Raw genomic sequence first — 288358 nt, forward strand, 5'->3', positions numbered from 1 at the left:
TCTCAGCAGTGCTATTTACAGCTTGCTTAGAGTGTATTCAAAGGCACGGATGGAGCAGTTACAAGCATCAGGGTCGATGGAGAATATCTCAGTAATCTGCGATTCGCTGATGACATTGCCTTATTGAGTAACTCAGGGGACCAACTGCAACTAATGATAAACGATCTAGGCAGGAGAAGAAGAAAGGTAGGCCAAAATATTAATATCCAGAAGACTACGGTAATGCAGAACAGCCTGGGAGATGAACAGCAGTTTAAAATAGGTAGCGAAGCGTTGGAAGTGGTAGGCGAATATGTCTACTTAGGACAGGTAGTGACCGCAGATCTGGACGACGAAAGGTAAATAACTAGGAGAAAATGATTGTGATAGAGCGTATTAGGAAGTACTCAAACATTATGACTAGCAGCTTACCAGTATCACTCAAGAGGAAAGTGTATAACAGTTGCATATCCTACCGGTACTGACCTATGGGGCTGAAATATGGAGGTTAACGAAATGGGTTATAGGGAACTCAAGCTGGAGTTTGCTCCGTGACGCCAGCGCTCGGTTTCTAGAGGAGCGGAGAGGAACTACAAAACCTACCGGCAGCTGCACCCGCGCTGCGCACGGCTGCCTGCGGAGTCTGCGCAGCCCGCTCGCTCGCTCGGGAGCGCGTGCCACGGCCAGCCGCCCATGCACATGCAGGATAGTGAGGAGGAGGGTGCATGGTCGCGTGCCGGTTGGTGAGCTTACTTTTCATTTGTGCCTGCTCACTTGAAAGAGGCCCATTCAACTTTGTGAACAGATGTTTTAGATGCCCCCCCCCCCCCCCTCCCCAACTATGTGAACGAAAGTAAACGTCGATACCCGTAATGACCCATTCGCTACAGCAGTGTGAAGAATACACAGGATGCTACCGGCGCGTTTTGGACACGTTCCCTACAAAGGCACAAAGCATGCCGCCTTTGGTTCATGCCGGCCAAGGGGAGTTCGCTGCTGCGGCGCTGCCATTCGAAATGAATGACCTTTAACGATGAGGGCTTCCTAACAGCCTGGGTCACTGACGAGAAGCCGAGGCATGCGTTTTTGTGTCAGTTTGCTCTCTCCACCAGAAGAAGAGCGAGGCAATGCCTCACGACTTTCCATGCAGACGGGGACATCTCTCCGCGGAAACCTTTGTCTTCTTAATTGCACATCTACGCTGTGAGATTCCTAGTTCAGTTATCCCCTCTAGTGAGTGCGCAGTTTTGAGCGCCCGAAGCAGGATCGGGTATGAAGATAGAATGATTGACATATATCTGTTTCTTGAGGCCGACTCGGTTCCGCGATGGCCGCTGCGGCACTGCCAGTTACAAACAGATGTACGAGAATCGAGCGGTATGAGATACCTAAAAAAAAAAAAAAAAAAAAAAAGCCGACAACCATCCCGTTACCATTCCCACACAAGCTTTGCGGAAAAAATCATGTTTTTTCATTCTGGTTCTTTTTTTTTTTTTTTTGCCCCCTTTGTTTGTTGGAGCGCGACGGCGGCCAGAACGCAGCCGGAGGAGGAGAGAAACAACCATGCGCGCGCGCGCGCAAACACGCGCTGGAATGCAGCGCGGAGCAGACGACAACATACTTTTCAATGCGGCGGAGAGAAGACGACACGGCCGGGTCTCGATGAAGGGCGTTAAACCAAAGGAAATACAGCGCTAAGTTTTAGACGAACCACGCAGAAAGACGGACGGGACAGGCGCTAACTCCAATTAAGTTTATTGAAAGATTCATGTGCACATATATAACCCGAAGACAGTGAACGCTTGCGCATGTCCCTAAAGTAAGAAGGAAAAAAAAAACCATTCAGAAAAAACACCCTAAGGTAAAAACCTTCTCATAATCTCGTATTTTTTAACAATCTGTGTTCGCTTTCGCGTAAAGATACAGAAGTCGTGCTGACACACTTACCCCCCCTCTCTTTGATAAAAAAGGCTTCTGCGAGCTCGCGAGCTAATCTGTCTTTACTTCTGGTTAGAATTTTAATCTCTCCAAATCGTGGTTCACAGATTTTTTTATTAAACTTAGTTGGAGTTAGCGCCTGTCCCGTCCGTCTTTCTGTGTGGTTCGTCTAAAACTTAGCGCTGTATATTCTTTGGTTTAACGCAATGTCACACCAACTAGCCCAGCAAGAGATACTGTTGACCGAACTCCATGAAGGGCGCTGACGGTGGATGGATGGATTAGCACTAGGTGCCCACGGCAAAACTACAAATGAGGCGGTACAGGGAGATATGGGCTGGGCATCTTTCGAAGTACGGGAAGCTCAGAGTAAAATATTATATGAGGAACGCCTGAGGAAATTGGACAGTAACAGATGGGCAGCTAAGGTATTTAAACCTGTCTCACAATGGAGGAAAAGAACTAGGAAACTAACTAGTAAGTATGCTAGTAACAAGGACGGAGAAATAAAGAGCATTAAGCAACAGGTGAAAAACACAGAAGGTAAAAATTGGATAAATTCGATGAAAAAAAAAAAAAAAAAAACAGAGTGTGGAATTATACCGAAAGTGGAAAATGCAGATCAGGAAGGAAGATTTCTTTGATAACTCAAGAGGCAGTGCCCTACTTTTTGAAGCTAGATCAGGGTGCCTTAGAACACGCAGCTACAAAAAGAAGTTTAACAATGGAGATGACGCATGTGCTGTATGTGGAAACTCCTGTGAAACAATTGACCATATTATACTCGAATGCAATGGTATCCATCCGGAAGTTGATGCAGGCGCAGTCACTGTTCCTGAAGCTCTGGGGTTTAGAGATAACAGTGGCCGGGTGAATAAACCGGCGGTGGAAATTAGCAAAAAACGGCTGGAAGATTGGTGGCTTAAAAGCAGAGAAGTGACATAATGTTAGTAATGTAGGAGCAAAATTTAATAAATAGAACGATGGTTTAGTTAACCATTCTAAATCAATAATTAAGATATATGGAGAAAAATGAGCATGATAGCTACTGCTACCACCCCGTTTCAAAGGGGGCGCTCCTATATTCCATCCATCCATCGATGGATGGATGGATGGATGGATGGATGGATGGATGGATGGATGGATGGATGGATGGATGGATGGATGGATGGATGGATGGATGGATGGATGGATGGATGGACGGACGGACGGACGGACGGACGGATGGATGGATGGATGGATGGATGGATGGATGGATGGACGGACGGACGGACGGACGGACGGACGGACGGACGGACGGACGGACGGATGGATGGATGGATGGATGGATGGATGGATGGATGGATGGATGGATGGATGGATGGATGGATGGATGGATGGATGGATGGATGGATGGATGGATGGATGGATGGATGGATGGATGGACGGACCGACGGACGGACCGACGGATGGACGGACGGACGAACGGACGGATGGATGGATGGATGGACGGATGGATGGATGGAATATAGGAGCATCCCCGTTGAAACGGGGTGGTAACAGTTGCTATCATGCTCGTTTCTTTCCCTATGCCTTATTATAGTTTTAGATCGGTTAAGCATAGTATCGTTCTATTTATTGAATTTTTTTATGCATTACTAACTTTATGTTACTTTTCTGCTTTTAAGCGACCAATCTTCCAATCGTTTTTTGCTAGCTTCCACTACAGGTTCATTCACCTGGCCACTGATATCTCTGAACCATAGGGCCTCAGGATGAGTGACTGTGCCTTCATCGACTTCCGGATAGATACCATCACATTAGAGTATAAGATGGTTAATTGTCTCTGTGGATTTACCACATACTGCATATGTGTCATCTTCATGGCTAGATTTATTTTTGTAGCTGCTTGTCTAAGTCCTTAGCTTCAAAACGTAAGGCACTTCCTCTTGAGTTATCAAAGAAAGCTTCCTTCCTGATCTGCCATTTCCACTTTCGGTATACTTCCACACTCTGTTTCTTTTCCATACAATTTATCCCATTTTTACCTTCTGTGTTTTTCACCTGTTGCTTAACGATCTTTATTCCTTCGTCCTTGCGAGCAACATACTTACTGGTTAGTTTCCTAGTTCTTTTCCTCCATTGTGAGCCAACGCTTTTTAGGTACAGGTAATTAAATGCTTTAGCTGCCCACCTGCTGCTGTCCAATTTCCTCAGGCGTTCCTAAATATTTTATTTTGAGCTTCCCGTATGTCGAAAGATGCCCAGCCCATATCACCCTGTACCGCCTCATTTGTGGTTTTGCCGTGGGCACCCAGTGCTAATCGTCCAACGGCTCTCTGATTTATTTCTAATGTCGACTTTACCTTTGCTTTTAGACACAAAACCGCATTTCCGGAAGTAAACCCGGGCACAATAATTTCTTTTCAAATACCCCTCTACACCTGATACCTGTTGTATCCCCAATATGCCCTATGCTTCATTATCCCGGCATTTCTTCGCACTTTTGCCCTAAGTGATTGCTCATGCTTTTCAATGTATGCCAATCCTTCGTTTACCCATACCCCGAGATATGTATATTCTGTCACTCTGGGCATTTCATGGCCTTGCATTTTAAGACCCTGATCAGTTGAGCCGTTGAAAATCATCAGACCCGACTTAACTGCGCTAAAACTGAAGCCTAGGGCGTCCTCTTCGTCTCCGCAATACTTAACTTTAGAGTTTGCAATTCTTCCAGACTCTCGGCTAGCAGCACAATATCGTCTGCATACATCAAACAGGGGAGGCGCTGCTCTACCGCCTTTCCGCCTAATCTATATGACAGGTTAAAACCTAGGTTACTGTCTTGTATCCTCCGTTCCAGGTTTATTATATAAAGCATGAACAGCAGCGGTGATAGAGGAAGCCTTGTCTTAGTACCTTGACAGCTTCCGTTCTTCTTATCCCTTACTCTTAGCCCCCCTGATTTCTTTCCCGCAGTGGCCATAATCGAGGGTTTACAGCAAACGCCGTTTCCAGCGCCATGCCGTCGTACATGCTCTGAAAACTCGGGGAGCTTCGTCGTCGAGTGGGGTCGTACTGCATCGAATTATGTATCAGCCTTGAGTCGCAACGCTTCCCCGTTGACTCCCGCGGACGATGTCTATGCTGAAACAACCTCATGTTATAAAACAATCATGGATGGAATCCATAAATCTCCGTTAAAAATGCCATCGTTTTATATATCTCATTCACAAACTGAGAACCTAACAAGGTAACAGCGGACATTAGTTATCTCAAGACGGCGGACACAAAGGAAGCATAAAAGCGAGCCTTCTCTGACAAGCGCTTTTTTAAAAAACACCTGTGGAGTACATCCTTCGGGAATTTGGGTGTACAAGCTTAACGTGAGTGAAAATGGTACGCCAGGTGCAGTGAAAATATAACGCGTGAAAAAAAGAAATTGACGTAACGTCGAGTCGTCTCTGCTGGCGACGTCAACCCGGAGGCATTCGCTCCGTTACGGCGACAACCCCTCACCGCCGTGCCGAACTGAAACCGGCGAAATAGCTTCCTCCGCGCGCCTCTCTTTGTTCATTCTCTTTTCCCCCTTTCTTCTCGGCTTTGCATCCTCTTCGCCAATTCTCTCTGCTCTCTATCGAGCCCCACTTCCTCTACGGAAAGAAGGTTAGAGGCGAGGCATCAGAAAGGAAAAGAAACACAACGGACGGAAACGAGGATCGCAGCGCCACCCTCCGACTTCCGGCCGCCCGATCACTTGCTATCCGGAGCCACCTTGCGGAGAAAGTGCGCGCTACTCTCTCCTCCTCTCAGCCAGCAAGAGCGTCCCCGGGCATCGCGAGGAAGAGTGTCGGAGGCCGAATGCGAGCGAGAGCCGAGCGAGCGGCGGTGCTGCCTCTCGAACAACAACGCCCGCGGAATGACGATCGCCGCCGGCGGGCCAGCCCAAGAAACGAGCGTCTGTACGGCGCTAGTGACGTGCCTTCTATGACCAGCCGTGGCAGCAAAGGAAAAAACGAAGCGTCATCGCCACCGCATGGATTAATAACTGCACCGCGAGTTCTCCTCGGCGGCACGACGACGACTACTTCGGCGCGTCTCTGCGACGACGCGTAAACAACGGGGTGAGTCCGTGCTCTCTGTTGACATCGTCTTGTGGCGCCTGGATACGCGTTCTCTTGGCAGCATCTCTGCTGCCCTGTTTCACTCCGGAACTTCTGTGCCTTTGTGCGTCAGCTGCTGCCGTGTGTTTTCTCTGCGGTTATGTAATAGTGGCACCGGAAACTCGTCGCTCTCTGCTCCGCGTGGCCCCCTCCCCTCTCGCTGAAGCCGTTATTGGACGCCGCGGTAGGTGGCGTCTGCTGCTGGCAACGGGTTTCGGAAACGCGTGTACTCGCGTACGTAGTATGTCGTTGCTGATCGAACTACATTCGCGGTCGGCCATGTGGTGGCACCGGCGTTGTGCCCTGCGTTGTCCCGAGGTGCGAGCTTCTACAAATCTAAACGCTGTTCGCGATCTTCCGACAAAGTTGTGCGGGGCGGACGCCGTTCGTTTCCTGCCCGAGTATTTCGTCCGCGATTGCAACCCTCGAGATGATGGGCGTAATCTCCACGCACCGTTGCCCACCGGCGCCCTTTCTTCTAAAACCCGTAGTCGACCTCTGTTCTTGACACCACACGTTTGCTTGCGCTGCGAAGTCGTGATATCGAATCGTTTTCGTCGTGGCCCTGCTGGCTGGAAAGTTGGCAGCTCCGGTTCGCTATCTTACGGCCGGCGATCTGGCTTGCTTGGTCGCGTGTTGCCTTGGATGGTGGCGGATATCTGCTCGCCTTACGTCCGGGTCGGAAGCATGGCTGCCCGTCTTTTGATAGCGGCTGTTTGCAGATCGCGCGATGCGCTTCCCCTAGCGCTTCTGCTTTCTTTCTTTTTTTTTTTTTGTGCGTATTTCTTACCTGGCCTTAAGCACGCCGACGAGCAGGTGGCGCTGCTGTCAAGAGTTTTGTGTTTGTTTCCGCCGGTAGTACGTAGTACTGCTGCTCGTCTGTCTTTACGAGCCGACTGGGTGGCTTATGGGGTACGTAATATTACCGTAAAATGTGTGTTCAGGTGCATGCTGACAAGAGTCTTGCCGTGTAATATCGGTAATGCTACAGAAACCGGCGGCAGTGCACTAGTTTGATTTCATTGTCGTCACCAGCCTAGTGCGTCTACTGCACTTTGGCTAGTCGGTAGCGGTGATCCATGACACGCGTTTGTAGAGTTATGCACATAAGTTGGTGCTGCGCCAGCCTTGGCAAACTCTATTTCGTTTGATTTACTTATTTTCCTTCTAGCCAGCGGTCATAATAAAGTTACTAGAGTACACAACAATATAGGAGAAAGCCACCTGTTTTTTTTTGCCTGGCTGTTGTCATGTTTGCCCCTCATAATGTGTTTACATCACATGGGGTCTTGCCTCCTTTACAATCTTAGATAGCTGGCTTTTCCCACAGCATAAGGGAATGGTACTTCTGATGTTGTACTTATGCAGGCTCCCATCCCATGTGTCTACTTCGCTGAAGAAGAATCTTTGAAATGCACCAGGTGTCTGTTTGCAATCTTGGCACCATCAGCTTCTGATTTGCATTTTCTTTAAAGACATCTCTTCAAAACAGGATGTAGCCAAAACAACCACTTGATGCAACCTTGGTGCCTTGATTGCATCGCACATCATCAGCAGCTTTGTACATTGTCCCAAAATGGTCTCAGAAATCACTGTTTTCCTTGGTGCTGCATTGTCTCATTGCAGTGCACCAAGTGACATCCAACCAAGCAGTATTGTACGCTTGTTTCACTGTTCATGTTCCTACTGTGCTTTGGATAAGCCTATGCCTGAATTCTTATAACTCTTGCAGGTGTGATGAGAAAGGATACTTGCCAACTTTGCAGTTTTATTATACCATTCTGCTTTGGTTAAGCAGGAATTGTAAACAACAAAAAAAAAAAAGCCTGTTTTATCATTCTGGCAGAATGTCACAGTGACACAACTGCTTTAACGAAGATTTTTTTTTTTTTTTTTCGAGGAAGATTTCAGGATGTTGAGAAACCTGGCAGGGCTGTCAGGAATATAGTGTTTTCCCTTGGTGACACTGATTAGCCTGAGGGAACTTGACAGTCTATGGTTGAACACTTTTTTATTTATTCAGTCTATCTACACGCCACAAGAATAACTACCCCCCCCCCCTCCCCAAAGAAAGTCCATCGCCCAGTAGCACGGACCAATTTTCACACCATCACTGTCAATCCTTTAATGTGAAATTGGACGTGTCTGGAAAATTTGATTAACCATGACAATTGACTTCATTGGACAGAGGAACTTGTTGAAGGGCCACTGCATTCTTGACTTTTATCCGACCCTCATTACTTTTTATGAGAAGAGCAATGAACTGCAGGTTTGCTTGGCATATGCTTTGCATGATGGCTGACGCCTTCAATCGTTAATGCTTAGTATAATAATATTAGTACTATCCAGGCTTGTTCCTTATATGGATTTGTTGTGCAAACCATGTGCTGTCTGTGCACACTCCATTTCGTTTATGCCCGACTGTTGATGGCAGTACTTAGGGTGTGTTATGTGAGCAGAGATATGTGTATATCTCAGAATTTAGCCTTATTATCAAATGGAATATAACGTTCAGTGGTACATCAGCCATGCTCAGGGGGCACTTGCACTGTCCAACAATGTGCACAAATATTTAAAACACTTAACTCTTCTTTTACTGCTGGATAAATTTTACTGATACACTTAAGCTTCACTTCTGGGCATTTGGTAGTTTTTCTTTCCTTTATAGAAGTTTAACATATTTGCATTATACGAAAGTTGTTCTTTTGTGCTGCATGCAGTATTGATCAAGCTGACCATATTTGTAGCTAGGAGGTCTGCAAGCTCAAACTTGCAAAAATAAATTCATTTTCAAGTAATGTTTGCATCCTTAAAATGAAATTTAGCAGCACATTTGAGTTTCTAGCAAAAAAATTATACATGTTGATCAACATGAACTAGCAGGTTGAGGTGTGTGTGGTTTGTGTGTCTCGAGCCAAATGTCAGCAGCCTTTCACACGACAGCTTTGGTTGCTTCTTCTGTCAGCTTTGCTTCTTTCACCTGACAGCAATCGGACAGCGTTCGGGTGTTTGCACGCATTTCAATTAATCACCTTGTAAATGCCAGGCCTGCTGGGATTTTGTGGCAGTTTCTTGGTTTTTGTCGCCTTTCCTGTGCAATATGCTGTCATATGCAAAATGTTTATGAGGTAAGGATTATGTCCATTGGGGGTCCTTTACTCAGGCTAGCATGAGCGAAATTGAAAGGTCACAGCTGTTTGTTCTAATAATACTTTTGAATACACCTCAATGGCTCAGCTTTGTGCAAAACTAGTATGCTGCTATTGATTTAATCTCCTCTCTAGGCTATACTTCGATCGAAAACTGATGAACAAGGTTTATTGGTTTTCAGGCATTGCTTGCTGGTTTTACTATTCCTTTTTTTTTTTTTTTTGCAACATCATTAACCAGTGCAAAGGAAGTGATTTCCAATATTTTATTTTTTTCTTCTTCGTCTTTTGTTCCTGCCGTCGTTGTTATCGTCCCCATTATTTCTATCTTGCATCAAAAGTTTGTATGTGCATTTTTGTTTTTATCGGAATGGCGCCCAGTAGTGTACATGAGGCACGACCTGCACTATAGAAATAATCTATTATTGATATTTTTTTTTCTTTCTCGTGTAGCTCCAGTTCGAACCACTGAATGACAGTTGTGATTTCACAGTAAGTGCGGGTCACGCTAGTCGTCGAAGATGATTACTGCTTATTAGTCTTTTTTCTTTTTCGCGATTCTAGATCAAGGCTAGGCTTGCGCTGTGATTGTTGGTAATTAAAAGGAACAGAGCCCTACTGTAGTTTTCTGCATCTCGCGTGTACGTAACACGTCCGATATGTCACAGCTGTTCGGTGATTGGAATCAAACCTGTGTGGCCGAAAAAAATTGCTATTATTTATTTATCACCTTTTCGCGCAATCCACATGTGTAGTCATGTTTTGTGATGTCCTGCACATCATTCGAAATGCGAAACATAAAACAAAAATGTGATATCTCTACTCCTTTAAGAGTTTCTCTGGAGATAATTAAAAGGAATAACTCTTAAGAGGGCTTATAAGAGAAGCTGGCATGTTCCTATTTGGAATGTATGTCACTCCTGCCTTTCGTTTGCAGTGCTTTATTTCTTCCTAGCTGCTTTCTTGTCCATCTGTAGAAGCGATAGCCTGCATACTGGACGCCAACACTGATGGGGTGAGCTGCCGTCCAGTCCGAGCTGCAGAAAAGAGGGAAGAAAACAACACCCTCGCTGCGGTAGTGTCGGTGACCGACGTGCAGTGAGCAAATGAACCACGCTTAATTGTTTCTCGCATTACAGTCATTCATATGAACGTGTCTGGAGTGGATCGAGTCGGGCTTAGCAAGGTCACCCAGCCAGACCTGAACTCGACACCGGGTTCTGTCACGGCGCGCTTTCGCAGCCTTAGAGGGCACTTCGGTGCGAGAGTGGGTTGCGTTCTCCCGCGATTCCACTGCGTTTATTTATTTCGCAATACTGTGAGTCTTTCTCTGACAGGAGTGGGGAAAAAACAACAGGTTCCAAGGGATACACAGCACACCGTGAATAACGTATCAAGAGTACCGATATTTAAAAGCTGCGCAGTTGTTGAGACTCGTAATCAAAAAAGAGGACGCTGCGAACAACAACTCTGCGAAAGTGACATTTCTTCAAAAAAAGAAAAACAATATTCAACACTGCTAGAAAAAGCATCAAGTAACACATTATTCATAAATTGGTGGGGCAGGTTGTTCCATATTTCTATAGAACGGGGAAAAATTAGAATTTGAACAAGTCACATTTAGCAGAAAACAGTCTTATACACCTGTCATGGTTAATTCTTTTATACCGATTATCTATGTTGATACAAACGTGATACGTGAGGAAAAGAAATTTCATGCACGCAGTCTGTCTCCGGCATTCTAGCGCGGAGATGCCCGCTCTTTCACGCAGAAGTGTCACGCTGTCGTAACGCGAGTAACGGGAATATATAAAGCGGAGTTCTAGATTCTGAATTCTTTCCAGTTTCTTGTTCAGATAAAATTGATGAGGATTCCAAACCCTAGGCACTTTACTTGCATGCGAGGTTGCAGCTGATAATTTCCGTCGGATGAATCCAGGTTGTGGGTATGATCTTGTACATATGTTGCCTACCAAGAGGCAATGTTATTCAATGTTCAGATTATTTTGGTCATCTTGTAAATGAACAGTAATATACACAACGCAGTCATCTGCAAACAGCCTTATTACAACATTTTGAGTTACAGAGGAAAAAATATCATTATATAGATAAGAAAAAGTGTAGGCCTAATACGGATCTCTGGGGAACGCCTGAACAAACTTCCAAGGTGTCTCGCACTTTGGCAATTTTGACCCACTGTTGCTGCGTGGGTCCTGTTTTTGGTTCTGAACGACAAGAAGACGTTGAAGTTTGCTAGTTCTATACATACGGAAAAAAAAACAAAAAAAACATCCGAAACGTGTGTGGAGGGGGTTAATTCTGCAAACCTCAGTATGGCGCCAGGCTGAACAGATGCATTAACCTTCTTTGGAGGTAGCCGTAAAAGTGGAGAAGGGAGAAGCGTGAAACGTTTGAAACGGTTTTCGGGAAACTCGGACCGTGATGAGACTTTGTTGAATTAAAGCATAGGGCGGTTATGTCTGTTTCAGTGTAGTTCGTGCAGGCTGCGCGCAAAGTGGTTTTGGTTGGAACAAGACTGGGACAACTAGAGCAAAGGAGTGAGGGCATAACAAAGCCCTTCTTCAACGCTGCAAAAAAGCGCGCTCTTCAAATTGCAGCATTAACGAAGGTCAGCTGCACATGCTTTTTGTCCGTAGTATGAATTCGTTTTTGCTCTGCTGACATTCGATTGTCGTGTTCATTACTGAAATATGCCAGAGCTGAGAATCGATTCAACATGCCATGACTCCCGGAAAAAGTATAATCTTCCCCCGAGGGCAGATTTGTATCGTCATGGAGCTGTGGCTCTGAGTGCTGAAAAGAGAGCCTACTGAAAAAATTGTATGAGGCAATACATTTTCTCACCTAATCTCGCTCAATTCACATATGAAATCACATACAAGTCGCATATAATTGCATAAGATCTCATATTTCCTTGCACATTAACATAAATTATGGAATATATTTTATGATAATGATGTGCACCGTATGAGAGTGTATGCGATTTGATGAGATTGTGTGAGTTTACTGCCCCGTAGAACTTTTGGTTGCGCGCGCCGGCACGCTGCTTGACTGCCTGTGTACTTTTGTATACCTGTACATCGATCGCTTCGTGCCCTTCTTATAATCCTTACGACGTTAGCAACTTCCGAGGCCGCCGCGTTAGAGGCCTCGTTTTCCACAAAAAGTCGGGTTGCCGGTTCTGGCAGGTGATGTATGTGCGTAGCTCTTCATTGACTGATTATGTAACGTAACGAGACCACGTGACCCGGCCTAGTTACTCGTTTTTCGCCTGTGAAGTGCGAGGATGAGATCTGAGTTGACGTTCCTACGGCATGCAGGGGGGCGGCATTATCGATAGCTTACAACTGTACATACGTGGGAGGCGCAAATTAAATGTTCAGTCATTGAGCGAAGCGCAAATGAGAGAATGGGAGTCGTCGCCGCATTCCCTGAAAGACGAGCTAAAATGACCCCCTCACACCCTTCGTTTTTATTGTAACTTCTTCCCTTCTATTGTATTACTCTGGTAGCACCGCATATCCTCAAAACGGTTCCATTGAGATCTGCCAGTTGCCGTATTGCAGCAGACCCCTAAAATATTCCCACTTCGAGTTATTCACCAATTCGCTCTCCTCGCCCTACCGTCTGATCTACTGATAATTCTAGTAATTTTCTTAAAATGGTGGGTCGTTCTCTTCCGAGTGGTTGAAACGCGGTAATTCGGCGATGTTGAAGCAAGAGGCGATGATTCAGAACACAATGAAGAAATATATTCTATTCACAAAAATAGAAGGGCAAACTGCAACTTACAGGTGTAATGTCACACAGACAAAAGAAACAACTGTAACTTAAACGAAAATAATCTCGTACGGAGATACTGATCTCACACAGAGGCAGACATGGCAGTAATTGAATTACAGTATTGAAATTACTGTAATTCAATTACCTTTTTTGGTAATTTGTAATGTAATTAATTACGTTTTTCGTTTGGTAATTTAGTAATGTAATTAATTACTTTTGGTAGTAATTTCGCAGCAAAAGTAATTAATTCCTTTCGAAATTACTTTTACTGAAGTGCGTCTGGTCTGTTCCGGTTTTTGCTCTTGTCTTGTTTTTGTAATGGCAAGTGCTATAGGAAAGAGGGAAGGAATAGCTCTCTGGGATGGAATTTGGCGGAAAGACGAAAGAATGTGTGTGCTTCGCGTCTGGAGAACAAGTTGTTTTTTTTTTTACTAGGTTTACTTAGTTTTTGCACGGATGGAAACTAGAAAGTAATTTTAAAATAATTGAATTACTCAGTAATAGTAATTGTAATGTAATTTCATTCCTTTTTCGGAGAAGTAATGAGTAACGTAATTTAATTACTTTTCTGCAATTTTCAGCAAAGTAATAAATAATGTAATTTAATTCCTTTTCAAAAGTAATTTTACCATGTATGCACAGAGGTGCTGTCTACAAAACCTTATTTATCGGCTGAGAAAGAGAAAGAGAAAGCTACAAAGAGGGTTGCGCTATCCACCGGCTAAGCGTCTCAGTTAAAGCCTGGGCACTTGTAGACTTTGAAAGGTTACGTATACTGGCGCGAACCAACTCGCCCTAACAAGAGTATTACTTGTAGACTTGCGTGCTAAGCACGGAGCTTCAACGCGGACTGACTTCGGTTACTTTCAGCTTTTAAGTCATCGGTAGGCAAAGAGGCAGGGGCGGTCATTTTCGATTGCCTCCCCCTCGTGTCAGGTAACCAATCAAAAAAGGCGAATCGGGGCGGGCACTGCCCTGTGGGTTGAGCTCAGCCTCGGACCCAGGGCCCCGCGGACGAAACAATGCAATCCAAAATAAATGAAATTGTTACTGTCTCCGGTGAGAGGGCCCGGGCCTTTTCCCTTCAAGGGTCTCCTTCCTACTTTTCAACCCCCACGCCGTCGCCCTTTCCACACTTGCGTGTTCCTTGAAATTCCTCAAACTTGTTTCATCTTGCTCGCCGCCGGGCCTTAACAACAAAAGGGGGAAACCGGACACGCGCAGAGTTTTGTTTTTCTATTGTGTGTTTTCTATTGTGCGCGTGGGAGACCTATCTGCCACAAAAGGCTCTGGTGGGCGCCGCCGTTCTCCACCTAGAAACAAGCAATGGCTTAACCACATTTAAATTGTTGCCATTGTGAAAGGAAAACTATTCAGTTCCGCACCCCAGGCAGGGACGCGTACGTGAAGGATATCCCTGAGGAAACATGCCCCCTTACAAAAGCCACAACGTTCAGCAGCTAGCAAGGAGTTAGCTGGTGAGAAAAGGAAAAGGCTCAACCCCATCTCCAGCGCAGGCGACACTCGACAGGAGGACAGTTCCTCAATTGTGGGGCCTCTTTCCTGACAAGAGCAGCAGAATTAGCCACCCGGAACCAGTAATAGGGCAGCGGCCTAACAATCCTGGTAAGCTCAATTGGTAGAGAGTATAGGGAACTAGAGTAGAAAGACTGCAGCCAGGAAATGCTGTGGTCCTGGGTTCGATCCCCGGAAGCTTCGGCTGTATAGCTTTCTTCTGTAGCCGTATGGCTGTGCTTGAGGGGATGTCTAATTAATCCCTTTGGGGCATTCCCCTAAGATATTCGATCGCTTGACAAATGGCTCATCGTTTTTCCTTGATTGCGCTCTTTCCCCTTCCTCGGCATCTGTGAGCGTGAAAAGGTCGACCCGTCAGCAATGAAGTCTAAGAGTGTCGTTTGCAAACGTCCCGGAAAACGATGGGGAGGGCTGTAGTTTGCTCCGCCAGACGTCGAAACTTGCTGCTTGGAGCGCCATGTCGCAGCCCCAGTGGCGCAGTGGTCAGGACGGCCCTTTACGATGCAGGCGAAAAGCAAGGTGTGGTGTGCGATGTCAGTGCACGTTAATGAATCGTCGAAATTACTGCGTGGCCCTCCAATGCGGCGTCTCTCGTGGACGCTTTGGGCCCATGAAAAGCTACTAATTATAAATTCCGGCATCCCATCTCTCTGCAATGCTAAACCTTCATTTGCACCGAATATATTGGCGATGCATGCTCCTCCTTTCCCTCGACCCACGCCCAAGAAAACCCCGCTCGCCTAACTTGGGAACTGAGTGGGTGCGCACTGGACTCAAAGGGGAGGCGCGGTCATGTGTCGCCCAAATCGGCTGCGACCACTTTTTAAAAACTATTTATTGACTGCACCTAAAAAAGCTTTCAAATCTGACTCGAATACTCACGAAGGGCAGCTCTATGATTTGCACGCATTAAACTTTCACCCCAAACTGAACTTGAGTGGCCCTTGTATTTCTTAGTTTGGCTTAGTTCCAGGCGTGACATCACCCAACTGGGATTCGTGTCACATTTTGTCCGTGCCTTCGTTTCGTCCCAGTAAACTGCTCCTCCTTTCTTCCTCTCTGTTTGTCTATTAGGCGTTGTCCCATCAAAGGAATAATGCGGCGCTTGACGCACAGTGTTCCTTAATAAGCCATCGCGTCTCTCCCCTTGTCGTCGGCGCCGCTCGAAACGCTCTGAGCAGCCGGAGAGGTCCAACCCCTTCCGTGCGCACTCTTCCTTCGCAGCAGGTGCCTTTGAGAAGAAGAGCGCGCTTTTCAGTTGTTTTACGTAATTACGAGAAGGGCAAAATTGACTTCCTGCATTTTTCTCGCGCTATATAGTTATCACAAACGACATGTAACGAGGTTTATTTCGGCCATGAGCGGCCAATGACAAGGCATCTCCGAATGGCGTCGCTCGAATCTTCGGAAGACAGTTCGCATCTTCCTCCGCGTGGTCTGCTGCGAAAGAATAAGGAGCAATAAACAACGTGAGTGTAGGAATCTCCTCGTTCTGTCCGACGACTTCCAGAGCTGAATTTCGGGGCCTTATGTAATTTGAGCGTCCCATTGAGTGGCTGTATTCGAACGACTTAGCCGTTTCACGAAACTGAGCCGGGAATCTCTCAGCACCACTTGCGGCTCTTGAGCGAATATGGCCTGACATGCTGGAGCAAGTCCGTTTTCAGCCGCTAAAGTACAGTCGCCAGATTTGTGGAAGGGAACACGGCAGTCGGTCGCAGATAACTATGAGCACTACTCGTGGCTTCTCTCAACCCGGTGGCAAACTGAGGAACACGCGCCTCCCTTCCCACTGCGTATAGCCACGAGTATACGCTCCGAGGCTGTCTCCCTTGCTCACAAGACTATATATACTTAGAATGCATATTTTCTCAGCGCACAATTTACAGACAAGGCGAAATAGGGAGACAGACAAGGGAAGAACAGTGACGTTCAGCGCTCGTCCCTTGTCTCCTTATGTCGTCCTGTGTGTATTTTTTGCCCGTCTTTCTTGTCGATGTGCAGCGGTGCTGACGCCAGCGGATTCGTTCATTCATTACACGTTCTCAGCCTCACTGGCGGCCAACCTTTGTGACATCAGTAACACCGAGTGGCTGTTAATGGGCTTTCCAAATATCCTCAAATTAAGAAAACAAATCGGCCATTGCCTGCACTTATGAGCGGTGCTTTGGAATGAATATCTTACAAGCCAACTGTACACTTTAACAAATGCTCTAATAGCGTATACCGGACCACGCAGTGGCCGCACCTCTGCCAGTGATAGACCGGCATGCGTCCATGCTAAGAAACACCCATAATAACGCATGAGTGGTTTACTTGCTTCACTGTACCTTGGTTTAACTTTTGTTCCCGACCAACTAATACGCTCCGGCACTAAACGATGGGATCCGTCCAGGCCCGTATCAACAGCGGTTTTAGTTTGGATATCGGGGGAGTTGCCTTGATCGCCTTCTTTTGACGTGTGGTCGAGACGCGCTTTGGAAATTTCGAGCTGGGGTTATTTAGCGTGCACTGACATGGCACAGCCAATCGCTTTCCATGTTGCCTCCATCGAAAAGCCGGGATTCGATCCCGCGTCGTTGCTTCAGGCACTGATCCGGCTGCGCACATTTATTTAAAGAGGTCAAGTTTATAAGAAAACTATGGCATTTTATATGCATTTTAACAATCCTTACATATTCTGAGTATGGCCGTAGTCGCTACATCTTCTCCCCTTGAGTCCTTTCGTTGTCTCCCAGCTTCCCGTACTCGCGGACGCAGTGGTTCTTCGCTGGTGGCCACTCGTCCGTGCTGGTTTGAACGACATTCGTGTAGAACGGGGATTCCTACTCTGGCACCTGTAACCCACCTTTCACCTGAGAAACCCCGGGCTGCATGCACATGTACACTCGCTGCCATTGTGGAGGCACCACGGACAATTGCTTCTTGAGGGGCAGTCCCTGTGGCGACGGCTTTGCTGGACGAAAAGAATTTCCCTTTTTTTTTTTACTGTGGCTCTTGACTGAAAAGTTTTGCTTTACTCCTAACCGAATCGTGCGACTAAACCAGAAAACAAAATCGCAGCTGTTAACGATCCCATGAAATGTCGAAATGCGGCGTCGGAACTGCAGGCGGCCGCTTTTCGTTTGTACCGAATGATTTCCCCCGCATCTGCTGCGGCAAGCGATACTGCGCCGGGGGAAGGAACGGGTTAGTCTCCGCTGTGCAGCATCCGGCGGAAACAGCGGATGCACGGTGCCGCTACGGACAGCTGTGCGAGGCGTTCTTTCTTTCCGCTTTTTGCTTTAGTTCCTACCCCCCCCCCCCCCCTCCCGCATTTCGTTGCACGGTATTAGCTGGAAGTGTCCAACACGCCGATGATCCGCTTCACGAACGCGTCCACATTCGACGGGGGGCGTAGATCGGGTAATTATCTGCTTCTAAGGTAGTTACTAGCGGTGGCTTACTTGTACGTTTTCATCCATTATCTTCGAGGAAATAAGATAATCGCTACATTAGCTGCTGTGTTGTCTACGAATGTAACGGATGACTTGTACAGGTAGTACGTATACGCATAAGAGCACGTGTTTGAAGGGAACCGTGTAGGCAGGATGTTTCCAGTTTTGTTACAAGAGAGCATTAATACAGTCAAAACTCGATTTAACGAAAGCCGAATCAACGAAGATATCCCGATTTCCCCTCAGATGGTCCAATGCTTGAGTAACTGGAAATAACGGAAATAATTTCGCTATTTTAACGAACCGTTTTCTGAAAAATGAAGGTGAAAATGTCTATTTTCCACAAGACGCTCGAGAATGTACTGACTGCGAGCCAACGGTAACATCTTGCTGCAACCACGTCCCGCTTTTGCCAAAATGCAAAACGCGAGATTTCAATTCACGAGATTTCGCCAGCGGTAGAAACCCGGCCCGTCGACCCGATGTCGGCAGCAGTACCGGGATAAATTTTGGTTACCCTTAATCTGCAGCGACAGTTCGCCACATGAGGGAAGAGATGTTGCTTACAAGCCGTAAATATCAACGATGTCTTTTCTGGGAAGGAAATTTAATCCCTCTTCTTTCCGAGGTAAACATTTATTTGCTACTTTTCTTACGCTCAATCGGTGTCGGTGGTTGCGCGGACCGCAATTTCATTGTAGCAACATACCATATATAGTGGACAAGCTGGTATTGCATTTAAAGATTACATAACAGTACAGGTTCCCTAAGCCTTCGTTTAATTTGGCTGTTACATCCTTCAAACATGATATAATTTTCAGAGTATTTGCGCTTCGCAAATATGATGCCGCACGGTACTTCCTTGATGCCGCGACACCATATAATAATCGCCTGTATCGGATTAAATGACCAAGAAATGCCTCCCTCAATTTAACGAAGTATTTCGCGGCTTCGCTCAACTTCATTAAATCGAGTTTTAACTTTAGCACGTCGTTAAACGCATCGACACAACAGTGCATCTTTCGTCTAAGGAAATGCAGCTTTACAGTCATACGTCCGCGCTATTCCCGGATGTTTCTTGCGGTTGTTGCTTGTTTAGCACTCCGGACTGATGTGTTGAAAATTTTGCTGCTAACCCTCTCCAATGCGTAAATTTTGAACCCGCGTTGTCTTGTGTCGAGAAATTATAATTTTTGTGCCATGAGAGTATCAGTTCGTGGTCATAGTTCTGCTCAATTTCGGTACCGTCAGTGTTAGTATAATACTGTAACAGCGCGGAAGAGAACGATGCGCGGTCGGTACTTGTGCCTGTGTCTGTCCTTAAGTGCCATTCTGCACCGTTGGTGACATAAAACAGCTAGCGCCACCATGCATGTGACATACTCACAGCTACCACGAGCAAGGGACGTGTGCGCATAAAATGCGCAATTTTTTCACTCCTTATATATGAATGAGATGGCACAGGGCTGGGCTAATTATATGCGAGAGTCGATGTAGTCACATAGGACCGACGTCAGATTGGTGATAGGGTTGTGACAGGAGCACAGATGAGCCTTCTTCCACGTGAACCAGGTTTAGTGCACGTCACGGTGCAAAAAAAATAATATCTAGAATAGAAAGCGATCGTTTCAAATCGATTTTATCGAGCGTTAACACGATAGCGTCGTCCAACGTTGTGAGCAGCCGAACATTGGCCTATCAGCCTATGGTTGATAGTATTCCTTGTGTGCTCGTCAGTCGATCGCGATCTTTCGCTGTCTCAGGCTCCGAGTTTCAGCACCATCGTGTGCAAAACAAGATTCGGGTGATTCATGCGTGAGTACTGTTTTTCTTTTTTTCACTTCAAATTCGAATATCGCCGCCTGCGTTTGTGCACGTATTTCTGCAGACGTCTCGCTCGCAAGAGAGGTTTATGCGCTACTTGCTAGACAGGGGAAGCCTTTTGGAAAGGGAAAACGGCGCGAAGCAAACAAGGACAAGAAGCAACTTAAGCGAACTTTATCGAAGATAAACTTTATCGCTTGTTTGATTCCCTTTTCAAACATGGCGAACCAAATAGCCAACACCAAAGTACTCCTGACCAACTTTCTAACTCACACAGTCGCCTAACCTTGTCAAAACTAAGAAAATATTCGGCTACCAATATTGAATTGTGCCGCAGCACCATTCCACGCACAGCACTGCACTGCTCTGCAATCTGCGACGCACGTGGCCTCCATGGTCCCCGTTTTACCAACGTTGACAAGTTGGTACGCCGCAATTTCCGCTATATTTGGCCCAACAGTCGCATGGAAAGAGCTGGCTACCATGCATTGCCGAAGTACCATCGTGGCTGCGAACACGATTAGCAAATGAGTTGAGAGGGTTACATGGAAATGTCTCTAGTCTTGGTTGTATTAACTCTATAGGGGAGACAACCTGGGCCAGGAGGCGCTGCGCCGCTTTGTGCGTCAGCGCCCTCCACGGAGAACTCGGCAAAATCTCCGCGCTGCATTCCAGCGCGTGTATACGCGCGCGCGGTTGTTGCTCTCCTCCGGCCGCGTTCTGGACGCCATCGCGTTCCAACAAAGGGGCGAAAAAAAAAAAAAAAAAAAAAGAAGGAACTGGAGTGAAGAAATGATGGCGCGCCTTTTCGCAAAACTTGTGCGGTGAACGGTAGCGGGGTGGTTGTCGGCCCGTTTTTTTTTTTTTTTCTTTTTTTTTTTGGTATATGTACCGCTCATATCTCACACCGCTAGGTGGTGCCGCAGCGGCCATCGCGGAACCGAGTCGGCCTCAAACAAGATATATGTCAATGCTTCTATCCTCATACGCGATCCTGCTTCGGGAGCTCAAAACTGCGCACTCGCTAGAGGAGATAACTGAAGTATAGGATTGCACAGAGCAGCTGTAGGACTAAGACAAAGGTTTCCGTGGAGAGATGTGCCCGTCTGCATGGAAAGTCGTCAGGCATTGCATCGCTCTTCGTCCTGTGGAGAGAAAGAAAACTGCCGCAAAAATGGCATGCCTCGTCTTCTGGTGAATGACCCAGGTCGTTAGGAACGAGCAATCGTTAAAGGTAGATAGGTCATTGATTTCGGACAGCAGCGCCGGAGCAGCCAACTTCCCCAAGCCGTTGTCGGCAAAAACCAAAGGGTTAATTTGGTGATATGCTTTGTGAAAAAAAAAAATACATGCCCAAGACAGGCACCGCGGCGCCGGTAGCAGCCTGCGTATTCGTCACCCTGCTGAAGCGAATGGGTAATCGTAGATGACAAAGTTTCATTTACTTTGTCGGGGGGTTGACTAAAACGTCTGTCCCCAAGGAGTTGAACGGGCCCCTTTCAAGTGAGCAGTCACAAAAGGAAGCTCCCCAACCGGCGCCCAGAGCACTCGTCGCTGTTTACACGCGTATGAATGATTCTCCACGAGAATGCTGGACCCTTCATTCTCTGAACAGTGTGGACATCGAGGCTTCCGCATTATTCTTTACTCTCCCACACCTTAACAGCACAAGGGGTGCCGCCTCGGTTCCCTCAAAATACATTTCGCTTGCCTCTCGCCTTCGAATCCGCATTCGTTCCTTTTATGTCTCAGAGCCTGCCAACAAGAACTGTTTGAAAACATTGTTTGCGGCGATCGTTTTACAGGACCTGAAGTGGCGCGCAGTGATGACAGTCTATCAGTTAATCATAATTTCTCGCTTTCGAGAGCACCGATAAAAAACACGTTTACAACCAGGCTCTTTGTCGGTCGGGGAACCGAAAAAGGCAAGAATGAGAAACCCCACTGGCGAAGAGCGCCGGCTTTGCGCGCGTCTGTTCCCCTCCTCCTCATTCTGCTTCTCCTGCTGCACGTGCACGCGATCCCGCGCGAGAGAGCTGCGCAGACTCCACAGACAACCGTGCGCTGCGTGGCCGCGGCTGCACGTAGGCATGGCCTCCGAGATCACCTCCGCCAACGCGCGCGCGGAGGTGATCTCGGAGGCCATGGCGTAGGTTTTGTAGTTCCTCTCCGCTCCGCCAGAAACCGAGCGCTGGCGTCGGGGAGCAAACTGCAACTTGGGTTCCCTATGGGCGCATGTGACGGTGCAGGTTTCAACGAGCGCGGTGAGCTGGCTGAGCGGGCCATCGCCAACTTATCCTGAGCTGGAACTGGCTCAACCAGACACAGCCGCAGGTTAGAGCAGCACAATTATGTCAATGTCAATGTTTACGTAGTGCGGGATCGCTTTTTTTTTTTTTTTTGATACTGTGAATCCCATCAGGGATTGTAACAGGAAGGGCTGTGAGCATATTATACTACAGCATAAAAGCATACACAATAATACATGGTGTCGAGTGCTACATGCAGCTTACAACAATCGAATAACACAGATAATATCACTTATATTAATTACATGATTACGGATGATACAGCGAGGGGATCAGTATTAGTTGTAATTGACATTCAAGGCACAATCAAGGTTTGAAATACTAAAAAAGAGAAAATCGACTATAATGAATTCACAAATTGACTCAGGCACAACAGGCAAGAAAAAATACCAAGAGAACAAGGAAGCATAAAAATAAGGAATATTATTGTTACTGCAATAATTCATCTGCAACAAGGGAACAAAGCTCAGCTAAGGACGTGGTGTTAGTAATGCGCGTGTGTTGAATGTCGAAAAAAAAATACGCGTTAGGCTTTCTTTATCGCAGATAAATTGAATAGGGGGTTTCTGAAGATGCTCTAGAACTTTGCAAATCCAATTTCTTTTTTTTTTTTTGCTAAAATCAATATTCAGCAAATAAGGAACTTAACCTTATTAAGGAATTATTTGCGGAGCAAAAAAAAAAAAGAAAGAAAAAAAAAAAACCTGTGGTGCGCAAGGCGGCTGTCACCTGTACGCTACTTGTTTCGGTTCGAGGCACCCAAGAAAGTAGCAGGTTGAGCAGCTGTCTATGTAGCTCGGTTGGTAAGGGCACCGGACGCGATATTCGGAGGTCGTGAGTTCCCACCATCGGCGCGTTGTTTTTCCTTCTACTTTGCAGTTAATTATCTCTCTCCCTGGAATGATTGCACCTTGTGCATGGGGGATGACCTTAGCTGCTTATGAGCGATTAAAACCGACACAACACAGTACTAATTCACGTCAATAGCAAAATATTGTTACGGCGCGAGCTCGTGAATAGGAGTGAAGAACGGTTGGGTCAGTGATGTGCCCGTGTTTGTCCTTAGTGCCTACACCGTTACAAAGATTTCCTGCGCCTTCCTGTTGGCTTCTTTCCTTCGTGCGCACACATCATGTCCTTTTTTTTTTCGTTTTTTTTTTTCTGCGCGGGAGCTTTCGCTTTCTTTGGCATGAGGAGAGGAAGTGCGTGTGCGCATGTGGCGGTGGTTTGTTTCGCGCAGCCTGTTAACCTATTAACCTCGAAGGAAGCCGCTGTGTGTGTGTGTGTGTGTGTGTGTGTGTGTGTGTGTGTGTGTGTGTGTGTGTGTGTGTGTGTGTGTGTGTGTGTGTGTGTGTGTGTGTGTGTGTGTGTGTGTGTGTGTGTGTGTGTGTGTGTGTGTGTGTGTGTGTGTGTGTGTGTGTGTGTGTGTGTGTGTGTGTGTGTGTGTGTGTGTGTGTGTGTGTGTGTGTGTGTGTGTGTGTGTGTGTGTGTGTGTGTGTGTGTGTGTGTGTGTGTGTGTGTGTGTGTGTGTGTGTGTGTGTGTGTGTGTGTGTGTGTGTGTGTGTGTGTGTGTGTGTGTGTGTGTGTGTGTGTGTGTGTGTGTGTGTGTGTGTGTGTGTGTGTGTGTGTGTGTGTGTGTGTTTATTGCTTGAGGCATGACACTGCTGTGTGCAGGGTTTGGTGCTGTTCCAGCCTGCGTCACGACGTCTCACATCTCGCGTAGTATAGGCCCACAGTTCTCTGCTTGCGCGTGGTCGTGAAAGGAGCATTGCTTAGCAAAGAAAAAAAAAAAAAGAAACAGAAAAAAAAAGCGTCTTGCGCGTTTCAATGGTTTTTGCCGCCGACAGGACGTTGGTAGGCGTCACAACGGTTGCCACTGCAGCGTGCGTGGCGGACAGCCTGTTTTCGTACGAAAGTCGCACAGATGAGGGGCACTCAGTCGGCGATGCATTATTCCCCACTGGAGTATACATCCCCATATCTGACGACGGCATTCCCCGTCGCCTTTTTTCTTCGTTTTGTAACGCGAGTTCCTGGCCCCTCCCTTGGTGGACACTATGCTGCTGCTGCGTGAAGTAGAACTTTCTCACTCCCCATGATTTCATGGTTAGGTCTATTTGAACTTCCGCTCCTCGAAATGATCATGAATAAGCGCCGCAAAATGTAACGCGTCACTGAGGGTGGCTTTGTTGATCGTCAGCCACGTAAGCTCCGTACATCGAGGGCACAGGTTTGTCAGCGAGGGTATCGAAGTGCTGTTTGGCAGCCCTGATCTTGCGGCACCACCTTGAAACTCTTCTTATTGTTTTAGACCCGCTGCGATCTATCAGTGATAGACCAACACCGTGTTTACGAGGCAGCAGACTCGGGTTGAGACGGCAGGAATACGTGCAAGTGAAAGTTTTCAAAGCAGTTTGTAATTTCACGATGTTGCTTTTTAGTACAGAGCAACCCTGAGCATCATAGAACAGATTGTGAAAGCATGAAACGCCATCTCAGTATTTTTAAAACAACGCTAAACGTATGGGGGTGCGAGTTCGGAGGGCGATCCGCAGAAACACACGTAAACACAACTTACCGCAACATTTTTCTCGTCGCGCACAGTACCAGGAAAGGTAGCTGGTCATTGAACGTTGGCAAGAGTGTTAAAGGACAGAAATTATCCTACGTCATTTCGGAGGTATTCTATTTTTAAAACGTCGCTAAAAATATGTATTGTAAAGATAGACATACCGCCGAGAGGCTTGTTATCCGCTGGGTGTTTCTCCGAATTCCTTCTCTTGTAGCCTGATATTCCGCAATATGCAGTGAATTTACTATCAATAACAATCGTTCAATGTGCATATCCTAGGGAAAACTGCATTTAAAAGTCGCTTCTCGAACCTCAGGGACCGAAATAGGATGCAGAAACTTCAATGGGGAACGTAACTTGCGCGGCCACACGAGAAATTGTGGCGAGAAATACCCAGCGGATAACTATACTTCTTCGATCTTTAGAATGCACATTGTTGAAAGTCGCGTACGTTATTTGTCACACTTTTTCTTCGAGTCGTTCCCTAACATTTAACCATCTACGTGTTTACTGGCGTTCTCTGAAAGCGGAAAATTTGGGATTATGAGCAGGTAGAAATACTCAGAAGGGGGAAAATTAAGGACGTACCGCATTTCTGAAAGTAAGTCCGGGCGCCATAATTCCTTTCCAAATACCCCTCAAAACTTCATACCTGTTGTATGGAAAGAGGAAGCCACGGAGGTGGTGGAATAAGGAAATCAGGGAAGCTATTGAACAAAGACGGGCTGTTTCAAGGGAAAACCGAGTGGCAAAGAAAGCACAGGTATCTCAGGAGGAAATCGACCAAAAATGGGAATCATATCGACAAAAGAAACCTGAGGTACAGGCCCTCGTCCAAAGTAAAATATGACAGTCTACCGATCGCTGGATGGCTGATATACACGACTAGAGGAGGAACAAGAAAGTTCTGGAACCATATAAGTTGACTAGGGGAGAAGAATCAAAGAAAGCAGGATCGGATTCAAGATAACGAGGGAAATTGTTTAAAGGGAGACATCGCAGTGAACTACATTACATAAGTTATAGCCGAGTCATTTAAGAGCGACGATAGGGTAAGCTCCGCAAATCAGGAAGCAACACAAGGTAGCAGAATACAAGGCAGCTTAGAACTGACCAATCTAAACTGGAAAAAGGCATAACAAAATATTCCTAAAAACACATCTACAGGAATAGATGGAATTCCGATCAAGCTGATTAATGAACTCGGTCCAAAAAGTAAGGAAACGTTGTTAAAAGCTCTGGAAACAGTCATACCGAATAAGCAAATTCCGGACTGCTGGCGGCAGAGTATAATGAATTTGATTTATAAAGGGAAAGGAGAAAGGATGCACATAAAACCCTACAAGTCGATTACCATAACATCTGTTATGTACAGGTTGGCCATGCAGGCGGTAACAAGATACTCGGAGAACTTCAGAACTGCTTTAGAAATTGTAGCCGCTTAGATGATACTCTGTTCGTGCTTACCCAATGCATCGAAATATCTAGAGCGGAAAGTAGACCTTTGTACTTGGCCTTCCTGGACATAAACATAAACTCTAAACATAAACGACAACGTAAACAGGGAACTCCTATAGAACATATTAAAAGGAGAAGGTATCGGTTATGAGATAATAGAGTTCCTGCAGTCAATATACCGGGATAACAAAGTAGAAAAATAATGGGAAGGGATACGAAGTACGGAAGATGTCAAAGTATGCAAAGGATTAAGACAAGGCTGTCCTCTATCACCGGTGCTGTTCATGCTTTTTATGATAAACCTGGAACGGAGGATACAAGACAGTAACCTGGGTTTTAACCTGTCATATAGATTACATGGAAAGACGGTAGAGCTGCGCCTCCCCGGTTTGATGTATGCAGACGATATTGTGCTGCTTGCTAGCTGAGAATCTGGAAGAATTGCAAACTCTAGTTAAGTATTGCGGAGACGAAGCGGGCGCTCTGGGCTTCAGTGTTAGCGCAGTTAAGTCGGGTTTGGTGATTTTCAACGGCTCAATTGACCAGGGTCTTAAAATCCAAGGCCATGAAATACCCAGAGTAGCAGAATACAAATATCTGGGGATATGGGTAAACGAAGGATTGGCATACATTTGAAAGCATGAGGAATCACTTAAGGCCAAAGGGCGAAGGAATGCCGGGATAATGAAGCATAGGGCATTGTGGGGATACAACAGGTATGAGGTTTTGAGGGGTATTTGGAAAGGAATTATGGGGGCCGGACTTACTTTCGGAAATGCGGTTTTGTGCCTAAAATCAGAGGTACAGTCGAAATTAGAAATAAATCAGAGAGCCGTTGGACGATTAGCACTAGGTGCCCACGGCAAAACCACAAATGGGGCGGTACAGGGAGATATGGGCTGGACATCTTTGGAAGTACGGGAAGCTCAGAGTAAAATATTATATGAGGACGCCTGAGGAAACTGGACAGTAACAGATGGGCAGCTAAAGTATTTAAATATTTGTACTTAAAACGCGTTGACTCACAATGGAGGAAAAGAACTAGGAAAGTAACTAGTAAGTATGCTAGTCATAAGGGCGGAGAAATAAAGAGCATTAAGCAACAGGTGAAAACCACAGAAGGTAAAAATTGGATAAATTCGATGGAAAAGAAACAGAGTGTGGAATTATACCGAAAGTGGAAAATGCAGATCAGCAAGGAAGCTTTCTTTGATAACTCAAGAGGCAGTACCCTACTTTTTGAAGCTAGATCAGGGTGGCTTAGAACACGCAGCTACAGAAAGAAATTTCACAATGAAGATGACGCATGTGCTGTATGTGGTAACTCTAGTGAAACAATTGACCATATTATACTCGAATGTAATGGTATCCATCCGGAAGTTGATGCAGGCGCAGTCACTGTTCCTGAAGCTCTGGGGTTTAGAGATACCTGTGGCCGGGTGAATAAACCGGCGGTAAAAACTAGCAAAAAATCGACTGGAAGATTGGTGGCTTAAAAGCAGAGAAGTGACATAATGGTAGTAATGTAGGAACAAAAATTTAATAAACAGAATGATGGTTTAGTTAACCATTCTAAATCATTAATTAAGATACAGGGAGAAAAATGAGCATGATAGCTACTGCTACCACCCCGTTGCAAAGGGGACGCTCCTATATTCCATCCATAGGGAGTGCCAATGATAAAACGGTCTATAGGTAGAGTGGCTCTACCATAGGTGGTCGAATTAGCCTAAACCGCTTTGGGAAGTTGAGGTATAAACCAAACTAGACCAAACCACAAAACAGCAGAGGACTCCGCAAAGCGCTGTGAGTTGGCGTCGGGGCCTGATATACTCCCCGTTTCGAGCCAGCATCCTTTGCTTTAAATGTTTCGTGGTTCTGCATAAGAGAGCAGCAAGAGATGCGCCTGTGTCCTTCATACGAAGTGGTCAGTGTCCGCCACATGCGAGTAATATCGCTGCGTCGTCTTTCTTTCTTTCTTTCTTTCTTTCTTTCTTTCTTTCTTTCTTTCTTTCTTTCTTTCTTTCTTTCTTTCTTTCTTTCTTTCTTTCTTTCCTTCTTTCTTTCTTCCTTTCTTTCGTTCTTTCTTTCTTTCTTTCTTTTCTGTATTTCTTTGCTTTCTTCTTATCTTTCTTTATCTCTCTCTCACTCTCTGTGAACTGCACGGCGCACTCTGTAGACGTCCGTAGTGCCACGACGGGGTGCAAATGTTTTGTCGTTGCGCAGCGTATAATAGCACGCGTGCCGTTGTGTTCTGACGCACAGTTCTCGGAAGAACTTCTCCCCATCAGTCAGCCTCCGATACTTTCTTTCAGCGCCTTCCCCTTTAAGCCAGTGTGTTAGAAAAGCAAATAAGTTATCGTGGAAGCTTTTAACAGCCATGACATTGTCGTGGTGGTGGCGCCAGAGTGTCCACGGGAATCGGCGTTGATGCGTGCGCTCTTATGGCTTTGCCCGGCCTCATGCTGGCGTATTAACACGAGATTTCCACCGTACGGCAGAGTCAACAAAACTACAAAATGCTTTAAAGGCAATTTTACTTTCGCTATAATGTAATCGGAGAAGACTACTCGTATAGCTAGGTTTTATGCTTCCCGGTAGCGCAGTTTTGTAGTTAGAAGCAAAAGCTGTGTAGCAGACGACGCGTGCACTTGGCGGAGTATCGTGCATTTGGGCGGCTTACCGGATATGACGTAGAAGCTGGCACTCGGGAACCATCCTCAAGTCGAGCCCATTGCGTATAGACGAACGGCGTGCACCAAAGAAAGTTCGATGCTGAAGAGTATATGTTTGCCACAAAGCTGCAGATTTTATAATTTCCGACACGATTATCATTCCAATGGGCAACAAGGCGCGCGCTTGGCATGCGTGTCACAAGTAAGAAAACAAAACAATTGTAGCCCACGTTTTGACGCTGACGATTGTTGCTTAGCAGTGCGACTTTCACAATACCCAAATATAACGCCTGCTCTCTCGCTGAAGTTTCTACAAGAAGAATGAGGCTATGGGATTTGTACCTAATATCCAAAGTGGAGTAATGACCGTCCCTTTAAAAAACGAATGTTTTGCGAGTGGTTCCTGAAACTCTTGTTTCAGTGGCGAATGCCGTATTTTATTATTAGTGCTCGCTCGAGCATTACTACAGGAAAGCACTCGTTTTAAGGAGCGACAAATTTCGTAGCAGTTGGCGGATGATTCCGATGAGGGACAACTCCGCCACTTGCCTTTCCTGGTGAGATTAGTGCGAATGAACATAAGAAAATGGCGTCGAATTCAGCCTCAGTCGTATCGTGAAGAGCAGATAAGAGCGACTAAAGATTTGAGCAGTCATTTAATGTCACCAGGGTGTTCGCTTATCACCTCTGTGTTTCCAGTCCGAGAAGTAGTTGTTTATCAGCGTGCACCGCGCGCTTGTCACTGGTGCCGTAATTACTGATTGGACCACATTTCATGGTCGCGCTGCTTTCGGGGGCCAAAAAACCGAGGCGTGAATGCGCAGGAAGTCACCGAGTGCAGCTTAGTGGAGGGATGTATTGACATTTTTATGCTCAACGGTCCCTAGGGTTGGGGACGTGAAATATGTTGGTAGTTGCTGATTAGTGTTTTCTGCGGAAACTCACGCACGTGCGTTGGCTTGGTGGTCCCCGCAGTGTGTGATGTTGAGAGGTCGACTCTGTCCCGCGACTCATTCCTGCGGACGCGAGATCAGTACATCTCAGTCTGCACTGGTAATTCGTTTTCTTTGTATGCCCTTCGCGCCGTTTAAGCTAATAAAGAGCAGCACTTGCGAAGCGCGTTCCAAGCACCCATGTGAGACGATCGCCCAGTTAAAACGACGCTAGCCAGAAACTCGAGAGGGTAGCTTCCTAAGATGCGGTTGACACGGGGCGGAGAGAGACTGCACAGGTGCATTTCTTTGCTTCTCTCGGTGGTTCCTCAGACGTCGCTGTTCAACCGCTCAGCTCGGACAGGGGATGGCTGCGTTGCGGAGGAACCAATCGTACGCAGCAGACCTGAAGGCACCTGTTCGTTGGCTGTGCAGAACTCGATTTCGGAATGACCGTGTTGCGGGTAACGCCTGCGCGTGATCCGGTGAATTTGCGAATGGTGTAAGTCATTCGCAACTTTCCGTAGCTCCGCAATCCGGGGTTACCATTGTGGTGACTGCTTCATTAGTAGTAAACTTCCATAGAAGCCATTGTTCCCCATTCAACACTGCAGTGTCCCTTTCATAGCCGCCGGAGGAATTTTAGCCTATTGAAACACCGTAAAAAAAAAAAAAAAAAAAAAAAAAAAGAAAAGGAGGCCCAACATCGATGCGGTGACGAATATCCAGCCTTAGGTCATTGAAAACTGTCCTCCCGCCTGATTGTCACAGACATTTCTGCCACAAGCGTCAAGAGCAGAGAAGATTTCTGGGCCAAAGAAGAAAGGCTGAGAATGCCATTGTTATAAAATAGGGATATCGACAGGACTACGCCCCAGGCGTTGCATCTCGTAGTAGCTGATCAACGCAGGCATCGTTTGCGGCTCTCCAGGCGTCGTGTGCCATATAATGGCGTGTCGACGCTTCATTTCATGGCGACATTGTTCTACACCTTCGGCTGATGAGACGAGCAGCGTCCGTTACACCGACTCATCGTTTCTCACAACTGGGCCGCCGCGCACGTTGGAACCACGTGTGCGCGCGCTCTGCCGCCGCAGGTTGCCTCGACACTGGCGTTGCGCTCCGGAAGTTACGCGCCGCCTTGCGAGCGCCGTCGAACGACGCAGATCTCGCCTCGAGGTCTGCGAAGGTGGTGCGGAAAGTCGCTCCGCCGCGGCTGGACCCTGCGTTGGACTACTCGCTTTTTGGCCTTGACTCGCGCCGCCGGAGAGATGCCCCGACTCGCCGCGCATCCCTCAAACCGTGTCTCGGCGGCGCGGGGGTTCCCCTGCTGCTGCGGCTGCTCCGGCGTGCTCCAGCACCGCTTGGCCGGGTTCCGGAGTGTCATCCCGCACGGTGAGCGCTGTTGGCTTGGCGCCTTCGAGAATTAATCATGGATGGAATTTAATTTATTCAAATCACAATAGCCGAGATTTATTGGTCCGCTGGGCAATTGGTACCGTCTTAATTGTGATGTATACATTTGTTGAAACGTGCATAAAGTGAGGGCATGGTTTGATTAAAATTTTTCACTAACATTGCCTTCCATCTACTCGTGACAGCACCTGTACACGTAGTGGGCAGTCGAGCAACGTGGAATGAAGAGACACCACGGTGACGAATATCTCTGCACTATGCACGGCAAAGTTGTTCGGTCATTGACCCTAATTTTTGTTTGATTGGCTTCATTGGTGTTTCTTTTTTTACTGTTCAGGCAAGGAATGATGGTTGGGAACTTTAAACACCCGTTGACGTAGCGTGAAATTGAAAAAACAAAAACAACAAAGAAAACCTGTGCTACGGAGAAGAGCGTCATCCCAACGTACATATTATGTGTTGTGTGGTAGCGCTATATGAACCACCGGATGGCCATGCTCAGGTGTACGAATTGCGTTGTTGGGTGCATTGCATCGCCAGTTGGCGATGCGCTGCACCAGGATGTGTCCCCATCGCGCGTCCTTTGTTGTCTCGCTGACACTGTTTCCGCTTCATCACGAGGTTTGTTACACTGCATGCTTCTTCATCCGTTCTTTACTCGGGCTAATTTAATTACGCTTGCTTCACTCAACGTCTTAGACTCATCTCATTACTTTGGGTGATGCGCTAAGGCCGCGTTTCAGCACCGCCACCGTAATTCACTGTCACCAGTTTCATGATACACGAAAAACAAAAGTAGGGATTTTTGAGAATTGTACCGTGATGCACACATGGTGTGGGCGCTCCTGCTCTCTTCCGCAATAGAAACGATCGTCACCCAAGCGACTAACAACGGCGTTGCACTAAAGCACCAATGGCAGAAAAGGGAAATCACGCTCTACGGGATGCAGTCAATACTGCCTCCAGAATTCCGGCCACAGAGCATATCTTTAACGAGAGTACTGCGGCTAATAAACGATGCGTGCAGTTCACTCTCGGCCCCTTTGTAGCGATCTTGAAAATAGGCGAACGGGGCACTCCATTCACAATTGGAGTTGACATCGCGCAATTTCTGTCGGGAAAAAATAAAATTTACCCATGAAAAAGTGCGTCAACTACCCACCTGCTCATAGCAGCCACTATGCGTTAGCAAACGCGTTAAAAAAGAAAAAATGACAGTATGGGTCAGGCTTAGTGTGACCAGGGCATTTAACGTTTGCTAAGCTGGTTTCATAGCCCATGTTACCCGGAGGCTGCCGTCGTTTTAATCACGCGGGGACGGCGTAGAATTGGGTTTCGTTGTAGCCCGCACTCTCAAGTAATCACTGCCTTCTTTCTCCGTTCGCCGGCGTAACATTGAGCGCCCTGCCTTCGTTGTGTGTCATATTGCCGCTAACTATTCAAACCTTTATTTGTTCTTTTTCGACAGCCTTATCAGTGTGATTCCAGCGCCCGGATCGCTTTTGTAGTCTTCGTTATCGCGAGTTGACGCTTTATCATTTCCTTTGTCGCGCAGATGGATCTCGAGTTGGTATGCCATTTTGAAAAAAGAACAACAACGACACTTTCCGTCTAAGTCGCGCTGTTCTTTTTTTTTTTTTTTTAATGGTATCTCGAAGATAACAGCCACTCGCGCGTGTTTCTACAGCGTTCCAGGTTATGCTAATCAGCGTTTGCGGCTTTATCTAGCTGTTTATTAGCCTTCTTAAATTGAGCGTTCCTGTTCGCGGCAGGTATGTTCGTAATTCGGCGACCAGCGAGGAGCACGTTTGCTGCTATCGCCGCCGCCGAGTTGTTCAGTTATTTGGTGGGTGCAAGTAAAGAGATAACTCCAGTGCTGCTATGCCTGTGCGTTCTTTTGTGATCACGACATTGACACGTGACAGTATGATGTTCCTCCCGTGTGCCGTCCACAGGTGGTCAAAATTATTCCACCACTACGGCAATAGCCTTTGTATGATGTGCCCCCCGTGTGCCGTCCACAGGTGGTCAAAATTATTCCCCCACTACGGCAATAGCCTTTGGGACGTTAAGCCTGTCGTGTTCGCGCGTCGTACGCGGTAGTTTTAAACTGTTAACTTTGTTTATTAACCAGAGAAGAGGATGCGACCAGCGTCGGCCGATGCGAAATCCGAACTGCCGGCCGAAGAACGGAGGGAACGCCCGTCCACAGATGGGACTTGATCCCTCAAACAAGGGTGAGGGAGCCCACCGTGGGGGGCGGACAGGCGGCGAGTTCTCCTGGCGACGCGCGGAGAGGGACGCCAGGGTCTGCTCTAGTCACTGAACGGACGAGGACACAGCAAAACCAAGCTAGGTGCAACCACGGTGGCCTAGAAAAGGACTCCCGCGGAAGCCTTCTCACAGCTGTGTGTTTGTGCAGATACGCGTTTCCTTTCGTGTCGGACGCCCGCCTGGAAAAGTGGTTCAGGGAAAGCTCGTCTGCGGCCAGCCTGCGACGTCAGGATGGGGCAGCTTGGTAGGCTGTCATAATATGAATACACCGGCGCGTACTGACTGTTGTTGCGGGAAGATCATTCGCGCTTCCGAGTCAAATGCTCTCGTCATGTGCCCAGTCCTGAGCGGATATACGACTGCACTGCGAGCTCTGGACGTGCCTTTATACTCGTCGCGTTTTTCGATTGCAATGCGAGTTCCTGCTCCCTCTTTAACGCCAAAAGGCGTTAGGGGCCGAAATGCAAGCGGCATCTGTCGGAAATAATGGTCTGAGATTCCGGAAATCAAATCAGGGCAGGGCCCTGAGTTGTCCTCGGCCCCTTGTCGACGGTCACCCGGGATCTAAACCCTCTGCGTGGCGAACAATCACGATACGCATGGGCCACGAAGGCTGGTTGATCCGAGGAGGGCCTGCGTTGTAGCGTGACGCAATAGCATGATTACTGTGAAAGGGGCGCTGAGGCTTCGCCTTGAGAGTAGACCCGAATGCGCCTTTTCATCCTTTAGATTCTCGACAGAGCCCGTTCCTGCGTTTCGCATCGTCGGAGTCGCCGCTGTCCCTCGTAACCAGCTCCGCAGCCGCCACCGTTCGCCGCTGCGTGTACTCCCCTTTTTTTTTTTATTTTTGCGTGTTGGCGACGGTGTTCTCCGATTGCCGAAGCGCCGGCTCTGCATCAGGGGGTGCCTGCATCTCAAGCCGAAACGCAGAGCCACGTTGACTCGGCATGAGTCAGTCGGTGCTATCTCTTCGTCGCACAACGTTCCTATGGGCCCACGCCTCCCGATGACTTAATTGCTCTCTTCGCTCCTCATCCAATGCCACCTATGTGCGGCGGCAATCAGAGCGCCCGATCGATGGAGGCGGATCTCGATATGCCGAAATGCACTGAGCTGCGCTCAAATTTCGCATTAGGGCGTAACGTAATCGTCTGCTAAGTTTGGTCGAGGGAACGGTCGGCCTCACTTTGCAGTCAATACAACGAACGGCTTTCATTCGGAGGTACACATATATCATCGGTTCGAATCCCTTTAGCAGGTGGGTCCTACATGCGAAGCAAGATGCCCTCGGCGGAATCTACGCTTGCATCACGATTTTTATAGCTGGGTGTTGCCGAGTTGGTTTTCGCGTCGCAGCCACGATAACGCCGACACGGGTTCTGTCGCGTAAAAGAGGGAACGAAGAAAAAGCGCTCTTTGGCTATCGCTCTTTTTCGCTCTGCCGGCAGCCGCGAATAAGGTAAAAACAGGATCATCACGCAATTCCAGAGGTTGTCAGCGGGCTCGTGATTAAGTGCTTGACTCTGGGCTTCCTGTCAACTCGGGAAGAGAAGGATGCGTACCGTCTTTGCCAAAAGTAACCAGGCTGCCCCGAAGGCTGGCGGAGCAAGCACGCGGCCGTGTGGCGGCGTTGCGCTCGCTGTGGCTTATCGGTACTCGTCAGCTCCGAGGGTACAACAGCTGACGTAACTTCGCACCCTCACTCTCGTCCGTTGGATAATAAAAACTAGGCGCGTATGATGTGCGGGTTGCGCTTTCATGTGTGCGAAGCCTGGTTGTGCCCAGCGAGGGTGCTCAGTATAGCGACGGGGCTATTCGATCTTCTCAGCAACTGCGGGAAACAGAAAAGATGATAGTAAACACGGTGAGCTCTTGTTGTTCATTTCTAGGACGAATATGTGCTAGGTTTGCCAGACAGTGCCGCCCTGAAATTATGGTTCCGTGAACGAGAAAGCAATCATGTGCATAGAATGGCTAAGCGTGAGGAAGGTTTCATTTTAGTTCTTTACTTAAACCAAATCTTACCTACAAGCAGTTGCAAAAAATTGTTAGAACCAATCATTACACTTATTTTTAAACAGCCTCCCCAAGGGGCTAACACAATTTTGCGAGCCTAAAAGAGAGATAAGGTGGTTTGAAAGGGTTCACAAGCTTTCCCATATCTTTGTACCAGAGTTACGACCCGTGATGTGGCACTACGCAAAGCACCTCAGAGAAAGCATATTGAAATTTCTAAGTGCGTTATCATTCTTTAATGTACAGACGCATCAAACACGCAGAGTAACGGATTGCAGAACACAAGCACGTGTAATTATATAGCAAGAAACGCGACATAATATCAGCTTCAGGGAAGTTGCCGACAAGAGCGAATAGCCTCGTAGCTGTACTGAGCGCCCTCGCTGGGCACAACCAAGCTTCGCACGCGTGAAACCGCAGCCGGCACATCATACGCGCCTAGTTTTTATCATCCAACGGGCGAGAGTGAGGGTGCGGAGTTACGTCAGCTGTTGTACCCTCGGAGCTGACGAGCACCGATAAGCCACAGGGAGCGCAACGCCGCCACACGGCCGCGCGCTTGCTCCGCCAGCCTGGTTACTTTTGGCAAAGACGGTACATTTAGAAGGCTAAGAAATTCAGAATTGAAGATGAACATTTTTCAGCTTTCGAAATTAAATGCGGTGATGACCTCGATAAAGTTGTGGACTCCCGAATCACTGAGAGCAAGTAGATGCAGTGAATCTACGACGTCCACTGAAACAAAGAAAAAAATTATTGTTGCGATCGTAGTTGTTGTTGTCATCGGTACCTGAACCGTCTTCTCTGGCTTATCGAAGCTCCGTTAAAGCGAAATAAATATCCCTGCTGTCATCAGAACGAATAATTGCGTTATAGAGCCTAAATTCTTTTTTCAGTGTACGCATTCCTTTGAAGCGCTCGCTTGTGCGCACAAGTTTCAAGCGAAGAAAAACATTCTACCGGAACAGTCGTGTTCCGCACGCTCTGAAATGTCGCGGGGCTTCGAGCATTGCCGGGTGTGTACAAAACGAAGCAGAGTCTCCTATAGCCGAGTGATGGATTGCGCGAACCACGCCGCACACGAAGGGGTATTTGTTTTGCCCGTTATTTCTTGATTCGTTCAGCACGCAGGATGTGAATACATAAATAATATAAAGAATGTCCTCGATTTCCAAGAAGTGCTGGGCTGACAGAAAGGGCGGCGTCCATTGTTGTTGATCCCGCGTCGTGAGACGAACGGCTTGAGCCGCTCTCAACACGGATCGACACAAGCTCGCCGTTTCTAGGAAAGCACCGTCATCCGTTACTTGCGCAGCTGGTATAGCGCTTTTTGATGTTTCCTTGGCGCCACGTGGTTTTCACACCGGCGACACGTGCGATAACGCTCTGCGGGATGCCTCGTCGTCCATTGGCTCTGAGTGTCGCGATTTGTTGGATGGAACTGCGTTCCGAGTGTTTGGCCGAAGAGCGTCGTTTTTCAACTTATTTTAGATACTCGAATGAAATGCAATTGCAGAGAAATGGTGGCGATATTGGGAGGATGCTGCTCGGTTGCATTCTTTGCTGCGATAAGAAATGATAATCATTGGTTGGTGTTCAATAATACGGAGAGTTGAGCTAGTTGGTACATGTTTTAAGGGAACTACAGCGCACAGTTCAACTGCAGTGTATGAGAAAGAAACACACAAAATATACTCTTTTCGCAACCAAGAGCTACACTATAGCGCCAAACTGATAACTCAGCCTTTGGAATCGACATATATTATTTCACAGTCATGAACAGTTACTCATGGTTTTTGTGAATATGAAATGCTGCGATTATTTCTCTTGTAAGTTTATCTTTGTGTCTGTACAGAATTCTGGTTTCATTAAAAAGGGGGAACACGTGATTTTTTAAAATTAGTAGTCGGTAAATAAGTAAAGTTACGGACTGAAATTCTTAGCCGAACTTCAATAAACTAACTCTAAAGTCGTGGGCAGCACAGAAGGTGACCGATGATTCCCTGACTAACGGAGGGGATTCCAAGCGAACGCCAGCAACTATGGCCGACCAGTGTGGCTTGTGAAGACACGATAATAGAGAGTTTTCGTTTAGCGTTAGCGTTAATAGCGGTGCTAACGGAAATAAAGTTAGCGTTTCGCAGAAGGCTCACCTTCAGAGCGAGTTTTAGTATAACGTTTAGCAAACGCTACACAAACTATTTTGCATGATATATCAGCGGTGGAGGGTATATTGGATAGATGGATGGATGGATCGATGGAATATAGGAGCGTCCCCTTTGAAACGGGGTGGTAGCAGTAGCTATCATGCTCATTTTTCTCCCTATATCTTAATTATTGTTTTAGATTGGTTAACTATACCATCATTCTATTTATTAAATTTTAGTTTCTGCATTACTAACTTTATGTCACTTCTCTGCTTTTAAGCCACCAATCCGAGGTGCTTGCCAGCGCCGCCTGGTAAGCAAAGTGTTCACTGAAATAAAGCAAGGCGTATGTTGAGCCGGAGGGAGCGGAGACAATCTGTCTTTGATGTCGGGAGCAAAGCAAAACGTTTAGAAGCAGACGAACGTCTGTGGCGCCTAGGGAAGCAGACGAACCTGGAAGGGCACGACGTCTGGTTTGGAAGCAAACGTGCGAAACGTTTAGAAGCAGACGAATGTTTGTTTCTGCAGGTACCAGAGACGTTCTTCTGCTTCTAAACGTTTTGCACGTCTGCTTCCAAAGGACGGTGGCGTGCCCTTCCAGCGCGGCGCTTGGCCTCTGAATTGCACATTCTACAGGCGTATTTCAACTATACCGTCGAGCGTCTTGAATGATTCACGATATCTGTCGATGTTGACATATGGGTGGAGTACGAAGAACTGTATGTGGGAGCGCATGCTCACGAGCTCGCTCGCCCTGCCTTGTTTGAAACAGGAAGTGTGGAAATGCCCCTGCAAAGCAGAAGTGGGCTGACTATATGCTGCCCAAAGAATGGTCAACTGGATACATCTGCTCTGCGCTGTTCAGGTATCCGTTCTGATTCGAAAAGAGAATTTTGAGCCACTTTACAACTGGCTTGCTGTGCCAGACACTTTCAGCAGCGCCAAAGGCCTTAAGGTCCCTGGCCGATAGGCGCTTTTTATTGCACTAAGACAACAGCTGGTGCGATTTGGAACCTATCTTCGGTCTGTATTCATCAGTGATGTCAAATGTCACGATTATCAGCTACATTGTTCGTAGTTTTCTGCACCTTTTTAGTGATGCCAAAAATCACAGCTGGCTGACGGAGGAATTCACAGCAGTGAGTATTCACACATTTATTGATTTTTTTTTTATTACTGTCGCCTACGCTTCGAATCAAAGCTAATAGCACGTGAAAAGCAGCCATTCGCGGACCACGATTGTTAAACAGCAGCTTTTCCAATGCTCGAAACAGATTCAGGTTCCTCACTTCTCGCAGCAGTGCGACGTCGTCATGAGCAGTCAAACGTAGATGCATATTTCGGTTACACCGTGCTCCGACTCTGGCGCTGGACATTTTGATTATGAGGCTTCTCATCTGCTCTCTTCTGCTCTGAGGATTGATGGACGTATGTTACGAGAACCCCGCTTGCATGCCCCTTTGAAGTGAGGCTTTTGACATTTAAAAGGTGCAATGCAAACTTCGCAGCCAGCTCAATACTTTGTCGTAAATTATAATTATATAGTAGCCAAATTCAGAAGTAAAATATAGTAATCGCCCAAACGAGGCTGGAAACTAAATCGCTGTGTTGAGAGAGGTTGCATCGTTGTAGTTGACTCCATTAGGCCTAGGATCATCAGATTCAAGACCGAACCTCAAAAAAAAAAAAATAAATAAATAAAAAAAAACCTTCCTACACCCTGCACATCGTCGTCGAAGCAAGATTAGTGAAAGCGAAAAACGACAGTACCAGTAGTTGCCCATAAATGTGCCAACCGGAACTGCAACGACTCCTTGTTCGTCTGAAGCGGACGGCTGGCCGATCTAGGGACGCCGCCATGTTTTCACGCTAAATGCGCAAAAGACGCGCGCTAAAATTGCGTGCATGCGCTAGCGCTATTTTGCTGTTAGCGTTCAACGCATGCGCATTTAAGACCCGCTATTTCGCTAATCACGCAATCGCCGCAAAGCCCGCTATATTAAATCTCTCTAATAATATGCATAGGTTGAAGATGTCAGCTGTTGCGTACTCAGGCACTCGGCGTCCACATTTTAGCTCGGCTTATCGATTAATCTCGAGGATGTTCCCATAGCGGCTTGTTTATCATGGCTTTGTACTCTGCACAAGAAAGTTTAATGATGGCGGAAAGAGGTCACCTCCCATATCCTTTAGCATCATAATTGGGAATCTTTAACCGGCCTTTATGATATGCCGATTCCTGGGTTTTTTTTCTCTCTTCCTTTTTGACGCTCATTGGCTCAAGCGACTATTGTCTACAGTTCGAAAGATGATCTTGCAAATCAAAACAGTCGCCAAGAAAGACTAGCTTAACGCGATAAAAAATAAAGGTTCGTTGCATAAGCGAGTTTGTACACATGGTGGCCTCTTCCTCGGCATTCCTGTCGCTTCCTCTCATCTTTCCGTTTCGCTCAGCGAGAGTCTGGAGACAGTTTCACTTTTAACAATGGCATTCCACCGCAGGCGACGCTTCGACGTCTCATTCGATTGCAGTGTTGTGTGCGTCTGCTCCCCTCACTGCCTTGTCGTGGCGGAGGGGCTTGCGAAACTCGATGAGCTCTGCTGTGTAGGGCCACCCAAGATAGACAGGTCACGGCAGAGAGTTCTGACAAAATGTGATTCACTGGAGAAGGTAATGGCAACCCACTCCTGTATTTCCTGCCAAGAAAACCCTATGGCCAGTCACAATACCATTAATGATATGGCGCCCGAAGATGAGCCCCCAGGTTGGAAGGCGTCCCACATGTTACTGGAGATGAACAAAGGGCGATTCCTAGTAGCTCCAGGACGAATGAAGCGGCTGGGCTAAAGCCAAAAGGACGCTCAGTTGTGGATGTGTCGGGAAGCGACCGGAAAGTCCGATGTTGCAAGGAGATATATCACGTAGTAACATGGAATGTAAGATCTATGACGCAAGGTAAACTGGATGTCGTGAAGCGAGAAACGGACAGATTGAGCATTGATATCTTGGGTATCAGCGAGCTTAAGTGGACCGGAATGGGAGAATTTAACTCCGGCGACCATTATGTCTCTTATTGTGGGCACGAATCCAAGAGAAGGAATGGGGTCGCTCTCATAGTAAACAGAAGAATGGGCAAAGCAGTGCTAGGGTACAACCCCAAAAACGATCGAATGATTTCACTTCGGATCCAAGGTCACCCTTTCAACATAACAGTTATCCAAGTCTATGCACCGACCACTACTGCTGAAGAAGCTGACGTTGAGATATTTTATGCGGACCTACAATGCCTTTTAGACCGCACCCCATCATCAGACGTAGTTTTTCTCATAGGAGACTGGAATGCTAAGGTCGGGAGTGAAGAAATATACGGAATTATAGGCAAGTTCGGTTTGGCGAGCCAAATGAAGCTGGGCAGAGGCTAGTAGAGTTTTGTCAAGAAAACAACCTGACCATAGTGAATACTCATTTTCAACAGCTCATTTTTAACAGCCTGTACCCATGGACTTCACCGGGCGGTCTGTACAGGAATCAGATCGATTATATTCTTTGCCGGCAGAGATGGAGAAGCGCTATACAAGCAGTAAAAACAAGGCCTGGGGCCGATTGTGGCACCGATCATCAGCTTCTTGTTGCCAAAATTAAGCTTCGATTGAGGAAAACGAAGAAAACTAGAAGGCCTTTCAGGTATGATCTGGATCAAATTCCATTAGAATATGCTGTGGAAGTGAGGAATCGATTTCAAGAATTAGATCTAGAAGACAGAGAGCCCGAAGAGATGTGGACTGATGTTCGTGATATAATACAAGAAGTTGCTATTAAGGTAGTTCCAAAGCAAAAGAAATGCAAGAAAGCAAACTGGTTATCTGAAGAGGCTTTGCAAATAGCTGAGGAAAGGAGGATAGCAAAAGTTATGGGGAAAGACAAAGATACAAGGTTCTCAATGCGGATTTTCAGAAAATAGCAAGGAGAGATAAGAATGCCTTCCTGAAGATACAGTGCCAAGCAGTTGAGGACAACAGCCAATTAAGGAACACAAGAGCTCTGTATAAGACAATCAAAGATATCAAAGGAAGCTTCTGTGCTAAGCTGGGCGTGATAAAGGACGAACGAGGCAAGGACCTCACTGAAGCCTCAGAGATAAAGAAGAGGTGGCAGGAATACACAGAAGAACTGTACAAGAAGGACCCGAATGTGCAAACCCAACATAAGACGGTTGTGATTACTGATCTCGAGCCGGGCATCCTGAAGGGTGAAGTTGAATGGGCCTTAGCCAACCTTGCTAAGAACAAAGCTAGCGGAATTGATGGCATTCCAGCTGAGTTGCTTCAAAACCTCAACCATGACGCTGTTAACATTCTGCATACATTATTTCAGAACATTTGGACAACCCTGCAGTGGCCACAGGATTGGAGGAGGTCAGTTTACATCCCCATTCCAAAGTAAGGCAGTGCCAAAGATTGTTCCAACTACCGCACGATCGCGCTTATTTCGCATGCTAGCAAGGTGATGTTGAAAATCCTCCAAGGTAGGCTGCAGCAGTATGTGGATCGGTGGATCGGGAGCTTCCGGACGTGCAAGCTGGGTTTCGCAAGGGCAGAGGAACTAGAGACCAAATTGCCAACCTTCGCTGGATCATGGAAAAAGCAAGAGAGTTCCAGAAACCCATCTGTCTCCTCAGGAACCTGTATCATGGGCAAGAGGCCACAGTCAGAACTGGGCATGGTCTTACTGATTGGTTTCCGATCGAGAAAGGAGTGAGGCAAGGCTGCATACTGTCGCCCTGCCTATTTAACCTATATGCAGAGTGCATCATGAGGAAGGTTGGTCTGGATGAGTCTTCAGCTGGAGTGAAGATTGCTGGAAAACGTATCAACAACCTTAGATATGCGGATGATACCACTTTAATGGCAGAAAGTGAAGTGGAACTCAAGAGACTTCTGATGCGCGTACGAGAAGAGAGTGAGAAGTTTGGGCTTAAACTGAACTTTAAAAAGACAAAGATCATGGCGTCTTGCCCTATCAAGTCCTGGAGCATCGATGGACAAGAAGTGGAAGCTGTGACAGATTTTCTCCTCTTGGGCTCCAAGATTACCTCGGAAGGAGACTGCAGCCATGAAATTAGGAGACGCCTGCTTCTGGGAAATAGAGCAATGGTTAGCCTTGACCGCCTAGTAAAGAGCAGAGACATTAGTCTGCCAACCAAGATCCGTATAACTCGTGCTATGGTCTTCCCAGTTGTGATGTATGGATGCGAGAGTTGGACTGTGAAAAAGGCTGACCGCCGAAGAATTGACGCGTTTGAATTGTGGTGCTGGCAAAGACTCTTGAGAGTTCCTTGGACTGCCGAAGGTCAAATCAGTCGATATTGTCGACCATAAACCTTGACTGCTCATTGGAGGGTCAAATTCTAAAGTTAAAGCTCAGCTACTTTGGTCATCTGATGAAAAGAGAGGAGTCGCTGGAGAAAGATTTGATGTTGGGAAAGGTTGAGGGTCGCCGGAGAAGGGGTAGGAAGCGAACGCGATGGCATCCTCGAGGCACTGCAGATGAAGTTATGTGATGTTAGGAAGATAGTGAGAGACCGGAAAGCGTGGCGTGATAAGGTCCATAGGGTCACGAAGAGTCGGACACGATTGAACGACTGAACTGTGCGTCTGCTGCAAGGCGGTCTCGTCTCTGATCTGCCCGCTTTCGCTTCTTTGCACGTAATCGCATGTGGACTTGGCGATTCATCCGAAACCCTGGCCTTCCGCCGAAATGCGCCAAATTCGATCCTTTGAAATGAGCATCACATGTGTGCGTCTATCAGATCGTTCCGACCCGGGTTCTTTTCCTGGGCATAATGTGGACAAAGCACTTTATTATTGCGCCAAACCAGCTTTATGAGCTATTTTCGACAGTTCCGAACTGCATTGCCGATGTATGTGTGAAACTTCATTTCCTTCATATAATGTCGCCATAAGTCAAAAGTAAAATAACTTTGATTATTTAATTCTAGTTAATTGCTTACTAACTGACACCTATATAGTTCTATGACGTTACATACTGTACAGTCCGTGTGCACTGACGTATCTCTCAAAGTGTTTAAAATAACGATCTGTAAACAGTAAAAGAAAAAAAGGAAAAAAAAATGGAACTATATTTCAGTTCGGGGGAAGTCTCGTCCGTCATTGGGGGCCAACGATTAACCGGTGGGCGTTCTGTGTGAAACAAGCTGCCAACACGAACCCTGCCACGCAGCATTGTCCGTCCGGAAGCAATCACCCGCGCGTTTAATTCTCAGGCGCTGATGTGAGTCATGCATATATGCGCGCTTTTAAAGGGGTCATGCCACAGTGAACCAATATGCTACAGTTTTGTGGTTTGACAGATAAGACTGGACCTTATTATTCTATTTCCGAAACTTGCGCGCCCTAGGCGCATTCCTTATTTCGAAATAAGTGGCTGAAGCTCCCACCGCGAAGCTCCTCTCACCGACAGTGATCACTACGTTGAAACGCTTGGTGACGTCACAGAGCGACGCCGTCCACCTCATCGTCTGCTGCTGTACCGGCGCCGATAAGCTGCTGATACACTGTACTGTGTTCGCGCTTGTTAACATGACTCCCAATAAGTGTACGCAGCATGTTTCTGAAAACAGAACACAGACTGCAGTGAAGCGCTATTTAGTTCAGGCATCCCTCTTCCGCCTCCGTCGTACTGCCCCACCGCTGTAAACACCGCTGGGGCTCCGGAATAGGAGCTCCACCTAGATTTAGGAAGGCCAATAGTGCCTCAGTCCAAACACCCCCTTGCTAAAGGTCCACAGAAATGGGTCACCAAGAAGGGCAAACAACGCCTGAACACTGATAGATATTGAACCACCCATCATTCTCCCGCAAAAATTTTCGATCTAGCTTCTGCAACGCCAGAGATATCGGCGATTAAAAATGACCCTTCCAATTTTCCCTCTCAACTCCTACGCCGAAGGGAGTCATAAAAAAAAAATAAAGAATACAAGCAAGTTCAAAGCTCCGCCCAGAAATACGTCACTTCGACGAACTTCCGGTTGCCGCGCGCTTGCTCGCTGGCGTACCTCGCGTCAACCCGTCCTCGCTCGCACACGCCTGAGGAGTTTGTTTGCCAGTTCGCGCAGCGTAACCGCGGTTATCGCAAATCGCGAGCTTGGCGACCTCGGTTTGCGTCGTTAGCCGAGGTTAAGGCGGCGTCTGTTGACGGAGGCTACTCGTCGGCGCGGTTTGGGGTGCGACCTGATGCCGGTCAACACCTCCGGCAACGCACTCCCTCACCAGAACAGGAGTTGGCCACCCCGGTGCAGTAATTGGCCGCAACCTCTCATGATAAGCTCTACAAAAACCCGGTCCTCAGTCACCAGCGGCAGCGGAACAACTGACCACGGCGGCGGTCAGACCTGTGACGCAGCAGGGGGTGCTAAGAATCTCTGGTTCCGCTGGACAGGCCGCCATTGGAAACTGACCCTGGCAACGTTTAATGCTAGAACCCTAGCTAGTGAAGCTAGTTTAGCAGTGCTCTTACAGGAACTAGAAGGTATGAAATGGGATGTCATAGGGCTTAGTGAGGTTAGGAGGCCGAATGAGGCATATACTGTACTGAAGGATGGACATGTACTGTGTTGTCGAGGTTTACCGGAGAGGCGACAACTAGGACTAGGTTTCCTTGTCAATAAGTACATAGCGGGTAATATGGATGAATTCTATAGTAATAATGAGAGGGTGGCAGGCATTGTATTTAGGCTTAATAAGCGGTATAAACTGAAGGTTGTACAGGCCTATGCACCTACATGTAGTTACGATGACCATGTAGTGTAAAGTTTCTACGAAGGTGTAGAATTGGCAATGCGACAAATAAAGACGCAGTATACTGTACTAATGAGCGACTTCAATGCCAAGGTAGGGAAAAAGCAGGCAGGAGACCAGGCAGTAGGTAACTATGGCATTGGTTCTACGAATAGTAGGGGGGAGTTACTAGTTGAGTTTGCAGAGCGCATTAACTGAAGAATCATGAATACCTTCTTCAGCAAACGGAAGAACAGGAAATGGACATGGAAAAGTCATAACGGGGAGACTAAAAATGAAATTGACTTCATACTGTGTTCAACCCCCGCCATTATGCAAGATGTAGAGGTAATCGGGAAAGTGCGATGCAGTGACCACATAATTGTGAGGTTCCGAATTAGCCTAAATCTGAAGAAGGAACGCAATAGATTAGTAAGAAAGAAACCCATCAACGAATTAGCGGTGAGGGGGAGGGCAGAAGAGTTCAGGATCTCGCTGCAGAATAGATATTCAGCTCTAACCGAGGATGGCGAAATTATCCTACAAGCAATGACCAATAATTTCAGAGATATCATTACTGAGTGCGCTGTGGAAGTAGGCGGTAGGATAGTTAGAGAGGGTACCGGTAAGCTGTCTAAGGAGACGAAAGATTTGATTAAGAAACGCCAGAGTATGAAAGCTTCCAATCCAACAGACCAGATAGAATTGGCCGATATAAGGAAGTATAAAATGGAGAAAATTGAGCATGCTGTAAAGAACGGGGGAAGCCTTAAAGCGGTAAAGAAGACATTGGGCATAGGCAAAAACGAGATGTATGCGATAAGGGACAAGGCGGGCAACATCATCATGAATATGGACAAGATAGTCAAAGTAGCCGAGGAGTTCTATACAGATCTCTACAGTAGCCAAAGTAGTCAGGACCGTAATGAGATTGGCGGTAGGGAAAGACAGTCAGACGTTCTACCAGTGACGAAGGACGAGATCAAGAAAGCATTAGAAACTATGAAAAGGGGGAAATCAGTTGGAAAAGATCAGATAACTACAGATTTGTTGAACGACGGGGACGATATCGTGCTAGAAAAACTGGCCACCCTCTATACGCAGTGCTTGCTGTCATCGAAGGTACCGGAACCATTGAAGAATGCAAACATTATCCTCATTCATAAGAAAGGGGAATCTAAGGACCTTAAAAATTACAGACCAATCAGCTTACTGTCAGTTACGCATAAGGTATTTACTAAGGTAATCTCTAATAGAATTAGGACAACCTTAGACTGCAATCAAGCAAAGGATCAAACAGGTTTTCGGAAACGGTACTTTATTATCGATCAAATCCATACCATCAATCAGGTGATAGAAAAATGCTCGGAATATAACCAGCCCTTACAGATAGCATTCATTGATTACGAAAAAGCATTTGACTGAGTTAAAACCTCGGCGGTGATGCAGGCATTGCGAAATCAGGGGGTAGACGAGCCGTACGTAAAAGTACTGGAATATATATATAGGGACTGCACAGCAACCATAGTTCTGCATAAAGAAAGTAACAAAATTCCCATAAAGAAAGATGTTAGGCAAGTACTCTGCAGTACTATTCACAGCTTGCTTAGAGGAAGTATTCAGAGACTTGGAATGGGAGCAGTTAGGGATAAGCGTAGATGGAGAATACCTCAGCAATCTGCGATTTGCTAAAGACATTGCCTTGCTAAGCAACTCGGGGGATGAACTGCAAATAATGATTGATGACCTAGACAGGAAAAGTAGAAAGGTAGGCTTGAAAATCAATATGCAGAAGACTAAGGTAATGTTCAACAGCCTCGGGAAGGAACAGCAGTTTACATTAGGTATAGCGAAATACTGGAAGTAGTAGGCGAATATGTCGACTTAGGACAGGTAGTAACCGCAGATCCGGACCATTAAAAGGAAATAACAAAAAGAATGAGATTGGGATGGAGCGCATTTGGCAAGCACTCGCAGATTGTGACTAGCAGCTTACCGGCATCGCTCAAGAGGAAAGTATACAACAGTTGCATCTTACCTGTACTCACCTATGGGGCTGAAACGTGGAGGCTAATCAAGAGCGTTCTACTTAAGTTGAGGACAACGCAGAGGGCTATATGGAACGAAAAATGGTAGGGGTAACATTAAGAGATAGGAAGCGTGCAGAGTGGGTCAGAGAAATAACTCAAGTTACCGACATTCTAGCGGAAATAAAAAAGAAGAAATGGGCATGGGCAGGACATGTAGTGCGAAGAGAGGATAACCGATGGTCGCTTAGGGTAACAAACTGGATTCCAAGGGAAGGAAAGCGTAGCAGGGGGCGGCAGAAAGTTAGGTGGGTGGATGAGGTTAAGAAGTTCGCAGGGGTCAAGTGGATGCAGCTAGCACAGAACCGGGTTAATTGGAGAAATATGGGAGAGGCCTTCGCCCTGCAGTGGGTAAGGCTGATGATGATGATGATGATGACGACGACTCGTCGGCGCCAGAGTGCGCGAAACGTAGATTGGGTCTGCTTCACAAAGTTATTCATTTGCCCACTGTATCACGTTTAAAGACCGATGTATAGAATATGCGGTGTCTACTGTGCCGCCTGACGTCTTCGATTACGGCCGACAGCGCAGCGACTGCGTACTGCAACCTTCTCCTGCCTGCAGTATCGTTTTAACGGCTTGTTGCTGAGCAGAACGTCAAAAAATGCGCGGGCTTATCTGTAATGAAAGTACACGAGTTTGCAACACTTGAATCACGGGATGCCGCGATAACGCTGAGGTACGTTACACTTTATCGCGGGGGTGGGGCGCGCGAGCGCGGCGAACGACGGCGCCGTGCGTGACAGTCCCTAGACGTCGCTAGGCCTAAAGTTTTTCGCTTCGAAGCCGGGGCGGTTGGCGCTTTGGAACTGATCAACGCTGTCGTAAATCGCCTACTTATGAAACTGCCTTATTGTGAATCATATCCTGCCATAGTAAAAGTATCATAGGATTATCTCTGGCGTCGCATTAATCGCAGAGCTAGTACGACAGATCTGATGAGCCGAAATGCACCAGCGGCAGCTGGCTTGAGCAGAAACTTGCTTGTATCATGGCTATCGCTGCTGGTCAGCGATCCTCACGAGGGCTTCATACTTGATATTCTATTCCATATGCCAACAAATTTTAGCACGCTTTATTTCGGACATCGGCCCCGGCCGAAACGTCGGAAATAAACCGTTGTTTTCGTTTGTGCGCCCCTACCTCATCTTGTGAGCGGTACGAAGCGATAGTGCCTCGAGAGGCGTAGTCACCTTTCGGATGGAGCGGCAGAGTTTTTGGCTGATAATTGATACAGCGGCACCGGTGTCGACGAGTGCAAGAGTATAAACACCTTGAACGATGACAGCAGTAACATTCGCGGGATTAAGACGAGGACTTTGAAATTCTGTCGAATACCCAGTTCGTGCCTCGCGAACTGCGGCGGTTAGTTTTCCGGCTGAGTAGCGGGTCGTCGGCGCATTGGCGAAATGGAGCGGCGACGTGGTGCACGATGGCGAACGACGAGGGAAGAAGTCCGGAGGATCAGGGGGTGCTGTTGGAGGACCCGATGGGACTGGGAACTGGGGGGTCAAATAAGGTGGCGCAGGCCGTGCAGCAAAGGCCATATTTATTCGGCGCCGGCAGTAGCGTGTAGTGTGCCCAGGGAAGCCGCAGTGGTAGCAAATAGGCCTGCTGTCTGAAGTGCGCCATGGAGATCGTGTCGTAAGCAAGGGGGGAGCAAAAGCTGTTGGTGCCGAACGCATGGGGGGCGAAGCATACGCTGGCTCAGGAGGTGGACTTGAAGTGACTTCGGCATACGTGCGACGCTAGGAACCGGCGCGAATGCTGGAGCGTAGCTCAATGGTGCAACGCCGGACGATGAAATTGTGTGCGTGGGGAACGGCATTGAGGGTGCGACCGGAGCTGATTGAGGAACAGGATTAGGGACGACTTCATTGCACGGCGAAGCTCCGGAACAAGGCCAGTTGGTGACGACTCCTTAACATATGGCTGCAGGGACAGTTATCGCGCGACCTTCTGGCGTGCAAAAGCCTTGATGTCTTCAGAGAGGCTAGATGACTCCCTCTTCGCGGCTAGTCCAGCGAGTGATGCATGAGGCTGGCGAATCAAAACACGCTCTTTCCGGAGCTCGTCGTAGCTTTGACAGAGGTCGTTGATTTCCTTGACCGTAGTGGGGCCTTTAGCGATGAGCATGTTGAAAGCGCCGTCATCAATTCCTGTGAGGACATGACGGATCTTAACGGCCTCGGTCATGGTCGGGTCAACGCGACGACACATATCAACTATGTCCTCAATGTAACTGGTGAACGTTTCACCGGGCAGCTGCAGTCGCGACTGAAGACGCTGTTCCGCGCGGAGTTTTCGGACGGCAGGGCGGCCAAAGACATCAGAAAATTTGGTCTTGAAATTCGCCCAGGTGGTAAAGTCCGACTCGTGGTTTTGAAACCACAGATTAGCGACGTCGCTCAAGTAAAAGATGACATTATTGAGCTTACGATTGTCGTCCCAGTTATTGTGACGGCTGACCCTTTCGTAAGTGGTCAGCCAATCGTCGACGTCGTCATCGCTGCTTCCACTGAAGGTAGCGGGGTCCCGTTGACGAAGGGCACCTGTGCAGGTGACGGGCGGAGGTAGGTGCAATAAAGTCGGCTCCGTCATTGGGGTAGTCAAAGTTCTGCTGCGATGTTCCAGGGCGAGATGGGTACACGGAACCTCAGATTGATCTCCACCAAGTGAAATGTGGATTTAATAGTTGGTTTGAACGTCTAGCGCTGGCTGTAATTCGGGTAAGCAGGATCGAATTACCAGCCGCAGGGCACAGCTTCAGCGCGAGAGATGGGCGCCGGAAACAAGCGATGATGATGGCGTTTTCCGTTCTTTGTCTTCTTTACATTATATATATATATATATATATATATATATATATATATGGCGGTTCTCTTGCGCGAGCTCAGAAAAGCATGCTAAAATTTGTTTTTCTCGTAATAATAATCGGCCCTCGAAAAGGGAATTTCAAAAGTTAATGCTCCTTGTGAAATGCCGACGCATACGGTGGGAGTTGTTTTCTCACAGCCGGTGCGGTGCCAGTGTTACTGTATGCTATATAGCTCCGCTGAGGCGTTGACGAAAATAATCATTTTCTTTACTACGAAACAGTGGGGTTGAGAGTAAATAAGGTTCATGATCGAGTGGTCCATTTACTAAAACACCTCGCTGATCTATTACAAAGTGCCATCCGCTTGGCTTCGATGCGAATTAAGTATACGTAATTTAGGCCTGGCGACGATTAGGGAGAAGCAGAGCGCCGTCGTCCTTGGCGCTCGCTGGCGCCGTTGCTCTAAGCTTGCGGCATTCAGTGCTGTAAGCCTCATGAGCTTATCATCTATTTTCTTGATGCGTCTATGGTCACACTTGGGTCCGTCAACGAGCCGCGTAAACCTGCTAAAATGAGACGGCCGGGGTTTTGGGTGCCTCGATGTAGTGCGCGCCGCGCCCTATACATTGCGCTGCTCCGCTGTACCCGAAGATTGTACAAAAGCGCTGTCGGACGGCGCTATGTACATTGCGCATTTTATGCGTTGCTTTTGAGACGTGTTTCAGTGTTGCGCTGTTCAAGCGGGTCAGCTAGCTCGTGCGGCTTTCGTACTCGAGCGCGCTCCTGAATCCTGCCCACAGATGGCGCTAGGTTAAAAGCGCTAACAGAGGTCGACGAAAAGCTCAGTTTGCGGTAACCTCCGTAAGCGGCATGATTGCTGTTTGGCCGACATTACCGCTGCTTCGCTTAACTGACGCTGCTCGCGCACAGAACATGGGGCAGACGACGCGACGGCGGCCTATGTCGTCATCGGCTGCGCGGGTAGCCAGATCAGCAAGCTGTTCACAAAGACACGAAAATACTAGTTTTAAATATATCTGCAGCTCCGATACAGCTGAAGCTTTGAGCTTGGCACTTCAGAAATAAGAAACAATGAACAGTTTGTTCCAAAATTGGTGTCATGACTCCTTTAAGAACTGCCCGCCGAACGGCTGGCTGTGCGAGCAAGACCTTTTCCTCGCCTTGCAAGCCAACAGGCAGTAAAGGCCGGCCTTGGCAACTTTTGTTGAGTGCCGGTGTCCATTTCACCTTTCTATTAATTTCTCCCGCGCTCGAAAAGGTCTCGGAAATGTCGCCCGTGGGTCCGCGCGTTGCCTACTCGAGTGAGAACAAAGTGACAGCGGCCGCCCGAGCGCTCTTTCTGCGTATACTACATACCCGCGCGACATTTTGCTCTGCGGCGAGTCCTTCTTGCGACTCTGGTGAGGGGAGGATGTCGACATTTATAGGACCGATGGAATGAGTGGAAAAGGAAATGACAGGCAGAGAGAGAATTGAATGGAGCCAATATTCTATAAGGACTGCGCATGAACGGAGCACGTAATGTAGACAACTCTTGATCCCACGTGGTGGATCTCTCAAGAGGTGGCAAACGAGTGATGATTCTAATGGGGGGAAGTGTGCTGAAATCGGCTGGCTGAAGGCTGGCACGACCCCGGGTGGTTGCCTCGGTGCAACGTTTTTGGATGAGAGACAGTTGGAAAGCTGCGTGGGGATGAGTGGGCACAAACAGTCGGCCATCTATCTGGCGCCCGCCAATCTCAAAACGACTGCAGCGGCCCTCCCCCGCACTTCGGTGGATGATTAAGGCGGAAATTTTAAATAGCACTGGCCCTCTTTTTTCAGCAACGGAAAATAAAACTGCGTTCGTGTTTTTTAAACACAATTTTGTAAGCATGAAAGGCCACCGCGTTTGCAGACGTGTATCTCAAGCAGGCAGGAAGCAGACGACGTTCGAGCGCTTGAGCCTCGTCTGCAACCTCCTTGCTTCAGACGCGTCGATATACGCGATGCGAAAGGGGGAACCCGGCTGCAAAAAGCCTAGCCTGTGAGGGCATGACGTTTTGAGTGCCGATTCTACCGTCATGCCCTCACAAAATGCGGGACAGTTTTAATCACCAATTGGCTAGGCTTTTTGCAGCCGGGTTCCCCCGTTCGCTCGTGACCGCGGTGGTTGAATGTCTCCTAAACAAGACAAAGAAGGGTCCTGGTAGAGCTAGGCCAGAGGTCCCTCGAGAAGAGGTAAGACCAGTGGTGGTGCCATACGTGCATCGTGTGGCCCTTAATTTGAAAAAAGTTGCCAGCCGCCATGGTGTACGGTTCGCCTTTTCTGCACCGAGAAAGCTAGGTGGCCTTTGCTCCCATACCGATAAAGAAAACACCAAGGAACGAGGCTGCGGAACAAAGCACAGGAGACCGTTCGTGAAATGTGCTGAAAGGGTTGTCTATGAAACCCCCCTGTCTTGTGGGCACTCCTACATAGGTCAGACTGGCAGGCGCCTGAATGAGCGAACGAGGGAACACGAGAGAAACATAGAGCAGAACAAGGAAGGCACACATTTAACTAAGCACATTAATGAATGCCCGTCCCGTAATTGTGAGCCATGCTTCACTGATGTGCGCATTCTGGGCAAAAGCAAAGATACTAATGCTAGGGAGTTGATAGAAGCGTTTTTTATCAAAAAGAAAGGCAACTTGTGCGTAAGCGACACATCAATTTTATTGTATAACTGTGCAAGGATATTCCTGGAGCGCGCCTTGTCAGGTCGTTCCTGAGCTTTAGGTGACCTACCTACGCATGTGACGACAAACTATATAAGTACGTTTCTTGCATGCAATAAAATCAGTTGGAAGTTGGCGCTTCGTCCCGTCACCTACCTTTGTGTCGTGTCTGTTTTTTTTCGCCTTAAAATTGTTTAATTATGTACATCAGTGATTGGCCAGGGCGCCTGTGATCACTAAGCTAGTCAGCCAAGGCGTCCAGATTGAGAGCCTCTTTAATACGTTCTCCTGGACGAAGCAATGCGGATAAGGGCTGTACATACAGGGGGGGGGGGGGGGGGGGGGGGTGAACGGCGTTATTTTGGAGTGCGTTCGCCAGATTCATTTTATTCGAGTAAGATTAGGTATACGGTTTGCAGTTTAACGTCCTTAAGTGACTCGGGTTGTGATGTACGACGTAGTGGCCAGCTTTGGAAATTCGCCTAGGATGCTTTCCTCGCAGAAAAGCTAGGGGGTGGAGTCACTCCATTTAATCCGCAGTTTACTCCGAGTGGACTGCGTATCTTGAAAATTGCCAAGAAGCACCAACTTCTGGCGCGGTTTTGTTTTGTCTAATCTACGCGCAGGAGAAGTAAGTCAGGGTCACACAGAGCCTGCTCTGAGGCCCCATACACCACCAGACACTGCACTTTGTCAGAGTCTTTCCACGGAATGAACTTGGAGCAAGGGTGCGTCACACGCATGGTTTCTCCGCCCGTGCTTCGCCGCCGTCGTTGGCGAATCGCTTTGGCGGAAGGGGCAGCTGCGCACCTGACCCAGTTCGCGGAAGAGGCTGGACAGCGATTTCCGCGGAACGGATACGGGGAGCGGCTCAAGGTCGCCAAACCGGTGGCAGTGCTGCTGCCCCTGATCACGCGCGTGGCTCTACCGTAACATGTCGCTTACATTCCCCCCTTGTCGAAGCACGCGGTGGTAGTGGGGCCTAATTACCCTGGCTTCAGGTGGGCGGCCACGCTGGGTGCATGTGCGTACGCAAGCAAAGTAACCCATCTCATTGAAGGGCTCTACGGGCTGCGGCCGCTTCCACTCCATCAGACACGTTCGTCCTGGTTTCCTTGGGGGCCGCTTTGATGGGACATTTTGCCAGACTCCTTGGATGAGGTTGAGAGTTGCATCATCTTCTTTTTCAGTAAGCCGTCGCTTTCGGCGGGCGGCCCCAGCTGGCGCGCTTTGCGAGGTGATGGTAATACCCTTTCTTTTTTAACGTGGAGACGCTGCTAGCTAGGTACCGCTTGTGGTCGGGATCGAATCCCTGCATTTCGATCGGGCCGAATGCAAACAACGGCCGTCGAAGAAGAGCCGCGGCTGGTCGGCATTATTCTGAAATCTTCTGGACGTGCCTTTGAAGCTTCAGATTGAACGCATATCACCCGCGAAATTGTGTGGTTGTAGCTGCTGTGTGTTAGCGTGAATACTGTACAACTGAGGGCGCAGATGGAGGAAACCAGCCTCCTGAGCATTCAGCGGAAAAGGCTCGCTTGCTGCAGGTATATGCCAGTGTATTTACCTCTTGTCCGGTGCGGCACTCGAACGGCTCGTTCAAGTGCGCGTCGCGATTGGCGGAAGCGCCGGATCCGGAATTGGTGCCAACCGAACTGTTACCCGGTTCCAGGGATCAAATGGTACTTCTCAAAACCACGCAAACGCGGGACCCTGGTTTCGCTTGTTCGATGCGCGCCCATGGCTGCACGATGTAAAAGGTCCGCGTTCCTCAACTTTGCGGCCCTGCGCAAGCAAGCCCCTCTGGGATCCTGTGGAATCGGCCGATCGAAAAGGAGGCTTCTGTAGCGAACTGCCTACACTTTATACAAAAGTACAAATACGCACTGTCGCACTTCTCGGTGGACACCTTGGCCGCGACGTAAGGGACGCCCACCTGTCGTTACGATGTACCGCGCGTTGCACAATTACCGGCGCGCTGTAGAATGCTTCTCCCAACTAAATCGCCGTATCCTCGCAGCTCAAATTTCGCACAGAAATAGCATTTTGTCGTTGGAATTATTTAATACCAAATTTGTTTGGGGTACTTGCCTGATTCGATCAAAAGAAGCCGGATGTTCCCGTTGTATGTGGTGGCGGCGATGCCGGTGCCATCGCGGCGGGTCGTCTTGCCTCTCTCATATTGCTCCAATTAACCCGGTCCTGTGTAAGCTGCATTCACTTGACCCCTGCGAATTTCTTAATCTTATCTGCCCACCTAATTTTCTGCCGCCCCCTGCTACTCTTATCTTCCCTTGGAATCCAGTTGTTAACTCTTTTAGAAAACACCGGTTATCCTCTCTTCGAACCACATGCCTTGCCCACTTCTTAATTTCGACTAGAATGTCAGTAACTCGAGTTACTTCTCGGACCTACTGTGCACGCTCCTTATTTTTTAACGTTGCACCTACCATTTTCCGTTCTATGGCCGTCAGCGTTGTGTTCAATTTAAGTAGAACCCTTTTCGTTAACCTCCATGTTTCAGGTTTTTGTATTATGTCTATTCAGTTTGTAAGATTACATACTGCGTGCATAATCCCTGTCTGGAGCGCATCATGGTGTCGGATATAATCTCTTTTCTTTCACGTGTACGACATGCTGTGTGAGCTCCCCCACACACGATGTTAATAATAATGATAATAATTGGTTCACAGGAAGGGAAAGGCGCACTATCTGTCACACTTACTCTGTGGACACCTGAACCGCGCCGTAAGGGAAAGGATGAAGGTTGGAGTGAAAGTGTAAGGAGAGAAAGAGGAGCCGTAGTGGAGGGCTACGGAGTAATTTAGACCGCCTGGGGATCTTTACCGCGCGCTGACATCGCACAGCACACGGACGCCTCCGTTTCGCCTCCATCGAAACGCAGCCGCCGAGGTCGGGTTCGAGCCCGGGAACTCCGGACAGTAGTCGGGCGTCTTACCACTGCACCACCCCGGCGGGGCACACACGATGTTAAGGAGTTTGGTTTTAGGTTTTCTATAGATGCAATTTCTTTCCATGAAACACGAAATAACTGGAAAACGGTCTACCTAGCCCCATGTGAACAGTATGTAGCTACATACTGTTCATGCGAGATTAATAATAATAATAATAATAATAATAATAATAATAATAATAATAATAATAATAATAATAATAATAATAATAATAATACTTTATTTTTCCTTTACTACAAGGAAAGGAAAGGAGCAGCCGCTAAAAAGCTGCTTCGAAGAGCAGCTTGACGGGGCGGCTGCCCGGCATTTCACAGCAGAGAAGTCACGCCCACACAGTGAATAAAAAATGAATGGGGAAATAGACTACAAAAAAGAACTAGGTAAATCAGAAAAAATACATGAAAATAACACAGACACGCTGCAAGACAGAACACCTAGTTTAAAAATATCCATTCATAGAAACATTTCGCGGAATAATTTAATGGGAGGAAGAGAGAGATCTTGACCACTATTAGGAAAGTAGTGATTTAATATGGTAGGAAGCCTGAAGCGAAGCATCTGCCTGCCATAGTTAGTCCGGCACGCTGTAACGTGCCAATGCTCCGGGTTACGGGTGTCGTATGTGTTTATGTTGCCTTGAAGCGCTGCTATCAGTGTTAGTGTGTTGTCCTTTTTACTGATGTCTTGTTTATATGAACGCAAAAGCCTGTAGATATACAAAGATGTTACTTTAACCATTTTTAGCTGCTTAAATATTGGTCCTGTACGTTCGAGTTAAGAAACTTTAGTAATATTTCTTAATGCACGTTTTTGAAGGAGTAGTAACTTTGTAATGTTTTCTGCTGTTGTTATTGCCCATACCAGCAAGGAGTAGTTCAGAATAGACGAAAAGAGTGAATTATAAAGCATAATGTTAATGGTAAGTGGAAATACTGGGAAATGTCGGCGTAGAGAACCTATTGTGCGTGATAATTTGTTGACTAAATATTCTATGTGAACGTCCCGTGTCATGGGCTCTGAGAAGTACACGCCTAACGTTTTCACAGAGTGAGCAATTTCTATTTTCATTCCACTGAGCACAAGAGAAGGCAGCTCGAATGCTTTATTTCTGGGGTGGAAGAGAACGGCTTTTGTTTTACTGACATTGAGTTTTAGACTGTTTTGACACGCCCAGTGTTCATTTTTTTCCAAGGTTATGTTAGCCCGACTGGATAGCTCTATGCCTGAGTGACCAGAGAAAAACAGATTTGTATCATCAGCGTAAATAATGTCATGATAAGCGGTGACTAAGCGGTGATAAGCGGTGGCTAAGTCATAAGCGGTGACACGTCGTTCAGAGTCACATGATCCAAGAAGACTTGCAAAGAAGTCACATCGGAGTCACGTGGCATATAAGTGTCATGTGATTAATTTCAGGATGACTAGCAAAACGTGATGACATCATATCGAAGTCACGGGTCACTTTTTTGCATGATTCAGGGTCATTATAGCAGCAAAAAACGCTAATGCTTTCCCAGTTCTGCACTGCAGCAGACCGCGTCATCACTGACGACTATGAATGGATGTGAGGGGCTCTCGGACATTACCGGCCGAACGGATCGAGGGACTGAAGGTTATGTTGACCTTGAATGCTGCTGATGTGTCTTTTTCGTAGATTCGCCCGAGAAGAAGGAAAACAATTACAGGGGTTAAATGCTGCTGAACCAAATATTGAGCGAAAGCATTAGCAACGGGTGATTGAGCACTTCTCTTTTTGTTCTTCCTCAGCCCACATATAAAGCCCCGCTTTAACAAAGCCGTATGAACGTGCCTTAGTGGCCTATAGGGTAACGTGAATGCCAGGGTCCTAGCAGGCTGATTCTGACATGACCGTCCAAGGTGAAACGAGACACCCATGTTGGCAGCTCCTGCCAGCTCGTGTGTCACGTGGGGTGTGACGTCACAGCGTCACGTGGGTAAGACATAACTGCGGCCGGGTCACGCGAAGGCTTGAAAGTGCGAGTAGTATTGCTTTCGCAATAAAATTGACCTCTATTCGGTTTGGCGATTTTTTGTGCACCGGGAAACGAACTGCAATTATTCCTTAATGCTGCATGCGCCCAGTGTGCTATCGTCACGTGTTTACTGTGCCCCACGTGGGCGGACGGCAGGGTACCGTCTGTCGGACGTAACGTTTCCGCGCGCAACCTCGTCGTAATCGTGTGACCCCGTTGGTGCTCACTCTTCTTCCTTTGGCCCCATTCGGCATGTAACGCTCCCTTGCTGTCTTCGCCTTGCTTCGTTTTGCCCGTTTGGAGGCGCTCACTTTGTTTTCTTACACCATCGCTGATCTCCGCTGTTGGGTAACTGCGGTTGTGTGTCGCGGCGCCGCGGAATTGTCCGCTGACTCAGTCGTCGTGGCACCATTGGCGCTTTCACCAGTACTTTCATGGGGCCACTTTCCATAGAGGCAAAACGCAGAAAGGCGCCCGATGCTGGTGCACGTTAGAGCTGCCCCCAGCGGTTCCCAAATTAATATTTCGGCTTCGCCCAATTCGAGACATTCAACCCCATAAGCCGAAACATACCAGCGACCTACTTTTGGGAGCCATTCGTGCATATAGTGCCGTCAATAGGGTGTCTTCTCACCGTAGTGTAAGTACATTTGGAGGTGTCGACGTAGTTGATTGCTCGACTGGAAAAGTTAATCGTAACGTCACCTGTCGGCAATGTATGCCAGTGTTCGTCATCTGTGGCGTCCCCTTGCGCGGTTAGCTGCGAGGCATACCAAATAAATATTTGCTGAGTAATCGGTCAGCTGCTGTGCGGAAATAGGACAGGAAGTAATAAAGGAGGAGTGTGTAAGTGATGGGCGGCGCTGACGCCAGTCGGAGTGTAACGTGTCGGTTGTCGGTCGTGTGTGTGCCGTTGCAGTTGCATTAGCGCCTCACTAGCAAGCTGTAGTCAGTTCCTTACCTGAAAGGGTTGGCGTAACAGGGCGCCGTACGTAACCAGTCACGGGGGGAGGGCTGCCAGTAAAGTAGTGGGTGAAGGGTGATAAGAAAGATGCACGGCAACGTGCCGTGAGTCGTCGAGTGTGTCATGTATACAGCCGTCATTACAAAAATAACACACAAAAGGACAAAAACATGGCCTGCAAGTTTCAGTATGAGCCGGGTTAACCCATAAAAAACGGCAACCCTTCCCCCTGTACTGCGAAGTGCCCAGCAGCAACTCTTCCTCTCGTCCAAACGCTTCAAGGAAACGGCTAGCACTTTTCGTTAACGCGCATACGCTGGGCACACCAATAATATACGCCACGAGTTGAGCATTCCGGGGACTACGCCTATCCAAAAAAGTACCTGCGCGTGATATCCACGTTTAAACGCAAATCCAGTCAATCAATCAATCAGCCATCAATTTTCTCGGTTACTTTCCGGAACAAGCTGGGGGATGACAACGGACATTTGAGAGGACGGCCGCTCAACATATAGCCTGCAAGTCTTACCTCTCTGTTCATTCGCCCGTGTGTGTTTTTTCCGTCCTTTTTCTGCGCCAATTCCTGGAATACAAAGCGAATGTTTACCGCACCTGCCGGACTCGAAGAATGGCGCTGTCATCTGTGCTGCCCCATTTTTTTTTTTCTTTTTCTTTTTTGCCGCGGCAGTTGCGCTCTTGTAAGCTTTTGTGCCTCGGTAGGTGCGTTCGAACGCCACTCATTTTTTGTGCTCATATCGCACCGCGCGATTCCGTTCTTTCAACGGTATGGATGCATGGATGGATGGAATATAGGAGCGTCCCCTTTGAAACGGGGTGGTAGCAGTAGCTATCATGCTCATTTTTCTCCCTATATCTTAATTATTGATTTAGAATGGTTAACTAAACCACCATTCTATTTATTAAATTTTGTTCCTACATTACTAACATTATGTCTTTTCTCTGCTTTTAAGCCACCAATCTTCCAGTCGTTTTTTGCTGGTTTCCACCGCCGGTTTATTCACCCGGCCACTGTTATCTCTAAAGCCCAGAGCTTCAGGAACAGTGATTGCGCCTGCACCAACTTCCGGATAGATACCATTACATTCGAGTATAATATGGTCAATTGTTTCACTGGAGTTTCCACATACAGCACATGCGTCATCTCCATTTTTAAATTTCTTTTTGTAGCTGCGTGTTCTAAGGCACCCTGATCTAGCTTCAAAAAGTAGGGCACTGCCTTTTGAGTTATCAAAGAAATCTTCCTTCCTGATCTGCATTTTCCACTTTCGGTATAATTCCACACTCTGTTTCTTTTCCATCGAATTTATCCAATTTTTACCTTCTGTGTTTTTCACCTGTTGCTTAATGCTCTTATTCCTCCGTCCTTGTTACTAGCATACTTACTAGTTAGTTTCCGAGTTCTTTTCCTCCATTGTGAGTCAACGCTTTTTAGGTACAGGTATTTAAATACTTTAGCTGCCCATCTGTTACTGTCCAATTTATTCAGGCGTTCCTCATATAATATTTTACTCTGAGCTTCCCGTACTTCGAAAGATGCCCAGCCCATATCTCCCTGTACCGCCTCATTTGTAGTTTTGCCGTGGGCACCTAGTGCTAATCGTCCAACGGATCTTTGATTTGTTTCTAATGTCGACTGTACCTCTGATTTTAGGCACAAAACCGCATTTCCGAAAGTAAATCCGGGCAGCGTTCTCTGAGCAGCGTCACCTGGTGACAAGTAGCGAAAATATTGTCAAATGTTATAAAAACGCATTTAAAGCCCGTCATTTCTGTCGCTTCTGTGGCGCAAAGAACCGTCAGCCGAATGTGTCCCGTATTTTGACACCTAAGGCAAAGCTAGGCGCGTCCAGGCACCTCAACAAGCGCCATGCCACTGCCGATGCAGTGTCGTATCCTGTGTAAATATTGTCACATGGTGGTGACAAGGCCGATGACACAAATGAAGAGCCCGGTAGTGCACTGAAGAAACTCTTGCGCCCACAAAAGAACTAAGCAATTCGGCGGCGGCGATCAACAGTCGTGCTCGGCGGTCGTCGAACTAAGAATACCGGTCGACGCTCAATTTAAAGGTTGCGAAGAAACACCAAGATGAAGCCGCAAACGGTGACTGGCACGACCTGGAACATTGCATAAACACGCGCGAGTGGTCGGAAGTTTCGAGAAAGATCTCGGCGCATCTTGCGCGACAAAGAAACTAATAAATCCGCGCCACAGAGAAAGGGATTTGGTAAAGAGCGGGCACTCCCATAGGGCACAGCGGCCCAATTGACTGTAGCGCACCAAGCGGTCGGAGCTTGACGCACATCCGCTTTAGGTTAAACACTCTCACTTTGAATGCCGATATGCGCTGCGCCATGGCGCGCGCAGTTTGGTTTGAACGCTTGCAAGCGCTGCCGTACCGCCGCGCACTGTTGGCACATTATTTCTGTTCTGTACGGTGCGGTATTATTTTTCTGTTTTCAGCAATTAAATATAAAATTAGGTCACAATTACTGCTGATTGCCCATCAACGTAGCTGCGCCAAAGCCTTTGCCACACAGCAGTGTTGCAGGAAAGATGCCAGGAGCTCTTTGAAATGCTTTGCTTCATACAAAAACAAAACAATTCTGTCACGATTTGGTGCATAATAGCAACTAGAAAGACAGACAAAACGTAGGTTACAACATCAGCCGATGTGTGCATTACAAAAAAGTGACAAAAAAAAAAACATTGCACAAAGCAAGAAACAATGCATAGGTATACAAATGCAGCATGACATGCAGATATACGAAGTATGGAATTTTGAAAATGATACGTAAGAAAATAGACATACTGCGCTCACAATACCCTCGCGGCTCCCTAAGAGTACCATGTATTTTATTTTAAACACAGATTTCAAGCAAATACACTTCAAGTCGTCTTGGGCCACAGGGACATTGTTTTCAGCTTAAATGCGTACCCTTTTCCCACACCATCATGAATTTTGGGGTACGACCTTGGTAGCGAAATTCTAGCAGATGGTCACGTCTTTCATCCTCAGCATTACGTTTTTCGGAAAGTGTGAACGGTTTCTAAATACAAATATGCTGTAAGCCCGAAATATGTTGGAAAACATTGACTCATGTTACAAAGTGCTTTGTATTCATTTTACGACAAAAATGTGCACTCGTTAAATTCATGGCTAGAATGCACAACAGTTTCAATATAAAAATGGTTCCTCTATTATGCGCGTGGTTATAGCCTGGGTCTCTTTGGGACGGTAAACAATATTAACCAACCAAGCTTATCATTTTATCACATGATTAATTTGTTGGAATGTGAAAATACGGACTAATATTGATATTTCAGGAAACAATAGGAATGTTTATTTCATGCCTATTAACACATTTTTAATGTTGATTAACAATTACATCGTTTGTAGAAATACCTGAAGTGCACATTAAGTCACATGAAATGGCAAGCCGAAGGTGAAAGCTGAAACCTATTGACTCGTGGGATGCGGAAGATTGGTCCGGACCTCTTGACGTATGCTGCATTGTTTCACCGGGACAAACAGCAGAGACAGCTGCATCCTGACATCTGCTGAAAATTTACAGTAGAAGTATTTGTCATTGTGATACACCTTTTACCGAAACTCTGTAAAAAGATCAAACGTTAGAAAGCCGTCAAGGAATAAAATTACGAAAATTGTCAATATGATTTCTCGAGCCCCGCGTGAGTACCCACGTAAAATACGCATGTCAAGCTACACGGCGAAACTCCGTGCCAGTAATTTTCAACATTGCTCCATTTCGCGATGTTGATCTTTGGTTTTAAAAGCTGCAGTGACAGCCGACTACGCATTTCATTCGATAAAGATCATATGATACACGAGTGGCAACAGCACAGGGACTACCAGTAAGATGTTCATGGTGTGCGTTAGGAGCAATGAAGATAAATGCGCTAGTGGAATGCCTGTTTTCAGAACTATCGGCGCGCCGCTTTTCTAATATCAAGCTGTTGAGAAACACTTCGGCGTTAGCTTTTGTATGGCCTTTTTTAAGGCGAAAGCCTTTATAGCTTCATCGTTGTCGTCAGCACTGTGTCACGCTTTTGCGGCGGCTCTGTTTGGTCAAGACGAGATGACGTCATGGAGGTATCGACCAATCACAGAGCACCACCACAGTATGCGCGAATGCGTGCATTATATGGCCATATGCCAATCAATGAATGATTAATCACTAATTAATGACTATATAATTTATAATTACTCAATAGCGGTAGTTGCGCAATAATTCATTAATTTCTTAATTACTGGACACTGATTACTAATCACTACTTCATCATCATCAGCAGCAGCAGCCTGCTATATCCACTGCAGGGCGAAGGCCTCTCCCATCACTACATAGTGATTACTATATAATTACTAATTACTGAACAGTGACAGTTGCGTAATTAGTTAATGCCGCGCACACCGGACTTCATTATGCGCGAATGCGTGCCTTGTCATATGACAATCGATGCTTAATTACTAATGTCTAATCAATTAAGTACTTAATTAGTACTAATTGCTACTTGGTAATTACTAATTAGTGATCACGTAGTTTAATTAAGTAATTGACAAATTAATTAATAATGACTAAGGGACAGTTGCGTAATCCAATAGTTAAATAATTATTGCCGCCTTATACGCCCATATGGCAAGCAATAATCAATTACTAATTAATGACTAACTAATTAAATAACTTATTAAATTATTAACTTATTAACTTCTTAAATAATTAAATAAAATTATTAATTTTTAATTATAATTGTTGATGCCTTAAACGGCCATATGGCTATCAATCAGTTCAGTTCAGTCGTTCAGTCGTGTCCGACTCTTCGTGACCCTATAGACCATGACGGCCACTGGACATAGGATTGAGCGTCCTTTGTGGGGTTTTCTTAAGGGAGTTGCCGAAACATTCTATTTCCTCACCTTACTATTTTCCTTGGAATAACTATACAGTCTATCCAGGACAAACATTGCAAAAGTTTGTATTGAGACGTTATTTCCTGTACCGATGTATTGGCAGCGTTATCTCCCCTTTCTAGACAATAGTGTATTAAAGAGGGTTCAACGGATCTATATACAATCAGCCGCAAAGACTTTCTTTTTTAAACTTCACACATCAACCCTGCTTGTCAAAACGTGGCTTCATATATGCAAAAGGCACTTTTGTGCTATGGTCAGTGGACTGTCGCCTGTGTCAGCAACCAGAAACTATAGATCATTGCTTTGTGTATTGCCGTGATGCAGTGTTTTTTGGGATATTCTGCAATGGACTCTCAAGAAGGACATTGATATTACGCCCGATACTATAATATTTTGCTTGCAATGGAAACGTCTGAGGTGCCATGCGACCTTTTTGTGCTCATGGGACTTTTTAGCCTGTGGAAGAGCCGCATGACAGATCGCCGCGCAGAGCCACCACGTTCATTGAAGTCTCTGTTCAGAGAGAACAGTGTGCTATGGTACGGGAGGTATATGCTGCGCAGGATCGACCTCTTGCATGGTCACCTTTAATTTTGATGTGTGGCCAGAGTGAGAGCTCGATGCTGGTGTGCTGTGTATGACAGCTTGCGGGCTGCGACCTGGTTAAATTGGCTCGAAGTACTTCCATGCAATATAGAAAAAAAAAAAAAAGGCTGTATGGCGCAAAGGAATAACACTACTTACCTCAGCACAGAAACGTCTGTTCGAATCATGTGAGTGCACTTTTTTTCTGATTTTTTAATATTTACAGCATTCAAATAAATTAATAACATCTTTCCTGGGTTATGTTCCCCATTAGGTTCTATTATGTGATGTTTTTATTCTGAACAGCCGCAAAGCCAGCCAAAATCAGAGCCAGGAGGAGACGGTATGGCAACTCCTACACTATGCAATTACATTCACTGTAATCATTTCCTGCCTCCGATGAGCGTATGTTCCCTTTAGGTTGCGTTAAGAGACACCTCTTAACAACAATCGCCATTTAACTCGCTATAAGACAACCAGTGAGGAGAGAGAAGTTGCGGGACCCTATTAGCCCCGAGAAGTTTGAGTGGCGCCCTCTGGCGGTCAGCCCGACGTGACGTCACGGCAAGGACTGCCTGCGCCGATCGCTCTGGCTTCTCCGGGTTTCCGCGTAGCTTCGAGTCTGCGGCCTCGGTTGTTCTCATAACAACAGCGTTATGAAAAACGCAGACAGCACCGATCGAGTGCCAGGAAAAAAAAGTATTTAATCATGATTCCTCTTGCTTTCAAAACACGAAACATGGGCTCGTCGCGGTGAGCGCAAGAATCGCGTGTGCCCGAGCGCTCGCCGCGACGGGCGCAGCTGGTGCCGTCGCCGCGGCAGGAGCCTTTCGTGCGTCGTCCCTTGAAACTGATGATGTGCGTGGAGTCACTATCTTCATGATTGTATTACGAATGTAATACAACCATGAAGATAGGTCTATATGCCTGCGATGCGATAAATTTGTACCGTTTTGCTGTGGACGTTGCTTCGAGCGCGCATTATGGACTGCGCGCTGTGAAATTTGTGCACGGATTTTTATTTAAAAACGGCTACTGATTAAAACTTTATTAGAATCATCTTACTTGTCGAGCATTTTTGAGAAGCAATTACGCATGATTTGCCAAGAGCAACGTGCATTTTGATGGCCAGAAATATGAGTTATTAACCATGTCGTAAACATTTCCGTCATTCCGTTCGCCTCTGCCTATTGCGCCGCAGCCGTGCGCGCATGGGATGTCTTGGGGGCACTGCTAATTTGCAAATTTGTCTCCCTTTCACTGAGGAGCATAAATTCCTATGTGGACAAAGCGTGCGAAACAAGTCGCTGCCGTAGAGAAGCAGAGAAATCACTTTCATCAATTATTTTTGCAACCGTTATTAGCTGTTTTTGCTTGGAGATGTCATTCGCGCTGAGCTGGATTCCAGCGTCCTTGAAAAGCTTCTGAACCTTCACGGTAACTCCTGAAAAGAAAAAAACGCAAGCTCTGTCAAAAAAAAATAAAATAAAAATAAAACAGCTGCAGGTGAAACAGGCAAACAGTGTATAAAACTGTATTACATACCTTCAGAACTTCCTGTGCGTTGGTTAGCGCTGTGGGTTGGTCCTTGAGAAAAAAACAACAGAATTATTATGCCATATAAACCACTCTTTACAGATACAGAGATATCACTAAATTTCCGTCACGCATTGAAAACTTTTTCGTTTTGTTAAGTACTACAAACAGCTCATTGAATCCATATGTGAAGAGGATGAAAAGTGGGTCTTGTTTAAACAGGTATAGTATGTCCTTCTCTGTTCTTAGGGTAACATTATGCTTAGAGTGATAAGGTTGAAATGCAGTATTTTCATGTACATTTGGTGACGTGGCTAGATAAAAGAATATTCCTCGTGTATCTACGGATGACTTGTGGTTTCATTACTTCATTTTTATGTTGTAACAAGCTCTCCAGTCGAATTAACTGCAGTAATAGAGATTGTTTAAGGTATTAACTGTTTGTTTTAATCAACAGTAGTGGTGAGGAAGCAAAAGCTGATAATTTATCACGATTCTAGCTTACTCATGTATTTCAGTTTCATGGTCAGAACTAAAGACAATGCGGGATATATAAATGTTTTTCTTTTTCCTGAATGCTTGATAAAAATCATTCACGACAATGTGAATCATCACAAAGGAATAGTGGCCGCATAGTGTATCCATAGGTAAACATACCGTCTCAATCTATAACTTCCACCTCCTCTTCTAGTCGTGCAGCATTGTCTATGGGAACGGCGCTCGAATTTTCACTACTGTCCCCATTCTTGCGTGTCGTCAAAGCCTCTGCGTGTGCGCAGAACTGGTACGACTTTGCGGGAACGCCTCTTTCACCTGGAATCAGACAGAGTGATTCAGGCTACAACCTCAAAAAACACTGAAACAAGGCCTTAACGAAGTTTGGGCATTACCTCAGAAAAGCGCAGAACAGCTGCACATCACGTGCACTTTAAAGTCACGCTTGTTGCATAGCACACAAGTCTGAGACGTAGCTAAGGCAGGGCTTCACGAAGCCCAGGAAAAAAAAAAAAAAAAAAAAAAAAAAAAAAAAAAAAAAAACCTATCACAACCCTTACTGAAATGCTGTTTTTAGGGACGCGTTGCATTGAATCTGCGCCCCATGTCTTGGAAATTTTGAAAAATATCAGCATTCAAACAAAAAGACCAGCACAGCTGTGCGGGCTGTGTCAAATTTCGCGGCATGAATGAACACGAGAACACCACTGCCGTGAGACACATTTTAAACAAAAACTTAAGCAGGGTCTCAGTTGACTCAGCTTGGACATTCCGCTACTGAGCAAAATGTCTGAGCACTCACTGACACAAAGATCGAGGAAACGAAAGTTTGAGCAATGGCTGATTTACTTACGCCGTCGCTTCGTCGATCCCGGGGGCGATCGCCTTGCATCGCTAGGACGCACGGGAAGGTTGACGGATGGAACAGCGTCTGGCAATAGTTTTGTTCGTGTACACTGATAATTAAAAAAAAAAAAAGACTAGTTGACAAACAGCCCGTAAAAGCGTCGCTACACGTACGGCTCACCGGCTACACAAAGTCTTCCTTTTTGAAGTGCTTACTGCACACTAGTGGCAATGCTGACGGTTGCCTTTATCAATCTAACCTCCTTCATTTTGAACAACTTTGGGTAAAGTGGAAGCTTACACCGGCTTTCTTCCGTGATTTTCACTGCGCACTGAGCAATAAGTCACCATGATTATTCACGAGCGAAAACGAACGAAAGGAGCCGGCATCGTCCGGGAGGCTAGCAGCAGCCCGGCTGGTGGAGTCCTTGCCGTGACGTCAGACTGCGGCGATCGCAGCGGCGCCAGTGTTCGCTCTCGGGGCTAATACCGTTGAGCGAACGGAATTACGCTATCGCACCACTCGACCGCAACGGTCTCTTCGAGTGCCTTGTCGAGGGGACTACCGCCATTTGTGCGTCGTACTGCTCAGACCATGTCGCTTTGGCGAATCTTACCTTTCGTCATCATCATCATCATTATTGATTGATTGACATTTACGAGTGGTGAGGAGGGCATTACAAAAGGGGGAGTGGAGGTTCATGGACACATTTTATGCAAGAAAAAAGAAAGAAAAAGGCAAGGTCGCGTAAAACATTTGTGTGGAACGGAGCGTAATGGTTGAGCAATGTATAAACCAAGCAGACGGCAAGAGTACCCATGTGATTCATGGTGGCGCATGTCTACACTGGTCCTCGCATATCGCGCCTTTGAATTTAAGAATCAGTAAGGCTAAGCGTGCTCTCTTTCTGCGGGGACGTCCGTTGAACCGATTCGCTCCTCTCCCGTGACCATGCATTGCCTCATTTTTTCTTTCTCTCCCCTGTGCAGTACAGCGAAGGTGTTCTCCGAGTAGCAAGCGCTGCACAAATATTTGTATCACAGTAAAGCAGGCGCGATAAAGCAATTAAGTTGAGGACAACGCGGAGGGCTATGGAACGAAAAATGGTAGGGGTAACATTAAGAAGATAGGAAGCGTGCAGAGTGAGTCAGAGAAATAACTCAAGTTACTGGCATTCTATTGGAGATCAAGAAGAAATTGACATGGGCAGGACATGTAGTGCGAAGAGAGGACAACCAATGGTTGCTTAGGGTAACAAACTGGATCCTAAGGGAAGGAAAGCGTAGCAGGTGGCGTTAGGCGGGCGGGTGAGGTCAAGATCGCAGGGGTCAAGTGTATGCAGCTAGCACAGGACCGGGTTAATTAGAGGAAGATGGGAGAGGCCTTCGCCCTGCAATGCGTATAGCCAGGCTGATGATCATGATGAAAGCAGTCGCGCAAGAATCCGTGAGTGCTTGTCCGCTCTTTCCTGTGCATACCTGTCGGTTATCCCAGCGGCACAGAATGCGCCACCTCAGTGGGAGTTGGCCACGGTGGAAGATTCTTCCACCGTGGAGTTGGCACTGCCGCGTTCCCACTTTGCCCGGTGTGACCCACTCGCGGCCGTCGGCGATAGTGGGCCGGCGGGAAGTCAAGTTCGCCGACGAGGAAGCGTCTATCAGTTCCTCGCCCCCTAGTGATGGAGAGAAGGAAATAGCGGCCCCTTCCGCGCCGGAAGTTGCTTCTGGCCCGGCTGCCACTGCCGCGTGCCGGAAGCGTGACCGCGGATCGGCCCAGTGAGCTGGCCCCGGACTAGATTGCATTGATCGCGGGCCTGAGCGCAGAGCTTCCTCCTCCCTCGTGCGCTCGGACGGGAGAGAAGGAGGAGCGCGGCACGGTATCCTACACGTGCGGCCTTCGTTTGTTGAACGCGTCGGCCCGCTTCGCGATGCGGACAGTTTGAATTTTTGAACAGGTGCTCCGCCAGCGCTGGGGCAGCTATGCTTGCCTTTCTCCACGTGGATGATTCGATCGCAGTGATAGACTTTGTGATTGCGCTGATGAGCTCGCGCTCGTGGTTAGGCGAGCAGCCCTGTCGTCTCAGCAGCTGTCTCGGCAACAGCACACAGTTCATCACTTGAGACCACGCTCGAGACGACCCAACTCTCCCGTAACCGCGGCGACCCGAGAGGGCGTGCTTACGCCACGCAGAACCCAGCGAAGAGCATATTCGCTCGGTCGGTCTGTTCATCTATCCACACCTCCGTTATGACCGCGCGAATACCGCGAAGAGCACGTTCGCTCGGCCGGTCTGTTATCTATTCACACCTGCGTTACGACCGCGCAGACTTCGCGGCCCGCGCCCCCCGCCTGAGTTATGTCTCCCCTCGAACTTCGGAGAAGAAACGCGAGAACTCGACGCCTCGGGAGAAGGCATTCGGAGCCGAGACGAGACGAAGCGCAGATGCGCACGAAGGCGCACCACATCCAGCCAGGCGACCCTCTCCAGATCAACCGAATCTCTTTTTAAGTTTTAATAAACAGTTTGATTTTAACTCCTCATCTGGCCTCACTGCTGTCACTGCTGTTCTGCAGTTCAGGTTGCAGCTGCATTTTCTTGCATCTTTTGTTTCGTACATATGACGCATGCGAGCTTTTATATCGGCGACATACAAGCGAGTGTTCATCACCTCGACTGCGTGCGCACTTTTCGTGTCAACGCGGCAATGCTTGTAATGGAAGCATTGAATCCCTGTGTGGTCCCGCGATAGGAAATATCTTGCTTGCGTCGTGGCAGTCGCTTCGTTTCCAACTTGGCAATACTTAGTAGGTAGACGCATTTAATTCCTGTCTGGTCCCGCGATATGAAATTTTTCGATTGCGTCGTGGCGTGCATGCCTCCGCTCGCAGAGTGGTTCGTTTCCTACATGCCCTTTTCTTCTGGCGCAATCGGCTTTTTTGCCGGATCCTGGTGGGAACCTGTAGAGTTTTTGAGAGATTCTGCCTGAATGGACTTCCAGCGCTCAGTAGATTTTCTTTTTTTTTTTGTTTTTCTTTGTTTTATTTTGCTGTTCTCCCACTTTTTTATTTGCTTCGTTTTCGTTGTTGCCGCGTTAGAAGGCAGTGGAAGATCCGGCGCTGCAGCAGCTATAGCGGCTGCCGCTCCGCATCCGGTTTCGTTTTCTTCGCTCGTCGATTTCCGGCGTCGTGCAGGGTTCCGGTGGTGCGAGGCGGAACGGCAGTTCCGGTTCCGCTGCCGGACCCAGAGCTTATTTTCGAGAAATGAAAAAATCGCCGGGCCTCGATATCCAGCCTTTGCTGTCGTATCCTTTGTCTTTTTCTCCTCCGCAGCCATGGAAGATCCGTTTTTGCCTCTGACTCGAGGATGGCTGTGCTAAGTTGACGCCTTCCGGCCCCTTCCAAGAGTTCCTGCGGAGACAAGAAATGCGATTCGCAGCCTGGTAGGTATCTACGATAGCGGCTTGGGTTTTGTAGTGTTGCGGTTGCGGGACGGTAAGGTGGTATTGCCTACTACCTGCTCAATTATTACGGGGTAGAGAAGGTGCAGTTAGTCCGGGCTTGCATACAGCGTTGTGGGAGCCGTGGAAGGAGCTTTTCGAGTGGACGCGTTCATCACGTGACATCTGGAGCGTGCATATAATTGTGAGCCTATTCGTGCTATTGACAGCCGCAGACACGCTAGCTCAGATGCTGATCGCGCCCGAATGCTTAAACGGGCTTCGAAATCATCGCAGCATGAACAGCTGCGGTTATGTACTACACATTGACGTTGTACGCGCGTCTGCGCACCGTGTAGAGTTCCTGTTGTTTATATCTATGCATGTTGCGATAAATTCTGTCTGCAGGGATCCCATCGATCAGCCGATGTTTCCCTACTCATTGTGACACAAAAACGTGTATATCAAACCTCCGCATTCGTTCTTCGTCACGGGATGATCGTAATAGAGGGAATTCACGGGCGATTATGACAAAGTCCGATGACTCACACTGGGTAAACAGTCAAAGTTTTCATTATTAAATGTACGGACTTTGTCAAAGGTTTAGAGCCCAGCAGGCTCGCTTCTGAGCCATACCACGTGGCTCGTAATGCATTGCCAGTGTTTCTAATCTCCTCAGGGCGAGACTCTTTATTTAAAGCAGACAACTGAGCTAGTGTGATTTTTAGATTAAAGGCACATGCAGGGGGTTTACATGAGACCGACAAAGTCGGGTCGGGGAGGCCTGTCGGGCTAAAAACCGGCTATCGGGCTCGTGTATACGCTAGGGGGTCGAGCTAAAGGACCGGCGGGTCGGGTCCCGCCAGCCCGACTGCAGGGGGTGGGTTGGCTCGACCCTACCCGATGGGCGAGGGGCATGTATACTCTCAGGGGGTTTACATGAGACCGACAAAGTCGGGTCGGGGAGGCCTGTCGGGCTAAAAACCGGCTATCGGGCTCATGTATACGCTAGGGGGTCGAGCTAAAGGACCGTCGGGTCGGGTCCCGCCAGCCCGACTGCAGGGGGTGGGTTGGCTCGACCCTACCCGATGGGCGAGGGGCATGTATACTCTGACGCGTCGGGCAGGCACCTCCTCTCTTGCCTCCTTGCTGGTCGGGGACGGGACCGTGAGCTGTTCGTCTGAGCATTCCTCCTTTTTCTCCTCTCCTGCCTGCGCCTGGTTCTCTTGCTCGACGCACGGTGTAGCAGCGATCTTTGCCCGATAGAAACGAGCTCATGTAAACCCGGACGGGTCGGGCTGGCTTAGCTCGACAACCGGCTCCCCCCTACCCGACCCGCTTGCGTCGGGCTCATGTATACAAGTCGGGCAGGCACCTCCTCTCTTGCCTCCTTGCTGGTCGGGGACGGGACCGTGAGCTGTTCGTCTGAGCATTCCTCCTTTTCCTCCTCTCCTGCCTGCGCCTGGTTCTCTTGCTCGACGCACGGTGTAGCAGCGATCTTTGCCCGATTAGGGTGCCTCGATGTAGCGCGCCGCCGTACAGGGTGGAGACACTGCCTTCGACGGCGCCATGTTGGGGCAAGCTCAGATACGGCGGGCTATGGAGCGTCGGTCCGATTTCTTGTTCAGCACGCGCTTGCGCTAGCAAGCTCAACTGCGTACCGTTTTTACACACATACTCGCAATCCTGGGCGCTTTTTTGCTCGAAAAAAAAAATGTGAAAGCAACTACTGCTTGCTAGCATGTGTAGTTCTAAGAGGAAATTATCAAATTGCAGATGGTAAGCATTTACTCTTTCGCCGTCACGGATGTTCAAATGCGGTTATTTTGACGACTGGCTGTTTTACAAAGCAATGCATTTTGCACTGCCGGACATGAATGAGTTTATGAGGTGCATAACATTCAATTGCGTCTATTGCTATAGATCAACAACCATGTGTACGTTTCAGGGAGCCGTATATCGAAAATAATTTGTATCGCAATGGCCCACCGTAAACCGTAGAAAAGACATAGCAAAAAACGATGCGTAAATCAACCTTTGACACGTGTCGCATGCTGATGCACACGGCATTTTATTCCAAAACAATTCTCATTAAGACTTTGAAGCTGATTTTAGATGCACGCCTAGGTGACATCTAGGCGCCAGCTACAGTTTTGCTGCCGTACCCATCATTCGATTTTTCTGTCTGACTTAGCCAACTGAAGTAAATGCGCAAGCGCATCGTCCCAAACCGCTCTAACAGTCTGTTCATAAGCTTTGGGTATCCCGCGCAAAAATTTTTACACGCAATCAAACAATGTCGGGACAGCTGTTGACTTGAGGAGCCACCGTCCATACACTGTGTTTGCCCTCGAACCGGCGCTGAAATGAGATAGGCGACGAAACAGTCATTTTGCGTATTTTGTAGTGTGCACGCAAATGAATGAAATAATAAAAACATTATGGAAGCAATGCGATATTTACATGTACGATCGCAAAATTTTTCCATGGATGCCAAACCAGCGACTGCACTAATTCGAGTGTCATGCGGTCAAATTTAGCTTCACCTAAATTTGGCTTAACCTCCGACGAGTACTTGCGGTGACAACAGGGTGTGAATATCGCCTCGCAATGCGTAATAATAATACAGGGAAGGAAAAGCTGCATTCGGGATGAACTGTTGTACTGCGCAAGAACCTTGCTTCCTCACGACCGCTTTCACAAGATGATGCCGCTACACCTTCCAGCTCACGAGAGCAGTTTCTTTGAGACTTGTCGAGCTGCCAATCATATGCTTAAAACGACCTAATTTTCGTGAGAACCCAAGTTTTTATGTTATTGCGAATCTCAAAAACCTCGTGTAAAACTGCTCCTGTGTATAATTAAAAAAGAACGGCTTCAGGGGACCTGTTATCTCGATTTCGCGAAATATTGTACTAACGATAAGCCCACTTGCCAAATTCCAGCGCGGCCAACTCACGGGGTGTTTTTTTTTTCTTTTTTTTTTTCGACCAAAATAATTGTTACAAACTGCGTCTCACTTCCTACTCTGTCGCGAGATGACATGCCATCCGTCGCTCTCCAATGTATTATTTCCCGAGAAGAACAGAGGAAATGTAATCTGTGTGAATCTGAAGCCTCGGCGGTTGCCACCAGCTTTCAAGATCGAGTGTAAAGGGGAGCGATCGAAAGGGCACAATGGTGCATTCCTTTGACAAATACCAGGCTCGACCTTCTCCACATGTTCTTGGTGCGGCTATGAACACAGAAAGGCAGATCCTCAACAAAAGATATTATTGTGTGACACTACGCGTATGATACTAAAGTCGAGTGTCACTCACTGAAAGTTACACTAAATTTCCCCGAGTGACTACAACATAAGCAGACGCAATTGTCCATATATTTAGTTTATAAGCCCTCACGTAGGCTGAAAATTCAAAATTTACACTTAAAAACACAGCGCGCTACTCGCGATGCCAGGCAATGCGATGCTTCGACCTGCTTCAACGATGAAGAAGGCAGACCAAAATCTGTTTTGCGCATAATACTAGATGGGGAAGCCAAAAACCGCACAAAGCTCGTGATCACAAGCAGATGGGTGAAGCGGCGTGAGATAATGTCATTCCAAACAGAAGCGCGTAACTGCGTTAGACGAGTACAAAAATATCTTTTAAAACGCTTTCGTATAAACAGATACAGACCGCAAGAAAGACGACACGCGCACATACGCAAGCGCTTGTGTGTGTTTGTCATCTTTCTAGTGGTCTGTGTCTGCGCTAGACCTTTTTACACGATTGAAATGCACCTATTCGGTCAAAAAAATTATGAATGCATAAAAGAAGCACAGGTATTGTGGCTTACTTCGCAGTCTTCACGCTTCACTTTCGCGTCCCATACATTTCTCCGTCTATTATCCCATGAAGAACCAAAACATCTGGCTCCTTTTTTTTTTTTTTTTCTTGTTTGCTGAGCCAGCACACAATGGAACACAACAGCCTGGCATGCTAGTTTTCGCGACTGAACACAGTTCAATCGCCCAGCACCCAGCGCACAGCACAACCGCTTCGGACACTCCGCAGCAACGGCCCGAAGCGACTTGCCCCAAGATGGCGAGCGCGGCGGCACGAGGCATGCCAAAGGGTGTCACCACCCTGTACGGCGTCGCTGGTATCGAGGCACCCTATGCCCGATAGAAACGAGCTCATGTAAACCCGGACGGGTCGGGCTGGCTCAGCTCGACAACCGGCTCCCCCCTACCCGACCCGCTTGCGTCGGGCTCATGTATACAAGGCTACGGTAGCTAGTGCTAAAGGCAATGGATAAAGGAGAGACGCACAACCACAGGTTGCGCCGCTTGCGACGACTGTTAGCCTGCCACCAGATTTTTATCTGTCATTGCACCCGCTACCGTTTCGGTGGTGGACGACGGCTGTTGCGACGCGCGTCTTTCTCTCCCACTTCTTTTTCTCTCTTCTCTATTTTCTCGCCTGTCCGCACTAGTCAGCGGAGGTGGCTCAGCAACAGAGCCAGTAGCAGGCCCATGCATTTTCTTTTCCTTCTTCCTTCAGTCGCAACAACAACAACAGCCAGGAATGCTAGATATCAACTTGGTTTTATTCCAGACAGACACTTTCATAGGCAAAGCAAGCACAAACGATCACACCTAGATAAAGCGTATGTGCAACGGCACCTTCCGGTTCGAGAATTGTAGTTCTTTGGATGATAGAGATAAGGATGGCTTGCTTACACATGACTGTCGTTCCATGTAAATGATAAAAGCTTCCAGCATTTCACGCTCCTTCTGGTCATAACTTGAAAAAATGACCTCTGAATGTATATCGGAGCACAATTATCCTCATAACGTTTGCAATGTGTCCCGAGCCTTATAGTGCCTTAATTGACAGCCAGCCTGTGCTCCATTAGCCAAATATTCATACATCGGCCAGTTTAGCCGATGTAACAATGCCCGCATGAGAAGGGAATGCTGTAGACCACAGTGGTTTTGCAAGCCACATACGGCATTTGATGTTTTATTGGGCAGTGACGTTTTTTTTTTCTTTTTTGAGGCAACATTAACAGCCTTGCAGAGTTTGCCTAGCTTACCAGGTGCAATAAGCACAACTCGGACTTAGCCTTTCTGCGCCACCTTCTCTAGGCCTGTGTCAGCTCGTGAACATACAGCAGGGACACACATCTAGCCCGCCCGCTCATGAGCTTGTATAGATAGCTCGGATATCGTTGCCTGTTTCCCAGCTTTTATCGTTTTTAACAGGCCCTTTGCAACGGATGTCACGAGCTCCCTGGGGAAAGATATGCCTGCAGGTGCAGACTTTCAATCACCTTGTGTGAGCAGGACTTCTCTAGGACGGCATGGAGGCAGTTCTTGGCGATACCTCTTTTTGCTAATTTAGAATGAGCCGAATTAAAATTCAAAATTTGTTTTTCTGACCTTGGCTGGTACATATAGCAAACGCTTGCGTCACTTAGAGAAGGCCGAACGTCCAGGAACTGTAGGCTACCATCTTTAGCAAGCCCATGGGTGAAACTAAGAAAATGCGCACAGGACATAAACATTTCCTATGTTCGTTCGACTGGAACATTCTTTTCGTTATCCTGAGTAGTTTGTGCAACTACCAAAAAGTCGTCAACATATCTAAACATCTTTAAATTCTTATCGCTGTCAACGCACGCTTCAGTGCGTCTGTCCAAACTAGCTATAAGAACAATTCACATAAGCACGGGGGCTACCGATGCGCACATCTCGTTATCAAAATTCGACCTCGGTAGTCATGCAGACATTGCGAAATCAGCGTGTAGATGAGCCGTATGTGAAAATACTGGAATATATCTAAAGTGGCTGCACAGCAACCATCGTTCTGCATAAGAAAAGTAACAAAATTCCCACAGAGAGACACGATCTCTGCAGTACTATTCACAGCTTGCTTGGAGGAGATTTGGAATGGGAGCAGTTAGGGATAAGGGTCGACGGAGAATGCCTCAGTAATCTGCGATTCGCTGATGACGCCTTACTAAGTAACGCAGGGGATGAACTGCAAAGAATAATTGATGACTTGGACAGGAATAGGAGAAAAGTAGGCTTGCAAATAAGTGTGCAGAAGACTAATGTAATGTTCACCAGACTCCGGAAGGAACAGTTGTTCACAACAGATGACGAAACACTGGAAGTGGTAGGAAAATATGTCTAGTTAAGGTAGTAACCGAAGATCCGGACCATGAAATGGAAATAACAAGGAGAATAAGATTGGGATGGAGCGCATTTGGTAAGTACTCACAGATTATGACTAGCAGCTCACCGGTATCGCTCAAGAGGAAAGTATACAACAGTTGCATCTTACCTGTATTCAGCTATGGTGGTGCTGAAACATGGAGGCTAATGAAAAGGGTTCTACTTAAGTTGAGGACAACGCAGAGGGCTATGGAACGAAAAATGGTAGATGTAACGTTAAGAGATAAGCGCGCAGATTGGGTTAGAGAAATAACTCGAGTTAATGACATTCTAGTGGAAATCAAGAAGAAATCTGCATGGGCAGGGCATGTAGTGCGTAGAAAGGACAACCGATGGTCGCTTAGGGTAACAAATTGGGTTCCAAGTGTAGTAATGCGTAGCAGGGGGCGGCAGAAAGGTGGGCGGATGAGTCCTAGGAGTCTAGTGATGCAGCTAGCACAGGAAAGGGTTAAGTGGAGGAGCATGGAAAAGGCCTTCGCCCTGCAGATGTCATAGTGCGGCTGATGATGATGATGGTGACTGTGAACGGGTCATTAACAGCAAGGATCGAGATTCAACTGCTTTTGGGTGAACAGCTAGGTCAATGACGTTCGGCTTTTTCAGAGGGACGCAAGCGTTTGCTATATGTATGTACCAGCCAAGGTCAGAATAAAGAAATTTTGAATTTTAATTCGGCGCATTCTAAATTAGCAAAAAGAAATATCGCCAAGACATGCCTTCATGCCGTCCTAGACAAGTCCTGCTCACACAAGGTGATTGAAAGTCTGCACCTGAAGGCAGATCGCATGACGAAGGTCGGTTTCCCCAGGGAGCTCGTGACATCCGTGGCTGAAGGCCTGTTAAAAGCGATAAAAACTGGGAAACAGGCAACGATATCCGATCTATATATACAAGCTCATGAGCGGGCTAGATGCGTGGCACTGCCCTATATTCACCAGCTGACTCACCGCCTAAAGAAGGTGGCGCAGAAAGTCAAGGTCCGAGTTGTGCTCACTGCACCAGATAAACTGGGCAAACTGTGCAAGGCTGTTAATGTTGCCTCAAAGATGAAAAAAAGAAAAACACCATTGCCCACTAAAAGATCAAATGCTGTATGTGGCTTGCAAGACCAATGTGGTCTACAGAATTAATTCCCTTGTCATGCGGGAATTGCTGTATCAAATGTTCGCTAATGGAGCACAGGCTGCCTGTCAAGGCACCATCAGGCTTGGGACACTTCGCAGCACATTGTGAACGTTATGAGGATAATTGTGCTCCGATATAAGGAGCGTGAAATACTGAAAGCCTTTCTCATTTACATGGAACGACAGTCGTGCGTAAGCAAGCCATCCTTATCTTTATCATCGAAAGAATTACAATTCTTAAACCGGAAGGTGCCGTTGCGCATGCGCGTTATTTAGGGTGTGATCCTTTGTACACGGTGCCATGGTACCATGTGCCATGAATCTAAGGATCTTTTATTCTGCCCTCTTATACGAGAAATGATGGAATGGAATGGAATATAGGAGCGTCCCCTTTAAAACGAGGTGGTAGCAGTAGCTATCATGCTCATTTTTCTCCCTATATCTTAATTACTGATTTAGAATGGTTAACTAAATCACCATTCTATTTATTAAATTTTGTTCCTACATTACTAACATTATGTCACTTCTCTGCTTTTAAGCCACCAATCTTCCAGTCGTTTTTTGCATGATGCCCACGAAGGTTGAGCGCCACCACATGGCTGGCTTAGAAGCAAAACCTTTAGCGAAGACGTCTTTATATGCCGTGAGCCCTAGAAGCCACCTCCATCTACTTTGACACAGGAACAGTCAATTTGATTGGTTGTTGTTGTTGTTGTTGTTGTTGTTGTTGTTGTTGTTGTTGTTGTTGTTGTTGTGGCTGTAGGAAAAAGGAAAAGAAAATGCACGGGCCTGCTACTGGCTCTGTAGCTGAGCCTGAACTGATTTATTTATAGGAAGGGAAAGGCGCGGTAACTGTGTCACTTGTTTTCTGTGGACACCGCAAACGCGCGGTAAGGGAAGGGAGGAAGATGGGAGTGAAATTAGAAAGAGAGAAAGAGGAGCCTTAGTGGAGGACTACGGAGTAATTTCGACCACCTGGGGATCTTTAACGGGCGCTGACATCGCACGTTAAAGATCCCCTCCTCCACTGCCTCGTGCGGACAGAAGAGAGAAAGATAGAAGAAAGATAAAGAGGGAGAGAAAGACGCGCACCGCAACAGCCGTCGTCCACCACCTATAGCGGTGGCGGGTGCAATGACGGCCTACAACATATAAAAATTCGGTGGCAGGCTACCCCCCGCCGCAAGCGGCGTTGACCCACCAGTCCCAGTCCCGTAGGGCCAGAAACAGCCACCCTTCAATTTGATTGGCGCAAGTTTTTCGATGCCGCCTTTTCGCTGCCACAGAACTGGGAGATTTCCCTTTCTCCATCTTGCCACCTGGCTGAAGAACCACTGCGCACAGGGCACGGCGAGGCGCTTGCATTTCCTCTGCTCGCATGTATACACTTAGCTGCAAGAGGCGTACACAAGGTCTTCTGGTGCACTGCGCATGCGCGGAGGGACCTAGCGGGCCCCGAGTGGATTCGCTTCCGGCCGGATGGCGAGATTTGCGTTCCCCGGTAGGGGGGGGGGGGGGGGGGCATAGCGCGTGCTGTGGCGGATCCGGCCTCTCACTTTTTGTCCCTGTGCGGATGTTGCGAAGGGGAGGAATGAACTAAGTGTTTTTCTACCTAAACAGCAGAAAGGCGGTTTGTGAGTGTGATGGCTAATGTTGTCGGAAAATGAAATGGGGCATGTCTGCACCGCTTTGGATAGCTGAGGTTTGTCTGGAGTAAAGGTGGTGAAGGAGAGAGTAGAAAAGAGCCGTGGTGGATGGCTAACGATAAATTTCGACAGCTTCTCTTAACGCGTGCAGACATCGCACAACACGCACAACACACTGGTATTCGATGTTATAGGGCACGTCAAAGTTCCCTGCGTGGTCTATGTTAATCCGAATTGGCACGTTTTAATCGAGTCATCATCATCATCAGCTGAACTCTACCCACTGCAGGGCAAAGGCCTTTCCAAATTCCTACAATTAACCCGGTCCTGAGCTATCTGCATCAAATTGACTCCTGCGAATTTATTTGCGTCATCCGCCCACCTGACTTTCTACCGCCCCCCGCTACGCTTTCCTCCTTTGGTATCCGAATTGTTACCCTGTTCGACCATCGGTTATCATCTCTTCGTACTACATGCCCTACCCATGCCCATATGTCTTCTTGATTCCCACTAGAGTGTAATTAACTCAAGTATTTCTCTGACCCACTCTGCACGCTTCCTATCTCTCAACGTTACACCTACCATTTTCCGTTCCATAGCCTTCTGCGTTATCTTCAACATTTTGTTAGCCTCCACGTTTCAGCCCCATAGGTGAGTACAGGTAATATGCAACTGTTGTATACTTTCCTTTTGAGCGATACCGGTAAGCTGCTAGTCATAATCTGCGAGTACTTGCCGAATGCGCTCCATCCCAATCTTATTCTCCTTGTCCTCTCATGGTCTGGATCTGCGGTTACTACCCTCCTAAGCATATTTGCCCACTAGTTCCACTGCTTCGCTACCTAACGTAAACTGCTGTTCCTTCCCGAGGCTGTTGAACATAATTACCTTATGCATCAGTGTGCTAGGATGTTATTAACGTAATGGCGTGGTTTTAGCTGATCGCTTGGTAGAGCTCACTTTTCGTGGCTCTCCGGAACGCTGGATGGTTATGCGCGGAACTCGCCAGTGTATTGCGGAGTGAAAGCTCTGGCAGAAATACGTTAATGTCGCTAAGGACATTAAGACCCGACATAAACACTGAACCTGCTTCGCCCGCGGTCCCGTCGTCGGCTGTACTCTTGTACACGGACCCCTGAGTTTCGAATGATAAACTGTTTACTTTGGGACCATGGAGCCAACCATATGCACAACTCGGGGGCTCAGTAATTGGGTGCTCGACTGCTATACCAGCAGCTTTATTAATGCGAAAGCATTACTTCCTTATGTTCACAGATTTCTGTCCGCTAAGCGCGTCCGCAGGCCACGTCCGCAGATAGGGCCGGAGGCGTCCACGCAGAAGACTCCATGTTTGTGTCCGTAGTGGCGAGCCACGGCTCCCGCCCGCTCGAGACGTCTGCCACTGTGGTCCTCTCGTGTCATGTTGGCCGGAAGAGGGCGCACGTGCAAAGCATATCTCCACTCTGTTGGGATATGTACATATGCGCTCTTCCGAATGTATTGTGTAGTGGATGTGTAGTCGGACAAGGAGGCGGCGACCAGACAGCGTTTTAGACAGTCTTATGTATTGGTTCATCAAGTGTGCCTCTCGCAGTTCATTAAAGGTGTTCACCACCCCAGGTCAAGTAGGCGCTCGTTGGGAGGTCTAGGGCACGCTTGTATAGTTTGCGGAGAATGACTTCTAGTGCATTCTCGTCAAATTTGCGCAGGTGGAGGTATGGAGCTGAGTATAGGACTCGACTGGTTACAAATGCATGCGCCAGCCGCTAGGCGTCTTTGCACGTCCCCCGCGCTTGTTCGAAACCCGGCGGACCATGCGGCCCCCCTAGTCCCCCACATTACGCAATTTGGCCAGTGTTGTGTCAGCTCTACGATGTTTGTGAATAAAGAGGCCCAGTACTCGGATCTCGTCGTGTTCGGGTATGGGTCCACTATTAAGGGTGAGGTCGATTTTGGTGGTACACTTTGATGAGGGGCGTATGTGCACAAATTCCGATTTGGACGGTGAGCACTGAAGGCCGCAACGACGGGCGTAGTTGTCTACACTGTCCGCCGCTTGCTGCAGGTTTGCCTCCATTTCTCCTACCAAGCCGTGTTTAGCCCAGATGGTGATGTCGTCGGCATGCAGCGCGTGCTGGATACCGTCGACCCTCGCCAGCTAAGCGGGAAGTTTCGTCATAGCTAGATTGAACAGAAGTGGCGAGAGCACCGCTCCTTGCGGGGTCCCTCGCGTGCCTAGTTCGTATGGGCCATGTTCGGTGTCCTGAATCCGGATGTATGATTGTCGGTCAGTGAGAAATTGCCTAATGTAGTTAAATGTGTTTTGGCTGCAATCTGTTTGGAAAGATGTGTTAGAATAATTTTGTGGGTGACGTTTTCGAAGGCCCCCTTCAAATCCAAAGCGAGTACTATATTATCGTTCTAAAGAAAATTATAGGGTCACTGACCAAGTCAAAGTTTAATAAAAACGAAATGACGTTGTGAAATGAGATCGTGAACAAGGAAGCCGTAGGGCTTCCGAAACGTCATTTCGTTTTTATTAAACTTTGACTTGGTCAGTGACCCTATAATTTTCTTTTTGTCACCACCTGACCAGACGATGTTTCGTCGAACTCTTGATTATATATATTATCGTTGAGGGGATATTCGATTGGGTTGAGAATTTCCCGGTCTAGTTGAAGCAGAACGGACCGGTGTGGGCGGAACCCGAACATGGTGCCTGCAAAAACATTTTTACGGCCGCAGTCATTCATGAAAACACTGTAAAAATGGTCTCACTTTCCGTGCACACAACATAACACACGCGGAAGAGATTGCCATCGCACTAGCCGCCGTAGATCAGGACTTGTGGATCATCATGACCGAATCGAGGGGTGCCTGGAGCAATATCGAGCAGGGGTACACATCGTACTTCGCCAGCAAAAGTTTACAAAACAGCAATTATCTCGGTGCCCCTGCGCATCGAACGATTATCTGGCCTTGAGGGAAACGAAACGCCCGATTCCGCCACCCTCGCGCTAACTTTCCGGGCACCAGCCTCGTCTCCCACCGATCCGGACTCCGAACCCAATCTCGGCTATACTTTCAAAGAAATAATTCAATTTTATCAATCCAGCCATGCAATCTACCCTAAGCCCTGCAAGGGCCTCAACAAGGCGGAGTAGCGCATTCTCCTTCGCCTTTACACCAAAACTTTACTGTGCCCGGCAGTATTAAAATACTTTGACCCCGCTTGCACGGGGAAATGCCCGCACTGTGAGGAAAAGTCCTCGGATAGTTTCCACATGGTGTGAGCATGTCGAAAAACCCCCCAATCTACCCCTTGGTGCGCTAGTTTCTTTGAGCTTTGCGCGGTATTGGCCTCCTCCTGGTAGAAAGCATGCAGAGTAGCCAAGTTTCCAGACTGCAGTTGCTCAGCGGCCGCTGATCCCTCGCTACGATCTTCCCGGCTTGGCGTTGTGCCTTGTGCCTGTATAGCATGTCTGAGAGCGCTGTGCGTTCGGCATCGGGTGGAAAGACATATCTCGGCGACCGCCTTTTCCAACCCCGGCGGCCAGTGCTCTCTGTCGCGATTGGCCCCCGTGACGATTATACCAGCGTGTGATGCCAAGCATGCGCAAACATTCGTCGACACCGTGGCCAGCGAGCTTGTGCTAAAAATGCGCGACACCCTCGATTCGGTGAGAGACAGGAGGTACCGATAGATGCTTGTGGCGAGGTCTGGTCCGGTGCCGAACGAGTTTCGGTCTCGAAATACCCGCGTCTCTTATTAATGAATGTCAGCAATCAGTATGTCGCACTCGAACGACGTAGAGCGAAACAAAAACTAGCATCTGAAAGAATATATAAAAATGAGCTTGTGTGCCAAACTTGGTGCATGTAGAGTAATTAGATACGTAATTATAGCCAATTAAGTTAGTCGGGCGTCGAAATAGCCACGCAGAAAAATGTCGACGTCCAAATGGGGTCACGTGGTGCTCGACTTTTTGTAACGTAGGAATACCCTCTGATGGCGGAAAATTTGAAATGTTTGAACGTGAACTAGCGGGGAAGGGCGTGATATGCGTGCAACAATGGAATGTAGATGGTTAAAAAGTGTATAAAAAGTGGTAATCAACCAGCTGCAATCTGAAAAAAAAAAATCATAAATGAAGCAAATGTGTCAAAAGAAGTACTTAAATGAGCAAAAGACGGGGTTGAATGAATGAATGAAAACTTTATTTCCACCGAAAATAAAGTTTTCATTCATTCATTCAACCCCGTCTTTTGCTCATTTAAGTACTTCTTTTGACACATTTGCTTCATTTATGATTTTTTTTTCCACCGAGCCCCGCCGGGGTGGTGCAGTGGTAAGACGCCCGACTACTGTGCCGGAGTTCCCGGGATCGAATCCCGGCCTCGGCGGCTGCGTTTCGATGGAGGCGAAACGAAGTGGCGTCCGTGTGCTGTGCGATGTCAGCGCACGTTAAAGATCCCCAGGTGGTCGAAATTACTCCGTAGCCCTCCACTACGGCCCCCCTTTCTCTCTATCCACTTTCACTCCCACCTTCATCCCTTCCCTTACGGCGCGGTTCAGGTGTCCACAGAGCAAGTGTGACAGATACTGCGCCTTTCCCTTCCTATGAACCAACCAACCAACCATTTCCACCGAAAAGGAGCCCCTCATCTCCCGCCCCCGGCACGCAGGCCGGGGAGCGGGTCAGGAGGGCCCCGCAGGCTGAGGTCAGGTGAGGTTACAAGCACTCTTCACGGCCTCAGCCGCCAGGCGGGTCGCGTGCCGATGAACGGTGGGATCTCCGCTCCCCAGCCAAACCTCCCAGGCTTCTCTACTATCAATGTTAATGCCGGCGCCTGGGGAATCAGCGCATTGCCATATTATATGATCTAGCGTGCCTTTTTGTCCGCAATTTTTACATTTAGAATATTCTTCCTCCCCGGTCTGTGTTAAGAAAACCCAGACAGGGCAGATGTAGTTATCGGCTTGTAATCGCCTCCAGATGCTTCCTTCATTGTTAGTGAGAGACCGATCTGGGGGAGGGTATACTATTCGATCTAATTTGTAAGATTATGTGATCTCATTGTATGTGATAGCGCAATCTTTAATTCCCTTGCATTCGGGCTGTTCTACCGCTGCCCGGTGGTAGAGATCTCGGGCCAGCAGGTGCGCAGCCTCGTTGCCAGGGACAGACTCGTGTGCTGGCATCCATATGATGGATATGGTTCTAGTAATGGGATTTGTGAGAAGAATCTTTTTGGCCTCCTCTGAGATCCGTCCTTTTGCAAAATTCCAGACAGCCGTTTTGCTGTCGCTGATTATAGTTTTGGCCTGTGTACCAGTGCATGCGAGCGCTATTGCGACCTGTTCAGCTGTACTAATGTCACGGGTGCGTGTTGAGGCCGCAATTTTAGGTGCACCTTCTCCATTTACTACTGCCGAGACAGCTGCTCCGTGTCGTCCGCATGATGCGTCTACATAAGCAACTTCATCGACTGCTTTGCGTTTCATTCTTTTAGCGATGGCTTTGGCTCTGTGTTCTCTGCGTTCTTTGTTGTAGTCTGGGTGCATGTTTCGAGGTAAAGGTGGTACCAGTATGTGTTCCCTTATGTCGGGTGGGATAGATGTTTTCGTCTGTGGGCCTCTGTCTGATTGGAGTCCGACCCAGTCTAGGATGGCTCTGCCTGTCTCCGTCTGACTTAGCCTTCCAGTTGAGAGATTCTGACAGCTTCAGTGAACTCTTGCCATGTATTATGAATCCCCATTTTCTCCAGCTTCTCTGTTGATGTGGAGACAGGGAGGCCTAGTGCGCGTTTGACGCATTTTCGAATTATGACGTCGATTTTTTCACGTTCTGTCTCTTTAAGATTGAGAAAAGGTGTGGCATAACATATGCGACTGGTGATGTAGGCCTGCGTCATTTTAAGTAGACTAAGTTCCTTGAGACCGTGTCCTCTAAGCGCTACTCTTCTGAATTAACCACAAATTCAAAGACGCGGTTAACATGGTGATTGGTGCCATGACGTGATGGCGTAGCCCAGCAACGCTTTACATCATGAAAAAAAAAGAATAAATTTTATTTATATGAAGTAATTACGTGGGTGGTTCACCCAGGTCCGGGAACCCATTTGCGAATGCGGCCCTCCAGGCCTGATCGATCAGCTGCCTCTGAAGGAGGAGAGCTCTGTGGTACGTTGGAACTCCTCAAACATAGTCTGCAGATGGCTCTGCATGGAACTGAGTAAGAGTGGCATTAACATCCTTTCGCAGAGTTTCCACCAGCTTCTGGGTCTCCTGGACGCGTTCCTGTCGGATTAGCCCCACCATGTGGGTATAGGCGGAAATAGACGCTGTGAGCGGTTGCGGTCGGCGGGTAGGCGAGTGGCTTTTGCGGCCCTTCTGGGAGCGGCTGCGTTGCGGAGTCTGGGAACGAGCTCAGGTATCCTTTGTTATCTTGTCCTTGGTTATCATCTCCTGGAGATGCTGATTTTCGCGGCGTCGCTCCTGTTGAATTCCAATGGCAGATCCAGAGCAGGTTTTTCTACTCTGGCCAGAGCAATTCTATTCCAATGGCAGAACGGGAGCGCGAGTTGTCTGTTCCAATGGCAGATCAGGATCTCGCGTCGATCCCGGATCGCTCCGTGGAGCGACGTTTGGCCGGAAGCTAGCGTGATGTTGTACCCACTTACGTTTCACGTCACGTTCGCTAAGCGATGAATGACATAGAAGCTGCGTCTCGCCGTGCGGTGCTAATTCCGGAGGAAAGGCGCAGTAGTGCGCGTTTGGATGGTACGCCGTCGCTCCTGTCGCGTGGCGTTCTTTGGCGCGGGTTCAAGTGTGGGATTGCGGATGGCAGGAACGCTAGACAAGATGAGACCTAAGGCTTTCGCCTTTCGCTACTTTAGTCGCTAAAGTCCCTCGTAATTTTCTTCCTGTCTTCGCCACGTGCATCCCACGTTCTGCGGCAAGTTTCATCGGCGCTGCGAAACTGGTGAAAACGGGATTTTAAAAAAAAAATGCGCTTTCTGGCATACGAGCACAACTGGAGCCGTAAGATACCTTGTCGTCCGAGTAGTACTGCCGAACGACGTCTTCGACGAAGCCTGCCACCTTAGGCCTCTTGACGGGCAGGCGAAACATCGCGTCGAATGTCCTCCTATACACCGCAGCTTCACACTCACTGTCCGTTTCGGATGAGACGTCACTGCTTGGCTCCAAACTTGCATCATCTTTGTCGGAACTGTCACTTCCATAGAGAAAAATTAGCGCCGCATAGCGAGACGCAGCGTCCATGTCGTCCATCACTTTGCGAAGCACCGCGACGATGTGAAGCGGAGCTGCCTCAGCTGGTCATGAGGTGAAACGGAAGCGGTTACAACATCAGGCTGGCTTCCGGTCAAACCTACCGATTTCGGCAGAGCAAATATCGTCGCTCCACGGTGTGATCCAGGATCGACGCGAGATCCCGATCTGCCATTGGAACAGACAACTCGCGCTCCCGTTCTGCTATTGGAATAGAATGGCTCTGGCCAGAGCAGAAAAACCTGCTCAGGATCTGCCATTGCAATTCAACATAATCTTGTCTAAAGACCGCCGAATCCAATATTTTTACCAAAAAAGCTACGTTTTAGGCATTTGTCTAGCGTTCCTGCCATCTGCAATCCCACACTTGAACATGCAACAAGCAACGCCACGTGTCAGGAGCAATGGCGCACCATTCAAACACACACTTGTGTTGTTGTTGTTGTTGTTGTTGTTATTGTTGTTATGAACTTTATTTTTCCACCGATGTAGGAGGCCCCCTACTCCCCGCCACCGGCACGCAGGCCTATGGGACGGAGGCCGGGGCCTCCGCGACTAAAGACAGGCGAAGCAACAGTGTTTCTTCGCGGCTTCAGCCGCCAGGCGGATAGCTTGCTGCTGGTTGGCGGGGGACCCGCTCCGCAGTAGCAGTTCCCAGGCTTCTCTACTATTTATGTTTTCCTTGGCGCCAGGGGAATCAAGGCATTGCCAGATTATGTGATCCAAAGTACCCCTTTCTCCGCAGGTTTCGCATTTATCGTCCGCCTTTTTCTTCACTTGCGTGGGGAAAAGCTAGACGGGACTTGGGAAATTCCCAGCTTGCAGGCGCCGCCAAGCGACGGCCTCCTTGTTAGCGTTCGGTCCGGTGGTGGCAGGGACCTTCCTTATAAGTTTGCAGCCTCTCGTCCATACCATCGCAATCAGGCGGCTCTACGGCTGCCCGGAAGTAGAGCGCTCGGGCTAGCTCGTGCGCCGCCTCGTTGCCGGGGACGGACTCGTGCGAGGGGGTCCAAATAATTCGAATCTTTCAAGTTTTCCTTTCTCTAAAATTTTGGCTGCCTCCGTCGAGACCCTCCCTTTTCCAAAGTTCCAGACAGCTGTTTTGCTGTCACTAATAACTATGCTGGCTTCCGTTTTAACGCAAGCGAGCGCTATTGCACTTGTGGGAGAAAGTGTGACAGGTACTGCGCCTTTCCCCCAGAAGTCTAATCTTTTTTAGCGTTCCTGTCATCTGCAATCCCACACTTGAACGCGCGCCAAGGAACGCCACGCGACAGCCGCCACAAAAGCGGGACACACTTTGTCCATGACAGTATAAGCCATTAAAGGCTTTCGCCTTAATAAACAAACACGAATGTGATGCTGGGATAATCCGGTTGATGATGATGATCCCGTCGCGTCTAGCGCCGCCTCAAGAGCTTTTCTTGCACTAAGTGCTCCCGCGGAAGCGAATGCGTTCCAATTGCAAATATGGAGGAAGGGATCTGAGCGCGAGCTCCGCCGGGGTGGTGCAGTGGTAAGACGCCCGACTTCTGTGCCGGAGTTCCCGGGTTCGAACCCGACCACGGCGGCTGCGTTTCGATGGAGGCGAAACGAAGTGGTGTCCGTGTGCTGTGCGATGTCAGCGCACGTGGTCGATCCTCAGGTGGTCGAAATTACTCCGTAGCCCTCCACTACGGCTCCCCTTTCTTTCTATCCACTTTCACTCCCACCTTCATCCCTTCCCTTACGGCGCGGTTCAGGTGTCCACAGAGCAAGTGTGACAGATACTGCGCCTTTCCCTTCCTATGAACCAACAACAACAACTACATCTGAGCGCGAGCGAGGCGCTTCATTGGTGCTCCGGCCGAGCGCTCGCTATCTGCCATTGGAATTCAACATCAGATATTTCTGCTCTGAGGTTCTCAATGACCTCGGCAAAACCTGGAGAAGAGATCTTTTCAGCATATGATACATGTTTGGAGACAGTGTGTGAGGATGCCACCTGATGCGTATTCGGATCATCCGACTCCTTAGGTGCCGATTTATCGACAGGCTTTGCATAAGCTCGAGCCGGGCACTGGGCACTCAGGGCGATATGCGTGGAAGCCCCGCAGGCTGCGCAATGAGGAAACTGCTTGCAGCCGGGTTCTTGAGGGAGCGTGTTCTTACCGCAATCCCGACAAATGGCGGGAAACGAGCAGTATTTGGCTACATGGCCGATGCGGTGACAGTTATAACATGCGACTGGGCGCGGGCGGTATTCGTGGACTCGTGTAATCTCGTAGTCGAATACTAGCCGAGAAGGTAATGTGTCTGACGCGAAGGTCAGAAGTAGCAAGTTTGTCTTGCCGAGTATGTCTCTCAGCGCAGATGTGCCATGATTTAGTCCATCGTGAGGCCTTCTCTAATTCTGATCACACCTATTGCCAACCGCCTCAGTGGGGACGTGTCCACATTGAACGCTTGGACAGAATCCCGCGTTCGCGCGACTAAGCGGGTCAAGGTACACAGCTTCTTGAAATGCTCAGCGTCCCTGACAGCGATGCGGATGCAGTTATCAGCAGAATCAAAGCGGAAAATGGCCATATCCGAAAAATACTGAGACGGAGCATTTTGCTCTATTGCGTTGGTAATAGCCTGTTTCGGGATGTTTGTGACATGTACTGTGTTAAGTGGCCTGATCAGAGCAGTGAAATGAGGAAGACTCACCCGTTCTGTGTGCAGGCGTTGTGGGCACACTTTCATGCTGCATCCTGTAGCTGTCTTAACCTGAGCAGGAGGGCTTGCAGAGACTGTCAGAGCGGCGGTATCCATTTCCTCGTGCACCGTCGGCAATGGCGGGTAATAAGAGCTCCTCGTAGCCTGTGGCTACAGGGAGCTCTTATTACCCGCCATTGCCGACGGTGCACGAGGAAATGGTGGCTCCTCTTCCCTGATGGGGACTGGTACAGGTGGGTCACCGCCGCTTGCGGCGGGGGCTAGCCTGGCACTGAATTTTTATCTGTTGTAGGCCGTCATTGCACACGCCACCGCTGGTGGTGGACGACGGCTGTTGTTGCGGCTCGCGTCTTTCTTTCCCTCTTCCTTTTCTTTCTTCTCTATATTCTCTTCTGTCTGCACGAGGCAGCGGAGGTGGCTCAGCTACAGAGCCAGTAGCAAGCCCGTGCATCTTCTTTTCCTTCTTCCTACAGCCACAACACAGCCACAACAGCATGTGGCCTTTGTGGCGTCGGAGTCAGGGCTCGGCTGGATGCGAAGTACGGCGCAGCGTCCATCTGCTCGTGCCCCACCGGTAAGGGCGAATAATCGGAACGCCTTGTAATTTGGCTTGACTGTGTGGTCGTAGTCGTTGTAACCTGTGGCGTTTGTGGCGTCGGAGTCAGGGCTCGGCTGGATGCGAAGTACGGCGCAGCGTCCATCTGCTCGTGCCCCGCCGGTAAGGGCGAATAATCGGAACGCCTTGTAATTTGGCTTGACTGTGTGGTCGTAGTCGTAACCTGTGGCGTTTGTGGCGTCGGAGTCAGGGCTCGGCTGGATGCGAAGTACGGCGCAGCGTCCATCTGCTCGTGCCCCGCCGGTAAGGGCGAATAATCGGAACGCCTTGTAACTTGGCTTGACTGTGGGGTCGTAGTCGGTGGTTGGCCCGGAGTGAAGGTCGCCGGACGTAAACTTTTGAAGGTCACATCTTCCGGATGCGCTGTGGCGGCAGCGCCGCCTGGCTGTGGCCTGGGAGCAGCCGTGGTAGTGGTGGGCCTTGAGAGCGTCGAATCAAGCAGCGAGCCGAAAATAAAAAATAAGGTGCCGAACACCTTCACTGACCGTTTCGAGTGGGATCAGGCCATATCGGGTCTAAAATCCGCATACACAATTTGAAAAACACGGAGCCGAGGTGAACCGCGTCAGCTCGCTCTAACGGTCACCTGGTCACCCTGCGCTCAGCGCCGTCCTCTTTTCATACTCCTTCAAGAAACGCGCGGACCTTGTAACATTCCTGCACTTACCAGACACCTACTATCCAACATACAGCAATTTTATTTTCGGCTCGCTGCTCGATTCGAAGCTTTCAAGGACCAGGCGTTTCTCAAGAGGGACAGGCGGCCGTCTTAATCCTAAACGATTGTCCCTCCACTCAGCTATCGCTTCAATGCCTTTGCTCTCCCACTCGGGAGATTGTTGTAGTAAAAATCTTCCTCCCTGGCCAAAAAAACCTTTCGTCGTGGCATCGGCCTATTTCCGGCCAGGTAACGTCATGCCAGAACCCTGTACCTGGCTCCCTGACCTTGAAAACGCAGCACACCCTTATCCTATTCTTATCGGCAGATATTTCAACGCACATCACGCAGACTGGAGCTCATCTCAGCCTAATCAACGTGGTAAACACCTATATGACGCCCTTGATCAAACTCTTCTTACCCTGTGTAACGAACCTAACGCGCCGACCCGTATCGGTCTCCATCCCTCTCAAGCGGGCGCTACACTGGACCTTACATTCTCATCACCGCGTCTTCTTCGGCGCTGGGAAGTCCTTTCTAATTCTTGGGGTAGTGATCACTTGCCCATCTCTTTCTGTCTGTACTCCGAGATGCCCGCACTCAAGCTCTCGAATATATCCCCTGTGACGATTCCACTGTTGGCATGGATGCTCACCTGGCTAATCTTTGGCGTCGCGCAGATCACCTCACGGAACGTTTTCGTACTCGCGGAAAACGTCACAAAGATCTCGTACTTCTTCGACGACAATTCAAGCTTATCAGGGCATACCAGCTTCACCTGTAAATTGGGGCTTGGCACTCTACATGCGACCGTCTTGGACAAGTACCGGGCCCATCACAACTTTTGGCGCATCTTTCGTGGATCTTTCGTGGCATAAATGGCAAGGCACGCTCGACCCCACCTCTCACCGAGCTCCTTCTCAATGGCAACCCGGCTGATGTTGAAGATGAAGTTATACACACCCTTTTCCCACACTCCAGCCAAACGCCTCCACCAGCAGTTTCCATTTTCTCAGTCAGAAACCCTGATCCAGACCTGGATCGCCCTTTCTGTAAGGGAGAACTGCAAGCAGCCCTCGGAAGAGGCCGAGCTCGCGCCACACCCGGGCATGACCGAGTCAGTTGGCAGGAGCTTCGCAATCTCGACTCGGCAGCCCAGGATGCCCTTCTCCACATCATTAATTCTTACTGGGAGACCGGAACGGTACCGGATGATCTCAAGCTTTATCTTATTCTTCCTATCCCTAAACCTGGCAAAAACCCTCGACTTCCTAGTAATTTGCGTACAATCGCCCTGACTTCACATCTCTGTAAACTCATCGAGCGCCTGCTGCATATATACCCGAATTAGCCACAACATTGAATACGTCAGTCCTGGATTTCATCCAGCTCAAGCCGGCTTCCGCCCTAACCTCGGAACTCATGACTGCCTTTGGCTTTTGCGAAGAGTTCTGAATACAGCTCATCGTAAAGCGCTACCTACAAAGGTATATCCGCTATATACAAAGCCTTTGACAATGTTCGCCATGAGGTTATCCTGGAGGAACTCGCCAAACGCTTTCCTAGTACTCGTGCCCAAATCTGGATCCGCAATTTTTTTATATCTAGACCCATTGAGCTACATGGCAAAGCACCGGGATGGGTGCCCAAAACCTATTACTTGGATAGGGGTGTACCTCAGGGCTCCATTCTCTCACCCATATTGTTCAACTTGGCCATGACACGCGTCGCCGAGAATCTGGAACTCGGCACAGGCGCAAGATTCGCTATATATGCCGATGATATTACTGTGGACTGAGGCAGCAGATTACGTAGACAAATATTCTATGCAGACTGAACTTCAAGCGATCCTTCTTTGTCTTGAAGATACACTAACCAAAATTGGCCTCGAACTCGCTCCACATAAAACAGAATTGATTCGTATCAACGGAAAACATAAAACCAACCTCAGTATGCAGATCCGTCTTCACATCGGAGGCAACACCATCACCTCCTCAAATGGGCAAATCGGCATTCTTGGCCTGCCCATCTCAAGCTGCAACAGTCCCCAGAAATAGGTTCATCAGCTACAACGCCTTTGACCAGCACTGCTACACACTATTCGTCGCCTGTCCAACCGGTACGGTGGTGCGCGGCAACATGCCTGCCGTGCGATGGCCCGAGCGGCGGCGGTCGAAAAAATCCTCTATGGCACACCCGTCCTCCAACTGTCGAAGACTGACTTCGCTAAGGTGGAACGCCTTGATCGCGCAACACTGCGCACTATTACTGGTCTACCTAAGCACCCTCCTATAGCTGAACTTGAGTGTTTGGCCGCTCTTCCACCGCTCGCTACCATCGTTTCCGAGTCACAGACGCGTCATCGAATACGTCTAGAGAACACTGTCCAAGGGCGACGCCTGCTGGCCTGGGATGACCAGCGTAACGACAAAACACCAGCCCTATATACATCTCTTCCCCCTTGGGAGATGCCAGTGGTCACACGCCTCCATCGCCGACCTATAAACCTCAATTTTGCCATTCCCCTGGAGCTCCTCGCTGCCCATCACCGACAAGAGCGAATCCTTGAGACGACTGACATATACACCGACGCTTCGATTACAAGCGAATTTGCATCTATTTGCTGGGTGTGCGATTACAACCCTTCCCTTTCAGGCGCTTGTGCCTGCCACCTACCTCCAGGTACCCCTCTTCATGCTGAACTCCTCGCGATTTGGGGAGCCTTGTCAGGAGTACCGTGCACCGGAACTTGTTCAATACGTATTCTTACTGATTCCTGTGACGCTTACAAGGAAATCGCTACTCGGGGTTCGTAAGATGCAACTGCTACGGCCATACAGCGCCTCCTTAAACGCCACAAACTCGCCACCAGAACTGTCGTTATTCAGTGGACCCCAGTTCACTCAGACGAATCAGGAGCAAGGCGGCGGCACACGCCTCGGCTGTCTTGGTAGGTGGGACGTCCACATTTACTTCCCCACCCCCCTTGCTTCATCCTTACTCGACCTTGGGCGGTCAACACACCCCTTCTCTTGCCCTTATGCACTATACTCGGACCAGTCTTCGTAGCCTCAGTCAGCATCGCATGCAGGTGGCCACCGAAAACCCGCGAAAAACCCACCTCACCCAAAGTCAAGAAGTCTTCTTGAATAAGCTCGTCGCCCATGCGGCTTACACGCCACGTATTATGGCCCGCTGGCGTCAGTATAAAGAGGAAATGAACCCCGCCGGGGTGGCGCAGTGGTTACGGCGCTTGAATACTGTTCCCAAGGTCGCGGGATCGAATCCCTGCCTCGGCGGCCGCTTTTCTGTGGAGGCGAAAAGCAAGGCGCCCGTGTGCTGTGCGACGTCAGTGCACGTTAAAGAACCCCAGGTGGTCGAAATTTCCGGAGTCCTCCACTATGGCGTCTCTCATAGCCTCAGTCGCTTTGGGACGGTAAACTCCACAAACCAAACCAAACCAAAGAGGAAATGATTACGTGCCCCCACTGTACGACTGTAACGCGCGGCGGCATATCTTATCTACTCTGGGATTGCCCTGCTTTTTCTACTGGACGCTCCGAGATCAAACCCTACCGCCTGAACTACCGTTCCCTTCTAGAAACTGATGCTAACACACAGAAGATATTTGCCAAGTATGGCTCGCTTAGTGGCCTGGTTAGAGCAATATGATTTGAGTGACGACCTAAACAATGAAGATTCTATCTACTCCCTTTTACCCCCATTCATAGCCATGAGCCATCCCATTCAATAAAGGACATCCAATCAATCAATGAAGGGTGGCAGTTCCTGGCCCTACGGGGCTAGGACGATGGGTCGACGCCTCTTGCTGCTGGGGCTAGCCAGCCACCGAATTTTTATCTGTTGTGGGCCGTCATTTCACTCGCCACCGCTTAGGTGGTAGACGACGGCTGTTGTTGCGGCGCGCGTCTTTCTCTCCCTCTTATTTTTCTTTCTTCTCTATTTTCTCTTCTGTCCGCACGAGGCAGCGGAGGTGGCTCAGCTACAGAGCCAGTAGCAGGCCCGTGCATTTTCTTTTCCTTCTTCCTACAGCCACAACAACAACTGACGTCGCTCAGCGCACGGGCGCCTCTTCTTTTTAGCCTCCATCGAAACGCAGCCGCCGCGGTCGGAGTCAAACCCGGGCACTCCGGCACAGTGCATCTCGACCACTGCACCACCTCCAGTGCAGATTCTGCAGTGCTCTCGGAATTACGCATGGCTTTCGTGTCGCGTGCGTAACATGTGTATGGTGGAGGGGAACGAGACCGCTCACACGGCCGCCAGAGCATTCCTCCCACAGGGTTCCGCTCAATCCTCCGCTTCTACCGCAGCAACCATACCAATCCCTATCATAACTTATGCGGAGATTACAAATCATTTACGCCTCTGCAGGAAAGCACTCCCGGAACCCGCCAAAGGTCTCGACAGATCTGATGATTGGCACCTTAGACGGCTCCAAACCGGTTTTTTTTTAAATCCCGCCCATTAAAACACGTGGACCCGACATTTACGGGTATAGGTGCTAATTCTGCGGGCAGTATGCTGACCTATACCACATGATGTGGGCCTGCCAGCAAAACACAAAAATAAAAGTTATAAGGCAGCTGACTAAGGATGGTTGGGAGGCGGCCCTCTATACAACTCGGACCTGGAGGCCCTGCGTGCTCTCATCCAGAGAGCTCGGGTAGCGGCGGCGGCCAATGGCGGCGTGCCGAAATATGGTATACCACCCAGCGTCATAACCATACGCACCTCCCTTTCCCAAATCATTTCATTGTCACAATAAATGTTTTCTCTCCTTTCTGCACAGTGCAACGGCGGCGGATTTTGTATCGCCTCGTGTTGTTTTGCTTTCACGTCGGCACTGTTGATGCGGAAGTGCTCTCTTGGACGACATTCTGCCGCGACTTTGTTACACTTAGCGTCTATCACTTGTTTTACAGATAAGTTGCCACGCAGAATAGAAAAAAATGCGATGGATGTGTGCAATGTGAATTTTGTTTCTGAACTGCACATTGCACATCCATCTTTTCTAACGTCTTTGTGATGATATAGCCCTGTGCGCGTATTTTTTTTTCTTTTTTTTTTCAAAAGCAACATTACGCCAGGTTTCGCCTCGTCACTTAGCCGGGGGGCACGAATGGCCTTTAACAGCCGTTGCCTAGCAACCGTTTCAGCCGAGCTTCGCCAGATGTGTTGCCTTGTTTTGTTGCGAAAGCAACACTCCGACAGGCAAAGCGAGACCTCGGATGGCCGCAGCTACGTCTCCTCATAAAAAGAAAAAAAAAAAAAAGAAACTTGTCTCCTGCAGGAATCCAACCTCCATCCCCCGGATCCCCAGCCGAGCGCTTAAACCAACTGAGCCACGCCTGAGACTTTTTTTTTTTATTGCATGGAAGATTGCATGGAAGTACTTCGAGCCAGTCTAACCGGGTAGCATTCCGCAACCTGTCATGCATAGTTACACCACTTAGGCCACACATCAAAATTCCGGGAGACATATACATGCATTTAGTAAAGGTAACCAGGCAGGAGGTCGCTCCTGCGCAGCATATTATGCCTCCCGCACCATAGCAGACTGTTCATTGAACATACTTCGATAATGCGTTTGTATTTTTGGAGCCACGCCTGGGACTGTGAATAGCGCATCTTAATTCTCCTTCTCTAGCGTGAGGTTGATAGTAGTGATGTGATAGCCTAGCCAGCGGCGTATTTCGGGTGAGCGCTCACTCGGGCCTCTCCTTTCATGTGAAAGGGTGACATTAGAATCAGCCATGACATTTGAATTGACGTTACCTCTATGCCAGGGGCAGTAGCTGCCAACTCGGGTCGCTCCTTTCATACGGGAGGGTGATATCAGAATCAGCCTGCCAGAACCGCTTGCATTCTCGTTACCCCTACGACACGAGTCACGTCCATACGGCTTGGCTGGAGCGTGAATTTATATGTGGGCTGGTAGCCTACGCTACCGCGTCATACCCTTGAAGGTGAGCTTAAGTGTCCCTAATAATGTAGGACCTTACACTTATGGGGCGTGACAGGGGATTAACGTAGCAGGCAAAAGAAGCTTCCGCCGTTGCTTTCGCAATTCCACTTGGGTTAAGCAGAGCTAAATCACAGACAACGTTTTTTCGCTTTAGAGTGCAGCGGTGTGTAACATTCGCCCGAGTCTGCGTTCAACGGAAACTGCGGACAACTCCATCCGAGTATTTTCATGGACAAAAATTGCTTCTTTGCCCTTTTATGAGCAAGTTGCCGTTCTGCCAAAACGACGCGTTCTTCGCCGAGAGAATGTTATGTGTTCCCGCTGGTAGACTTGTAATCATCCTCTATGAAACAGACGGGTTGGCAGTGTTTCCTTTCAAGTGAGGGCTGCCATCCTTTGAGATCCGAGCAGAAAAGACCGGTGCCACCGCACGTGCGGAATCGGTCGACACTGTTTCCTTTTTGCGTTGTTTGAAAGCTTGACTCTTTGACGCTGTAGACTCACACAGTGCGGCTGCTACTTGTCCCTTTAATTGATGTATTACTGCAGTCGCCAGTTCTCAGCTTGTGCACATATAAACAAAAATCCAGGCTGGAGGGACGGACATTCGTCGCTACCGAGAGTAGTCTCGACGACGCGTTTCCTTTGCTGCTATCTCGGACGAAGACCAGCCTTTGAACGTGCACTGAAGTAACAAGGGTATTCCTTCGTAATCACTCAAGTTTCGCCGTGGCGAAATGTGAAACGCGCTTCCGGCGCTCGAGTTGCACCTTGCGGTTATTTCCGCCGAAGCAAAACGGAAGCTGGCGAAGCGCTAAAGGTTCCTTTGTAAGCTTTCCGCAAGATCTCCAACCGAAAGGCCTCGTTCTGAGAAGTCTCGCATTCTTTGTGGAAGTGAAATAACCAATTTGCCCCTGCTCCGTCAATGCATAAATGTTGCCAGTTGACAAAGGCGGCTTGGAGAGGCACCGAAAGAGTACAATGGTTTAATTCCATGCATAGACAATGAAGGGGGTGGAGGATTGCGTGTCTTGTTTTGCCGATTTTTTGTGCTCTCTCCCTGCTTTGGGAGGGCTTTGAAACCAGCCAAATCAAGAGACATCCAGCGTGCGACGTGCGCGATCGACTCTCACATGTGTGAATGTGCCCTACAGGGTGCCTGCCTTTTAATTTCTAAAACGAGCGAGAAAATATCGAGGAACGATATTTTCTCGCTCTCGAGGTGAGCCGACAGCGACCCAGTTGGTGCTTTTCTGTCACAGATGGCGCTGCCCATCAAGAGCCGCAGCTCCGCCCAGCGGTGCTTTGGGAGCCTTGAGGAAGGGAGATGCTGTTTGGTTTTATTTATTGAACCTTTAAGGGCCAGATGCATTAAAGAGCCGAGTGGTTACAAATGAGAATGTAGAAAAATGCAGAAAACAAGAACAATGAGCGTTACAAAAAAAAAAAAAGAATAATTCTGCTATTCATACAATACCCACTGTACTCACCTAAGGAGCTGAAACGTGGAGCCTAACGAAAAGGGCTCTACTTAAGTTGAGGACAACGCAGAGGGCTATGGAATGAAAATTGGTACGGGTAACGTTAAGAGACAGGAAGCATGCAAAGTCGGTCAGAGAAATAACTTGAGTTGCTGACATTCTAGGACTTGTAGTGCGAAGAGAGGATACCAATGGCCGCTTAGCGTAACAAACTGGATTTCATGGGAAGGAAAACATTATAGGGAGCGGCAGAAAGTTAGGTGGACGGATGAGGTTGAGAAGTTCGCAGGTGTCAAGTGGATGCAGCTAGCACATGACAGGGTTAATTGAAGGAATATGGAAGAGGCCTTTGCCCTGCAGTGGGTATAGTCAAGATGCTGCTGATGATGGCGATGATTCATTCAATGTTACCTAATGCGTTGCGAAAATTCTGGTCATCAGTGATGACGATTTCAGCGGGAAGGTGGTTCCATTCACAAGTACGAGGCACGAAAGACTGAAATGCAGACAGTTCAGTGTTCGAATTCCAACCTTGTGACGATGATCGATGCTGTGTGACACGCAGTGGGGAGGAGGATGAGCGCGTTGCGTAGAGGGCAATGATGGTACAGTTTATGGAAGACTGAAACAAATAATTTTTCGGCGGCACGCTAAGAATTGTAAAGTGAGGAAAGTTTTCCTGCGCCATGATTAAAGTTAGACAAAATAAAGCGCGCGGCATTATTTTGGACGAAGTCAAGCGAAGTAATTGATTTATCGTGATGGGGATCCCATATAGATGTTGCGCATCCCAGTTTAGAACGGATTTTATAAAGCAATAATTTTAGATATGACAGAGATTTAATGAAGTTTCGGCCTACGTAGTCCAACATACGGTCAGCGTTGTTCGCGATATGGTGTGACCAGGTGAGGTCTGCAGAAATGTGGACGCCCAAATATTTATGTAGGGATAGATTCTAGGGGCACGTTATTTAGGCAGTATCTGGAAGGGGTGTTATCGTGTCGGGATACTCTCATAACTTTACATTTGCAAATGTTTAGTTCCATGCGCCTACTCCCCAAACGCTGTGTGTTAACGCCCCAAAGTAACTGAGGCGGTATATCTGCGGCCGGGATTGAACCCTCGGTTCTCCGGGCTCAGTAGTCGAGCGCCTTAGCAACCGCGGCGGGGAGGTTAATATCGCTGCTTTGATGGGGGAACTTGATCCACGTGAAGTTTAAGGGTGGGCTCCGCCGTATCTGCCGATGTGGACGCGGTCGTGATATAAGTGCGAGAGCTCCCGGGTGGACGACTAAAAGGCGATTCTCTCCGGATGTCATAATAATAAAATTATGTCTCTTGCAATGAAAGCTCGCGCTGACAGTAGGGACCACTTGCGGCCAGAACTTATTCGTACGAAACTGCGCTCACCGACAGCACTGCGTTTGTTCTTGCGTGGGCTGGTCTCGGTCATTGCTGTCTTCGTTCTAAGCGTCTTCCCACTTTGTGACCCTAATGACCGCTCGGTCATTCGCGCGGCGCGGGTGCGGTTAGCGCGAGACGACTAATGACTGCTTGTATTCCACCTCGCGACGTTCCTCCCTCTCTCCGTCTTTTGTGGAGACGTTCAGCCTGCGACCATTTCACTAATTCGCACATGTTGATCGACACAGTACGTGCTTCACCATTTTGCACGTGTCCGCCACTAAAGTTTAATAGAGTGACTTTCTTTTGATTGTCGACGCGTTCTTTTCTTTACCGGCGCCCCTTGCAGAGCGTTAGTTGGTTGGTTGCACAACTTTTATTTCCATCGGAAATGGGCGTCCTCTTCCCCGCCCCCGGCACGCGTCCTGGGGAAGACGGGGAGTCGTGCGCCCGCGGATTAGAGGCTGGCAGGTAGCCCTTGGCTAGTTGCGGCCTCTTCCGCCAGATGGGCAGTGCGGTGCTGGATCGCAGGGTCCGCGCTTCGCAGCAGGGTATCCTAGACTTCTCTACTTGTAATATTTTGCCCTATCCCTGGAGATTGTGGACACTCCCAAATTATGTGATCGAGGGTTCTTGCGCCCCACAGTGTTTGCATAGATGATTGTCTCTAAGGTCTGGTAGCGCGTGAAACGCCCAGACCGGATTCATGAACGTATTAGTTTGTAGTCGCCTCCACCCGACAGCTTCTCTATCATTTAGGCTAACATCTGGGGGGGGGGGGGGGTACCAGTCTACGTTCCAATTTATATGGTCGATGATTTCCCCGTAATTTTGCACACGCTCGTCGTATAATGCCCAGTATTCGGGGGGGGGGGGGGGGGGGTGATGGCTACCCGGAAGTAGAGAGCTCGGGCTAGCTCATGAGCCGCCTCGTTACCAGGGACGGCAGCATGAGCGGGTGTCCAAATTAACTGAATTTTCCTATTCGGCGTTCTTTGGCTGAGGATTTTGGCTGCCTCCGCCGATATCCCCCCTTTTCCGAAATTTTACATGGCAGTTTTGCTGTCGCTAATTATGAACTTGACTTCCGTTCCTACGCAAGCTAGCGCTATCGCAACTTCCTCCGCAGTCTCTACGTTGCGGCCTCTGATAGTTGCCGCGGATACCGGCGCCCCTCGGCCATCGACTATCGAGGCTACCGCCGCACCTGTTCTGCCACTTGCCGCATCAACATTTCGCTCCTTCTTTCGCTCCCATGTTCTTGAACCGTCGCTCTAGAGCTTCGGCTCGTTTGGCCCTTCTTTCGAATTAAATTCTGGATGTATGTTTCCAGAAAAGGGGGGGGGGGGGGGGACTACCAAGTCGTTGCTGCTTTCCCTACTAATTGTGACTTTTTTTTTTAACTCCTCTGTCTGGGTTAAGGCCTACTTTTGCAAGGATCACCCTGCCCGTTTCGGTCGTGCTTATAGTCGCTTTAATTGAGAGACTCGCACTGCCTCCGACAATTCTGCCCACGTGTTATGCACCTCGAGTTCGAGCAGTCGTTCGCTCGAGGTAACCATGGGCGCTCCTAGCGCCTTCTTAACGCATCTTCGGATCAAGCAGTCTAATTTCTCTTTTTCTCCGGCCTTGATGTCTAAGTAGGGCGTGGCGTAACTTATTCTGCTTATTACGTACGCCTGGATTAGTTTTAGTAAACTTCTTTTCTTGAGGCCTCTTCCTTTAGTGGCGACACTCCTCAAGAGCCCGAGGGTTTGCATCGCGTAACTTTCTGATTTCTTCAGGACCTCTCCGTTATGGCCGTGAGAATGGATGACCATCCCCAAAATCCTGATCTGATCTACTTTTGGCACCGGTTTGCCCTCTACATGAATATGAAACTCCCCACTATTCTTGCATCGGATGTACTTGGGTTATATACGAACAACTCCCATTTTTGTGGGGAGCACGAAATTCCCCTTTCAGCCGCGTAATCGACAATGATGTCGGTCGCTTCCTGCAGGCGTTCCTCCGTACTCGCATCGCTCCCCTGGTTAATCCAGAGGGTGATATAATCCGCATACATGCTAGAATTTAGCCCCTTGATTTGGTTAAGTTTCAGCATACGGAAGAACCGGAAATGGACATGGAAAAGTGCTAACGGGGAGACTAAAAATGAAATTGACTTCGTACTGTGTTCAACCCCCGCCATTATGCAAGTTGTAGAGGTAATCGGAAACGTGCGATGCAGTGACCACAGGATGGTGAGATCCCGAATTAGCCTAAATCTGAAGAAGGAACGCAACAGATTAGTAAGAAAGAAACCCATAACTCATCAACGAATTAGCGGTGAGGGGGAGGGCAGAAGAGTTCAGGATCTCGCCACAGAATAGGTATTCAGCTCTAACCGAGGATGGCGACATTACCCTAGAAGCAATGAACAATAATTTCAGAGATATCATTACTGAGTGCGCTGTTGAAGTAGGCGCGCTAGTTAGAGAGGATACCGGTAAGCTGTCTAAGCAGACGAAAGATTTGATTAAGAAACGCCAGAGTATGAAAGCTTCCAATCCAACAGACCAGATCGAATTGGCCGATATAAGGAAGTATAAAATGGAGAAAATTGAGCATGCTGTAAAGAACGGGGGAAGCCTTAAAGCGGTAAAGAAGAAATTGGGCATAGGCAAAAACGAGATGTATGCGATAAGGGACAAGGCGGGCAACGTCATCACTAATATGGAAAAGATAGTCAAAGTAGCCGAGGAGTTCTATACAGATCTCGACAGTAGCCAAAGTAGTCAGGACCGTAATGAGATTGGCGGTAGGGAAAGACAGTCAGACGTTCCACCAGTGACGAAGGACGAGGTCAAGAAAGCATTAGAAACTATGAAAAGGGGGAAATCAGCTGGAGAGGATCAGATAACTGCAGATTTGCTGAAGGACGAGGGGGGGGGGGGGGGGGGGGATATCGTGCTAGAAAAACCGGCCACCCTCTATACGCAGTGCATGGTGTCATCGACGGTACCGGAACCATGGAAGAATGCAAACATTATCCTAATTCATAAGAAAGGGGACTCTAAGGACCTTAAAAATTACAAACCAATAAGCTTACTGTCTGTTACGTATAAGGTATTTACTAAGGTAATCGCTAATAGAATCAGGACAACCTTAGACTATAATCAAGCAAAGGATCAAGCAGGTTTTCGCAAACGGTACCCTACTATCGATCATATCCATACCATCAACCAGGTGATAGAAAAATGCTCGGAATATAACCAGCCCTTATACATAGCATTCATTGATTACGAAAAAGCCTTTGACTCAGTTGAAACTTCGGCGGTGATGCAGGCATTGCGGAATCAGGGGGTAGACGAGCCGTACGTGTAAGTGCTGGAAGATATATATAGAGGCTGCACAGCAACCATAGTTCTGCATAAAGAAAGTAACAAAATTCCCATAAAGAAAGGTTTTAGGCAAGGAGACACAATCTCCCCAGTACTATTCACAACTTGCTTAGAGGAAGTATTCAGAGACATGGAATGGGAGCAGTTAGGGATAACGGTAGATGGGAAATAGCTCAGTAATCTGCGATTTGCTGATGACATTGCCTTACTAAGTAACTCGGGGGATGAACTGCAAATAATGATTGATGACCTAGACAGGAAAAGTAGAAAGGTAGGCTTAAAAATCAATATGCAGAAGACTAAGGTAAGGTTCAACAGCCTCGGGGAGGAAATGCAGTTTACGTTAGGTAGCGAGGCACTGGAAGCAGTAGGCGAATATGTCTACTTAGGACAGGTGGTAACCGCAGATCCGGACCATTAAAAGGAAATAACAAGAAGAATAAGATTGGGATGGAGCGCATTTGGCAAGCACTCGCAGATTATGACTAGCAGCTTGCCGGTATCGCTCAAGAGGAAAGTATACAACAGTTGCATCTTACCTCTACTCACCTATGGGGCTGAAACGTGGAGGCTAACCAAAAGGTTTCTACTTAAGTTCAGGACAACTCACAGGGCTGTGGAACGAAAAATGGTAGGGGTAACATTAAGAGATAGGAAGCGTGCAGAGTGGGTCAGAGAAACAACTCAAGTTACTGACATTCTAGTGGAAATTAAGAAGAAGAAATGGGCATGGGCAGGACATGTAGTGCGAAAAGAGGATAACCGATGGTCGCTTAGGGTAACAAACGGGATTCCAAGGGAAGGAAAGCGTAGCAGGGGGCGGCAGAAAGTTAGGTGGGCGGATGAGGTTAAGAAGTTCGCAGGGGTCAAGTGGATGCAGCTAGCACAGAACCGGGTTAATTGGAGAAATATGGTAGAGGCCTTCGCCCTGCAGTGGGTATAGTCAGGCTACAGGTCGTTTTGCTCCATGAAGCACTTTAATCTTGTCTGGACTACGTGCTCCAGCAACTTCCCTACGAATGAGGTTAGGGAAATTGGTCTCAAATTTTCCAATTGCGGAGGTTTGCCTGGCTTGGGTATTAGTATTATGTTTACCGTTTTCCATTTATCTGGCAACTGGCTCGCTTCCCAAACTTTTCCAATGAATTCCGTTAGAAGGCTAATGGAGTCATAGTCTAGATTCCTTAGCATTTTATTGGTGATTCCATCGGGTCACGGGGTTGATTTAGTTTTCAGTCCTACAATTTCTGCCCTCACCTCTGCCTCCGTCAAGCGCCTCGTTGGGCGCGCCACCGTAGCTCGGGAGGGGGGAACACTGGTTGTGTGCAACGTACGTTTTTACTAACTTATTCATAAACGCCGCATCGTCTTCTTCAAAGACGTGTCTGACTTTGGCCACTCCTATTCCCGATTGAGTTTTTGAGTTGGGTCCAGCAGAGCGTTAAACGTGCTCTGTTGCGTAGAGCACGTTTACGTAGCATGTTTGTTACGTAGATCCCGTGAACTTCGGCACGTGTTCGAGGCTTGCTGGACCATCATCTGTTCCGCCGAGAGGTAGTCCAACGTTGGACTACCTCTTCGCCAGGGTGCTCGTTGCCTGCTACGCAGTGTGTTGCCCAGTTGGTGTGAAGTGCTGTGAACTTTGGCTTTTTCATCCGGCGCTTGTACACACCTGGCGGTGAATCACCTCTACGCGGACTGCGCATGCGGGTGCTGCTGACATGCTTTTTTTTTTTTTTTTTTTCCTTCCGCGTCCGGCAGGAGGCCGGTCTTGCCCTTGGTCGGTGTCGCGTGAGGCGCGCGACCCACTTTTACAGCTCCCCCACTGCCGCCGCCGCGACCCTGTTTGTCGTCGGTAGCGTGTCTGCTGGAAACGGGGTTGCACCGTCTTTCACAGCGTAGCTGCGTTTTGCACGTGACACCCTGCGCGTGCAGCGCCACCTCCCCCTCCTGCCCCAGGGGCGCGTGGTTCATATTCCTCCTCGTTCGCGGCTCAGCGCAGCGGTGCCAGGCTCGTGTTCCTGGAGCCTCCCACGATTCGCGACCCGAATGGACGTCTGGCGACCATCACTCGTTCTGGCCAGCGGTGCCTTCGTCGCTAGCCGTCTTGCTTTCGTCCCGTGCTGATATTTTGAGACTCGCCGGTCGTGTTTGCTTGCTATGTAGTGTCGTGTCCTGAAGCAAAGACCGCTACACAGACCCGTCGTTCGTATACTAGGCCTGAAAGAAAACAGCTTATAAGGAGAGGCAGAAAGTTGGACTGTATCGATCGGGTGTCGATCTCTACTCGAGAGACTCCGAAAACGGACGTCTTATAAATATTAAAGATGAACAAATTACACACGTCTCCAATAACGACGTATTTCGTAAATAAAACTCGTGCGTCCACGCTGTTTTCGTTCGCGTATCTCAGAGACCGCGCTGCATTCGGTTCAGCGTGCTGGCAGCGCGTTCTTTTGAATTTGGAAACGCATTTTTTTTTTTTAAGTTGGTTTCCGAGAAAGGAAGTACATGTTTCATTTCTCGGTTGGCACCCACAATGAACACCCGCCGTTGTGGTGCAGTGTTTGGGGACTGCTGTGAACAGGAATGTGGGATCGGATCCCGGCCAGTTTCCATGGAGGCGAAAAGCAGGGCGCCCGTATGTTGCGCGATGTCAGGGCACGTCCTAAGAACATTTTCAAGGTAGCGCAAAAAATGAAGACCAAGGGGTACTCCTTCTACTCCTTGGTCCTCGTTTTTTGCGCTGTTTTCAAAATGAACAAGATTCAACTCGCCCAACTTTCAACCTTACGACTTGAGAACCTCAGGTGGTCGAAATATTCGGGGCCCTTCACTACGGCGTCTCTCATAGCCTGAGTCGCTATGAGAGACCAGCTTGCAGTGAAAGGCATACAAGGGTTCTGTGAAGAAAATATCCGGGGAGTGGCGCAACTTTTTCCATATTTGTTTTGTGTAAAGGGGAAAACGTTGCGCCACGCCCCGGATTGTGAAACGCTCTTCATAATTCATCTTGTCTACTGTGAGGATGATAGCGGGATTCCACGATTAACAGATATTTTTCCTTATCTGTAAATGAATTATAGAGCGCCGGTGAACTTTGATGCCTTCAGTGGTTATGTTCGACAAGGGGCGCGCGATGTACCATCACGACAGGTCATGACGTCACCAGGCGATTCATGCATATACGAAGCTGACCCCGCCGGGCGTCCGATCCAGGCGTCCGTGCGGCGCCTTTCATTTGCCGTTTCCTCGAACGCCGCAGTTCAGTTCAGTCGTTCAGTCGTGTCCGACTCTTCGTGACCCTATGGACCATATCACGCCACGCTTTCCGGTCTCTCACTGTCTTCCTAACATCACATAACTTCATCTGCAGCGCCTCGAGGATGCCATCTAACCATCGCGTTCGCTGCCTACCCCTTCTCCGGTGACCCTCAACTTTTCCCAACATCAGATCTTTCTCCAGCGACTCCTCTCTTCTCATCAGATGGCCAACGTAGCTGAGCTTTAACTTTAGAATTTGACCACCACACAGCAAACAGAAGAAAACCCAGATGTCTTGGAGGTGTTAGTACAGCAGGCACCAGCGGCGTTTTAAATTGATTTACAGGATAGAAAAGGCGCAGTATCTGTCAATTCTCCGCGGACATATGTACCACGCTGTAAAGGAAGGGAGGAAGGTGGGAGTGAAAGATGAGAGGAAGATAGAGGTGCCGCAGAGTAGGGCTTCCATCCACCGCGCTATAATGGCTTTCGCCTCGTCACTTTAGTGGTCCAAAGGGCCCTCTAGAATATTTTGCATCGGCTTTTCAAGGGGCTTATTCTGACCGTGTGTGTGTGTGTGTGTGTGTGTGTGTGTGTGTGTGTGTGTGTGTGTGTGTGTGTGTGTGTGTGTGTGTGTGTGTGTGTGTGTGTGTGTGTGTGTGTGTGTGTGTGTGTGCGTGCGAGTGAGTGAGTGAGTGAGTGAGTGAGTGAGTGAGTGAGTGAGTGAGTGAGTGAGTGAGTGAGTGAGTGAGTGAGTGAGTGAGTGAGTGAGTGAACCCACCCTGCAAACACATTTTGAGGGGGGGGGGGACGTTTTTCGACAAACCATTATGCCTCTCTCGCGGTCTCTCTATAAAGGGCTGGCTGTTATTTCCCCCCTGTTACTGCAACTTTCATACCGTGTCCCTTCCGTAGCAGACAGCCGCTGCTCATGTGGCTGTCTGCCAATTCTCCCTCTTTTAGAGCGCAGCTCTTTGGCGCTCGTTCCTGCGTTTCGCGTCGTTGTCGCCGTCGGCCTCGTAACCAGGCGACGTCATCTACCGTGACGTCATTACCGGACGGCTCTGATAACAGGAAGTGATAATGACGTCACATCCGGTCATGATGTCATTACTGGTGATGACGTCATCAGAAGATTCGTGCATATGCGAAGCTGGCCCCGCCGGGCTTCCGTGTGGCGCTTTTCATTTGGCGCTTCCTCGAACGCCGCATCACAGAGCATATAGAAATAGTACAGCAGGCATTAGCGGCGTTTAAAATTGGTTGACATATCAAAGAAAAGGCGCAGTATATGTCACAATTCTGCGCGGAAACGTTAACCGAGCTGTGAAGAAAAGGAGAAAGGTGGCAGTGAAAAAAAGAGAGAAAGAGGTGCCGGTAGTGGAAGGCTTCGGACGACCTTCCTTCATGACAGTCAAGAACTGTTAGTGGACTGTTTCTTGAAGGATTATGTGTGAAAAAAAGTTAAAAAAAAAAGTAGTCTGTAATTCTACGTACATGTCTTGCTCAAAATCTTTGCCCCGAAAAGGTGAAACAACTGATGTCTGCGCTCAAATTTCGCATTCGGAAGTAACGTAATCGTCGGCAAATTCTTTTACCCACGTTCATTCGCGTCATCCACGCTGTTGTTGTTGTGGCTGTAGGAAGAAGGAAAAGAAAATGCACGGGCCTGCTACTGGCTCTATAGCTGAGCCACCTCCGCTGCCTCGTGCGGATAGAAGAGATTTAACTGATTTATTTATAGGAAGGGAAAGACGCGGTAACTGTCTCACTTGTTTTCTGTGGACACCGCAACCACGCTGAAGGGAAGGGAGGAAGGTGCGAGTGAAAGTGGAAAGAGAGAAAGAGGAGCCGTAGTGGAGGGCTACAGAGTAATTTCGACCACCTGGGGATCTTTAACGTGCGCTGACATCGCACAGCACACGGACGCCTCTTCGTTTCGCCTCCATCGAAACGCAGCCGCCTAAGTCGGGTTCGAACCTGGGTACTCCGGCACAGTAGTCGGACGTCTTACTACTGCGCCACCCCGGCGGGGCCGGATAGAAGAGAAAATAGAGAAGAAAGGAAGAGGGAGAGAAAGACGCGCGCCGCAACAACAGCCGTCGTCCACCACCTAAGCGGCGGCGGGTGCAATGACAGCCCTACCGTCCCAGCCCCGTAGGGCCAGGAACTGCCCCCTTTCTCATCCTCGCTGAGACTCGTGCCCTTCTTCGTCATGCGTCTGCCCATTCAGTGTGACGAAGATAGAAGCAGGTTAGGCGGCCGCTTTAGTTTCTCGTCCGGTAGTGACGAACCGTCCGCACGGTTTTCTGCGCCCGAACGCTGCAGGTATACATGTCCGAGGCAGTGCCATGCTTTATTTTTTCCATTTTCGTGAATGCTTCCAAGCTGTCAGTGAGGCTGAAGATTGCTGCTTGGAGCTCCGTCTGCATGACTTCTTCATTTGGGTAATCCACTGCTTCTGTCCATATGGTGACATCATCTGCGTAGATGGTGAAGCGGGCCGAAGTGTCTCGCTCGAGCGCTTCTGCTACGCAGCTCTCACCTGAAAAGACACAACTCATAAGCATAGACGGCAAGAATTCTACAAACGCCAAAAAGCAGATTACACTGCATCTTGGACAACACAACATCACGTCTGCAAATGGGCAGACAAAAATCTTGGGGGCACAGATTTCTAGTTGCAACAGTCCTCGTAAATGGATTCGTACATTGCAACGTAACTGGACCCCGATGTTGCATATGATTCGCCGGATTTCAAACAAATACGGTGGAGCCCGGCAAAAATCGTGCCAAACACTGTCTAGAGCGGTTGCTGTCGGCAGGATTCTGTACGGAGCACCTGTCTATGAGTTTTCTAATCGCGACGTTAAAGAAATCGAAAAGCTACACAGGGCCACTCTTCGCACCATTACTGGGCTTCCTAAGCACACGAGGAATGAAGAGCTGCTTAAGCTGGTCAGCATACCACCCATACAAGGCATTATAAGAGAAGCAAAAATAATAATGCGATCCCGACTGGAAAACGCGACCCAAGGGCAGCAGATCATGGCATGGGACAACCGAATCAACATTGCTCCGAGGCCTCTGGGGACAGACACTTCACCCCCGTGGGAGGCGCCGGTAATCGCACTAAGGCCACAACGACCTATTAGTAGGCGGAATGTGGTAGCTAGGCAACTTTTAGCACAGAGAACTGCCCTCACAAGACCCCTCAATACAATAGACACTGACGCTGCAATTAGAAATGAAAGGGTGAGTGTGGCATGGGTGTGTGTGCACAGCAGACCTAGAACATCTTATATGGCAATGTCCATCGTTTTCACGAGGAAGAAACAAAATTACGCATATTCCACACGACGACATGCCCACATTAGCAGGTCAGGTTATATCAAGCACCGAAATACAACTCTCCATTGCTACATACGGCAGTGAGAGCGGCCTGCTTCGAGTAGTGTGAGAAAGGTCGACTTACAGCGCGAAGATCGGCCGCATGGCAAGCAACAAGCAACAGCTTGAAGAACCGTTAAGACGAAGTTACGCCCCCATCCCTCCTAACTCCCCAAGAACCCAAACAGCGGCCGAGAGCCATCCCTTCCTTTCAATAAAGGATTCATTCATTCATTCATTCATTCATTCATTCATTCATTCATTCATTCATTCATTCATTCATTCATTTCAGTGAATTTTCCTTTTATTCCTTCCGCTTTGCATTTATATTCTTTCACCCTAAAATCATCACAGGACTTAATCTGGTGAAGATTAACTACAAAATCACATAAAAATAATAATAATAATAATATCCCCATACGTTTACTTCAGACTCTCATAGACTGTTGGCTCCTTTCACTATATATATATATATATATATATATATATATATATATATATATATATATATATATATATATATATATATATAAACATCAGTGACGGGTGACGTTTTTGTACAGTTCTCTGAAAGCATGATCCCCGTCTCGTTGTCCTTTTGTTTCTATTGCAAAAGCAATACTCCGACAGCCAAAGTGCGACCTCGGGTGGCCGCAGCTACGCCGTGAAGAGGCGTAGGTATACGGTCTCCTCATAAAAAAAAATGAGTCTGCCATGACATTTGAATTCACGTTACCCTTATGCCACAGGCAGGAGCTACCCACCTCGGGTCGTTCCTTTCATACGGGAGGGTGATATCAGAATTAGCCAGCTAGGACCGTTCGCATTCCCGTAACCCATACGATACTCAGGCATGTCCATACGGCTTGGTTGAAGCGTCACTTTATATGTGGGCTAGTAGCTTACGCTCTCGCGTCATACCCTTAAAAACTGAGCTTCAGTTCAGTTCAGTTCAGGCGTTCAGTCGTGTCCGACTCTTCGTGACCCTATGGACCATGTCACGCCACGCTTTCCGGTCTCTCACTATCTTCTTAACATCACATAGCTTCATCTGCAATGCCTCGAGAATGCCATCTAACCATCGCGTTCGCTGCCTACCCCTTCTCCGGCGACCCTCAACCTTTCCCAACATCAAATCTTTCTCCAGCGACTCCTCTCTTCTCATCAGATGACCAAAGTAGCTGAGCTTTAACTTTAGAATTTGACCCTCCAATGAGCAGTCAGGGTTTATGGTCGACAATATCGACTGATTTGATTTTCTGGCAGTCCAAGGAACTCTTAAGAGTCTTCGCCAGCACCACAATTCAAACGCGTCAATTCTTCGGCGGTCAGCCTTTTTCACAGTCCAACTCTCGCATCCGTACATCACAACTGGAAAGACCATAGCACGGGTTATACGAATCTTGGTTGGCAGACTAATGTCTCTGCTCTTTACTAGGCGGTCAAGGCTAACCATTGCTCTCTTTCCCAGAAGCAGGCGTCTCCTAATTTCATGGCTGCAGTCTCCTTCAGAGGTAATCTTGGCGCCCAAGAACAGAAAATCTGTCACAGCTTCCACTTCTTGTCCATTGATGCTCCAGGACTTGATAGGGCAAGACGCCATGATCTTCGTCTTTTTAATGTTCAGTTTAAGCCCAAACTTCTCACTCTCTTCTTGTACGCGCATCAGAAGTCTCTTGAGTTCCACTTCACTTTCTGCTATTAACGTGGTATCATCCGCATATCTAAGGTTGTCGATACGTTTTCCAGCAATCTTCACTCCAGCTGAAGACTCGTCCAGACCGGCCTTCCTCATGATGCACTCTGCATATAGGTTAAATAGGCAGGGCGACAGTATGCAGCCTTGCCTCACCCCTTTCTCAATCGGAAACCAATCAGTAAGACCATGCCCAGTTCTGACTGTGGCCTCTTGCCCTTCATAAAGGTTCCTGAGGAGACAGATGAGGTGAATTGGAACTCCCATCTCTTGGAGAGCTTGCCACAATCTGCTGTGATCTACGCAGTCAAACGCTTTCGCATAATCAATAAAGCAGAAGTAAATGGGTTTCTGGAACTCTCTTGCTTTTTCCATGATCCAGCGAAGGTTGGCAATTTGGTCTCTAGTTCCTCTGCCCTTGCGAAACCCAGCTTGCACGTCCGGAAGCTCCCGATCCACATACTGCTGCAGCCTACCTTGCAGGATTTTTAACATCACCTTGCTAGCATGCGAAATAAGCGCGATCGTGCGGTAGTTGGAACAATCTTTGGCACTGCCTTTCTTTGGAATGGGGATGTAAACCGACCTCCTCCAATACTGTGGCCACTGCAGGGTTGTCCAAATCTTCTGACATAATGTATGCAGAATGTTAACAGCGTCATGGTTGAGGTTTTGAAGCAACTCAGCTGGAATGCCATCAATTCCGCTAGCTTTGTTCTTAGCAAGGCTGGCTAAGGCCCATTCAACTTCACTCTTCAGGATGCCCGGCTCGAGATCAGTAATCACAACCGTCCTATGTTGGGTTTGCACATCCGGGTCCTTCTTGTACAGTTCTTCTGTGTATTCCTGCCACCTCTTCTTTATCTCTGAGGCTTCAGTGAGGTCCTTGCCTCGTTTGTCCTTTATCACGCCCAGCTTAGCACAGAAGCTTCCTTTGATATCTTTGATTGTCTTATACAGAGCTCTTGTGTTCTTTAATTGGCTGTTGTCCTCAACTGCTTGACACTGTATGTTCAGGAAGGCATTCTTATCGCTCCTTGCTATTTTCTGAAAATCCGCATTGAGAACCTTGTATCTTTCTCTTTCCCCCATACCTTTTGCCATCCTCCTTTCCTCAGCTATTTGCAAAGCCTCATCAGATAACCAGTTTGCTTTTTTGCATTTCTTTTGCTTTGGAACTACCTTAGTAGCAACTTCTTGTATTATGTCACGAACATCGGTCCACATCTCTTCGGGCTCTTAGTCTTCTAGATCTAATTCTTGAAATCGATTCCTCACTTCCACAGCATATTCTAATGGAATCTGATCCAGATCATACCTGAAAGGCCTTCTAGTTTTCTGCGTTTTCCTCAATCGAAGCTTAATTTTGGCAACAAGAAGCTGATGATCGGTGCCACAATCGGCCCCAGGCCTTGTTTTTACTGCTTGTATAGCGCTTCTCCATCTCTGCCGGCAAATAATATAATCGATCTGATTCCTGTACAGACCGTCCGGTGAAATCCATGTGTACAGGCGCCTCTTGTGCTGTTGAAAATGAGTATTCGCTATGGTCGGGTTGTTTTCTTGACAGAACTCTACTAGCCTCTGCCCAGCTTCATTTGGCTCACCAAGACCGAACTTGCCTGTAATTCCGGATATTTCTTCACTCCCGACCTTAGCGTTCCAGTCTCCTATGAAAAAAACGACGTCTGATGATGGGGTGCGGTCTAAAAGGCATTGTAGGTCCGCATAAAATCTCTCAACGTCAGCTTCTTCAGCAGCAGCGGTCGGTGCATAGACTTGGATAACTGTTATGTTGAAAGGGTGACCTTGGATCCGAAGTGAAATCATTCGGTCGTTTTTGGGGTTGTACCCTAGCACTGCTTTGCCCATTCTTCTGTTTACTATGAGAGCGACCCCATTCCTTCTCTTTGATTCGTGCCCACAATAAAAGACATAATGGTCGCCGGAGTTAAATTCTCCCATTCCGGTCCACTTGAGCTCGCTGATACCCAAGATATCAATGTTCAATCTGTCCATTTCTCGCTTGACGATATCCAGTTTACCTTGCGTCATAGATCTTACATTCCATGTTGCTATGTGATATATCTCCTTGCAACATCGGACTTTCCGGTCGCTTCCCGACACATCCACAACTGAGCGTCCTTTTGGCTTTAGCCCAGCCGCTTCATTCGTCCTGGAGCTACTAGGAATCGCCCTTTGTTCATCCCCAGTAACATGTGGGACGCCTTCCAACCTGGGGGGCTCATCTTCCGGCGCCATATCGATAATGGTATTGTGACTGGCCATAAGGTTTTCTTGGCAGGAAATACTGGAGTGGGTTGCCATTACCTTCTCCAGTGAATCACATTTTGTCAGAACTCTCTGCCGTGACCTGTCTATCTTGGGTGGCCCTACACAGCAGAGCTCACGACTTCATCGAGTTTCGCAAGCCCCTCCGCCACGACAAGGCAGAAAACTGAGCTTAAGTGTCCCCAATAATGTAGCACCTTACACTGACAGGCCGTGATAGGGGAATAATGTAGCAGGCAAAAGAAGCTTCCGCCGTTGCTTTCGCAATTCAACTATAGGGTGAACCAGAGCTAAATGACAACTAATTGTCCGTGGTGAAATTGTAACAGGGGTCTGTAGTTTCTTGTGATTAACATCGCTTTTATTTCATTTGTTCGGGGGCACTATAGGAACAGGGTTTAACTAAAGGTGCAGTCACAGGTGTCTCTAGCGCCTCGGCCGAGTCCGGGCAAGCCCTTCCAACAACAGCGCTTGTCGGGTTTTGTTGTACGTGAACCTCATTTATGGATGCCGTCATGGGAGGGGCGACGAAACAAAAACTGAATGAAACGTTATGAAATGTGGCGCTTCCTGAGTTTTCAGAGCAATTCCCTTTCACCTGTAGCTCACACATGGGCGGATGTAGCATGGGCCGAGGACGGTGCTGCATTTCGCTTCCTGTCGCCGTGTACGGGTGCGCGGCTTCCGGGGCTCGCTGCATGGGTGCCTGCACGGCGAGACGAGGCGTACTGCACCATTACAGAAGACTTAGCGGCATTTCTTCATTCCACAATTCGGGTGGGAAATAACTGGTCTTTTTTCGACACAACCACCACGGCACGTTGGTGTCGTTTAGCCCGAGATTGCGTGTTGAAATCGCCACAGCAACATCAACGCTCATCGATACCTTGAAGAACACCAGGTTGTAGTGAGAAGGTGTCCACTGTTTTCGTGTGTAGTAACACCACATCGTGCCACGGCGTGCCGTGCTGCAGTTAGAGTTGAACCGCTGTGGTTACATTCGACGCGTGTTGATGATTACGAAACGCTACGCGAGAGTCTGTGCACAGTTAGACCGCTGATGTCAACGGGCACATTGCAGTGGTGACGACCTGTAACAGAATGCTCGTGAAAACGTGCTCGGCGCGTGTATGCGGGCAGCTGCATATATCAATTCATAACGCATTCAACATAGATTCTAGTACTTACATTAGCTTTAACCGTTCTGGAGAAACAGAGCACAAGCATGAGTTTACGATTAATGAATACGCTTGCGCTAACAACACATTATTTTTCTTTCTTTCCCCGAGCAGTAAGGGAATGGAATGCCTTATATAAATATGTAACTGCGGAGCATTCCTTAGAAAAATTCATGGAGCTTGCAGCCTCATCAGTTCTGTCATCAAGCCAGACTTGATAACCATCCACAGTCTGTATTAATTAGTCTCATGTGTTTGCTCACTCGATCATGTACCCAGTGTATTATTGTATTAAGGAATACTTTGAGACGTGTCTGAACGCATGCTTTGAAGGCCAGAGTTGGCTATCTTCCGTCTTCTGTTTCTCTCTGGATGTTTCCGCATACGAATGCTGATTTCTCGTTTTTAAACCTGATTGCTGGCTTTTGTATTATTGTGTTGTCGACTTGCATCTTTGTTGTACATAAATCTACTCCTGTAACGGTCCCAAGAGGGGATCAACAGTATGTTCAAATAAAAATAAATATAAAGGGAACCTACCGCCATGGTTGGCAATGCCTCGCGAGCTCGGGGTTGCACAGCGCAAAGCGGTCTCTAAACCGCCACTGCCATAGTCTGCCCTTCGAATGAATCAAAACTCCCGCTTTCTCAGTTGGCCGCACCATTACTGTTTGCTCGTTTCGCTATAATTTTCTTTCCCGCGTTTCTTGATGTTCTATCATAGTTGTATTATAGCTTTCCTGTAGCTACTGTTGCGAAAATCAGTGTCTCATTGAAGCTCGTTTCTCCCCGGCGCACTTTAGAGCGATCGGTGTTCGACAAGAAGCGAAACTTGTCAGTGGAAGGCTTCGGACGCGCGGAAAGTGTCTGAGCACCTTTCACGAGCTTAGCGAGGAGGTGACTTCTCTTAGAGCACTGCACGGGCCGTAACTATCGGCCCGGGCCTGGCTGCCTTCTGCGTTACCCGCCCTAGCCAGCTTTTCTTGATACAAACCCGGGCCCAGCCCGTGCCCGTGGAATGCCGCCGATATCGCCAAAGCCGTGTTCCGATAACATTGCGGCTATCCTCAGGAATAAACAGAAAATTTGTAGTAAACCTCGGAACTAAATTTACTGTTGAGTTGTCATAATAAGTACCGAAAAGCAGCCGGAAATGAAGATTTTTTTATTGTTGCTACATGGAGACAGTGGTGGCCCAGAGCATTCTTCGCCTTCTGCATATGTGTTCATATGGCACGAAAGCGGCGCAAAGGAAAACAACCCATGTGCGCCATTCCGCCTGTATGTTCGCATGATCTGCTTCAGTACGGACAAAGTGGAATTCGCATATTACTCCCACTGTGAAAATGCGAGACATAAAAGAATGAAACTCACCTCCAACCTGGCGTACACAATACTGTGTACACTTGGACTGCAAATTTCTCGTATATATTCGAGGGCGTTGCTTCACTGAACTTATATCGCGTATACTGCACACCATATTATACAATTTAAGACTGCGAAAAACATTTGTCGTTTTCAAAATACGCGCCAACATTTTCAGTTGTCAGAAAGCCACCTTACAGCACGCACTGAAGACTTCGTTCAGCCATGTCTGACGACCGCGGTGAATGACCCCTCAGTCGGACCGAGGAAGCAGAGAAGAAAAATGACAGTGCTGGTGACGGACACCGGAATTTGACGAAACTCTCACTTACACCCATGTGCCTGGGCAGATCTTCTAATATCAGCAGTGTTACTGGGTGGGCTTTCCACCGCGCGGAAGTTAATTTTTTTTTTTTTTTTTTGTCGAATTCCCACACACAGTAACTTATCCGTATTCGGTGCATTGCCTCTGGAAGCCGAGCGCTTTATGTTTTCTTTACAGTCTTCAAAGCATAGTTCGTGTGTCAAACTCTTGAAATGAAGCGCTCGCGCATGGAGGGTGGGGCGGACTCCGGAGGACGAAACGCGCTCCCAGAACGACTACCTGGATTTCTTTGGTTCCTTTCAGCATTTTTGTTTACAACACACACATAGTGCGTACAGCGAAAGGCGGTCGTTCTAATGCGCTGACGCCGTTGGAAAGCAGACCCTTCTTCCGGTGCCTCACGCGAGAAGCCGCGCGTGCGAAGATGCCACTTGTTCTGATGCAGCTTGATGCCACTCTGATGCCACTTGTTCTGAAGTAACCATCTGCGTCGCCCACCGCAGATTGGTTTCTTGAAAATGGACGGCAAAAGCATGCGTTTTCGAACAGAGTAGAGAGCACAAGGGGAAAAGCAGCGCACCGCCGACAATACAGCCGCCGCTGACCATCCTTAGCGCGACCATAAGCGTAAGCTCGGCTGGAACAACAGGGGGAGTAAAATCTCAAAATTGACAGCCCGTGTCGTGCATTCTATGCGGAGGACCGAATCGCACCCGATAAGTTGAGCGAACATATGTATTTGCTGTTTTATTTGCGTATATTCCTTTGCTTTTCGTGTTTCAATTTTTTCTTCACATCCTTATTATGCATTATTGTGAATTAAAAAGTTTTCCCAGTCTTGAAATTTCTATACGGTGGTTTCTCAGGAACGATTCTTTTCTATGTTTGGGCAGGAATAATTGGGTTCAAGTGAAATAGCGTACTCCGCTCTATTCTTTCGGCTGTACACGGTGTTTCTATGTTCACGAGTATAGAAAACTGGACTAGTTGGATTGGATTCATCTTAAAGCAGCGCGAAACACAAAACGACACAAGCGCTTAAAAGCGGTTGTGTCGTCTCCTGTTCTTTTAGTCGTGTTTCGCGCTGCTTTAAGATGTTTTTATGTTTATTTTTCATGTGCTTCAAAGCGTTCCATTCGTGTTAAAAGTGGATTGTTTGCTATATTGATATTGTCACGTGTAGTGACAAGGCCGCAGGCACAAAAGAAAAGACACTCGTAATAACACTCAAGTCAACTTTTTATTGGGCTGACTAGTGCCCGCAAAAGAACTGAACAACTGGCGGCGGCGATAGCAACTATCGCGCTCAGCGATCGTCGAACAACGAATGCCCGTCACCGCTCAGTTTAAAGGCGGCCAAGAAACATCGAGACAAATCCGCATCTTTCGCGACAAAGAAACTGACAAAGCTGAGTCTCGCGACAACCAGCATGAACAAAGAATACAGATTTGATCCGCGTGCCAGAATCAGAGTGATAAGGCCGCATGCCGGCGGCTGCCGAAAAAGAACAAATAAGGATTTGAATGCTTTGCGGCATTATTCTCCCTTAAAAAGGCAGTGACCCGATCCTTACAAAAAAAGAGAAAGGTAAACAAAATACTAGATATTAAAATAAATTAGCGCGCGTAATAAGGTCTGAGGCGCACAACATGCACGCCCTGGGGGCGCGACCGGCGCCGTTAGGGATGTGGTCGGGCCGGCGGGGATGACCTCATATTCAAGCTGTCCAATGCGTCGAATGATTGTATGGTCCGATGTACCGTCGCAAGAGCTTTTCACTCAGTCCGCAGAGTATCGGCGTCCAAACGCCTACTTGGTTTCCCGGCCTGTTCTCTACGTCGCTCGTCGCAAGGTATATCGGCGGGCGACAGTGTGTTGCTGGTCTTGTATGCGTAGCCAGACAAGCCATCGGGCTTCCTCTGCATGCTGAAGGTAGGCGGCGACGTCCAGGTTCTCCTCGCCAGTTACGTGCGGCAGCAATAGCATTGCGTTGAGCGCCGTCGTGGGCTCCGTTGTCGCCTGGACGGCCGTGTTATGCGCTAAGGTCACGAACGGCAGGATGGCGTCACATGTGTTCGGGGTCATGGCGATCGTGTCTGCGATCTTTTTGTTGAGGCGCTCTGTAAGCCCATTCGTCTGCGGATGGTAGGCAGTTGTCCTCCGGTGGCTCGTTTGACTTTAGTTCAAGATGGCCTGCGTGAGCTCCGCAGCAGATGACGGTCCCCTGTCCGTGATGACCACTTCGAGTGCATCGTTGCGGGTAGGGTAGCGCGGTGTGTAGGGCTGTCTTGTGGCAGCAGCAGCAACCACTGGTATTGGCTGTGGTGCAGGGGCTGGCGTAGTAGGATTGGAGACAAGGCCCGCATTCGCGAATTCTTGGCGGACGACAGCCTTTATCATAGCTATTGTTGGCTCTGGAGGAGGTGATGTAAGTGTAACAGGAGTCAACGCCTCGATTTCTCTGCGGACGATGGTAGTGAGGTTGTTCTGACTTGAAAGCTGCTGCAAAGTGGGCAGATCGTCACATGAGGATGTAGTCGCCGTGTTGGGAAGGCGCTCAAACCGATGGACGATGCGGCGCTGCTTCGCCTGTTCGAAACGGCGACAGACTTGCAGGACTGAGTCCACCGTAGAGCAGTCTCTGCAGAGAAGTATGTTGAATGCGTCATCAGCGATACCCTTAAGTATATGGCCCACTTTATCATCTTCGGTCATGGAGGTGTTCACCTTTTGACGCAGGGCGAGGACTTCCTGTATGTAGGCGAGATATGATTCGGTTGACGATTGAGCACGAGTAGCCAGGTCTTTTTTGGCTCCCAATCGGCTTGCCGAACAAGTCCTGACGTTTTTGTTTGCAGATGTCCCAAGTAGGCATCTCCTGTTCTCGGTTGGTAGAAGATGATGTTGGCAAGCATTATGCTAGCATCCTACCGGTTGTTCTTGCTGCACCTTTCGTATTCATCGAGCCAATCTTCAACATCCGTCTTGTCTTCGCCGTTACAATAGGCGGATGGCGGATTTTGATTAAGACCATGGGGGCAGGTGGAGTTTGCGTAGCGGGTGATGCATCCTGGGATGCCATGCTTACTGTGGCAGTCGGTGGGGTGAGCTCGGGGAGATGGCGTCCATTGCGCAAATCCAGATTCCTGGCGCGGAAATACGAGGAGCTGTGGCAAGCGGATGGAAAGCACCTCTACCAGGATGTTGCGGGGGTTTCACACAACAGGCTTTCACACAACAGGCCTTTCCTGCAGGCGCCAGCCGACACTGCTCGAACGTCGTCGTCATCTTCGCCAAAAACTACCGAGATTCTTCTTTTTCCTTCTTATGCGCATGTCAGCTCATGCATCGCCTAACGTAACAATATGTTACGATTATTAAGCGGTGCTCTGTAAACAACACCGATCCTTACACTGCCAATTTCCACAAATATTGCCTCTGTGTCATCGTTTATTCCGTTAGCAATATGAGGGCATTCTGTAAAACTTAGAGAATTTTTAATATAAAGGCCGACGCCACCACCCCTATTTCTGGCACAACGAGGGCGTGACAAAAAAAAAAAAATCATAATTCGGTATATTGATACATTCATTTGGAAATAGCCACTTGTTCGTGTCCTTAAATTGCGCGTGGGCCTTGGCGTCCGATCTCGGTTCCGTCGTGTAGTGAGGTCGCAGCCAGAGTACACCGTTGTCATTTGCCTGGGGGGCGGTGTGCGCTTGGAGTCTGGTCGCTTCGTCGTGGATGCTGTCGTCGAGCGTAGCGGCGGTGTCACTTTGAAGGCTGGGTGCGTGATCCTCAAGGGCGTCTTCATAAGGGGCGTCCGCGTAATAGCGGCGTCGTCGATACTCGTCGTCGGCGGTATAGGATCTTCTTTAGTTCTCCGTGGGGCAGCCTCACCTCCCCCGTGGCCCTAGCCCCCGTAGGCGAAACCTTCAGCTTCGCCTTCAGTTTCGCCTTCCCCGCACACTGCCATCGTAGCTGCAGCCTGGCGACGCAAAGCGGGTCATGTACGGCGATGGGGACTTGAACCGATGGCTTGGTGGCGCAAACTCCGGGGTCAGGCAGCAAACCGTATACGGGTTGGAGCCCTTGAAGTCGGCGGCTGGCTCGATGACCTGTGGGTTGGTCCCCCAGGGCGACAGGAACAAGGCAGCGGTCTTCTTTTGAAGGGGTGGGTCGGATCAATGGGCAGCACCTCCACCAGATGTCACGTGGTAGTGACAAGGCCGCAGGTATAAAAGAAAAGAGAGTCGTAATAACATTGAAGTCAACTCTTCATTGGGCTGACTTGTGCCCGCAAAAGAACTGAGCAACTCGGCAGCGGCATTAGTAGCAAATGTGCTCCTCGAACAAAGAATGCCCCGTCAACGTTCAATTTAAAGGCGGCCAAGAAAAATCGAGATAAATCCGCAAACCGCGACTAGCACAACATAGTATGTGGAAAACCAGTTTCCTCCCCCTTCGCCGCGACCGGTCACCACCACTCCGGCGAGCGTCGTGGCAGCGCCGGCTGGGAGAGGAGGTAAATGCCTCCCCTTGGGGGAAGGAGAATCAACGATGGATGCGCCACTGAGACGTCTACGCGGGTTCCCGCGAGAAGACGAGAGAGAGATTCTGGATCCAGCCGGCAGCGAGAGCGGTCGTCTCCCGCCGCCTCTCCCGGCAAATGCCGGGGGATAACGGGCACGAAGTACGCTGCGCACGCGGGAGGACCCGTCGTGCACGACCGCCCATCTTCTGGCTCCCAACGGCGAAGCGACCGGTAAATACCGCGAATGCCGCGCGCACGGGAGATCCCGGCCGCGATATTCACGGCGCGTGCAAATGTCTGCCGCCGAAGTCGCACCCCCCTTCCCCAGCCGGTGAGATAAAAGTCATTCTTACGTAGCCTTGCCCTTCCAAGGAAAACCTTGTTGATGTATAGCTAGCCGGCACGCTCTGTATTATTTGCAAGTGCAATAAATAGCATTCGAGTATTAATTATGTGTCTTCCCCGTCCTTTGTCCCCTCTGTTCCCCTCCGCGGGTCGCTAGCGAGGACGCAGCACCCGCGTAGTGTGAGCGGGGTGGAAGACCGTCCCCCTCTAACTACCACAAGTAGTAGTAGTAGTAGTATAAAATTTTATTCTCCAAAATGGGAAGGGGTTCAGTGGTTAGGGTCTTGAGCTGCAGATAGTGTTCCTAGGTACAGGATCCCATTGGTTCTTGCTGCCTCTTCGGCCCGCTCGACCAGCGCTAGTTGACCTTGCGGGTCGGAGCTGGACATAAGCCCCTCCCACTTCTCTACTGACGGGTTTATTTTGGGCTCTATCGGCCGCGCCCAACAGCCCCATGTGGAGTGGTAGAGGGTGGCTTTCTCTCCGCACCACACGCATTTTGCAGTGTATTGCGTAGGCCAAATCTTATTGTATATGTAGCAACTTGGGTATGAGTTTGTTTGTAGCCGTCTCAAGGTAGTTGCTTGGTGTCTTGTTAGTGTCTTGTGGGGAAGCGGGTATTTACGGCATCCTAACTTCCAAAGCATGCTGAGCTCTCCGTAGCTGTTCAGAGTAATGTTGGTTTCCCCCTTATCGTCGCTCGCTCGGTTTGTGTAACCTCGAACTATCGCGTCGACTTTAAAGTTTCCATCCACTCCTCCGTGCCCAGGTGCCCATACCACATTCTGCTTGTTTTTGAGTTTTGTCGCCTTCCTGAAGAGGTTGCCGACCTACCTGTTTCTCCTTCCCCTTAGGAAGCTTCTGAATGTTCCTGTGTGTCTGTTACTATTGTGTAGCTCCTGTTGTTTCTGTTTGCTTCCGCGATGGCTAAAGCTACTGCCACCTCCTCCGCCGTGTTTATATCCTAAATGACGTGCTGGATACTTCTTTTCCCTGGTGGTTAACGACGGCTACGACCGCTGCTTTTCTGTCTTTGTACGTGGAGGACGTTTGATTTCTTTGCCAGGCTTCGGCCTAAAGCTCTTGTCCTAGCCTCTCTCTTCCCTGTGTTGTGCAGTGGGCTCACGTTTTTTGGCATAGTGCTGACCACGGAATGTTTCCCTAATCTTTTGTGGTATGTCAGTCGAATTTTCGATCTCTCTTATTGCGTCTCAGTGACCAAGTCTCGTTAGTAGGTGCCTTCCTACCTTGGATTGTGCTAGCCAGACTTTCTGAAAGAATGTGATCGCTTCGCTGTGTTCGTTAAAGGTGTTGAATACTCCTAGTTCCATTAGTATTTGCGTTGATGCTCTGGGGGGAGTCCTAGCGCGATCTTATGTGCTTTCCTAATTAGGGCTTCAATTTGATTGATTTCATCTTGATTTAGTTTGTGGTAAGACAAGCTGCACATCAATCTTGGTATCCCCAGGGCAGTGACTATCCTGATTGCGTCGGCCTCTTTTAGCCCGTTTCTTTTATTCGTTATCCTGCTGATCATTCCGTATATTTGGTTCGTTGCTTTTGGGATCGTGTGGTCTATTTTCCAGTAGTTTTGGAGCCACATACCTAGGACCCGGATTTTGTCCGTTTCCGAATACACTCAAGAAGATTTAAACCTGAAAAGCACAGCATAATATTGTAGGAACATACGCGAGTAGCCGGAATCTTCGAGACACACCTAGACGCATCTTTTGCTACAAAAAAACTGACAAAGCTGCGCGACAACGAGCATGAACAAAGAATACAGAATTGATCCGTGTGTCAGAATGAGTGATAAGGCCGCAAGCCAGCGGCTGTCGAAATAAAAACAAATAAGAATTTGAATGCTTTGCGGCAATATTCCCCTTCGTTGTCTTGTCGTTGCTTTTTCCTTTGTGATGATATTGTTACGGGGGAAATGGGTTTAATATTTACAGGATGTTCGGGGAATGCATGAAAGCTACGTACAGTCTCAAGCACTGTATCAGCAAAGCTTGTCCCCGAACGAGTCTACGCGCCACCACTTCGTTCTTCTTTTTCACAAGCGCACCGTCCACTTCGTCCTCCTCTTGCACATGCGCAACACCGTGCGGCGCAGCGTAATTGACGTAACAGTTTCCCTCGGAACAGATGAAGCTCGTCCTCGAGCGAGTCAAGCAGATTTGGAATAGCAGCGTTTCATTCGTGCCACATGAGCCAGCTGAGTCGTCCGCGATCATCGATTTATTGATGTTACTTTAGCGATAACGTACGTTACTTCACTTAAACGACTTACAGCAACAAAGGGTCCGGCGTATTGCCACAAGAACTTCTGGTACAGTCCGCGGCGTCGCAATGGCGTCCAAAGCAAAACCAAATATCCGGGTTCATAAGTTACTGCAGCATAAGCTGCATCATACCGAACCTTCATGCGGTCTTGGGAGGCGATAGTTCGCAAACGAGCAAGACGACGCGCTTTTTCAGCAAGACAGAGCGACACGGATGGGTCATCGTGCACGGAGAATGGAAGAATGGTGTCCAGGAAGGTTGATGGTGAGCACGCGTAAAGAAGGAAAAAAAGAGAATATCTGGTCACTTCATGCTTAGCTGTGTTATAAGCGTGAGTTACAAATTGCAAGACGGCGTCCCAGTTCTTGTGATTTGATGTTACGTACACTGACATCATGTTAATGAGAGTCAGGTTTAGACGCTCGGTAAGGCCGTTTGTCTGAGGGTGGAAGGTACTAGGGAGTAGAATGACGGTATGCGGAGCCACAGAGCCGTAAAAGTTCTTCCGCCATATCTGCAGTGAACTGCCGACCGCGATCACTGATGATACTCGGGGGGCGCCGTGGCGAAGTACGATTTGGTGTAATAAAAAGTTCGACACATCGGTTGCTTTGGCAGAAACGAGTGCGGACGTCTCCACATACCGGGTCAAATAGCCGATAGCTACGATTTTGATTTTGATTGATTTATAGGAAGGGAAAGGCGCTGTAACTGTCTCACTTGGTTTTATGTGGACACCTGTAAGGGAAGGGAGGAAGGTGGGAGTGAAAGTGGAAAGAAAGAGGAGCCGTAATGGTGGGCTACGGAGTAATTTTGACCACCTGCGGATCTTTAACGTGCGCTGATATCGCACAGCACACGGACGCCTCTTCGTTTCGCCTCCATCGAAACGCAACCGCCGCGACGGCCGTCAGACGACTTAGGGAAAGGACCAATCAGATCAATCCCAATTTTCTGGTTTGGTTTTGTGGGTTTTAACGTCCCAAAGCAACTAAGGCTATGAGAGACGCCGTAGTGGAGGACTGCGGAAATTTCAACCACCTGGGTTCTTTAACGTGCACTGACATCGCACAGCACACGGACGCCACTCCGTTTCGCCTCCATCGAACCGCAACCGCGAGGTCGGGTTGGAACCCGGGTACTCCGGCACAGTAGTCGGGCTTCTTACCACTACCACCCCGGCGGGGCAATCCCAATTTTCTTGAAAGGCGACCTAGGGGGCTTGACAGGTTGAAGAAGGCCAGCAGGTGGCGTGGTGTTTCGTTTGAGGCGTTGGCAAGGGATACAACTTGCTACATAGCGCTTCGTTGTCGTGTACAACCTTGGCCAATAAAATCGTTGTCGGACCCTCGCGAGAGCGCGCGCAAAACCAAGATGACCTGAAGGGTTGTCGTCATGCATCGCATGTAGGACAGCATTGCGGGGAGAAGCCGGGACAACAAGCAGAAGACGGGCACCGTCAGTTCAGTAGTTCTTTTTGAGGAGTAGACCATCTTGAATAATAAAAGGTGTAGATGCAGAATTTCGCGACCACTCTTGCCGGAACTTTACGAAGTCTGGTAATGTTTCGCTCACAGGCGCCAGGCAGTCGTCCAGATAATCTTCACCGACTGCCGTGCATGGAAGAGGAAATGGCACCGTTCTGGAGCTGGATGAGAACCGCACCAACGTCCACGCCGCTCGCATCGGTGTGAACCTCGGTGGAGGCAGCCGTATCGAAATGGCTTAACACAGGACCAGATGTGAGCAGAAACTTCAGCTGTCGGAACGATGACGCATTCCAAGGACCAAACAAACGGAGCACCCTTTTGCAGGAGGGAAGTCAGCGGATCGGCAATTTAAACGAATCCTTGATTGAAACGGCGGAAATATAAAGATATATAAAGATAGCCCCAGAAAGCTTCTCAAATGCTTCAAGTTTTGAGGTTTTGCAAAGTCTCGCACAGCAGCAATCTTTTGGGGGTTGGGCTGAATATCTTCCTGATCCACTAAAACTCCAAGCACCAAGGTCTGCCGTTCACCGAAGTGACACTTTTTAGAGTTCAAAATTAGTCCGGCGTTTCGGATACAGTCCAGCACAAGACTAAGTCGCTGATTATGCTCCCGAAATGTCCTTTCATGGATGATGACGTCATCTAGGTAGCACATGCATACCTCCCCTTTTAAACCACGCAGAATTGTGTCCATGAATCTCAAATATCGCTGGTGCATTGCACAGTCCAAAAGGCATCACGTTAACTTCATAAAGTCCGTCAGATGTCACAAAGGCCGTCTTTTCTCGGTCCGACGGATGCATCGGGATCTGCCAATAGCCAGACCGAAGATCTACTGACGAGAAATAGGATTCAGATTGAAGACAATCTAAGGCATCGTCGATACGTGGAAGAGGATAAACACAAAATCTCCACGAGTTGACCTTCTTCTTTGCAAAGATGACAGGGGCTGCCTAAGGACTGGAAGACTCCCGTATGACACCTTTCTTCAACATGTCCTGGACTTGTTCGTTAATTGTTCTGCGTTCGACTGGTGATACTCGGTAGGGCTCCTGTCCGATAGGGATCGCATCACCAGTGTTGATCTTGTGTGACATACGTGAATTTGGCGGAACAGAAAAATCGGCTTCTTGAGCACAGTCAAACACAGGGGCGTATATAAGGTGCCACAACTTCACATAACTCTTGCTGGTCGGATGACGAAAGCGATTTGTTTATCATCCGGATTATATTCGCGCTGTAATCAGGATTCACACGATGGTGCGGATGAGGAGACACAGACCGAATATAAAGGACTTCGTAGGCGTCAAATGTAGCCAACCTGAGGCCGGATGGTAAACAAATGGGTTATGACAAAATGTTTACAGTCCACAATAGGGCACACCCATCTACGACGTCGGTACGGGGCACTAGTAAATTTTTCTTCACGGCATTGTTCATGTCAGCTTTAACAAACACAGAGTCTGTGCCTGCTCGCTCGGCAGAGCTGTGAACCGGCACAAACATTGCAGCCATAGAAGGTAACACTACATCGTTGGAGACATAAAATGCGCCGTCACTAGAGTTAGGTGTCTCCTCTACAAAAGCAGACAGAATATTGCGGCGCAGAGAAATTTCGCCGGCTGCGCCATCGACCATTGCTCCACAATCGCGCAGAAAATCAATTCCGAGAATAACATCATGTGTGACTCTTGCTAAAACTACAAATTCAACTCGAAACGTTCCCTAGCAATGACCACTGACACGCCGCAGAGATCACCGCGAAAGCTGGCACTTCGGTCCCAAGCGAACCAAGGCGGTCCAAGGCGATTTTTAAAACTGAGACTCATCACGGAAATTGTGGCACCAGTGTCCACTAAAGCTAACATATTTACACCATTTACAGTAACATTCACTTTGTTCTTAAACATCACAGTAGGCAGAGGAATTGGCGAAGATGACCGTTTCGCGACCTCACCTCCATCGACCGCTCTTGCTAGTTTCCCGATTGTGGCGTATACGCGAGCGTTGACGTGGGGACAGGGACATTACTCGGCGCGGGGGTGCTGATGTGAAGCATGCGGTCAGAAGCGGGAGAAGCTCTGCGAAAGACGTCCGGGCGAGGCTGTTGTGGACGAGGTTGACGCCACTCAATGTTGTCGTGATCACGGAAACCTGCCCAAGGGCGGGTCCAAGAACGCGCGGACTGCTGTCGCCGGCGTTGACAAAACCGCGCTATGTGCCCGCGGCGGCCGCAGCTGTAACAAATCGGCGACTCACGAAAAGCGTAAGCGCTGGATCCGGATGAATTCGACAGTGGTTGAGAGACGATTGGAGCTGCATGAAGCACGTTTGAATGTGGAGGAAAGCGACTGGTCAGAAGCGAATAGCGCGCTCATTGTCGTAGGAGTAGCGCGGAAGTTCTGGTTGACACGCCCACGAGTCTGGATGTTCAGCCTGCTGTGGCTGAACTGCGCATTCCGAGTGCACAGGTCGCGCGTCGTCGTCTTGCAGGTGCTTGGCCAGCTCTTCACTCACAACTCTGCGCACCAGAGAGGCGAGATCGTCGTGGACAGTATAGTCAACGCTGGCAACTGTTGGGACGTTGGAGAGGCGTCCAAATTTGGGCACAATACGCCGCATTTTTAAAGATTCAAATGTACGGCAGTACTGGATAACGTCCGAAGTGCTGGCCAGGTTTTCTTTTGTGATAAGAAAATTATAAACATCTGCGGCGAATCCTTTTAAGAGATGGCCAACCTTGTCTTCTTCGGGCATGCGTCTATTAACAATGCGGCAGAGCTTCAGGACTTCCTCTATGTATGCCGTGCAAGTCTCTCCAGGTAACTGTGCTCGCTGGGAAAGGGTTTGCTCAGCCTTGCGTCTCTTTGATTTGGAGTCTCCAAAACAGTTGGTTATCTCTTCCACAAACTTGTCCCAGGTAGCAAGGTTGTCTTCGTGGTTCTCAAACCACAGCAGCGCCGTGCCGGCCAGAAAGAATACCGCGTTCGCGAGTTGCATGGCCGAGTCCCAGCGATTGTATTTGCTGACACGTTTGTAGTGCATCAGCCATCCTCGACATCCTCATCGGGCAGACCAGAAAATGTTATGGGCTCCCGCTGAAGCGGCCAGGAGCGGGACGGTACTTGGTGCTCCTGGCCTGAATTAGAAGCAGCTCCATTTGAGCGGGAATAGTGATCTTCTCTGTCGTGGTCGTGGCTTGCCATGGCTGTGAAATCAGGAGGGAGCCCGGCCAAGCGTCTGCTTCGTCGATGATGTTCGAAAGGTTCCAGGATTATCGCGCACGCTCCACCAAGTTGTTACGGGGGAAATGTGTTTAATATTTACAGGTATTCGGGGAATGCATGAAAGCTACGTACAGTCTCAAGCACAGTCTCAGCAAAGCTGGTCCCCGAACAAGTCTACGCGCCACCACTTCGTTCTTCTTTTTCACGAGCGCAACCGTCCACTTTGTCCTTCTCTTGCACATGCGCAACACCGCGCGGCGCAGCGTAATTGACGTAACAATATGCTGATACTGTCTGCCTTTTTTAATGCAAATTTTCACTCTTTTGTTGGGAAGGTGAGAACCGTTCAAGCTACAATCTCAGCTGTCTTTCTCGGCCTCCCTCATGCTTGTGATGAAAATTAAAGGCATTATTATTATTATTAGTAGTAGTAGTAGTAGTAGTAGTAGTAGTAGTAGTAGTAGTAGTAGTAGCAGTAGTAGTAGCAGTAGTAGTAGTGTTGTTGTTGTTGTTGTAGTTGTCATACTATAGGAGATCCCTTAGAGCAGTCCTGCATTTCACTGAACAGGAAAATCAGCCCTGATATCTCGGCGACATGTTCGAATTGTTTCAGCTATTGTAATTTTGTGTGTTCCTAGTTTCTTTGCTCTCGCGCTGTGTCTGCCATTGAAACGGTGGGCACAGTGGGCCTCCAAGCAGCCTACTGCCGCTTTTAGTGCGAATGCATTATTTCACGAGGTCTAACCCGGCCTACAGGACGTGCGTTACAGACTCTGCGCTTTTCTTTTCCTATAAACTAATTACTGATGAAAGCATTAATAGGGAATGTAAAATGATAAATGATTATAACAGATAGTAATAAAATAATAATCCGTGATAACTAATGCATAAAAGAATCAAATGAAAATTCCGAGAGCACTGCAGATTCTTCATTGCAGGTATGCGACGTCTCCTCAACACCCGTCGCTCTCTTTGCGTCTCTTCATTTCTCTCTCCTTACACCTGTTGATTCTATTTTCCACTCTTTGTTCGACGTTCTGTGTTACTTTCTCTGCACCGTTACAGCCCAGCACGTACACTCTTTGTCAAAAGTTTAAAGCCCAAGGGGTCTGTTTTTAATCCGCCTAGTGGCGCCTCTTTCGCATTCGTGGTAGGGTGCCTCAATACCAGCGCCGCCGTACGCGCTACATCGAGGCACCCTAATTCGTGGAAGTCGTTCACATTGGAGAGTGTAGCACAAAAATTCTCCTTACCTTCAGTAAAGTTGGAACTCTGAGAATGCATTACGAATCGCACGGTGTGGCTCAGAACCAAACTCCCTGGAATCTCGCGGAATATGACAGATCTCAACTATCGCGCACGGGATTTTATTCCATGAGCCTGGAAAGGCTTCCACGTTAAAAAAATAAAAAATACTGACCAATAGCTAAACCGAATTAAACCGTGCTTTCGGACGTCTAACTCGGTTTAACTTTCGCTGAAACCCTGCTAACTTTTCTTTTCTTGTTTGTTTTGTTTTGTCCCTTCTCAAAATTTTTGCTGTGAGAGAAATAGTTTTCATTGATTCTGTATTATAATAAGTTTTGTGGACTTGTCAGTCAAGATTCGCAGATTGAGAGAAATAGTTTTCATTGATTCTGTATTATGATAAGTTTTGGGGACTTGTCAGTCAAGATTCGCAGATTTGCCTGTTCAGCCAGTAGATGGAGGCACCGAGTATTTCTGAAGGAAAAAAACTTACCTACAGGACTCACATCTTTCCTCCCCCACATAATTCATTAAGCAAGGCCCAGGTGATACTCTGGCGTCAGCTACAAACCCGCTCCTTCCCCTGCCCCAAAGTATATTCAATATATTCAAAGAGCAGGTCGACCCTGAATGCAAAGAGTGTGGCGCCGACGCCACTTGAGACCCCATTACTTGGGGCTGCGCGGCCTACCCGCTAGCTGCCTATTTGCTGTCATCTCTGGAGGAGTGGGAGGCCGTGCTGCGCTGCTCGGACCCGGCCATCCAGGCTCGGGTCACTGAGTGGGCCGAAGAGATCGCCGACGGGACGCAACTGGCGGCCAACAATCCAACTGAACCCCCACCTCTTCCAATATCAGCTGCCTGTGTGCTGACAGTGGCTTTCATAACTGCCTGCCTGTCAGCATTTCTTCAGCGTTGTAGGCTATGGCGGAGCAGAGCTACGCCGCTCTCAGCGGAGTGTGAGGATCTGTGGGGGTCGCTACAAAATGTGTTTGGAAGCGAAAACCTATTTTGAAGCAATACGTGTCGTGTCGCTGGGCAATTTCAGATGAGAGAAGAGCTGTTGACGCTGCAAGGCATTCTGTGCGCGGATATAATTTCTTCCACTCATGGGTTGCAAATAAGCGCACAATCGCCTGTTACAGCGCGAGTATTTTCAGCCGGTAGTTCTGCGATGGCAGCAGATAGGCGTAGAGCGTTTTGCATGCTCGGCAGTACGGGCGCGCGCTCTCGCCGACGAACGTTGGTTCTGGCGGGCTTCCGATCCCGTTTCGACACATCCGGCGGCGGCGTAGCGCGGACCTCGGAGGCGACCCCGTTTTCCATTCTCTCTTTTTCCTTTCCTTTACTTTGTATTACTTTTTTTTTTTTTTCTAGTTTTGCCCGACCGCGACGCATGCAGGTGGCGCCAGCGGCTCTTTCACCGACGGTAGGAAGGTGCGCGCACTCGCGCACGCGCGTGCGGGGCGATAAGGTGACCCTGTGGTGGAAATGAAGAGTACGCTATGCCGGAGGCAAGATTTGGTGGCGCTAAGGAAGGATATTGCGTAGCTCCGAGAAGGAAGGAAGGTGGCGCGACCTTCGCGCACTGGGGCCCCCGTTTCTTCGGCGGAAGGCGTGTGCCGCTCTTCGTCACTTCGCTCGCCCTCACCGGCGAGGGTCGGAGACGTGAGCTGTGCGTCGTGTTCCCGCGGTGCTTTGCCGCTAGCAATGTAAGCGCTGTTGTCCCCTGTTTCTCTGTGCGTAATCAACCGATTGCCTGGTTGAATCGCTCTGCTTTGGTGCGAATGAATTTATTTTTATTGCTAGTTTATTTCCTGGTTCACTCAGAAAGGGAAACAAATGGAAAAATTTGTGCGAGTAGGGCGTGGACCCCACAAAGCCATGTTTCCAATCCTGGTAGATCAGTCTGTGAATGAACGCATGTTATTCACGTGGCTGTGCTGGAGCGACATCGCTCCACCAGGGAAACACTTGGCGCAGATCTTTTCAAAGCTCGCATGGTCGGAAGAGCGACGAACAGTGACGCCGTGCCTTCCCTAGGACCATAGTCGCGGCCTTCTCGCCCCATTCACCTGGATACTTGCGCCAATAAATACTTGGGTTACTGGGATATCCGAAGACGTGGACTATTCCTAAATGCACGTGTAGAGATACGAACAGTACATTATACGCATGTTTGCGCTCTGCAGGAAGAGGAATTATTTCTCGCAGACCGCGTTTATTGGCTTGCTTCGCTTGCGCGCGCCTTCTCGCCTAAGTTCAATTTACTATCCCGCTTCGTAGGGCAAGGTCTGCCCGGAAGTTGGGCGGTTCTTGGTAGTCGGCCGATTGCGTCACCCATGACGTCAGTCTGGGGATGTACGCCGAAGCGGGAGGCCGGCTTTTAACGTTCTGGTCGATTCGCGGGAACCGTGAATGTGGGCAGCCCTTCTCGTGTGCGCAAGGTCTTCCACAGTGTAATGACAAAAGTGGCCTTATGGTGGGGAAATGGCCTTATCTGCGCCGTTGCTTTCTTTCTTTTGTCGCGAGTTCGATAGACTCAATGCGGACCTCATCGCAGCTAACTGCACCGTGCTCTAATTTTGTTCCGCCGAAGAAAAGGTGCACTGCAGGTTGCGCAAATTTGTTTGAGACTCCGTTGCTCAAGGTGCATTGCGAAATGTGAGGGCTGGTGTAACGGTACATGAGTATACATTCATTTGCGGCCATGGTGTAAGAATAGGAAGTCATTGACCCCGGTGGTCCTTTTTCATTGCGACAGATATAGATTGTGCAATGGAGTAGACGCATGTAGTTGTGCAGGCGGAAACGTGGCCTCCTGTCGCGGCATTTCGTTTTCAGGCTGCAATGACACCGCGTGACAGGATTGAATTTATTGAGGGCAGTTTCCGTACGTAGGGTATCGACGCTTGAGGATTTCTGATAACGAATATAAATTGACCTGCATCGGCGGAGGACCGCATTCTGCTCACAATGTTTGTGAGGGTCCATTATCGCAATAAATAAATAAAAGAGCTTTTGTAACGAAGAAAAACTAACAAATGCGAGGTCGCCCCCTCACGGGACCATTCGCGTGCGTGCGGCGACACCCTATTCCCTGGGGGATTTATTTATTTATTCAAGTACCTACATATCACCCTGGTGGGCATTACAGTAGGGGGGACAAGGCAAAACACTGGAACACTTGTTAGCGCCGAAGTTCTAAAGTGAAAACAATACAGACATCAAAAACATCGTCCTGATGGGCATTGCAGAGGTGTGGAACGATAGAAACCCATTTCAAAGCATCAGAGTAATAACAAATACAAAAAACAAATGCGGGCTATCAGTAATTGCTCCAAAGTAATAAATAAACACACGCAACAAACACGGGTAATCAATCAGTGGACAGGAAAGGGGGAAATTGGAGAAAGCTACGCGTAATGACTAAGTGCATCGACAAACTTTGCACGATCAGCAGTTTCAACAATGTCAGGACGCAGCCGGTTCCATTTACTGATAGTGTACGGAAGAAACGACGTGTTATAAGCAGATGTGCGGGCAAAAATTTCTTTAATCTTTCGGCTGTGATCTCGCCGCTCAGATACTGTAAATATCTACTTTTAACTAACTGTGTTTCGTTGTACAGTACGTCCCGCAAGAATAAAAGGCGAAATCAGTCACGGCGCAGCGAAAGGTTCTCCCAGTTAATTTGACGTTGACGTTTTATATCGGAGATGCTGCTGAAAAATTGGTAACGACTAGTTACAAAGCGGGCGGCACGATTTTGAATGGCTTCTATACTATTAATGAGACGCTGTGTGGGAGGGTCCCACACAATACAGGCATATTCAAGAGTAGGCCGGACATTGGTAACATAAAGTGTTTCCCTAACGTTCTGTGGGGCTTGCTTGAAGTTTCTTTTAATAAAGTTCATAACGCGGCCTGCCTTCTGGGTTATATATTGAACGTGACGATACCATGTTAATTAAGTCTGAAGAAAATGTGGCACCTAGGTATTTAGCTTCGTTAACTGTCGCGAGGGCTGACCATCAATAAAATAATTTGACTGCATGAAGTTACACTTTCTGGTGAAACGGATATAACAGCACTTGGAAACGTTTAGAGACATAAGCCAATTTTGACACCAATATGATATTCTATGGAGGTCGGACTGTTAAGCTAATCGGTCTGAATCATTTTTAATTTCCCTGTATAAAACACAATCATCAGCGTAGAGCCTGATTTTTGACGTTATTCCAGTACCAATGTCATTAACGTAAATTAAAAAAAGAAGACCCATACAAAAATGGTCTATGTGCTTCAGTGGAAAAAGTTTATGGTCAGCTATGTCTATCTATGGACTTTTATAGTCGGCTATAAAGTGTCATTGAAATATCTATTGGCAACTATAGAAAATTCTATACCACTTTGCCTATAGCTTCTGTACCATACAAAATCTCTTTAGCTAACTATAGAAAACCATATGTCCATGAAGCTATAGACTATTAGTCATGCAGTTATCTTTAGCGGTCTATAGAAATTTGAATGGCTCTAAACTTACAAACTGCAAGCCATAGAATCAGTTTTAGCAAGCTATAGAAAAGTTTATGCTCCTGAAGCTAGTCATACAGTTATATTTAGCTGTCTATAGAAATGTTATTGCCTCTAAAGCTACAGACTGCAAACCACATAAGCTGCTTTAACTGGCTATAGAAAAGTGCATGCTCTCGAAGCTATAGACTAGTGGCCATACATTTATCTTTAGCCGTCTATAGAAATGTAAATGGCTCTAAAGCTACAGACTGCAAGTCATATAAGCTGTTTTAGCTGGCTATAGAATATTGTATATGCCAAAGGCTATAGACCAGTAGGCGTACACCCTTATATGAAAGTACACATATCGTCGGTTCGAATCCCTCGTGCGACTTGTACTCTAGCTTGATTAAGAGTTGTGTGCATTATGCAACGAGAAACCGTATGTCATCAACTACAACGCTGTACGACAAATGGATTGGGTCACAATCTTGGTATAACTGGTGGGAGCACTGTCGCCGCTTGGAAGTACGCCTGCGGTGAGTACCTCCGACCCATGCTGGTTCTAGTCGTGGAGACTGCTGGCCAAAATTCTTCTATTTAGGCATCGAATTGAAAATAACATTCGAAGGTATAGAGCATGACACACATGCACATACACACGCACGCAAATACGCGCGCGCGACTGTTCTATAGCTGACCATAGAAAATGCTAAAGACTACAATACTGACATTAGGACACCAGAATTAGTCCATAGGTTATAGACTTCTATAGCTTCTTGGGCCAAATATCTATAGGCGACGATACAAGGGATTTGCTATAGCTGGCCATAAAAGTTTGTACACGACCATAGAAAATGCTAGACTGCAGTACATAGGGAGCCATAAATCTATAGAATAGGTTAAAGACTTCTATAGAACAGACTATCGAAAAACCTAAAGACAGCCATAAAAGCGGCTATAGATATTTGGGCAAAAGATCTATAGGAAATTTTTGTATGGGGAGGCCCCAATACAGAGCCCTGTGGTACCCGGATGTCACAGAAGCAGTAGCAGATTCAGCTCCATTTACGATTACTTTCTGCGAACGGTCAATTAGATAATTTTGCAGCCAGAAAAGTATATGCCGAGGTAAACCGAGAGCGGATAGTTTGTGAAAGAGAAGAGCGTGGCGAATGCTTTCTGAAAATCAAGAAGAATGCAGTCAGTTTGGAAACCATTATCGAATGAGCTAAATATGTCGTCGGAAAATTCAATTAGTTGTGTAGCACATGACTTCCCTGATCTAAACCCATGCTGATAATCTACAAAGAAATTGTTATTATCAAGATGGGAACAAATATTAGTGTGAATTATGTGTTCAAGTGTCTGTAATTTGAGATGCAGTCCCTCAGTCCTTTCTTATGAATTGGAACTACATTCCCTATTTTCCATTCATAGGGGAGTTCAGTTGTGGCCAGAGATCTTGTGAACAATATGGATAAATAATAAGGTATGATGTCTGCACAAGATTTAGGAACAAAGTTAGGCCAGGAGCAGAATTGTGCTTTAGCTTCCGCAGAAGATTAAAAATACCAGACCTACTAATCGTAATATCAGGAATGATCTCAGAAATGGTACTCGTAGTAACTAGAGTAAGCCTTGGTGCTAAGTCCGAAAAAACAGAGGTGAAATACTGGTTGCCTTATCTGCATCACTACTAAGAATCTGTTATCGGAGGGATTCCGACCTCGTCTTTGTTATTGGCCTTAACTAAATGCCACAGATTTTTTGGATTACTTGCAATTTTCGGTCCAAGTGAAACAAAGAACTCTTTTTTTGCTATTTTGATTTTAGACTATTTCCGCACTCAACTGCTCAAGTCTCAGAAAAGCAGGAGAGTTAGTCTGGTCTCTATAGGTTCTAAACATACGATTTCTTTTGTTAATAAGTGTCTTTTTTTCTTTCGCGAACCATGGCTTAGACCTTCTGCGTTTTACCGAAAGTATTTGGTAAGGTATATAAGTATAAATTAAGCTCAGAACTTTATCTTTCAAGTCGGACCACAATTCATCTACATTTCGGCTAACGCTAATCTGAACAAAGCTGTCGAGTTCACATTGTAGGACAAGGACAATACTATCATAATCTGCTCTTTCAAAGTTGTAGACTTTTCGAGGCACAGGAATGATCGGTTTTGGACTTACAACGTCATGATCGCTTATTCCAGGCACAACCGAGAGAGACTCTAGCAATGAAGGGGAGTTTGAAAACAAGAGATCAAGAATAGAACGTGTCCCTCTTTGTCGTCTGGTCGGAGTTGCCACAAATTGACCATGTGGTCGTTTTGGGAGGCTACGATCAGCCGCCCCAGACACGTGAAAGCGGTAGCAGTCCTTTTTCGCCAAGCAGTGATTTTTAAATGCAATTTATATCGGCGATAAATTCATCTTACCCTGCCTGACCAACGCCAACAAACTGGAAGGAGGCTTTCGGCGGAAAACAACCATTTCCTTAAAGGCTCCAAGAAAGGTTGTTACATCAGGGGTGGGATGATATTGCATTTTCAGTGATCTTGAATGAGCAGGTGATGACAGCGTGGATCCAAAAGGAATGGGCAGGCGATGGCTGGTGCGAGATGATATGCGTGGTGGTGTAACGCATTGGGAATACTTTGTGGAATAAAGAAAGGCTGAAAGTACGAGGACGGAGTGATTGGTTGGAGATTGGCCACGCAACACACCGCCGTGTAGGGCTGCCTTTGTAGTTGCTGCTCTGCTCGGATGAGTATGGTTTGGTGCGCGATGCAAGCCCATTCTTGACGAAGGCAGTCTGGTGCCTCCATGCATTGCGGAGGTTAGCCGAGCAGCTGTTGTGTGGGGCTTCCTCTGCGAGTGCAACCGAAAGCAGAATGCGCGCTTGCAAGCGCCGCTAGCCCTGACCCGCGCGCGGTTGCGTCGTTGGCGGAACGAGCGCTGTGCAGCGGATAATAAGGTGGGGAGGGGGACTCGCTCGGAGGTTGGTGGAAGCGGAAAAAACCAGTCGCTGTCGGCTCGCGACGCCGCCGCTGCTTCCAAGGTCATTTCCTCCACGTAACTCTCTCCGCGCAACCGGACGACGGCGCCGCGTTGTTCGGCCACTTCCTTCCTCCCTGGAGGCAAGCGTCCTCGCGCGCCGATGCGGGCTGGCAGCATGTTTTTTCCGCACATTATTAAATTCCACATCAATGTAGCTTTCGAGGCCCTGTTTGTCGCGTGAACCGGTGTTGGGTGTGGGCGATGCTCGCCGTAATATTTCTCGATTTAAGTGAACGCATTGGGAGGCATGGAAAACAAAGCAAGGAAGGACTTATCGTGGGCTCTTGAAATTCCCATTGCTAGAAACACAAATAATACATGGATGCACGCCAATATGTTGCTAATTGAAAGCCACGTGCTGTGCGGTTTCAAAGCTTGTAGCACGAGCGGTGGACGCCAAATCTGTATAAACGCGGGTGGAAGCGACTTTTTTTGCCTCGTCGCCATATTTCGAGAGAAAGTCCGCGTATTTCGCTTCTCCACTTCAAACGGACAAGCGACGTTGATCGCGCTGCAAGGGGTGCATCGCGTGAGCCGAAAGAGAGAACACACGAGTCCAGGGACGTGCACCAGGAAACGCGTCGTTTTTGTTTTTTTTTTCTCTCTCTTCTTCCCCCCCCCCCCCCCCCCCCCCCCCTCTTGCGGCGATGCGCGCTGTGTTCGGCGTGTCGTGCGCCACCTTCCCTGGAGGAAGGAAGCGGCGCCGTCCCCAGTTCCAAGGGCGTCAGCAGGATCCCTTTTTTCTTTTGGTCGGTCATCAGACACGCAAGGATGTATGGCGCGTGGTAGACGGACAGTAGTGAAAATGACGGACGGACCTGCTCCTGAAGACGCCGTTCGGCGCCACCTGAACGAGCTGCGGTCGTCCGAGGAAGGCCCCGGCGCTTCCTTCTGGCGCGCGTACGGTGGTGCCATTGTTGGCGCTGATTTGTGGCCACGGAAAGAGAACGCTTCGCGGGTCCCAACATTTTCCTTCCTCAAGGACAACGTCCGCCGCCATACAGTGCCGCGTTGGCTGCTTGAGTTGTCGAGGGGGACCTTCCGTCGTCGTTTTTTGCTCTTGAGCCGAGCAAGGAAGTGAGCCTCAGCGCTTTTCGGCTGCCCGCTTCTTTTCTCCTTCTGGGAAATCGTCCATCGTCGTTGGGTTGCACGCAAACTCTGTAGAACAACATCTGGGGGCTTTCTGTCGCCAGCGGTAGGTAATCGCATTTTTCCGCGATTTCCTTCCGAGCTGAACCGTCCCTCGCCACGTTGTGCACACCTTTTTGTTGTTGTTTTTCTTTTTATGGAAGATTCTGAAGGGATAACTCCGTATACGCGACGTAGCCGATCCCGGATATGTCAAAGGTATAAAACATGCCGTGAAATGAGCTCCTCTGTAACACGCAAGCCATGTGCTGGCAGCCGCGCTTCACTTGACGGCAGGCGCTAGAAAGTGAGGCGCACTTGGTGTAAGGGAGCGTCGAACCTCAAAATCTGCTCTAGCGCTGCGTGTTCGCATCAAAGCTGCCTCTGGAAAACACCGCTACAATAATACAGTTACAATGGGAAGCAGACCACGCGCACGGACCTTCGGTCAGCTAGGCTGAGTACCGGCGCATAGAACTCTGGCTTTCCCTCAAGACAGCAGTGCCGCGTTCGAAACAAGCATGTCAGACAGAAACCCACTTTCAATAGGGTCATCAAGTACTTTTACAGCGTTAGCTCAGGAGGTGGACAAGGCTGCGAACCCACCCGGTTCCCCGCTCAGAAAATGAGGGCATTAAAGGGCCACCCTCCGGTCAAAAATATTTTCTTCCCCCGTGGCTGTGAGGCTTCGCCCCTAGAACGCAAGGCCGAAAAAGTATTTTTGAAAAGAGTAACTAATACGGCAGTTACAGCCACTGCAGTCAGCCGATTCTGTCACGTTTCTCTCCTCCCTCGCAAAGGTTTTTCACTCTCCTGCCCAGTCGTGTAGCCAAATCCTCCTCTGCGTTTGGGGGGATGTAGTGCAGCACTGTGCGAGAACGGGCGAGGGAGCGCATTCATTGCATTCAGCCCGGCGAGGGACACCCGTCAGCGACCAAATGGATGTCGTCGTCCACCTCGTAGAGAAGCTGGTTTCCCGAAGGGGAGGCTGCTTTAGGGCGCACGTATCGCTGTAGCATATCCGGTACCTGATCGAAGCATTGGGCAGCTTTGCCTAAAAAGGCATGGGAAGGGCGCTTTGCGGGGCCGCGGCGTGCAGTTTCATATATCGCAAATAGAACTCCTGTGCTTTCGCATGGGTATTCTGAGTTAGATATAAACAATAATTATCCTGTTTTGATATATCTAGGATCGGCTGATTTCTATTTTCCTAGGGGCATTGTCCTATTGGCTTTTAGTGGCCGATTCCGTCGGCTAATATTGTTACTCTTTTGACAGAAAGACTGCGTCTCTGTTTTGGGGGTTGTTACCCGCAGTGCCGCTGGCACGATACTCTGATTATGCATCCAGAGTAGCTGCTAAATGATTTCGCTCGTCTTAGTAGTTGGCCGCAGCGTCGGTCCAGCTGGCCAATATGATGCGGGTATACTCGAAACCGGCTCACAGAATTTTGCAAGTGGTGAAGGCTTAGCTGAGCGATGCCACCAGGTACGCTTCGTTGTCCAAAATATCGTAAAAAGCGTACGTTACTCTGTCGACCACCCGTTGCGTGCAGCCTGTAATCTAACTACGCCACTATCGCAGCGCTGAATCCGTTGTCCCATATTTTTGGGAGGATGCATATAGCTAGTGCGAAAACACCCCTGCACTGTCAACGAGCATCACAGCTTCCTGCTCAGCAGTTTTCTCATGACGCTCGTGTCCCGGCCGAATAAGAAAACGCTTCGATTATACTGCGTCGCAGCTTTTATCCATATTCGCGGGAACATCTTTTTTCGTGCGCTAACTTCGTCCATTTCTTCCGAGGAGCACAAAAACGGTTAAGCCTCCATACTGCAGCCTTGCGCAAGAAAAAAAAAACTGCGGCCAGTGACGTCCTCTTGCCAGGTACTCGCCCACCGACGGAGGATTGGATGGCGTCAGCGCGGTTTGTGCTCTCCTCGGGAGTTGACTCTGCATTGCGCTCCCCGTGTAAATGAAAGAGTGGCTGCATAATGGTGGTCTTATCCAGCACTTCCCTACTCATTCGCTCAGGGAAGTTCCGATTTGAGCGCGTGATAGCCGCAGCTTCGTCCCCTCGGTTGTGCTCCGATAGTGCATGTTTTGCACAACAGCGGTTACGTACGTTGGCGTACCTTGTATTGGCTGAAAGGAAGCCGAGCGAAATCATAGGGGCCCTATTTTAACTTTTTTTTTTTTAACCGTGGGAGTTAGAAGTAGTGTAATCATTTTACAGGCCTCAAGGTAATTGATTAGAAAATGAAGGAATAAAAACACAAACATGGCGGGATCCGAACGCACGAATTTCGCGCACGGTGAACCTGGACTTCAGCGGCGGCTGCGCAATGTTCTGCTCCCACGGACACAATTAAGTTGCGTGTCGCCTATCGTTGACAGTGTTTGTTCCATAACGTACGCAGTGTGTTACCGCCAGTGTCACGTGGAGCTGTGTGGTGCCTTTTAACGGTATACATGTGGCATCAAGACTGGTTATGCGGACCACCGTGGGAACATTACGGACTCTGGGACTACGCTAGTCAACACTTCACGAAAGTAATGAAAACCTAGGGGAATGTTACAATTTCTTTTTGTGGTGCTGATCGGAAATGAATACTGTAACCATTTTGTGGCTGAAGGATGATTGATTAGAAAGTATGAACCTAAAACACCGCACGCGGTCCTGCACTCTGATGCTACCTGCAGAATGTGGCTAATCTTTATTTTTTTTTTCTCTCACCTATTGTCTTCAAGTCTTAAAACGAATCCACTATACCATTACCATTCCCTCATACGCCTGTGCTTGTTCAGTTCAGTTTTATTTCCTTAAAAACTCCTGGCAGGAGGTTTTACATAAGCGGTGGGATTTCATTAGAATGAGAAACAAAAATGCTGGTTTTTTAACATTGCATGCGGCTTGCAACACGTTCTTGAAAACTGGATCATGAAGCAGTGTTGATGATTTCAATAACAGCGCAGGTAGAAAGAAGGGATAGAAAGCACAAGAGCGCTGACTTCCAACCATTTATTTCATCAAGCGTGCCATGTATACATATACATATACATATGCATATATATATATATATATATATATATATATATATATATATATATATATATAAGAGCAAGTGTGAAGTCATAGAAAAGGGGAAACGGAAACGACACTCGTCATGATATCACAGCATAGCACCAGGAGCCCAATTTCATCCATCTAAAAATCCTTCTGGCTTTTGAGATCTATATATGGTACGCTTATGAAATAAATAGTTGGAAATCAGCGCTCTATTCTCTTGTGCTTTCCGTCCCTTCTTTCTACCTGCACTGTTATTGAAGTCATGGTTAACCAACCAGCCCAACAAGCATCAGTGTTGATGATGTCACGTGGAATGCCGTTCCAGTCCTTTTACTGCTCGAAGCAAAGAACGGCAATATTGCGTGGTTGTGGCCGGGAAACTTCAGCGGGGTGGTCGGTGCGGGGAGATATGCGTGCTGCGGCAGTGACACAAGGTAGCTGATTAAGTGAATAATGAAATAATTCGTGAAAAAGGCGGAGACTCGCAATGTTGCGGCGGAATGAAAGGGGTCCTGATATTAGCTTTCAGTGAGGAAATACTGACGTCATATTTGTATGAAGAGTGAATGAATCTGGTGGCATGAACTTTGTACCGATTCTAATACGTTGATTAGGTATCCTTAATACGGGCTTCATATGGAAGACGCATGTTACAATTTTTGTCTAAAGAGTGATTTGAATGCGAGTAATCGTGCACCTGGAGGGGCGGAGATAGCGCTTGAGAAGGCAAGTGTTTTATTCAATGCGGAAATGACGTTTTCGAATGTGGGTGTGCCATGATAAGTCGTAGGACAATGTTACTCCTAAAACTTGTAATATGGCATACCAGTTCAATTGGGGTGTTACACCGCTTGAGCGCTCTCTAGACAATGTGTGGCCTATTTTATGGCAGCAGAAGCGTGAAACTGGCGAGTGAAAGCAGGTGAGGTCATTCCTGGTTTTTCAAGGGCTTTCTGAGTGAGAGAAAAAAAAGCAGTTTACCAGCTGGCGATGTATGTGCTGGCTGATGGGGAAATTGTTTCTGTGACAGCTGAATGCCTGTCGGCCGCTCACCTTTCAGTGTTCAGTGTCGTCGTGACGGGCCTCACAGTCCTCGTGCAGCCTCGTCATCAGTCTGCATCGCGCTTCCGTTGTGCTAAGGATGGCTTATTCAGCGAGAAGGTATTGAATTGAGTGCAGAGCACATCTTCAGCTGCTGTGCAAGCCTAAGCAGGCGATTAGCGTGCACCACAAAATGGCTCGTAGGACTGCTCATGGAACGAAGCTGCCATTCAGAAGCAGGCTCTTCAATTGCCACACCCTGCGTTGTCAGGTGCTGCATCGGTCTCCGCCAATGGCGTTCTTGGAGCGTCGTTTTGGAGCCTGGTTTCGCGTTCACGTTGACCCTAGAGGTCGCGAAAGCAGTTCGTGGTTTACGCTGCAGGTGATGGGATGTATCCGAAGGTTGTTTATCCGCATCGTGCCTTCAGTCGTTATGACCGACGACGGACATTATTTGTAACAACTACTCGCCGATGTCTTCTCGTCAACTGCCTCCTTTAGCGTAATTTGTGTCATACAGTAGGGAAAGATAACATACACGTCAAGTATGGAATTGACGCTATGCTCCCAAGGATCTGCAGATCGGAACTAGAAATCGTGTGTTTTGCGGCTGACCTCTTCGTCTCTGCCTCCAGTGTAGCGTGGTATATATCCCCCGTACGATGCAGATCGTGCGGTGTTGCAGTGTGTCGTCCGCGGCCGTTCCCTCTCGTGGCGAATGTGGGCGAGACTCGGCCCCGCATTGTGCAGGTTGGTGTCGGCTCGACAACATCCCCGACGACAATACCGTCAAGCCCCGGGTCAAAAGGGCGAAGAAAGGCCGCTGTCGTAGCGGAGGCGATTTCCCGGTGTTGTTCAGCATTCATGCAGTGCCTCCATCGAATCGATCCTGCAACCCTCGCGTTTAGCTTCAAAACTGCCATGCGTGTCCCCGGCTCAAGGATGTCAGTTGGGGCTGTCTTGTTACCGCGTGCTGCACGAAATTCCTGCAGTATTTGAGCGGAATACCGGCCTGTCCTCCGCACGGAGAACTCCTCTTCGACTGCGCCTTCCTGACGGCGAAAGATAAAAGCAATAGTGGCTGCCGCAAACTTGCAGTGCCACCTTGACGCCGCGTCGGCAGGCCGGACGTAGGAATTTCCGCAGCGCTTCTGCCGTTGTGAAGGAGAGAGAAATCCGGGCGCCGTTTATGGCCAGATCCGGGATCGGCCCCTCTCGCCGCTTCCTTTCTCCTCGCCCCCGAGGAGGCCTCGTCTCTTTGGTTGTCGTCGCCGATCAAGTTGACCAGCCGAGGAAGTTCACGATCAGCGCATCCGGGGGAGCGGCGAGGATGGTGCTTCTGTGCAGGGCGAGTAAGCAGCGGCGGATGATGCAGTCTCGTGCTTGCGGGACGCCACGCTGCCGTGTCTGGAGCACTCCGGCTGTTTCGCTCATGGGTGTGCAGTTAATTGAGATACGTTCCAAGTGAAGTGTCCGGAGAGCATAAATATTTGCAGGAACAAAGTCTGTGCCGCGGCGGAGACAGTATGCTGCATCTGATTAACGTTTAAATTATCGCAGTTTGGTCCCAGTTCAAAGCTGTGAGCGACGTTATATCAGTCTCCCAAGCGACGAAGCAACGCGAGGAGATTCTTTCGGAGAGGCCGCCTGGTGGGCATCCTTCTTTTTTCTCCCTTTCCTCTCTTGTGCAGCTGGCTGTTTCATGGCCGCCTTCCTTCAGCCTCCCTGGAAGCTGATGCTATGGGCGCAAACGGGCTCTCAACTATCGACGGACATTTTCAGTGTTCGTTTGAGAACACAGTTCTTTCCTTCCGCCCCCTTTTTTTTTCGGTCGATATTGCTGACTAAAGGGGGAAATGTTAATGTGGCAATCATTCACTTATGGTTTATATGTGGACACTTTGTCAGCATGAATTGTGCATTCACAAGTGGTACCGTTTTTGAACCCTGCAGTGGCTGATGGCTATCGGTCGAAGTAGTTTTTGAAATTATGCACGAACAGAAGAAAATAAAACATTTACGACGTGAATAGCAGTGCTCGTGCGTGCCTCTGGAAAGAACAACCAGAAGAAAAATGAAGCTCAAGTGCAAGTTTTGCCGCTGCATTGAGCGACGAGATACCGTAGTCTAACGGATGTTAATTCGGCTCAGTCGTTTCATGTTGAAAACCGGCGTCCAAAAAATGCGTCGTGTCGTCACACAGAATTCAAGTTTATTAATTATAACATCAGAGAAATTGTATTGTAAAGTCGCTACGTGACTTATGATGTGTAGTGATGTAGAATAAATTAATTTCGGTGGAAAGAAAATTGGAGTGAGATCAGAATCGAACCATGCGAACCCTTGGACGCGCTGTCATACATCCATCGAGGCATGCCTTTATTTATTTATTCATACTGTTAACCCTGGCTGAGGGTTATGACAGGGAGGCTATCAACAATACATATAAAATCAATAACACATCTAAAATAGCAAATGACAGAATACAGTAACAAACACTTTGAGTTACAATTATACAAGCACATCTCAGAAAGCTGCTTAGCTAGAACAAATGGCATAGGAAGCGAAAATGCACAAAGTGATAGGACGCGACACACGGGACACGACGTGTTAGCGTTCATTAAAGTATTGATCGAGACTTTTCTGGAATGCTGTTTTACTAGCACTTGAGTAGGTAATTTATTCCACAGCTCTATCGCATGAGGAAAAAAAAAAGGGAAAGCGAAATACGTTAGTGCGAGCGAAGTACGGCCGTGTGATTGCATTATGATTCAGCCAGGCGCTATGCTTCAGGGGGTGGAAATAGATTTCCTTATTTGTCTTTAAATCGTCATGCAGTATTTGGTGTATTCAACCTTTGCTGTTTTCTTCGCGTTTCTAACGGCGCAAGGTGGGACCGAATCAGAGCTCCTATATCTGCCACAGGTAAAACTTGCCGCAAGTCGTTGTATTTTCTCGAGATTATGTTGCAGTAAAACCTTTTCAAAATCATGGCCAGTCTCGATAACTTGCGTGGTCTTTGAGAGACCTCGGTGGAAACCGTGCTGGTGTTATCCATTAGCCTCCAGGTGCACTGTGATATGTTTCGCTATCATGTGTTCCATGAGTTTGCAACAAACTGAGGTTAGCGACATGGGTCGATAGTTGGTTACGAGCATTTCGCTACCATTTTCATATAAGGGAATAACGGCAACACAAGGCCAATCTTCTGGTACGGAATGGACTTGGAGCGATTTGTCGAAAATGGCAACCAAGTAAAAAGACACCCATTCGGCATATCTTTATTCAGTGGGTATTCCATCGAGACCACCTGCCTTCCTCGCATCTAAATCTACGCCCCTTTGCGTGAAAGAAATGTTTTCCATTGAACTTTCTTTTGCCCTTGCGAAATCGGCAGATCTCGTGAAGACGGTTTGAAAGAAATCATTTAAACCATCCGCTATCTCTAAATTTACAGTCAAAATCGTTGTTCCACTTTGATCTGGTTTATATCTTGAGTTCTTTTTTTTTACATAAATAACGGCAAAATTTATCGGGAGATGTTTTGAGATAGCCGGTGAATGTTTCATCGAAGAAGCGTTGCTTCGATGCTGATACAGCAGCTTTTATCCTGTGACGCAGTTCTATCAGGAGTAACTTTCTTCTTATGTAGTCTACGTTTCATCTGTATAATATTTCTGGTTATCCATGGGTTATATTTGCGTGTCTTTTTGCGCCGTGTGGGAATAAAACGATCCACGCAAAATTTATTATACTTTTAAACCGCTGGCATGAGTGCTCCACGGATTCCTGCTCGAGGGATAACTCAAATCCACTAAAAGAAATTTCTAAGTAATGCAATATAGATGTGTCGTCCGCCCGTGCGTAATCTTTCACTAGCATCTGAGGAGAAGGCTCTGTGCAATCGCTTTTGTTAACAGGTACATTAAGCAAAATCATCTTATGATCTGATAAGTCATCCATGACAGTCAGTTCGCAATCGCCGACTTTATTTCAAAACAAAAACAAGATCAAGTAAAGACTGAGAATCAAGTGTCACTCTAGTATTTTCGTGGACAATTTGTCTCAAGTTATACAAAATGAAATTTCTAACAGTTTTTCTGTACTCGAAGTCTCTATGTGTCCACGTGACATATTATCCCAGTCAATGTGCGGGAGGTTAAAATCACCAGCCATTATCAACCGTGCATCGCCGTGTGCATGCGCGGGTTGAAACAGTCTCGTTTCATCGAGAAAATCAGAAGGGTGGGTTAGGTGGCCGGGAAATAGTTCCAACAAAATATGTGGTGTTCTCGAAGTGCACCAGACCGATTCTGACATGCTGCAGCCCACCTTGAGAGATGGTTTAACTACGATGGTGACGTTCCCACCGTGACTATCTCTGTCCCATCTAAATATCCCGGAGGAATAATACAGTCATTAGGTGTGGTGGAAGTAAGCCACGTTTCAGTAATTAGAACGATATGTGGGCTTTCTTGGAGTGAGAGATTTTCAAGTTCGGTAGATTTAGTGCTTCGCGCATTCACCAAAATGCAGCCTAGTTAGCTTGCGCTGTTTCAGTTCCTTGCTTCTGGAGTGGATTACGTGAAATGGCGCTTTCGTGTGAAGCCTCTACCATCACCTCATTGTGGTGTTTTCTGAAATGGCCTTTATCACCTGATAAAGGGAACGCTCCTTTCTACTGTGGTGTTTCCCGTTTACCTTGAGCTTGTCGGGAACTAAAGAGCGCCACTATCCCGTTCTGCGGCAGCGCTTTTCCACAACGTTTTGTGAACGTCAAGTGTTTCCTTGGCATAATCATCGCTGTTCCTCCCTTGACCTTTTTGCAGTTCGACATTACAATATTCTTTTCTCTCGAATCAAGATATCTCATTATGACGGGTCTAGAGCTTCCCTGCTTCTTTCCGATACGGTTTATTCGTTCCACCGTATTCACTTCAACCCCAAGCTTTTCTTGAAACACACCTTCTAGTACACCTGCCCTTAATTCAGATTCCGATTCAGTGGTATTCTCCTCAAGACCAAAAACCAGATTATTCCGTCTACTTCTATTTTCCTAATCAACCAGTTTTCCGGCCTCCTGCTTAATGGTGGCCTCCAGTTGGTCGATTTTAGCAGTCATTTCTCTTATTACGGCCAAATGTCCTGTCTTTGTAGGCATTTCGGTAATTTCTTGTTTGATATCTTTTAGCCTCAGCTTGATTATGTAAGATGCGTAACGTTGCAACAATTCAGCCTTAGAAGGCCCTGTGCTCTCCTCAACATCTCCAGATGTCAGCAACAATATCAGAACAGACCAACAATCAATAGAAATAGCAAGATATCTGCGAGGGCACGGCAGAATAACTAGACATCTATTGTCACTACAGTAAGATGGAGGACCAACCTGCAAAATGAGCACGATCCGTTGACATGCTGTTCGCAAGGTGCCGTTTATGGTTCACGGGAAACAAAGAATAAGTCCGCACAAATGCCAAGTGCTATAGAAACCCATTAACGCTGTCGCTCTTAAGGTGGTGATTAGCCGTCCGCCTATATTTTTTCGTGAAGGCCAAGCTAGTGCAAACTTGCTTAACCGACAGACTGCTCCGAGTGGTTGATGCCAGCAGATAATCTGACCCAGCAAAATACACTGCTGATCGCCAGCCCGCGGTTTCTCTACGTGAACAATTTTGAACTTTTTTCAGGGTGTCGCTATACTGGGCTTTGCCAAGAATACATTGCGGCCAAAAAGTGCAACTCTTACTTGGTATGCCTTCTCGTGTATTCAGAAAGGGAGTGCATCAATGGCGTTTTCTTCACACGGCGGAAGCTGTCCTCGATCGCAGCCGCACGACGGCCGCATAAACCCCAGCTTGTTCGCATCCGCTTTACAACTGCAGGGCTTGTTCAGCAGAGCAGCGGTCATCCGGCATGAGGATGTAAGTAAGCTCGCTTTCAAAAGGCGAATAATTTTCTTCTCTCGACGAAACTTGTCTGCTCCTGTTTGGAGTCTCCCCTTTCTTGTCTCCGAGTGGGCATCACTTTCACACCTCTGGCGGTGGCAAGAAATGTATGGCGTCCAGCTTGTGTGTCGTGCAGCTCTGACGCATGCATGCAGCGGTGCGACGCCCGTCTGTGCTTTTGTTGCAAGGAAAGGTGGTTCACTCATTCACGATGTCCATGCGGTGGATGGAAATAAGCTCGCCTCTCATGTGTCGAAAATGCGCCAATTTACCATTTTTGCTTTCTTGCGTGCTTCTTTGTTCGATAAAATTGTATGACGCTGTATGCCGGCTACAGCTTCCAGCTAATCTTCTTTGAAACCACGATTATTTCGAGTGACTTCTGCCGGCCTTTTGGAAAAGCGGAGAATTCTGGGCTTGCACGCGAATCCATGTGGCGCTGAAAGGGGCCCTCCAAAATTGTACCTCAAGATCATAAAACTGTTTTGGCGGTGACATCACACGCGCCGCCGTCGAAGCGCGGGAACCTCCTCGTGCGTTTTCTGTGATTGCGACGCTTCTCTTTACGCATTGCTTTTGCATGCAGGCATGGACGACCTCCACCCGGGCAGTCCTTCGTGGCGCAGCGCACACTTCTCGGCGGCTCATCCACAGCTCAGCTGGCCGCTGTCCATGACGCTGGCCGACCTGCACGACGACACGCTCCTGCCTACGGGGCTCGGTGAGTCGGCCTTTTGCAGGACGTCGTCGTTGACGCGAATTTCGGGTCGAGCTGCTTCGCGATCCATGTCGGGAGTCTCAAAGCTCCACCAGTCGAGCTGAACGGACCATCATACAGGATAGAAAAAAGTTGCCGACGATTACTTTACTTCGTAATGCTAAATTTGAGCGCAGCTCAGAGCTGTTTCGATAGATTGAGGCAAATATTTCCACACGTTGAAGAAGCACTCTGCTCGTGACTGTCACGAAGGAAGATTCGAAGAAATGAAGAGAGCAATTCGGGAGATCGCCATACGAACGTTGAGTGCCGCTGGCATCGCTAGCGAGTCACGTGGCGTTTCGGCTTTGCATGCACCGTGGTGCCGGCGCTTCGGCTACTGGAGAACACACGCAGCGGGCAACGCAGGAGAGCGCGCTGCCCCGGTTGCGGAGCTGGTTACGAGGGACAACGCCGACGGCGAAGCGAAACGCAGGAACCGGTGCCGCTCTAAAACATCGTCACAAATCTACACACGACTGTCTTCGCACAACGCTGGCCAGGAAGAACCCGCCAGATCTGGCCGAGGAGCGTACGCACGTCCGACGACCATCGACCGAGCGCATTCTTTTATGGGCAAGAAGGCCGTTGGCATTTGTCCAATCCGGACGCAGTAGTTAGCGGCGGGGCCCAATACCGAGTGCGCTCGTCTCCCGCCGTGGATCTGTCGCGGCGCGAGTGGGGGAGACGAGGGCGCGCCCCTTTGGCGCCGGCCAACACGTCCCGACAAGCCCCACCCCGAGGCTTCTCCTAAAGGCGCCGATGCCATGAGGAGCACCACCGATGCTTTAAAATGGGCTCTCGCCGATACCCGCCGCTGCAGGATCCTAACAGAACAGAATCTTTTTAAGTAACGTGAAACAAGACTGTTCAAAGCGTCGATTGAACTCGGGTTCGACGAATTTATTAAAAAAAATATCGAACCGACCACGGAGCTTGGACACGCATCTCCAACCTGCGACCTCGCCGCGGTCCATGCGTGTCGGAGAGGCATGCAAGTCCTTCTCCGTCCGCCGCTGCAGACCCCGAGCGTGTTTGTTTACAGCCTGCGACTTGTTTTTACGGGACACCTCGCGGTGTTGCATACATGGGGTTCAAGGTCGTCTCTGTGAGCGCTAAAAGGAACGAGAATGGATATAGAAAAAGAAAGGGCACATCGCGCATGTCAATCGAAATTGGTGGCTGTCGGGTCTTTTTCTGCCTGATCGACGCTGTTTACGGCTCTTGCACCCACAATGCAACCACCCGCGCAGAGGGAGTGGGGGGAAGCGGTGATTGGTTTAGCATTCAGGATCGCTGCCGAGCAGCCGATGTGCGTTACCAGCGCAAAACAATGTGCGTCTGTGGTTGCTGTAAAGGGGCCCCATGAGGCATGCAACATGTGAGTGTATCGATACTCTATTGGGAGACGTGGAAGACACGAGCGTAACGCAGAATGGGTAACTGCTTCACTCGGTGCGTTGGCTATTAATAACTGGCAGATCTGAAGGTGTAGACGTCCTCTGGAGTTTCCGATGGCGTCAAGCCGGGACATCGCTCTGTGTAGACGCAACGCTTTCGTTACGCATTAACACGTGCAGTGAACGCAGCGGTTTCGTAAACTCTTCCGGAAGTGCCGCTGTTCCCACACTGCAGCGCTGAGATGGTCTCGGCTCCCAAAGCACCGCGCGGCGGCGTTGCTGGACAGGGAGATATGGACTGGGCATCCTTCGAAGTACGGGATCCTGAGAGTAAAATATTATATGAGGAACGCCTGAGGAAATCAGGTAGTAATAGATGGGCAGCTAAAGTATTTAAATACCTGTACCTAAAAAGTGTTCGCTCAAAATGGAGGAAAAGGACCAGGAAACTAACCAGTAAGTATGCTGGTCACAAGGACGAAGAAATAAAGTGCGGTAAGCAATAGGTGAAAAACACAGAATGTAAAAATTGCATAAATTCTATGGAAAGGAAACAGTGTGTGGAACTATACCAAAAGTGGAAAAGGCAGGTCTGGAAGGAAGCTTTCTTTGATAACTCAAAGGGCAGTGCTCTACGTTTTGAAGCTAGATCAGGGTGCCTTAGACACGCAGCTACAAAAAAAAAAAAAATTTAGCCATGAAGATGACACATGTGCAGTATGTGGTAAACCCACAGAAACAAATAACCATTTTATACTCGAATGTGATGGTATCCATCCGGAAGTCGATGCAGGTGCAGTCACTCTTCCTGAGGCCCTAGGGTTTAGAGATACCAGTGGCCGGGTGAATGAACCTGTGGTGGAAGCTAGTAAAAAACGATTGGAAGATTGGTGGCTTAAAAGCAGAAAAGTAACATAATGTTAGTAATGCAGAAAGAACAATTCAGTAAATAGAATTATGATATAGTTACCTTTTCTAAAACAATAATTAAGATATAGGGCGAAAAAGCGAGCGTGATAGCAACTGCACGCTACCACCCCGGTTCAAAGGGGACGCTCCTATATTCATCGATCTATCCATCCATGGAATATTAAGGAGCGTCCTCTTTGAAACGGGGTGGTAGGGAAATTACGCTTATTTCAAAACGAAGCTACGATGGGCTACATTTAAATTATTGCGAAGTAATCCCATGCACCAGTGGGGCGATAGCCAAGGTTTCGACCTCTTCACCCGCGAGTTGGAAAAACATTCATACTATAAATGGAGCGCTTCGGTAAAATCAATGGGTTCGGCATATTAAAAAAGGCTTCTCTCGGGTGAGTTGGACGCGTGATTCCGGAAGATCAGTTCTTGAAAACAGTGGCGCGCAATTAATTGCACACGAGTCGCATCACCGCTACCTTGGCTGCGAAAAACAATATGGCCGAGCCGAAACGGTTTTCAAATCGCATAAAAGTGTGTGGTTGGGAAGAATTAATCATGAATGTGTGTCAATTTTTCAGAATTGTGTCGGTAAAAAAAAGCCGAAACCGCTCGTTAAAAACACGCCGTGCTCACGCCTTCTTCGGTGCCGGGAGGACGGAGGCCGCAACTGGGGAACAGTCGGGTGGATGGATAAAACTTTGTTTTGAGCAAAGGAGATCCCTGGGCTCGGCCCACTGCGCTCAAGTGTTCATGCCCCGAAGGTCCACACCGCTGGCTTGTGTTTCCTGTCAGCCGGGTTCGTAGAGCGCAGGGTGGCCCCACGAGTCTGCCGAGGGGGTGCAGGATAGAGGGGAAGGAAACAGTCGGATCTGTCGTCATCTCGGAGTCCATCCCGCGCTTTGGTGATTGACGGATCAGCGCGACGTTCTGCCCAGTTCGGTCTCTTTTTCAAGACTTTTCGTGCTACGATATATACACAGATACACAAGAAAGCAGGAACCACGTACACAGGACAAACGCGCTTGTCACGTGTACGTGGTTCCTGCTTTCTTGTATATCTGTGTATATCGTAGCGCGAAAATTCTTGAAATGGTAAACCAACTAGCCCCCATTGCTGCTTTGCTTGCTTTGCCAGTTCGGTCGTTCTGTGCTGCGTGTTCAAAGTTTTCACGAAGCCAAACAGCAGACACGCAGCGATTGCGAGTAGCGCGCTTCCGACCAGTGCTCCTCTTTCGCTCAATTCTAAACCTAAACTAAACCTCGTTTCATGTTCGAACAGTAATTTGCTCGTGTCATTAATAAGCAAACATTCTGTGCGTGAAGCGACTTTAGTGCCTCTCTGCAGGGCTCTTGGTTGTGTGAACGTTGGTGATCCAGGCCCCGTGGTGCTTCATACTTTCAGCGCATTGGGCCATGAAAAGGTCGTTTCTTCCTTTCGAAATCAGCGATGTTGTGCACTGATGATTTTCATGCCGATGACGATCATCGAATCTTGACTTGGGATTCCAACGAAAGCAGCACAACTGAAGTCCGGTACAGTTCTATCATTGTTCTCGCACCTAATTAGGTTAATACCCTCATTGCATATGGCTGGCTCCGTCGTTAACCAAACTTAAAACGCGCGTCGTGCGCACTGTTACACAGCTCGCCGCCGTTCTCGGCTACGTCAACAATTACCAGTTAGGTTTGGCATGATCGCCAGAGTGAAGCTGAATTTGTAATAGTTATTTATAATTATGCAGTGTCTGTAATGCAGTGCGCCAGCAGCGCGCATCGTCCGAATGCAGCACTGCCTTCACAGCAACGCCATCCGTGCATCCCTTGTGATGACTCAAGAGGTCCTGGGTCCACACTGGGCATGCGGAGATGGAGCTACAGACTCGGGATATAATTTTAAGTGTATTTATTTAAAACATATGGCTCAATTTCGCTTACGGCTCGCAGTCACTGGGCTGCGCTGCTATGTCGGCGTGGTGCTGCGCGGGCTCCGAAGAAGGGCTGGGTGTTTGTCACGGCCAGGTGGTGGAATGCCAAGGGCTGCCGCTGCTTCCTTCGTTTCCAGCTGGCGGCGCGGATGAGCTGCTAGACGTAAAGAAGGGACTTTAGCTAGACGTGGAGGCAGGATGACAGGGGCCGAACTTGAACGATGGCCGGGCTCCCAGGTCGTGGCGCAGCCCCAGTCTTCTGGCCGGCTGGTCTTCTGTTCGACCGCCTCGTCCGCTGCCCGCGATTGCTTTCTCCCGTTTGCCTCCTTCTTTAAGCCCTTTGTTGTGCCTGGGTTAAACGCTCTCCGCGGCCGCCGGCTGCCTTTGTTAGCTCCCCCGCGGATTTCGCCCATTCGGAGGTCCCGTCCCGAGGGAGTATTCGGTGGCTGTCTATATATGGTCAGGTTTCCGTGCCGCCATACCAAATATGGGCATGCCTAGAGAGTTTGGCCATTTGACGCCGGCATGGCGCTGTCAGCAGTGTCCAGGAAACTGCACTAACCGGCGTCCGCAGCTTCATGCACGCGCACGAGCCGTCACACTCTTGCGTCAGAAAAGCGTGCTAAGGCTTGTTTCCTCAAATAATGAGCCCATAGATAAAGGAAGGCAAAAAAAAAAAATGAATCCTTGCTCAGAATCGCTGACCCATGCGGAGATGTCGTTATAACTGCGATACAAGCAAGTTTCTCTTCTCATCTCAGCAAGCGCTGCTGCGTCGTGGCTCATCCAGTCACCTTGTATACATTATAGCTCCTCTGCTAAGGCGGCGCCGTAATGAATTGTATGTTCATTTCATTGTGAAACACAATCCCAAAGCGTCGTCTGCCGTCAATGCAAAACAATACCGTTGTTGTGGTGGCTGTAAGAAGAAGGAAAAAAAAAAAGCACGGGCCTGCCACCTCCACGTACGCCCTCTTCCTAAAAACATGACACGTGAAGACCACAATCGCCGGCGCCTGGCGCGGGCGGAATCCCTGGGCCGCCATTTACTACGTGGACGCCTCCGGCCCCCACCATGGGGGATGGTACAGGGCCGCAGTGGTCCACCAGTCTAAAACGGTTAACGGGCTTACATTTCGCGCCCGTGACATAACCCACGCGGAGGAGGTCGCCATTGCGCTGGCAGCTACTCACACTGATTCTAAAACAATTATCTCCGACTCGCGAGGGGCCTGTCGGAACGTCGAGCAAGGCTGGGCGCCATACCTAGCCTACCGACTACTTCAAAATTGCACCTACACCGGGGACCCCGCTTACCGGAAAATAGTATGGGCTCCTGCTCATATGGGTCTCGAAGGGAATGAGGCAGCCGACGCCGCCGCCCGCGCGCTCTCTTTTGCGGGCTTCCCATCTCGACCCCCTAGGTCAGGATCTCGAATTCCAACCCGCGTATTCTTTTAAAGACATTGTTCTTTATTATCAATCTTGTCATAGCCTTTACCCTCGCCCGAGTAAAGGTCTATCTAAGACGGAGGAGCGGCTTCTACTCCGTCTTTATACCAACACTCTGCTGTGCCCGGCAGCACTAAAACATTTTAATCCCTCCTTCACGGGCAGTTGTCCGCACTGTGCGGAGAAGTGTTCGGACATCTACCACATGGTGTGGGCTTGCCCATCCAACCCAGCTATTCCTCCTCACCCCAACCCCACTCGGGAGGACTGGGAGGCGACCCTGCTCGGCTGCTATGACCTGCAGGCCCAAAAGGCCTTGGTCGAGCGCGCCCGGGCAGCGGCCGACGCCACTGGGGTCCCGTACTAGGGCCACCCAGTATCTGTAAGGGCTGGATGTTCATAGATCTGGCCGATGCATACATCTACCCCTTTTTGATTCAATAAACGTTTGTCACCACCACCACCACCACCACCACCACCACAACAGCCGTCGTCCACCACCGAAGCGGTGGCGGGTGCAATGACGGCCTACAACAGATAAAAATTCGGTGGCAGGCTAGCACCTACCTGTCCCAGCCCCACCAGGAGAGTACTCTCCGGCATTAGCGACGACCAAGCAGTATAGCGCCCGGACTGAGCACCCGTCCGCCGCGCTCGCTGCCGGCAAATTGCTATGCTAATCCGGCGCTTCAGGATGAACCTGCAAGGGTGGAAGAGCGGGCTAGTTGGTAATTCATCTTGGAAATCAAACTAGCGCACTTCAAAACAAAGACACAGGGAGAGAACGACAACACAGCTCGATTTGTTAGTTTTAGGAATTGGGACTTTTCAGAAAACGGGAAAGCTCCATCGTTGTTTGGAACAACCCGCGAGTGACTTCAGCGTCGTTGATGCTTTGCCGTTGATTGGGCACACGTGGTCGCTGGTGCGGTTGGCAGCAACTCTTGTCGGGCCCACTCTGTGCAGCTGCCCTCCTTAGACGTTCCGAAAATTGGTCACGCCTATGGACCTCGCTTCGAGGTCGGGACTGATGGCTGCGCACGAAGAAATTATATAATGTATTCGTTTCTCGGACTTGCATATAGAGCGATATACATTCTGTCCTCAGCTTTGGCGACTAGCATCCACTTGCAGCCTCGTTACGCAAAGAGGTTGTGACAGAATGGTTTGCGTTTAATTTGTCCCTCATCACGGTCGTTGATGTGCCTAGATATTTAGTGCCAACCTCCTTTCGTCGGGTCTGTTGTGTTCTTCGTGCGTGTGCAACTCATTATTTATCTAGGCAGTGATATTTTCTTTCCAAAGCAACTTCTTACTCTTTCAAGGTTAGCCGACTGTTCTCGGTCGGGTAACGCCACATCCCACTGCCGTCGATGCTGCCTTTGGCACAGTTGTGGCAAGGCGATCAAAGATCTTCACGATAAGAAAAAAAAACGAGGACATGCGCACCGGACGTTGTTGTTTTTTTTCTAGAGCATCTCCTAGGTAAACTAGATATGCGTACTGATTAGAGCAGTTTAGGAGCTTGGAAAAGCCGGGGACGGGCAGCCGCGATAGGAAATGCACGGGCCTGCTACTGGCTCTGTAGCTGAGCCACATCCGCTGCCTCGTGCAGATAGAAGAGAATATAGAGAAGAAAGAAAAGCAAGAGGGAAAGAAAGACGCGCGCCGCAACCACAGCCGTCGTCCACCACCAGCGGTGGCGTGTGCAATGACGGCCTACAACAGATAAAAATTCGGTGCCAGGCCAGCCCCCGCCGCAAGCAGCGGTGACCCACCTGCACCAGCCCCATCAGGGCAGAGCACCCTGCTGTGCGATGTCAGCGCACGTTAGAGATTGCCATGTGTTCGAAATTACACCGTAGCCCTCCACTACGCGGCTCCTCTTTCTCTCTTTCCACTTTCACTCCCACCTTCCTCCCTTCCCTTACGGCGCGGTTGAGGTGTCCACAGAACACAAGTGAGACAGTTACTGCGCCTTTCCCTTCCTATAAATAAAACATTCAATCTCTCTTCTGTCCGCACGAGGCAGCTGAAGTGGCTCAGCTACAGAGCAAGTAGCAGGCCCGCGCATTTTCTTTTCCTTCTTCTTATTTTGTCGCAACAACTGCACATGTCACCCAGCAGTTAGTCGGGCGTCTTACCACTGCACCACCCCTGGCGGGGCGGACAGAAGAGAAAATATAGAAGAAAGAAAAAGAATAGGGAGAGGATGACGCGTGTCGCTACAGCGTGATTCCGTTCCCTCAACGGTTGGATGAATGGATGGATGGAATATAGAAGCGTCCCCTTTGAAACGGGCTGGTAGCAGTACTTATCATGCTCATTTTTCTCCCTATATCTTAATTACTGTTTTAGGTTGGTTAACTATACCATCATTCCATTTATTTAATTTTTGTTTCTACATTACTAACCTTATGTCACTTCTCTGCTTTTAAGCCACCAATCTTCCAGCCGTTTTTTGCTAGCTTCCACCGCCTGTTTATTCACCCGGTCGCTGGTATCTCTAAACCCCAGAGCTTCAGGAACAGTGACTGCGCCTGCATCAACTTCCGGATGGATACCATTACATTTGAGTATAATATGGTGGATGGATGGAAGGATGGAATGGATGGATGGATGGAATATAGGAGCGTCCCCTTTGAAACGGGGTGGTAGCAGTAGCTATCATGCTCATTTTTCTCCCTATATCTTAATTATTGATTTAGAATGGTTAACTAAACCACCATTCTATTAAATTTTGTTCCTACAATACTAACATTATGTCACTTCTCTGCTTTTAAGCCACCAATCTTCCAGTCGTTTTGTGCTAGTTTCCACCGCCGGTTTATTCACCCGGCCACTGTAATCTCTAAAGCCCAGAGCTTCAGGAACAGTGATTGCGCCTGCATCAACTTTCGGGTGGATACCATTGCATTCGAGTATAATATGGTCAATTGTTTCACTGGAGTTTCCACATACAGCACATGCTTCATCTCCATTGTTAAACTTCTTTTTGTAGCTGCGTGTTCTAAGGCACCCTGATCTAGCTTCAAAAAGTAGGGCACTGCCTCTTGAGTTATCAAAGAAATCTTCCTTCCTGATCTGCATTTTCCACTTTTGGTAGGGTCCTCTGAGCAGCGTCACCTGGCGACATATAGCGGAAATATTGTAAAAATAAATAATAGCGGGTTTAAAGCGTGCCTTATTCGTTGCTCTTAGAAGTCTGGACAAGTCTGGCACTGATTTCTCTGTGCACAGCAAAGACTGCGTTGGTTGTAGAGACCAAAAATGTCCGGCTGACCTTTACAATGTTAAGGTTATGAAAAGGATGAAGGACAAGTTATGCAATCTGTGACTTGGGAGACCAATGTGTCAGTATGCCATCAGTGGTTTTGTTGAAGAAGGAAGTAGAATGTTTGCGCAAACCGGCAGGATGTTAAAGGCAAGGAGGAAGTTGGCTGCAGACGTGAAGTGAAGGAAGAAGATGGGCGGTTTCTAGTTGATATTAGTTGTCAGTGCAGCGTTGTCCTTGTGTGCGTTTGTGTGTGCCTCTTACGCTTTGTGTTGTTACCTGCTCTGCTGCCTTCTTCAGAGAGATGTGTGACCAACTAGCTCAGCGTTCGACTCTATTATTGTCCGTATTCGTTGCTTCAGTGGCGCAATGGATTTGCACTACTTACCTCAGCAATAAGCGATTAAAACATCTGTTCGAATCCTACATACCTTTAGGTTGCGTTCAGAGACACCTTTCGGTAACTATCACCGTTTAACCTGCTGAGAGGTAACCAGTGAGGAGAAAGAAGTTACGGGACCCAACCGTTGAGGAGACGGAATTGCGCGTCGCGCGAACAGCCGTCGTTCACCACTGAAATGGTAGCGGGTGCAATGACGGCCTCCAACAGATGAATATATGGTGGCAGGGTAGCCCCCGCTGCAAGCGGCAGTAACCTACCAGTCCTAGCCCCGTAAGGGCCAGGCGAAGCCACCCTATCTCCTCACACGAGGTAATAATAGAGAGTTTTAGAATAGGGGGCCCCAAGCTTTGGGGCCCCCAAGGAGCTTGGGGCGTCGAAATGCGCATGCGCAGAACGTAAGGCGCGCTTGGGGTCTTGGGTTAACGCTAGGGGCGGCCCCTATTTTTCGGAAATAGCGTTCGCCCCAAGCCGCCGTTGGGTCGCTTGGGTTACGGCAACATGGCGGCGACCGGCCAAGCGGCGGCCGCTCGCCTCGGCACACATTCGTCGTCACCGCTCCATGGTGTCACGCGTTCATGGCAAACGAAAGGCCAACGAAGCTTATGCTATGTCTCATAATGCCCGCACCACCGAATTTTAGCAATAAAACGCCCTATATTTTCTGATTGCTTCCGGATTTACCGAGCTGCTAGGCCTAGCGAGTTCGCCTCGTTTGGTTGCCATGGGGACCAGACGGCGGAAAGCGCGGAAGGTTCAAATGAGTTTTCCCGGCCTCGGCCTGGATTGACAACTGGCCGATTTCGTCTTGTATGACAAAAACAGTTTATATAACTGGTAGTTTTAATATAGTTTTGTGCAATAGTACCACTTTTTGATGAACAAAATAGCATTGTTGGCTCTTATATATTTAAATGCGTTTTCTTGGTTTACCGTCGTGGCGCTGCAATCGACGAACGCAAGCCCGGCTCCGCTGCGCCGGGAAAACCCCTATTCTAAAACTCGCCGCTCGGCTAGCACGTTGCGCCGCCGCACGCTATTTCCTTGGGGGCCCCAAGCCTTGGGTCCCCCTATTCTAAAACTCCCTAATATGTGCAGTAACCGAGAATTCGCACACTCACAGAGAAAAGCATCACATTTTGATGTAGTTTGCGTATATGCAGCTAGTTCACGGTAAAGAAAAACCTTCGCTTTTCATAAAATGCCTCGAATGGCATCGTTTCAGCATTGAACTCTTTGGCGCCCGTTCCTGGGTTTCGCGTCATCATCGCCGTCCGCGTCGCCGTTGTCCCTCGTAACCAGTTGTCTGTAATTGTACATACGTATGTATTGCTCGAATTCTTTGCCTTAGTCTATCGTAAAGCTGAAATAGCTGATGAGCTGCGCTCAAATTTCGCTTTAGGAAGTACCGTAATCGTCGCCAATTATTTTTTTTCTATTTCAGAGGACTGCAATAATTTTAGTTTTGAAGGTTTCTTAGACTTGAGTGCTGATTTCTTGGTTAGTTACCCATCCTTTAAAATGTGCGGTTAACACTCGCATTGCTAGTGAAATCATCCATCGACCATTTTTTGCCACTCATCCAGCCATGGTCTTCCCTTCCCCGTCCCTGCCTTAGCTCGCGCATGCCACGTTGTCTCTCCTTACTTTTTTTTCCCCGATTGGTTTGCTTCACATGCATCTACTGACTGACAGGATTCTTTTTTAACTTTACTCTGGAAGCCTTGGTTGTTAGAGCATAACGAAACACTGTTGCAACCGCGATAAATTCCCCAGCAGCGTGTTTTGTTGTTAGCCCTCTCTGCATGTGGTCGTATTCGAAACTAAATCACGCGGTGCGCGTCACGTGATGGGGATATCCCGCGGGAAGGACATCTCGTTCAAAATGGAGATCTCATGCCGACTCGCGTCACCGAACCATGCAGATTGCGGTTTTTCTTTCGGGTATAACGCCTGCCGTTTTCACTGACGGATTGGACCGTGTGGGATTCGGGCTTGCTGCGGCTGCCCTTTGCGCCGCCGCCGCCCGCTTTCCAGTTGTTCTCCTCGTTCCCTTTCTCTCGCCTGAGGCGGCGGAGAGAGGCTCGGACCACTTGTCACTGTCGTTCGAGCCACAGCTCCGCCCTGGTGTCCCAGTGGCTGTTCTCATTGGCGCCTTTTGGCGGGAACACGGCACCGCTTCGACGGCCGCGCTCGCGCGACCCTCCGAGCGGGGCCCAGAGAGAGACCCCTCCGAGACATCGCAAGGTGCGTACGCAACTGCTCTTGTCTGCCGGCCTTTGTCCGCGCAGACCAGTGTGTACTCGAGTTCGTCTGCTCCGGGTCTTACCTGAGAGCGAAGCTCGAGCCTGTCGATCGTGATCCAACGATCCGCGACAGGCGTACCTTGCGGTGGTTGCCCACTCTCTCTCAAAGGAACCCTCTGGTCACTGCGAGAGAGAGATCACAGCACGCCTTAGCGTGCTTGCGGCGCGCACTCCGTGTCACTTCGTGCGCGCAGGGGAGCCTTGCTCCTCGCGCGCGCCAGGGACACGGTGACTGAGTATGTGTGTGTATGTGCGTTTGTATATATGTGTATGTGTGTGCGTGTGTGTGTGTGCCGCTGGAGGATGGCGTTTCAATAAACGTCTCCTTTGTGAACTTGGAGGTTTGCGTCCTTGCAGCGAAGTGCTCTCCTCCCGGTGGAGGTTGAGTGCGCGCTGCGGTGTTTCAGTGTGCGCGTCGTGACGGCTGATCGGGGCTTCGGCTCGCGCGACGCTCGAACCCGCGGTGGTTGGTGGCCTATGTCCACGTAGAAACCACAACCGGCGTTTTTGTTTCTCTTTTAGTGCGTAGCACTACTAGCCGCAATCACGGGTTTCGCCGGTGTCTGTCCGAAGCCGTGGGTCCACTGTCCCGGGGGGATTTCGAAGGGTCGGCCAAGTTTATTTATGACGGTCGCGCAGGCGGTCGCACGTCGGAAGTGATGTAGGAACACATGGAAACAGGCGACGACGCCAACGGTTCGGTCCGTTCCGATTCTCGGAAAAGTCGCGCTTCGACCGTGCCGCGAAGGAGGCAAGCCAGAGCAGTTAAAAAGTACAGCGTAAGTGCAGTGGTTGTGGGTTCGGCGCTAACTGCTGTCTCTCGGTTTGAGGGGAAAGGGCGCGGAGGCCATAAATTGTGGCGAAACACGGGCTGGGGAGTGCGCGGCCGAGGGAGCTGCTGTCAGTGTCTTCTCGTTAAGACGCCTGGACATACGTCCCTTTGAAACCGCCGCCCGCGCCCAACCGACCAAGGGCAGCGATCGGAATGTTTGGGCCTTAGGTTTGTGTGTTGTTTGTTTTGGAAGCGCAACCGTCGGCGCTGTTTGTCTTTCTGACTGCTGGCCACCTCTTGCGTGAGCTGAGGGAAGATATTGGAGAGAGTGTAAATCGAAGATGCGTGTGGTAATGCATGAAAGGTATAACGGTGATAAGCGGTTCTACGCACCTACTTCGTATTTGATTATCTATTCAAATCGGTGATATTTTTTTTTTCGTCTTTGTCGGGTGTGGCTCGCACCTGTGTGGACGCACAGGGATCCAGTACCGAAGGAGGGATGGGATGGACAGGCAGTTGAAAATATCCAGGAGCTTCCCTACGTGGCGTGATTCGCCTTGCGCGGTCACGAAAACGTACGCGGCAATAAAACACCTCTGTCGCTGTTCTTAGTGAATCAGCAGATCTCTGCACACGGTCGGCTGCAAGTGAACTAATTTTTCTCCCGCCCATCGGGGCAAGTAACGTTAGTCTCCGGTTAAGGAAAATAAATACATGATTTGTTGCACGATTCTGGCTAAAGTCGAACGCGCTAAGTAAAATATTCCTACGAAGATGACGAAGCGGGCAGTGGCACGGGGCGAAGTGATCGCGCTAGGCCCGCTTGCCATTAATGCATATTTCATCGTCATGTCATCACGTCGTTCTGTTTCTGTTGTGTCGCCGTGTTACATCGCTTGTCATGCCACCTCGTAACATTCGGTTGGAGGTGTGGTTCATCCCCATCCTCGCCTTGCACTGTCGAAGCCAACCAACCGTACGCCTGGTCCATCGGCCGAGAGCCCGTGGAGATCGTCGCCCAGCTCTGCCCCAGCTCTTTTTGCTCAGATCCGACCAGCCGCTCTCCCCAGCTTCGTCCCCAGCCCTCACCACAACACACGACGACCACGAAGAGCCCAAAGCCGACCCGACCGACCCCACAACGAAGCGACCTCACGACCACTCGAGCGAAGACAGCACCCCCACCCAAGCCGTTCGGCGTCTCCATGAGCCTTGGCCTTCGACAAACGGTGAAGATTGGACCTGATGCTCCGGGGCAAGAATTCATCCCATCTTCGCATTCATTGCGGTGTCCAGCGTTTCATGTCCTAATCCTGTGTCTGTGTTCATCGTCACTTCTTGTAGTGCTACGAAGATGACGAAGCGGGCAGTGGCGCGGGGCGGAGTGCTCGCGCTAAGCCCGCTGGCCATTAAAGCATATTTCATCGTCATGTCATCACGTCGTTCTGTTTCTGTTGTGTCGCCGTGTTACATCGCTTGTCATGCCACCTCGTAACAGTATGAACGACAGACGTCTGCGGCGCCTTGGCACAACGCCGCGCGGTTCGTGAACGCCGGTACAGGCATCACACTACTCGCCAACAGCGTGATATGGTTGATAGCGGTTGCTCTTGCCATCCGACCGGATTATGCATGTTGCGAGGACTTTCGTGATTCACTTTGTCGGGACTTGGCGCCATTGCAAGCAGTTTGTTCCCTGGATCATTCCGCTTCAATAATTTTTGTGTGGCTGTTTGTTTCGGCTTAAACAAAACCGGCTTGCTTGCCGGTAGTATACGGGCAAAGCTAGGTAGAACAATAGAGAGAGGAAGAGAGATACTTTAATCGCAACCAGAGAATTTAGCATGCGTGGGAAAGGGGGTGGCGTGGAGAATAAAAGTAAGGAAGCGGCCATTAAATGCGTGTTAAGGGGCATAGGGGAAATGATAAAATGGACTGACAAAGTTCACTGCATTCCAGAAGAATGCATCAGGGTAGCATGCAAGGGAACCTTGCAGAGATGTCAGATGTGGTTTAAAAATGCACATTGCATGTATCTGGTTCCCAGGGCTGGGACCTGTCCATTGTTCGAGGCACCGGGGAGAACTTCTTCATGCAATGTTCATAGAAGTACGCACGCTAGCTCGTCATCATACCCTGATGTGTTTGTCACAAAGCGGACTGTTCATTTTGTATCGCAGAGCTTGTCGGTAATTGAATACGAGACGAGTCGAAAGGAAGCAGCGATGACGGTTGGTTGCGCGTCTAGGGTATTCGGAGAAAACAAAGCTAGGGAAACAGGCTCTGTCTGGGTTTCGCGTTGTGCGACGTTTTACTCTGAGGGACGGTTTACGGTGTGACAAAAGCGGTTTGCTATCTCTCCTTCCCTGCGTGAGATGAGCAAATGTATTTCATCGACATCATCTTAAAGCCGACGGGCAATCCGCGTGTGAGATAGAACACGCAATGCAAGTCCACATTTATTGCATCTTGTACACTGATGTCTTGCTTGGCCCGGTTCTGACTTGGTTTTGAATTAGTTTGGTCTGGTTTATGTGGCTTAACGTCTCAAGTGTGACTCAGGCCATGAGGGACGCCGCAGTTAGTGGAACGCTGTGGATAATTTAGACGACATGGGGTTCACGGCATCGCAGAGTAACCTTGCAATTTTGCCTCCATCTAAAGATGGTCGCTGCGGGTCGAAGCCAGCTCAGTAGCCTTAACGCCGATCCACCGCAGCTGACGTATTCGACGCTATTCAGTGCATTTACTGCAGCAAGTGCTGCCCCATGCGATTAATTAGTGCGCCGTTCTTCTAAGGAGGGCGAGAAGGTGGCGGCGCGCCAGAAAAACACGTGGGCGCCCTTGGTTCAGGTCAGTCACTGCCGTTATGTGCACGCATAGCGGGTTTGTCGCGCCCTTTCTTCTTTCTGCCCCCCTTCTATTGGCTGCCGCCGGCGTCAAGGTCTGCGCTCGTCTGGGCCGGATGGAGCGGCTCTTGGGTGTGGGCTTCCGAAGGGGTTCGGACTGAGACAACGTCCGCTGAGGCTCGCGACCTCGTCGGAACCGCCGCGTGACGCTTCTTTTCTTTCCTTCTGTTCCCCGTGGAGGAAAATTTGGCTCTGATGCGGTCGGAATACAAAGTATCGCTGAAGCACCTTAGCCCTGAAAAACTAATCGGACCTCGTCATCGTCGTTTTTTCCTTGCATGTTCTTTTTTTGTGGCTCTTTGGCGCGGTCGCCGTCCTGTGGGAAGTGCCCGTGGGTGCTGCTTTCGCCGTCTCGGTGCAGCCGCACTGGCCCGTTACCTGTGTTGTTTTCCTTCGCTGGGTTTTCACCCGCGGGAGATTCGTTTCCCTTCTCAGTAATTCCTCGAACGGATGTTAGCTGGGAATTGGGCCTTCAGTGAGCGTCTCTCGGACAGAATTTCTGAGCTTCCAAGAGTCGCGCGTTGTCGCATTTTTCTCGTCGTCGGTCGAGTCGTCATTGTGGGCTCCTGTGCGAAATCAGCACCGTTGTGTGGGGCAGTTATTTTGTCGGGGCGTCTGCACTCAATATCATCGGTACTTTGGCACCTTCGCTTAGCCCACATGAGTGACTTCCTCGGAGTACACATAGTTCCTCTGCGACGAGTATAGTTTCGCCTTGGAGTCTGTGAGGGAAATCGGTTGGTCGCTGGGATCTCCTGGGTTGGGTAGGATGTTGTGGCATAAGAAACGAAACTGCCAGAGAATAATAGTACCTGGCTGCCGTAGCTGCTCCGAATTAACCGGAGTGTCGAAGAACCCTTTGTTCGTTGCACGCCTCCCATGTTCGCCGACGCCCACTTGTGTCACCCATGGCGATGGTCTGTATCGTCGCTTTGGTTTGTCGATATGTCTCCCAGCCTAACTTTGCTGACTCCAAGGGTATCTTTGAAGGACGAAAAGATGCACCCCTTCGGAGGGGCCAATTGATAACCTTCTCTGCGGTAACCTTTGGTGGGGCTTATTGGTATCACGCGTGGAGCCCGCGGGTACCTGTCTTTGCTGATACTTTAAGAATACATTTTCTGAGGCCGATTGTTACTGACGGAGATGCATACCTCGATACCTTTGCTGAAGCCCAGTGGAATTTTTGCCGAGCCCTGTTGGTAACATGGTTGCAGCTCTCCTATAGCTTCTCTGTAGCTGATTGAAATATTCTCTCCAGTCATTTGGTATCTTCGCTGAGGCACCTTCGCAAAGACCTGTTGGTATCTTCGCTGCGGCTGTTTGACACCTTCTGTGAAGTCTGTTGGTACCTCGCTGAGACGCACGGTTATATTCGCTTGAACTCATCTTTATCTTGTATGGGTCCATTGATACCTTTCATGTTTACTATCGTCTTCGCTTTTGGCAGCACTTAATAATAATAATAATTTCTTTATTTGTATCAGTGATGGAGGGGACTGCGCGTAAAAGTCGCTTTAGAAGCAAGCCACTTGACAGAGCTCGTAGCCTCCTTTCCAAGGCAAGCAACGATAGAAAAGGACTTAGCACTTGACTTAATGCGAAAATATACGCAAAAAAATGAAATCATAAAGAGACAAATCAGCTGAAAATTGCTGCTTACAACTATTTAAGAAAGCATAATGAATAAAAAGCTCACGTTACGCTCGTACGTAACATGTATGAAAATCAAGACCTGATTTTTGAAAAGAATTTAAAAGTGTTGGCAATGTGGATTATATTTTTTGTGTAGAATGATTAGCTCGCGGAGTGACCACCTTCCACTGCTCTGTGCATCTTGTGACATAAGAATGTGTGTTCCTGGTGAGATTAGATAATTCATGAAGAAACTTATTTTCTTTTACCTCCTGTTTAAAAGCTTGACTTAACTTGTAGTTATAAAGGTTAAACACGGGTATTATATGTGCTTTCGGAAATAAGTCTAATGTGTGGGCATTGTAAGGTAAGTTCAATTATGCTCGAACAAATTTTTTCTGCAATATATGTATCTTCTCTAAATTCGTACGTGATGTGGTACCCCAAACGAGCTAACAATAATATAGCGTACCAAAAAAGAGACTTATAAAGAAGAACCTTCATTCTCTAGGGCAATAGAGCTCTCAGCTGCACCATTATACCAACTACACGAGATACCTTGCCCAAAAGTGATTCTATATGTATGTCCCAAACCATATTATGTGTGAAAATAACTCCAAGTATTTTAAACCTATCTACAATTTCTATATTTTCCTTATCATAAATGATGTTGATGGAACTGATTATTTGCTCAGACTTGGGCCTAAATATTACAGGTTTTGTCTTGTTTCTATTGATTTGTTATAGACAGTTTAGTTTTGACCATTCATGAAGAATTTTCAGAGCAGTGTTACCTTTACTTTGGAGGCTGCTAGAGTCAGGGGATGAAAAAAAAGAATATACCATCTGCGTACGTATACGTATTTTACATCTCTATAGATATTTATTAGATCATTTATATACACAATAAACAAGAACGGGTCAAAAATACTGCCTTGAGGAACGCCTCTGGTAATGTGTTTTAAATCTGAGTGGCTATTGTCTATTTCAACAAACTGATAGCGATTATAAGGGTAAGATTTTATAAATTTTAAACAGTGCCCTTGAATGCCATATGTTTCAAGCTTATACGAACAGAATGAAGGATGCAATCAAATGCTTTAGTAAAATTAATATAAATACCAAGGACAATGCTTTTAACTTGAAATTGCAATAAAATAAATTCCTCTATATGGAGTAGGGCTAATAATGTAGATCCTCGTTTCCTAAATCCGAACTGGGCGGTGACATCATTACTGAGTATTTGTATCTGTTAAAGCCCATCGATATCTTTGATGAGCTTCCTTGACGATTTTCCTGTGACACCCTTTTCTATATCTCCCGCAAGCTTCAGCACTCATGCTGTTTCTCTAGAAATGGGAATAGGGTTTCTTTCTCCGTGCAGCTCGGATGTGTTCTGCCGCTGCTCCACGGCGTTCGTGGTCCGTCATCTCACACCGAGCTAGTGTTGCGGCGTACCGTCGCCACAATAATTTTGGAGGCATGCAAGCAATCATCCTATTGGCGTTAAGCTTGAACAGTTTGAGAGCAAAAAGAATATCCATACACCAATATTATTCTGTTAAGATAAATTTACACGTTTTGAGAGCGCCATTCGTGCACATTTCGGTTGTTTTTGTGTAGCTGGCAAGAACGGTATATATACAATGCACAACGCTTCAGAATCTCGGGGATGAGCTTTTTTTCTTCTAGAAAGTAAGAGGTCTAATCTAAAGTCTGTTAATTTTTAAGGGGTTATACTGCTCTGATTTCGTTTCCAATCGCGTTGCTACACGCATACCGTGTCCGAGAGTGCACGCTGCCACCGCTGGAAGGTATCGGAAATTTCGATAATTGTCCGTTGACAATTGATAGGCCGTGTAAACCGCCTGTGCAGATACTTGCCACCGCTGATTAGTCGCCCCTCAGTCGCGTGTTCCGCCCGGTCTGCCCAGTGTCGTCGTTTGGTTGGCGATTTTTTAATCCTTGTTTGAGTTAATTATTATTGGCTATACTTGGACGAAAAATGGGCAAACGCGAGGGGATGCCGAAGTATGGATGGCGCAATTTTTAGCGCGGCGTTGTACAGGACGGTGGCGTGGAAAGGCGTGACTTCCCTGCGTGCCGAGGTGAACGCTCGCCTATTTAGTGCGTCGAAGCCACGCCGATATGACGCTGCGGCCCCCATTCTACGGGCTCGTGCGATTGCTCAGAGCGTTTCAACAGACTAGGCAGCAAGAGACTAACACCCTCGACAGCTGGTACAGAGCAAACAATCCGGCAAACCCGAAGCTAGAACCGGAGAAGTTCCACTAACAGCGTCCGCTCCAGGTCCGCCGCTTGAACCGACCAGCCTCCGCCGGAAAATAAGGTGAGTTGGGGAGCGCGATCTCTCACTCTGGTCCAGGAAAATAAGCAATTTAAGGAAAAGCTAGAAATTCAACAACAGAATGATCAAATCAAAAAACTCAATGACCATATTGCAAAGCTCACTCAGCAAATCCAAACGCTAATTCACAGGCTCTCCCTCGCAGAGGGAATGCAAGTTTATTTCACTCCCCTCCAATTTCGTCCCACTCCTCTTCCTCCTCCTCCTCCCACATGCAACAACACAGCATCTGCCACTCATACACCCGCCAAACGGAAAGCACCTCACAAAGACATTCCTGTTCAAGTCGACTCCCAAAAACCTGTACTAGTCGCCTCCATAGCTTTACTCGAAGAGAAGCTTGCTGAATCTATGACCGCAAGCACGAACTCATGGGCTGCTGGAGTAGACGCGCGGATAGCGGTGCTCGAGCAGTAGATGCAGCAGCAACAGATCCAAATTCAGACTGCTCTAGAAAAGCTGCTCTCTACCACAGTATCGCAACGAATTCAACCCGCCTCCCAGCCCCAAGATGGCAGGATGTCGACAGGACATTAAGGCGTGGCAGTGGAACTGCAGAGGCTTTCGCTCCAAGCGTAGTAATCGGCAGCTCTACATTCAATCCCTTCCAGCCGATGAAATACCAACGGTAATCGCATTGCAGGAAACAAACACCCCTGTAAAACGGCTTAATTACACCCCTCATACGCCAAGAAACTGTCCTCAGTACGGCGACACTGGTTCACCGCAACTATATACAGCAACTGATCACCACATGGACATTTGATTGAGCTGCTTCCAAAAGAGCGGAAAAGGAACAAGTCTATCCGTTTTGAATATCTACAGTCCCCCGAAAGGGAAAACTGCTCCTCTAATGGCGGCCATGAAAAAGAAAAGCCCTTCAAATCAGCGCTAACCAACCGTTGATTGTGGTAGGAGACTCTCAGGCCCGCCATATCACATGGGGATACAAAACGAACTGCACTAAAAGTCCGAAATGGGGGCATAACCCTCGTCAATGATTCACAACATTACACGCGCATCGGCAACAGTGTACAGAACATCACCCCCGATCTCACACTCACGAAAAACATCACACAATTCTATTGGACAAACACACAAACCTCTCTCGGTAGCGATCAATATATAGCTGAGATCTCTCTCTCACTAGCCTCCATAACCCCCCGTGTTAAGCGGAAACTCAAAATCACCAACTGGGATCGCTTGGCTGGCTGCTAACCTTAACATGGACGTAAACAATGGGCACATCAGAAATGTCATACACGCAAAACTCGAAGGTGATTGACAGCCGCTTACTCCACATGTGGGAAGCCCACTCAAGCTTACAGAAGCGATGTCTTAAAAACGAACACAATCGCACCCTGAAGCTACGCATCTCCGCTGTCATAAGAGAAATGGAGACGCACGCGGCACGGCTCAGTTACCAGCAATGGGATCAAGTATGCGGCCGCCTTGCTGGAAACCTAAGACTTAAAGACACGTGGCGGTTTCTACGATGCCTTCTTGAACCCGGTCACGCCAAGAATGTACAGCAGAAAAATGTGACTCGTCTTATGCACGGCATAGACATCGACACGACAAAATTAATCAATCCTTAAAAGATACATACCTCACAACCACGCCGAAGACACCCTTACCTCAGTACCCTGGAACCCAAAATCATGAACTAGACGAAGACATCACAAAGTGTGAAGTCTGAGCAGCCTTGCTCTAACTACGCACTACGTCTGCTCAAGGAGCCTATCAGATAACGAATAAAACACTCAGAAACCGTGATGAAAACTCAATCCAGGAACGCTTCCCTCAGAGTGGACACACGCTCAGGTTACCTATATTCCTAAACCCGGCAAATCGCTCACTCAGTCAAACCTTAGACCCATCTCTCTAACTTGATGTCTTGGTAAACTTTTTGAACACATTGTCTTGAATCGGCTACATACACACATGCAAACCAGCGACCTTTTTCTTCACACAATTCTGGGTTTCCGCAGCCACCTATGCACCCAAGGTGTCATGCTACAGATATCTGGAAACATCCTCCATCCCCGACACTGCAAACGCACAAGAGCATTGCTGGCTCTAGACTTGCAAAAGGCATTTGACAATGTCTATCACTCCTCTATATTGGATGCATTATCCAACCTGAATGTGGGAAACCGAACACACATTTCAGCATTTCTCCGGGATCGCACCACAGAAATTCGGTTCGGTCCCCTAAAATCCCCCACTTTTACCTTTGGTAATAGGGGCACCCCGCAGGGATCAGTCCTTTCCCCTTTTTTATTTAACATCACACTCACCCCCATGGCTAAAAAGCTGCCACAGATCCCAAACCTCTCCCATTCTCTATATGCAGATGATATCACCCTGTGGACCACCACAGGGAATATCATGGAAGAAACTCATCAGGAAGGGGCGGACACGGTGTCGAGATGCGCAGCCTCAATAGGCCTTACATGTTCCCCCACCAAATCCGAGCTCCTGATAGTTTACCCAAGCCCGCGGAAGCACCACCACCCCACTATCCTCATCACCATAGATGGCCAGCCAGTACCACAGGTTCACAAACTTCGAATACTAGTTATGTTCATGCAAGACAACGGCCTTAACACGGATACACTCCTGACTCACCAACACAACACATCAGATCATCCGCCTCATCAAACGTATAGCTAACAAGCACCGTGGAATGCGCGAGCATGATCTAAGACGCCAAGTACAGGCATTTATTATTAGCCGCATTCTTTACTCGCTTCCATACTTATGTCTAATAAAAACAGACAGACAAGGTGGATGCTCTCATCAGACAGGCTTATAAGGCAGCCCTCGGCTTACCTAAATGCGCCCCAACCTTTCGACTCTTAAGCATGGGAGTTCACAACACCCTCAGCGAACTCGTGGCAACCCACCGCATCGGCCTACTAGGACGGCTCCCTACTACCCCAACTGGTCGCCACATTCTTTCTAATCTCCAACTTAGGCCGTTAGGTTCGTCTCCAGTAGAAACTTATGCAGTTCCAAAGACACTCCGTGATTACCTCACTGTTCACCCACTTCCTAAAAACATGCATCCCCTTCATAACCAAGCCAGGCGGGAGGCGAGAGCACGTGCCCTACACAGAGCACATGCGAACGAACGCGACACTTATGGTTTACGTGGACGCCGCAGAATATCTACACCGCTCAGCTTATTCTATATGCGCGGTATCCAGCCGCTTGAAGCACATACCATCAGGCTCTATCATTGCCCGAACGTCCGTAGAAGCGGAAGAATCCGCTATAGCCATCGCGATAGTCTCTTCCACTGCCACCCTTATCCTCAATGATTCTAAAACTGCCATACAAAATTTCGCCTGAGGCCAGCTACATACTGCTCTCACAAAATCTTGACTACCAACGTTCAAACACCTCGGCCCATAGAACTTGTCTGGGTACCAGCCCATTCGGGCAACCCGGTAACGAAGCGGCCCATTCTGCTGCTCGAGCATACGTCGACCGAGCAACAGATACCGAGAACCTAGGCAGCGCCAGAGATCGGCTGACCACGTACAACGACGTTACACTACGCTACCGGTCTGAAAGACTTCACTACCCTCCCTCACACCCTTCCTTAACTAAACCACAACAAATAATATGGAGACACCTTCAAGCCCGCACCTTTCCCTCCCCACCACTGCTGGCACTCTTTTCCCCCTCTACTCATCAATCCGAATGTTCCCTTTGCGGGGCCCCGAGAGCTACATTCGAACATATTATGTTCAGATACCCAGAGTTTAACCACCGGCCAAATGAAGCCTTACGGACAACTAGGGTTGGGAGATCGCGGTCTCCCCCCAGCTGAGAACCGGCTTCACAAAGGAGACTGATGGACTGGGCTGAAGCGGTCGCCCACCACCCGTGGTCTGGAGCCGGCCCAGCCCATGTAACAAATATTTTGCGGCTCCACCAAATAAAGTTTTTCACCACCACCACCACATGACGATAGCTTGCGAAGGTGGGCTGAAAGCGGAGAGAGAGAGAGAGAGAGAGGCAGGGGGAGGAGAGAGGGCTGCACGACCACCTGGGGATACGTAACTGAAATCGCACAGCACGCCTCTCCAGGTGGTCAAAATTGCTCCGCAGCCCTCTACTACGGCTCAGCCCTGGGGCTGCCGAACTACACATCGATAGAAAGACTCATGGGACTGGGAATACATAATACACTAGAGGAGCTCAATGAGGATCACCTCACAATGCAAAAAGAACTGCTTAAGCGCACCAAGGCAGGCAGAGCAGTACTAGAGCGCCTAGGTATAGGCGTGGAACTTCCACCCGAGGACACGAAAACACAGCTACCCAAACTCATTCGCAAGCGACTGACGATCAAACCACTACCGAAGAATATGCACCCTTCTTACCACGAAGGAAGGAGGAAAGCTAGGGCGATAGCTCTACACGAAAAATATGCAACGAGCGAAGGAGCTGTCTATGTTGATGCGACAGAATACAGAACAAGCGGAGCGTTCGCACTGGTGGTGGTGGACGTGCACGGACGGCTGCGGGCATCAGGGCCAGTAGTGACAAAATCTTCGGAAACCACGGAATAGGCATGTTGTGGCACTAGCCATAGCTAGCACCGACGCGGATACAATCTTCTCCGATTCTAAATTTCCTGTCCGTAGCATTGCGGGGGGGGGGGGGGGGGCAGAATCTCAACTGCGGCGCAGAAAATACTGAAACTGACCAGGCAACCATAAAGAGAAATTGAGGTGATATGGGTGCCGGTTCACTCGGGGAATGCGGGAAATGAGGCGGCCCGCAACAGGGCTCGAGGTTTCGTCAACTGAGTCGGTGGGTCCTTCGTATTCATGGGTTACTCCAAGGAGGGGCTGGCATCTTTCCACGATATTACAAGTCATTACAGGTTGGACCGGCACAAATTTTCACCACCTGACAAAACGTTGGATAAGGCACAGGAGACCGCTTGGAGGAGACTCCAGACTGGATCCTTTCTTAACCCATATCTATTAGCAAAAATTAACAAAAATATACCCGGATGACTTTAACCCCGCGTGCAGGTTCTGTGGCGAAACACCCACGTATGATCACATACTATGGCAATGTAAAGAAGAACCTCCACCGGAAGATCTAGTACAAATTTCTTCTCTTGAGCAATGGGAGGCCGTTCTGGTCAGCTCGGACCCGGGCATTCAAGCCTTGGCCACCGAGTTGGCCACTAAAGCCGCCGCCAACCATGGACTGGAGGCCATCTAGAGCGGACCGTCTGCATCTGCATTTTGACGAAATAAATGTTTTCCAATCCAAATTCTCTGTTTACACAATCTCTCCCACCTTCCTCCCTTCCTGTGAAGGTCCTCCCTTGATGGGGCTGGGACAGGTAGATTACCGTCGCTTGCGGCGGGGGCTAGCCTGCCACAGAATTCTTATCTCTTGTAGGCCGTCATTGCACCCGCCACCGTTTCGGTGGTGGACGACGGCTGTTGTTGCGGCGCGCGTCTTTCTCTCTCTTCCTTTTCTTTCTTTTTTATTTTGTCTTCTATCCGCACGAGGCAGCGGAGGTGGCTCAGCTACAGAGCCAGTAGCAGGCCCATGCATTTTCTTTTCCTTCTTCCTACAGCCACAACAACAACGGCGCGGTTCAGGTGTCCACAGAAACAAGTGTGACAGATACTGCGCCTATCCCTTCCTGTGAACGAATTATTGATATTATTATTATTATTATTATTATTATTATTATTATTATTATTATTATTATTATTATTATTATTATTATTATTATTATTATTATTATTATTGCGGCGACGTTTTGCGAACGACATGGCGTCGTGTCCGTGCGGCTGCGTCCCAATCTTGGGACAAGTAGCGGTGCAATCGGAGTTGTCCTCCTATCAAACGCGTATCGGCGACATGCGGAACATGATCACATCCTGGCTGGAACCGTGTCTTTGTGTGGTGTTTCCCCGGTGAAACTTATGTGTGATTTGTCACAGATGGCCTTCGATCTGCTGCTTTGTTTCGCGGAAATTATAAGGCCTCAAATGGATCGTGTTCAAGCAACATCAGCGATGTGTTTTGGATCCGGCCGGTGGCGGATGGGTTCCCAATTTAGAGCTCATCAGCATCATCATCAAATCTTTTTATTTCCACTGAAATAAAAATTTACTGAAATTTTGAGCTCATGGGCCCATTGCTCCGTGACGTCACTGCTCCTGCTGCTCATCGGGCGTTGCGGCGAAAGGGAGCGCTGCTTTGTCGGGAGAAAATTAGGTTCTGGCTCGCGTTCGTTGTACCTCGGGAGAAAGCCCTCGGAAGAAAGAGGCCCCCCGTGACGCCGACCTTGCGCCACAATGGCACACACGCGCGCGCCGCTATAGGGACAGTGAACTCCTGGCATTATTCCTGGAGAGCGAAGGCAGCTTTGTTTTGGCCGGTCTCGAGGGAGAGCGCACTCCCTCCGCTTTGTTGCTGCTCCTTCTTTACTAGCGTCTCTAAAAGGCGGCGAAAAATATTCTGCACACAGCTGAGACTGCGTAAGTTTAAGAGTGCGAATTACCATGAGTACGCGTGATGGTTGCACATACTCTACACAGCAGTAAGGAGACTAGTAATATTACGAGTTGACCACGTACTTTTACATACGTAACTGTGACATCATCCTATTTCCGTGTCGTGCCACCTGCAGCTAGACGCATGCTCGTGATGGCCATCTCAAGTAGCAGCCATGTTGCCAAAATTCAGCAGTCGTGTGATCTAGTGACGTCACGCAAACGGCCGACTAATCAGTGCCATGTCAGCTATTTTTTATCATCCTCGAATGAAAATAGACCGTAGCGGTGGAGCGCAACGGAGGACACACGCATGTGGGACGGCTTGCTATACAGCACATTTTTTAGCCCTGACTAGAGGAGGGTTGTAGATGCAACCAAGAGATATTTCTCATCTTGCTTCGAACACGGACTTGGCATAGTAAATGCTCTTATGTGAAACAAATCAAGGGGAAAATAAAGTGTTGACTTTGGGATTTGACTTGGGGTAAACTAGTAAACGGCAGCAAGAAAGTAGGCGGAAAACTCTCGTGCCGATACAAAAATGGTCGCGTTGATTGGGCCCCTACAGGTTAGCGGAAGCAAAGATGGATGGACCAGAAAACGGCGTTGTGAGCGGAAACAGGTCGCCTTCATGTGGACACCCCACGCATTCTAAAGCGGATATGTGGGGCATCATACCCTTGAAGGCGGAGCTTAAGGGTATTTTTGCTCAAAGTGGTCGACGTTGCTCCAGAGTCGCACGTGCGTCGTATTTCAGGGTGGAACTTGTCGATGTTGATTCGAAGTTATTGAGGCTGATAAACGTCCTGAAATTGTCTTTAAACTAGAAAAGCTCGAGCAAATATGCTAGTGATCACCTTTCCGCGCCTCCTTCTCGCACCTATCGTTCTGTCTGCATTGGCGCTGTATATTTTGTACCTTGTTTTTTGTTGCAAAAATAAACTTTCAACTTAAAAAAAAAAAATCAAACTCTCACAGTTGGAAAATTCATTGGTTTGTATCATTGGCGGAATAATTTTGCTTAGTTTCATGTCAAACCGGAAGACGGCGGCTCGGCGTAAGCTAGAGTATAGTGCTTGAACGTTTCGATCAAGCATGAATGCTGTCGTGTTCGCTTTTTGCATATTCCTGCTGCCCGTGCACTCTCGCTCGGAGCGGACGCTTTCATCTCCTTTGTCTTTTCCTTTCGCCACCGTTGGCAATCAACCTGCCCAGGCTGGAGCCGCGTTCCGTTTCGTTCCTTTTTTTTTTTTTTTTTTTTTTTTTGCTCCTTCCATTTAAATATTCTCATTTTTGCGCGGGTCACTGAAGTGTCGCCTAATCGATTTTGAGCGAGCAAACACCGCCAGTCGCTGATGTTCAGCAAACGAAAGCAAGTGAATATAAAATGAAATGAATAAATAAAGACCACCGTGCTCGCAACGAATCGCGCTGCTAGTCGGCCTCAATTAGCATCGTGTTATTGCGCTGCGCGCGTCCGCGCCGGCCGGTTCTGACGTCACGGGGCCGGACCGCCACAAGACTTGCTTTTCCGTGGAACGCCACGATCGGCTTTCTTTTCGCCGTAATGGCGCCTTCTTCCCTTCCTCAACTTTGGTGCTGTGTTTACCGCCTGGCGATGCCTTTTATCGTTTCGCGCTTCTTGTTGTCCTGAAGGGGACCCCTGTTCTTTCCCGCCGGAATATCCTGATGGCAAATGATTACGCCTACTATGCTGGGAACAAAACAACGCCATGAGCGAGAAGAGCAACCGTGTATCCTTTCTTTTTTCCTCGGAGGCTGTGAATTGTCTGCTTGGATTGTGCTTGCCTAAATTATGAATTGTTAGGAATTAGTTTACATTACACATACCTTATTTTCGTTTTAGCTGCTATTGCTGGTCGCTCTGATCTCTATAAGGGCTCGATCCCGGACACGGCGGCGGTCGCTTTTCGACGGGAGACGAAGAGCAAGGTGCGATGCGCGTTCCCCAGGTGGTGGAAATTATGAACGCCAAGCGACTCGCCTGGCAGTAATCTCGCAGCCTGCTATTACATTACACCAATGGTCCGGTTAGTGATTATAGGGCGTCATATATGGTCTTAGCGAAGAAACAATATGTCTGTGTACAAGCCCTGCAGCACTGTGAAGGAATTTAAGACAGCGTAGTGATTTCGACTGTGAAATTCCCCGCAATACTGTGCTGAAGAGCTCTCCTGAGACCTCATTATGCGTGAAATATTCTCAAATTCGCATCTAAATTTCGACATACAGGCGCATATACCCCGCTCCGATGTTCCCGGTTAGTCAGCTATTTTCTTATTCCCCCAGCGTCTTCCCGTGCTGTTTCGTGAAGGACGTATTCCCAGTTGCTGTCGCCTTCTCTGGTCCCCACTTTTTTGTTTGTTATTTTGGTGACGGCTTTATTGGGCCATGTACCCAGGAAATTTTTCCGGGGAAGGGGGCAATTTTCCTTACTGAGCGCCGGAAGGGATGCTGGAGGGAAGAGAGACAATGGCGAGATTCGTGCTGAATTTCGAGTTTGGGGGCTATGCGCTTCTGCCTAATATACCGTCACTAAATGGGCATAGATTGTAATGGTGCACTAGGCAAAGTGTAGCGGACAAGAGCGACAAATAGGGTGTTTTCACGGCGGTCATTGAAAAAATTCTCATATGTGGCATTTGAACGCACGTGTGTGACCCCCTCATTTGACGGCGTCGAATGCACTCAGGGAATGACTCCGCCGCCACGCGTCGGCGTAAAGTAGACCGCGATCGAGCTCCTGCGCCAAGGCACTTTTTGGTGAGGCGGTGAACATGCTTTCCCGAACATCCCTGGTTTCGCCACCACTGCGATGACGCAGCCGTTCTCAACAAAGCACTGCAGGCGGCTGAATGGGATGGCTAAATTACTTTTACGCTATCTTCGTTTACAACGTAGGACTGGGTCGACCGGAACGACGCATGTTGTAAGCATGCTTGTGTCGCTTTAGTTAACGGGTGACTAACAGGTTAATAGGAGGTAGCTCAGTGGGACAAGCGATTCCGAGGAGGACGCGGGATGGATCTAGGGTGTGGAGGCCGCGTTTGGATAGAGGCGAAACGCCAGGCGCCCATGTGCTGTGCGCGTTAAAAGGCACAGGTGGGCGACATTTTACATTACGGCGTCCCTTAGAGCCGGTGTCGCTTTGTGACAAATCCTAAAGAAAGGAAATTAAGAAAAAAATTGAGGGGGATGCTTCGCCCTAAATACACGCCTTTAATTAATTCCGCCTATACTTTGACCTGTCCCGGTGGACTTAACTGAGTATGTCGTCGCTTCGAACCCCCTTCGCCTCCGATGGCCGCTCAAGGGGAAGCCACCGTGAAAGCACGGATTCGTCACTGTGTTAGTAGGAAATCACGCGCCTGTTTTCGCCGACACTTTTTTTTTTTTTTTTTTTTAAGTGTTGGGTTACGGCAGCGGCCACCGAACGAGCTGCTTTCTGTCACAATGAAACCGCCTTTATTCACCAAAGGAACCCACTGGGCGACGTTGGTGCGGGATCTCGTGGGGGCGTGTACTGCTTCTTCTCGCTCATCGCGCGATGCTCTGTACTGGGTACGGCAGTCACGGCCCTCTCCCTCATGTCCCTCTCCCCCATGGCGGACTCGGCCCATGATCGCGCTCTTCGTCGCGCGGCCCTTTTCAGTGTCTGCCGATGCTGCGCGGCGATGCGTAGCCGACGCATTTTGGTTCTTCTGTCCTCTTTTTTTTTTTTCATCGCCTTACTGTTTTTATATTTGCTTTGTTATTGTCATTTCGGCCCTGTGTTTTTATCTTTGGTTCGGACATACCTCCATTCTTTGCGCCCTTGGAAGCGGACGACGTCCAATGCCGAACGACGTGGCGGCGGCTGGAAAGAGCAAGAAGAAAAATCTCTGGACGACGATATTGAAAAGGACGGAGGTGGCAGAGGGTTGGAGAGAGAGCGAGCGGTTAGAAAGGATGGTTGGAGATGCCACCGCTGCTGGAAGAGCGCCACTTCCTCCTGCTTGGAGGAAGTGGCGCTGCTCGAAGTGCGCCTCCGTTCCTCATCGCCGTCACCGTCCACTCCCCCCCCCCCCCTTCCTACCTACCACCACACACACTCCGCACTGTTTTCCCCCTTTGATTGTCCTCTGTCTCTGGTTGCGTGATTCTCGCCGGTGACGACCTTTCTCCTCCTCCCTTACGGCTGCACGTCTCTATCGGCTCTCCGTGTTTCCCTCTCCCAAACGCCCGCTGTTTTTCATGTCCGTCTAAGTTTTCTTTTCTTCTTTTTTTTCTCAGAGCGTGCGCGGCGCGCGAGCGTTATCATTACCCCCCCCCCCCCCCCCCCCCCCGCCTCGCTGCTCACCCACTGACTCGAGGGTGTTTTTCTTTCCTTGTCAAAGGAACGGGTGGAGAAAGTAAAAGAATTTAAAAAAAAAAAAAAGAAAACGAAGCCAAAGGCAGCGAAAGTTCGAGGAAAAAAAGGAAAGCGCGGCGAAGAAAGATTGCCCGCGGTGTTTTCTTTTTTCCTCTCTGGATGACCGTGGTGGTCGTCGCTGGCGTCGCGTCCCAAGGCGACCGCTTTCACCCTCGTTGCGTGTCGTGTGACGGGGCTGTGGCGGCCCGGCTTTTATATAGGAAAGAGTTGGGATCGGGCGGACAAAAAGAAAGAAAAACAAAATGACCTGAAAGAACATGGCGGACGGGGTTGGGGGAAGGAAACGCCTCCGGCGGAGCGCGTACAAATCGCCCTCCTTCCCCTTCCCGCGCTTGTTGAAGACGCCTGCCCGCGGCCGATGGTTGTGGCGGCGGTTTAGCGCGGTAGTTTCCCCGAGGAAGTAGCAAAGTAGCCGGCTCCGCCAAGCAAGGCGCCCTCTCTCTTTCTACGACGTTGCTTGCGGAGGCCTGCCTGGCTCTCTGTCGGTGGTGCAGCGTCGCCGCCAGTGGCTCTTGGTCGTGCGTCGCATCGCGCATCTGCTCTACTCCGCCCGCATGACCGAGTGCGCGGCCTCCCGAGTGTGCACTTGTTTCGGCGACACCGATCCTCAAATCCGTCCACTTCTGCCGGCTAACTGGAACATATAGCCCGACTGTCAGGCAGCCTCAAGGTCGTGCTCCGGCGGTATGACTCGCGAGTTTCTCACGGGATGTTTCATCAGCTCGTTCGTATCTGTACTGACTGCTGGTTTTAATCCTACGGCTAGTTTATAGGCTCATTTTTTTTTTCTTTTTTGTTCTCCAACGTCCGGTGCAGGCGCTGGGTGTTCCTGACTGCGTTACGCGGTGTGGCTGCGCTGTGCTTGGATACCAATAATGATCATCCCTGTGCTACCTATTCGTCATCCACACTCATGTCGTTAACATTCGATCGTTAACAGTGTCAACGAGATATTCGTTAAGTGACCCAGATTCGGTGCCTGGTTGTAAAAGGCGATTCTGTCACACGTGCAGCCAGTGATGCTGTGCTAGCAGTGTCCGTTTCAATTCCGTGGTGTGTATGCTTTGGTTCATCTCAACCGCCGTGCCGGTGGCGATGAGGAACGCCGAGGCGGCGGCAGCGAACTTTGCCATGAACTCTCTACTGTGCGGCTCGATTCCAGGCAACGACCCGCGCCAGTGGAGCAAGCACAACGTGTCCATGTGGCTCGAGTGGTGCACGGAGCAGTTCTCCCTGGTCCCCACGGACTCCGAGAACTTCCACATGAACGGTGAGTGCGGGGTTCCTACGTTCGTCCTTTAAACTGAGCATCGAGACAGAAATTACCGTCAATACAGCCTTTATGACTAAAATGCAATGTCTGCAGAGCCTTACTGAAACAGACGATGCGCCGGAAGGTACTGCGGACCTCTTCAAAAAATAAAATGCTTCACTGCATGGCGGCGCGTAATTATACATTCAAACATGCATGGCTTTGACGGTTTTGTGCACCGATAAACCAGGTGGCGGTACTGTTAGGAGCAGTCAGTGGTACTTTTCGAACACTGAAATGTGCCTCAACGCAGTCTCTGCTGTGCGGGGAAGCTATATCATACCGAAAGCAATATAGGGAGCAGACGATGCTGGCGCGATCGAACAGGCCGACTGCGAGTTCTTCATGACGCCGGCGCGAATGGCTCGTCCAACACACGCGAGATCGACGCCAAGTATCAAACTACTCGCCGGAAATCAGGAATGTCGGCGATGCACTCTTGAAGAGGCGTAGCTTGAACAGATCCGCGGCACACATGCTTTGCATTTCTCATAGCGCGCCCCATTTTTCGAGCACAGCCTCGACGCGTGCGTTCCTCAGGAATCTGCCGACAATTGCACGCACGTAAGAGCAGCGCACGAAAAGCCGCGTGTTTGCTCGGTGGACCGTCGAAAACGACCTGGCTGCGCTGCTCTCCGTCTGCTGCCAGCGACATCATCATGGGGGATTATCCAGCATGCATCGCTTCATGCAACGGAAATTCGGGCACGAGCGTTGTTTATAGCATCCTCGATCACCGCGCACTGGGTGCGCCCCAAAACCGGCGCGGTGCCCTGTGCACCGCGGCGGTGGCACCCTGAAGCGTGGCCCGCATTGAGCGTTTGTTGCACGCGAAAACGCGTCGCACGCCGGACGGCCGCGTCGACGATTTCACTCCCGCATGGTCAGCAGCCGAGCGACGTGTTTTTTTTTGCCGCCCAGTTGCGCGACGCACACGCCCCCGTGCGTCGAGGTCGCGCACATCTTGTTTTCCCTGTCGCCGCGAGCTTCAAGTTGTGGTTTTCTCTCTTTCTTCTGGGTCAGGTGTGTAAAGAAAACAGGCAAAGGCATCACTTCCAACAGCTATGGATCTAAATACAGAAGCCATAGGAAAGGGAGGTATCTGAGGTCCGCTGGCAAGGCTAGCAGCTCATAAACAACCTCCGAACTCAGCGTAAACACTCGTGGCCCCAGCGGCCGGCCCACCTTCACCGAACTTCTCCTCCTGCAACAAACTTGAGCGACTGTGACTAGAAAATGCCATAGAACTGACCCATCGACAATGCGTCGAAGGCGCGATGCACTGTTCTCCGGAAGGGGCCCTTAATATAGAAAAGACAATATCACACACCAACAAAACTGCTCGTCGCTTTGGCTAGCTAACCTAAAAAAAAAGGAAATGCATTGTGCCCGTTGCCTGGAAATTGCTGTCGTCGCCTCGTGCGCGGAGCGACTCCGAAAGACTAGATTCCGGCTCGGCCGTTTCGGCCGAAACCCTCGGTGCCGTCAGAGCACCAAGCGTCAGAGCATTGGGTCTTTCCGCTCTCGCGGGTAGCCACCATATCGCGGGCGAGTCTCTCGGCCGGCGTGGGCGTGGCTCTGACCGGAATCACGTGACGGCTGCTTCGGCTCTCATTGGCCCTCTGCCGCTGCCCACTTCCGGCGTCGGCGCGTCGTCGGCGTTTTTATCTGTTCAGCCTGCTGTTCAGTCAGATCCCGACGATTTGGCAAAATCCACACACACCGTTGTAGAAAGCAACAATGTCAACGGTACGAGGCATAATAATGTCTGAAGAGAACTGAATGATGTCACGGAAGCGGCTACACGTACGGTAGAATTATATAGAGTGTATTTTCTGCTATGCCAAATATTACGGCGACGGCGCTTGTTCGCTAGTTTTGTTTCCCGCATATACCATAAGTGAGCTAAATCCAGTCGTTACGTAGACAATCGCAGTTATCCAAAAACAAGAAATGAAAGGTGTTCTTCAGCCGTCTAATGTGGGTAAGGGCCCCGCTGAGCTTGAAAGCACGATAGCCGTGCCGATCGTAGCAGACGTTCCTGCTTACCCAGAAATGCTTTTGGAACTGCATATAAATCACGCAGTTCACGTCTCAAAGGCACATATCGTACGTTACAAGCTTGACGTGTTAAAGGCACTGCACACTGCTATGTTAAGCAGGAAATCGGTAAACAGCCGCTCGCTATCGTTGAGGCGCCAGATGATCGGCCCGATAAAAGAACTGGTCGGCTTTCGGGCATTCACCGTGTTTACGCTGTGTGAGGTCGATTGTCATACCGTCTTCGTAACCAGATGATCTTGACAGCAGTTTATAGATTGCGGCAACCATCCGTACTATTTTTCTGCATCGCGTCAGTCTACGTGCAGATGCCATGGCAGACGCGAGCACATCGAACAGGGCGGTGCGGCTTCTCTGCTGCGCGTGTCCCGCAGTGCTTGCTGGGTGCGTGACGGTGCGGACAACGAAAAACGAAAAACTGCCCCGGCAAGGGGCGCTTCCGGTGATCGAGGACAGCGGGTGCGCACCAGTGCGGTTTTTCGAGGATATATGGTGCGCACCAGGCCGCCCAGGGGCGCACTGGTGCGGGCGATCGAGGATGCTGTTAGTGTAACTTCCCGAGCTGTTGGTGGCGGCCTTCGCCATTACTGTGGATTCTGTTTGATGACTCAGTTCAGCAGTACTTTCATCGGCGCATGGTTTCAGACAATGCCCCGTTTTCACCTCATTTAGCCCTAATATCAGCAGGGGGAACCAAATTGGAATTGTTCTATAAACTAGCTTAACCGACTATGATTTTCACCTCTTCTGGCTGTAATATCAGCAGTAGTGAGGTACTGTCTTGTTGTAAAGGAAATGATGTTTAATGGAGGGAACTTCAGTTATTTCTTATTTTTGGTGACACTGAGGCGTACTATTGTGGTGGAATTCCGCTGCAGCATGCTAAAAAATATATAAAAATGGTTCATGGGAATTTTAATACAGTGCACGTTAAAGAACCCCAGGTGGTCGAAATTTCCGGAGTCCTCCACTACGGCGTCTCTCATAGCCTGAGTTGCTTTGGGACGTTAAACCCCACAAACCAACCAACCACATAAGTCTTAGAATATGGGAAATGTGATCTATGTATATATATGTGGTGTTACGTAGTCGCATTTTTCTTAACAGTAACAGGGACCCACGTTCATTCTCTTGTGTTTCCGCATACATATTGGGACTCATTCTGCTGACATCTGCACAGGCGGCTAATTTCATGTGCCAATATGTGGCAGGATAAACTGTTGAGCACGTCGGCCTTCTCGTCTTCTCTTCAGTGTGCCATGTCGCCATCTTATTTGCAGATTGTCTGGCAAGAAGGCTAATCTCGCCTTATTGGCTAGGTGTTCTTTTCAACTGTATTGTTATGGATTGTACTGAAACAAAAAGAAAATTGCATCTTGCAGTTGTTAACAAGGAAAGGAAGATGCATGAGATGCGCTTCTTTCTCCTAATTCAAATCTGCAAGTCCATAGCTTTGTGAACAAAAGCGTCAGCCAAATCACTTTGAAAGCTAAGCGAGTGTGCAATATGAAAGCGGGCAGCCGAGCTGCACAAAAATGAACGATAGGCCAGAAAATTCTCATTAATACTCTGCTGCGGTGTTAGCCATGTTTAAAGAGGAATATTTTTGTACTCGGTGCCCACACTTGTGTTTACTGCTTTATGGCCTGCATGTTTCTGAGCTGTAGGTCACACAAAGCATGCTGGAGGCAGAAAATGCCTGGCTAGGCCCATCTGGTATAGTTACGGTGACATTATAATTTTTGACCTGTAATTTTTGTTCTTTTATTTAACTAGTTAGGCCTGACGTAATGGAAGCATTTATCTACTGAGCTATTTATCTGCATAGTATTGGGTTTAATGGCACATAAACGGCTCAGGCTATCATGCGCCAGGCACAAGGTTGTATCTTGAGTTTAGTGGAGTATATGTATTCATTCTACAGTTTCTTTAAAACATTTGCTTCCTTTAGAAAGCTAAAAACGCATGACAGATCAACAAGACCATTTTCACGTAAAATCAATGCTGGATGGAACGGAATGTGCTCATTGTAAAATTTAGTAAAATACTTTTTACTTTGTGTTTCAAGTCCTGTGCACGAAAATAAAGAATGGTTTATGATGAGTTCCTCTCTGTATTCTTCACACAATGGCTTGTTTTTTGTTTGTTTTTTTTTTTTTTGTCAACAAAAATTATGCGTCAAATGTGTATGGCCAATGCGGTGTCGGCATAAAATCACTTATATGAAACGTTTCTGATGATAACATGATTTTCATTCCCCCAAGATCGGCTTCACCAACTGTACTTTGTTATTTACCTCACTACACCATGAAGACTGCCATTTCTTCTTTAGTTTACAGCGCACTAGCGCTATGCAGTCTCTGTATGGAATATTTATGTTCTTGATCTGTTTGTCATGTGCTTGAGCAGAGCAAACATCTGCTCTCTCATTTCCTCCAATGCCGACATGACTCGGGACCCAACAAAATGTTATGTCCTTGAGCAAAGGCTGCTGATATGTATGATGTCTCCAAGTAGTAGAGCAACTGCGTTTTTGTGGTGAAGGGCGATCAATGCACCTAAAGAGTCTGTGAAAATAATACAGTTTGTGATGTTCCTATTGGCTATTTTTCTTATTGCCATAGCAAGTGCGTAACACTCAGTGGTAAAAGTGCTTGTACACTGAGGTAGTCTTACTGTTTTTTCCCATTTTCCTTGCACTACTGCACTTCCAACATGCATGATTATCTTGGAGCCATCTGTATAAAACTGTGTGCAGTTTGAGTACTTTTCTTTAAGAACTAAGAATTCTTGCAAAATATGTTCATGTGCTGTTTTCTGTTTACAAAACCGAGTCAGTGTGAAATCACAAACAATGGGCTGTACTATGGTGGTAGTGGATCGCGCCTTGATTCAATATCAGGGGGGAAATTTAGTATTCCCAGCTCTTGGCATTTATCCTCGAACCGGTGTAGCAAGGGTTAGGTTAACTGAGGTCTATTGCTGAACAACACTGTGGAGCCGCACTTTGTAACAAGAGGGTAGCATATATGTTTTGGTAATTAAGTGAAACTTGAAATTTCTCCAACCGTCACTTTTTTATTTTACAAAAATCCGACGTTTCAGAGCCAGCTCGGCTCCTCCTTCAAAGGTGCATGACGCGGGGCTTCGTGCAGCTATAAGTAAAGGAATGGTCGAGGGGGAGAAGAAAGCCCCCTGCGTCATGCACCCTTGAAGAAAGAGTCGAGCCGGCTCCAAAACATTGGGTTTTGTAAAATAAAAAAAAGTGATGTTTGGAGAAATTTGAAGTTTCACTTAGTTATTAACCCAACCAGACAGGCAAATCTGTCAAAATGTTTAACTTTCAATGTTTTGGTAATGAGCGTATTCTGAGGAGATATGAAAATGTAAGCATGCTTCTGTATTCGAGAAGGGGTTCATTTGTTTAAGCGTAAAGACTGTTTATGGGAGAGATTCTATATGCACCAGATGCGAGACGCAAACCCAGGTTGTGCACTGGGTCCAGTCGTTTTAGGTATGACGCTCTTGCAGACCCGTACACTACACAACTGTAATCCAAACAAGACAGTACAACGGAGTGATAAATGCGCTAAAGGCATATTCCATCAGACCCTCAATGTTTTCTTGAAAGGACCTTGAGTATATTTTGGGATTTGGTAGCTTTCTTTTTAAGAGTATTGATATGAAACAAGAATGGGAGTTTTCTGTCAGAAGTTATCCCCGGGAATTTATGCTCATGTTTAACTGGTAATTCAGCCTCGTTCAGGTGCAGAGTGGGGTCAGTTTGTATTCCACGTCTGAGGGAAAACATAACTGCCACTGTTTTCTGTGGAGAAAACTGAAATCCATTTTTGTCTGCCCACGTCACTAGTTTATTAATTGTTAGTTGCACTTGCCTCTCACATGTTGCTATGTTGGAGGAAGTGCAAGCTATTTGAAGATGGACTGGGACCTTTGAAGATATGGAAGATGGGCCTTCTGGACTGACATGTTGTTCAATTCATGTTCATGACCTTTTCTGTTGCCCACTGTGTTCTCACCCTGCTGCCCGGACCTCTCGAAAACGAATGTGATACTTTTGGTACTAAGGTGATGTTTATAGCCCTTGTTCATGACTAGCTCGTTCTTTGCTTCTTTTTATGTTTTGTGTTATCTTGTTGTATTTATATTGACCTTTTCTCTGTACCTATTTTTGTTTGCGCTCCCCTCTTATTTAATACCCCAACAGGGGCCCTTAAGGGTTAATAAATGATGATGATCGTCGACTTAGGCCGAGTACATTATAGATTTTAGTACTACTTTGGAAATGGAAATCATTTTTATTACAAAGAGCATTGTGCTTAAAATACATCCGTGCAGAACACCATTTTCTTGGGTAAAGGTTTTTGTCAGAGAAAGAATGCTAGCAGGCAACGAACCAGGAAGAGGAGGACACACACATATGCGCTCACTAACAACTTTATTTTGGAAAACAGCCGGTTCGTGCCTTATACCCTGTTACCCTACCCTAGCAACATACCCTACCCTACCCTAACCCTAGCATACCCTAGCAACATACCCTGTTAAAGGTTTTGACCGTATAGTACCAAGACGCACCTGAAATGTACGTTTGGATAGAAAATAACTCGGAACTTTCAGCATTCGGCCACGGATCCCTTAGTGTACTACGTCACGTAGGATCCCGAACCTCCAGGTTGTGTCGTACGCTTTGTCTAGGTCAAAGAAAATGGCAAGGCAGTGTTGCTTGTGTATAAAAGCCTCTCTGACTGTGTTTTCAAGGTGAACCAGATGGTCTGTTGTTGAACATGTTTTTCTAAAACCGCATTGGTTGATGTCTAAAAGTTCACGAGATTCAAGAGTAAACGTTAATCTGATGTTGAGAACTCTTTCAAAAGATTTGGCTAGACAGCTGATGAGGGCAACGGGCCTATAACTGCTTGTGATGTCGGTGGTTTTCCTGGTTTTAGGAATGGTACAATTATCACCTTATTCCAAGCCTCTGGGAGTATTCTGCCAATGCATATGTTGTTAAAAAATTCCAAAAGTGCTTCTTTTGAGCGATCAGATAAATTGGCAAGCATTTTATAATGTATTCGGTCAGGACTGGGTGCAGTTTGTTTACCTGCAGATAAAACATTTTTTAATTCCTGGATTGTAATTAGGCTATTGTACTCCTCGTCCTGGCTTTCACTTGTTGGATGTCTGTTTTTTAGCTGTTGTTTTGTCTACTATTGACTAGGGCTCCTGCTACATCCTGAAGCACTGGTGATGGAAGAAAAATGTGTTTTGTCTTCTCATGTGATGTATTGCCTTGAGAAAAGTCGGTGACAAGGTGGGGACAGCTTCGGCACGAGAAATCTGCAGTCAGTCCCAGGTGTTTATGTGAATTAGCCTTTAATTTGAGGCAGCATCACATCTCGCATTTTATTGCACCTTTTTCTGTTCCCCGAACATTTCCTGTCGTGTTTTTTAACGCCTCTTGCCTGCAGGAAAAGCGCTGTGTCTGCTGTCGAAGGCCGACTTCTTGGAGCGAGCTCCAAAGGCAGGAGATGTCCTCTTCAACGCCCTCCAACTGCTTTTGCACAGGGCGCTGCACACAGCACGGCTCACAAATGGTTAGAGCTGCCTCTCACTCCTGCTTAACAGCATGCGTTGCACAGACCACCGTGCAACCACTATTGCCAGCACGTGTTGGCAACACTGACTGTTCAGGCTACTGCGGTGTACTATGTTTTCCGCTTCTATACTGACAAAAATTATAGCTCAACGAAAAGCATTTTGACACGAAGATGAAGGCAGCTCTGTCCTATCCTCTTCTTGCTTGTCCTGTCAGAATGCTACGCTTTTCGTTGAGCTAATATCTAACCAACTTCCCCACACTGTAGTATGAAAAATAAAATTTAGGCTAGTGACAATCTCTGTACAGCTAGGATGGTTATGGTGGACATGCAGTTCTTGGTTAGAGATGCTGTAGTGGTCACATCTTGACCTACTGGTAATTTCTTGAGTGGTTTTTGCGTACTGCTTCATAATTGTCTGTGCATGTGGGTCTGCTGTGCAAAGCAATTGATGTTTGCCTTTTGCACTGTTATGTCCTTTTTGTGTGGTTCCCAGAATATGGCAACACCAGTATGCGTTTGTGTTGTTGCATGTGCTGTAAGTGGGCATGTTTAGTACAACCAAAAACAGCGGCCAGCGAAACACCACTTTCTTGCTTTATCATTTTTTCATACCTTTATTGCTTCCACTAAGAAACAGTTCCTTTATGCAACTTTGCCATTTTGTGGCTCTCGTAAAAGTACTGCCTATTCTCAGTGCCCTCTTACGTTTAGAGCCAGCCTCGTTATTGAACGTCAAGTGCTGGTGGCGCATGCGATGCTTGCTTGCGGAGTCTCTAGAGCAGAATGCCTGGTGGTCATTGTTTATTTTATGCAAACCAACTTTCAGGCAGCTGTGCATGCTTACGAGGGGTGAGTGGCTGACTCGAGATGTAATGGTGCAGATGAGGAGCTGAGGCAGTGAGGCATGCTTTGCTGCTGCCATAACTTCCCTGAGGGCTTCAAGCACCACAGGAATGGAGGAGGAGGGGAAAAATAAAAGATCACAGCAACTGTTTTCATTCAGGCACATGCTCTGAGAGAAGGCTGCGGAAGAGCTCATGGCAATAGAAGTCTGGGGCTGGATTATGAGGTCCTTGTTTTCCTGCAGGCACCCATGGTAATGGTTCGGTGCCTCGGAACACAGTCATCACACGGGACATTCAAGGGTTTGGCCAGGTCTTGCTGCAAGACCCAGCCTCCTACAACCAGGTAGATGTCTTCTCTGCATGTCAACTTGCAGCGTGGTTTCAAGCAACTCTCTGGTGCTGGCCTAATACATGCTCCTGACATGAAGCTTTCTTTCATTGCTTTGCGGTTCACTGTGCATACAACTTTACCACTGGCTGCAGCACTTTTGTTATTTTGCAGTGGGGATTTATCATTCTAACTTTTCAACTTGTGCTCCAGATGTTAAAGGAGTATAGACACGTACATTTTCTGTTCCGGTATTTTTGCTTTAATCGATCCACAGTGGACCAAAACAGGGGGAGTGCGGACCAAAAAGCCCCAGCACAGCCCAAGTAATTTATTATCAGTGCATTTATCAGGGCCAGTTTCGGTTTTGATCTCTCCGGGCACGAGTGCGCGATGACGTCAAAGATACGAGAACGCCACATGAGCGCCTGCTACTGGCGTAAACACAGAATCTGATGACGCATTCCGGTCGCATTTTTCGTCTGCTTGCGGTCGCACGTGCAAGAAAATGTCGTCGAGTAGCGCTTCAGCGTAGCATAATTAGTACTGCGACATTGTTTCGCCCGATAGCACTTTGATTCCAACCTGCTCTCCTGCGACTCAAGCGACGAAGTAGGAATCAGCAGCAGCCACGAAAGGTTCGTGGGCTAATGCGCAGGAAATGTCAACTGGTAGGACATGTTGAACAAAGGAACTGATTACCGTGAAGATGTTGCTTTTTCAGTCTGGTTGGCCAGCGCTGTGAGCCAAGCTGGCGTTCTAAAAAAAGTAATGATGCGATCAACCACCGTAACCCGTAAGCTCTCCCGATGGCTCCCGTGCTCACTCCTGCTCACGGGCTGATTGGTCCCGACGCGGCAGGGCTGCGTGTCGCCGTCCAAGCATGTGGCGCCATCTGGCGCAGTCAAGGCAATCTGGGTGCGTAAAGCCGTGGCTGCCGCAATCGGCTCCCAAATCATAGCAGCCTCATAGCCTCTGCTATCGGTAGTCTAGCTGTCACGGATCGCTGTTTATTTTACATAACTATTTGTACAAAGGACTATCAATTAAAATTAAATTGTGAGGATTGTTTGGCCAATACTAAAGTCCTGGTAGACGTAATTGCAGTGTTACAAGCAAACTGTTTTTTTTTCCTAATCTGCTACCCGGTGCGACGCACCTGACGTCTGCTAGCTCCGCTGCTGAAGACGTCGTGCAAAGCAAGAAAATGTTTTACGAGATGGGCTTCCCAGTAAAGCGGCGTGAAAGTCAGACGTTTAGTCCTTTCCGAAGCACCGTCCGCTGTCACTTCGATGTGAAACCAGCTGGGGCTAGCGAAGTCTAGGGCCTATAGGCGGGGAGCGGCGCGGTTCATTCCCGGCGCGCCATCGAAAGGCACCATTGCCGGAAGCCCTGCACTTGCGCAGGCATACTGTTGGGGCCCGAGTATAGTAGGCAGTCTCCATTGTATACCGTGAGGTAATTGTAACGTGCACCAACGAAGAAGCCACCGAGTAAAGCGAGCAGAAGCGTAGAACTTTCTCAGGGCACGGCCGGAACCGGCCGAGTCCGGCCATGGCCAGAGGTGCAGACACGGTGAGCTATCCTGTGTCGTCACTGCTCTTTGCTTTGCCGACTCTACGTCACAGTTGTTTGATGACGTCATGTTGTTTACCTATGTACACGTATTCATCACAGAGATGTCGCTGTCGATGGGTTTTGAAAAATGGAGTACTTGCCTGGCTTGTTTTTGTGAACTTGCCTCAAAAATAAATAAATATCTTCGCGGAAACGTGCGATGTTGGGATTGCTTGGGGAGCATCTGTGTATAACCAGGAAAGCAATCGTATTCCTTCCGACGCTTCAAAAATTGGTGTCTGTACTCCCTTAATCACTAGTACTCCATATTATCAGTGGCGGAAATGATTTGCTTTAATTAAGTTAACAGGATGCCTTATATGCACAGCACAGGCCAAGTCATGTTGTTGGAATTATACAGAAATTATTAGTTTTAGTTAACTGTGAAAAGACGCCTGCTATCTTTCGCTGTGGTTAAAGTGTGTCAGAGTGTGACTCCCTGTTTGTGCTGACAGTGTTTGGTTCTGTCCAGCCCCTCCAGGTGTCTCCCTTGTCAGCCGAAGTGGACAGCACTGTGATTCTGAGTCCAGACCCTAGCTCGGGTGGCGAGAGTGTACAGGGGGATACCAGTGGACAGCAGGCTGGCAGTACTACACCGTCTTCCAACGGACCCGGATCAGCCAAGAATTCCTCTCCCTCTCCATCCCTCGCAGCGACGCCGCTGCTCGTTGACAAGCAGGTGTGTTGCTCTCCAATCTCAGTTGATCACTGTGCTCACTGACATGGGCCACGCTGTGACGCATAAGAACGGTGCGAGACCAATACTCTGGAAGGATGAATGCGGTGGTCAAGAGTTGAGATGCTTTTCTTGCTTTTGTGGAAGGTTGAATCTCCTTGCCTAATCATGCGTATACTGGGCTGAGGAATACCGCATAACAATCAAAGATGTAATTTTTGATAAATTTTTACATCGCAGCAACTGTCCACTCCCTCGGGCAGTGGCAGCAATTAGCGGGATGTTAGCTCTAATGGAGAAAGTCTAGGCCTTAGCTGGTTTTAAATAATTAACAGTAAAATAACACTGGTAGTATTCCTCGGCGCCGTGTTTACTGTAATGTAATTATGACCACGAATGCAATGCAAGGGGCGACTTTGCATACTGCCCCATGGGAAATAGTAAAAGCACGAATGTAACATTATACCGTCGGTCAAAAAAAGGTACCTTTAATTCACTTGATGGCCTGCACTTGCAGTCCCATCCAAAGCATTCTTCGTTTCGGAAGTCAAGCTCTGAGAAACAGGGCACTCCTTCTTTTTATCACTGGAGGTGATTAGCACTTCTTGGAAGAGTGAGCGGCAGAAACCCACTGTTGATCTGCAATGCTCATGGTCACTCGATTCTTTACTCCAATCAGTGTAAAACACCCAATCCTTAAAGGGAAGCTGAAACGGTTTCAAATTACATAAGATTCGGTAATTGGAAAGAAGCGGTTTTGTTACTCATGTGTATCATGTGTGTTAATCCTGTGTGTCACTCTTGTGTTTTGTCATGTTTCACTTCACCTCTGCTCTTAGCTGGTGCTTCACTCTTTCTTTTGTATTCTAATTCTTTTAGTATTTAGTCTCGTTTAGCTACCTGGTGCTCTGGCATCCTGCATACTCTAGTGTTTGTCTTGTTTCGCTTCACCTTTACTCTTGGGTGATGCTGCATGCTTTTACCTCGATTCTAAGCACAGCCTTTTTTCACAATTGCAAAGCCCAAAGTGAGGGAGAGTGCTTACATTCAAAACACCCCCCTCTTTTCGCTGCGATATCTTGATGAGATGGGTGCAAGAAATAACATTTTATTCGGCAAACATTAAATATGTGCAGGCAGCGAACATACTCAGTCACTCTTACAGCCACTCGAGTCCTTCGCACCGCTTGAACCACCACTCTCAGAACCCCAGATCGTCTTCTGTTACGTCGAAGTGGTTTGTGATAGAATACTTCCTAAACGACTTGGCCGCAACGTTCACTTGGACCCGCCTCTATGCATCTAAAATCCACCTTGCAATTGTTGATGGGAATGCTTTCTGCAGCTTTCCTGTTGGTGTCTTCTTCCGGTCGGGATTCCGCTCCCATTCTTTGTACTCCTACCCAAGATTGGCTCTAAAAGGTTTGTTTACTGAAACGTTGAGCCGTTGCAGTACTGGCATTATACCGCCTGGAATCACAACCAAATTGCAACTGGTGTTGTGAAGCTTGGTCTTTACCTCCGGGATAAGATGGCCGCGAAACACATCGAACAGAAGCATTGACTGCGTGCCTGCAGGTCTGCCGAGCGGTGTCTCCAGGCGCTGCTGCCATATTACTCGAATCCAGTGTAATGTCAGCCTCAGCTGCCATCTACCCTTTCACCTGAACTCTCACAGTGCCGTTTTTTGGGAAACTTTCATTTTTTTGTCATGGTTTTCCTCTTCGCGATGGTTTCGTCCATCAGCTGTTATGCATAGCATCACTGTGACATGCTGCTCCTCGTATCCTGTCATCTTCACCTCCACTTATCTGGCTCCTAATTCACTTTCTGTACATGCTCTCGGAATGTCAAAATACACTGGCGCCTCCAGCGTTGCCGATCTGGCCGAACTTGTAGCAGTTTTCCCTGCAGAGCTTCAACACGTACCCCTGGAAAGTGTTGAGTTTTTTCTCGAAATCTGCTGGCAGCTTCTGGCATATTGCAGTCCGGCATATCAAAGAAGATCCATTTCATTAAATGCTCCACGCAGTCCCGGCTTGCGCAGAACATTGTGCAGGAAATCTGCATTCTCGTTGCGATCTTCATCGCTTTCATCTGAATTACATCGGCAACAAACTCACAGACTTCTTTTTCAATTTGCGGATGCCGGCCCTTGCGCGGTCCCTTGAACTTCTTGCATGTCATGGCACCTTTGAAAATCTTGTCCCGCTGCTTCCTCTACCTGATGATGCAGGCTTGATCCATACCAAGTTCTGCGGCGGCACTGTGGTTGTCATTATCTTCGGCAAACGCGATTGTAGTTCGCTAGAACTTCAAGGTGTAAGCAGTCCTCTTTGAACTCATTCCGCCTTCCTTCAGGCCTATAGTAAAAACTTGTTAATTCGAACTTCACGGGACCGGTAAAAAGTTACGAATTATCGAATGGCCTAAAAAAAAACTGACAAGAACCATTTGTATTGCGGTAAATGTACTGTATTTAGTGGCGTAATGAACTCACTTGCATAATGAACCCACCAAGCCCCGATCTGTGCCTACGAATCTTAAAAAAAAAAGAAATTTCCGCCATCAGGGTCCACAACACATTTCTTGGCAGTGCACCAAGATGCTGCGCAGGGATAACTGCGTGTTTACCTTTTGATTTTAGCTCCAGTAGGAGAGAGGGGAGGGGGGGAAGCGAACTTGGCAAAATGCCAGCGCTTGTCGGGTTGTGCAAGCCTCCTCCTTTTCAGTATGTCTGGTTTATCACTGGGGCCCGCACCATCTGCTGCCACTTCAATCATTGGAGCGTATGATAGTAGCAAGGGGATTTTGAAGTGAGCAATCTAAAAATTTAAAGCCAGCGTCATGATCGCAGCTGATTCGCATGCTTCCGTTGACACCGATGGGTGCATGGCTGTCGCAAAAGAAAAAAAAGTTTAACTCATAGTGCCCGGTTCGAGATCATAGCCTTTCATGGGCGTCGGCTGGGACCACGCCGACAGTACTTATCCATATTTCCAAATTAACAGGGCTGGAATTAACGAGTATTTAGTTGCGAGCTATGGAGGTTGCGCAGAAGAGAGCAGGCAGCCGCCACCGCCGCCATGCATTGACCTTGCCGCGGCCACCGTCCCCTCCCTTCAACGCCGCTGGCCGCCACGCCGGTCACTGCGTCATTTAAGTTTTACCTACCCTTCCATGGTTTTACCTGGTTCCGTCTTTTGTTGCCGTTTTGGACGTGTGCAGCCTCTAATTATGCCTTTTTATTGCAGAGATGTTTCATTACTTTTCTTTTTTGCCACCAAGCCGCCCAGACGCGCCGGTGCGTAGTTCGAATTATCCGTAGCGGAACCGACTCACGTTCAAATTAACGAGCTTTTTTATACACATATCTCTATAGAGCTTGGCCAGACCTAGTAGTGTAGTTCGAATTAACGAGCTTAAACAGCCATTAAAAAAGCAATGCGCGCCCGCAATGCTAAAAACGTTGCATGTGACAACATGCTGATTTACCAGGGTCACTTTTGGTGTTCTGTGCCACCAGCTGTCGCATAGTGTCAGAACGCAGCATTACAAGGCCACGCACAAGGAGCCGGAGATCACACCATCGATGCCGCACCACGTCAGGAGGCCGATGGCTAAACGAAAGAGTGAGCAAGCGCGCTTGGTGGTCTTCTAGCTACGCTTGGCCATGCGTTCTTCCTCACAAAAGAAGGGGGCTGCTTAGATTTGCTTGTAAACTTTTTTCAAAATTTTTTATGAAAATAAGGGAGGTTGCTTAGAGTCGCAAAAATACAGTATGTTTTAGTCATGTTTAGCGATTCACCTTTACTCTTATTGCTGGTTGCTGTCTTTCTTTTAAGGTTTAGCTTCTTCACCTTTACTCTTTTTTTGTTGTTGCTAACATCCTTCATGCATTTATGTTACTATGTTGGGATGCACCCTTGTTCCCCTGTTTCTTGTTTTTGTCCATCTTGTTTCCTTTATTGTGGGACAGGTCTCTTCGCCACATTCCGTGTTCCTAGGAGATTGTCATGCTTATTCCTCTATTTATGTTTTCTGGTGTCTGGGATTTTTTCCCTTTGGTGTTTTTTTTTTCAGCTGGTCACGATGGTTGTCTTGCCTTTTTCACTTGTCCCACTCTTCTAAGGTTCTCGGTGTGCTCGGTGTTGTGGTCGAGGCCATGGGTGCTTTGCCTTGATGACATTACATTTTTAAAACTTTTCTTGTTCTTTGCTGTGTGCTGTTCAGATCTTATCGATTATACATGTGGATAACTCGGATATTGCACATGGACATGCAAATAAATGTGCCCATGTTTTTGGTTTTGCTTTCAAGTTGTTGTGTTTGGGTTGTTATTGGTTTTGTTCTTGATTTGATGGCTGCAGAGTATATAAAAAGATGCCTGTAGACATTCATTTAATAGTTGGAAGTCTGCGCTTTGTGTGTGATGTTTCTCTGCTGTGTCCTTGTTTTAATCGCACAGTTTTTGACAATGATTGGATATGGCTGGTTTGGTTTTACTGGTACCCATGTCACCAAAATAACATGTAAATATAGGGAAACCAAAACTTGTGGCGATGGCTTTAAAATTGTCGCAACACGGTGTTGTTTGAGGCTAATTGAATCCCTGCCTTCAATTATAACTCGAGAGTAGTCTTAGATAGATGAAAGTCTTGGAAAAAACTTGCATTACATTTGAGCAAATATGGTACAGTAAAAGCTCGTTAATCCGGATCTCAAGGGACCGGAAAAAATGTCCGAGTTAACCGAATTCCGGATTATCGAATGGACTATGAAAATAACAAGAAAAATGTACGGTGCATAAACATACCTTTATTGCATGAAAAACTGCGTTATTTTTGTTTGCCTAGTCGCCGGAATTTGCGCGAGAACGATTTTCTTCAACCCCATCAGGTGGTGGTGCGCATGCTCACTGTCGCGACACTCTACACAAAATTCCTCTAGTACAGCGAGGGCCTCCGCGGCCTCCTGCACAGTGCGACTTCGCGACGGCGGGTCGCGATTGTCTTCATCGGAATGATTTTCGTCCCCGTCGAGCACTTCCGATAATATGTCATCGTCAGTTAGCAGGCCAGCAACGGCAGCATCATCGTCTATTGCTACGTAGTCAGCAAGCTGGACCGCGGCGGTTGCGTTTCGATGGAGGCGAAACGAAGAGGCGTCGTGTGCTGTGCGATGTCAGCGCACGTTAAAGATCCCCAGGTGGTCGAAATTACTCCGTAGCCCTCCACTACGGCTCCTCTTTCTCTCTTTCCACTTTCATTCCCACCTTCCTCCCTTCCCTTACGGCGCGGTTCGGGTGTCCACAGAGCAAGTGTGACAGTTACTGCGCCTTTCCCTTCCTAACCAATTTAACTTTAGGAGAAATTCAAAGCGCCTGTCATCCACCTCTTCGTTGTCCATATTTTCAGTGGGCTCCAGGGTATCCTCTGCAGTCACCTCTGGAGGAACGTCATCACAGTCATCAGGGCGGACAAACCCGCTGTGCCTCAAAGAGTTGGCTATGACCTCGGCCGGCGTGTTGTTCCAAACTTGCACTAAAATACAGTTGAATCCCGCTATAACGAAACTCACGGTGCACGAAAAAAAATTCGTTCTCGCGGAACTTCGTTATCGCAAAAATTTGACGTGAAACGCAGAAAGAATTGCCCAAGCAGCAGCAAAGGCGTTTAATGCCAAAAATCTGTAAGCTTGGTTTGCTTACGCTTCACGGCGAGCAACGCCGTCACGCGATTTTCGCACTCGGTCAGCAAACCCATTGCAACATCGTCGTCTCGGACAGCAACGAAATTCCTGATGACATCAAAAGCGTCCATCACCTGTACGGCGGTTGCCGCAGCCGGCGCTTCCTGTACGTCGTCGTCTTCTTCATCGGAAGAGTCCTTATCATTCCGGGCAGCTTTTATGATCTGCTCATCACTCACATCTTCGTGAACAACAACACAAGCGTCAGCGCCGATGTATTCGTCGAGCTCGAGATTAGGCGGCACGGTTCCTATTTCTCCCAGCGTTTTCCAGGCGGCCGCGATCCCCGGAGCCGGTGACGCCTCTTCGTCGTCGTCTGTAACGCCTGGTGTTAGGCCAGCAGAGTGTACGGGTCGACCTTCGGCAAATCCGGCGTGCCTGAAACAGTTCACAATTACTGAGCGCCCCAGTGTGCTCCAGGCAGCAGACATAATCTGCAGTGCCACGTACAAGTCCACCTTCGTGTCTCGGCCGGTTTCAGTGTTAAAAAGCAGCCGCTGAATTAACCTCCCGCGGTAAGCGCGCTTCAGGCTAAGAATCACGCCCTGATCGAGAGGCTGTAAGACAGACGTGCAATTGGGAGGGAAAAACCTCAGCTCCGTGTTAGTGAGCTTGACTTCGTCGGAGTGATGCGCTGAACAATTGTCCAAAAGCAAGCAAACTTTACGGCCCTGCCGCTTCATGTCGCGGTCGAATGCCATCATCCACTCGGTGAAAATAGCGCGGGTCATCCATGACTTGTTGTTCGCCTTGTACTGCACAGGTAGGCTACGAGTTCCCTTAAAACAGCGCGGCTTGGCACTTTTGCCTATGACTAACGGCGGACGCTTGTCCGAGCCATCCATGTTTGTGCAAAGCAGCACTGTGATGCGTTTTTTGCTGTGTTTGCCGCGTGACAGCGCTGCCCCTTGAAGTCGAGTGTCCTAGCCGGCAACATCTCGTAGAATAGCCCGGTCTCGTCGGCGTTGTAAATGTCTGCAGGCGCGAAGTTGCTTAAAATTCCGGCCATGTTACTCGCCTTCCAAGCAGCTGCTCCGTCCACGTCTGCTGACATTGACTCGCCGCACAACACTTTTCCAACGATGTTATGGCGGGCCTTGAAACGGTTTAGCCAGCCAATGCTGGCTTTAAAATCATCAATGCCAAGTAGGCATGCATAGTTCAAGGCTTTCTGCTGGACGATGCTTCCGGACAGGGGGACGTTGCTGGCTCGTGCTTCCACAAACCACGCATGCACTGCTTTGTCCAACTCTTCATGGAGGGGCCGCGTCACCTTTTTGTGCTTCGAGGATGTGCCTGAAGCAAGTGCCATTCTCACGCTGTCCTTATTGCCTAGAATCGTTGACAGCGAACTTGCAGGAATTCCGAAGTCTTCAGCAATTGCCGCTTTCTTCCTTCCGCTTTCTGCTTGGGCGATTATTTGAGCTTTTTGCTCAAGGGAAAGAGTTTTGCGTTTTTTCACTTGCGTTGCCATCGTGTCCTGCGGATGAAAACTCGTCGTTGTCGAAGAGAAAGGCAGCGAGTGAACAACGCGACCACGACACAAAGCCAAAATGGCGGAACTGCAATCACGTGATTTCATGCTTAATGTGGCTTTCTCGCCAATAAAACTAGTTTCGGTTTCGATTTTGAACGCGAAAATTTCGTTGAAGCGGAAACGCTCTGCAAAAATGGTTCGTTGTGGAGAGAAATTTAGGCCATTAATTCTTATAGGATACTCGCGGGGAATAAAACATTATTCGTTGTCGCGGAAATTTCGTTGTGGCGGTATTCGTTGTGGCGGGATTCAACTTGCACTGAGGAGGTTTAGGTCATATTCTCGCCCTGCCTCCTTGCACAACAGCATCCGTTCTAGCACATGCTTCCTGCATCTGCATTTTACGTGCTGAATTATGCCCTGATCCAGCAGTTGCAGTGCAGCCGTCATGTTCGGAGGAAGGAATACGAGCTCGATGCACTCCAGCCCTGTCACTCGGGTGTGCACGCTGCAGTTGTCCACTACCAGTAAAACCTTGCGCTTGTTAGCGGAGAAGCGGCGGTCGAGCTGCCGCAGCCAAGCTTGAAAAATATCCGAGATCATCCAGGCTTTTCTATTGGCTCGTTACTCCACAGGCAAACGGGGAATGTTCTTAAAACACCTTGGGTTTCTTGCCTTCCCGATGACAAGTAGTGGCAGGTGCTCCGTGCCAGACATATTTGAAGCGAGAAGCACAGTGACCCTTTCCTTGCTCCTCTTCCCTCCAACGCACGGGTCACCCGTAAAGGTGATTGTTTTGTCCGGCAAGGCTTTGAAAAACAGTGCCGTTTCGTCGGCATTGAAGACGTCGGCAGGTTCATAACGAGCCAGGTACTGGAGAAGCTCGGTTGTCTTCCAGTCAGCAATGCGGCGTTCATCCACCGCTGCCTTCTCCCCACACACGTTTTTAAAGACTAATCCGTGCCTTTCTTTGAAGCGGGCGAACCATCCTTCAGACGCACTGAAAGATTCTATGTTCATTTTCTGTGCGTACCTGTCAGCTTGCTGACAGATCAGCGGGCCACTCAAAGGAAGCTGTCCTTCACGCATATCTGTTATCCACCGTAGCAGTACTTCTTCCAGTTTCGGGTGCGCAGCCGTCCTTAGCCTTTTTCTCTTCCCGGTGAATTTGCCGCTGTCAAATGCTTCGAAAATTTTTTCTTTGTTTTTCACTTAGTCACTTAGCGTGCTTCTCTTGACGCCATACTTTTTCATTACCTCTTGCCGAGAAATGCCTTCGTTCAGCTCCTTCAATATCTTTGCTTTCTTTATAAATCATTTGCTGGCTGCTGTGGTCGTTTCGCTGGGGTGGCAGTCGCCATCACTATGAAGAACGACGGCGATGGCACAACGCACAAGCACAGTCGACGAACACAACGTATACCCACAACACAAAGAATGAAGCAGGGTAGGGGCACAGTAGCGTAGGCGTAGCACTGTCACACGTGGCGTTGAACAGCTGAACAAACCGTCCCGTCGTCCTTGCAGCTTTCAGTAGATGCTGGATGGTCTAGCGGCCCAAAGCCCCAAACCCATGCATCGGGTGGTGGCTGACGCCACCTAGCCACTGCTCGCTCATTCACTATCATCATCATCATCATTCTCGAGCTCCTCATGCAGCTTTCGTTCGGTTTCTGTTTCTCCAACTCTCCTGCAGTCTCCTGCTACGCCGTCGGTTACGGCAAGGAGCGTGTGCCTCCGAACCGCCGAGTATCGCGCGGCTTACTGGAAGTTGCGATAGCCCTCGGGATTTGTCCGAGTTAACCGGTGCGCGGTTAAATTCCTCTGAGCTAATGAGCATTTCACACCATTGAACTATACACAGTTTTGCCGGGACCGCGCCGCGAGTCCGAGTTAACCGAATTTCCGAGTTAACGAGATCCGGATAAACGAGGTTTTACTGTAGTAGCAACTGTTCTTTCTTTCAGGCGAAGCTCTGGCAATGGCAGCACTCTGTCAACATACTGGGAGCCTGCCTTTTCAAAACATATTGAGAAATTAATAGCAGGATTGGTCAGCGAAAGAAATGTGAAAGAGAAAAAAATGAAATTAAAGTATCTTAAGTATCTTTCAGGGCATAAGGAATCTGTATTTCACTTTGTCCTCATAGAAAAACTTCGATATACTCTCAGTGACCTACAAGACCCGCAAATGACGAACACAGCTGTAGCCTGACTTTGTATGCTGATTTAAAGTATGAATCCGTGCCAACACTACATTACCATCATTGTGGGAAAAAGATATGAAATACATATGTAACAACATTTTGATGCTTGTGTTAATCTGTAGTCTTTCTCTTGAAAGCATCAGCAACAGCCTGTCACTGGCTGTATTGCACCTATAGTTAATCGGAGTTAAACACATTTCTCAAGCTTTCACTCTATTGTCCCATTCAGAGGTTTTTTGCTTTTATCTCTTCGTTCAGGGGTGTGTTTTCTTCTCGCGAGGGAACAGTCTGCGGTTGCTGAACCTTCGTTGTGGATTGAGGCTGTACAGTAAAAGCTCGTTAATTCGGACTTCTAGGGACCGTAAGATACGTCCGAATTAACCGAATGTTCGAATTATCGAGAGAACAAAAAAAAAAACATGCACGATTTTATCTCAACATACCTTTATTACTTAAAGTAATCACGGATGCTTGTCTATTTTCCCGCAGAAACCCGCGCGGATACTATTTTCCTCAGTCCTTCCAGGTGCTCAGCAGCGCGCATGCCATCTGCAGTGCCCCAACAAAATTTTTCTAACACAACGAGGGCCTCTGCTGCTTCCTTCACTGTGCAAGGGGGCCGAGGCTGCTCCTCTCGTAGCCCCTCTTCCTCCTCCGAATCTTCGCCGTGCAGTACGTCTCAGACAATTTCTTCCTCAGTTAGAGAGCCGGCTGTAGCAACGCCGTCATCAATGCTGATGTAATCGGCGAGTGTCACCTCATCCGGCAGCACACCTCCGAAATCCATCGATATGCATCATCAGTGCAAACCTCTCGGCCTGCGCCATGATGAGGGGTCCACTCAATGGGAGGTTTGCATCACACGAGTTGACCACCCATCGAACAAGGCTTCTTCCAACTCTGGATGAGCTGCTGTTCGCAGACGCTTTCTTGACGCTTGGAACTTCTCGTTTTCGAATGCCTGAAGAATCTGTTCTTCATTTTTTACATATGTGCTTAAAGTACACCTTTTAACGTCATATTTTTTCATTGCTTCTTGTCGGGAGAGCCCGTTCTTAAGGGCCCGCAAAATTTCCACTTTGGTAGCCAAGTCCTTGGCCTCATAGCTCTTCGCCCGTTTCGCCGGTGTTGCCATCGGGGGCGAGTGCGGTGATACCAGCGCACAACAGAGAAGCAATGAGCCGCACTAAAGCGAGCAGTCTTCAATACAACAGCGTAGCGCACCGACAGCAGCAAAACGACAAAATGGCACCGCCAGTAAAGTCGACTCGTGAAAAAACAAGAAAAAGCACCCATCCAGCCACAAGTCGAGCCAAGTTTATTAATTGATGTCCATGGCGATGCTGCTTTTGGGTATCGCTATTGCGCCGCGTTCGTCTTATTTTCGTTTTCGAGCCTCGGTAGCTGCCCGAAGTTGTCCGAATTATCCGGTGCGCGGTTAAATCCGTCCGAATTAACGAGAGTTTCGTCCCATAGACTCCTATACATAATTCTGGGGACCAGGCGCGAAGGTCGAATTATCCGATTTTCCAAATTAATGGGAGTCGAATTAACAAGCTTTTACTGTATGTGAATAACAGTGACAAACGTCAAAAACCCTGCTTTCGAAGCACTCAGCTTCTGGTGGTCCAATTTGCTTCCAGTGTGTTGCTTCTTTTGTGGAGTCCGGGGTGAATAAGAAGATTCTTATGTATATCATAATAATTCTGCTAAACCATAGCTTGCTTTGTCTATACTGCAACTTGCTTAACTTGTAACAAGAGAAGCGGTTCTCCAGGCACAAACTGTAGGTACAGTTGAAGCATACTTGAACGTAGAAAAACATCAGCGATTAACTTAGGAGAAAGCCATGAATGTTCTGCTGCATGCTTGCGTTACACCAGAGCCACAGACGTGTACAGATTTCAAATGCTCTGACCTTGGATGCGCTGCATGACGAGGAGCTCGTGTCCATGTTGGCATATTTCCCACACGGTCAATGACTCCTAAACAGAAATGCAATCATCACGGGGCAGCAACTTTCAAAGCGAACAGTTGCTAAAGTGCAGTGTAGACCAACTCTCAATGTTGCTATGGGTGTGACTGGCATCGAATGTTTTCCCTTGGCAGGGTGTTATGGACCTGGTGCGGCGGAGTCCAACCCCACCGACACCAGTTGTGTTTCCCCCTCGTGGTGGTGTGTCAGCCTTTCCCGGCATGCTACCCGATGTGGCACTGCATTCAATGATGCCACCCATGGCTGCAAAGACGCCTGCACTGCCAGCTCCCATGGCGCTCACTGTGCCTCCCGTGACGCCACCCGGAACGGGCCGGGTTGTCGCTGATGCACCTGGTGACAAGATGAGTGAGTGTGGTTTTTTCGTTTGTGAAACAAAACAATAACAAAGTAATTGCTCCACTGAAAAAAACACCTTTAATCAAAGAGCTCTGTGTGGAGATTGGTACATCCCTACTAAGGTGCCTCACCTGCGAGAAAGTACAGGTCGCCGTGGCTGTAGTGACACTGTTTACTTTCTAGCAGTGGATGCTAGAATGAGGCACGTACCTGCAGTGTATGTAGCTTGTGTAATGCTACAGGAGCACTGCACTGTGTTTGCCATTACGAGGCAGCATGCAAGAAATTTGTATTCCTTTTGCATAAACTTTGAATTTAAAAGCTCCATCATTCTTTATAGCAATTGCCTATGCAGCTAGGTTCACCCCTTTAACCAGATCACAGTAATGGGAGACACGGCATCTTCATTGCTTATGCATGAAATGTAGCCAAATTTCGTACATATAGCGCAAGAGATCTTTGGGACAATACGCAGTGAAAATATTGTGTTGGCGAGGTAGGAAGAGGTACAGTGTGAGGAGAAAAGCAACAGGGGAGGATGAAGAGGTGAGTAGGGAGAAACCTGCGAGTACGCTTTTGCAGGCTAGCTGGTGCCTAAGCATTCCGTTTTTTTTTTCGCAAAAGACACGACACAAAAGGAACGAGGTAGACAGGACGAGCGCGAAACCTTTTGTGGCTATGTTATGTATGCAAGCCATCTCAACAGCTGAGCTCAAATTTCTTATTACCAGGCCTCAAAATCGTCATCCAATTCCTTCTACACAGCCGCACGGAAGGCCTGTGAATGCCATTGCATGGGGTTGCTATGGTTTGCAGTGCATTAACATTTTCTTTGACTTTGGGACCTCCTTCTGTATTGGGTTTTGTAACCTATTTCTTGCTAATGGATGAAACTTCAAATCACAGCAGAGGTGAAATGAAAGTTTCCATCGCAAATGGATTATCGTCTTTTTTTTTTTTGCTTTGAATGCTATGGGAAACCAATTAATGCTCTCAAATTGTGAATCTTATGCAATAATGAGGCTAAATAGATGATCTTTCAAATGGAGACTGTTTGTCATAAAGCTTTCGATTGTATGGGGCAAAGCTTTTCATTGTGTTTTAAGACGAAAGCCATGGAGCAAAAATCTGTGTGTGGGAGCTGTGCATCACGTCATCGCGCTGATGAGTCACTCGCAAATGGAGGACATGTGAGGAGGGCAATGAAAAATTAAAATGATTGATGGCAATAGGTAATGAATAAAAGTTATAGACACCTGTAGGGTTAAGGACTAATGAAAATTAATAATAATGATGATTAATAGTGACTAAAATGACTTGTAGTGACCAATATGTCAAACTACGACTTGTCATGACCACAACTACAGTCGACGACCGATTTTTCGGACTCTCAATGGACCACGAAAATGTCCGAAAAAACAAATGTGCACCAAAAAAGCTCAATTTATTGCCTATTATTCACTTTGAGGCCAGAAAAAGTCATGAATGCTTTTCTGCACCACGCTCCGCTTCCGTGCTAACAGATCCACCTGAATTTCGCTTGCATCAGCTCAGCTTGCGTCGGCTGTGCTGCTGCAGGTGAGTCATCATCGTCCTCGCTCTCAGACTCCACAAGCACTCGGCGAATAATTCTTGTATCTATGAGCCCAGAGCACAGTTCCAGCTGGTGGTCCACGTCTGTGAACTTTGAAAACGAGACGGCCGATGGAATTTCGACACCAGCAGTGCGAAGGTCGTGAATGAATTGCTCACTGCCTGACAACTGCTCGACAACGCTCTCCTTGTCCAAGGCAGCCGACTCGTCATTCAGCACAAATCCCGCGTCGCGGAAGCGATTGCGCAGCGTTGTGGGTGCTACAGACTTCTACGCATCGGCGAGGGTACTAAGTGCTCCAAGCAAATCGACAGAGTAGGTTTTCCCACTGTCGAGGCACACCACAACCACCAAACACTGAATTACAACGCCGACTCCGTTGAGTGCCTTCTCGCTGTCGCTTTGCATGAAAAAAAAAAAAAAAAAATCTTATAAAATCCGGAAACAACTGAAGCCGATTCAATAAAATGCGAGCCACAGTAGTGGCAGAACGTAGTTCTCGCATCAGCATGACCACGGCTAGGCCTACACGGCAAACACACAGAGGAACAGGCAGTAGAAACGATCACGCTAAAAAAAGGAAAAAAAAAAAAAAAGCACTCCGGCAGCCTTGCGGCAGCGACGTTGGCCCGGAAACGGAAGCTGCTAGGCAAATATTATAGCCTCGATCCAGCGTGTTTAGCTAAGGAGCGGCACGCAAGGCCGGCACCGGTTTCGAGGCTATCGAAGGAAAAAGTAAACAAACAAGATGACGGCGACACCGCTCAAAATGTGTGGCAGTTGGCCCGGCTGACGCTTGGAATGTCTGAAAAATCGAATAGCCCTCCTTAGAGTGTCCGAAATTTTGAGCAGCGTAATACATTGACTTTATAAGGTATGTCCTGGGGCCGGGAAAAAGGCCGAATAATTAAGCATGTCCGAAAAATTGGGTGTCCGAAAAATCGGTCGTCGACTTGGAAAATAGTAAAAATGCTCAGCGATGAGTAGTAATGACTACGATGACCAGAACTGACGTCATCATAACGTCACATCCAGTCATAACCGATGACTTCACCAGGCGATTTACATATAAATGAAAATGACTCTGCTGGGTGCCTGATCCAGGCATCCATGCCGCACATTTAATTTGACGCTTCCTTTTATGCCACACTACATAGCATATAGAAGCGGAAGTAGGAATCAGCAGTGGTTGAAATCGGTTTACAGGTGCAGTATCTGTCACACTTCTCCGCGGACACCTGAACCGCATCGCAAGGGAAGGGAGGAAAGAAGAGGTGTCCTAGTGGAGGGCTACTGACCAATAAAGGCTTTTGACTTATCGCGATTTAGGGGTCCAAAATGCCCCCTAGAATTTGTTTTGTGTATGCAAGCTGCTTGGGTTAGGCCCATTTCGCAGACTTGATACAAATACAGTAGTACCTCGTTGATGCGTTGTCGTTTCATATGCCTTCTCGTTTTACTCACTCAAAATCGTTAGCAGTAAAACATCTCCTATAAACTTACAGTCGACAACCGTTTTTTCGGACTCTCAACGGACCGCGAAAATGTCCGAAAAAACATATGTGCTCCAAAAAAGCTGAATTTATTGCCTATTATTGACTTTGAGGCCGGAAAAAGTCATGAATTCTTTTCTGCACCACGCTCTGCTTCCATGCTAAGATGTCCGCCTGAATTTCGGCGAGAGTCGTAGTGTTGTCGTAAGCCGACGAAAGGGATGCGACCGCTTGCATCAGCTCAGCATGCGTCAGCTGCGCTGCTGCAGTTGAGTCATCGTCGTCGTCGCTCTTACACTGCGCAAGCACTTGGCAAATAATTTCTGCATCTGTGAGCCCAGCGCAGGCAGTCGAAGCAGTCAAGCTAAAAGAAAAAAAAAAGCACTCCGGCAGCGAGCAGCGACGTTGTTCAGGAAGCGGAAGCTGCTAGGCAAATAATATAGCCTCGATCCAGCGTCAGTTTAGTTGAGGAGCAGCACGCAAGGCCAGCACCAGTTTTGAGACTATCGAAGGAAAAAGTAAAAAAGCAAGATGACGGCGACACCGCTCAAAATGTGGGGCAGTTGGCCCAGCTGACGCTTAAAATGTCCGAAAAATCGAGTGTCCGAAATTTTGAGCCACGTAATCTTTATGAGGTATGTCCTGGGGCCGGGAAAAAGTCGGAATAAACAAGCATGTTCAAAAAATTGGGTGTCCGAAAAACCAGTCGTCAACTGTACACTATTTTTCTCCTGGTTAATACATGCCTGGATGACATGATTTTCTGGTTACTGCGTTCAAAATTTTGATAAATTGTTGTTGTATGATATGTTTTGTGATCAACGGGGCATGGGCTGGCGACATAAAAGAACTGATCAGTGGCGCTCACCTGCCACAGCTGCTTTTCTGCAGTGTCTAGGTGCAAAGCATCGAAGGAAGTCGAGGTGCCTTAGGGCATTTGAATACTACAACTGTTTGCTTGCACACGAGCGGGCGGGGTCTGGATGATGCAGCATGAGTAAAAACGAGGTATGCCATCGCGATGGCTGCATCCGTGAACATCCAAAAAAGGGATCGCATTTGTTACTAAATTATGCTTAGGGCCATTCTGCGAGAGCTAAACAAGGAGCAGTAGATACTTCATGTCTATAAATGGACCTTCAGTTTTATGCAACGAAAGTCTGAATTCTGAATGCGCTTGTAAGTCATTCTGCAGTTAAATTTTTCAAAATCAGGCAGTTCGAATCATACGTTTTCCCAGATAATACTTTTTTTTTTCAGGATATTTAAAAAAACTCATCAACGAGGTATGCGTCTGCTGCTGTCATTTGCTGTCATGTTTGAGAGTATGCACTGTGGTAGGCAAAGGGAGCCAAAGGCTTGGTGGTGGGCTTAGTAGCTTCGCATTGTTGTGCAGGTGTGCGGCTCCTGTGGGACTTTCTGCAGCAGCTGCTGAATGACCCTGAGCAGAAGTACCGCTACTGCATCACGTGGAAGGACCAGGCAAAGGGGGTCTTCAAGATCACCGACCCACACCGGCTGGCCAAGCTGTGGGGCATGCAGAAAAACCACCTCAACATGAACTTTGACAAGATGTCCAGGGCCATGCGCTACTACTACCGGGTCAAGATTCTCCAGAAGGAGCCCGGCGAGCGGCTCTGCTACAGGTACACCACTTGAGTAATGGTGCCATGCATGAGGCATTTAGGAACTGCTGAGAGGGCTTATTTTTGAAGAGCTTCCCTTCTTGCTCGGGTGTGTTGTACTTGCGGAGCAGTTATACTTTCCTGCTTGGCTGCCCTGTGAGTCTGTATACAGTCGCCGACCGTTTTTTCGGACTTGAAGGGACCTGAAAAATGGTCCGAATAATCGAACAGTCCGAAAAATTCGTGAAGCACAAAAAATCACTTTATTCAGAGGAAATCGGCTTAAAAAAGTCGCCGATTTTACCTTGCGGCAAATTTCTTTTGCTGGCGACGATTTGCGCTTGTACTTGCGCCAAAGTTGTCGTTTCGCTGTACACGCTAGACAGCAAGTTCACAGCGTTCGTAATTTGTGCAAGCGATGGCTGTGGTAGGCCGCCCGAGTCGTCGTCGGAGTCCGACTCGTCTTCAGGTTGAAGAACCTGGCGTACAAGTTCGTCGTCCGTGAGGTCCGCACACATATCGAGGCCGTCGTCCACCTCAACAAGAAACTCGTGTGACAACACGGCGGACGTATGAGACAAAGCATGAAGAGATAGCTGCCCGTGTCAGCGTTGGCGACAAAAGCAGGTTGACGGCGATGACAATCCGACTGCCACCTCGAAGTGGCAGAGATTGCAGGGGCCTCTCCTGGCAAAAATGGGGCACCGAAACCATGTCAAGCCAATCCAACTGCAGAGCCAATCCACCTCAATCCAAGATGGCGCTTGTTGCGCCGGCGAAAAGCCGATAAGATGGCAGATTTTGGCCTGCAGGGGACTGAAATTAGTCCGAAAAATCGAACTTTCGGACTTTTAAAGTCTGAAATATCCGTCGCGAATATGTATGCGCTTCTATGGGGTGACTGACGGTGCCTCACTGAAGTCCGAAATATCCTACAAGTCCGAATTATTGGAGTCCGAATTACCCGTCGGCTACTGTAGTTCATAGTCACGGTGAAAATTATATTTAAAAGGGACATATTTTCTTAGTGTTGACTCAGTGGGAAACCAGCAAAATTTGCGTGTCATGCATAAAGATTTGTATTAACTGAGCGGTTCCTAATGGAAGCCTTCTTGATTATTATTTGATTTTTTTTTTCATGTTTTTCATATTCTTCCATAAAACATACGATTGTGGTTTTTTATATACTTAATTTATTTGATATATTTAATTAAATATATTTAATTGCACAGGTTGTTGCTACACGGAGGGCAGCCCATGCCCTGGCAAAAGTTTGAGGTCCTTATTTTTATTGTCGTCCTGCTTGCTATCTGAGAAAAAGCGTCTCATGGAGGGCCATTACATTGAAATTCTGTCAAATTTCGTTGCAGCAATAGGCATTGTGTTTAGGAGCTATAACCGCTCAGTGTGTGCAACGTGTGCATTCTCTTATTTCCTGAACTGCTGGCATACATTGGTAAAATACGAAAAGATACTGAGAGATACTGGCATAATCGAATACAGTCAAACCCACTTATAACACTTTTAACAATATATCGGATATAACAGTGGGCAGCCAATGCATTGTCAAATTTGTCATGTGTTCTATGGTAAAATAAGACAACACACTTACAAATGGAGATAACCTCTGTGAGATGATCCGTCAAGTCGTTTGTGAAGAACTGTGCCGACTCTTGCTGTCATAAGTGCAGCCGCAGGTTGTGTCGCTCACGGACGTCATCTGTGAGGGAGTCCAGCAAGCATTCAGCGTTCCTCAGGCAACGGCTCCGACAGCTCAAATGCAAGATGCAACAGACATGAATTATGCTGCTGGCTTACGTCATCCTATGCCCAGAAGTGACCTTCCGAGCCCTTGCCACTACCATCCTGCTCCCGAAAGTCGTCCCTTGGCTCCCGCCAAGCCTACCAACGACCTCCAAACCTCAGGAAACGCCATGCCTGGAGGACATCTAACACCCAACCACTCTGTTTTCATTGTGGGGAGGCTTGACACATCCTCCGTCACAGCCCATACAGGCGAATCGGTCTGTGCGGCTGCGCCATCGACGCCCCACGACCTCGTCCTGGCGAACGACCGGGAGAATTCGAAAACTTTCTGTGCAGCGGTGAGTTTGTGCTGCCAAGCTGTCAGTACCGGTCCTCTACCCAAGTAGGGAAAACTAAAGGGAGCAACCTTTGGAGGTGAGGTTGCTATAAGTCCTCCACTTGCAACAAATGGGACTGCCGCAACATTTACATTGCTGCTGCAAACGACAGCAACGATGACGGGACCAAACCTCAGGCTAATAAAGCCAACCAGCGAAGTGACGGTGGTGTGCCTTCAGTAAAGGACGGAGTCAAGATCCCACACCAAGGCCGATGCACAATGCAAGGACACGAATAAGTGACGTTGCAGTGACTATCGATGGACGCACAATTACTGCCATAGTGGACACTGGAGCTGACTACTCAGTCATCGGTGGACAATTTGCCAAGAGCTCAAGAAAGTAACGACCGCTTGGGACGGCCCGATGATACGAACCGCTAGGGTAACGTCATCACAACGATGTACTTCAAAAGTGACAGTAAATCGACATACTCGCCTTACCAGCTTTGTGGTCCTGCAGCAGTGCTTGCGCGGCGTAATTTTGGATATAGACTTTCTCAGTGAACACGGGGCCATCATCGACCTTCGATCAAAGCTCATTACGCTTTCGACGGAAAAAATTATACCTGCTGCTGCACCTTTGACGCATCACATTGCCTTAACCGTCCTCGACGAAGCATTGAGTGTACCGCTCTGACCAAGCATTGTCGTCCCCGTGGTTAACGGCAACATTGAAACCATTTAAGGTGTCGAAGGAAACACCGAGTTGCTCTTGGAGTGTGGTCTGGGAATCACAAGAGGCGTCGCCCATTTTCGTCATGGACAAGCGCAAGTGCTGGCCACTTCACTGAAGAATACCGGCACTTGAACAAGAGCACGACGATCACTTTTCTCGATGAATTAGCGGACATCCAGGATGTATTCGCCCTCCCCAGCCAACCTGAAGACGATGCACCCAATCCAGCCAAGCAGTCCGCGTTCGACATCAATGCAGCACTACCCCAAGACTGAGAAGACCAGATTCACACTCTTCTCGAAAGCTACAGCGAGTGCTTTTCTGTAACGTACAGTGCAGTATGCTCTGTTGGCAATACACCACATCATCACGGAAGAACATGCTCGACCACTACGTCATATCCTCTACTGTGTATTGCCGCGGGGACGCCAGGCCGTACGCGATGAAGTTGAGGAAATGCTGTGTGACTGACGATGGGATCCAGCCATCGAAGAGCCCCTGGGCGGCACCAGTCGTTTTGGTGAAGACAAAAGGTGGCATGTTTCGTTTCTGCCTTGATTACTGTCGCTTCAATAGCATAACGAAAAAGGATGTCTACCCGCTCCCTCGCATCGATGACACTCTAGACCACCTTTGCAACTCTAAATATTTCTCATCCATGGACTTGAAGAGCTGGCACTGGCAAATTGAGGTCAACGAAAGAGGCCGTGAGAAGACAGCGTTCACACCAGCCACTTTCTAACGTGTAATGGCTGTTCTGGCTGGCTTGAAGTGGCAGATTTATCTGGTCCACTTAGATGACGTCGTCTTCTCTTCGAACTTTGAAGAACACCTAAAAAGGCTGAGGACAGTACTCGACGCGATCAATACGTCAGGGCTGACGTTGAAAGCAGAGAAGTTTCACGTAGGCGAGATGTTGTTTGTAGGCCATATCCTAAGCAAGGAGGGAATTCGTCGAGACCCATAGAAGACTGCTTTGATTGCACAGTTTCCACAGCCCAGTGATAAGGAAGCAGTGTGGCGATTCCTTGGGCTGTGAAACCTTTGACGCAACTTCCAAAAGCAGATGTCTCGTTTGAGTGGAATGCACCTAAAATGGACGCCTTCGAGGAACTTAAGTGCTCCTTAAGTGTCCTCGGGCACTTTGTTGAAAATGCCTTGACTGAAATTCATACCGACGCAAGCAGCATGGGCCTAGGTGCAGTCCTTATTCAGAACAGTGCCGGGATGTGGAAAAAGTTATCGCTTATGTTAGCAGGTCTCTCTCAAAAGCTGAAGCAAATTACTCGACCGCCGCGAAGGAGTGCTTCACGATAATTTAGGCCACTTCCAACTTCTGTCTGTACCTGTACGGTCAACCCTTTAAGGTAGTAAGCGATCACCATGCGCTCTGCTGGCTTGCCAAATTGAAAAATGGCTGCCTTGCCCTATGGAGCTTACGACTTAAGAATTTGACATGACTGTAGTGTATAAGTCGAGCCGCAAGCATTCCGTCGCAGAATGCTTATCCCACGCTCCCGTCAAGGCTCCCCTGAAGGACGATGACGACGACGCTTTGGGACCGGTAAGTGCCAGCAGCTTTGGGCAGCAGCAACGCTCGAACCTTGATTTGAAAGGCCTAACCGATTACCTGGAAGGCACGACCCTTTTCCCTCCTGCTGTGTTCAAGTGCTCGTTCGCATAAAGCAGCGGCGTCCTCGTGAAGAAGAACTTCACACTCAACAGGAGTGCACAGCTTCTTGCTGTGCCTAAAAGCCTCCGGCAGGAAATTCTGCAGGCGTTGCATGATGAGCCGACAGCAGAGCATCTTTGGTTTGCGCGCACATTGCAGCGAGTCCAGGAGAAGTACTACTGGCCGTGACTGTCTGCCAACGTTGCTCATTACATGGAAACATGCCTTGAGTGTCAGCGATGCAAGACGGCTCCGATCAGAGCTGCCAGGCTACTAAACCCCATACCTCCCCCGAATAGGCCATTTCAGTAAATTGGGATGGATCTCCTCGGTCCCTTTCCAACTTCATCTGTGGGTAGGAAGCGGGTCATCGTGGCCACCGACTTCTTTACCTGCTAAGCCAAATCGAAAGCCCTACAAGAGGACTGTGATCCGTAGCTTGCTATTCTTGCTGCCGTGGCAACAATCACCTTTCAAAGCCAGTGTGCGATTAGGCAGCATCTGATAAAACAATACCGTCTCATCGGCATTATATATGTCTGCCGGATTGTAGCGCTCGAGGATATCTGCGTTCGTAATCCAGGCAGCCGATTCTGTTGCATCAGCCGATGACGACTGACTGCTCAAGCTTTTGCCAACGATTGAGTGTCGAGCCTTAAACTTATGCAGCCAGCCGCTGCTGGCCCGGAAGGCATCGCGACCAAGCAGGCATGCGAAATCCTTTGCTTTTTGTTGTAGGACCGCACCACCGATGGGAATGTTTTCTGTCCGGGTTGACATGAACCACTTGAAAACGGCTTTATCCACGTCTTCATAGGTTGCTGCTTTCAACCTTTTCCGCTGGCTGCTTGCCCCCTTTTTCAAGGGGTCGGTGATGGATTCCTTGGAACTCAAAATCATGGGGAGTGAACTTTGCGGTATCTCGAATTTTGCGGCAGCATCTTTCTTCTTTTCGCCCTCCGCGACAACAACCAGTATGCTGGCCTTCACTTCTAGAGAGAGCACTTTTCATTTGCCACTCATGCTGCTGGAACGGAGCCGCCAGACAAGCGTTACGACGACGACGAGAGACAGGTCACCAGTCACGTGACCATGTGACAACACACAAATGCACACACGCTGCATGCCGACATGCGCTGCGCAAAAAATAGGCATAAATAGGCACTGCGCTGCGGCGCCTAAACTGGGCCGATGCTCGTACCGCCTAGTGGAGTTGCTCAACACCATGTTTGTGTCTCCCGCGTAGTACATCAGATGGCGCAGCGTATGCCACGTTTTATTATCATCATCATCATCACATTTTAAAGCGCACTCGGCTCTGCTGCGCCGCCGCGCCAAGGTCGACCCACCTTGGCAGCACTGCGCTTATTTTCAGCCTGCGTGCGCTTTGATGGGTGTACCACTCAGGATCGTGGTACACCTTTGTTCAGGCATTGAGTCCAACTAAATTTCGTTACATTGAAAGTTCGGCAAAATTTACTTCGTTATAGGGGGGCTAAAAATACATTGTGTTCTATGCGCCCAAAGTTACCGAAACTGAACTACAGTCGAACCCGGTTATATCGAACCCGGATATATCGAATTTTGGTTATATCGAACTCACGGAATATCCCCTTGAAAATCCCATGTAAAAGTATAGGAAAGCCGCTTCATATATCGAACTTAATTTCACCGGCTGTTCGATATATCGAACTCCGCACCACGCACTGGAAAGTGTGCCTTCCCCAAAGACGATCGCATCACACTTGGCCGTTTGCCGCGTGACATTTTTAAGCCATGCGCGGAAGGAATGAGAAGGAACAGTTCGGCGACGGCTGGTCTGGGCAGCTCCGCGCTCATTCCCCAAAGGCGCACGCATCTGCAGTTATCGTTTCCCCCGCGCCAACATATGACGTTTGCAAGCCATGTGCATGGGTGTGCCCATTATTTTGCGGAGCTATCTCTCTTCTTCAGCATGCGCTACACATGCGCCAAACCAGCTAAGCCCGTTTTCAGACAGACGTCGGACGCTTTCTCTGCGCCTCTGCGCGCGGCGGCTGACGTGGCTATGGCACCTGCGGACATTAAGAAGCGACAGCTGTTTTTTTTTTCTTTTTCTTTTTTTTTTTAGAGTCATCCTTTCTTATTGTTGTGCTGTTCGGACGTTAAGCGGCGGCAGTATTTTTTTTTTTTTTTCGGGAGTCGTTTATCCTGCATGTATGAATCAACGAAAGCATGCGGTTAGCTGCTGCTATCATGACGCCCGCCCCAAGCGCGGTGTGGCTTGTGCAATCAAGCCATCACGGGCACTCTGCCAAGTTCGCTCCCCACCACCGCAGGAGCCATCAAAAGATAAACGCGCCCGGATGTTATCGCTGCGCAGCATCTTGGCACGCTGCCAAGAAATGAGCTGCGGATGAGACCACCGAAACGGAGTGATGCGCGCCATCGACATGCGAGCGAAAACGCTCGCGATTTCTGCCGCGGTGACACAAACGTTGTTAGCTGCAGCGGTGGCTCGAGCGGCGAGAGGGATGCAGTTCCAACAAGTTTGAAATTTTTCGCTCTGTCGCTGCTGCTCGTCGCTGAGATTGCTCAATCGCTTGCATGTGAGCCAGCTGGCCTTTACGCATTTTTTTTTTTTTCAAATTCTCGGGTGCAAAAGTGGAGGGTGGGTTCATTATGCGAGTGGGTTGATTACGCGACAAATACGGTATCGTTTTTTCGCATCGTGAGTATCGTCACAAGCAGATTTCTGTATATCGAATTTTGTTACATCGGGGATTTCGTTAAATTGAAGTTCGTTACATCGAGGTTGTACTGTAGTCATACAAGTCATCGACGTACAATAGCATATACCATCTCCAGACTAGTGGACTTACGGAGTGCCTTAACAAAACAATTGCGAACATGATTGCTATGCACGTTGACGCCAAACACAAGACCTGTAATGCCATCCTGCCCTGCGTGATCTTCGCGTGCAACACGGCCGTCCAGGAGACAACCAGGGTGACTCCGTTGAAGCTCGTGTATGGTAGGGAGCCAAAGACAACGCTCGATGGGAGGCTGTTGCACGTGACAGAAGACAACATTGACGTCGCCGACAACTTGCCAGCCCGACAACTTGCCAGGCTGCGCATCAAATGCCAGCAATGTACCGATGCCCGACGATACATCTTGCAACAACTTGACGCAGAGTTCAAACCAGGAGATCAAGTTTGGGTTTGGACGCCGATATGCTGTCGCAGGCTGAGTGAAAAGCTCTTGCAGTGGTACTTCGGCCCATACAAAGTCCTTCGGCACATCGGACAGCTTAATTATGAAGTCATCCCCGACGGTACGGCCACATTCCAGTGGTGCAGGGTGCGCCCAGAAGTCATCCATGTTGTGCGCCTAAAGCCTTATTATGCACACTAAAAGCCCTCGTTATTTTAATTTGTTTACTTTTCTGTTTATTTTCTAAGCATCTGGGCGACACTTTTCTAAGGGGGAAGTAACGCCGCAAACGATTCAAATCTTTCATGTCGCCTTATCATTGCGAATCTAGTGTGCGGTTCGATTGTCTATTCTTTGTTCATGGTCGTTGTCGGGAGACGACGCGTTATCATTTTCCTTGTTGCGCAAGATGATTCGAGATGTATCTTGAAGATTCCAGCCACTTGCGTGCGTTTCTGCAATGTTCCAGGTTATGCTAATCACCGTTTGCGGCTTTATCTCGATGTTTCCTTGTTGCCTTGAAATTGAGCGTTGGCAGGCACGACAGGCACGACAGGCATTCTGTGTTCGATTACCAGCGAGCACGTTTGCTGCTATCACCACCGCTGATCAGTTCTTTTGCAGGTGCAAGTCTTCCCAGTAAAGAGTTCATTCCAGTGTTCATTTGTGGCCCACGGCATTGTAACCACCATGTGGCATTATCGACGAATATTGAACATCTGATCTGAAAAAAAAAATAAGAGATTAAAATTTTTCATAGAAACAATTGTCTGCTTCAGAGTTCACATGGTATTTGCAAATAAAATTAAGAAAGATATGTCTACCATGCTGAAAAACCCAGTACAAACTGATACAGGATTTTGTATACAAATTTTTTTGTACAGGAAGGATCTGCATAAAACTGGGTGGAGTCATTTTGGTGCTCATAGAGTGCATTCGTCAAGTGAGCCTTCGAAGGGCCGGGAAACGTATCCAAATTAGCAGTGAGCCCAAATGATTATATTGGCCTGAAAAAAACTGTTTGCATTAATTTTATCTGATGAACACAGTGGTGGATATGAGTGAGAATGCATCAAGCGGTTTGCACACACTATTGGGGAGGCCCTTTTTGCAGTGCGACGCAGTGTTCACAAAATGGTTTTTGAGGATACTTGAGTACATGTGGTCAAGTATTGGGATGAAGCACACAGTGTGGGGAAACTGCGGTGAATTCGAAAATGTTCTGTGTATTTGGTAATCTTTGAATATTCTAAATGTCTGTACAAATAGAAATCAAATAATTGTATTCAAAACTTAGAACAATTACACTCCTGCTTGCGACTCATTGCTGCATAAAATCTCTTCATTTGGTCGACACATCTTTGTTCACTGCAGCAATTTCACCAATGATTGTGTGAGAAGACTAGGCCACTGGTATTTTCAAATCGCCATTCATTACTGGCACTCAAATTTTGGACTGCCATTTGCTGAACTGTCTCTTGTGCTTTCAGGGACCACTTATCATAAAGTAGGCATAGACTACATAAAAAAATTAGGTTTAGCTTGACTACGCATGGATGTACATGCACAAGTAATATTTATCTTTTTCTACCCTGCCACGGTGGTGCAGCAGTTAGGGTGCTCGGCATCTGTACTCAAGGATGTGGGCCAAATCCTGGCCACGGGGGGTCACTTTTCGATGGAGGCGAAAAACAAAGTGCCCGTGAGCTGTGCAATGGCAGTGCACATTAAAGAACCCCAGGTGGTCGAAATTTCCGGAGCCCTCCACTACGGCATCCATCACAGCCTAAGTTGCTTTGGGACTGTGCATGTGAAGAAAGCGGCTGCCAAGATGGCACAGTGTGTTGAGTGCAATGGCCAGCAAGGCCTGAATTCGGAGTCCAGTGGCAGTAGTGAGCTTTGTTCTGGCGGTTTCCACCTTGGTGAAATGCAATGTGGTAATTTTTGTGTGCATTGTCCTCATATGGTGTTGTCTTCGTGAGCATTTGGCTTGAAGCAAAGGTCAAGACAGCCTCTTGAATCACAGCTTTTATTTCTCTATTCGGGACAGTGTTGACCTTTGCTTGTCGGCAGCTGCTGTTTTTAAACAGCCCACTTTGAGAGTGCTTTGCGGGGATTCCTTGACATGTGTCTCTCTGGTCATTACAACTGTCAAGGAAAAGGAAGTCCTTCTTTATATTTTGCCACAACACATAGTTCACCTGTTGTTACTGCCCAAATAATGGCTGTTAGTCGTGATGATGGCGGACCAATATCGACAGCTGTAGCTTCGCTTGCTGCCCACACTGTCGGCTGGTCGGACATTCTCGATGTCCCACTACTTGAGCTGCTTTAGCCTTAAAAACTATCGCACACTCTGTGGAGCCGATGTCGCTGTAGTTCAAGTGGGCTGCACAAACTTTGTTGTCAAGCTTGCCAGTGCAAATGAAATGGTGGCTGTGGTCAGCTTTCATTTCGGCTGCAGCTAGAGTGCACCAGTCGCCGCATGCCAGCAGTCATGGAATGCATGTTTACATCATGACTTGCATCATTTTTCTGTATGGTGCCATAAGGGAAAGCTGAGCTTGAATTACTGTGGGGGAAAAAAAAAGTCCTTTAAATTTCGAATTGAAACATCTTGGCAATAAGTGTGTTTTTTGCTGCCAGATAAGAGACAACAAAGTCTTCAATGCCATATTATCAGTTTTCGCTCACGTAAAAACTGTGATAAAGATGAAGGTAGTGCTAATACTTGGACGAAGACAGAAGAAAGAAAATAGACAAGTGCTTCTACCAACTGTTTATTGCGGTGTGAACGCAAGGCATATAAAGGAAAATATGAGCACACCCAGAGAGTACAGGCACACACGCAACTGCAACTGATTAGGGCAAAAAAGAAGAAAGGCTGTCTTCATCCAAGCGCTAATTTCATCTTTATTATGCAGAATCAACTAGGCTAACAATATGCACTCGTGTAAAAGCTATGGTGCGCCATGATCCCCTTGCCATTGTTGTGTAAATCAGAGCATATTGCAAGAGCACTTTCAAAGGAGCTTTTGTGTGTGTGTCACATGTCCAATAACCTGCGGTGTGTCTTTTTGCATAAGCGCCAGCAAAAGTGGGAGTTCTCTTTCTAGACTCCTCAACTAGCCTAGGCATCTAACAACCCTGTGCTGTTGATATATGGTTGGAAGCAACACAGTTTAGTTTTGCATGTTTGCTCAGCTACATCAACGATGCTGTGTGCATGAGGCCCTTGTTATGCGACATTGTGGCTCATTTTGTACTGCAAGAGCTGTTCTTGCCACTCGTAGTAAATTAACTGGGCCAATCTGCCCCTCTTGGAAACTGAGCCATGACAGAGTGTGCTTGAGTACTCAAGGGCGAGATTGGGCGAGAGGAAAAGAATGCCTTGGCACACTGGAAGCCACTCAAATTGCTGATGGTCAAGTAAATTGGCCCTGCTTTGGCGTTGTTGCACCGCGGGGCACCATTTTTTTAGACGTGCTGTGAGGTGCTAGTAGTTGAATCTTGCCTGGTTGAGCAGCATCTGGGAATGTCGCTGTAATGCATCTGAATGCAGACAGACTGGAAGATTTGTTGAGGAAAATGTAACAGCATAAATGAACAGTTGACTCGGCATTGATGCAAATAGGTATGCGTGTTTGATGTTGCTACGATAAATAAGTTGGTGATGTCTCTGTGATATATAAGTTGGGAACTGTTATTTCATCAGGCATGTTAGTAACTCACAAGCAGAAATGAAAATTGTTCACATTTTACCAGGATGATAAGCGAGGCATTAGAAATTTCACCAGCCACTGCACTTTGAGTGATTGGTGTTTACACTTCCTTGTTTCTCCACAAACCAGGTTTCTACGACCACCGACGGAGCTGCGATATTGTAAACAGCGGTCCCTGTTGGACCGGACCGTGTCTGCCGATGCTGCTGCAACCCGCGAGGGAGAGGAGGAAGAGGCCTCAAGTGCTCTGGATATGAGCATCAAAGAAGAGTGCCTTTCACCCTGCCTGGAGAACGACTGACCCTGTGTGCCTTCGTTCTCTCTATCTCGGTACCTGCTGTGGTGGAGCAGAAATGGAGTCTGCTTTGCCACCATGGGGCAAACCTTGGTGCCTGTTGTTTGTTTTTAGGTTGTTTTTCTACTTTTAGCCAAGATGACAAGTGGCAGGTGATAATTTTCTGGGTGGTGGGATCAGCGATGATCCTCGCTGTCCGCTAGGCCGTGGATGTGTGCAAAGCATTGGAGGTCCCTACAACGCACTCAGGTGACATGCATCTTCCCATGATTGATGCCCCTGGGAAGGAGCAGCATGCAAGTATTTTCCGGTGTAGCATCCTTTATCACAAACTCGACTTTGTTTTTCGCGTTGCCGAGTGCCCTGCATCGTGTGCCCTTCAGTACACAGCCAGCAACCACCGACAACTTGTGGTGCCTCACCGGTGTGTAACAAGGCACTCACAGTGGATGGTGCTCAGTGTGACAGGAGCACTCTGTGCTGCAACCATGAACCGTCCTCTGACTTGTCGAACAAATACCGGGGGACATATCACGTGTGTTTGCGTGCGCAGACACTGCACAGTGCCTTTAAGAGCCATGCCATTGTGGACGCTGCATTCATTATGCCATGTCGTAACATTTTGTGTGCGACAAGCATGACCTTTGTGCGAGTGTTCAAGATGGCCGTTTTCCACTATGCACTTTTTTTTTTGGCTCCTGCATTGGTATGTCGTGCTTCAAGCCGGCTTGTTAGCCAACATTTTTTTAAATGTAGATTTACTCTTCAAATGCACTGATCTCAATGGCATTAGTTTGCTGCTTCAATGAAAAACTGAGATGTAATTAGGGTTACACATTGTGCCATTTGATTATAGTGATTATTCCTTTATACCCTGACAAACCAACTTGAGTGGTTGGATGCATCATGATCGTTCCAGCTGAAATTAAACATACGAGTTGTTGGAAATTGGGTTGCTATGTATTGGTTTGAATTTTGGTGCTTGTGAGCTTTTAGCCATGTTTTTCTGTTTTGTTTGTTTTTACTTTCCTGAAGTACTGTCATATCATTCTGAAAGCTATTTCTCATATTGTTTCGCATCGTCATCGTCTGTTGATGCTTGCTGTTTAGACATCACTGCTCAAGATACTGACAACAAATTACGCAGCACAGCTGTAAGCACAGTAATTGTACGCCCTTGTCACTCGTTTATAGATCTTCAGAGTAACCTCTTGTTTTTGCCCTCTCTTTTTTTTGGCATTTAAAGTGTTTCGATGCAACATCTATGCACAAGTTGAAGGCTTAATATGACAAAAAAAAAGTGTAGCATGTCTCATGCAGTACATCTTGCATCCAAATATGGTCAATGTGCGCACACTTTGTTATGCATTTCTGTTTTGTACTCTATTCGTCATGATGGCATCACCTTACGAGCAAACAGATGGAAGATGCATTCTTTTATTGTAAATTATCAAACACAGAGTTACTCGACCACCTTGATTGGGCCTTCCTGCTCTGTGGCACTGGAAATGCTGAATTCGCTCAACATCCCTTAATTTCCAGCTGTCCGCTATTCACCCTATAGCTTTCTTCCATCTTTTCTCGCATGTTATTTTCACACCCTTAGTTGGGTATTTCCTAGAGCACCAGGCTGCTTGGCCTTCATCATCATCTAATGTCCAACATGTCTTCCATGTGTAGCTCCATTTTCTGGGTCCTCACGGCAGAAGGGTGGCTGTCACATATTGAACATTTGTGCAGTGTGGCTTTTTTCTTTAATGGCTTGAAGCTGTAGCATGATGGAAAATATTGGAGAAGTACAGCCTGGTTTGTGTCATAGCACATCATTGCAGCTTTGTGTCACTGTGCACATTTGTGCGTATTTTTTTTAAGCATCCAGGAATAATGCTATTTCTAAGGGACAGAAATATCAGTGCAGGGGTTTTCATTTAGCATGATATATGTGTGATGGCATGCTTTGAAATTCAGTTCTACAGTCATACTTTACATGACCTCTGGGCATGTCACCATTCTCATAATAAATGCTTAAAGGGACCCATTATAGACAATTTGAAGTTGGCCTGCTTCAATGGGATACCACATTCTGTCGAGAAAGAGACTTAACTGAAAATGACACATGTATAAGTTGAAAAGACCAAACCTTGATGTAAAGGTTGAGTGCAACTGCTTTAATTCGAAGGTGCTGGGAAAAGTGTCGGAGTTATCCGCAGATTGAATGATCAGTAATGGTTAAAGGACTGCAAAATATCACTGATATAAGTAATTTAACTGGTGAAAAACGGCCTTCTTTTGAGACAAAACCTGCACAACAGTGATTTTTTGCTGTCACATCAAATGTTCAGTATGTGCACACAATCTAACCAGAACTGTTCCAAACCAAATCGTTAAGGGTTCCATGTCTTCATCCACGATGTGACATGGTAGCTCGTGGAGCTGTGGTACATCAAGAACCTCTGCCACACAAAGTGTGAATGGCATGGGACGAGCAGGGTTCCAGCTCAATGAATGGATGGAATCAAGAATAAAATATCTGTCACCTCTGGAACAGCGAGATTCTAAGGAAAACCAGCAATGCCCTGGCAAGCGCTTGGTAACAAGCCTGGTTACGTTGGCTGGCTGGGGAAACTTAGGGAACTACATGATCAAACTATTGTTTTGGTAATGGTATTATTACATATATGCAGTCGCAGAAGGAAGAAGAGGAAGATCACCAACAGAGACGGAAGACAAAGTGATAGCGGTGCTAGGAGAAGGTTGGCGCTGCTGTGTTTCTGTGTGTTGTGTCATCAGCTGCTGTACTTCTCGGACTAACCTTGCCACGCATCATCTTGGTGGAGGTGACTAAAGATCCCCGTATGCACAGACAAGTCTATTTAAGCAACCAAAAGCTGGATTTGCGTAGTGGCCGCCACCTAGCCCGGATCACAACGTCAACAACGGCCACTATGACCTCTGAGGCAGCCCCTACCACCATGTTCTACACGGATGGGCAAACAAACCATTCCTAGAATGCTATTTGGCCGTTTACTTTCTATACCTATCATGCACTGATATGGCCGGCAGCCTGTCTGAATGCAAGCCCACCTGCGTTTGAATTTAGGACTGTCCATGACTCAAGGCAGAAAGCTGGACTAGTTGGTGTGTCATCATAAATAAAAAGACTAGCGCATATAACACAGACATAGTCATGCTGTCTTCTCCTATGTATGTGTTATATGCGCTAGTCTTTTTATTATTGTCCATGCACACGTTTAGGCCAGGATGACACCGGCAGTGTACAAAGTTACGGCGGCTGAATTAATCACTGCCTACTCCTCCCTGGCTTTATTCTAATGTAGTCTGCAATGCAGTTTCCTAGTAGGAAGCTGTCAGGAACAGCCGCTCACAGCAGCGTATGTGACAATGCCACGGTAGATTGGTGGTGCTGCCCTCGCATTACTTGACACAACTGTAATCACTGCGGTGGTGCCATAGCAGACCTCAACATGAGCAGTTGCAGAAACTTGGTTAATGTTGCACTCAACAGTGATGAAGGTGGCATCTTGGCAGACTAGGCCGTATGCGCAGCTGAACGTCCAGCTCTGAAAAGACCAGGATGAGAAAGTCGCCCATACTTCCGAATGCCAGAAGCAATAGGCAGACAGATGTTCTGGCTGGCCCTTTGAGAGCCATCGTAGCCAGTATTGTTTCTTTATTCAGAGATGCTTTGCCCAAAGATGTTTACCAAGGGGGGTTGAAGCACGAAAAAAAAGAAGCAGATCTTAGTGCAGCATACGTGGTTAAAAGGCAAACAACTCCACTCTTGCAATTCTCGCAAAAAAGGAATTAGCGTGAAGATTCATCCAATATTGTATTTAGGTGTCATGATCTGCTTTTTTAGGTATACTATAGTGCTGTTGCTTAACAAGTGTCCCTGTAATGCAGTCTTGTTACATATCTAAAATAACAAGTTCAAGCACAGTTTTCATCGGTGAGAAGAGAGTGCTTCCCATTGCACCTCACTTTTCATTTTCTCCCCAATTGCTTATAGCAGCCTTCAGCGAACTTTGCCACTTTCTTTTGTATACTTTTGATCTGGTCAGTCAAAGTTTCGTGATGAGGAAACACAGCAAGCATACTCCAGGATTGATTGAAAAAATGGAACAGCGTTTTTCAGAGCAAGACGTGAGGACTTCAGATTTCATTGAATAAAATTTTGTGCTTTGGCTGCATTTGCAATGACAATATTGCAATGACAATCAATATTGACATTGTCTTTCCAGGAACAATCATTCGAAAATGTCACATGCAAATTTTTATACATAAATTGCCATTTATTTTTCCGGAATAAGCCTTGTTATGCCATTTGTAATTTTTCTTCGGTGCTGCATCGCATTCAATCCCAGGGGATGATCACTTAGTCACTTTTGGTACTAACGGCAAGAGTTTGAGTCTAGTGGTAGTAACGGCAAAAAAGAATGTTCCATTTCTCAAGGGCAATTTCCCACACTATAATTTAGTCTTGATGCCCAAAAACTATCAACTTAACGAGATAGAGCCAAGCAATCTAACTGCACATAATTATTTTGTGCATTGCGGGACCTGTTAGATAGTGGCACAAACAAAAAAAAGATGCTAAAAGAGTACTTTAAAAAGCGACAAAGCAGGATCTTCTGCCCGCATAAAAAATCGTTACTTTGTTTCAAAATGCTTTAAATAAGCAGACCACATCAATCGATCTTCTGTGCTGAAGTGCAGCAGAGCACATTTTTACGTGTGTAAAAAATGGTCCCATGCAAACTACAGTAAAATACCACTTGAACGAACTTCATTTAAACGAAGTATTCAGTAGTATGAACTTTTTTTAAACCCCCCACCGTAGCGCCATTAAACCCAATGCAAACGGCCTTCAGTTCAACGCAGTTCAGTACAGTGCGCATTTCAGTTCTACGAACTGTTTCCAAGGCGCCATCCCATGCCTCCTAGGTCATACTAAGGACTTCAGCAAGTACAACCCGCCCTTTTTCCATGCTTTTTTACGTTGAGTGCCGCGCAGACCGCACTCTATTACCGCGTTACGAAAAGTGGACATTTAGCTTTGAACTGGATTGGCTACCTATAAGAAAGTTCATAGCAAGCCGAAATTGCTGGCTGCTCTTTTTTACATTTAGCATAGTGTTCTAGAATCCGCCTTTTGCGCGAGTTTTCTGCGCATGCGCGAAGTCGTAGCGGCGACCGATGGAAACACATTGAGCGGCGTCGGCGGTGTTTCTCGGCGCCGCCAGTGCACGGGGGCTGGCGGCACCGGGCGGCACGGTGGCCGTCACAGGCTTGGCAAAGCGATGCCAACCACATCTGCCGCGTACGGTTGCCACTCTCTAAGCGCGCCAAGATGCAAGACGCGGTTTTTCAGGTTTCCTTCGCCGAGCCGCGGCCAACAGGGCCACCAAGCGTCAAGATGTGAATGGCCGACCTTAGCTACCTACTGCGTACTCTCGACTGTGCGAAAAACACTTCGTTACAGGTATGTATGCATCTAAAGGAAATGTGCATAATGAAAAGTATCTACCGGAGTTTGCACCAAGCCTGTAACCCACCAGTGATAGCCGCAATGAGCATTTGTTCGGCGCGTCTGATGGCGATGTTTTTTGTCGTTTGTTTTCTTTATGTGCGAAGGGGCCGGGTAGCGCAGATATCACAGGTGGCTGTGTGCGCTAGACCGTAATATTTAGCATGTTTTATCGCGACTGCCGCCTGACTAAAAAGAAAAGAAAAATTGGGCGTTTGTTGTGATGCACCGTCGTTCGCGAACCGAGTGGTTGAGCTGGTCATGAGGCTCGCGAACGGCAGTGCATTAAAACGCCGTACTTCTTTTTTTTCTTGTTAGGCAGTCACGATAAAACATGCTAAATATTACGGCCTAGCGCACAGAGCCGCCTGTGATATCTAAGCTACCTAGCCCTTTCGCACATAAAGAAAAGAAAGGACAAAATACATCGCCTTCAGGCCCCGGCGCAGCTAAAGCAATCAGTCGCACCAAAAAAATCCTCATTGCAGCTATCCCTGGTGCGCTGGTGAAAACTCCGGTAGGTACTTTTCATCATGCATATTTCGTTTAGATGCATACATGTAGTATCTGTGTTTTTGCCGCTCGGAGCATATGACGCACTTGACACTCTTGCACAACCCACAGTATTTTTTTTTAATTGAACGCTCGCCTTCGTGCACGCCAAAGCATCCGGATTTTGTTCCTTTGGTGTACGCAATCAGATGCACTTCGTTGGGGAGCTTAATAATCGTCGTCTACGTCCAACCGTTTGCAACGGCAAGGAAACCGCCCGGCACAAATGAGTCTCCTGGAGGGTTCATGCTCGTTCACTTGTAGAGTGGACCGCTCTGGACGTAGAACAGGGTTGGTTCCTGACCGAGATGCGCATCCGATATGTAGGAGATTCGCATGTGTCACCAAGTTGTTGATTCCGCAGAAATCGCGGCGGAGGCAGAAATGAACGTTGGAGATCCTTTCACAACCGAATGACCATTCTCTGCGCACCGAGAACCTTTTCACCAAGCTGCGACCACATCCGTTCTGACTCCTGAGGCTAGAAACCGGCTACAGCTCTGAATCATCCATTGCTAGAAAAATGCAGCGCGTTTCCTGCAGGTGTGCATTCCGGCCGGGACAATGCCCTTTTCACGGAGTGTGTATATGTGCCTCTCTGCCGATCTTCGTGGATGAAATCCTGTAGCTGCACGGTTGTAGGTGACGCGAGGAGGAAGCGACGCCCATTGCACCATGCCGGCGCCGCGGTGACCGCATTCCCAGTCAAAAAAATTCAATGGGTCCAATTGGGAATTTCCCAATTGAAATGAATTGGTCAAAAACCAATTGTGTTTTCGCCACCCATTGGGCCTAACCATTTGATATGAATTGGTGCTCCCAATTGGGAATAATTGGTCACCCATGAAGACCAAATGGTTTCCCAATTGAACTCAAATGGTATACCCATTGAGCCCAAGTGGTTTGAACTCACATAGCTGAAGAAAAAAAAAAAAAGAATGGAGATGCAATTTCAATGTTTTCTGTCTAGAAGTTATAGGGGAGCCGATTTTTAGACAAGTGGAGTGAAATTACAATTTTTAACAGAAATCATGGGAGACAAGCAAGCATTACACACGCGGAACTAACACAGATTCAATGTACATATCCACAGGTTGCAGACTTATATATGCCATTCTTTGAACAGTGCTGCTGGGACCAGTGACACATCTTTGTTATTCAGAGTTAACTTATTTAATTATGCCTTAAGTTACAGTGAACATGATATAATCAATTAATAAGATTAAGCGGCATATACTTTTTATAAGAACTTAAAATTTTCACTCTTGTCTCTTTATACAGGTATGTATATCTGTGCACATCTCAGTCAAGGATGTCACTGACTTGACTTTCCCCAATTGGGAATGTTTGCTTAGGACCAATTAGAGCCAATGGGAGGCCCAGTTGGAAGCCCAATTCGTTTCAAATGGTCGTCCCATTTGGGAGCGAAGGAATCCCAATTGGGATTGAAGTAACCCATTGGGCTTCCCATTAGCCCAATGGGTTTATTCAATCCCCCCGTTGGTTTCTTCAGTCCCAATTGGGACGCCCAATTGGTTTCTTCATTCCCAATTGGGAGTCATGAAACCAATGGGTGTCCCAATTGGGAGTGAAGAAACCAACTGGGCTTCCCAATTGGGAGTGAAGAAACCAGTTGGGTTGGACAGTACCCATTGGACAAACCATTTGGGATTGGCAGAACCAATTCAATCTGACTGGCCTTCCCAATTGGACCCATTGATTTTTTTTTGACTGGGTTGTGCTCGGTAACTCAAGACACCCCGCGCATATGCGCCGCTCAAAGTCACAGGAGACGATTCCACCTAGCTCTGCAGCATCAACAAACCCCTGGCTGCTTTGCCCTTTGAGATCCCCCTCTCTCTCTCTCTCTCTGCCCCCACGCTCTCCGAACACGGCCCGCGCTACACGCTCTTACAATACGAAGATAGTGCATGCGTACGTGCGTTATGAGTGGATTGTGAAAACGCTGTACCTTCCCCCATACTGCGTGAACATGATATGCTGCAATCACTGTCACTACTTTTCGCTCCGAGGCCCAAAAAGGGGGGAAGCTTTCGCTTTCTACCAGCGTTGGCGTGGCCATTTCGTACGGTGCGCTTTCGCGTCGTCTGCTACACTGCCGCTCAATGTGTTTCCCGCCCGCTCCCGCATGATGGCGCCACATATTCGCGCAAAAGGCGGCGCGCGGCAATGGGAGCGACAGGAGCGACGTGGTCGCCGGAGCGATGAAAAGCGTAGGTGGCGCTGTCAGCCCACGGCCGGTCTCGAGGGAGAGCGCGTTTCTCTCTTCTCTTACGGCCTCTCCAATGGGGTCTGTTTCCACCGCCCTCCGCGCCTCGGTGGGGTCGCCACCGCCCCACTGCTGCTCCTCCGCTACAGCCGTTCACGCGCAAGGGAAACGCGCGCTCGCTCTTCGCTCCGCCCGCATCGGTTGCAACCGGCAGGTCCTGATGTTTCACCCCTTATGGCTTATAGGAAGAAGCCGTAATCAGCGTGATTTATCGTGCATGAGCAATAAAATAGTCAATAATGCGCGTGCGCGCGAGAGCGCGCCTTCGTCAGTGCTGTCGCGCACGGTCGAATGAAGTTTCGGGTGCACTTACACTTTTTGCCCCTAAATTTTTCACAAAACTATATGTACCATTTTATGCAGTGTGCCTTTGAAAGCTGTAAGCAGGTATAGCGCGACCTGACGCTAGTGCATGGCAAACTGTTCGGTGGATATTCCAAGTATTCTTTCAACCGCTGCCGTTTTCGTTTAGAGCAAAAGAGGCACTGACGAAAATTCATAGCACGTCTCAGATTCAGAGTAAGGAACAAAAGTTTACGCATACAGTTAAAATTTCAGTTGTCTAGTGATGTGGGCTGTTCTAGCTTCGTTTAAAACAAATCAGTAGGTTGAAAGACAGCAGATGTATACGTACAGTCTCGCGACTGACGCACACGTAGACAGATCAAAGAAATGGGCATAAACAGATATGCATAATTGAAAAGAGTAGGTTGAAAGACAGCAGATGTATACGTCGTCTCGCGACTGGCGCACACGTAGACAGTCGTAGTCAGTTTAATATCAGTGATAAAAAAACAACATTTAATCAAGGAAATGGGCATAAACAGATATACATAATTGATAAGAGCAGCAAGCAATAAAAAAATTCTCCTTCAAAGTTAACACATTGCACTCATTCATCAAAACGGTACATGCGGCTAGAAAATTAAAGTCTCAAAATCTTTCTGGACGGTTTGTGCACATAATTAAGGAGCTGGCCTTTCGTTCCTGTCTGTCACCTTCTTAGCATAATTGACAAGAAGGAGTCTGAGAAATTTCTCACGTATTAAAGAAGCGGACCTTGGCTATTGTCAGTGCCTTCCGGGCAACTCAGCAAAGGTGAGTTCTCAAGTGCTGGCTGGATTAAGATTTGAAGGACTTCAAGGACATTTGTGTATGGTAGGTGCACGACAGCTTTTTCAAAAAAACACACAACCTTGTCCAAGAGAGCTACAAACTCTGGTTTTGGATAATGCAGTCCGCTAGAATCTTGTCCTCGCAGAATAGTGTACATGGGGCTGCTTCTTTCGCTGGTTTCAAGAAGGATAGCACAAGCGTCACACCCGAAGTCACTGATTACCTTAACAATCTATCCAACGTGACGTAAGCTAAACCAGAATACGTGACAGCTAGTGCGTAATGGGATGACAGGAGATACCATCACTTCTTTCAGTTCCTCGGTTACTGATTGCGGCAGAACTGAAATAATTTCGTCGGTGTCGACACTAGGTGCCTGGGCGCGCAATACAGCGCGACATACAACTCCTATAGTCACCTCTAAATAAATAGCACAGAGAAAAGCTTTTATATCCATTATTGAGGAGTGACCCTTGAGTAACAGTGGCGAATGTGTAATAAGAAAGCATTCTACCAAAATAATGGGGCTGCGATTGCTCTCTAAGGCAGGCATTACTGCTCAGATAATTACAAGGAACTATTAGTCCAAAAACATACTAGAAAAAGAAAGAAAATATCGCTAAGAATTAGTGCTTGAAATAGATTTCCTGTTTTTTCACGAAATAATCATGATATCACGTAAACATTTCTTAAACCAACGTTTATTTGCAAAATTGAAATAATGTTTATAATACAACATAAAACATTTGCTGGTCTATAAATTATAGCAAAATTGAAAACAAAACTTAAAAGCGTTAACTCTGACGTTATACTACTAATACTTTATGTCATGTAAGCATTGTGCAACTTACCATTACATTTTTATAAAATTATTTTCATCTTCGGTGTTACCTCGATGGTTTCTCATCTAGCGCTGAAAGACGGTTTTGCCATTGTTGCTGTTATGTTTGCCTTGAAGAAGCTTCGATGTGATCACTGCTCATTCACTTTTTTTATTCATTTTCTTGTACAGGCTTGCGCAAAAATTCAGATTAAAATGAACAAAAATAGATACCATGCCGCAATACATGTCATATGCTTGTCGAGCGTTTGCTGAGCGACAGTGTTTTTTAATATAAAGACTCCATTCACGTGTGTAGCACGCTGACAGGATGCCGCTGCAGCATCTACCTTCTGTAATCTTTCATTTAGGGGCTGCACTCACCACGAAACCCGCGGGCGACAGCGCGAAACCAGGCAAAAGCCACCCGCCGCCACTGAAGCAGATGCGGAGCGAACAGTGAGCAGGTCGCGCCCCTTGCGGCGGCGGAGAGCGTGACTCAAGGAGAAAAGTTCCCATTGTTCACGCGGCGATTGAGAAGGCCGTAAGAAAGAGCGCGCGCTCTCTCCCTCGAGACCGGCCGTGGTCAGCCGTAGGAGTGCATCACTAGCGCGCGCGCCGCAGAGGAAAGAAGCGTTTAGGGGTAGATCGGCTGGAAACGCTGATTGGTGGACACGCCGCGGCCTGGCGTGACGTTTTTTGCGTCGGGCTGAATGCTTAACCGGACGTGACGTAGTCAAAAACTGGGTTTGCTTGTTTTTTTTCGTCCCTAGACGCTCTAGGGAATCGCTAGGAGCCCCCGCTCTGGCAACGCGCGCGATTCCGGCATTCGGTTCGTGGATCTCGCTGCTGCATGACACCGGCGCGTTCGGTCACCGAGGTGCTCGACGATGGCGGGCCTGCGCGTTTACGTCAACGCGCTTTCGGCACGCCGATCCGTGCTGTACGTTGGGCGGAATGACGTTGATAATGGCGACGACCTGCGGGAGATCGCAAGCACCGTCAAGGTAAGTATAAATTGCGCAGAATTCTCTCATTTTGCTTATTTATAAGTACTGTGTCGCTTGTCTCTCCCCACGTGCTTCCAGGACCTCGTGCAGCAGCAGCTCGTGGCATGGACGCTCCTCGTGTTCAAAAAAAAAAAAAAAATCGGCCACGGCTATGGAGACCTCCACGAAAACATCCGCCGTCGGCAACTAAGCGCTGCCTGACTGCTATGCTGAGGCGCACGTCTGCCGTGCACATTCTCAACCCTGATTGAGGTACAAGAACGCAGATTTCTTTGTCGAAGGTTTTGTAATATGTTGCGCATTCATCAAATCGCTATGTTCATAATGCAACTTTTTCTACTCTTTTACAGCACCGTTTCCTGTATGCTGCGAAGAGACCGAGGATTTTCTTTGTACGCAGCAGCCCATGTCAGGGATCGCGGCATCGATCAGCTCTCCAAGATCATCGCCGCAACCCTCGTAAATGTCTACAGTAGAAGCATCGCGATAGCATCCAGGGCAGCATATAACCATGGCACTGTGTACGACGTAGTGCACCGCTGTTGACGGTGCACGGCAAAGGGCCACGGACGAGTGCAGGGCGTTGTGTTCGCCACGCCGTCACGTCGCTGCGCATCCAAACGGCCCTTTTCAGGGCCGCCCCAATGTTTCTTGGCAGACCGCAGACCTGCACCTCCCGTACTCCTCTTCCCTCTCTACGTTGCACGTGGCTTCGTATCAATCGTCGCGGCCACCAAAATAACTTGCGTGCTAGGCCTCTTTACCAGGCTATACGTAAATACACGCATGCTTAATCGTGTCAAATTTGATTTAATAAAGTGCTACAGTGCTTATTACCTGCTTCCCTCACGCATTCTTCCGAGTCTTCGTGCAGCAGCTGCAGAACACGTGGCAAGCGTCACTCTACTGCCGCGACGAACGCTAACTAAGCCCACACAACAGGCTTAACAGCTAGAGTATTCTGCGGCTTTGTTCAGCGATGTTAATGGAAGTATCGACATTTTATATAACAACTGCATAATCGTCTTGAATATTGCTTCATAAAGTACTGTACTGCTTAATTCTCACTTACCTCGTGCATTCCACAGCTGCTGCAGCTAGCACTTGGCCAGCGTCGTTCTCTCCAGTGCTGCAGAGACGACAAACTAGGCCTCGCGATAGGCTACAATATACACCGCGGCTTTGTGCCGCTGTGTATTTTTTTTTTTTATAAATGCATCACATTTCGAAGGTTATAGTCGCCATCCAAGGATCACTTAACTCGAGAGCACGGGAAAAGGCAGAAGTGTATGCACCTGGATTCGATGCCATGTACAACGCCGTTTTTTCTTTTCTTTTTTTTTTCACGAAAGCATCCTACGCGCTAGGCGTCCTAGACAAGGTTCAAGTGCAGTGTGCCTTTGTATAGTAACCATGTATGGGGTGAGCAATTGCCATGTTTTCAGTTCACTTTTGTTGGCTGTTTCTTAAATAAAAATGGTCTCTGTGTCTGTCACTGTGTCTAAAGAGCTGCTCTAGCCGAACCACGTACGCAGCGATGGATTGCACCGCGGCAGTATGGCTTTGTTCCAAGTTTAACAAAACAGTTGAGGCCAAATCAAAATCGGAAATGACCATTTCCAACTGGATATTGGCCCCCAGTCAACAATTTGGAGTCCAATTCAATGGCAACAGTTCAGCTCTGTGCCAACATTTCGTACAATTAAGGGAGTCGAAATTATGGAAATGGCATGCATTTGTGAACATCAAACATGCTTCACATCCAATTAACATGTCATGCAATGCTAATATAAAAGCTCAATATTCTATCGGGGAACTCTATGAAATCTGCTAGAGCATAGAGCACACGTTCGTAGAGATATTTTTTTTAATTACCAGCACTCGCAAAGGTATTGAAAATAATTGAATCAAGTCCCATTCAAGGAATCAGATGAACAGTAACAAATCATCCTTTATATATTTTGTTTAGTACCTCAATGAAGAGTATTAGGCACACTTTTGCTGAATTTGTACATAAATGACATAATTCATATTGACAACAGTGCTCAGCTCATCATGTATGCTGATAATAGTGTGTTTATTACTGGCTTTGATCTCAATGAGACTGTTTTACATTGAAATTATTTACTTGAAAAATCGTTTGCCTGGTCCAATTTCATGAAGAAATAAACACAGAAAAACTATTTTATTTTGAGTATGAAATAAGAAAATGATGTAAGAGATGGCTACCGATCTATAATAAAAATATTGACCTTGTAGAAACTCGCATAAGTCTTGTGTGATTTTTTTTCATTTGAGATAGGAAATTCATATAAACAACACTGCAAAAAAAAAAAAAAAGATTTCTTCAATGAGTGAGCTTTACCTTGATGTGGTACTGTCCTTGCCTTTAATTATGCAAGTCCCCACAGATAAGGTATTGCAGTTTTATGTGGGCAAGCACCACAAGAGCATATATCAATAAAATGATAATTCTCAGTAAATTAAATGTGTGTTTCTTACATAACAGATATTGACTGCCGGTTTACGACATGACACCTCCGTGCAGAATACAGTATAATTATCTTTAACTATGAATGCCACTTGTTGCATGTTTCCTATTTTTCTTGGCGGGACAATAAAAGCTTTCTTTGCTCGATGGCACTGCTGCAATTTAGAGCCACTCCGTTTTTAACTCAAAACTCCAACCTCTGGTTTCTCCCGCACTTTCACACTTGGTGCAACCTGCAATCAATAAAACACAATCTAATGGTCTCACTGAATGAACTTAAACAGGTATTGCTGAAATTGTGAAAACAGCTATGAATACACTTTTTAGGGTTGTAAAATCAGAAATGTTGCAAAGTTAAAGAGCACTGCAGAATCTGCATTGGAGCAATGCAAAAGAACGGATGCTACTGCAACATTACATCACCCTCCGTCGATTGACACCACTCATTAACCTCCACCACTTCTCAATTACTCACAACTGCTGCGGACATGATTTTGCAGACACGTTCTGCGGACGTGGTCTGCGGACAGAAATCTGTGAAATCTGTGCGTTTGCCAGCGCTGTGTTAATGTATTTTATGTTATCACTTATACTACTTGAGAATTCATTTAGTGTTCTATCAGTGTGTTGTGTTACCTTGCTAACAAGTTTCCTTATATCTTCTTTGCATGTGTTATTGTATGTAGTTGTATCCCCCCTACAATAATGCCTCATGGGCGCTGTAGGTACTTACAATAAATAAACATAGCGAAGTAATACTTTCGCATTAATAGATCTTCTAGACATAGGGTCTCTAATTCTTGCACTTTTTTTTTTAAAATGTGTAAATTTTTTTATCCTACTCTGCAGCTACTCCTTTGTAAATGGGTCCAGGACCTAAGTGCATGAGTTGCTCTCTGAAACATTTAATTTAGCTCTCGAGACTATCTAATATGCTCGAATTGAAATCATTGACTCCAGATTGGACACTGAAATTAGTTGCAAAATTTTTAACTGCAAAGCCTATTGAAATCTAATATGTTTGGGTGTATTTTTACTAGGGAGCAAAATGCACCAGCTTCCTTTAACATCTTAGCCAGCGCACACACAATGCATCATTGAAATGTAGTTTGAATTCCAGTTTCACCATGCATAACAATTGTCCATTCAGTTTGGATGTTCATTAGGAATATCAATTCTAATCCGTAAGATGACCATAACTTAGCAGCCCATAATAAAAATAAATTGCTTCTTTATAGAGAGTTAAAACTATGCAGTTGGGACTAAGTACTTATTCCAGCTGGGAGGTCATCTGGAAACTGGAAGACATTTGATTATGGAAATTCAGTTAGGACTAAAAATTCTAATTGGAAAGAATGAAAAGATGCCTAAATGGAATGAGGGCTTCTAGAGAAAGTGTAAATTCTGGAAACTCAATTGGATAATACAAGACTCTTTAGCAGGATCTAGAACACATCTTTTACAAATGAACACTTGAAACTTAGAGCACTGGCTGATGCTCACCGCCGCAGCTCTCAGAATAACTGACAGCATGGGCAAAACTACAGTAGGTGTTAGTGCAGTATACACCAGTGTTGTCACTGCGAAGTGAAGAGCCACAAAGCAGAGGACTGCCATCCTTACTACTGCCAATATAAAAGTCCTTCTCAGAGCCACCCCATTGTTTCCTGGCAGATCATGGGCCTTCAACTTCATTGTCATGTTTCCTCGTTTTTAGTCTTTTGTAGGATGTATTGGGCCTTCAGTGGTCTGTCATGCAACACTGCATGACTAATCCACTGAGTGCAAAGCCGTTAACCAACAGAGATATCTTTTCACTTCATGTGCGGCACACAAACATCATGCATAAAACAGGCCACATGTCACTATTCCATCTTTCTTTACACTTTCTTTCTTTAGCACACTCTAAAACCATTCCTGTAAAAAGCTAGAGCTTCTTTTACGCAAAGTGACATGGCAAGTATTGTAGCTTGAAACATTTTCAAAACGGAAAAATAAATGCATGAGGTGGCTCACAACCATTGTTTTTTTGTAAAATTGTGTTGCTTCATAGGCAGTAACTTGAACAACACTGACAACATTTCTACATTACTTTGAAACAACCCAGGCAAAAATCCTAACTGATGTAAATGGTTTAAGGAACAAACTTCCAGTTCATACCAGTTGGATAACAATGGATCCCTAACTGGAATTCAACTGGGATCAACATTCATGCGTATAAGGTACCCGTTGCATGCGAGCCTTGCTACCTGTTGATGGTTTACAACTCCGAAAGAACACAAAAACGAGGGCACAAGTGCAGATAAGGCGCATGTTTGCAGTCTCCATGACCGGTTGTATTCGTTCCTCTGTATCCCATGAAATCACTCCATTTCTAACCCCCAATGGCGTAGGTCTGCGACATCCGGTGCAATAATGCGGGGCAACCGCCCCCCCCCCCCCCCCCTTCTTCATGAACACACCTGAGCGCAATACCATCAACTACTTTGTCGTCAAGGCTTTCTTCGATTGGGGAAGTTCGTTTTTTGTATCGCACAACATTGTGCAAGCCGAGGCATTTTTTTCCTTCATTTCTTAAGACTTCAACGTAACAAGCATACCCCACAACTGATAATAGCTATATTACGAGGGGCATATGTCATATTTTTTCTTTTCTTAAGAAAGGTGCATTTGTGAAGAATTAAGTAGAGGTTTTTGACAGATGAATTTCTAGATTGGGACCACTCAAATAAAAGGGCATATAAAAACCACAAGAATTGCAAACTTTGAGCATGTAGAAATACTTGGTAACACGTACAGTAACTAAAAAGTGGCAAACTGGCAGATGCGACCAGGATTATAACACGGTGCCATTGTGAACAATTTCGTTTACATCAGGCATAGCGCAGTGCCAGCAAAAGCCTTGAGAACTGGCCAATGTGCTGTATTGTAGTTCATATTTTTTATGCTTCCACAAACTCTCCATAAGGACTGTTGAAAGCTTTGAACATGCACAAGACAACTGCAATTACATCGGCCACAGTGACAAAGAATAAAGTAAATACGAACCAGCTAGAATGTTAGACTGAGCGTTCACATGCAAATATGGGCGTAGAAATGTCATTTGAGAAGTAAGCATGCTAATAGTGAAAGGACAACTCGAACACACAGAAGAGAACTGAAGTTACAAAAACAAACAAGCAGTCATAATTGAGGCCTTCAACAACTGCGCTGTAAAAGACAAATTTTGCAGAGGGACAAGTGCATAATTAATCCTGCCGCACAAATGAAATAAGCATACCCCTCGATCAATTATAGAAATCGCTTGTGTACAAAAAGTGGGAAACACTGAAGTCATCTTGCTTTGAGCAACTAATTTCAGATATTATAAATCTTGTTTTGAAAGCTGGTATTGATCTAAAGAGCATAAAGCAAAAAAAAAAAAAAAACGACATGCCAACATTTTCATTTTCCGGTCTTTAAGGCTTCAAAGCTGCTACTCGATTTGTCAAAATCAATGTTTTTTGCCAGCTCACCTACGAGAGATGATAATGCCAGATCTGAAAGCGTCCACTGACCCATCATAGGTCCTCTTCCTCACAGGACACAGCCTCCTCCTCTCACAGGATACAACAGACACTCATATATTAGGAATAGTTGCAGGCTGGGAGAGGCTCTAGAAAATCTCAATCTGGGGAACTCCAATGCTGCCTAACCGTTGGCCTCTTCGAGTCCAATGCTTGCCACTTTAATTTGAGGTGTCTCCTCAGCCAAGGCATTTTGATGAAATGTGTTCTATCAGACAGCTTGTTGTAGAAGGATGTAAGCTTCGGAATACATACTTTAAGGCTTGAGAGGTCCCTCAGTAGAATAAAGAAATCTCTTCACTTCAGGACCAGATATGTTCTGCGGCTTCTAAAATCGCTTTTGATTTAATGCAGAGCTCGGCATAAAATCTACCAGTGCAGTCAAGCATCGCCCCTTTTATTTTCTTCCTGCAATGAAAACCCTGAACCTCAGACACATTCTCCTACCATACTCTTTTTGAACTTCTGGTGCCTGTCTACTGATATTCTGAGCTCATTTGATTTTATGAATTTCTGCTCAATAGCCTTGCACACTGTGGCCACACATCATCTTTGAGAAAGAGCTTTAAATCATCCATCTTTGCCACTACTTTGTCAAGGTATAGGTGCTTTGTCTGCAAATGAAATTGTGCAGCATTTACTACTTCAGGTACTGCATGCTATAGGTGCAAGCAACATAAAAAAGCAATGGCACAGACTACCCTAGCCTCCTTGCAAATAAAAAAGGTACCAATGAGCAGTGATGCCTTGCTAACAGAATACATTTAGTCTCAAAGTGGTCTTCAGCAGCGGAGTGATAGTGGGGGTCGTCAGGTTTGATTTCATGATGGACTGACGTGTATCTCTCATTTTAACAATAACCTTCTCTTACAGCAACAAAAGAGAGAAAGCATTCTCTTGAGGAAAAGAACTTAAGGCCCACAGTATTGCAGCATGTGAATTGCCTTGCATATATTTCTCTAACTGCACTCTTTGCATTACCACCCTCTTCCCCCCCCCCCCCCCCCATTCCCAGCCACACTTTCCTGAGCACTGCACCCAGTGCAGTCCTCACACCCCTATAGGGCCCGCAAGGTTTCTAACCCCTCCTTTATGCTAAAAAAATGCCTTTTTATATCCTGAAAAGCAATCCCACAATGTCTGGACAGCCCGAAATTCAGCAAATACTCGTTTTACTCATCTTTGCACCTTAGTAATGTATAAGAAAGGGTTTTTTTTTTTTTTTGCTGTTGACATATTAGATGCATAAAAGGTGGCATATGCCCAGAAAATTTTGTTAAAAATTGGCTATAGTGCATGCTACCTTTCTCTTTCATAAGTTTTTTGCAAACTGAAGTGGTGGACCACATTAACTTATTCTTCATTGCATTATGCCATCATTGTGCAATTAAAAAAGTGTCCACTTAGATATATTCACAAGTGCTGTTTGATAAATAATTGTCTTTAAACTCTGAGGTTGTGTGAAAGAGATACTAAATGGAAGGAAAAATAGTGTAGCACATATATAACTTTAATTGTGTTTATAAGTGTAAGGTATAGCCAAATAAGAATGTAAAGAATTTCTGGACTGCAAGCAGTCAATGTAACGAATGACAAACATTTACTCAAGGCAATGAAAGTTATTAAAGCATTTCAATGTTTTTATGAACAAAAATAAATGCAGCGTTTGAATATATAACAAACAAATTTGTGATGGCAGTCAGCAGTCTGTTTCAGGCTACAGGTCCAGTTAAAAATCACAATTGACACATATGACGGATGCAAAACTTGTTGCTGTGAAAGAAATGCAGAAGACGTAAGATGCTGCTTATTACATATTAGACATGCGAAGGCATGACAAGCTGAAATGGTCCATGCGTTGCATTAGAACAAGCACTAAGTCATTAAAAGATGCATGCATCACATGGATCTCAATTTGACAGCAAACATATGCTGACACTTAGAAAACATACAATGCCATTACTCTTCATGTGATATATACGCTGCAATAATTTCATGTTTTCTAAAGGCTACGCACAGTTCTGTACTACTTAAAAAAACACATCTTATAATGCTCCTATAGTTACCCATATATAACATGACCTCCTTAGTAACAATGTAGTACAACATTTCTTCTTGTTGGCCTGAAATCCTGAGGCTGAATGATCTGAAATCCGGTTGTAATAATTGCGACTTTATGATATGCTCCATCAACTTTATTTGAGGTATGAAGGCATTATGCTCCAAGTGCAAGATGGGGATTTGCTTTATTAAACTTAATCTAAAACAAGCCCTGATCAATGTGAAATGACTTACATAGTTTTATAATAATCATAGCCCAAATGAGAATAGGGTATTCATTAGGCGCCTAATTGTTTTTAACAACAGGGTAACCAAAACAGTGAGAGGTCATCCTTTAATACTACAGCTTATTTAGTTTTTTTTTTTTTTTTCCTAATCAACATATCACTCCCAGCACCACAATTCTGACCTAAAAAATTTGTAGAGTCGAATGACCTAGTACGCATCTCTATTCCCTTTGTCCTCAAAGCTTTTTCTTTTTTTTGCCCCCTACAGTCATCGACTAGCTAGTTATTGCAGCTAGGATGTGCTTATAATAGCGCCGGCGCCGCGGTGTTGCCGGCCCGCATCATTTGCATTCGCCGGCGCATTAGTTTGGAGTGAGGAAATTAGGCCCTTTTTAGCCAATAAGAGCGGTCACCGAGCGCATTTCTGGTTAAAACAATTCATAATGAACTATTTCGCTTAGAAAAAGACCGAATTATATCGGGACGCGTGGCAACGGGACGGACGACCGTTGCCGACAGCCTGCGCGCCTGAAAGACATCGCACCGAGAAAGCTATTTTGCAAGGAAACGTGTTGCAAATATACGAAATGTGCAGAAGAGCGGAATCACCGCAAACATGGTGTGCGGAAAATTCGCCCGGCCAGCCTACGAACAGGTCACACTGCGTTGGCGAACCTCGATTGTTTTTGTCGCCGAAAGGTCTCACACAGATCTAGATAAAGGAAAAGCAATTAAACTGTGATTTCCCCGGCAATTCGTGTGGTGCGACAAGCTGGTTCGGAAACCTCTTCGCGGCTCGAAGCGTGCATATGTTATTTGACGTCGCTGCCGTTTCCACAGTGTCCGCACTGCATGCAAGCTAGGCCTCGTGCCTCTCCGCCGACGGCCATCGACTAGGCAGCTGCCGTTTGCTTGCGGCGCGCCGCCGACACCGTGTCACCGTCGGCCATGCTGCCGCGCCCGGGCGCTCTGAAAAGCATGGGGAATCCAGGGACAGTCTAGGGAAAACACGTGCGCCCTACATCCGAACATGACATCATAAAATATCACGTGACCCATGACGTTGTTTGTGACGTCATATATGACGTCATACATTTTGGGCCAATCAGCGTTTTCAGCCGATCTACCCCTAAACGCTTGTCAGAGGAAACGCTTGGGGCGTCTGCTTCTGCGGCTCGTTTCCTGCGTGAATTTTGTTGCATCGCGTTGCTTCTCTGGCTGTTGTACTATGGCGCGTTGTTGAGCGAAGAGCGATGATTGGTCAAGCAGGAAAACACATGTTTGCAGAGAGCACAGTAACAGTTCCGTCCGTCTCGTATGACGTTCGCCCCCCCCCCCCCCCCTTTTTTTTACTGAATGCTCTTTTCCTTCCTTTCGTTCTTTCTTCTTGCTCACTGCGCGCTCTTTCTGCTGCCTTCCCTATTCGAACCCTTCCCTTCTCGAAATACACTCAAAGCATGGTTGACTCAAAGCATGGTTTCCTAAGCAACAGCACCGCGGAAGTCCTTCGGGTAACTTTGCAGTCCACAGTCGCCCTCGTTGACTACTTATCTGCAAAATGCGGTTTTACGTATATTATCACATCGAGACTAAGCCAAGACAAACTAGAAAACCTCTTCGGCATCGTGAGGCAATTTAATGGCTATAGCGATCATCCCACGCCGGCTCAATTTTTAGTGACAGTTAATGCATTTTACAACTTAGCGAAGCCGCCAAAGACAGAAATTTGTAATGCTGAAATTGTAAATGCCTTACTTGGAATTAGCCGTACAAGCGAGAAACCTACCCAGCTTCTTTCAAATCCTATTGATGAGCTTGACCGTTTGGAGGGAAGGCTCGGACGTCGAAGCTACTTTGAATTCCCTTCCTTCAGATTACCACAGATACGTCACTAGGCACAGTTCTAGCCGTCTCATAGCTTATATTGCAGGATATGTCGCTAGAAAGTTCATGAAGAAGTCAAAATGCAGTACTTTCTCCGCTTATCTCATTTCAAGCGAATCGCGCGCGGCACAAAAAGAAGAAAAACTTCGACCACGGAGGTCTTTATCCGTCCTCGGAGCTTGCAAAGCTCGTGCACACGCTGGAAGAGTCTTTCATGGTTTTTTTTTTTTTTTTAGTTCAAGAAAGGTTAACGCAAATAGTATGCGTGAATTTGCTTTTTTTTTGCAAAGCGCAGAGGTTTCCAAGTTTGCTTGCCCTACTCGACAAAGAAATGACACTTAACATAGTGAAGTTCTATACGTCCTCATGCGATTGCGTTTTTATGCCAAGTCGCTAAACCAAGAGCAGACCTCTAAAGCAGAGCAGGTAAAGCACCTAAAGCTGAGGAGGTGCAAGTAATCGTGCTTGAGGACTTTAATAATTCTGCCTTTCTCTTGTGTGTTTTCAAATTTAGCAGCTTAATTTATTCACGGCCTAGTACAGTTCAATAATATTCTCATATAGTTCTGTACAGTTTTATACGTTTGTACCATATTCTTGCACTATAGTCGCGATGTTTTTTTTCACGTCGTCCATTATGTGGTTTAGTTCATTGCTATGGGCTCTCATTCATTCATTTCGTTTTGAGTAGGACTGCCAGTTCATATGTATTCGCCCACATTTAAATAAAGTCATCAGTAAGCGCTGGCATAATTTCTGTCTTCAAGCAATCTTCGCATACCTCTATTTATATGTGGCGCAAAAAGTACGCTAGCCTAGCCTAAAACACCATTCACTGCGTTTTCAGTACGTGCGAGCGTTGATGGAAGATTTCAGTCTATCCCGCATAAACCGGTGCGGGAAAAATTTACATGATCATAGAAATACGTTAGACATTCGTCATTGAACCTCCCGCTAGTGTTCGAAGCACCCAATACGTTCAGGAAATATATCTTGCCGTTGCTTGTCAGTTCGTCGGCAATCTGTATCTTAGTTGGTTTGAGGGGTTTAACGTCCCAAAGCAACTAAAGCCGCGTTCAGACTTCGTGCGCATTCGTCGTAAGTATCGTATTAATCGCAGTGCGCATAGCGGCTGGTAGCTTGCGACCGCGCATGTTCACACTGGGCCGTTCGGTAAGATGCGTTCTCTTTACGATCGGCCAATCACCGCTCTCAACATGGCGCCGGTTAGCGAGCGGCTGATAGCGAAGGTCTGGGCTCTTCAAACTCAAAATGAGATGTTAAAGAAAAGACTGGACACACAAATAAAATACGAAAAAGAACAATGGGTATATTAACAATTAACCACTCGATTACAAATACACTTCTTCGTTTCGCACACGCACGTTCGCACACAATTTTCAAACGTCCGCTCAGCGTGCTGACGCACCACTCAGTCCGCACATTTCTTTACGCGCCCGCTCTCGCTGTCGACGTACCGCGCACTCGATGTCGCATGATCGCACTCTCTCGCACCAAAACAGGCGTGCGGTCCGCCTGCATCCCTGCTTGCGATTTTACCAGTGCCCCGGAGCGATCTTGGACACGGGCCGGACACCAAACAATGAGCCGGGGCGCGCGGCAGACACGTAAACACGACCTCCGCAGAACCTCGTCCCCCCTCAGAAAATGCTGTTTTCTTTTTCAATTTTACGGTGAACTTCTTTCGAACTTCGACGAGTCCGCACCAGCTCCGTTCGGCGGCCCGACCGCAACGTCGCCCGCATCGACCTTTCGCTGCAGGCCAACTGTTCCCTCACTTGTCAACGCAGTGGATGTGTCGCGAGAATGCACGGGGATGAAGCGGGCATCCCCCGCCTCCATAACCTCACTTTTCTAAACTAGAGGAAACATTTGCTTGTTGAAAGCTTATTCGCACACGAAAAAACGGATTGATAAACCACTTACTACTTTGACTCAGCGCACTGGCAATTTGCAGCCAGGTTTTGCACTTCTCTGTGCGATTTCAGCTACTCGTAGTAGAGAGCCGGCCTCTGCTGAACTTTTTTTATGAGAGGCTGATAATTCCACAGCGAAGATTCCACACTGCACATGATCAAGCTGCTGACAGACACAATCAGTGACACAACACCAATAACACCGGCGAGCCGAGACGCCGAGACACTGCAGTAGAGTAGGAGCATTGGATGATGTCGCCTACTAGCTGGTTTGCGCGCGAAATCTGGGAAGACCGGAAGCCCCGTGACCGGAAAGGGAAAACCGAAATGGCTGTGCGCATTGGTCGCGCGTAACAGACGTATCTGTGCTAGTCGTAAAAGTCGCGGGTCCTCCGACATTTATGGCTGCGGACGTTACGCATCTTACGCTCAATGCGACAGCAGTCCGAACAGACACATTGCGTTTTTTGCGCTTACGCTTACGATCCTTACGAACGATACGTGCGTTGCGCACCTAGTCTGAACGCGGCTTAATATGAGAGACGCCGTAGTGGAGGACTCCGGAAATTTCGTTATTTAACGTGCACTGACATCGCACAGCACACGGGCGCCTTGCTTTTCACCTCCATTGAAAAGTTGCCGCCGAGGCCGGGATTCGATCCCGCAACCTTTGGAACAGTAGTCGAGCGCCGTAACTATGCCGTAACCACTGCGCCACCCCGGCGGGAATCTGTATCTTACATTGCCTGTATTTGTATTGCCGTTCCCTGACGACGGCCGGTTTTTTTATAGGGAACTAGTTATTTTGTTCATGAACATATTCGTTTTAATACATTTAGACAAGCGTGCCTTCGGAGTCCGATTGAACTAGCGGTGACGGTTCACCCAGCTGTCTGCTCCGCGCTCACTGCGCTCCTCCTGCACACAGCGCCCTCTCTCCAGTCATCGCTGAAACGACCAGCTCGCCGGCGGCAGACGGCACACTTCACAATTCTAGAACTATAGTGCTCTATAAGATTGGGCAGTGTGCCGACCGCGCCGCGAAATGCATGGGAGCGGGGGGCCGCTTTTGCGATGACGGAGGCGCCGCAGCGCAGAGGGCGCCACCAGCAACTGGTGTGTCAGTCGTCCGGGCGCCCGCGTATGCGCGTTGTGCGGCGGGCGGATACCGTGTGCACTGTACGTTCTTGTTTTCTTGTGCGTCGCCTCGAGCTATTCGCGACAAGATTTTACAAATATGCGGTTTAACAGGGCTCAGTACTGTTAGCAATCACCTAATTTATTTTCCATTTTGGCCGTCGGCAACACCTCGGGGAAGCAACATGACAGGAGTTGGGCTTTGAAGAAAGCAGCTGGGAGAGCATACATGGCAAAATTACTTTTGAAAAGGAATTAATTTACATTACTAATTATTTTGCTGAAAATCGCAGAAAAGTAATTAAAAACATTACTCATTACTGCTCCTAAAAAGTAATGAAATTACAATGCAATTACTTCGACTGAGTAATTCGATTCCTTTTAAATTACTTTCTAGTTTTCATCCATGCAAAAACGAAGTAAAGTTAGCAAACAGAACAACTTTTTCTCCAGAGACGAACCAAGCACATTCTTTCGTCTTCCCGCCAAATTCCGTCCCAGATAACTATTCCTTCCCTCTTTCCTACAGGACTTGACGTTGAAAAAATGAGACAACCGCAAAAAAAGTGACAACAACAAAAGCAGAAGCATGGTTGAACGGTCGTGAAATGAGCGGCGAACCCAGCGTCTTGTTGGCCCGGAGCTGTCTCCGCCATTTGAAGGTCCCGAAGAAGCTAGGCTATTTACTGCTTCAGTAGTCCCAAGAATCGTCCACGGCACCTTGCGCTCAGTAATGCTCACGCCACGGTGACTGACGGCATGTACCCTTCTGCCTGTCTACCCCATCCAAACCCTCCCTCGCCCCTTGGTGACGAGTGCAACCAAGAACCACTGTGCCCTAGCTGAAGCAACACGCCGCGCTTCCAACTAGTTTTCAACTCCGGCCTTCTTGCACCATCTGTCCCTTCGGCATTCCCTTGACACCTTGTTTCCTGCTGCTTGGAGAAAGGTTGCCATGGGATAGCTGCACTGTGAACTGCTACACAGGAGGTCTTAGGCGGACTGTTTTGCTCAATTTTGTCTCATTTTGCCGACCCGTTACGCATGGCTTCGGCTTGTGGCACGTCGTTCTTGCTTTTACAGCAGTCTACTATGTTGTCTATTGAAGGAGTAGCGGTGCATTTAAGTAAAAGTAATTTCGAAAGGAATTATTTACTTTTGTTGCGAAATTACTGCCAAAAAGTAATTCATTACATTACTAAATTACCAAACCGAAAAAGTAATTCATTACATTACAAATTACTAGAAAAAGTAATTAAATTACAGTAATTTTATTACTGTAATTCAATTACTGCCATGTATGTTGGAGAGGGCGTACAAATTCAGACTCGCACAGCACGCTTCACTCGCCGCACAGCACGCTTTAGCATTCCTAATGCACCTCATTGACGTCCAGAAATGTCGTCATCGTCATCATCATCAGCCTGACTACACCCAATGCAGGGCGAATGCCTCTCCCATATTTCTCCAATTAACCCAGTTCTGTGCTAGCTGCATCCACTTGACTCCCGCGAACTTCTTAACCTCATCCGTCCACCTAACTTTCTGCCGCCCCCTACTACGCGCTCTCCTTCTCTTGGAATCCGGTTTGTTACCCTATGCGACCATCGGTTATCCTCTCTTCGCACTACATGTCCTGCCCATGCCCATTTCTTCTTCTTAATTTCCACTAGAATGTCAGTAACTTGAGTTGTTTCTCTGACCCACTGCACGCTTCCTATCTCTTAATGTTAACCCCTACCATTTTTCGTTCCATAGCCCTCTGAGTTGTCCTCAACTTAAGTAGAACCCTCTTGGTTAGACTCCACGTTTCAGCCCCATGGGTGAGTACAGGTAAGATGCAACTGTTGTATACTTTCCTCTTATGGGATACCGGTAAGCTGCTAGTCATAATCTGCGAGTGCTTGCCAAATGCACTCCATTCCAATTTTATTCTTCTTGTTACTTCCTCTTCATGGTCCGGATCTGCGGTTACTACCTGTCCTAAGTAGACATATTCGCCTACTACTTCCAGTGCTTCGCTCCCTAACGTAAACTGCTGTTCTATCCCGAGGCTGTTGAACATTACCTTAGTCTTCTGCATATTGATTTTTAAGCATACCTTTCTACTTTTCATGTCTAGATGATCAATCATTATTTGCAGTTCATCCCCTGAGTTACTTAGCAAGGCAATGTCATCAGCAAATCGCTGAATGTACTCGTTTTGAAAAAAGGGCAGTGTGGAGACAAGACGTATGAAAAAGTCAACATGTAACACGTTGCGTTCAAGCGCTGACTAAAGCTGGCCACAGTGACCCCACTACCAAAACAGTCCAAAATGGTACATTCCATTGTTTGACGCTCAAACTATGCGGTCTACACTACGTCACCTGAAGCCACAAGAGAAGTCAGTATTCAGTTCGAATGAATTAAATGTGGACTACCCCGCATGGAGGTATACATAGTACGGACATGAAAAACGAATGACACCACTCCAGGTAAAGGGCTACCGAATAACGGAACACAGTGGGTCAGGAAAGGTGGAAGAAGTGGGAAGTAAAGGTTGCACAGGGAAAAAAAGAAGACGGGAGGGAGAAAGCGGTTGGTGGAAAGTACGCAGCGCAGTGAAAAGAGCGACCGCGAATGTGAACAAAGGTTTGGAATTTTCGTGCGGCACGGCAAACGCACGACGGAGAAGAAGGCAGGGGGCTAAAGACAAAGTAATATGGAGATATATGAAAGACAATAAAAAAAGAAAGGAACCGAATGAAGGCCTGGGAAGAGGAAAGTAGTGCACAAACAGGCTGCAATCGAACGCGCATAAAGATGTAAGCGTCGAAATTTAAGAGTCAACTGTAAAACTGTAGACTAATCTAAGAACAAACCATTTTCTTTTCTCTCCATAAGCTGGAACATTGTTGTAACGGGTAGCTTTAAATACCCAGAGATGCGCGCTATTCTCAATGCACATAGTTTGACAATGACTTAATTGTTCCAAAACATGTCTAGGTTGTTTTTATTCTGCGTGCTCAAGCAACCGGTAATATGCAAGTCATTGCCCCCAGAAGATCTCTCTAGTCCTGTTTTGGTGCACATACGAAATGAACAAAAAGAAAAGCTTTGAAAAAGAAAGAACGACGGAAAATAGAGGATGCAGAGGCTATAGTAAACGCCTAGTTCGCTTCCGCTAGATCATCCTTCTGCAAAAGAGAGGTTGTGAGGCAGGCATGGTTTCTCGCCACGAACAAAAACTGCACCATAGGCTCGAAGCTAGATAGAAATTTACCCAAAACTTTGGCTCGGGTGTACGGTCCTTTTGGACGCCTTTGCACTTCACATTTTTCAACCTTCCTGTAAAATGTGGAAGTTCAAAAATTTTACCTACCAGGAGCACCAGAAAGCTCACACTTGAAGTAATTAAATTTCATGTGTTTTTGCGGCTTCTCTCTTTGCGAAGTAAGCGAACCACGACAAAAATTCCCAAAGGGAAAACAATTAAATTCCCTTGGAAGTATTCCACATGCGATATCAACCTTGTTAACAATTATAGCCTGATTAGTTCTGCAAAGAGTAGCCACGGCAAGTAGCCAGACTGTAGTCTGGCAAGCAGTAGTTGGCGAGCATACCAGTCGATTACTTACATTTCATACCACACACTCGAAGAATAAACAGGCATTAATATCCGCATTTGAATTCGGCCTTATATTAATTGCATGCGCGTTAGGTGCCCGTCATCATTTTCGCATTTTTTTTCTCTCGGTGCGCGCCAAGAACTGCATCATACCTGCCAATACGAGGCTTAATTATAAGTGCTTTTTTTTTTTTTGCTCAGTACAATTTGATGCCAGTAAAGCGTCCGCACTCAAGTGCCCAATATATGAACGTATTCCCTCGTAAAAGTATGTGACAGGTTTAATTCTTCATATTTTATCTGAAGTATTGCCCCAGCTGTACTTTACCTTTTTTTTTTGCATCTGTACAACTGGTTCAGTCTTTGGTGAGCGGCCCGTAAACAAATGTTCGCGACATATGTATTTGTTAATTACGAACAAAACATAAATGCTTGCGTCGTGTATACGGTCTTTTTTTTTTTTTTTTGCCGGTAACCGCAGTCCTTTAAATTTTCGCACACTGTATTTGTCATTTCTGTAAGTGGTGATTAGGGCACATAAAGGACAACGATTGAAGAGATATATTACAGATTACTGGCGATTAAAGATAAACGTTGTTATGTATTAATAGGCACAATATGAAAAATGAGTTCGTAAATAAGGCTCTTAAAAATATAAGGTGTTCCTAAAGAGGCCTTACAAGCTTTGCTTCGCATGTATACTGTTTTTCTCCGCGTTTTAATAGCGCTCTTCGGCAGTAGCCTTTATTCCCTTACTGGAAGAATGAATGCAAAACACCCCACTTCGTTGGAAGCATTAAGTACAAATTGCTCATCTGGACGATTTATGGCTGTCCGCAGGAAGAAGAAATGTTGAAAGAGTTTTCAAATAACGATTCTAACATCGCGCGCTGCTCCGTAGGACTACCCAAGCGCAAACGGCGTCTCCAGATTAACGTAAAGGAATGGCAGGGATCAGTTTAAGAACTTGGAATAAGTAGCCTCTTTATTAAATATCGCACCAATTGCGTAGCGTGTGAAAATAACTCCAAAGAGAACCGCGACCCTCATCTGTACCGCCACTATCCCCGCGGCCGCTACGCGCAGAGCGGCGAACGTGGCACCCCTGTTGCACGTCGCGCCCTCTCGCGGAAGTCGGTTCCTGTCATCGCAAAAGCGGCCCGCTCTACGGCGCCGGTCGTCACACTGCCCAATCGTCTAGAGCACTATATCTAGAACTTTATACATTTAGTGCATTTTGTTGGCTCCACAGCCATAGCCACAGCCAGCCAATTCATTCATTCATAAACCTTTATTCATGAGGATGACCGGAGGCACGGCCGCTCAATGGAGGTGAGCGGCCGTGCCGGAGGCCTAGAGGGGAAGGGGGTGGGTTAGGTGAGGTTGAGGGTGCCAGACTCCGACATGAAGTCTAGCAGGGCCAGCCAAAGCCACAAAGACAAGCGGTGTGTGTTGGTAAACAAAGGTGGCGCTGCGATTAGCAGCGACGTGAGCGACGTGAGGTTGTCGCGAGTACGGGTACCCGCGGAGATGTCCGAGAGAAGTTCACGACTCAGTAGACTCTTTGCATTTTGTAGCGCAAGCTGCTCCCGATCCCAACAAGGCTACTCCGTAGTTATAATTTCGGACTATGCTCCGGCGCATCTTTGACTTAGGACAGCGGGTGTTCGAGCTGTTGCTGGCGTCTACAACGGCCGGTCGATGTTGTGGCTAGGGCTACGAGACTTAGGACAGCGAGGAGCTGTCACTGGCGTCTGCAGCTGCGACTCCGACGACGAGACTTAGGACAGCGGGGAGCTGTCGCTGGCGTCTTCGCCGACGGCTCGTTCGAGCGCTTCGGGAGGAGGTCAGGGTCAACCCAAGACTCGCTCTCGAACACCCTCCCGGACGAGGTTGCTCTGGCCTCGTTTTCTGGTTCTCTTTATACCCCCTTCAGTGCCGAGGGCGTGGGGAGGGGTACTCCCTGCAAAGCGAGGGACGCTGCTTCTTTGCGTAACCTTTCGTCCTTTCTATATTTTTGCTTCCCTTTTGACTGTCCTTGCCCCCTCTGTCGGGATGAGCAGCAAGCGCGTTTCTTTATTTCTCTCCACAACTCCCAGGTAGCGTGCGCCACGTTACAATCCTTCCCGGTGGAAAAAGATGGGTGAGTGTCCTCACTCACCTTACAATAATTATCATATATCACATTTCAAAAGTACAGAAAGTCACATACCACAATGTAGTTAGTCACACACCACAATGTAGCTAGTCACACACCACAATGTAGCACAGAGGTAAATCACCTGTGCGAGAGTTTGGAGTTCTTAAAAATGTTCTGATGTCTACTCAATCTTGTCGCTGTCACAATTAATGTCCTAGAGTCAGTGGATGATTTAGTCACAGCACACTGTCGCCGCGGTCTGAGAGATTTTGTCCCTGGCTCGCACTATGGCAGTCTGAGTCACGCACACACACATATACCCGCGCACACTTCTGTCGGTGAGTGAGTCTCGCTGGTCCCGATGATGAAAAAAAACAATAAATGGCACACATGCGCACACACGCACAACACTGTCGAATCCAGCCTGCACGGCTAGTAATAGACGAAGTCGTCTCGTCGGGGTGGCACTGCACTGCGGCGTGATCTTGTTCGAAGGGTTGGCTGTTGGGGTGGTTCTTCACTGTCACACGGCACTGTATCTAGTGCATCGAAGAACTCGTCGTCGCTATCCGAGTCGGGTGTAGCAGGGTCCTGTCGGGCCGGGCACTGGGCTTCGGGGCAGGAGACAGCTTGCTTGGTCACCTCAGTCTCGGTCTTCTCGCCGCGGTCACCGTAAGGTTTAAGCCGGCTTACGTTTATCACATCACGGCGTCCACGACGATTCTCAACTTCCCAGTCGTTTTCTGCGGTTTGTCTCACCAACCGGTACGGTCCATGGTATGGATGAAGGAACTTTGAAGTTCGCCCCCGCATTGCCACTGGTTTTCGCACATAAACGAGATCACCTGCCATGAGTTGCTGCGTCCGGCGCGTCTTGTCATAGCGCTCTTTGTTCGTCTCCTGTGCCCTCATTTCACGTTCTAGCACCAGCTCCCTTGCTGTGTTCCATCGGCGCAGAAACTCTTCGTTCGAAGGTGCCATGATACCCTCAGGATTTATCTGGAGCGCTGCGTCGATTGGCAGCGTCGGCTCGCGCCCATATAGCAGAAAGAACGGGGAATAGCCTGTTGTCTCATGTACCGAGGAGATATAAGCAAACGTCGCGAACGGGAGGAATTGGTCCCAGTCACGGTGGTCGGAGGAGACGTACTGGCTTATGATTTCCGCTATAGTTCGATTAAAACGCTCGCAGAGGCCATTTGTTTGGGGGTGGTAGGCAGTTGTCCGGGTGTGATTCGTTTCGGTCAAGCGAAAGAGTTCCTCCATCATATCGGCTACGAAGTGGCGTCCTTGTTCCGGAGCCCCGTGCCGGAGAACTATCGCCTCCAGGAAAGCTTTGGCTGCACACGCTGCAGTGGCTTCTGGCGTAGCGACGGCTTTCACTCACTTGCTGTGGTAGTCGATCATCACGATCACATGCCGATTACCGCCTGACGATGCTGTAAGTGGACCCAAGAAATCCATTCCGATGCGCTGAAACGGCCGTTGGGCTGGTGGCACGGGCTGTAGCAACCCCGATGGTCTGGTGGGCGGGGTCTTCCGCGTCTGACAGTCTGTACACGAAGAGACGTACCTCGTGATATAGGAGAACATCTTCGGCCAAAAGTAGTGCTGGCGAATCTTGTCGAGGGTCCTCTTCATGCCCAAGTGGCCTGCCGTTATGCCATCGTGACAGGACACTAGGATTTCGTGTCGAAGTGACCGAGGTACAACCAGGGCCAATCTTTCTCCCTGGAAGCCTTTTGCTCTCCTGAGCAGCACCCCGTTTTCCAAGCAGAAGGCGCTTGCGGCGCGGCGTATTTTTCTTGAAGCCGGTTCGTCCTGGTGAGTCAGATGTCGGATGATTGGTTTCAGGAAGGGGTCGTCTTGTTGGAGGCTGGCTATGTTAGCTCTTTGCTCCTCAGCAATGAAGAGCGGCATCCGCTCTTCGTCAAAGGGGGCTTCGTCATGGGGAAGTCGTGACAGGGCATCGGCGTTTGAGTTCTTGCTTCCCGGTCTGTGCCGCAAGCTAATGTTGTACTCTTGGAGGAGGAGACTCCACCGTGTGAGGCGCCCGCTAGGGTTCTTGGTAGTCATAAGCCATGTGAGACTGGCCTGATCTGTGACTACGGTGAACGGGATTCCAAAAAGATAGGGACGGAATTGTCTTGCTGCAAATACTACCGCAAGGCATTCCTGCTCCGTGACACTGTAGTTTTGCTCAGCTTTGTTCAGATGCCGACTGGCGTAGCTGACGACATGTTCGTGGCTGCCATTCTTCTGGACCAGTACTGCACCGATGCCATATCCGCATGCATTGGTGCGAACCTTTACGGGTAAGCTTGGGTTAAACTGCAGCACCGGTGAACTGGTTAGGTGCTGCTTGAGCTGCTCAAACGCCGACTGGAATTCGTCATTCCATTCCCAGTTTTTCTCCGTCTTGGTAAGTTCAGTGAGTGGTCGGGCAATTCGGGAAAAATTTTTGATGAAGCGTCGGTAGTAATTGCATAGGCCCAGAAAGCTGCGAACTTGTTTCACATTCTTGGGTGCCGCCACCTGAGTGACTGCACGTATGTTTTCCGGGTCTGGCCTCACCGTTCTTCCGTCGATGATGTGCCCCAGATACTTTATATTGTCGGCAGCTACGTGGCATTTCTTCGGCTGCAAGCGTAAGCCAGCTGAACTACGGGCATCGAAAACGCTCTGCAGATCTCTTAAATGATCGTCGGCGCTCTTGGAAAAAACGATGATGTCATCCAGATAAGCAAGGCATACTCTCCATAGCTGACTTGTCAAGACTTTGTTTGTTGTCAAGACTTTATATAGATTCTTAATGACTGGCTGTTCTATGCTGGCAACCCAACCGTATTTGTCGGCTATCGTAATATTTGCCATCGGATGTTCTTCACTGGCTTCTAAAGATTTTCATCTTCTGAAATTCATTGGCACTGCAATATTTGCAAGCCAAGGCTACATTCTAGCATGCATAATGTTAATATTGTGGAAGAAGGCCAGGTCGAGACGGCAAGGCAAGGGATGCCGTGTCTGGCGTTTATTCCGATGGACAAAACCCAAGCGCGTGCCGGAGCCGGCGCCGCGGGACGATGATGATCGTATGTACAAAGGAAGAAGAAGATTATGAAATGTACAAATGAAAGAAGATCCGTGGAGGGCTCACAATATCTGGACTTATATAGTGGTTTCACATTTTTTTGTCAATCCGTGCTTGCAGCCATTCACATGCATAGAGATGTTTGTGCAACTCATTGGAAAAATGCATTGAAGCAAAACCAGAAATATGTGTTTTGAATGAGATTTCTTTATTTAGTAATAAAAGAGCGCGAATGTGGCCCAGACGTTGAGTAAGATCAGTGCGGAAATTCTGACCGGTGCCAGGCTCACTAGAAGGCCCAGTGGCAGCATTTGTATTTAGGTGGCTGGTGAGTGGGGTGGGGAGTTTGCAAAATGCGGCGTCGGTATTGACCAAGTGCAGGGCAAGGCTAAATGGTGGGCAGTTCCAGATGCCGTCTGAGAAAACTCAACCAGGTGTCTCCTTTAGCCTCTCTCACAGTTGATTGCTCTGGAAATCCATCTGATGATGAACACCTGTATATCAGCGATGTCAACGTCGCCCTTATAATAGATATGGCATCTGTGGAAACAGAGAAAATCAAAACAAATATACTGCTAGCGCGCTCCTCACGCGCAGTTATCGTGTGTCATAGCTCCGTCAGGGAGATCTCAGCAGCACCTGTCACAACCTTGCAGGATGGGTAATATATGCTTAATCACTTTATTTTGCAGCGAAGTTTCCAAGTTTATAGTCAACATACCAGGGATTTTGTTTTTGCGTTTTGGCGTTATCATCCACCACTGGATTGAAACAATGATCGAGATATCAAGGAAAGCTCTTTTCTTGCAAAAAATGGCCTCTTGCGCTGCGGGGCGGGTTACATTCCTGCTTTATTTCCGCAAGTGCAAAAAGCGCTTTCGATCCGGCTCGAGGCTAAGCCAGATAAGACGATTAGCGGGAACAAAATGCAGGACGTAATTTCTTTCAGGCAAAGTTCGTGTGCAGCAACAGAATTTACGTCCTGAAAACGCGGAAAGAGGTCCATTGAGGAATAATTATTGCGTACGTTCGTTGAAAAGAGATACACTGAGACAGCTCGACTGTTAAGAGGCATTGGACACCTGTTATGGGTTAAAGAAGAGAAAAAAGGGTAATGGAAGGTACTAAGCGCTGGCCAGTAAAAAAAGCAGGACTATTATAAGCTGAAGTGAAGTGTGACTACCTTATATAAAACATCACCTGCTACCACTCCATGCAATTTTCAAGTGCCTAAATGCTTGTTTTTTTCTTCTCCATGCTTCCTACAAGTCAGCTTCCCTGTGCGGCAAAAATTCCTGTACAATGGCGGCATAGACTTACTTTGGGATAATAGTTAGGTACAGTGCTGGTACGTCACCAAGCGGGCAGGGTAATTTCCGCACCCCTCGCCCATTCGTCGCAGCATTCCGCGCGTGCGCATTGTGGCGCCACTATTACCCTCTCCGGTTAGGGTCCCCTATTCTAAATCTTTCCTCACCCCCAGGGTGACAGTGCTCCCCCCTTTATTCCCGCGTTAAGAATGCCCGGAAACCTGGTCTTGCACAATGGCCTGTTCGGCGGGAAGTGCATCGGAAGCAGTGTGGACTGTAGTAGATGCATGCACTGCACCTAACTATTACCCCTGAGTCCGGTTCTGTCGTCATTGTGCATGAATTCCTGCCTCACAGGGAAGCTGACTTGTAGGTTTTGCAACTGGTCTATTGTATTGCAGTCGCCAGAGGTAATGGACAGCATAACTGGAAATGGTGCTGACCCTGAAAGCAGAATTTAAAATCAGATGGGCATTGCAAACAAAACGAAATGAAACCTTTATGCAGAAACAGATGATCTAAATATTTCTGGACATAAAATATGTTGGAGCTAACAGCATTCTAAGCCTACAACAAATACTGATTGATCAAGAGTGCGAAGCCGTAACACATCACCGCGTATTTGTACGCTCCGAGTCTGATTAGAATAGTAAGAGTAATTTTCTTTTGCAAAGCAAACGTGAAAACAAAAGTGGTACAGAACAGCCTTCAGGCTGGAAAATTCTGACCACACTACAGCATTTAATTCCAGAAAATCATAATTTTCACTCAATAACACCTGCGCAATTTTGCAACAAATAATTAATACAACAGACAATACTGTTGTGTACAACAAATGGAGTTCTAATTTTGGGAAATACTCAAACCTGAGTAGGCTGAAGCTGAGCGAAGAGCAACTTTGTTGACCATCGTTAGCGATGACCTGTGCGGTAATGACGTAGAAAAAGAAGAACTGCTTAATTTTAAATTAGGTATCGCTTGCTTTTGTATGCGGCCCCTCAAGCATGGTGTACAAACGCATGCAGCACGAAAATTTAGTAGACGCAAATATATATGACCGTCTTCCATGGGAAAATTTCAGCTTAAGAGAATACCTACGCGTGCATGCACAAAAAAACAACAACAAACAAACACGATAGGCTCAGGATCTAAAAAAAAAAAAAGAAAAAAACCTGTACCAATCACGCAAAGAGCTTGATAAAAAGCAGAGCTAAATAATTATAAATGACAGTTCTATCTGCTGAAATAATAAGGAAACTTTTGGGTACCCTTGGAGACTAAGCAGCGATAAATTATTAATTTTGTTTTTCATTCTGCAGTTCGCAAAAGTTTAGGCCACGAATGTGCGTTCAAAATATAACTTTTAAAATAGAATAACAACAAAGAAATATACTCGCTCACTTGGCAGCTAGTGCTAATAAGCGTATTGATGGAATGTAAAAATTTGGTTGCGCTCAGAGATCACAGTCTTGGACCGAAAAGGCACATCCGTGTTCCACCGTCCATTTTTTCAGCCGGCCGCGGCGTGCACGAGTGCTGGCGCGGGGCACAATGGGAGCGCACGGCGTGGGGATCGTTCGTAAAGGATGGGAGGGGTGAAAGGAGCAAAACATGCAGCAAGGGTCAGTAAACCATGGAACGAGGCAAGCGCGTTCCGTGAACATGGACAAAGCAGGGGGTTTCGGGGAGCCGGTACTGCTGTCAGGTGTCTTCATTGCTTCAGAATTCAACAACTTGAGGTTATATGTGATCTCACAAGATGTTTGCTGCACTGAGAAAGGCAGAGGCCCCCGGTCCAATAAGGATCCGCGCTCTACAATAGGTAATTGTGCGCCTGCGTGCCTCCTGACCCCCAAATTGGAGAGGGTGACAGTAGGAGCACAGTTTTCTATTATAGTGCCCAGGGGCGAGATGCATTTAAGAGCACAATTGCAAAGGCTTTTCGCAGTGCTGCAGATATCTTGTGAGAGGAAGTATAGATGAGGGGGAAGGGGGTGGGGGAAGAAAAGAAGGAAGTGTCTATCGCGTGTTCGAGGCGAGTGCATTGCTTGAACTCAGTTCTTTCTAAGAATTCGCAACAAGATTTTTCGTGTCGCTTTCAGGTGCATGCGTCTGGGCGGATAGCTTCTGCTGGAGAGTGGAGATGACCAGCACAGAGTGCCCGGCCAAGCTTCTTGGTTCCTGCTTGCGAATAAGAAAATATATTTAACAAAATAAATGGAGACTTTGAGAAGCTGTTTGTTGCCGCTGTAGAAAGCATTCTGTTACCTTAGAAAAATTTGCGCGAACTCGTGAGGCTTAGTATAAAGGAATGGGGAAAAAAATTCCCGCTCAGATATAACTTCTGTGAACTTGTGAGGCTTAAATATAAAAGAATGGACTAGGGAACTGCTTAGTGTACTTTGACTTTTCAAAGATACATACATCTATCTGCTAATGAGTAACGAGAGTAAAATTATCTCACATATTTCTCGTGAATGAGCTTATTGTTATGTGCTCTTGGCTGGAGCAGTGAGCAATAAAAAATTTAGATGCCTATGAATAGAAACACGTTTGATGTATTTTGATAAATTGTCCAGCCCAGGTATATGGATATAGCTAGCAATATTTGTAATTTGCACTTATTGCAAGCTAAAGAAAAAGAAAAGCGGGATAGCGCAGAGCCAAATGTGCCCAGAGAAAACCGGGGCGTCGCTTCTCTGGATGCAGCTGAAATGCCACATTGGTAAATTTCATCAGAGTAAAGTTACGTGTGAGCTTGTTCGATACGAACCAGCCGCGCTAATCATGCCAACGTGTTCTCTTTCTGCATAAATCAAAGCACTGCGACAGGGATATTTTCTACCTGAATTGTTGTCACAAATTTTCGGTTGTGTGCAATGATGCTTGTCGCAATCTTTATTAATGCTAGTTTCCCTTTGTCATCCTTCCTTCTGTTTTAAGCTATGTTCATTGTGTTATTTTTTATGTGTAATCCAGCGGCATTCTCGTAGAGTGCGTCGTCAAAAGTAGGCTGCTGTAGTTTGTCGGAACGGAAAATATACAAGTCAATCAGTAAAACAGTTCGGCGTGGCTCATGTACACAGTTTGCAGAGTTTTAGCAATAAATAATCACAACTACATCAAAGCTGTTTCGCAGTTATGCTGTGCGGACAGGCGGACAGAAAAAAAAAAGTAATTGCTGTTGTCAACCCCCTAATTGAATACAATACAACATTAAAATTTTTAGCCTCTAATATTACTAGTTTGTAAACTTGGAGACAGTAACATTTCTAGACAGCTCCCATTTGTATAACTTTTATAGAGCGCGTGTGTTACCTGAGATTAAGCTCCATAAAAAGAAATATTCAGTTTCAGTTCTCGTATGCATGCGTAAGCGTCACGCTGGCCGTCTAAACGGCTTCAGCTGCGGCGAGGTGTTTCACGACACTCCATGTGGCATTGGCATACAAGGCAGGTCTTTTGGATGCCGAACTGGAAGAAACGTTCGGTCAAAAGCTAACCACGTCAAGGATGTTTTTCATGGACCGTCTTTGTCTTGCGTGCGTATTCACATGAATATAATGCTTAAGTTCAAGGCGTATGTCTCGAAAACCGCACATACACTCTCTAGTTTTATGATATAACAATGCCTGGTATCTAATGTCGCCTGAATGTTCATGAACCGCTATCAGATAAGGCGGACAAGAATTATTTCTGCAATTAATTTGTGTATGCCTCGTTTCGTAACCTACACATACGAGCAAGTTAAATGTGCCGCTTATTGATTATCTAAAAGCTGTAAAGACTAATTTGGAATACCGAGGATCGTAGAGGAAGGTCTCATTCCTAAAAGTCATATCCTAACACAACGGAACAGTGTTGTCAAGAATTGCATGCCAAAATACGTGAGATATTGACAGTTTAAGGGGAAAATGTTAACAAACGCTCGCTAGCAGTCTGGCTAAATACCCAGGTAATGTTGATCACTATATGGCAAGAGGTACCTCATTAAGGAAGCGTGATCTCAATGAGCGAACAATATTTGCCAGCATATATACACGTATTTCAGATGTTGGCTGTCTTACCTAAATGAGCGAACAATATTTGCAAACGTTCACGAACGTATGTCAAATGTCCGCATTCGAATCTAAACGAGCGACCAATATTTGCCAACGGACACGAACGTGTATGAAATATTGGTAGACCGATCGATCTGATGGACGATGTTGCCAAGCTCACACCAGCGTATGCGAAATGTTGGCGAGCCACACGTATAGCAGGACAATGTTTATCACTGGTTTCTAGACATGGTACGAATGTCAGCAAGCAATGACACACCTGGCCCGTTGTAACCGGCTTATAGAGTGGCATGACCAATATCAGATACATACTGCAAGCAATGTGCCGCCCTTGGGCCGTGTTTTGCCAGCACATTTCTAGTATCGGGCCGGTTAACTGTGCTACCTGAGGAGGTTAACGAAAAGGGTTCTACTTAAGTTGAGGACAAATCAGAAGGCCATGGATCAGAAAATAGTAGTTGCAACGTTAAGAGATAGGAAGCGTACAAAGTGGGTCAGAGAAATAACTCGTTACTGATGTTCTAGTCGAAAGTAAGAAGCAGAAATGGAATGGGCGGAACATGTAGTGCGAAGAGAGGATAACCGATGGTCTCTAAGAGTAACCATTTGTATTCCAAGGGAAGGAAAGCGTAGCAAGGGGCGGCAGAAAATTAGGTGGGTGGATGAAATTAAGAACTTCGCAGGGGTCAAGTGGATGTAGCTAGCACAGAACCGGGTTAATTAGAGGAACATGGGAGAGGCTTTCGCCCTGCAGCGGGTATAGACCGGCTCATCATGATGACGACTCGCTCTACTAGTTTCTTTTATAGCAGAATTTAATCTTTCCTAAATTTGAATATGCTCAAACCTTTATTGTTAAACCAGTGCTGTATTGTAAATTGTTCTTATTTTGTGTGTTAGTGTATGTTGGCTATTTTGTGTGCTTACAATGGTTCTTTTTTTTTTCGAAAGCAATACTACTCGCACTTTCAAGCCTTCGCGTGACCCGGCCGCAGTTACGTCTTACCCACGTAACGCTGTGACATTGTAGCGACTCGCGTGGCATGAGTCCGGCACGTGCCGAAGAGAAGAAAGCAGCGGCGGCACGAGAGCTAAGGAACGCTCACGACCTTCGCCTCGGCTGGACGCTGCCGTCGTCCCCTCTTCAGCTTCTCTGCAAATAAATGTGGCCGCGGTCGTCCCTGCCTGGCGATCTCTACATTTGTGGTGACCCGGAGAACCGTGCCTTCACCCCGGTGGCGTCCTAGGATGCCATATTAGCAAGGCCCGGCTTTCGACCCGCCGCTTCCGATGTTCCGGCCTGCAGGCGTCGGCGGGTGGTTCGCTCAACTAGAGGCTGCGATGTACCAGAACTGCATTACCATCCAGCAGTTCAAGCACACAGTCCTCTCCGAAATCTTACCACCTGACATCCTCTGTCGGCTTGCCTGCCCTGCCTCGAGTTGGCGGCCATACGATGAGCTGCGTGCTGCCGTCCTGGCGTAGTTCAGCGAAAGCTACTGCCCGCTGCCGCTCTACGACGCAGTAGACCCGCTTTCGCCGCCGCCAGCATCACTCTCGTCTACAGCTGCGTCCTCGGGGCACAGCACGCCGCAGCTGTTTCCGGCCAGGTCCCTGCCACTCCTGCCTAGCGCATCCAGCCCGGCTACTCTCCCACACGTATCTATCGTCTACCACACTGTAAGCGCAGCCTCAGATGTTCCGTCCTCCTGTGCCGTCACTTACACTCCCAGTATACAAGTGGCAAGCTCTGCCGTCATTCAAGTGCTGGCATGCGCATCGTGTGAGGCAGCAGCACCGAACTTCAGCAAGTGCCTCGATTTCTCGCACCAAGCGTCCTGCTCATCGTCTGCAATCGCCCTCCATCGCGATTGCGCATAAGTGGGCTCCGCAGCCACCTCGCTCGAACACCACGCGCTATGCGACGCAACATCTCTGGTTCGTGTCACAGAGCCTATGGCCACTCATTTTGCATTTGTTGTGCACCTGCCGCTTTTCCAAGCCCCTATCAGGCAGCAACAACATGTCAGCTTATGCCTACCGGAAGTGACCCGTGCGTACGTACATCGCAGCCCACAGCCGCTGTCTTCATCCCAGTTAATTTTGCCCTCTCGTGCTGCAAGCTTAGGACGGTACATAGCTCTTCGTCATGTTCCCTCCCCAAAACAGGCTCGCCGCAGTGCTTTGCAGCATCCATTCGGCCAGTTCGTTGTGAGCACAAAGCCTGCCTTCAGCGCCGTCGCATGCACCACCGAAACCCTGGTGAACTTACCACAACTAGCCCGCCCCGTTCAAAATCAGTCTTTGTAAGCCGACCTTCGCAGTAGGCGGAAGCGACTCAGCGTACCATCAGATCTTGGATACGCGCGCAGCGTCTGAACTTTTTGAGTCACAACTTCAGTTCTGACAAGCGGAGGATTCAAGGTGCTGCCGCACGCTCAACAGTCCCGTTTCCTCTACCGCTACGTTTTACTCAGCCGCGACCTCCTGAACAGCCATTGATGAAACCTGCTTGCCCCTTGGACTACGACTTGGACACGAACTTAACATGTACTTATGTGTATCGCCTTCTTGATAGTTTTTTTAGAATTTTGCTTAGACTGTGAGTTTCTTTTCCTTTTTCTTTTTCGACCAGTCGTCTAGGGGAGGAGCCCTGTAGCGACTCGCTTGGGATGCGTCCGGTACGTGCCGAAGAGAAGGAAGCAGTGCCGGCACGAGAGCTAAGGAACGCTCGCGACCTTCGCCTCGGCCAGGCGCTGCCGTCGTCACCTCTTCAGCTCAGCTTCTCCTTAAATGTAGCCGCAGTCGCCCCTGCCTGGCGATCTCTACAACATCACACCCCACGTGACACAGGGGCTGGCTGGAGCTGCCAACTTGGGTCTCTCGTTTCACATGGGACGGTTATGTCAGAATCAGCCTGCTAGAACCCTGGCATTCACGTTACCTCTATAGGCCCCTAAGGCACGTTCATATCGGTTGGTTAAAGCGGGGCTTTATATGTGGGCTGAGGAAGAAGAAAAAGAGAAGAAGAAGAACGCTCGGTCACCCGTAGGTAATGCTTTTGCTCAATATTAGGTTCAGCAGCGGTGAGCCCTTGTAATTTTTTTTCTTTTCTCTACCCTAGTGCATAGGGTTTCTCAGTTCCTCTGTGTATATTTGCTTTGGGACGTTAAACCCCAGAAACCAAACCAGTTCCTCTGTGTATATTTGTATATCTCTCATTTCCCTGGCGTATTTTGTACTATCTGTCTGTTTTTATGTCTTGTTTTAGCCCTTGCAATAATGCCTGAGTGAGGGCGCTGTAGGTAGTGTGTATAAATAAAAAATAAAACTTTTAACAATAGTCAAAAAAGCAAGTGTAATGAAAGTAACATGAAGCAATGAACGCGCACGTTGTCGCGTCTACACTTAGGGCGAGCTAAGCATCCTTCAATTTTCTTTCCTTCGCCGACGTTCCTCTTGCTTCCTGATCTCCGCTCAGTGTCCTCTCGAGTGAGGCTTCGTGTGCCAGTGACAACCACATTTTGCCCAATGGGCATTCCCATGATAACGTTTTAAGTCTTTCCTTACCGGGCTATCATCATCTTACTAATATCACTGCGTGACGAATTGGGAGCCTTTCGCGATGCCCAATGCCAAGCTGGGCTCAGGGAATTGTGTTTTCAATTCAGTGTTTTTTTCTCAGAATGGCATTTTCCGAACTCATGCCGAATGCGCAGTACATTTATTCGTCCAATATTAATGAGGTTCACGCCGATTCCGTAGCCTTCTGATCACTAACAGTATGCGCCATGGCACATCATCACAGAACTGATGCATTGCATTTATTGTTGCTTTGTTTTTTCTCTCGAGATTCCATTCTTTCCACACGTTCCGAAGGCACGGAAGCATCGAGTCGTAAACAAGAATGGCCTGCTCGAAAACGTCGCATTATTTTGTTACTTCGCCTATAGTGTGAGGCTAATTTTATTGACACCCCGAGCGGCAGCGAGGCTGAACATGCTGCCCTACATTTAGGTTTCAGTAACCAAAGCAACGACAACGAACAAAACCAGGCTCAAACATAGATCCTCCCTTCGGTCAAGTTCGTTTCGTGTGGCCAGTTATTATTTCGTCTGAAAAACACCTTTCAACTTAGAATTGTTTTTCTCCAACGTGGTGACCAATAGGAAGCTATTTTTCTTTGTTCCAGTTTTCTATTTACAGGCAAAACTGCATTCATACAAGTAATGTTTATATTTTTCGTAGAACCATGTTTTGGCAAATTATTTTGTGTTGCAATGCATACTTGGTTGTTTTAGTTTATATGCCTAAAAAGCACGTTTATTTTGGTTTACTTGTATATGTTGCATAACCTATTCAAAGCTTGCATACGCGCACAAAAAATATTTCCAAAACCTACAAAAGGTCGTTTTTCCGAGGGTAGGGTAGAGTCAAGCTGTTAACTGCGTCTGTGGTGCTCTATGTCCGTCACGTAAAACCCAGGACGTTCAGATGGCTGTCGTCTTTCCCGCTGGAGTTCCAGGATTCCCCTTGGGCGGCTGAAATCAACAAGAAAAGACCCGTGAATTACATGAAGGGAGAAAACATTTGCCAGTGCTGCCTAGCATCAGGATTACCTTCCTGAACATCGATTATCTCCTCGGCGAATGCCGCAGCACTCCAGTCGGCGTCGAGTTCTGCATCAAAAGCGAATACTGATTGTAAGTGCGTGTGTGGCCACAGGATTGCGTAAGAAAACGAAGTGGATGAGCGTTTTACATATCGCTCGAGCAGTCTGTATCGAAGGAACGCACCGTATAAAGCGCTGAGTAGTGCAAGGATAGCTGACGCACAAAATGTCGCTTCAGAAATGAAACAATGAAACTGGCCAGATATCTGGTAATGATCCTTTTTATATGGATTACTTACTTTTTGTAGTTGGCTTGCTGTCAATCAATGCTGCGTTTGGGCGAGTGAGTTAGCCGTCTTCGTGAAAGCAGAAAAAAAATGAACAACAGCAAAATACAGACACACCAACGCCCGTGTCTTTCTTTTGCTGTTGCCCGTGCTTTTTTCCGCTTTCACGATCAACATGGCTTGCTGTTGTCTGTGAGGTCAGGTGCGGCATCTAAGCAGAACGCATCGCCGCTCTTAATTCAAATACGAGCATGGGGAAAGCGAGATACATGAGAATATTGTACAGAAGATGGTAGAGGCTCGAGAGGACCCCTCGTGCTAGGCCAGCCAATAAATCATCCTTCACCCTGTCACCATGTTGTGCTATCTTCTTGCTTGTCCCCACCTGACATTTTGATGGTGATGCTGGCTACGTCATCCCCATCCTCACCTTGGAACGTCGACGCCATCCGTACGCCGGGCCCATCGGCCAAGAGCCCGAAAATACAGCCGCGCAGCTTCGCCCCAGCCCTTCCTGCCCAGACCTGACCAGCCGCAACTACCGCCGCTGCGATCTGAAGACAAGGCACACAGACGAACTGACCAGAGACGAGAGCAAAGACCCCAGGGACCCGAAAGAACAGTAGGACGCGAACACGCTACACCCGCCCAGCCACCCGACGTGATTCCGAGCCATCGGTGTTATGAAAACTTTATTGGCGGAATGTTGAAGAGCTGCAGGGAAGGCGGACCACCTAAACATCATCAAGGCCATCGTCATCGTGGTGGCAAGAAGATCATTCTCTTCTATCTTTTCTTCAAGACCCTCCCCGTGACGTCACCACCGACTTAACAAACCGATCGGGATGATCGCTCGATGGCCCCCGAAAATGTTACGAAGACGAAGATTGACAGAGGCGCGAGAGGAGCCCTCGCGCTGGGCCAGCCATTAAATCATCCTTCACCCTGTTGCCATGCTGTGCTGTCTTCTTTCTTGTCGCCATGTGACTTTTTGAACGGTGAGGATGTTCAAGAAAGGAGAGGATGCCATCGGCGTATAACACGATAGCGACAAAGCTCGACAAAGCTGTGAGTGCGTTTTCATTTCCCCGAGATATCCACAGATGCAGAGGACTGTGCTCCTATTCTCGCTGGTTCGACCCGAACTTTACATCCCTTGCTCGCCCTCTCAACAATCTGCTGAAAAAAGGCATTCCTTTATCTTGCAGATCAGAGGAGGCTAACGCCTCCTCCAGCCTCATTGCTGTTCTAACGAATCCTCCTGTGTTGACCCATTTCAGCCCGTCTGCCCCGATCGAACTTCGCACCGATGTCAGTGGCCACGGGATTGGTGCCACTCTTGCACAGTGACAACATGGCGGCAGGATGAAGGGTGATTTAATGGCTGGCCTGGCGCGAAGGCTCCTCTCACTCCTCTGCCAGTGTTCTACTTTGTAACATGTTGGAGAAGAACCCTTGCCGAATCCATCCCCGTCCGTTTAAATTGAGAGGACTCTGCAGGAAGCTGTAATTTCCTGCGCATCTTGGAACTATTTCGCACCCCGACCTACAAACACCCCGACCAGTTGACCAGGGAAATCATCGAGGCGTATAATATGGCTAAGAAAGAAAGATTGTGTGTCAGCAAAACCTTCCCTGCTCCTGCGTGACTGCGAAGTTGCATATCTGGACATCACATAGTAACACGTGCGGTCTGGTTTTGGTGTTTTATTGTTTATGTACCTTATATAAATGTGTTTTCTGCGATTAAACTTTAGTTGAGAGTCAGCGCTTGTTCCTGTTATTTCTTCCTGTCATCCCCGTTTGTTCGCGCTGTTCTTTTGGATGAGTTAAAGTTCTCGCAGGGAAATGTGATGATATTAAAAGCCATCTTCGCCGCAACAACCTGCTTTTATTTGGGACCCCTGATTCCAGGGACGAGACGTGGGCAGGGTTGGAATCGGAAGTAGTGTCTTTCTGCGCCGAACACCTCGAACTGTCTAGCCAGAGATCAGATATTTAGCGAGCCCACCATCTTGGCCGCTTCAGCAAAGATAAAAAAACGTCCTATAATTGTTAGGAACTAGGAGTAGGTTTCCTTGTCAATAAGTATATAGCGGGTAATATCGATGAATTCTATAGTATTAATGAGAGGGTGGCAGGCATCGTAATTAGGCCTAATAAACGTATAAACTGAAGATCGTACAGGCCTGTTCACCTACATGTAGTTATGATGACCAGGCAGTTGAAAGCTTCTACGAAGATGTAGAATCGGCAATGCGAAACGTAAAGATGCAGTATACTGTACTAATGGCCGACTTCAATGCCAAGGTAGGGAAAAAGCAGGCAGGAGACAAGGCAGTAGGTGACTATGGCATTGGTTCTAGGAATAGCAGGGGGGAGTTACTAGTTGAGTTTGCAGAGCGCAATAACTTACGAATCATGAATACCTTCTTCAGCAAACGGAAGAACCGGAAATGGACATGGAAAAGTCCGAACGGGGAGACTAAAAATGAAATCGACTTCATAATGTGTTCAACCCCCGCCATTATGCAAGATGTAGAGATAATCGGGAAAGTGCGATGCAGTGACCACAGGATGGTGAGGTCCCGAATTAGCCTAAATCTGAAGAAGGAACGCAACAGATTAGTAAGAAAGAAACCCATCAACGAATTAGCGGTGAGGGGGAGGGCAGAAGAGTTCAGGATCTCGCTACAGAATACGTATTCAGCTCTAACCGAGGGTGGCGACATTACCCTAGAAGCAAGGAACAATAATTTCAGATATATCATTACTGAGTGCGCGGTAGAAGTAGGCGGTAGGACATTAAGAGAGGATACCGGTAAGCTGTCTAAGGAGACGAAAGATTTGATTAAGAAACGCCAGAGAATGAAAGCTTCCAATCCAACAGACCGGATCGAAATGGCCGAGATATCAAAGCTAATCAATAAGTGCAAGGTGGCCGATATAAGGAAGTATAACATGGAGAAAATTGAGCATGCTGTAAAGAACGGGGGAAGCCTTAAAGCGGTAAAGAAGAAATTGGGCATAGGCAAAAACCACATGTATGCGATAAGGGACAAGGCGGGCAACGTCATCACGAATATGGATAAGATAAGCAAGGTAGCTGAGGAGGTCTATACAAATCTCTACAGTAGCCAAAATAGTCAGGACCGTAATGAGATTGGCGGTAGGGACAAACATTCAGACGTTCCACCAGTGACGAAGGACGAGGTCAAGAAAGCATTAGAAACTATGAAAAGAGGGAAATCAGCTGGAGAGGATCAGATAACTACGGATTTGCTGAAGGACGGGGGGGATATCGTGTTAGAAAAACTGGCCACCTTGTATACGCAGTGCCTGGTGTCATCGACGGTACCGGAAGCATGGAAGAATGCAAACATAATCCTCATTCATAAGAAAGGGGACTCTAAGGACCTTAAAAATTACAGACCAATCAGCTTACGGTCTGTTACGTATAAGGTATTTACTAAGGTAATCGATAATAGAATCAGGACAACTTTAGACTTCAATCAAGCAAAGGATCAAGCAGGGTTTCGTAAACGATACTCTACTATCGATCATATCCATACCATCAATCAGGTGATAGAAAAATGCTCGGAATATAACCAGCCCTTATACATAGCATTCATTGATTACGAAGAGGCATTTGATTCAGTTGAAACCTCGGCGGTGATGCAGGCATTGCAAATCAGGGGGTAGACGAGCCGTACGTGAAAGTAATGGAAGATTTATACAGTGGCTGCACAGCAACCATAGTTCTGCATAAAGAAAGTAACAAAATTCCCATAAAGAAAGGTGTTAGACAAGGAGACACAATCTTCCCAGTACTATTCACAGCTTGCTTAGAGGAATTATTCAGAGACTTGGGATGGGAGCAGTTAGGGATGAGAGCAGATGAAGAATACCTCAGTAATCTGCGATTTCCTGATGACATTGCCTCGCTAAGCAACTCGGGAGATGAATTACAAATAATGATTGATGACCTAGATAGGAAAAGTAGAAAGGTAGGCTTGGAAATCTATATGCAGAAGACTAAGGTAATGTTCAACAGTATCGGGAAGGAACAGCAGTTTGCATTAGGTAGCGAAGTACTGGAAGTAGTAGGCGAATATGTCTACTTAGGACAGGCAGTAACCGCAGATCCGGACCATGAAAAGGAAATAACAAGAAGAATAAGATTGGGATGGAGCGCATTTGGCAAGCACTCGCAGATTATGTCTAGCAGCTTACCGGTATCGCTAAAGAGGAAAGTATATAACAATTGCATCTTACCTGTACTCACCCATGGCGCTGAAACGTGCAGGCTAACCAAGAGAGTTTTTCCTAAGTTGAGGACAACCCAGAGGGCTATGGAACGAAAAATGGTAGGGGTAACATTAAGAGATAGGAAGCGTGCAGAGTGGGTTAGAGAAATAACTCACGTTACCGACATTCTAGTGGACATTAAGAAGAAGAAATGGACATGGGCAGGACATGTAGTGCGAAGAGAGGATAACCGATGGTCGCTTTGGGTAACAAACTGGATTCCAAGGGATGTAAAGCGTAGCAGGGGGCGGCAGAAAGTTAGGTGGGCGGATGAGATTAAGAAGTTCGCAGGGGTCAAGGGGATGCAGCTAGCACAGAACCGGGTTAAGTGGAGAAATATGGGAGAGGCCTTCGCCCTGCAGTGGGTATAGCCAGGCTGATGATGATGATGATGATCATTGTTAAACTATCCAGCTTTATAGCACAGTCACACATTCTATCAGCCGGATTTAAGCTAAAATAAACCACATTTTCAATTCGGGAAGATTATTCAGCGCATGTAGTACAGGTCGAGCAAAACTATAGTCGTATGGCCTTGATAGCAACTTAAATTTTAAGATACGCTTCGATAATTAGGTCATGGGGAAAAAAAAACAGTACACCTATGATGCCGAGTCAGATTCTATCCACGAGTTGAACTCACAGCATTTACGGAATCGTTGAAGGCCTACTCAATCTGCATCGCATCAGCCGATACATCAACCCGTCCGCGTAGCTGCGCACTGCGAAATATCAGCTGTTCTCACAAACATCCGTAGCTACTTACTCAAAAGGGAATGCGTCGAAGCCATCCTCGAAGATAACCTCACTGATATTGCTGGTTTTACGGAAACGTGGTTAAACACCCATATCTCATCCGAAGAGCAGCTGAATAATATGTCATTTACAATATATAGGCGTGACAAGGTTGGGACGAAAAGGCGGTGGTACCCTAGTTTTCGTCAATCGAGCCCTGCCTTCATTTTCTATTGATATCAAAAGTTTTCATGAAATTCTAGGCGTAAACATATCCCTTCCTGGAAGCTTTATCATACTCATCGCTTGTTATCGAGCACTTGATTGTGACCTTTCCTTCGTCAAGGAACTGTACTCGGTACTTCTCGCTTTAAACCGCCGCTTTCCCAGAGCAAATTTCATACTTTGTGGCGATTTCAACTACCCCAACATACTTTGGGATAATTTAACCGCCACTTCACGTCAATCTAAAAAATTCATCGATCTTGCACTCTTTAACCTCACCCAGACAGTCAACATGCCAACTAGGATCAGCAACACGCTGGACCTGGTTTTTGTTTCAAATGCAGAAATGATCCACTCAATGTCTTCTACAAACGGTCTCGGTGACCACAACCTAATGTTGTATACTGTAGCAGTGCCGAAACCGCTTCTCTTCCCTTCCACTAAAGTCATCCGTGATAATAGGAGGGCAAACTTTCCTTTTATAAACGCCGAAATGGACAACTTTTTCCACACTTTTCAAAAGCTCGCTTCTTCAAGAACAGTCAACCAAAACTGGTTTTTATTCAAGCAGAAACTTTTGAAACACACGTCACAGTTATTTCCATTCGTGGTGATGCAAGTGAACCATGGTTCAATAGTACCTTAAACCAGCTTTCACGTAAGAAGAAACGTCGTTTTCGCATTACTAAGCAATCCAACTCAGCCGTCAAGTGGGAAAAATATTTCACGTGTCTCAAAGACAATAGAAGACTACTGAAGCAGTCCAAAAAGAAGTTCTTCCACGAGGATCTTTTGCACATAATGAACAAAATCCCCAAAAGTCATGGAATATACTTTCTCCGGTTAGTCATCATACGCAAAACATATCACCTTCTAACTTGAATACTTCACATGTGCCGCCAGAAGAACGATTCGATGTAATGGACTCGTACTTTTATTGAGTCTTTACCCAAGAGCCAAAAGTAAATATTCCCAACTTTTCTGGTACCAGCTTTTCACAGATGCCACCTATTACAGTCTCTGCGGAAGGTATTGAAGAGCTTATCGGCAAGCTGAAATTATCAAGTATCAAGGTCCCGACAGCCTTTCTGCCAAGGTACTGAAATCAACGAAAGTCCCAACCAGCCGTATATTGCAGATAATATTTCTGCAGTTCCTCGCTCAAAGCGCTCTTCCGTCAGACTGGAAAATTAGCGAAGTTGTTACGGTATTTAAAAGTGGTAACAGGTCCGATCCATCAAATTATCGCCCGATATCCTTAACATGCATCGCCTGCAAACTGATGGAGCATATCATTTATTCTCAAGTTGCCCAACACCTTGATAACAACGCATTCTTCTTCGCTAATCAACACGGTTTCCGCCCCGGTTGTTCTTGTGAATCGCAGCTGTTTGAATTCATCGCTCATCTTCATTAAAGCTTGATTCATTTTTTCAAACTGATGTTATATTCTTAAATTTCTCAAAGCCTTTTAATCGTGTTCCTCATTTGCGACTCATCTGTAAACTTTCTTCTCTCAGCCTGGGCCCATTATTCTTACCTTGCATTAAATGCTTCCTCACCGACCGCTTTCAGTTCACCGTCATAGGAGGATATCCTTCAGCCTCAAACCAAGGTTCTTTCTGGCGTTCCATAAGGCTCAGTTCTTGGCCCGCTTCTTTTTCGTATCTATAATAACGACTTTTCCTGTGGTATTTCATGATCAATACGCCTCTTCGCAGATGACTGTGTCCTATATCGCCGAGTATCATCTCATACTGACCAGACCATGCTTCAGGATGACTTTAATAGATAGAGGACTGGTGTAATAAGTGGCTGATGCCGCTTAATATTTCAAAATGCAAGGTTATACAAGTTTCGGGCAAATGCTCTAACATCACACACGTCTACACTTTCATCTCAGTCAATATTGCCGCGAAACCTTCAACACTGTATTTGTTGTTTTTTAGCGGCCGCCGCCACACGGCCTTATCACTCTGATTCTGGATCGCGTATCAGTTCTGTATTCTTTGTTTGTTAATGCTCGATGTCGCGAGTCACACCTTTATCAGTTTCGTTGTAGCGCATGATGCACCGAGATCTGTCCCGAAGATTCCGGCCACTCGTGTGTCTTTCTACAGTGTTCCAGCTTGTGCTGGTAGCTGTTTACGACGTTATATAGATTGTTCTGTGCAGCCTTTAAACTGAGCGTTGACGGGTGCGACGGGCATTCTTTGTTCGACGATCGACCAGCACGTTTGTTGCTATCGCCGCCGCTGAGTTGCTTAGTTCTTTTGCGGGCGCAAGTCAGCTCAATAAAGAGTTACTTTCAGTACCATCAAGCCTGTGTCTTCTTTTGGCGTCAATGGCCTTGTCATCACTACGTGACAATATTTCACATGTACCAACATATCGTTGCCTCGGTGTATTAATCTCAAGTAATTTAAATTGGTCCGAACATATAATTAAAATAGTCGCTGAGAGCTCTAAACACTGTGATTTATTAGAAGAACATTTTATTTTCCCCCCTGTCCGTCCGAAAACTGGCATTTGAAACTTTCGTACTACCAAACTCGAATACGCATGCGCAATCTGGTGTCCACATCAGATTTAACTCATAAATTCTTTGGAATCAGTGCATACCCGCGCCGCTCGTTTTATATCTTCAAAGTACGGCTACAAAATCAGTATCAGCAGTATACAATCGTCAATGGATCTTCCCCTATTGTTCTTCTGCCGCAAGATATCACCCCTTTGCCTCTTCCACAAGATATTGTATCATTTCACGCATCTACGCCAGTCTCTTCTTCACCCACCAGCACGTTCCTCGACGTTTATTCAATTGCTTAAGTGGATGGATGGAAACAACTTTATTTAATAAAAAAAAAAGTCTTCCAGGGTGGTCTCCTACTAGTCCAGGAGTCCACGGGCTTTGGCTTCACATAGAGCCCGATCGACCAGCCATTTCTGACCGGCGGGTTGAGCTGTCCGCAAAGCAGCCTCCCAGGAAGAAAAGGTGGGATGGGGGATGGGGGGCACTGCCTGGGGAGAAGGACATTCCCACAGGTAGTGGAAAAGTGAGGATTTTGGCTCGCCACAGGTGTCGCAGTGAGGGGGCGAGCCAGGGTGAAGGCATGAGAGACGGTAGGGGGAAATGAAACAATTCGTCTGCAATTGTCGCCATGTAGCACTGGATAAGGGTGACAAGGTGCTGTGGGGTGGTGGCAGTGTCATGCGCTTGTGTTTGTAGAATGTGGTGATTTGGTGGTATGTAGAAAGGACCGATGCGGCCTCCTGCGCGGAGTTGGGTGCCTGATCATCCGGGGCTCGGGTAGAGAGTTCTCGAGCCAGCGCATGAACGCGCTCATTACCGGGGATCGAGGCATGCCCTGGGATCCACGTTAGATTAACCGTTCGGTCGAGAGAGGTGGCGGTGGTAAGAATATGATGCGCGGCCGGTGTCGCCGCGCCGTTTAGGTAGTGGCGGTACGCCGCCTGAGAATCTGTACAAATTTCGGTAATAGCTTCGTCAATGGCTGAATGGGCAAGCGCGAGTGCGATGGCGGCTCCTTCCGCTTCTGCAGGCGAATTAGTTCGAATAGTGGCGGCGGCCCCCACTCTGCCATCTTCGTAGGCAGCGACTGCAGTGAAAAATCCAACTTTAGAATTCCCTGCCGCGTCGACATAGAGGATATCAGAGCGGTTGCGGTATCTTTTGGTGTAATAGCTGGCTCTAACTTTCCGTCTTCCCTGATAAAGGCAAGCGCCCATGTTGCGTGGTAGGGGCTTCTGGTATATGTGATCCTGCGTGCCCGGAGAGATCATGAAAGGTGTAGCACTTGCTGGGGTGGCGATGGGTGGATTGAGACGGAGTTGTCGCAGTAGGCATCGTCCTGTTTCCGTGCGACTCAGGCGGACTAATTGGTTGGTGCGTTGAGCTTCTATTAATTCGTTCACTGCATTGTGAGTACCAGTGGCCAGCAGACGTTCTGTGCTAACCGTCCGTGGAAGACGTAGGGCGGAGGTTACGGCCATGCGTATTAGGATGTCCGCCTGCTCTGTTTGGCGCTGAGTGAGTATATGATATGGGAGGTGGTAGGTGATTCGGCTAATGATTAACGCGTTGGTCATATTGAGGGCTTCGCGTTCCGACAGCCCATGGTTGCGCGCAGCCACACGCCTGATTAGTCCAGCAACCTGCTTAGTCTGTCTTTGCAAGAGTTGAAGGGTGGCAGTTGCATCAAGTGCGTTGTTAATGAGAAGGCCGAGAATCTTCATCTGAGACACAATGGGCACTGGGTTTCCGTACATGTGAAGTTCAATGGGGGGATCACCGGGTAAGGGTTTAAGCTGCATTAGTTCCGATTTAGTTGGGGAGCATCGGAGGCCTGTGTTTTCTAGATAGGTGGTGGTGATGTCTATGGCAGACTGCAAGATATCCTGGGCTGTTCCAAGGGATCCGCTTGTTGTCCAGAGGGTTATATCATCTGCATATAAGGCTGTGTGCTTAAGTGTAGAGCGCCTACATGGATCAACATCTGCTTTTGATAAATCATTTTTGCCAACAGCAATGCAGGAATTGAATGAATTGCCAGATGCTACTGTCATAGAAAGTGACCCTGTAAAATTCAAAGAATGCTTACTGTCTGGCTTTGAACAATAAATTTGTCTAAAATTTATTTTCCCACCCATAGTTTGATTAATTCACTTGCTCTCATTGATTGGAATTTTTTATTTTACTGATTGTATTCGTGGTGCTCCTTACTCTCATTGTATGATTATACATATTGTAAGGTAACGCGAAGGTCGGACTTGGGAGATCAGGCTTTAATGTAGACCTGAAGCCTTGGTCGCACACTGCAGCCTAACACACCCCGCGATGACGGTGGATATCTACGAGAGGGAGCAGGATGAAGATGAAGCAGCACGTTCAGCCGTGTGGAAGATGAAGCGCCACACAGTGCTCACACTATTTCGCCCGCGCTGTTGAAGCGGCCAGCCTGGAACTAGTCCGCAGGATTGCGCCGAATAAAAGGTTTCATACGTGAAACGTGGACAACTTCAGTGCCACGGTAACGACAGTCCGGAGGAGGGTAAACAGGAGAGACGCGATAGTTGACCGGGGAGGTTTTTGCAAGAACTATGTAAGGACCAATGTAACGGTGCTGTAACTTGTCACAAAGGCCAGGAGTGCGTATGGGGGTCCAAAGTAACACCTCGTCGCCGGGACGGAACGAAACTTGGCGATGGGTTGCATCATAGCGGGACTTGCGGTCTTCCTGGCTAGCTTCCATGTTGACGCGAGCAAGCCGGTGAGATTTGGCCACTCGGGAAAGGAACTGTTCAGGAAGAGAGGATGAGGAACTGGCATGTGTAGAAAGGAGAGAGGCGTCAAGAAAGGTAGCGGGAGAACGGCCGTAGACGAGGAAAAACGGGGTGTAACCTGTGGTCCGCTGTACAGCCGTATTGTAGGCGAACGCAACAAAAGGAAGTATTACGTCCCAGTGTCGGTGGTCCTGGTCGACGTACATAGACAACATGTCAGAAAGCGTGCGGTGGAACCGCTCAGTCAACCCATTGGTCTGCGGGTGATAGCTGGAGGTCAATTTGTGATGCATGGTTGAGGCCTCAATAACTTCGGCTACAATCGTCGACAGAAATGTCCGCCCACGATCGCTGAGAAGCACTTGAGGGGCCCCATGTCGCAGTACGAGCGATTCCAAAAAGAAGGTCGCGACCTCATGTGCTGAGCCATTAGGCAGGTCAGCGGTCTCAGCGTAGCGTGTTAGGTGGTCGACGGCGGTGACGATCCAGCGATTATCTCGTGTGGAGAATGGAAGTGGCCCGTATAAGTCTATGCCAACAACGGCAAAAGGAGTAGCAGGGCAAGGTAGCGGCTGTAGTAGGCCAGCAGGAGGAGAAATGGGCCTTTTGCGGCGCTGGCATGGCAGACAAGAGGCGAGGTATTTTGCCACACTTGAGGCGAGGCCTGGCCAGAAGAAACGGGTTTTCACGCGGTGGTAAGTTTTATGAAAGCCTAAGTGACCGGCTTTAGCATCATCGTGGAAAGCCGCCAGGATACGGGTGCGAAGCGCTCTCGGAATAACGGGGACCCAACGGGTGCCTTCAGAGCAATAAATATAACGGGAGAGCACGCCGTTGTCAAGTTTCTGTGCATCCTAGCAGTAGGAGGGTGAGAAGCACCGGTGAGAAGGTTGATTAGGGAAAGACAGTAGGGATCTGCTCGCTGGTGTGAAATAATGGCGTAGCGATCTGGAGCAGCGGCAGGAGTAGCACAGGTGATGTTTGGAGCTCTGGACAACATTGGGACGTCGAGGGTGCACGCAGGAAGGCGCGAAGAAGCACTAGGTGGTGGTTCTGGGAGCGGGCAACGGGAAGGAGCATCGGCATCTCGATGTTTGCGACCCGATTTGTAAGTGACGTCGAAGTGGTATTCCTGCAAACGAAGAATCCAACGACCCAGGCGTCCAGTCAAATATTTGAGGGTTGATAACCAACACAGAGCGTGGTGATCGGTACCGATCGTGAAATGGCGGCCGTAGAGGTAGGGGCGGAATTTCTGAACTGCCCAAACGACGGCGAGGCACTCTTGCTCAGTGATGGTGTAGTTGCGTTCCGCCGGTGTTAGAGTTCGACTGGCAAACGCAATTACCTTTTCCCGAGAAGCGGTATCACGTTGCAGAAGTGCGGCACCGGTACCGAGGCTGCTGGTATCGGTGTGGAGAATGGTAGCAGCAGTGTCGTCGAAGAGAGCGAGAACAGGGTCCGAAGTGAGGGCCTTCTTTAGGGTTTTGAAAGCTTTTTCGCATTCTTCGGACCAATTGAAAGTAGAACGGTCGGTAAGGAGGCGGCGGAGCGGTGCAGCAATGGTAGCGAAAATGCGAATGAAACGGCGAATGTATCTTGAGGTAAAAGCGCGGAACACAGGACGGGAGCACAAGATTAGAGGACGACACTACGAGCGCTGACTTTCAACAACGTTTATTTTGGAAAAAACCCTCAACTTCTTATACCCTAACGGCACAGATCGCGTACAAATGACTTGCACATATCACTAAAGTTAAAAAAAAAGAAAAAAAAAGCGATGGGAAATGTTGTGCACATACGGTATGGCCGCAATCCTGCGCTTGTTTGTTGTCTCCCTGTTCTCGTCACATAGTTGGGCACTGACACGCTCGAGTCTTAACTTCTTGTTCAAACGTTCCGCAACAGAAACAAGCAAATGTGATGGGTACCCAGCTCCTTAAGGCGGTCAACCTGGCGATGGAAACTGGCCTCCATGGTGTGAGTGCATGACTTCTTGAGAGCATTTGACAAACAAAGGTTTGCAACTGCCCTTTTCACAAGTTTGGAATGAGCCGAGTAGAAAGGGAGTGGTGCCTTGTCACCTCTGGGTTCATAAGCCCAGCAGACCTTCCCTTGCCCGAAATCAAGTCTGAGATCTAGAAACCTCATAGACCCCTGTACCGGGACTTCGTGGGTAATCGTGAGCGGCTGAAGAACATGGTTAAAGCACGCCACTACTTCCTGAGCTACGTCTTGGGTCCTGTTTTCCGCGCTGTTACCTCAAGATGCATAACCAACATGCCCAAGCTGCTATTCTAGCGAAAGTATGAAGACAGGCCAAAGAAAATGCGTAGTTCCTTAGTCCGCAGTGGGCGTGCAAAGTTCAAAACTGCAGCAAGCTTGTCAGGGTCGAGTTGAATGCCATCGCGGCTGACGAGGTGGCCCAGGATCTTGATTTTTTTCTTGGCGAAAGTACACTTTTTTGTGTTCAGCTGGAGACCGGCGGATGCCAGGCACGTTAATACTTGATCAAGGCGGCATAAATGATCAGAAAAAGTCGCAGAGAAAATAACTATGTCGTCCAGGTAGCACAAGCATGTTTTCCACTTAAGTCCTCTAAGAACAGTGTCAATCATGCGCTCAAACGTAGCGGGGGCATTACAAAGTCCAAAAGGCATGACATTGAATTCGCAAAGCCCATTGGGAGTAGCGAATGCGGTTTTTTCTTTGTCTGCTTCGTGCATCGGTACCTGCCAGTAACCGGAACGCAAATCCAAAGTGGAGAAATATTCGGCGCCCTGAAGACAGTCGAGGCAGTCGTCTATTCGTGGCATAGGGTAAACATCTTTGCGAGTGATTTTGTTAAGTGCGCGGTAATCAACGCAAAAACGCATGGACCCATCCTTTTTTTTGACCAAGACGACCGAAGATGACCAGGGGCTAGCTGAGGGCCGAATAATGTCTCGTCGGAGCATATCATTCACATTATCTTCTATGATTTTACGTTCTGATAAGGAAACACGGTAAGGGCGGCGGCTAACAATAGAAGTACCTTCCGTAATAATGCGGTGCTGTGCAGAAGACGTTCGGCCCAAGGTCGGAGAAGTGACATCAAAGGAGGCTTGGTGTTTGCGAAGTAATTCCTGCAAAACTTGGCGGTGAGTCGCAGGAAGGTCAGGATTGATGGTGCCAAAAAGAACACAGAGAGAAGCATCGGAAGAAGCTGCTGGTGAGGAAGAGGGGGCGGTAAGGGTGGTGAGGAACACCGGGTGAATGTCCAGGGCACAAGGAAAACATGTCCCTTTAGTCAGCACAATGGGCTCTGGGGAATGGGCTCTGGGGAGTATGTCGGCGCCGCGGTAGGTTGTGCCAATGCAGCGAAATGAGCAGTGGTAGGCGCCGGTGGCGTAGGCGCTCCAACTGCGGGCGGCAAGGACGTGACCTGGGCGTACTTTGGCACCTGACAGATGGCAGGAGCGTCCGATCTTGGAGGGGATAAGGTCATTGAGGCCAGCTCTTTGACAATGCTGCGCAGGCCGGCACTTGAAGGATGTGGCTCAGATGCAGGGCGGCACAAATTACCTTGAGCCGAGAGCTCTTCACGAATCAATCCGCGAATAAGCGCACGGAGGTCAGCGTCGGCAGTGAAACCAGATGAAGTGGGATCAGGCTGCAGGCGTATTGACTGTAGTTCCTCAGGGCGTTGACAAGTCGATATGATGGCGTCGATTGTGGTAGTGTTCTGCACGGCCAGGGCGTTATAGGCGAGTGGCCCAGTACCTTTAAGGACGTGCCGAATCCGCTCAGCCACTGGCATGGTGTCATTTATGCGCCGACAAAGTGCAAGATAACCTTCTATATAAGAGGTATAGGTCTCATTGGACCGCTGAAGTCGGGCTTATAGCTTCTTCTTGGCGGACTCCGTGCGAACAGTAGGAGCGCAGAAAATCTGGCGTAACTTTTGTTTAGGTAGCCCAGTCCGGAATCGTCGATTCATGATTTAGGAACCACGTTTTGGCCACATCCGTCAAATAAAAGGACACTATAATTAGTTTAAGAGAATCGGCCCATCGGTTGAAAGCACTGACCCGGTCGTAGCTGTCGAGCCAGTCATCAGCGTCGTCGCCGCGGAGACCGGCGAACATCTGCGGGTCGCGCTGACGGCTACTGACGGTCCAAGTGGCAAGGGGAGCTGGAGTCGAGTTGGTAGAGGCCGGAATAGCGGAGTAGCCCTCTTGATTCATGACAATGGTGGTCGGGGTCAAACGGCGGCCAGAACGAAGCTCCAGGTGGATGCAGGTGACGAAGCAGCGGGGAAATCAAGGCGCACCTCCACCACGTGTAAGGTAACGCGAAGGTCGGACTTGGGAGATCAGGCTTTATTGCAGACTTGAAGCCTTGGTCGCACACTGCAGCCTAACACACTCCGCGATGACGCTGGGTATCTACAAGAGGGAGCAGGATGAAGATGAAGCAGCACGTTCAGCCATGTGGAAGATGAAGCGCCACACAGTGCTCACAATATCTGTTTTACAAGATTTTTTTTGGTGTTGTTTAAAGATCTTTGACTTCCCTCATGTACTGTTTTATAATGTACGTCGCTTCCCCTCCCCCTTATGTAATACCCTGTAAAAGGTCCTTAAGGGTTCAATAAATGATGATGATGATGATCCCCGATCCCCCTGAAGTGCAATGCCTGGAGAACTGCGAACAACCAGCCATTATGCTTCCGCTGCGGTGAGGCCGGCGACATTCTACGCCACTGCCCGTACCGACAAATCGGCCTCCGTGGTTTCGCTGTTGACGGCTCACAACTCCGTACTGGCGAGCTACCACAGGAAATCGACAACTGCCTGCGCAGGGGAGAGCACGCGTCGCCAAGGCGTCTGTAACGCTCCCTATCGCCATACAATGCCCGATTTACGTCCCCGGGCCACGGCTACGTGCAAAGATGGTCCGCTAGGGGAAACTAAAGGCAGCAACCTTTGAAGGTGAGGCTGCTAAACGGCGAACTAATGAAGAACCTCCATCGCCGACGACGAGTGACGATGCTTCAACCAATATCCCGCAGATATGCTCGACGATGACATGACCACGCGTTAAACCAACACCACTACAAGGTGAAGTGAAAAGTCTGCACTGGCCGCGACCTGAGCAAATGACGATGTAGAGATCGAACACCGAAGCCAACCTGTAATACAAGGACACGAACAAGTGACCTCGCCTTTATTGTCGACGGACGAATGGTTGCTACCCTAGTAGACACCGGAGCCGACTGCTCTGACATCAGCGGAGCTTTCGCCGCCCAGCTCAAGAAAGTGACGACCACTTCGGATGGCCCGCTAATCCACACCGCTGGTGGTAACCTTATTAAGTCGTCGGGGCGGTGCACCGCAAGGATTACAGTAAATTTATGTACCTACCCTACCAGCTTCGTCGCCCTACAGCAGTGTTCCCGCGACGTGATTCTGGACATGGATTTTCTGAACGAACATCGGGCGATCATCGACCTCTGCTCAAAGCTCATCAAGCTCTCAACGGAGAAAGCAAAACCATCCACGATGACGTTGACACAACACGTCGCTCTAAACGTCTTTGACAACGTATTGAGTATACTGCCCCGATCAAGCATCTTCGTCTCCGTGGTTATCCAGCGACATCCAAACTGCTGAAGGCGTCGTCGAAGGAAACGCCCAGTTGCTTTTGGAAAGCGGACAAGGAGTCGCAAGAGGCGCGCACGTTTCCGTCATGGAAAAGCTCAAGTGCTCGTCACGAACTTCACCGAATACCGGCACCTGAGCAAAGGTATGACGATTGCTTTCCTTGACGAGCTAGCGGACGCCCAAGCGCCCAAGAAGGCATCGCCCTCTCCAGCCAACTTAATGACGATGCACCCAACCGAGCCAAACAGCCTAATTTCGACATCAACCCAGCACTCCCCCGAGACAGACAAGACCGGATTCGCACTCGTCTTGAAAGCCACAGCGAGTGCTTTTCTTCAGCGTCGAAGGCACGGCAAATTCCATTGACAAAACATCACATCATCACGGACGAACACGCTCAATCGCCGCCCCGAGAACGCCAGGCAATACGCGATCAAGTTCAGGATATGCTTCGTGATGACGTGATTCCGCCATCGAAGAGCCCCTGGGTGGCACCAGTTGTTTTGGTAAAGAAGAGAGACGGGACACGTCGTTTCTGTATCGATTCCCGCCGCCTAAACAGCATAGCAAAGAAGGATGCGTACCCTCTTCCTCGCATGGATGACCCACTGGACCGGCTCTGCCATGCAAGGTACGTCTCATCGATGGACCTTAAGAGCGGCTACTGGCATATTGAGGTCGACGCGAAAAATCGCGAGAAGACCGCATCATCACACCGGACGGCTTAATGATGCCATTTGGCCTCCTCTCTGCACCAGCCACGTTTCAACGAGCAATGGACACAGTTCTGGCTGGCTTGAAGTGGCAAATTTGTTTGGTATACTTGGACGACGTCGTTGCCTTTTCGTCAAACTTTAATGACCACCTGAAACAGCTGCAGACAGTACTGCAAACCATCAAATTATAGGGAATAACGTTAAAAACAGAGAAGTGCCACTTCGCCTACAAGGAAGTGCGGTTCCTAGGTGACAACACTGGCAAGGATGGCGTTCGGCCAGACCCAGAGAAAACAGCAGCAATCGCACAATTTCCACCGCTTGCCGAAAAGAAAGCTGTGCGCAGATTCTTTGGGCTGTGCGCTTATTATCGACGATTTGTCAGGAAACCTTTCGCGCATCGCCGAACCGTTGACGCAGCTGAAAAAAGGCTCACGGACTTTTTAAATGGGAAGCGCTCCAAGGAGAAGCCTTGACGAACTTCAGCGGCGCTTGCAGTCCCCTCCTGTCCTTGCCCACTTTGATGAAGACGCCGAGACCGATATTCATACCGATGCGGGCAATATGATCCTCGGAGCCGTTCTCGTCCAGACGAGTTCCGGACTTGAGATAGTAATCGCCTATGCTAGCAGAACCTTCACTTACTCGACGACCGAGAAGGAGTGACTCGCGATCATCTGGGCCACTTCTAAGTTCCGTCCACACCTATACGGTCGACCATTCAAAGTGATAAGCGACCACCACGCGCTCTGATGGCTGGCTAATTTGAAGGACCCCTCTGGCCGCCTTGCCCGATGGAGCCTACGACTTCGAGAATTTGACATGTCTGTAACTTATAAGTCGGGCCGCTAGCATTCAGACGCAGACTGCTTATCCCGCGCTCCCGTCGACGCGCCTCCGAAGAACGATGACGACGACGCCCTTCTGGGACCAGCAAGTGCCAGCAGTTTTGCACAACAGCCGCTATCAGACCTTACCGATTACTTGGAAGGCAAGACCGCTTCCCCTCCTGATATGTTTAGGTGTCACTTGTCGTCGTTCGTCTTAAGCAATGACGTCATCGTAAAGAAGAACTTCGCTCCCAACAAGACAGCGCAGCTTCTTGTCGTGCCTGACAGCCTCAGGAAGAAAATTCTTCTTGCGTTGCACGACGAGCCAACAACAGGGAACCTCGGTTTTGCGCGCACGTTGCATCGACTCCAGAAGAAGTACTACTGGCCGCGACTGCTTGCCAACGTTGCCCATTACGCGAAAACGTGTCGGGAGTACCATCGACGCAAGACGCTGCCTATCAGACCGGCTGCGCAACTGAACCCGATACCGCCCCCAACCCTGCCCTTTCAACAAATTGGGATGGATCTTCTCGGTCCCTTTTCATCTTCATCTGCGGGTAGGAAGTGGATCATCGTAGCCACCGACTACCTTACTCGCTACGCCGAAGCAAAAGCACTGCCCAATGGTATTGCGGCAGAAGTCGCAGGTTTTTGTCGAACAAATTTGTTTGCGACACGGCGCCCCAGAAGTCCTCATCACGGACAGGGGAACGGCATTTACGGCAGAGCTGACGCAAGCCATCATGGAATACAGTCATACTAGCCATCCACGAACTACTGCGTACCATCCTCAGACGAATTGACTTACGGAGCGTCTCAACAAAACTATTGCGGATATGATTGTAATGTACGTCGACTCCGAACACAAGACATGGGACGCCATTCTACCCTACGTCATCTTCGCTCATAATACCGCCGTACAGGAGACAACCAAGTCGACTCCGTTCAGCCTTGTGTACTGCAGGAAACACCCAACTACGCTCAACGCAATGCTGCCGCACGTAACCGACGAGGAGATCCTGGACGTCGCCGCCTACTTTTAACGTGCAGAGGAAGCGCGAAGATTCACCCGAATGCGCATTTAAGATCAACAACGAACGGACGCCTGACGTTAAAACTTACGACGACGCGATGCTGAGCCCTAGCCGGGAGATTTAAGTCTGGGTTTGGACGCCGATTCGCCGCCGCGGACTGAGCGAACAGCTTTTATGCCGATACATCGGGCTGTACAGTCGAGCGCGATTTGAAGGTTATCACGCGAGCATCGACCGGGAACATGAACAGCGCCATGGCCCAGAATTCTCTGCCGAGGCGAGGGAGGTATAAAGCCAGCTTCCCTCACTCTTTTTGCTGTTCCTTCAGCAGCCGTCACTCCCTGTTTGGACATCACTTCCTTTTTTTCTTTTGGTTCTGCGAACAGGCAGTGATCGCTGTGCACATGACGTATTTTTCGGTATTATCTGAAATCGGACAATTTATCGCAACATTGGAAAGCTTAACATAGAGAGAAAGGGTGGTGAGTTTGTCGCGGTGGTGATGGCTGTTGTATGGAACAGCGAACGAGGGAGAAAATATTCCGAAATCATGATTTTTTCTGTTCCAAACCTGGCCGCCAGGTGCCTGGAGTGCTAGGCTGGTCGACGCTCGCGCGATAACCTTCAAATCGCGCTCGACTGTACAGGGTGCTTCGCCGACTAAGACAGTTGAACTACGAGGTCGTCCATGATGGCGCTACAGCATCTCCGCGGTGCTGAGTGCCCCCAGAAATTGCAATGTTGTACCCCTCAAGCCATATTACGCGCGTTAAAAAATCCGTGATGTTTAAACTTTGTAATATTTATGTTTAGGTTGCTATGTTTATTTCGGAACAACGAGGCGATGTTTATTAGGGGGGAGTAATGCCGCGAAACCTTCAAAACTGTATTTGTTGTTTTTTAACCAGGCGCCGGCATTCGGCCTTATCACTCTGATTCTGGCACGCATATCAATGTTGTACTCTTTTGTTTGTTAATGCGCGATGTCGCGAGACACAACTTAATCAGTTTGTTTTTTCGCGCAAGATGCTCCAAGACCTATCTCGAAGATACCGGCCACTCGTCTATGTTTCTACAACAAATAGGTTGTGCTAGTAATAGTTTACGACGTTATGTAAATGGTTCGGGTCAGCCTTTAAATTGAGCGTGGACGAGTGCGACGGGCATACTTAGTTCGGCGATCGACGAGGACGTTTGTTTGTATCGCCACCGCCGAATTGCTTAGTTCTTTCGCGGGCGCAAGTAAGCCCAATAAAGAGGTTATTTAAGTACTAGCACGCCTTTGGCTTTTTTTGTTGTGTACAGCCTTGTCACCACTGCGTGACCATATTGTTACGTGGAAGATCTACAGTCTGAAAGCTCTCCGCACAGCTAACGTTGATGAGGGCACTGATTTCACGACACTCAGCGTCGTCGTCTTCTCGGAGTCTGTTGCACTTCTTCATCCTCATCACGAACAGCGAATACAGCTAAGTAACACTACCCCCCCGCGGGAAAAGCACAGTCCCGATGCGGGCTATGTTAGCGAAATAGAACGTTGATAATAGGGCTTTAGACGGGACACATGTACTATTTCGGAGGTTGGAGCTGTGGACGGGGACTTCGGAACCACAGGTTCAACTTCGTAGGTGACGTCGGTCACGGGGTGCAAAACACGGTAAGGGCCAGCGTAACGGGGCAAAAGTTTTTCACACAAGCCCACTCGACGGCACGGGAGCCACAACAAAACAAGAGATCCAGGAGTGTAGTGGACATCACGGTGGCGGCTGTCGCACCGGATCTTTTGGGAGTCTTGGGATGCAGAGAGCCTGGCATGAGCTATCCGGCGGGCATCATGAGCGCGGGTGACGGCATCACTGGTGTAAGTACTGGTGGCGTCTGCCGCGGGTAGGGAGGTGTCGAAGGGTAGTAACGGTTGTCGGCCAAATAATAAATAAAATGGGGAGTATCCCTCGGTAGAATGGACAGATGAATTGTAGGCGAATGTGACAAAGGGGAGACGAACGTCCCAATCTCGATGGTCGTCAGATACATTCATGGCCAGCATGTCTGTGAGGGTACGGTTTAGACGTTCCGTGAGGCTATTGGTCTGGGGGTGATATGCGGTGGTGAATTTGTGGCGGACGGAGCACGAACGGAGAATTTCGTCAACCACTCGCGACAGGAAACAGCGGCCACGGTCAGTTAGTAGTTCACGAGGAGCACCATGATGAAGAATTACGTTTTCTAGAAGGAAGTCAGCGACGTATGTGGCGCAGCTGGTCGGGGTGGCTCGGGTAATAGCATACCGAGTAGCGTAATCGGCGGCGACGGCGATCCATTTGTTCCCCGAGGCGGGAACTGGAAAGGGGCCAAGGAGATCAACGCCTATACGGGAAAACGGGTCAGTTGGTATGGGTATCGGCTGCAGATGAACTGAAGGCAAAACTGTGGGCTTCTTCCGACGCTGACACAGTTCACACGCGGCAATATACTGCTGGACAGAACGGTAGAGCCCCGGCCAGTAGAAACGTCGGCGCAGGCTGTCGCATGTGCGAGAGACACCCAAGTGGCCAGCCGTGGGAGCATCATGGAACTGTTCAAGGATGGTGGAACGCAGGTGTTGTGGAACGACGAGCAAAAGGTCTGTGCCATCTGGTCGCATATTACGTCGGTATATGTGTTCTCGTGGAGCACAAATAAGGCGAGAGATGGGTCAGGGCGGTCGGAGGTAAGACGGAGGATAATGGAATGCAGAGAAGGATCTAGGTGCTGCTCCTTAGCAATGTTAGCAAAGGCGGAGACAGAAAAGACACATGCATCATCGTCAGAGTCTGTAGGACTAGGGGAGTCGACGGGATGACGTGACAAACAGTCTGCATCTTGGTGAAACCGGCGGGACTTGTAGACGACGGAAAAGGTGTATTCTTGTAATCGTAGCGCCCAGCGCCCCAAACGGCCAGTAGGATCTTTGAGAGAGGAAAGCCAGCACAAGGCATGATGGTCTGTTATCACAGTAAAATGGCGGCCAAACAAATAAGGGCGGAATTTCGTAATAGCCCAGACAAGCGCCAGGCACTCTCGCTCTGTAATAGAATAATTTTGTTCGGGTGTTGAGAGGAGGCGGCTGGCATACGCAATCACCCTTGTACGGCCGTGTTGTTGCTGACCGAGAATAGCTCCTATTCCATGACCACTTGTGTCGGTACGGAGTTCAGTAATTGCGGAAGGGTTGAAGTGGGCCAAGACTGGTGGAGTAGTTAGAGCAGCAATAAGCTCTGAGAAAGCTGCAACTTGTTCAGGCCCCCAATAGAATGAAACGTCTTTCTTGAGGAGTTGGGTGAGCGGACGAGCGAGGACTGCGAAGTTCGGGACGAATCGTCGGAAGTAGGAACATAGGCCAATAAAGCTTCGGACATCGCTGGATGAACGCGGAGTGGGAAAATCTCTGACGGCACGTATCTTGTCAGGGTGAGGCTGAACATCGGAAGCATTAACCAAGTGACCAAGCACTTTGATTTCCCGATGACCGAAACTGCATTTCTTTGAGTTGAGTTGAAGGCCGGCGCGACGGAATAGCTCGAGAATGGTAGAAAGGCGAGAGAGGTGGCTGTCAAAAGTGGACGAGAAAACAATGACGTCGTCTAAGTAACAAAGACGAGTCGTCCACTTGAAGCCGCGCAGCAATGAGTCCATCATCCGTTCGAAAGTTGCAGGGGCGTTACATAGGCCAAAAGGCATGACTTTAAATTGATAGAGGCCGTCAGGGGTGATGAACGCTGTCTTTTCACGGTCTCTCTCGTCGACAGAAATCTGCCAGTAGCCGGAACGAAGGTCGATGGATGAAAAGTAGCTGGCTCCGTGCAAACTATCAAGCGCGTCGTCGATGCGCGGAAAAGGATGCACATCTTTTTTATTTATCTTATTCAAATGACGGTAGTCAACGCAGAATCTCCAACTGTTATCCTTCTTCTTGACCAACACAACAGGGGATGCCCAGGGGCTACTGGAAGGCTCGATTATGTCATTCGTTAACATCTTTTCGACCTCCGTTTGAATGACGCGTCGCTCGGCAAGCGAAACACGATAGGGCCGCCTGTGGATAGGACTGGCGTCCCCGGAGTCAATGCGGTGGGTTACAACTGTCGTTTGACCCAATGGGCGGGTTCCGAAGTCAAAAAGGTCACTGTAGGTAAACAAAAGCTTGTGTAAATCAGCGGCGAATTCAGGTTGCAGATCAGCTGATATCATGCTGTCAAGCGGATCAGGGCACGATGTGGACGACGAGGGGGTGTTGGCAGGGACAGCAGTTGTATGATCTGTAGACAGAGCTGAAATGGCACAATCGGTCATCGGGGACAGCGAAGCTAATGAAATTCCCTCGCGCAGAATTTGAGTTGAAAAGCTGAAGTTGAGGACTGGGAGAGTGGTGCGGTTCTGGGAGATGTGCACAATTAGATGAGGAAGGGTGACGTGCCGCTGCAGCATGACATCAATAATAGGACAAGCGAGATAGTCGCCATCTGGGACGGGTGGGAATGGCGACATAAGGATGTAAACGGCAGTTTCTGGACGAAGGCGGCTAAACTGTGCTGATCGAAGTCGGGGTGAGCAGGAGGGGTCTTCAGAGCAGAGCGGGAGGTCCAAGCGAAGTAGGGCACTAGAGCAGTCGATAAGGGCAGAGTGGGCTGTTAACAAATCAATGCCAAGGATAACGTCGTGGGGGCATTCATGTAGGACGGTGAACAACACTGGGGCATGACGGTCAGCAATTGTAACTCGCGCCGTACACATGCCAACCACGGCAGCAGGGCTGCCATTGGCGACGCGAACTGTGGACGAGACGGCTGGCGTAAGGACTTTCTTGAGGCGACGACGAAATGAGGAGCTTAGAACGGACAGTTGGGCGCCTGTATCAATTAGAGCAGAAACGGGAACTCCATCCACAAGGACGGCGATACGGTTATTTTGTAGGGCAGGGGTCAACAGAGGCTTTTCAGTCCGGGTCATAAATGCAGCGTCACCTCCGGGAGCTGCATTGGCTAGTTTTCCGGTAAGTGGCCAGAGTAGGACGTTGGCGAACTGCGGCGAGGATGAGGAGAACGCGAACGTCGTGCTTGCGGGGATGGTGAACGGTTGGCAGGACGGATAGTGGAAACAGGGTCAGCACGGGTCTGGTCGGGGCGAGGTGAGGTATAGCGAGGGGCATAGTTTCCGCGGTGGTCGACGTAGGTGAACTGACGAGATGGCGTATACCAGCGGCTACGGCAGTGACGGGAAATGTGGCCAACACGAGAACAAGTAAAACAGATGGGGCGATTGTCATGGG

General features: G+C 48.0%; 1 protein-coding gene, 1 long non-coding RNA gene and 1 pseudogene across 11 annotated transcripts; 2 read left to right on the forward strand and 1 right to left on the reverse strand.

Annotated features, from left to right (window-relative positions):
• The first annotated feature begins 5687 nt into the window (after positions 1 to 5687).
• On the forward strand, positions 5688 to 224718 carry aop (ETS variant transcription factor anterior open). Of its 9 annotated transcripts, none has more exons than XM_084586220.1 (11): positions 5688 to 6020; positions 85927 to 86001; positions 86083 to 86251; positions 149335 to 149469; positions 181016 to 181123; positions 188716 to 188841; positions 189935 to 190035; positions 192110 to 192316; positions 203857 to 204091; positions 208566 to 208815; positions 220335 to 224718. In XM_084586220.1, the coding sequence occupies exons 4-11, from the start codon at positions 149337 to 149339 to the stop codon at positions 220504 to 220506; spliced, it is 1332 nt and encodes a 443-aa protein (XP_084442346.1). In that variant the 5' UTR covers positions 5688 to 6020; positions 85927 to 86001; positions 86083 to 86251; positions 149335 to 149336; the 3' UTR covers positions 220507 to 224718. The 9 variants fall into 9 exon arrangements, with proteins under 9 accessions (XP_084442346.1, XP_084442344.1, XP_084442352.1 ...); XM_084586222.1 differs by lacking the exon at positions 5688 to 6020 and adding an exon at positions 29367 to 31150; XM_084586224.1 differs by lacking the exons at positions 5688 to 6020; positions 85927 to 86001; positions 86083 to 86251 and adding exons at positions 144159 to 144453; positions 148575 to 148724.
• LOC146172032 (uncharacterized) lies at positions 127809 to 128721 on the reverse strand (annotated as a pseudogene).
• A 6901-nt stretch (positions 224719 to 231619) lies between the features above and the next one.
• On the forward strand, positions 231620 to 233194 carry LOC146172033 (uncharacterized). 2 transcript variants are annotated; one of them, XR_014702643.1, is made up of 3 exons: positions 231620 to 231833; positions 231915 to 232088; positions 232187 to 233194. It is a non-coding gene; the product is annotated as an uncharacterized LOC146172033 (long non-coding RNA). The 2 variants fall into 2 exon arrangements; XR_014702642.1 differs by having other exon boundaries at positions 231915 to 233194.
• Positions 233195 to 288358: the final 55164 nt, after the last annotated feature.

Source organism: Amblyomma maculatum, unplaced genomic scaffold (assembly GCF_055883805.1).
Source record: "Amblyomma maculatum isolate TAMU_Amacu unplaced genomic scaffold, ASM5588380v1 scaffold_15, whole genome shotgun sequence".
NCBI classification, from domain to species: Eukaryota; Metazoa; Arthropoda; class Arachnida; order Ixodida; family Ixodidae; genus Amblyomma; species Amblyomma maculatum.

What these genes read in the sequence shown, in the direction of transcription:
- aop (XM_084586217.1), top strand. Translation starts at nt 31,027, where the DNA reads ATGCCCCGACTCGCCGCGCATCCCTCAAACCGTGTCTCGGCGGCGCGG. An exon ending in ACCCAGCCTCCTACAACCAG is followed by an intron (nt 190,036 to 192,109) that starts GTAGATGTCTTC and finishes GGTTCTGTCCAG; the next exon opens with CCCCTCCAGGTGTCTCCCTT. An exon ending in CGCTGCTCGTTGACAAGCAG is followed by an intron (nt 192,317 to 203,856) that starts GTGTGTTGCTCT and finishes TTCCCTTGGCAG; the next exon opens with GGTGTTATGGACCTGGTGCG.